This window comes from Phymastichus coffea, unplaced genomic scaffold, assembly GCF_024137745.1.
Source record: "Phymastichus coffea isolate CEN01 unplaced genomic scaffold, Cenicafe_Pcof_1.1 PCOF00011, whole genome shotgun sequence".
NCBI classification, from domain to species: Eukaryota; Metazoa; Arthropoda; class Insecta; order Hymenoptera; family Eulophidae; genus Phymastichus; species Phymastichus coffea.
In genome coordinates, this window is record NW_026706822.1 from 120,807 (window position 1) to 409,164 (window position 288,358).

General features: G+C 38.7%; 1 protein-coding gene across 1 annotated transcript; it reads left to right on the top strand.

The window, feature by feature from the left end:
• The first annotated feature begins 64,547 nt into the window (after positions 1-64,547).
• On the top strand, positions 64,548-65,270 carry LOC131672208 (uncharacterized). The gene has a single exon (XM_058949279.1). It carries the CDS (start codon positions 64,548-64,550, stop codon positions 65,268-65,270), a length of 723 nt encoding a protein of 240 aa, XP_058805262.1.
• The last annotated feature ends 223,088 nt before the right edge of the window (positions 65,271-288,358 follow it).

Below are 288,358 nucleotides of genomic sequence, written 5' to 3' on the forward strand. Positions count from 1 at the left end.
ACGATCAGCAGGCCCTTGAGTGTTCAGAGGGCCAAGCTGTAATGGATTGGGCTGAACATATGTAGAAGCTTTCTAATTTATGGGAGCGGGCCAACTCCAAGTCAAAGGAGCAAGTGACGCGTCAGGCGGGTTATTACGACCGGAAGAGACGGCAACGCGAGTTTAAGGTCAGAGATTGGGTATGGAAGAGAAACAGGATACTTTCCTCGGCTATCCAAGGCATATCAGCTAAATTGGCGCCGAAATATGCCGGACCATATGTGATTGAGGAGATATGTGGTTCCAACACATACAGACTGGGTAATGAGTTAGAGATCCTGCCCGAGCTCTTCCATGCCAAAGACCTTAAACCGTACTATGGTCCGGGCGAAGAAAAGGGCGAAGAAGTAACCAAAGCGAACCTCGCGAGCCACCTGAAGAAGGACCGGGGGATTTGAGCAATACTGCGAGAACATGCGAACATCCGGACGGGGATTTATTGAACGAGAGGATCGAAATAGCAGCCCCCCCATGGCCGTAATTAACAATCCCACCAAGGCGTCGGATTTACCGATATCCACACCAATCAAGCGAGGTCGAGGTCGATCTTGGAAGGACCCAGAAACGGTCACCGGTCAGACATAAGGCGACAGCTCTCCCATGCAGAATCCTAGAGGGAGAGGTAGACCTCGAAAGATCGTGCTCGTCGTAGAATGGACGATTGGGCCGATTATCTCTAATAAGCGACGAGAAGAGAACGGTAACCGACGAGGACCAGGGCGTTCATGCAAGGATAAGCGAGAGAACTAGTAATCCGGTGGGATGAGGCGTATAGTAGGTTTTTCTTCGCGCAGGGAGTTTTATCCAATCTTTTTCTTTTGGATATTACAGATGGACCGGAAAATCGTCAGAACAGATCTTCGAGGTGATCACCCAGATGCTTTTGGATCTGCAGCTGAACCCTGACGCAACGAAGCTGATTGAAGATCTGCGTAGCTTCGCCAGGGTCTAGTTGGAGGGGGCCACTCGAGGCACCCAAGGAATCGGAAGCGAACGTTTTCCGGGACGCATCGTGGGTCGCTCCGAAGAAGGCTTCCAGGGACGCTTCGACTCAGACAGAGGACCAGGATAATGTCGAGCGTATCAAGTCCACCGTGGACCAGAGCTGCAGACCCTCAAGTCCGGCGTACGCCAGACGTCGGACTGTGCGAGCCAGTGCCCAGGATCCAGGGAAACCTGTGGGGCATTGCACTGGGTCTGAAACCACTCTCGTATCCCGGAGCAGCCAACTCTCCTCCTCGACTTCAGATACGTACGTCTGGGGATCAACGAGGTGGAAAGTGCCTGGCGATTCGCAGCAGATCTCCAGTCTCAGGTGCAGGAGTACCTGAGACGCTTCATGAACCGCAAGAGCGCTGAAGAACTGCTTGGGGAGTGGACAGAGGTGGTTCAACGCCAGAGGGCCTACGGAGAGGCCCTGATGCGCGTGGAACAGGGACACGAGTTTCCCGCAGCGCTCCTAGCGTTGACTCAGGAGAAGAGAGCTTTGGGAGTATGTCGTGGATTGTAAAATGGTAATCATCCAGGAACATAGAAGTGAAAGAGAGAAGTAGGGAATCAGAAAAAATCAGTAATAAAACGAATGAAGAAAGAGGGAAACGGTTAGTCTATAGAAAACAACATATCAAGCAATTGATATAATTCAGTGAAAAATGTACGCTCAGTGTGTTTATATCAAACTGATAAATGAAAGAGGATTTTGCCACGGTTTTCTCTTAAACGAAGAAAGTGTTGTGCAACGAGACCCTCTAGGACAGTTTGAAACTAGTGAAAACTACTGCTGGACACCCGAACCATTCCATATTTATCGCTGGGAAGCTTGCCACTGGCTGAACAAAACAGCAAGTGAATACGGATATAAAGTGCGGTCTGCAGCCAACTAACACGTATGAATTAATCGGGGAAATACTATACAATCATTCATCGGAATTTCAAGAACTATACAAAAAAAATGTAATAAAGATGGGATACTCACTGCTAGGTCCAGTAACACCAGGACTCACAATGGCACAACAACAAGCCACAGGCAGACATTTTACATTAAGAAACAATAATGAGATGTTTCGATATCCTGAATACTCCACGATACTAAAAGATAATTTATACAGGAGCCAAAATTTGCTTCATTCTCCGTCTCAAACAGTCAGTACTGATATCTTTGTTCGGCATCTGTTTAAGATCGATTATAGTAGTCTTAATACAGATAACCGACTCACCTTTGAATATTGTGTAGTGTGTCAAGTACCGTTATTAGCAGTACGTAATTGTCATTATTGCACGGCGTTGCACTTAAGTAAACAGTATACGGGCGTGTTGGTGCAAATTTTAGAGTGTCCCTTTGGGGAACATCGCAAGACATTAGAAAATGACGACGAAAAGTGCCGGTCCCACCAAGGAGGTAGTGAATTAATATAGGCGTGGAGTAGGAAAATAGACGAGTAATATTCGGAGAACAGTAGTTATTGGCTAAATCTGTAGTGTGTAATGGAGAATTAGCGGACGTTCCCGTCTGGGCTGCTCGCGGCCGTCCTCACAAATTATTTATTTGGAATTGGGGAATCAAAAGACGTTTCCACGACTGAATAACGCGTCGAGCATAAACACGTTAAACGCACAGATTCGAAGTCGGAATGATGAGTGATACAGCGGTGAATAAACACAACAGCGGATTAACACACTACTCTTTTAATCGGCAACAATAGGCTACAACACGGCTACACAATGAGTGGCACAATAGCAAACGCGAACGCGAAGGTGAAACGGTAGCTGGTCAGTCTGCCGATTCCCTTGTTAAAACTAAATGTGCTACCAGTTATAAGCTGGCGCCCAAACATGCAAGAGAGAGAGAAACAAGAGAAAAACACAGCACCGACCACGACCTTCAGCCTCTCTGACGGCTAGAGCGCTCTGCACTGTGACGTCACTGGTGGGCTCCTCGCTGACCGTCTCTCTGGTGTTTGTTGTCGTAGCTGTTTGTCTTCTTTCTCGTCCTCTCGCTCACTTCACAATACTGCTGCCTCAATCCGTTGTTTCGCTCGATGATTGCTGTTGTCTTTGCCTTCGTTGCCTCTCCGTTGCTCGGTACTGCAGCACATCAAAACTGTTCGCGCGCGCACCTGCGCACCTCGCCGGTTACCCACACGCACCGATGTCAGGTACTCTTCGAGACACAGCTGGGCACGACCCAACCTCACGCTCTAATACTCTTCCGCGCACCGGGCGTGTCTCCGAAAACGAGCAAACGTCGACGAGGTCGCGGGGCCAACTTCGGAAAACCGTGACCTTCGGTTTGATCAGCGCGCGCGACTTCCTCTGCCCAAAGCCTAGCAGAGACTCTCGAATTTTCATGATGACCGAGATTCGAGCGCTCTCTCTCTCTCTCTTTCTTTCTCTCCTTTCTTCTGCGCCATCTCCATCGCTTCAGTCGTCAGCTCAGTCCGTGTTCAGCACCTCGTAAATAAAAACCAAGCATGAGTGTGTGTACCACATACACACACTCTTAGCTTGGCGCGGCGCATGGACATTTGCGATAGCCAAACGGACGAAATCGGCCTAGCCGAGATTCTCCGTTACAAGTGAATAAAAGTTTTTTTTGGTAATGAATAAATAAATTATTATTAGAGTGGATTTTTATTAAATACTGCAATTTCCCGGTAAGGCTCCTCCAAAAACAGTTGACAAACAATACGCTAAACTCAACACCTGGTGCTCGAATAGCTTAAGTAGTATCTAGCAGTAGGAAAGGAGTAAAATTAGAATTTTATCGCTAGATTAGTGATTAAACTCCCGGTATGAAGGGTAAGGCAGAATAAAAGGTACTTAGTTGTCAGTGAGACATTATCGTGTCAACTAGTCTCTTGTCAGTGGCTCTACAAGTTATAGTGCAACATGTTCGCGAGTAAATTGTTAGAAAAGTTGGAGTCTGCCTTTGGAGAAGGTCATGGATTTGTCATGGCCAAAGAACGGATTCTAAGTGATCCATTGAATCTATTTAGTAACAGCCCGGAACCCTACGACAATGTGAACCTACCGGAAATGTATCGACGTGGAATCGTCATGTGGTTGAATAGTGAAGCAGTAAAGATGGGGCGACCATCCAGAGCAGGTAACCCAACTAATCAAGCCCAAGTCCTAGGTCAGATATGCTACGAAAATTGCGAGGACTATAGAAAGGCATCGGAGACTTGCGCTTGTATGATGGGATACGACCTACTCTTACCGTTAGTACCTGGAACAGATGTAATTAACGAACAATTGCAGGTTATCAAGAAAAGATGGAAATTAAGATATGAAAACGATCAACAATAGTATGTAGAATATATTTCTCGACCACTTGAAGGATGTAGTAGAACGGAGATGCAAATATGGATAGATTATTTTGTAGCATATTTCCATGGAGAACGAATCGAACGAGAAAGGACATATGCAGAATTCGTCCATCTGCCTTATGGAGGTAGGGATTTTGCAGATTTATTTACCTACGATAACTGTGTACAATGCTCTCGACCTTTACCTGTGTAACGTTTCTGTAAACTATGTATTTTGAAATACTTAAGTCATGGACCGAAGGATATTTTTCTCATCTGTTGGGGCTGCTGGTCAACTGCTTATTAGTATGCACTTCAATCTGGAGAAAAGTGCCGTATGTGTAAACGCGGTAACATAGGAGAAGAGATTTTTTTGCGAAGACTAAACGCAGTGTGGAGAGGTAGTTTTTGCCTTTCCAAAATTAGAGACTTTATGTTAAGTAATGCTTCGAAGTGTTTCTCGTTTACATATATATATATATATATATATGTAAACGAGAAACACTTCGAAGTATATATGTGTGTCGAAATATATATATATGTATGTATGTGTGTATAAATTTATATAAATTTATATATACTAATATTGATTTTCAGCTAAAATTAATAGGGCGCGATCCTTAATCACCTAATTTTCCTATTATAACTGTAACGGCGGTTAGAAATATATTTCGAGATTTCTAACTATTATTTACTTTATACTTTTTTGTATACTAGGTGTACCTATTTCTCTTTCTCACGGAAATCGAAGGCTGCATATGGCTAGAAAGAAATGTACACTTGTGACTGTTTCGTTAAATCTGGCAGTTTTTAAATAAGTACGACCTTTTAACCTATATATAGAGTGGTTTTACAACTGTATCTCTTAAGATCGCTAGCCTTCACCCGCTTATTAAATACGAACAGCATGTTGCTCTCGAAAAAGTAATAAAATGAGGACCATATGATGCACGTGCATCCTGTTTTGTTACGTTATTTTTTATTTTAATTGACTTTTTCTATTTTCTATAATTCGCTTTATACGAGTAGATGCTCGTTGTTTTATTGGTCACTCGAAAATTTGTGGAAATTTATTATCTTAAGTAGTTCTCGAGTAATTGGCAAAAAACTGTTTCATCGCTTCAAAACGAATATCAGAATATCAGTTTCTTTTTTATTGCTAGAATAATTTTTTTATGTATTTAAGATTTTTTTCATTCTCAATATTTTCAGGAATTAGTGATAATAAGTTCAGACTTCTTTTTTTATCCAATTAAACCTGTTATATTAATTAATCAAGTTTACGGATAAATAATAAATTTATTAATAATTCATTTAACGTAAAAGCTTTAGCTATTTTTTCTGCGTGTTTCTTGATAAGTGTAATATTTTTATTCAGATTATTCCATCAAGATTAAGTGAATTTAATTTTTTGTTACCAAATAAGATCTAGAACAAAACTGTTACGTTCATGGTGATTTATTTTAATTTTTACCTAATTTTTAATAATTTTTAGAAATTAATTAGTGTTAAAAAGTAAATAAAACTTATTTTTATAAGAAATGAATGTAACTTTAAGTTTTCGTTCATTAATTTAGTTTATCATTAATTTAGTTTATTATTAATTATTGAATATTTATGTATAAGTAAACTTTGGTTGTACACACACATAGTTTAAATAAATAAAACACAAATGAGATCAAAATTGTACATAGACTATTATCTCTGGAGAGATGACCCAAACCTTCGAAACTTGATACAACCAAATTTTTACGATTTTTTTCTACATTTACCAGTTTTAACTGTTTCAAAATTAATTGCAGAGTACAGTATCAAAAATTGACTATCATTTTTCTAACGCTGAAAAAACCACCTATAAAGCCCAGCTTCTAGTTACACTTATTTCGATATCAATGACTAAGGAAATAAAAAAAATAAGGGGTCATTTATTGAAATGTTTGGAGACGTGTTCTGATGGTGACTTTATTTACCCAACAAAACTAAGTTACTCTAATTGTAGTTAAGAAAAACTTTTGGAGTTGATCTCAAGACGCGCGAGCATGTCGGCCATTCTTCTGAGAGAGAGCATCGATAAAGCAGCGAGGCAGCTCCGTGGCGTGAGTACCTACTTCCGTCGGTGCTGCCGCGGAGCGGAGCCAGACTGCGACGATTCTGTCTCCACAGGTACTCCCTCCTTAGAGACCTTCATATCTGACGAAGAGAACGACACCCCTTTTTGGAGAATCATTGGCACTGCCTTGGATGGAAGAGGAGTGTGTGGCTTGGATAAAGCTGAAGGTAACTGGTTCTGGCTCTGTTGCGGTGTGGTTGGTGTTGGAGCTTGCGGTGCAAGCGGCTCCTACGATGATAATATGGCTGGCGATGGCGCGACTAGAACTGGCTGCGTGAGTGGGCTGCTGTCAGCCTGAAAATCCAGTGCTATAGATGGTGAAGTATCAGCATGAGGAGGGTGGAACTCCTTGGTTTCTTCGTCACGGTACGCCGGCTTGAGGGTGTCTTTGGAAATTGTTTTCTCCTTGCCATTGATCCTTATGACGAAAACCTTGTTGTTTACTCGGCGGCAAACCTCGTGTGGTCCCGAGTTCGGTGGCTGCAAGGGCTTGCGCACAGAGTCCAGTTTCATGTAAACGTACGAGCACGTTTCAAGTTTCTTGAACTCAAACGCCAGGTTTCGAGTGAGCTGAGGCAGGAACAGGTCGGATGGATTGCATGAGGCTGGGGAGCTGCTTCGCGAACGTTGGCTGGTCCGCTGGAGCGCTGTTGGTTACAAAGAACTCCCCTGGCAGGCGAAGAGTTGTGCCGTAGAGCATCTTTGCTGGCGATGCCTCGAGGTCCTCTTTGTAGCACGCACGCAGACCAAGGAGCACGATAGGCATGCGTAGCGGCCACGGTGTCTCACCACCGCACATGAGCGCAGCCTTGATAGTGCGCTGACTGTGCTCTACTATGCCGTTGGATTGCGGGTGATAAGGAGTGGTGTGCACATGGCGTGCTCAAGCGAGGCGGGCCTGGGAGTCAAAAAGCGCTGACTCAAGTGGGTGCCTTGATCCGAGGTGATGGAGATTGGGCAGTCGTAGTGAGAGATTCAGTGCTGGACCAGAGCGTTAGCTACAATCTCTGCGGTGGCGTCTGCCAGAGGAATCGCGACGGGCCACCTGATGAATCTGTCGATGATTGTGAGGGCGTATCGCAGACCCTGTACCTGCGGCAAGGTGACGAGGTCCAGGTGATTGTGCTGGAAACGGTTTTCCCGAACACTGAACGCCTGGAGCGCTGCATGGTTGTATCGGCTGACTTTTGCCTTTTGACAGCGGTCGCAGGCACGAGCCCAGTTGTATCCGTCCTTCCTGATGTGAGACCAGGTGAACTTCGCCGCTACAGCGCGTGCCGTCGTGCGCAGGCTGGGATGCGCTGGACTGTGGAGCACGTTGAAGGCCAAGCAGCGGAGGGATACTGGCAGGTACGGTTTGACCACGTTGTTCTTGATACAGCAAGTCAGCTTAGCACCGTCGATGTCCAGTATTTGCAGATCCATTGCACCGTTACTGAGAAGATAAGTGAGCTCGTCATCCTTCTGCTGCGCGGTCCCGATGTGGTGAGTGAGAAGGCCAGAAGGCATACCAATGGTACACGCGCGAGAGAGAGTGTCAGTCACCACGTTGTCTACGCCGCTGATGTGTTTGACGTGGAGTTGAACTGCAGGATGTAGTCCAGGTGTCTGCGCTGACGAGGAGAAACCTTGCTGGATGGCCGGCGACAAGCGTGTATCAGCAACTTGTGGTCCGTCCTAATTGTGAATTCCCGATCCTCCGGGAAACGCTCGAAGTGCTTTGTGCCTTCGTAAGCTTCCGTACGCTTCCTGTCGTAGGTGCTGTAGTTCTTCTGTGTCGGCGTCAGTTTTTTTGAGGAAAAACCTACTGGGTGTAACTCGCCATTTATAAGCTATTCCAAGGATACTACTACCGCTTCGTCCGAGGCGTCGGACGTGAGGATCAGCTGAGCGTCTGGGGCGAGGAACGAGCTGTTGGTTACCTTTCGGAGCGTCAGCTTGCAGTCATTAAAAGCTTTGTCCTGTGCGGCGATTCAGACTCTGAGCTTGGCCTTTTTGCGCTTGGGCGCACCTTGCAGAAGGTTATCGAGCGGCACCTGTAACCGCGTTACGCCTGAGATGCAGTGTTAATGTACCGAAGAAATTGCGAAGCTCCTGGTACGTGGTAAGCGTGGGAATGCGGTCAACTGCTTCGACTTTTAGCGGGGGCGGCTTGATACCGTGCTGGCTCACCAGAAATCCGAGGAAAGTGACCTCGAGCAGTGCGATCCGAAAGTTGATGCGTAGGCCTGCTGAGTGAAGTATCTGGAACAGCTGTCGCAGGTGATTCAGATGTTCCTCGTAGTTCTTCAACGCAATGATTATGTCATCGATGTACCACCGGCAGAAAGGGAGGTGCCTGAGCAAGTTGTGCAAGAAGCGCTGGAACGTCTGGCTGGCGCTGCGTAGGCCGAGTGGCAGGACGAGGAAGTCGAATAGGCCGAGCGGCGTCATGACAGCCGTCTTGCAGACGTCCTTTTCAGCCATTGGGATCTGATAAAAGGCCTTTTTTAAATCGACCACTCAGAATACGACGACTGCGTGGCAGTCATATAGCAGGTGCTCTTCAACGGGCAACGGGTAGTGATCCGGCTCTGTTATGGCGTTGAGGCCGCTGTAGTCTCCTGTGACACGGAAAATGCCGCTGTCGTCCTACCGTCTAAAAAAGAAATTCCCGCGATAGTGGTAACGCACACCGCGGTCATTATCCGAACGGATAGACTAAAAAGTGCGCTTAGGATTAATACTACTTTAGGTCGTACTTGAGAATTATGTTGCGTCAACTGACGTAACATAAGGTTTGAGCTAGCTGTTGACAGTAAATTTGTCCATTTTTTACCAAATACTTTTACCAGTATCTAAAAAATAATAATAAAAAGAGTAATATAGCTATGTATGTTCTAGATCACTGTGACTCAAAGCGTATGTACTAGTCGCAGGTCTGGGCTCAGTATGCTAATATAAGCAAGCGGACGAGTAGGGGCGTTTGGGCATCAATTTCTTCCCCGCCCTCTTTTTGATGAGTGGTTCTAGTCGATTTCCGTGAAAAGCGAGAGACTGCGAGTACAGTCGTTCAACTACATCCTTCCTGAAATTTTCCCTGCTCGCAAGCTTCTTCACCCAACCACCTACTAATTAGTGTTAGTAATGCAGTTCAAATTAATTGATTATTTATTAGTAGAATTAATCAATAGACATGATTAACTTGATTATTATAATTATTTTTTCAATTATACATTAAGTAAAGAACATTTTGCCTGTAGTCTTTATTCTCAGCACTAGAGATAGCTATTTCAAAGTATTAAGTTGATTTTTTATAATCACACATCCAAGCATCATAATCCACAACGTCTATACCTTCAGGTTCAAATTGCTTTTGTCTTTCTTTAATACCAGTAATGAATATTTTTACATATTCAATAGCACATGCAAAGCTTGCTCGATTCTTGTAGTGATATATACAAGGTGTTTCTAGCAATAGAGGTAATTCTTCCAATGGAGGACATTTCATATCATTTTCAAGATCCAAATTTTTCTATAATTATGAAAAATTATTAAATATATTTCATTCAATCATTATAATATAGCTTAAGTGCCTTATACGAACTTTGAAAGAAGCATTTTTTGTAGCTATTGTTTTTCTCCAATCCTTTTACGTATATATTTTACATATGTTAAATTTTTATATGGTATAATACCAGCACTCCATAATATTCCATGATGATATTTTTCTGAGACATCTATTCACGCGTTTATGTAAATAAGAAAGTCTCGTTCAGCGATACGGTGGTTTAAAGAAAAATACATTTGATAAAGAATTTTTGTACATCGCTCTATAAGCGAGCTCTTTACATACAAAATAGTTATTACGAGGGGAGGTCAATAAGTCTATACAAAAAGTTTTGCGTATGTAATTTTTTTTTATTTTTCAACTTAATCTCCTTGAAGGTCGATACATTTTATTAAACGGCCTTCCAGATTTTTAAGCCATCAGAAAAATATGATTTCTGAAAACCCTCAAAATAATTCAAAATAACTCAAACTGATAGGCATTTGTTTCGGCGATGACTTCTTCATTCGACGTGAATCGTTGTCCGGCGAGCCATTTTTTGAAGTTAGAAAATAAGAAAAAGTCATTGGAAGCCAAATCAAGCGAATATGGTGGATGGTCAATTAATTCGAACTTTAAATCGTTAATTTTTGCCATCAAAACTGCACACGTGTGAATTCGAGCATTGTCTTGAAGAAAGAGGCATTTTTTTTTTGTTCAAGTGAGGACGTTTTTCTATGATTTTTTCTTTCAGCTAACCTAGTAATGACGCACAATATTGTCCAGTGATCATCTAGCCCTTTTCCAAGTAGTCGATGTAGATGATTCCATACGCATCCCAGAAAACCGTGGCCATAATCTTGCCAGCTGACTTTACTGTCTTTTCCTTCTTTGGGGCTGGTTCTCCTGCGGTAATCCATTGTTTGGACTGTTCTTTGGTTCCAGAAGTGTAGTAGTGTACCCATGTTCCGTCTACAGTTATGAGTCGACGCAAAAAGTCTTCCGCATTATGACGTATGGGTGCCGAAAGATACTCAGAGGTGACCACGCGGGTTCGTTTGTTTTCAACAGTGAGCAAACGCGGTACCCATCTTGCTCAAATTTTTTTCATCCCCAATTTTTCATGCAAAATTGAAATGATTGTACCCTTTGATACCCCTGTGGCCTCAACTAATTCTCGCAATTTTAATCTTCTATCACTTAACACCATATCGTGGATTTTGTTGACCACTTCGGGCGTACTCACTTCTACTTGGCGTTCTGAACGGGGTTTATCTTTGGTTGTTGTACAGCCGCGTTTAAATTCATTTACTCAGTTATAAACAGTCTTAAACACAGGGGCAGACTTGCCATGAACGACGTTCAACTCAAATGTGATTTCTTTTGGTGTAAGGCCTTTTAAACCAAAATGTTTTATCACCGCTCAAAACTCTGTTTTTTCCATTTTTCAAATAAACCAATAACTTTTTGTTCAACCAACGCTCACAAAAAAAAACGACTTAATGAATCGAGCTGAAACTTTGTACGATAATATTTTCTTGCAAAATTTTTTCAGATGAAATAAAGTTTATGAAATTCCGTTTAAAATCTAAAACAAACGTATACAGTATCCGTCACTAAGGGCTGCAACCCCTTCATTCGAGAGAGAACAGAGTATTGATTTGTTACTCTGATCCCGTAGCACCCCGAACCCAATTTCCTTAAACCTAGACCTAGTTACCCTGCTACGCTATAACCCGTAACTCCTACACCCCAATTTCATCAACCCTCGAGCTGGTTACCCTGCCACGCTATAACCCCGAACTCCTACACCCTAATTTCATCAACCCTCGAGCTGTTTACCCTGGCACGCTGTATCCCCAAGCTCTTAACCCCAATTTCCTTAACCCTCGAGCTGGTTACCCTGCCATGCTCTAACGCCGAACTCCTACACCCGAATTTCATCAATCCTCGAGCTGGTTACCCTGCCACGCTCTAACCCCGAACTCCTACACCCGAATTTCATCAACCCTTGAGCTGGTTACCCTGGCACGCTGTATCCCCAAACTCTTAACCCCAATTTCCTTAACCCTCGACCTGGTTATCGAACCACGCTCTAACCCCGAACTCCTACACCCCAATTTCATCAATCCTCGAGCTGGTTACCCTGCCATTTCCAATTTTCTAGTCCGAAACCCGGTTCTCTTTTATTCATAATCCCAATTTCGACATATTTGTAATATCTCTGAAGAAAAGGATATAGGCGAAATAATTGTAAAAGATAACGTTAAATTTATTTTATTTTTATGTTATATTTACGTTATATTAATTCCTCATTTCATCTGATATTGAGATTACATTTTTTGAATATAAAAAGGAGATCCGCGCTCATTATCACTGAACATATTGCGAACAATAATGATACTCTATAAGTAAATGCTGTAGACATAATAGTTTCTTGTACCATGCACATATTATAATTGCTATTTTCTCACAAATCTCGCAGATAGGCTGTTCTGAAATTTCGATGCAATATTCAACAGGATTGTCGAACGAATCAGGTTTTTTATCCAAGTACCCACTTTTGTACCAAGCATATTTAAATACGCTTTTGAATCTAGGTGAAGATAATTGATTATGTGTGATAGACTGTAATTTTATAATATTATTCCTCTCATGTAAACTGATGTCTGATCCGAATAAAATAATGGCATCAGATACTTATATACAAAGTTTTTCCAAAATCGAAAACCGAATACATGCAGTGGTTGAATGTTGCCTGTCGTACCCTTAGGAATTGTCATCAATCGAAAATTTGTATCTGCTGGTATCACTTCTCTTACAGTTCGTTCACACTGTCCACTCCATGAGTCTAGTAATAAAACTGCTGTTTTCCCACAGTTAGGAAAAAATACATGTTACAACCATGTTTGAAGTAATTCACTCGACAGCTTTCCTGATGCACTTGCTCGCAAAAATATATTAGGTGCATTGAATATTTTTTTTGAAACAATGGGTCCAAACTCTCCGTTTGTTTCTTTTAATACCATAAAAAGGGGTGATAGCAATGTACCTTCTACAGATATTGTCGGTTGAATCGTATAACTATACGTAGTCGATGATACTGATTGTACTGCTGATTCGACTGTCTTCTTACCTTTTTCGCTCAATGTTCTGTCAGTAAGCATTTCTAAATTGAATCCACTTTGATCGGAATTATATATGTTACTTGCACTATTGGTTGATAATTCTGTTTTTATGAGGTTGATAAAATTTTGACAATCTAACTTTAATCTAGCCTCATTTGCAACAGATACTTTAGTCACATATTTAGTTATTTTACGCGACACAATTTTATGCTTTTTTTAAATAGTAATATCCAATTGGGTGAAGCTTTAAACCAAGACATATCTAACTCATACTTTTTTTGTAAACCCATCTTTTAAGATCTAAATCATGCACTGTTAACTTCCAATCTAAAGCATCTTTGAGTTGTTGTAAAGTATATTCTGAAACTTTAAACAGATTCTCTCTTTTGGTCCCGCCTGTCGAAATTTGCTGTTTCCCTGTTCTCAACTAACGTTCTGACGAAATTTGTTTATATTTACACTGGACAGAACTTAAAGACAGTTTCTTTTTCTTACCACTTTCCCAGTATTCAACAGCTTTTTTTTATATCCATCGTCGAGTACCGTATTTGTTACCGTACAAGTAGGTACCTCGGCATAGTCTACACCATGTATTTTTTCAAATTGATCGTTAATTACTTCTGGATTAATATCAAAATCATCATCCAGGAAACATAAGTTCTCACTTGTCTCACATTCAATACCTGAATTCGTTTCAATGTTTTTTCTCAATAAATCTTCAACATAATCGTGTAGCTGCTTCTCTGCATCGTTTAATATAGGTATGCTTTCTACAACCGCACTTATGTGGATTGTTTTCAGTAATTTTTGAATGACGTTGTGAATTTCAATTTCCATTCTAACACAATTTTGATATTCAAGAACGTAGATGTAAAGCAAAGTTCTATTACTAATTTACTGAAGTATGCTGATCGAATACACTTATATATACTGTAAGTGAACAAAATATGTTTTGAAGTTGGCACCACACAAACCTATATCAAATCAAGGTGCCCGAGGTTCCTTCACTGTTAGATCTTGGCTTATCACATACGTCAACGATTGCGATTTCTATCAAGGAAAAAAACAGTTGTAGTTCCAATCTTGCTATTTGAACCACATGAACCGCATTCGTTGATTATGGTTTCTATTAATGAAAAAAACAGTTGTAGTTCCAATCTTGCTATTTGAACCACATGAACCGCATTCGTTGATTGTGTTTTCTATCAAGGAAAAAAACAGTTGTAGTTCCAATCTTGCTATTTGGACAAATTCTGTACAAAGTTTATGGAAATATCAAAAATAGCTATTAGGGGCTACCAAGCGTAAAAAGGAGCCATTTTCGCAAGTATAAATTCGCTCGTCACTGTGGCAAGAGGACTCACAGTCCTGCCTTATTTAGCAGTGCAAGCACTGTTTGGAAAAAAAATTGAGGTACTTCCTGAGATCTAATTGCATTATTCAGTGGTTAGCCCTGCTATTTTCTTTCCTATATGACAGTCTAACAGCTCAATTCATAAGACTTTCTCTCTTATGAGAAAAAAGCAGTCTTAGATTATCACCTCTCCTAACAAAGTTAATACGGTCTAGAGATTGGACTAACATTAGTTGCATTTGAAACGGCCCGTCGAAGTAGGGAACTACGTGGAACTATGTTCGCTATTCGATGATCGAAACAATAGCAATTTCAAAGTACGTTTACGTGTCAACGTTTTGATCTATATATATCTTAGAGTCCGAACTTTATATATATATATATATATATATATATATATATATACGAGGTGTGATCAAAAAGTAAGGTGAATTTTGAAATTTAGCGGGCTACGTCCGTTCGATCTTCGACTTTTTTATTTGGTTATGTCGGTACACTCGTCTAGAACATACGTTCCAAATTTCAGCTTTGTAGTATGTTTGGTTTGTTTGTGAGAGGCATCAAGGTTAGAAGTGTTTTGCGTGCTCCACGATTTGCTGCTGTCTAAAAACATGGATCAAAGAGTTTGCATTAAATTTTGTGTGAAAAATGGAATCAAATGTTCCAAAACACTTGAAATGCTGAAAGTGGCATACGGTGAGTCTACTTTAAGCCAAAAAAAAATTTACAAGTGGTATAAACTCTTCCAAGAAGGCCGAGAAGAGACACCGACGATGAACCTCGTTCTGGACGCTCCAGCACATCAACAACTGATGAGAATGTTGAAGAAGTGGAGAAAATAGTGTTGGGAAATCGTCGAATTACCATTAGAGAAATTGCTGATGATATTGGCATCTCATTTGGTTCGTGCCAATCAATTTTCACGAGTGTTTTAGACATGAGACGTGTGTCAGCGAAGTTTGTTCCGAAATTGCTCAATTTCGACCAAAAGAAACGTCGCATGAGCATCGCCCAAGAGCTACTGAATGACGTCAACGATGATCCAGATTTACTCAACAGGGTTATAACAGGTGTCGAAACATGGGTATACGGTTATGACGTCGAGACTAAGACTCAATCGTCCCAGTGGAGGCATTCTGGATCACCAAGACCAAAAAAAGCACGCCAAGTTCGATCAAATGTAAAGGTTTTGCTTACAGTTTTCTTTGACTACAGGGGTGTGGTGCATCATGAGTTCTTGCCACATGGTAGAACAGTAAATAAGGAATATTACCTGCAAGTTATGCGCAATTTGCGCGAAGCAATCCGCCAGAAACGTCCGAATTTGTGGAAAAATAAAAATTGGCTTTTGCACCATGATAACGCCCCTGCTCACACATCGTTGCTTGTGCGCGAATTTTTGGCTAAAACCAACACAGTAACGATGCCACAGGCACCGTATTCCCCAGATCTGGCCCCCTGTGACTTCTTCTTGTTCCCAAAACTGAAGAGGCTCATGAAAGGACGGCGTTTTGCCACGATTGAGGAGATAAAGACGGCATCGAAGGATGAACTAAACAAGATCACAAAAAATGATTTTTTGAAATGCTTTGAGGATTGGAAAAAGCGTTGGCACAAGTGCATTATATCCGAGGGGGATTACTTTGAAGGAGATAAAATAAAAATTGATGAAAGATAAATATTTTTTGAGAAAAATAAAAATTCACCTTCCTTTTTGATCATACCTCGTATATATACAGGGTGTCAATTAAGTCCCGGGACGCCTGAATATTTTCTGAAGTACTTCAGTTCTGAAAAATGTCAAGGTCATTCCTTTAGTAACTTTCAACGCGGAATCCGATGGTGACCTTGGATTTGACCTTAAGATTGACCTTCAAGGTTATTTCAAGGTCAACTTTGTTTTTTTAAATGGGAACCCCTATTTTTACAACGGCAATCGAAAGAGCGGAAAATTTTACGTCCAAAACGGTATTTTAAAATTTTTTTTCATGGCCTTGAGAAGGTCGATTTAAGGTCAAATGCTTGAAAAACTGCCTAAAAGCGTTTTTTTAATTTTTAAGATATCGAAAAATGACCTCTACAAAATTTGTTCAGAACAGAGTGGGCCCCCCAATGCACCAAAAACCTTTGACCTTTAACCTCATTTTGAAGGTCATTTCAAGGTCGAAGTGTTTTTTGTAATGGAAACCCCTCTTTTTGACCCCGGATACGCACATAGCGCGAAATCCGACGTTTGGATAAGGTATTGTGTTGAGTTTCGCGCTATGTGCGAATCCGGGGTCAAAAAGAGGGGTTTCCATTACAAAAAACACTTCGACCTTGAAATAACCTTCAAAATGAGGTTAAAGGTCAAAGGTTTTTGGTGCATTGGGTGGCCCGCTCTGTTCTGAACAAATTTTGTAGAGGTCATTTTTCGATATCTTAAAAATTAAAAAAACGCTTTTAGGCAGTTTTTCAAACATTTGACCTTAAATCGACCTTCTCAAGACCATGAAAAAAAATTTAAAAATACCGTTTTGGACGTAAAATTTCCCGCTCTTTCCGAATCCGGGGTCAAAAATGGGGGTTCCTATTTGAAAAAACAAAGTTGACCTTGAAATAACCTTGAAGGTCAATCTCAAGGTCAAATCCAAGGTCACCGTCGGATTCCGCGTTGAAAGTTACTAAAGGAATGACCTTAACCTTTTTCAGAACTGAAGTACTTCAGAAAATATTCAGGCGTCCCGGGACTTAATTGACACCCTGTATATATATATACATATATATTGTGATGGTAAACGTCGTATTAGCGCTAACAGTCCAACCATGCGGCTGCCGGCGAGGGCAGCACCTGCTAGTTGGGGCGAAATGAATAGAGGAATTCGGCAGAAGACGTAACGGAACGCGCGCGTACGAAAATGAACCAGTCGAGGATTAGAATCCGATCGCAGAGCCAGATAGCGAAAATACCTTTGACGTTTTCCGGAGTTTTCCCGAGTGCAGAGACGATAAGAGAGAAGCTGTGCGATAGCCTGACGGAGTGGAGTCCGTGCAAGTGTGCGTGAGCGGAGAGTTTCGCCATCGAGGGCGAAACCGTAAGCGAGAGACAATATCGCCGGCAAATAAACATTACCGAAAGACATAGCGTGTGCTGTACGAGCTTTCTTCATCTTACTTGTTACCCGTGCGAGAATTAATAAGGTAAGCTGGCCAGCTTAATTTCGCGATCGCGATAGAATTGTCTATAACTAATCTCTCGTACTCGACAAAAAGCGTGCATATAATAACTCTACGAACTATAAGCGGCGAGCGATCCGACACTGCATGTTGTCGTGCGCGCGGCATGTAAACATAAACACGCGGGCCGAATGAAGTGTAATATTAAGAGGCAATAAAAGTTCTCGCTTGTCATACTAACGATATCTCCGACGTATTTATTTCGCATTAGTAGATAGTTAGTTGACTGACACCCGTTCCCTCCTACTCTCCGGTTTTCGTGTTTGAACGTGTAGGTAATCACGCGCGCCCTTCTATACTATCGCGTGCTTAAATTAAATAAATGTTATTAACCCCGTTACACGGCGCCCAACGTAAAAGAACCTAAGGCGTTTATGATTGTTCAAAACGCCGGTTCTAAACATTGACATTGCGCTCAGTTCAACCAGCGACTTAGGTGGCAATCAAAGTGTTGTTGAACGCACTTTGTATCAAAAGCCACATAGTAAACATAGCCTCTCTGTTAGTTAGCTTACGAAGGCCCGCCGCGACGATAAATTGTAAACAGTCGCTGTAAGCGCGTGCGAGTGTGACCAAACGACTCTTAACCAAATGTAAACACCAATAAGGTTGAACGTTGCCGCTAATAAATATTGTACACGTTGGCTCGGGGAAAACTAACACCGGCAACATTCAAACAAAAGAAATTCAAATCGATAATTTCATTTGATATCGTATTGCCTTAACGTAAATGTAATTTTTAAATATTGTTAGCTGCGGTTATTGGCGATTACGCACACAGACGCTCGTTATAATATTTTAGATACTAACCAACATAGCCGCGCTAACAAACAGTTAGTGAGCCTGATAGGCAGGATCATTATATTGCGCAATAGCGAGCAAAGAGCCTTTCGGTAAATACAATAGTGAATACCGTTGGTTGAGCCTATCGTCGGCTAATAAAGCCCAAATTTTCACTTGCTTACCGAATTTAATATAGCCCTCGCACTTGCATCACGTGTGAAACAAGCGTGTAAATTTTCGTTAAAATTAGCCGCAACACAACTAACAGACGACAATGGACCGCACTCAAACAGAGGTAGAAGACTGGGTGTTGACGCTCCAAGACGAGGAAATTAACGAGTACCTCGAACACCTGGAGCTCAAAACAAGCGGGAATAAGCTCTCGAGAGCTGGACGACTGCAAAACTGGTTGTTAGGCGACTACTCTGTGGCGGATTTCGCAGAAGTCGACAACCAGCACAGCAATCCGGCAAGAAGGGCAGCCCTACGCTCGGAGCTAATAGTATCCTTATGAGCGGAACATACAGCATCTGAGCAAGAAGGAGAACACCCGCTAGCCCAGCTAATGCAGAGTGTGGAAGTAATATCGCGAATTCAAGAAACAGCGATAAACATCACAAACGTACTGGACGAGAGCACGAGCAGTAATAAGTATATTACGATAACGGCTAATGATGGTAGCCAATTCCAACTCCCGCCGGCATTCGCTGTGATGATTCAAGATATCATTTTCCGGTCCAGAGAGAATAAGAAGAAACTCGAGCTGCTAGACTCATTAAGAGTGAAGGTGTCGAGTCTAATGAAAGTATTAGACCAAATATACAACAACTGCAGTAATGTGAAAAGCCAACTGGACGACCTATCTGCCAGAATGAGCGCATTGGAAAATGCCGAAAACAGAAACGTACAGCAAGACAATGCTAATAACTTCAGCGAAATGCGACACCAAGAGAACACGCGTAGGAGAGTAGCATTCCAGGCTACCTTCACCTACCATTACGACACCAGGTTACCTCAAAGTACTCTAGCTGGACCCGGATAGAGGCCCACGGGGGCCACCGGCAGGACCCTCGCCGGACGCTCCCTTTCGGAGAGGGTGGACAATCAACTCAGTGGATTTAATGCTGAAGTAAATAACCACCCACCGAGCACGTGGTCATCTCAGCCGACAACAAACTCTTGGTCGAGTACAAGGGATGTTAGTCGCATTGTCCGAAGATGGAAACTTAAGTTTTCAGGAGAGGGCAATGCGAGTATTGACACCTTCCTGTCTAGGCTGGACAACTTGAGGAATGGCGCAGGACTCACAGAAGACGAGATGCTCCTAACCGTATCAGAGCTACTCGTCGGTCCCGCCCTCACCTGGTACGAGGCGATGAAGGAGGAATGGCTCTCCTGCGCTGAGTTCGAGATGGATGTAAGAGAGTGGTTTGGGACCAGCGTGCAGCAGCAACAGCGTCTAATGAGGGAGATTCAGAGCCGATATCAGGGCCCCGACGAACCAGTGAATGTTTACATCGCTAACATGATGGGCCTGATGAAGAGGCAAAACCCCCAGATGACGACTGATTGTCAATTGGACCTGCTGCACGCCAACCTTCTCCCGGACATTCAAGGTCAAGTGCGGAGGTCCGAAGTGAACTATATACGGACTCTAAACGCGCTGGCCACGGCGGCCGAGAACAGCTTACACCAGCGAAGGGTAGAACGGGTGGTACCAGACCCTCAGTCAACTCTGTACCCAGAGTTAGCGTACCACCCTCGCACTGATGGAAGCAAGGGTCGTAAGGGCAAGGTGGCAGCGATGTCCAGTGATAAACCGGAGGTCAGCGACAGGTTGGACCGTATGGAGAAAGTGCTCGAGAAGGTGACGCACCAGGTCGTCTACACGCCGACGCCCTCGGGGGCGACACCTAGTCCGAGCCTAGAGGCAGTTGATGGCGAGAAGAAGGCTCCACCCACCGATATACTCAGCCAAGTGCTACTATCTCTCAAGGAGATATCAGAAGGGATGAAGAATAACTTCGCTGGGAAAAACCCGACCTGAGAGGACCGAACTAAGAAGCTGGAAGCTCCTCGCAGACGAGAGAGAGATTTCTCTAAACCACTTAGATGCATCGACTGTGGATTACTGGGGTACAGCAGGAAGTACTGTCCCCAATGCAATAAGGGAAACGAGGAAAGGAGTGGTTAGGTCGGGCTGACCCCACTCCTTCATCCCCTAAACCAAACCCCGTTGACAAGATCTCGCGGCCTTCGCCAACACAGTCCGCACCGATAGTAGCGAGCGTGTTGAGCGACGAGAGCGAGAACTCCCCTGGTGACGCCAATGACGAACGTGGCGGTAGAGTGAACGCGGACAGAGAGGGTATCGATGTTAGTAAAGCCCAAGACTCTGGACCGGCCGTGGTGGTGACAAATGGATCGCACACGCCCTCGGGGGCGCGGGTAACGGCAGATAAACCGTCGAAGGTTAACCCCATGAAAACTCCGATCGTCCGAACCAAGGTGGTTCGAGCGAAAAGTGACGTCACTCTACCACGCGAAAGCACAGTGGCTAGCGCTATGGTCTGCAAAGTGCAGGGCTGTGGAACCGCCGAATCTGTTTCGCAATATTCATCGGAACAGGAAACGTAACAGTAGGTGGCTACCGGTAAAAATAAGAGACTTCCAGATACGTACTCTCTATGATCCGGGAGCTTCCACCACAGCGATGGATAGTAATGCTCTGCAGATAGCGTCTGTGCTAGGCGTCAGGTTAGATACCACCCACGCGGGTAGGGCGGGACTACCCGATGGTCGTAAGTTGACGATCGTTGACCATGCCAGGTTGCCGTTTACCGTAGGGGAGATGACAATGCCGACGAGGGTAGCTATCCTCCCAACCCTCGTCGAGGAATGTATCCTGGAAGTGAATTTTATCAGGTTGTTTAGAGCGGTACTTGACCTCGACGATAATACGTTGCTGTTCAAGGAATCACAAGCCAAGATGAAGCTTGAGGTAGCTAGCTTAGAGGCTGGTCCGAGATTAGCTACGATCGGACTAGCCGAGGTGACAGCCTCTCAACAGGCGATATTGCAGGGGACCATCAGCGAGGCCTTATCGCAGGCTTGGGATGCGCGGCAGGCACTGAACACGAGATTCGGATCGGTGATACGAAACCAATCAAATAGCGCTACTATCCGGTATCATACAAGGTCGAGCAAGAAATGCATAGACTGGTAAGGGAGATGTTAGACCAAGGGGTAATCGAGGCAGCGGTCAGTGGCTGATCGAGCCCCGTAGTTATGATACGCAAGAAGGTTGGCTCGTATTGTTTCTGTATAGACTTCAGGAAGGTCAACAAGGTCACCGAGCCAAATGCGTATCCCCTACCGTTTATGCAAGATATATTGAGGCGCTTACGAAACGCACGCTATATCTCCACGCTCGATCTCAGTAGCGTGTATCACCAAATACCACTCAAGACCGAATCTCGACCTATCACTGCCTTTACCGTGCCCGGAATGGGACATTTCCAGTTCGTGCGCATGCCATTCGGTCTCTTGTACGCCGGCGCCACCTTCCAGCGGTTGATAGATAGCGTGATCGGACCCGAGCTTGGCGATTTCGCCTTCGCCTATTTGGACGATATCATCGTAGTATCGTCCAAATTTGAAGATAACCTACAACATCTTAAAACCGTGTTGGATAGGTTGTGTAAAGCTGGCCTCTCGATTAATCGAGAGAAGAGCGTCTTCTGCAAACCTGAGGCCAAATACCTGGGCTTGTTGATTAACCGCGAGGGTATCAGGCCCGACCCTGAAAAGGTACCGCCGGAAGACCGAAAGACGGTCCTGTTCGAGAGCCACGACCTTAAGACTGCGGGACATTTAGGACGCGAGAAGACCTTCGCTCGCGTCGCCCAGTCCTACTATTGGCCAGGGATGTATGCGGACGTCAAGGGTTACGTCCAAAAGTGTCAGGTTTGTCAGCAGTGTAAGGTGAGAGAGAGAGAGAAAAAGAGAATTCAAACATTCCCTCTACGAGAGAATATATGTTCTCAAGTCACGCTGAGCCAGAGAGCGAGAGAGAGAGAGAGCACGTGTTTATTACCGCAGCGCATCCCCAAGCTAGAACTAATGACAGCATGCGCTCTCCTCCTCCTCCACGCACTATGGTCCCAAGCCATGTTGAGCCAGAGCGATAGAGAGAGAGAGAGAGAGCACGCAGACCCCTCCACCGCACGCTAGGGTCCTATGCCAAATGTGTGTAGCTAATATATACAATAAGTATTCTCTAAAGTACATGTGGCATTGGCTCCAGTGGTAGAGCGCTAGTCTGTCAACCCAGGGGACGCCGGTTCAATTCTCTGATCTATCTCTTCATTTTTTTCAATTATTACTTTCTATTCATTTTCAATGTAGCAATAAAATTATTAATAATACTCATAACTATTTTAAATATATTTAAATAAATGAGACAGAAAACACTAGAGTCTCTAGGGTCTAGGGGCCCTAGGAACCTTCCTTCATAGAAAAATATAAAACCCTTCCTCAAAAAGTATAAATAATTATTAACATTAATAATAATTAACATAAAAGGGTTAGGCCAGGGGACCAAAGAGTTAGAGATCTCCCGCACGGTGGCGTAAAACATACATTGCTATACTACTTTTTGGCATTTATAGATTTATTAGTTTTTTTAGTTCATTATTTTATTAAGTATTCATTATTTTATTATTTTCATTATTTTATTAAGTATTCATTATTTTATTATTTTCATTATTTTATTAAGTATATATAGTTCATTACATAGTTTTTTAAAAGTGGTTATTGCTTTTATGTAGCTTTCTTTCATACTGATTATTCGTCTGTGTTTCAATATTTGTTGACTTCTCTTTCTAGTTATTTGATTTGAATATATGAAATTTTCAAATAGTAAAATTTTCATAGTAATTTATTTCATTTCATAGTAAAATATTAAAGATTCTGATGTTAAGATTTATGATATGCAGAGCATAATTCTCTTTAATAAATATATTTTTATAAACCAATTTGCAGAATCTATCTTGCAGTTTTTGTAGACCGATTGTAGCGCTAGGCTAAACACCACCCCAGACTATAGATTCAACAGAATACTATACTATCCGAATTCTGTTAATACAGTCTTAAAAGACTCGGAATGAACTTCGATTTTCGAACACGCGAATTGAACCAACAGCAAGCAAACCTTGCGTCAACCGCTACTAACAGGCAGGATGAGATTGCCCGGCCTCCAACGTGAGGCTCGCATCGTTCTCTCTCTCCCTACTTCCTCTCTCAGCTCTCGCCGTGTGTCTGTCAGTCCATTACGAATCCAACTATTTATATTGATGAGATGTCATGTTTTCTTGGGAAAGTTTGCTTCAATTGGGCTATCTAAATTCAAGATTGCCCTATTTTGCTTTCTGACGAATCCTGTAATATAAAACATACGCGCGCTAAATGGAGTAAGGTTAGTTTGTTTTTATTCGACAATTGATGCCTTCTTTTCTTTTGTTTTGAGCGTCACTGAGGATATTTCTAACTATGCCGTCATTAATCGGCTTGAGTTTGCATTGACTATTACTCTCTCTGTTGTGCGGTTGGATTTATGCTTCTTGTACATACGCACGTCAGTCTGATCGTACATTTACGTTTTCCGGTAAAATAAGACCTCATGGATTATCACTCCTGCAGTATTTAGCAACTCCAAACTTATTCTCTGAGTTACGTACAGTACAGGCCATAAATTTTCGATGATTTTATGGAAAAAAAACATTCGTTAAACTAGAATATTTTTTTTCGAATTTATTAGTCGTAAAATAGAAAAAAGAAAAGCAAATTCATGTAGCGGAAAATTACTAACTTTCTCTCGGTCGTGAACATTTTTAGTCATTTGTTCTATTTTTTATACCACTTTAAAAAGTCTCAATTTCTTAAAGTTTTTTTAATTCCTTCAATCACTTGTATTTTTCAAAATATTAGTGATAAATTCAAAATTCTTATATAGATCGAGTGATCTTGAATAAACCTAAAAGATATTACTCATAACCTTTTTCGCTATGATGCTCTTTTAAAAAGTTACAAATGATTGAATATCACCACTAACGAAAAGTGAAATGTAGACTCATCCATTAAATGCACATTCTCTCACTTGAATAAATCCGCTGGAACTGTAGAAATCGGAAAAAATAGTTATAATAAAAGTTGTGGGATTTAGAGGGAAGTGTCATATGGTGACCTTGACAATTTTCAAGGTCATATAAAAATCAACTTTTTTTTTAAAGAAACACTTAATTGTGATTATGGAAATGAAAAATACAGCAAATTTTATCTTTAAAATAATTCTACTAGTTAGGGATCCCAAGGTAATTTGTAGGTCGAAAAGTGAGTTTAAATAGATCTATCTTCATTAGACCCAAAATCGGAAAAAAATGGTCAGTACGATATTTATTGGGTTACGACAACAACAAAAAGAACAACAACATGAAACATAACAGTAACTATAGAATTTGAAAAAGCATTTTCGAAACAATATTTTCAGAAATAGAGAAAAAAAGGTTTGACATTCGTTTAATTTAAAAAAAAAATTTTGTTCTTCAGCGTAATACCATATTTTCATGTAATATTCGACTCTGAATTCTTTTCCCGCCTCAAAAATAAAACTATAACACAGAAGTTGAGCAAGTTATAGATAAAAAATGGAAATTTTTTTTGGAAACCTTTTTGTTTGAGATACCTTGTTGGAACCGACATATTAAATTTTTAAAAAGGCCATATTTCAAAAGAAACTAAAGGAAAAAAAGAAAAAAACATGTATTATACAGGGTGATTCAGAAGGATTATAGTTCCTGAAAATGGGCTGTAGAACAAAATTTTCTGAATCGATTGCCGTTTTCAAAAAATTTTTATCATCAATACTTTTCGAGAAAATTAATTTCAAAAATTAATAATTTCGACCAATCAGAGTGCCGTTTCGGTCGACGACCAAATATCTCCTCTTTTGCTGTTTTCCCCTCCACTTGGCCGTAGCAACCGAAGCGGTGATTGAGACGACGCGGTAACTAATATTGCAAAATATCATTGACTGCTTAACAACGCATCGAAGAAAGAACCGCCCTGTAAAGACGCCATTTTCTTAGAATAAACCGTCTAACAATGTCTTATAATTTATTTTTTTTATAACTTTATAATAAATATATAAATTTAAAGTAATTTTTCTAATCAATAGAAAAGTGACTCTTTTAGTTATTTTTAGAAATACAAATTATGAGCATTTAAGTAAAAATTTAATACTAAGACTTTTTATTGAGTGAGATTAATTGTTTCTCGCTCACCATTCAGTATTACTGACGGTGACATTACTATTCGTAAAACTTTTGCAGCCACTTTTGTCGACACTCGGAAAAGCCTCTCACGTTAGCTACATAACAGTGGAAATACGCACGGACAAGCGTACGAAAGTACACGACTTCGATGTCGATCTTGGCAACATTTTGCCACTTTTATTCAAATGAAACCTTTTTCATTCGAAAGGTCATGATAAGATGTGTCCACCAATCTTTTTCCGACGCTCGGAAAAGCCTTCGACATTAGCTACAGAGGAGAGGGTGAATGGCGCGCGGACAAGCGTACGAAAGAACGCGACTTTGATGTCGATTTAGGCAATGTTTTGCCATTTCTATCGGAATGAAACTTTTCATTCGAAAGATCATTAAATTGAAAATTTATGCTATATAGCGTTAAATATACTATGCTATTTAATTTAATCATATTGAAAAATATCATATTGAAGTATATTCAATCATATTGAAAAATTATTTTTTCTTTTGTTGTTGGGAATATTCGAACAAATCGATGTCTTAGTAACTGTTAAATGTTTATAACCGAATTGCTGATAGCGAAGTGGTAAGTTGGCAATTGTATTTTCTTTGGCTATGGCGGAAAATAAGTATATTTTGGTTCTGTGGAAAGGTGACCCGAAAGAGTATAGTGTTGTGCAAAGCAAAAACGTGAGACAAAATAGGAATAGAATCGAAGTAAAATTTGGGAAGAAATGGTTTGAAGCGGAAATAATAGAAAGTAGTAGTGAGTAATTAAAGTTATTATTTTATTACATAAAATTATGCTGAAACTGGAGCTTTATGCTTTTTGTAGCGCAGTATGTACAAGTTACTTCGTTTAATATGGTATCTTCTGCATCGTATAAAAAATAACAATTATATTATTATTTGGTGACATTATTCGTATAAAAATATTCACTCTGCCCTACGAACTAGCAGATGACCCGACAATTGCTTCGCTGTCGCGATTCACCCGAGAATACCGAATCGCAGCCCGCTCTAATGTACCGATGCGACGGCTGTCCCGAGGAAAGCCTGTGACGAAAACGTCAAATACTGCGCGTGGCCGCAAGAACTGCACACCATGTCGCAATAATGGCGCGATCCGGCGACTGCTAGTGTTCGCGCGCGAGCGAGAGAGAGAGAGAGAGAGAGCGAAGGGGCTCACCGTAGTTGAGGCTGTTAATACTATTGTTGCTAAGCTGTTGCTGAGTTTTTGTTGCTTAGCTGCGGCACTCAGGTCTAGTTGCCCTCTCAGATGTATCGACCACGATACTTCGTCGTCGTCGTACACAAATCTTGTGTTGTTCGCTTGTTGCTGCGGGATGCGTATGCTTGCCACTACCGCCGGATGGAGAAGAACATCTCCGCTCGTGGCGCGGACACACGTAAAGTCGCTCTCAACGCGCGGACCCCGCTGTGTGCGCGTGCACCACACATGCTTTTCTCTTTTTCTTTCACGTCTTGGCTTTGCCCTCCTCGTCGCCGTTGTCGTTGCCGTTGGTCCATCGCATCTCCAAAATGAAAACACAACGCATCAGCAAGAATTCTCCTTGCTCATGATCTTGTGGCGACGGACAGGCACGGTGGAGCGAGAAACTGGGCAAGCTCGTGAGCGAGCATTCCCCGTTACATACTTTATAACTTAGATGTATATGAGATCAAACTCGATCAGCGCTTTGATGATTTTACGTCTTTGCAATCTGTAAATTTTACTTGCTATTAGACTCGATTATTACAAAGCAAGTCGACGCCAGAGAGTGCGCGGTGACGGGATTTAAAGTCAATTATAAAAGATAATCAGCGAGCACTTTTCTTTTCCAACTTGAATTTTATTTCGGCAAACAAAACATTTCGTTTCTCGTTTTCATTAAAATCGCGTGACAATTATATTAATCTTGGAGTCGAGTCTTTATCATCATATTCGGATTTCCGTGGTGCATTAATTCGCAAACATTGCTAATTTACAGATATTATTAAAACCCCGTATCGGAAAGGCGATTTGATGCTTACATGGCATGGAGATTTGGAGTCCTCTGTTACCTAAGTTAATCGGGTTCGCTGCGTTTCTGGCGATGATGCGATGTTTTAGATGTTGATAAGGGAAACGGTCTTCGTCCGATGTACGTCTTTTGACATAGCTTGCCAATAGTAATACAGTTTCAGGTAGCATGTTATTTTATAAATACCGGGGTGTTCTAGTTGCAAGTGCCTTATCTCTATTAAATCTTTTTCTAATTCGTTTGGGACTATTATGCGCCAACATTTATTTTTATTCTCTTTTATAAGTGGTTTGACATTGTACTCGTTGTATAACTGCAAACAGTTATTTCCATTTTCGTTACTTTCTATTATCTCTAGAATCTTTTGACGGGTAACATCATTTTTTTGCATTTTGCCGATGATTTTTATGATTAGTTTGCTGTAATTATGTAGCGATGAAATAACGATTGTTTCCTTGGTGTGTTCATGTAATGTAATTTTACGTCGGGGTTTCTACTAAAAAAATCAATTATTGTGTTGTCCTTTCCCCGGGAATGTACAATTGTGTATGTAAATTGTTGAAGGCAAAGCGACTACCTGATCAAACGAGAATTGTGAAAAATCGTAGAATTCAAAAATTCCAATGATTTGTGATCGGTCACGATTTCAAAGTTCTGTCCGATCAGATACATACTAAATTTTGATATACTGTAAATGATTGCTAAAAGCTCCAGCTTTGTGGTCGTACACCTTGTTTTTGTATCTGTCAAACATCTGCTCGCGAGGGAAACTATGCATCTATCCCCGTTTTCGTCAATCTGAAAAAAGACTTCCAACTACACATTCGGCATAACATGACTCAAACAAACGGCGTTATAAAGTTTTGCTTGAAAACGTCAAATGCGTTGGTATGCTCCTTTGTACAAAACCAGCCATTATCATCCTTCAATAGATCACGAAAAGGGGTAATAAAGTCGTTATATCTTATCGCAAAACATCTGTAGTAGTTGCATACGCCAAAAATATGTTGCAGCCGTTGTTTGTTTCTTGAAATTAAAAAATTTACTATTACCTGAATATGATCCGGGTTAGCTTTGATCCCGTGAAATCATAAAACGAAACTGAGAAAAAGGATTTTGCTTGATAAGAATTGACATTTTTTTAAATTAATAGTAAATCCGCTTACCATCAGTTTCGAGAAAATCATTGCAGGACTAATATTTGATGGTTGAAAGTTTGCGTTCTGATCGCACAGTCATCAACGTATGTGGCTGATACTTTGTAAATATTGATATCCTTGGGGCTAATAATGTCTTTCTGGTCTTTATTAACATAACTCTATAATTCCGGATGTATTTCAAAGATATCGATTATTTTTACTTCTTTAAGTAGCGCCAAGGAAGAAGCGCGAAAACAAGCGCTGCCAGCAGTACTAATTCCAAAAAGGACGCGAATCAATTAGTACATTCTACCTTTGAAAACGAACGCTGTAAGGGGACGTGATTGTTCGTCAAGCAGAATTTGCCTATAGCCCATTGTCATATCTACCTTCAAGAAAAATTTACATCTATAAAAAAATTGCATTTTGTCATCTACGATAGGTTGGGCCTCATGATCAGCTTCTAAGTATTTGTTCAGATTTCAAGTGTCAAGACGGATTCGCACTGTGTCATCGTCCTTGCGAACGATTCGGAGCGGATTGCAGTACGGACTTACTGCTGGTTCGATAATTTTAGCTTCCATCATTTTGTTTAGGCACGCCTCGACTTTGTCATAGACGACGAGCATACAACACAGGATACTTTTGCTTTAATGTAGGATTTTGATTTTTTTATCTCAGTTTGTGTGTAATTATTTACGCATCCAGGTTTGTCGGAAAACAGATACTCAAACTGTCTTAACATAGTGAAAAAAATCTGTTTTTGTCTTTCGTCAATATTTGAAAAATTTTTCGTAACTGAATCAAGTTGTTTAGAAAGGCTGGTTCGCTCTTCACTTTTCCGCGTGCATGCATTTATTCCAACTTTCTTTGTATTCATTATCCTGTCTATTCCATTTATATATTCATCAAGTTCAATTGCTTTATTTCCTTGGATAATTCACCATTATGCTCTTCATTATTTATATCATTTAGTTGCAAAGTTTCATCCTTTTCACTTCTTTCTTTTTCTGATATTTTTTCATTTTCGATGATTTCTCTATCGCAAATAATTTTGTATATGAGTGTTTTATCTTTTTCCTTTATTATGCATAGTCTCTCTGACACGCCCGGTTCAAACAAAGTCGACGAATTTGGTAATGTTTTATTTTTTATGTGTATTGACATATGCCAGCAATTTATGAGCAAGCCTATCGACGTGTGAATATTATTTCCTAATATGATTTAACTTGTTAAGAATACAACAACCAAAAAGATAAATTCATAAATGGATGAATTGGATTTTCAGTTGTGTTTGCTTTTTTATTGTAGTTTATTTCTTTCCTAAAGCCACTGAAACTTGTATGCCTGTTACTGGAAGCTCTAAACGTTTTCTTATTTTACTAATTTTCTTATAAAATTCTTCAAAAATAACGCTGATTTGATTCCCCGTATAGATAAGCGACCATACCGATATTTCATTTACTTTGTACAATAAGTGCGGTGAAGGTAGTATTGTTTTTTTCGGCGTTCCATCAAAGGGGTCCTTATTGTTCATTCCCATATGTATTTCGGAAACAACATCATTGTGAAATTGACGCGCTGACGGACCGCACCTAAACGCGCGTATTTTGCGTTTAAATTATTTTGTTGTGTTTGGACATTACTGGCTGTGTGATGATTTGTATTGTTATGTATTGGAGGCGGAAAACGAGTGCTGGGTATTAGTGAAGATAATGGCTGTGCGTTAATTGAACTGCTGGATCTTGCTAGCTTGTGTATGTTTGAGTCGGATAGTTATGGCTTAGGGGGATCTGATTAAAAACATTTTCATTCGACAAATTTCGATGATAAAAGTTTCGATTGTATGAACCACGTGGCCTACCACGTGTCCAAAGTCTGTTATAATTTTGTCTACCTCTATAATTTGAATTATAATGCTTCTTTAATGATAAACTGGCTAATTTGAATATTTTCTTGCTTATTATATCCACGTCTATCTTGCCCGAATTCATAGTTTCTTATTCTTTCTGTAAACAAATTGTCTAAATTTATCATTGACTTTATTAGATCTTTTGAATTATTGCAGTCGATAAGGACTAAACTTCTTCTGACTAATATAGGGAGTTGCCTGATTATAGTTATATTCTTTTCTTATAACGTCCATACTGGCCTTAGGAAATTAGCTTGTTTCAATTGTCTATAGTAAAATGTTTGTAAATGTGTATCCTCTCTACTATTAAATCTTCTGCTCGACAATTAATTTTTAAAATCGATTTGAATGTTTGTATTATCAAATTCGTCGTAAAAGCTATTTGAAAAATGTTCGTATGAGTTGAAGAGAAAATATAAATCGTACCAACGTTTATCCTTCCCGTGCAAAGCAATGGTGAAATGATAGAAAACGCTGTAAAGTGACTTTCCCCGTTACAAAATGAATATTATTTCTTCTAATAACTGAACGTGCTAGTTCGGGGGCGGAGTAATTATTTTTATGTATTAATGGCGCCGAAAAAAATGCAGTTGTTATTTCGAAAGTACCACTTCAGTACATTAATATTTTTTGATTAAATAAATGTTAACATTATATTTTTTACATAGATAATAAGAAATATCTGGAGAGTCTCGAGGTATTTACAGATGGGACTACATAATCCAGTTACCAAGGTTCGTAAACATGTAGTTAAATTTATATAATTAAATAATTCGATTTTTGGTGTAAAGTAGGAAAAAGAAAAGGAAAGAAAGAAGAGATAAACAAGAAGAGCGAAGGAGAAGAACTGGAAGAAGAGATGAAAGTAGAAGTAGACGGAGAAGGAATCGAAGAACAAAGAGAAGACATGGAAGGAGGAGAAAGCCAAGGAAATGGAGGGGAAGAAGGAGTAATGGGAGATAAAATAGAGAAAGGAGAATCTATGGAAAAAAGAAAAAAGGGAAAAGACGAGGAAGAAGATAGTGAAGAAAAAAGAGAAGGAAGGGTAGGAATGAAAGGGAAAAAAGGAGGCAAAAATAGAAATGAAAACGTGAAAGAAAGAAAGAATATGAAAGGATCAGAATATTATGATGAAAATGGAGGTTTGAATCGCATTTTGAGATGAGAGTTTGCGAGTTGCGAACCAAAGGCTGGCAACGTATGTATGAATATACATATACGCATACACTAAAACAAAGACTTAAGCACATACGCATACACTTAAACAAAAACTCACCCAATCATAAACGATTATAGTCCTATTACACTGAAAATTACTATATTTCTATTACTATATTCAGATACGATTAACGCAAAGCCTAGAAATTTACGTTTCGAAGGTGGAAATTGAAGAAATTAAGGCAAAGTTTATAAAAAATAGCCACCGTATGGTCAGCAAACTAATGATATCCTTGATAAAACGAGAATATTTGATCAAGATGACGCCAACTGGCAAAGGAGATAGTGAACCAATCCCAACGTCGATATTCAAAGGAGTTCTTGGTAAGCACTCATACCACTTATCATAATTTATTGTATTAAATTAAATGAAATCCGAAATGAAATTTGAAAATGTTATATTCTTTTAGAGTTTGTAAATGGCGTAGTCGAAGAGGACCAGAATATTTCAAGAAAGAGATACAGGATCCTGCTCACTAAATTTTGCAATAACTTGCGATATCGTTAGAATTGTAACGGGGGCAGCGCCTTATTCGGCACTGACGTCACTAATTTATTAAGGGGAGAGTAAGAGAGGCACTTTCGCTCTTTAACAATGGGGACCTATCCTTTAACAATCGGGGAACGAGAGGATAGGTCGAACGAATAAATAATTTTCTTTACTTGGAACATACAACTTAAATCTATTCAGACAAACAAATACAAAATCAGTTACAATAACGTTTACATCACGCGCACATATACAGAACAACTTAAACTAACGCGGGAGGACGAATGGCCCGGCGACTAAATCGCCTTGGCCATTTACCTCCTTACAAAGGAAAGAATACGTTGAAACATCTCTACCGCATTACGATGAGCGTAGCCGGCAAGTGATCGCCTGGCTACCTATCGTTCCTACGCGGCCGCGCATCACCATGAGAGAGAGAAATACCGGGAGAGAGAGATAACCTGACCTTTGTCCTTGGCGATGAGCCGGCAACGGGGAGTTGACCTGGCCGCTGGCTGGACGTCTTCCTCGGCGTAGCCCGTGGTGAACCCACTGGAAGTCATGCAGTGCATGGCGGCGAGGGCGACACTGAATGCCCTGCTGCAGGTGTTGCCTCCACACGTTGCCTCGGCTCGCCCTGGTCTAGTCACTGCTGCACGTGTGTTTCCTCTTCTCTCATCGCGCTGCTACTTCCAACTTCTCTCCTCAACTTTCTTCCGGGAACTGCCTCACGCGACTTGACGCATGGTCAGCATTCGCGCTCTCGCCCCGGGCTCTCCCACCAAGCCTACTCATTAGGCGGCGTGCGACAAAAGCGCTAATTGGTCGCGCGTCACACGCCGGCCTAAACCTACATAGTGCGTGCATAGACCCGCACTCTAGCATGCTCGCTAACTTTCTCTCTCTCTCTCTCTCTCTCTCGCTCTGTCTCTCTCTACCTCATAGTCGCTGCGCTCTTGCTTCTTCGGGCGCTCTCAATCTTGCTCGGCAATCTTCGGCGGCTGGAAAAACATAAAGGCCAGTGGTTAGGCGCAATAAATATATGCGCCGAACGCTGACCACGTCGCCATGCCGAGTGATAAGAGGGAGAGAGAGAAGAAGGGCAGACGAGGAGCAAGCGTACTGCTTGCTCTCGTCACAGAATTAAAAAGATGTAAAAATTAAATTAGTAAATTTATGTTCCTGTTTTATTATAAGAAAAACTCTACAGCGTTTGGATAATTTATTAATGCTGTAATTAATCCTAGTAATATTTTCAAAACAGTCACCAACAAAATCAACCGAAAAGTTCTCAATAAAGTCCGCGGAAAACTCCTCAAAAAAATTCTCTAAAAAGTCCTCGAATTAGTCCTCAAATAAATCTTGAAATAAGTCCTCAAAAAAGTCCACAATAAAGTCGTCAATAAAATCGTAAATAAAGCCCTCAAAAAATACTCAAAAAAGTCCTCAAATTAGTCCTCGAAAAAGTCCTCAAATTAGTCCTCGAAAAAGTCTTCAATATAGTCCTCAAAAAAGTCGTCAGAAAAGTCTTCAAAAAAGTCCTCCAAAAAGTCCTCAAATTAGTCCTCGAAAAAGTCCTCAAATTAGTCCTCAAATAAATCTTGAAATAAGTCCTCAAAAAAGTCCACAATAAAGTCGTCAATAAAATCGTAAATAAAGCCCTCAAAAAATACTCAAAAAAGTCCTCAAATTAGTCCTCAAAAAAGTCCTTAAAAAAGTCTTCAAAAAAGTCCTCCAAAAAGGCCTCGAAAAAGTCCTCAAAAAAGTCCTCGAAAAAGTCCTCAAATTAGTCCTCGAAAAAGTCCTCAATATAGTCCTCAAAAAAGTCCTCAAAAAAGTCGTCAGAAAAGGCCTCGAAAAAGTCCTCAGAAAAGTCCTCAAAAAAGTCCTCGAAAAAGTCCTCGAAAAAGTCCTCAAATTAGTCCTCAAAAAAGTCCTCAGAAAAGTCCACAAAAAAGTCACTATACTAACCAAACAGTAAAATATTATTCTTTCAAGCATGATGTAAATCTTAGATCGCTTAATTGAAAATTGTTCAGCTTTTATAACATCATTGATATAATGGTCGTTTAATTAATGACTGTTTAACAAACTATAATCGGTTGGAGTTTTAAGAACATTTTTGAGTCAATCTCTTTATTCGTTCGGTGGAAATATAAATTAATATAAAAAAAAGGGTATGGTCGTCCAGCAATTGTCGCGCAGATAAACGTTTGGAGGGAAATTCGGCACTATAACCCTGGCATCTCTAATTGATCCTACGAACAGGCCCAATGCTGGAGAAAATTCTCTGATCCTTCTTCAGGAAGGAGGAAGCAGTCAGTAGTTCTCGAGAACTCGATCCTTGCACCTCGCATCTCTCTCTCTCTCTCTCTCTCTCTCTCTCTCTCTCTCTCGGCACCTCGTTGCACTCTCTTTCAGTTACCTAGTTGCTCCTAGCTGAGGATATGCGTGTTATCCTCTGAGGCGTCTCCGACCCTGGGCAGCTCAAACAGTAGCAACTCGGCCCTACTCTTAGGGATAGTATAGTGCGGGCCGTGCCCGTGACCAAGACGTTGGCACTGTGCTACTCTAGGAGACGACCTTCCTTCTCGTACAAGGTGCAATTAGCGTCGTGTGGTAAGCGAGTAGTTTTATCTTGAATGGCCATTCACAGGCAAAGCGAGCCTACCGAAATCTATTAATTAAATATAAGTAGTATAACTCTTTGTACATTTGTCGATTGTATTTGCTCATATTTAAATGGCTTTTCCCTACTTATGACTGGGTTTTTTATGCAGGATAAATACGAGCCTAATTATACTTGATAAAAATATAATAAAATTAAATCCATATCCTTTATTTATTCAATATTCACGCACTATATCCGTATTAATTTTCAAAGAACTTGATATACATGAGACTTATAAATTCTTTCTTATAGGTGATTCGAATTTCTGTGTTGATTATATTTAACTTGGAATTTCTACTAAAGAATTGTTCAATTTGTTCAGTAATAATTGTTTTTATTTACACTACGCTTATCGCGAACAAAGCTCGAAAAACAAAATATATACAATTGCTTGAGTATGCTGATCTGAAATAATACGACACGTTTATAATCTCAAATTTGTTATTATATTACTTTGAAAATTATAATAACTAACTTAGAGACAGTTTTCAAATTGTCGTCCTCCGTTTTCAATGCAGCACTGCAGCCGGCGTACAAAATTTCGTCTAACTGCAGCTAACATTTCAGGCGTTACCCTTTCAAACGCCATTGTTATTTTGTTTTCCAGATCTTCTAAATTTTCTATCTCTGTTCCGTATATACAATCTTTAAAATAACCCCATAAAAAAAATCAAGTGGGTTTAAATTCGGTGATCGTGGAGGCCAATGGATTTCTCCACCTTGGCCAATCCATCTGTCCGGAAATATATGGTTCAGCAGATTAATCACTCCAGCAGCTCGATGAGCGGGAGCTCCATCATGCTGATACCATATGTTTTGCCGATCTTCATTAGGTAAATGACGCAACAATCTCGGAAGCTGATTTTGCAGGAAGTCTATGTAATTATCAGCGCCCAAATATTTGGGCATTTGTACTGGACCAATCTGAATGTGAATATAATAAAAAAATTGTATTTTCAATATACTTGAGATACATAGACTGATTTAAAAAAAATTGAATATACACTGCCGGCCAAAAGTTTGGAAACAGTGTTGAAAAAATATGTATTCATGAATTAATTAGGAAATTTATTGATTCACTTGTTTGAAACATAGTATAACAACAAAAAATGTATATTTTACAACAAGAAAAAATATATCTAGACAACAAGAAAAAGTGTATCTAGACATAAAAAGAAAAATACAAAAGTCTATAAAGAAAAGGTATTAATATATCAGATTTTTTTTTCATCAAAAAATCCACCCTTGCTTTTGATGACTGCTCTCACCAACCGTGGCATTCTTTCGATAAGTTTGTCCAAAGTTTCCTGTTCCAGAGAAGCCCACGCCTCTCTTAGCTTCTCCCATAAGTCTCCAGCGGATGTTGGACAACATGTTCTTATTTTTCGATCGAGATCTTCCCACAGAAGTTCGATCGGGTTGAGGTCTGGCGATTGCGGCGGCCATGTCATATTTTCCAAGACACCATCAGCTTTTTTTTGCTCTAAATAACTGCGGCAGAGGATCGACGTATGTTTTGGGTCGTTGTCTTGCTGGAAGACAAAACCACGGCCGGGTCCTCTTAATCCAGAGGGAATCGCATGACGAACGAGAATATTTTTATATTGCTCTTTTCTCATTATTCCATCAATTTTCACTAAATCTCCGGTTCCATGGCCAGAAAAACATCCCCACACCATCACTGAGCCACCTCCATGCTTCACAGTAGGCACTATACACTGAGGTGTCATTTTTTCGGACGCACTTCTTCTCACATAAATTCTACGTCGAGAGCCAAATATTTCATACTTGGATTCGTCACTCCAGAGCACATTTTTCCATTGATCCATCGTCCAGTTTCGATGCCTTTTAGCCCATTGTAGTCTTTTCTTTTTATTCTCTTTACGTAGTAATGGTTTTTTCACTGCAACACATCCTTTGAGTCCGGCAGCGTTTAATCTTCTTTTTACAGTTGTTAGTGAAACCGGTTTTTCACGACTTCTGTTGATGTCTGCGCATATTTCGGGAGCTGTTAACCGTCTATTCCGTTTACTGGTAACCACTATATGCTTACCTTCGCGAGAAGTAGTTACTTTTGGACGTCCGGTTCGAGGACGATCGTGATGATTACCCGTGTCTTCAAATCTTTTGATCGTTGAATGCACACCTTTCAATGAAATTTTCAATTTTTTGGCAATTTCACGATATGAGATACCTTCATTATGTAATGCCAATACAGCTCCCCTTTTTTCAAGTGGAATTTCTTTACGTTTTCCCATGACTGAGCCGTATAATATAAATATGTAAGCCAAAACTTTTACAAATTCCTAAATAAAAAAAAATATTCGAGACAACTTAAAGACGCTTACAGTTTTGACTCAAATGAGGGAAATCAAATACAAGACTTATAAAAAAACAATACTGACAAACCAAAGTAATATGGATAAAAGTTTAAAGCCAAAAAAGGAAACAAAAGTAGAACATCACAATAAATTTCTCATCGATAATAAACTCTCATATCGTCAATATTATGAAAACAAACGGACTGGCAAAAATTCTAAGTTCATACTACTTTTATCTAAAACCTTAACCCTCAAGTTACCTGGAAAGGCTTGATTCTGTGTCATTATGAGCAAAAAATACTTTTTTCGAGGCAAAACTCCTGGAAAAATACATATTTCGAAATCCGAACGAAGTGTTTCCAAACTTTTGGCCGGCAGTGTACATCAAACGTAATAAGATTTAAGTTTAATTATTATTATTCGTTATTGTATTTATTTATCAGGCTGATTTACAAGTGCTACACAAAAGCCCAGTAAACACTCCAACAATAATAACACAAATAAACTTGAACATATCATGCAGCAGCTGATGCAAAGAATGAAAACTATGCTCAATTCCTTAACCGTATTAGTAAACAAACTATCAAAATGAGTAGTTTAAAACTCGATATCTGTAACGCAAGTGGTCTAATGCAAAGGTACTTGGAATTAAAATCGTTCTTAAACTATGAAAATATAAACATCATGTTGATATCAGAAACACACTTTACAAGCAAGAACTATCTCAGTATACCAAACTACACCTTATATAAAACGAATCATCCACTCAATAAGAATCAAAACAAAAATAATCCACTATGTTCATACACACACCAGCGAAATTTACTTTCAAGCAATCAATGTAATAATCGAGGATAAACAAAGTACTATACGAAATATTACAATTAAACAAATACATTCCAACATCCACTGGAGAACCAACATATTAGCCAACGGACATGTTCAGGAAACCAGAATTGATTGACTTCGCAATAGTTGAAGGTATGAATAAAACACATATGTAAGCTTCCTCATGCATTGACATTACATTAGATCATTCACCGATAATAGTCACTCTAAACTCTACTGTACACAAAACTGTAAACAACCTCACAATAACAGACTGGAAAAAATATACAAGCTTCCTAGAGGAACGTATAAATGTAATGTACCTTTCAAATCAACTACTGTCATAGAAAACAGTATACAAACATTAAACTCACTCCTAACTGTAGCTATTAACCAATGCTCCACTACTGTAATAAAGACAGAATATCAACAAATCATCTTTATAGTAGTAGTAGAACAAAAAATCAAAGAAAAACGACTACTGAAAAAAAGGTATTAGATTACAAGATTGAGCCAAGATAAAACGAATCTAGAATAGAGCAGTTAAAGAACTGAAGAAAGTATTGTTCGTACAGAAAAATGCAGAAATACAGAAGAAGCACTTTGTCCAATCGAAGCAACGGATTACTCACTATGAAAAGCGACAAAAAGATTAAATAGACCAACCTCATTTCGTCCACCCATACGTAAAAACTATGGAAAATGGGCCAGATCGGACGAGGAAAAAATGGCAACTTTTGCAAATCATCTAAGCGAAGTGTTCAAGCCACATCAGCATATAATAACTGAACAAGAAAAAGAAATCTTACTAGAAGATCATAATGCACAGGATAACACTCCATCGAAACTAGTTAAACTAAAGGAAGTACTCAAAATCATTAATAACATAAATAATAAAAAAGCCCTCGGTTATGATATCGTTACAGGAAAAATGATTAAAAAGCTTCCCACGATAGCAATTCGATATATAACAATAATATTTAATGCATGCTTCCGTCATTGCTATTTACCTTCTCAATGGAAAGTAGCAGAGATTATCTTAATACCTAGACCTGGTAAAGAAAATGAACTTGTGACCTCATACAGATCAATTAGTCTACTGCCTGTACTCTGAAAAGTCTATGAAAAAAACATACCAGCAAGAATAAATCAAATCGTAATAGATAGAAAACTTATCCCGGACCACCAATTCGGATTCAGAAGTCATCATTCCACGATCGAACAAGTGAAAAGAATAATATCAACAGCAAGGAAATCCATAGAAAACAAACTGTACTATACAGGCATACTATATATCTCAACATAGGGGGATTTTTTCCCAAATGTTACAGAGATTTACTACAATCTTACCTGCAAGACAGAAAATTTCAGGTAAAAATCAATAAAAAAGTATCAACATGGCAAATAATAAAAGCAGGTGTACAACAGGGCAGTGTTTTAGGATCAACGCTATACCTGCTATACACATCGGACCCATCGGACCTACCAAAGTCTCCAAATATTCTGACAGTAACATATGCAGACGATACAGCAATATTAAGAACACATCAAGAAACAGCAATAGCATGGGAAACACTATAAAATTACGTTAATAACTATCTCCAAAACTGGCTAAATGCGTGGAGAATAATAGTAAACGAGAGTAAATCAATTCACACCACATTTACTGTCCGTAAAAATACATGTCCACATATTTCGTTGAATGACAAATACATACGCAGAATGACCATGTCAAATCCTTAGGTATATATCTGGATAGAAGGTTGACATGGAAAGAATATATATTCACAAAGAGGAAACAACTAGGATTGAAATGGAGGAAAATGTACTAGCTTATTGAGGAAAAATCGGAGCTAATAATTGAAAATAAACTTCTGCTATATAAAGCAGTATTCAAGTCAGTCTGGACCTACGCCATTCAATTATGGGGAGCCGCTTCAAACTCGAACATTAAAATCCTAGAAAGATTCCAATCAAAAGTCCTACACAGCATAACACACGCTCCGTGGTTCGTTCCAAACGAAATTATTCCAAATGATTTACAGATCGCAACAGAGAAAGAAGAAATTCAAACTTTATTCGCAAAATACTACACAAAACTAGGAAACCATTCAAACAAACGTATTAGCAAACTTCTTTCGGAATCGATTACCAATACAGGACTTAAGAAACGTAAAATAAAGCAGACACAATATAACTCAAGATAAAAAGCAGTACCTTCGCATTACAAGATCAAGATAGAATACTTAGTGGAGTACTCTGCAGATAACATGTAAAATTGTCTATATCGTAAAATAATTTACTGATTGTCCTTTTTATTTAAGGTTGACAGATTGTAAATAAATTTTGTAAATAAATAAAAAATATATATTTTTGTATAGAAATATATTTGTATGTACTTACAACTTCATTTTTCACAATTCCACACCAATAATTTAAGGAAAATCGATTCTGGTGTCTATTTACAATAGCTAATATTGAATTTTCTACAGCATAATAATGATTATTATGCATGTTGAACGTTCCGTCTCTCCCAAACGTCGATTCATCGGTAAATAAAATATTTTCTAAAAAATGTTCATCGTTTTCGATTCTACGTAATAACCTTTGGCAAAATTCAACCCGCACATGTAATCCGCACAGGTAATCTGCTTCGTTCAGTTGTTAAACTTTGCGAAAGTGATACGCATGGAGGAAGTTGTCCTTAATGATCCGTTGTACCTAAGTCAAAAATATAGAATAGTGATTAGATATAAATTATCGAATGTAAATTAGATTAATCTAACGACAAATAAAACATGTTTTGTAGATTTACATTTACTGCTATTACTAATGTATTACAAATGAAACCATTTAACGATGATGCTGTAGATGTAATACACAAAGGCTCTACACAATAAAATTATTTGAGCAGCCGGCCACTTTCTCTTAATTGTTTTATTTCTAAGTTTCTCGTTGGACATTGGAAAAACTACTAAACAGAATAGCCAAAGAAAACTATCTTTTGAAAATATTGGGACAAAACAAAATAAAAATGCCACCAACAGCATCTGAAAAATATCTACCAATAATAAATGGATTAAAAGAAAAAAAAACATAACAGCGTAAAGAATAGAAAGGATTTTAAGTGATATTGAGAAGTCTATGCATCCGTCAGTCATCATTGACGATTTGAAATCTGCCATACGGAACGTAGATATAAAGTCTTAAGCATTCGGAATATTCGGCATCGCATAACAACCATACCACTACCATTATTCACTGAGTAAATTGAAGATGAATACGTTTTCTCCCACACCTCTCTGGTTAATGTCAGAGGCTTTTCCGAGCATCGGCAAAAGTTTCACGAATACTTTATGTCCGAATGAAGAAGGTGCCATTCCAATAAAAGTGTCACACCTTTGCCAAAAACGCTATCGAATTCGCGTAATTTCGTATTCTCGGCTGCGCGCTTTCCCTTCTATGTTGCAAGGGACAGAGGTTTTTCCGAACGTTGGCAAAAGTTTTGCAGCCTCTTACGACTATGATCTTTGGAACGAAAAAGATTTCGTTGCAACAAAAGTGGCAAAACATTGCCAAAAATGCTATCGCAGTCGTGTACTCGTGTAATCGTCATAGAGCGAACTAGACTCTTAGGGTTAGTTATTTCAGGGCTGTTATTAAGGGTTATTATTGATTAATATGTAGTTTTATATCACTACTAAGGTCATACGAGTCGACTAAAATAGTTAAAAATTAATTTAAAAATAATGTTTTACGTGCAAATTAATGTTACGAACTTCACATTCATAATTTGTTCTGGACGTTCCAAATATCGAGCAAGGGATTATGCAGATGAGAAAGAGTTTTTGAGTTGTACACGTGGTGTGCAGGACGGACCTTTGAAAATGAAAGCGTAGCACATTGGGAAATAGGGAAATTAACGCGCCCGAGCGGGTTAGGCACACGTGTAAGGGTTGTGTTCACTTTCGTTTGTTTTTTTTTTAAAGAGAAAGTATAAGGATTGTATTAGCTATCACCTGTTTTTTTTTAAAGAGAAAGCGCAAGGGTTGTGTTCGTTGTCGCCTGTTTCCTCAAAAGAGAAATTGCTTTAAAGCCACCGAAGAACAATTTAGGAAATTAATAACACTTGTAAAAAACGTCGAGGAAGGCATTAAAAATCAAAGAATGGACGAAATGGGTCGCGTGAGATGAGACATGAACGTTCACGAGAAGTGTGAATCATAGTCACCGCACACACTGCTCGACTTCGAACCTTCGGCCGAAATCCGAAGACGCGCCATAAAAAATTAACTGCTGCTCTCGAGTCTGGATATTCTCACGCGGCCCGACAAGTAGGAAAATGAATCCACGACTGAGTAATTGATAAGTTACTTTAATTATGATAGTTAGTTTAGCTTGCGGTTAGAGGATAAGTCTGTAACGAACTCAGGATCGAGCGGCTTACGACAATTTCTTGTAATCGTTTGCTTGATAGGAATGGACGTACGAGTGCGATCGTCGATGTTGAGTGTGAAAGGACAAACGAGAACGAATGTCGCAAGGATGTACATCAGGGCGGCTTGTTGCGAACCTGCGATCGAGCCAGCGGTACTGTTCTCGAAGCTCAAACTCGACCCATGGACGTGCACGAGCGCGGGATGCATTACGTGTCCGTGAAGCCAGAATTTTCAGATTCGCGGATCTTGCTCCCCGAAGGCTGCAGACCCCATTTAGAGTTTTACTCTTGGTTGTGTGGGTTACTTCATCTTACTTGATGAATTTTACGGATAGGGCAATGTTGAGATTGCTCCTAGGACCGGCAGGCTGGCGGGTGAGAGCGAGCGAGAGAGTCGGAGGGCGAGAGAGCGGGAACGCGATAAGCGTGGCAGAGTGCCAAAGCGCGCCTGCAAGGCCCAAAAGTAAATATGTGCACGCGGCGGGGCAGCGTTGACGGCGAGGCTGGCGAGAAAATTCGGCAACATGCGACGTGAAACTGAGATGCGAGTAACTTTACGTCCAGATTCTAACGAGGCGAGTTGTGCCTCTCTTTGGACTCGTGCGCGTTAACTCGATCCTAGTCGAGATCTTTAATTTGTAAAATAGCGGCTTTTTCCTCACACAGTGAGGTTTTTTACGCCGACTATTTAGTTCTAATTTAATTGTAAATTAGTTTATTAAAAAAAAAAAGAAATATTAAACTCAGTGTACTCCTTTATTCAATCTCTCCCGCACAATTGCTCACCCCTAACAAATTGGTGTCCCGGGTGAGGAACATCGTTTAAATTGTGCGAAGTCGAGAATGCTGCTATAGTGGTTTGTTGTGCGGTTTCTGGTGTTCGTGAAGTTCATCTGTGTCTCTACGATGGTGATAAGAAAACGACGCGTGCCGGCCAACAAGCAGGGGCCACCTGCGAAGCAAGTCCAGCGAAAGGTTGTCGCAGTTATGCCAGCAGCTGCACCTGCAACTCCTGTAGCAGCTCCGCCAAGGGAAGTCACCCGCACGAGGTCAGGATCCGGTGGTGCGCAAAGGGCACCAAGGCCCACCCGCCGTCAACGGAAGTGAACAACCGAGCCACCTGTAGTGTCACCGACAGAATCGACTCCATCTGATGAACGGCAACGACCGCAGCTGAGTCCTTCGCTCGAGCCGGAGGTCAACGTCACTAGTACAGCGTCTTCAACAGCAGCATCAACGAGTTACGTGGTCATGAGCGAGGCGAATCGTTAACTTCACGATCAAGGTAGCGCAAGCGTTAGCGATTTTCAAGGCGTAAATTTACTCGAAAGAGCGGTATCATTGTTATCCTGTAGTTTAATCAGTACAGCCAATGTAATCCGCGAGAGCGCAGCAAATAATGTTCTGGCGAGCGATCAATTAGATTATGACAGTCGATTACCGGAGTTTTCCGGAAAGCCTCTGCAATGCATTCATTTTCATAGGATGTACGCCGAGTCCATGAGTCATTTTAGCGATCGTCGTAACATCGGGCGCTTAGAAAGAGCGTTGAAAGGACGAGCCTACGACCTCGTGAAGACACTTTTGGCAACAACCGAGGATCCGGAAGATGTCATAACCGAGTTAGAAAAACACTTCGGGAATAGGTTTATGATAGCTCAGGATTTCGTTCGTGACCTGTATGCGCTGCCGTGTCTGAAATCTGGCAAAGGCAAATGATAAAAATAAAGGCAGCGAATGATAAAGAAAAAAAGTTTTATTCCGATAGAAATGGCAAAAAATTTCCAAAATCGACATCGAAGTCGCGTACTTTCGTACGCTTGTCCGCGCGTATTTCCCCTCTCCTCTGTAGCTAATGTGAGAGGCTTTTCCGAGTGTCGGCAAAAGTTTCACGGATAGTAATGTCACCGTCAGTAATACCGAATGGTGAGCGAGATACAATTAATCTCACTCAATAAGCAATAATTAAAAATAAAAAGTCTCAGTATTAAATTTTTACTTAAATGCTCTTTATTTGTATTTCTAGTAATAACTAAAAGAATTACTTTTGATTTGATTAGAAAAATTACTGTAAATTTATGATTGTTATAAAGTTATTAACAAAAATAAATTATAAAACTTTCCCTCTCTCCTCTCTGGTTAATGTCATAGGCTTTTCCGAGCGCCGGCAAAATTTTACAGCCTCTCTCCTCTATGATCATTCGAATAACAATAAATAATTCGAATAATAATAATTCGAATAATAATAAAATAGATTTCATTCGAATAACAGTGGCAAAACATTGCCGAAAACGCCATCGAAGGTGGATACTCACGAGGACGCGGCTGCGCGGCTTTCTTCCTCTCCTCTCCGGTTAATGTCAGAGGCTTTTCCGAGCGCTAGGAAAATTTTACAGCCTCTCTCCTCTATGATCCTTCGAATGAAATAGATTTCATTCGAATAAAAGTGGCAAAACATTGCCAAAAACGCGATTGAAGGTGGATACTCACGAGTGTGCGGCCGCACGGCTTTCTCCCTCTCTTCTCCGGTTAATGTCAGAGTCTTTTCCGAACGTCAGAAAAAGATTCGTGAACACATCTTATCATGACCTTTTGAATGAAAAAGGTTTCATTCGAATTAAAGTGGCAAAATATTGCCAAGATCGACATCGAAGTCGCGTACTTTCGTACGCTTAATACGTAAAATTATTATAAAATTACGTAAAATTACTTTAAATGTATATGTTTGTTATAAAGTTATAAAAAAAATAAATTATAAGACATTATTAGACCGTTTATTCTAAGAAAATGACGTCTTTACAAGGCGGTTCTTTCTTCGATCCGCTGCTCAGCAACCAATGATATTTTGCTATGTTAGTTACCGCGTCGTCTCAATCACCGCTTCGGTTGCTACGGCTAAGTGGAGGGGAAAACAGCAAAAGAGGAGAAATTTGGTAGTCGACCGAAACGGCGCTCTGATTGGTCGAAATTATTAATTTTTGAAATTAATTTTCTCGGAAAGTATTGATGATAAAAATTTTTTGAAAACGGCAATCGATTCAGAAAATTTTCAGGAACTATAATCCTTTTGAATCACCCTGTATATATATTAACGAGAGTCGCTCGTTAGTGTCCTCCGCCTCGGTCGCGAGTATGGGTCTCAGTAGCCTACACTGCTTTACCGTACGAGACTACGCGCTATGCGCGCATCCGCGAAGAAGAGAGTTAGAATGCGTGAGCAGGCGAAAACCGGCATTCTAGTCGTTTTTTCTTTTCCGACGAACAGCTGGAGATGCACGAACAATGACGAGTGCAACGAACGTAAAGGACCAATAGCGGAAATATAGAGGCAAACTCCTGACTATTCAGTATCGTTGGCCTCTTTGCGAGTGGACCACTCACCCTTGGGGCGCCGTCCCAACATACCGACGATCGCCGTAGCTTTCGGCAGTTTTGGCCTAGCAAGTAAGTCAAGTGGATTATTCCGTGATGCCGAAGTAGCGGAACTACGCGATCGCGTTCTGTTTATTGTGATATCGTTCCGTGTAACCGTTTTAGCTGTGCGTCCATCTATGCCAACGATTTCCTCTCTCTCTCTCTCTCTCTCTCTCTCTCTCCTTCTTTCTTTCTACGACGTTAAATAAATGCGTGGTTCCCGGCTAAGGTATATAGACTAGCTTGATATAGACTAGCTTGTAGAAAATGAAGTGCTGAAGAAGTCGTTTAATAAAACCTCGTACGTTGCAATTAAGAATCCGCTTGATTTTTCCATTCCGCACTCCACGTCCGTCGGTGATACGAGTTTCGAACCTGATTCCCCTTCGGACGCGCATTGCACGATTTGCGCACGATTTTTTAGATCGGCCACTTTGCTGCGAGGACAAATCTGCACATGCGCGCAGACACATTTTTGGGCTGCACAGGAGCAACTACGTTAAGTCAGGGATATAGGAATCAATGACGAAGGTGATAGGCGAATGATAGTTTTATTCGCTGTAATAGAAAACACACACACACACACACATATATATACATAATTGAAAAAAAAATGGTCATAGAAACCTTCCGCCCTTACAACGTTCCTGTGACGATAAATTTGCAACGAAGCAACGAATTCGGAATCGTCGACAAACGTTCCTGCAACAGCTTAATATCCGCTCAGGTTGTACAAGGTTGGTTGTATGAACGTATTTTCCGTGGGGCAGAAGATCGTCGTGGCAAACAAAGTTTGATACGTGTTTGCAACTTCGATGAAATGTTGAGGTGTGGTTGTTTAAATTATGGTATCATATCAGGAACGCTGTTAAAACTATTCGCAAAAAAAATTTTACCCGCTACGTACTGAAATGTTTCTACTATGAAGCGAAACATTTGGAAACGAATGAATCGCTAGCGCATTGCTTAGACGTTGCATATACCAATACAAAAAAATTAAAAAATAAATCAACTATTTATAGAAATAAGTCAATATAATGATTGGAATATGATATTTTTGTATAGACAATATTGATTGTTGGAATTCTTCAAATACGGTAAGTACAATTTTATGTTAATGCTTTTTATTTCTTATTTTTAGCCTTCAATCACGCACGGTATCGTTTTACCTGCACATTTTTGCCATCGTGATTGCTCAACAATTTGTTCACTAAGGTTTTTTTATTCATGCAGCTATATTTAAATACTAATTTATAAACGCGTGAAAACTAGTCAATTTTTTTGAGAAATCGCTAACAAATCATGTAGTTCCATGTTAAAAAAACCCTCTATCATATATCAATGTGGTAATCGTTTTATGTTTGAAGATAAATTGCCATATAAATGCTGACCCTCTCTCTCTCTCTCGCTAGACATATATACATAGATAGATAAATATTATATAATCAAGTGATTACTTTGCGAGGGTAATAAATAATAATGTTGCACTTACAAGGAAGGTACACCAAGTATAAGTAACCGATTTGGATGAAACTTTGATATGTGGTAAAGGACTGAAAAATAGTCCACAAGTATTTTTTTTAAGTGCTAATACGCGGATTAAAGGAGTGAAAACTGCCCCTAAAGTTCACCCCCGAAAACCGTTTTTTTGAGATATCTCTTCTTCTAAATAAGATATTCTCTTGGAACCAACTGGATATTTATTGTTACTCAATTACAAAGTCACGTAGCGTACCAAAGCTCCAGAGGGTTCAACACTTACTTTTTATAAGGGTGGAAGTGATTTTTTTTCTACATTTTTGTCTACCAAAATTATGAATTTAATTCAATCCTCTTCTAACTTTTTTTATTTAGAAGGACATTAAGAATCAAAGTTGACGTGTTTCCTATTTTTTTCTAATTTAAGATTAAACTACTCTTAAATTAATTTTTTTATTTTCATTGAAACTAAGCGCTTTGAGTTAACTGTCTAAATGAAATTCATGTGACTAACAATAAATCTGTTCAATATACTATGCACAACTAACAAAAAGCCAGAAGTATTTGTTCGTGAGGCGAAGAAACCATTTAAGGGGTGGAAACTACTCATCACATTCACCCTCAAGAACCATTCTTTCAGTATATCTCCTTTTCTATAAAACATTTTTTCTTGAAACCAACTAAAAATTATTTGTTACCATGTCATAATGTTATCAGTTATATCACGGATCCAGGGGGTTGCATCTCTTATTTTTCACAAGGGTGAAAGTATTTTTTTTTAATTTTATTCTTGCAAACTAAATGAAACTTCTTTTATTCGGAAGGACATTGAAAAGTACAGGTAATGTATTTCGAATTTTCTTTTTAAATTATATGTTAGAGGGTAAAGAGTTAAATATTTAATTGAACATTTATTTATTATCCGTCCTCTCCAGTTGAATATTCATTTCTATTACAATAAATAGCTACGATAAGTAAGTAGAATTAAATTTTAATAACACACTAGCTGATATTCCATATTACTTCTTATCGTTAGGAAACTTATTTATCAACATTATTAATTTTTTTAAATAAAAAGAATTCTTTCAAAATACATTCAGAATATCGATATAAATTTATGGATTATAATTAGAACAATAATGATATTCTTCAAAAAAATCCTTGAAACATAAAGATTTCTAACACCAACCACAACGAATAATAGCCACGTTTTTACAACCGTCTATTTCACAATGCGTTCCACATGAATCTTCGAAAGTGAAATCTACGGGATTTTCAAATGCCTCTGGTTTATCTACAAGATACCTACTTTTATAACACGCATACCTGAATAGATTCTTATAACGTGTGGATGAAAACTGGTTATAAACTAGTGACTGTAATTTGATAATGTTATTTCGTTTGTGCAACTCTAAATCATCATCTATATACATAATACTAGATGAAAATTGCTTGACAAAATTTTTCCAAACACGGAGCCCAAAACCATCTAATGGCTGAATATTTCCAGTGGTTCCTGTAGGTATTCGTTTCAGATGGACCGTTTTATCACGTGGCGTGGCATGATGTAGAGCCTTTGGACAGTGTCCGCTCCACGAATCAAGTAATAGAATTGTTATAGATTCAACATTTGGAATATATATTTCCCTTAACCATATTTTGAAGAGATCTGTCCTTTTTGAATTGCTATATATGGCTCACTTTGGCTCTTGCAATCGTCTGTCGGAAATTCAGGATGAACAGGAAGTGTATGTAGATCAATATCCTCGACAATAATAGTATTAAGTTCCTTAAATTCTTCTTGGAAATCTTAAGTAGTTTCTACAATAGAATTGATGTTATTACTTGATTCCATCAATCTAATAATATTGACTGAAAAAGATCTTTAATTTCCACTTACTTAATATTGTAATTACTTTCTTCAATAGGTAGTTGTTGAAAATAAGCGAGTAGCATATTTATCACGTTTAGAAGATTTATTTTCATTTTGAATGCTAAAATAAACATGAAATGCTGTTAAAAATAATTATAAATACAAGAAAAATCTTCAACTTATCTTATGTAGGCTCATAATTAGTCGATGAAGAATATTATATTTAAGCATATCCTCCATAAAGAATTTAACTAGAAAATAACTTGAAAAGACAATACCAAAAATAAACTTACATTATATATAAATTAAGAAAAAGAAATTATTCACAAAGAGAGAAAAACAAAAATTTTTTGAGAAAAAGATTGTTGAAAATCAAAGATGAATACGAAAGTTATTTCCAATAAGAACATGTAGAATGCCTGATTCACTTCATTTATTTTTACACATATTCCAATTAAAAATCCATATGTAGCATTCTCGCATCAATATAATATTTTTCACATGGCTAAAATATATGACCTAAAACTTACATGGGTTACTACTCTTGAAATTTTTTTGAGACTTGAAATAATATAAATATGTATATATTTTTTTCGAACGTTTCGCAATTATTTCTTTCGAAGAATAGTACCGACTCACAACAAAACATTCGATTGACTGACACCGAATAAAAATATATGCGTTAAGCACATGATGATGAAACCTGCTCATTTTTAGCAGATAAACAAGTTAAAAATATTCCAGTTACTCAAACCAGAAAACTCGTTTCTTTCGAATATGAAATTTATGTTAATATTAATATTAACTGGACTTTTTTGCGCCTGTAATTGCTCGACCGCTTCTTTTTTATTTATATAAATATTTATATAAACAGATTTTTTTTAATTTATATACAAAATGCTAACAATTTTCTTGTATTCGTGGTAGTTGCATAACTTGGACCTGTAAATCGCTATCGTCGTAAAATCTAACTGTATTATAATTTCCGCGATTATTACTTATTCTGGAGTTTTATTAAAAGTAATTGATTTTGCTAAAAATCAAATTTTCCGGAAAAGTCAACAAGTAGAGCATTTTTTTACCGTTAGCCTAATTAAGATCATCGTCACAACGAAGAATAGCAGCTATATTTAAGCTTTGATTTTTTTATAATCTCTCATTACAAGTCCGTCAAGTCTACCGTCTGGTTGAGCACGGCCGACAAGGACGATGACAAAAAATTGACTCGAAAGCTCGCCGTAGAGGTAATAATCGAATAAAAGTGCATGGTGCATCGGTATTTGATATGCATCAATATCGTATATATAATTTCAAAACTGCATGCTTAACCAGAGGAAAAATTTCGTTGTACATCCGCGGTAAACAATAGTTAATAAATTGAATTTCTTAAATCTTTTACAGTTAAAGAATATAAAAATACTTGAGAATTGCAGCCACATTCGTGGCTATATATAATTTGGAAACGAGATGAATAATAAATAAAAAAATATAAAAAAAAATAAAAAATAAATAAATAAATCATAAATATTAAATGATCCATAAAAATCATTAAATAAATAAATAAATAAATATTAAATTATTAAATAAAATAAATAAATAAAATATAAATAATCATATTAATAAATATAAAATAAATAAATAAATAAATAAATAAATAAATAAATAAATAAATCATAAATAAAATAAATGAAATATTAAATATCATTCATATTAACATTACTACGGAGGAGTAAAGTATACGTAAGAAATCGAACGACATTAATTTTTGTGCGTTTTTATCAAATGTATCTGCAATTTATTTCGATACCATCTTGGGATCTTCACCGTACAGTAATTCAAACACGGCTAAAAGCGAGTGTTACAAAATGTTGTCATCTTTTTCAAAGTTTGGCCTTTTGCGAAAAATATGAATATTTCATTAAATACTCTTTCAATTTTCAAACTCATAATAGTAATAATATCTTCATTACTGTAAACTTTATAAAATATAAAATTATAGAATTTATAAAATAAAATTATGAAATAATAAAAAAAAGATGTTTTTGAAATTTGAATTCAAGATGACAATCCGTTTGTAAATATTGTAATTATTTTGTAAAAAAATAGTTATGATAAAGCGTTAATCAAGTCACAACGACGATAAAAAATGATTCGAAATGATCTTTAAATCATTTGATGATATTATTTTTAGGGCTATATACATAAGAGGATATTTCATAGTTTTACTGATAAAAGCTGAACTTGTCGACAGTCTTGTTCAAAATACTTTAGAAAATGGGTTGAGAGCATATTGAATATTGCACTCGCCTAAAATTTCAAAGTGACTGATTTTAATGGCCACTATTCTGAGCATGTTGTACTTGCCATTCAACATAGTATGCATTGAAGCAACGGCAATCGAGTCACTTGTATTTTTAGAAGGTCCACGTTATATATTTCAGATTATGATGCAGTGGTTTTAGGCATAACAAATATTTTCTTACTCGATGTATATTCACACAAGTTTTTTTAATTAATGATAACATTGAGCTTTCTCAATCCGCGAGAAATAATATTTCTCGATTTATATACATCTATCTTTACAAAGACTTGTTGATTATGACCAATGAAAAGTGAATGAGTGGCTGCTGTGTAGATCTTACGATTCTCTGTCTCAATAATTGACTCGGCAAGTGTATCGAAAATTTTTATGTCTATATTTTATAAATATATATTTATTTACCGTTGATACTCTTCACTTGGAGTGCCACATCAAAATTGAAATCCATCTGACCCCTGACGGTTAAAAGCACTCCTTGTAGCCGTTCCGATTGAAGAATGTCCATGGTAAAACATCATCTTGAGAGAATGTACTCATCATAGACAAGCATCCAGTTATATGTGTTAGAAAAGATCCTGCTTTATGTTTTTCGGCAATATACAAAAGAAGTAAACTTAATTAGTTAATTTCTTCGAGGTCCGTACAGTAGTAATATTGATTAAAGTCAACCGGTTGACCACTATCTCGGCTATCTTGGATGACATAATATTGGTGCTGCTTCAATCATAAGTTCGACTTCTAGAAATGTCATAAGGATGTGATCATTCGGAATAAGCTCGCTACGCTACTTATCCGTGTGGCCATTATCTTAAAAACTACTGTGACTGTCGTAATCACCATCGGTTTCATTCACTTCGTAATTGATACTTATCAGGAACGGCTGTTGATGGAACACAAAGCAGATGGATGCGACGATATGGCGGTATATTAAAAAAGATTTTTTTAGAGAAAGAATCAGTTATTTTGTCCATTGTACAAGTACAAATTAAAAGGGAACTGATAAGGAAAACTTTGGATAGATCGGGGATTTATGCAATAGCAGACCATAACCGAGAGTGTTAGATTCAGCGGCAGAGCGTCGACACGAAACCGCAACTGCACGATACCAAGGTTTAGAAACAGATAACTTCCAAAGTAGCAAGTCGATGTTAAATCTGTAGTAGATAACTTCATAAAGATGCTTCGAGAGAATCTGCAAAATGACGCAAGGCATGCTTCAACTGTACCCTTGCGTTTCGAATGGTCTTTTCAACGAACTCTACCATCTCCTACCTGTTATTGGAGATGACCAGTTCCTCCATGTCAACAAGTAAAACGTTAGCACCAGTGTAATTCGGTATGAACGAAACACCTTTTGGAGCCAAAGTATCTGATCATAGTATTGGCCGACTGTGACTGAGGTGGTGATATCTTTGACTTTTCAGTGTACTTCGGATGTGGCGTATCCGATTTGTGGATGACGCGCTTCGAGAGGAATGGCGACGATTGTAGTCTGAATGGCTATTCAAATGAGAGCTCTTCATGGGTAATGGCAGCGATGGCCGCAGTAGCTATCGGTGTTTCCAGCTCGAGCTTGCCTTCATTGTTGTATTTAATAGGTTCCTGGTCAAATCGCCAAGGATAAATTGTGAGAATAATCTGTAACCAATTGAAATCCTCAGCGCTATCCTCATCTGTACTTGATTTTACGATTTCCAAGACCATGTCAGAGTCAGGTTCAGTGTAATTCCAACGTAAGCAGACGTGTTTACGAGTGCTCGCGAGTAAGTTTGTCAACTTGTAAGAAAATCGCCCTCTTTATTACTTGATTTTAAGCCAGCAAATAGTGAATGTTTATACCAACCAACGAATAGTCAGCTAATTAATAATTGCGTTCACGTGTGCTTTTATCAGAAAAACCCTCGTAACGCATAATGTCTTCTCATTTCTCTTAATTAACTCAAAACCAACGTAAAGACACCTACTTTTAGATCGTTCAAAGTCTTCAATTTCCGACGCGCGAACAAACTCAGTTTGAAACTCAGTAGAAGGGTAAACCATTTAAGACTACACAGTAGCTATCGGCAAGTTGATTTATTTAATGAACATCAGATTCGTCTCACGCATATCGCACGATAGAGCATGCTTGTATTTAAGCAGCAAGAAACTCGTCGACAAACTCACAGATAAACCAACGAAAGCGATGCGAACAGCTATGTCCGTCGAGACTAAACAAGGGATGTCATGCGAGAGAGATCAGCCTCCGTGCGCCTTGGATTGAACTCTGCGTTTTATTATTTTTATGGGTTCCGCCTCGGTGAAGTGAGCCGGCACGGACTTCCACGGATCAACTAATCGCTTTAGTTGGGGTAGGACGATATCAATAATTTGACGAGAAAAGTTGTAATAGACAATCACTTTATTTACGCCACATATAAATGATACTGAAAATTAAATACAATCACGCTTGGGCGAGCGCGCTCGCTCAGGCTGTACCGTTACAATTTTGCTGGAACACGCGAGCGAATTCACTCTGCGTCCACGTTAATTTATTCGCAATAATGTGAACGAGCGAGAGCTGGCGCGAGAGAGAAAAAAAATATCAAAACTCATAAGAGCGACCCACCAAGCGCTGCGGATCCATCAGTGGAGAGGCGACGTCGGCGGCAGTGAAGTCCCGCTGGCAACGTCATCTGTACGACGATCGGTGTTAGCACGGGGCTGGCCGCACTACGGCCCGTCTTCCTTGAACGCGGAATGGCTATGTCCGCTGTAGGTTTCGTTCAGAGCTGTGAGTTCCAGACACTGGTGTTGTGGACTTGAGTAATTGCCTCATGGAGTCGCTTATTCCGTACAAATTCCTAATGAGGCGGCCGTTGTTGCCTCCAGCTCATACCTCACTAATAGATGGCCTTTTTTTCACTCGGCTCACACCTAACTACTCTGTCTTTTCTCCGCATATTTTCTTGTCGCCACGCGCCGCTCTTCTCCCACTCTTTCGTCCCACATTCTTCTCGCTATTACTCTCTCTTTCTCTCGCTCTTCTCGCTCTCGCCAATGGCGCCACTTCGCCGGCCGCAACGCTCCCCTCTTCTGGCCCTGCAACAACACGGGCATGTACCATTTGTCAACGGACATACTCTGCGTTCTCGCGAGGAGAGTGCCACGTACAGAGCCAGTGAACACGCTGTAGCCCTGTCACAAGATATACTTATTTTCTAAGGTATCCAATTCTAATATAATTTTATCGTTAATAACAGCAGTATTTTCATCAAGTTTACGCTCTTCAGATTTCACAATTCTTTCAACGCGCGATTCATCATGAATATCTATAATGCACTCGTGTCAATGTTTTTTCCAATCCTTGAAGCACTTAAAAAAATAATTTTTTGTGATCTTGTTCAGCTCCTCCTTCGATGCCATCTTTATCTCCTCAATCGTGGTATGGCGTCATTCTTTCATGGGCCGCTTCAGTTTTGGGAATAGGAAAAAGTCACAGGGGGCCAGGTCTGGGGAATACGGTGACTGCGGTACCATTACTGTGTTGTTTTTGGCCAAATATTCGCGCACAAGCAACGATGTGTGAGCAGGGGCGTTATCATGATGCAAAAGCCAGTTTTTGTTCTTCCACAAATCCGGACGTTTCTGGTGGATCGCATCGCGCAAATTGCACAAAACTTGTAGGTAATATTCCTTATTGATCGTACTACCCTGTGGCAAGAACTTATGATACACCACGATAATCAAAGAAAACTATTGATTTTATCAATGTTTTCGCCATCATATGCCACGGTCTACATTTGGATTGCGTCTGCGCACTTTATTTTGTTTTTCACACAAAATTTGATACGGATACTTTGATCCATTTTTTAGAATAGAGAAAAATCGAAGACGAGCCGAAACACATCCAAGCTAAACAGCTGTCAAAAATTAACTAAACATTCAAAATGACCGACCTTGTCAGCATAAGTAAGGCACATGAGTACGAACATAATACTACAAAATAATCAAAAATCAAATTTATGTAGCCGGCGGAAATTCAAAATTCACGATACTTTTTGAACAGACCTCGTACTGACTATGCTTTAATGGGTACACCACCATCTACTTCCTTGTTATAAAGCTTATATTCATACATTCATCTGAAAAAATTAATTAATAATATTTTTTTATTATTTTATTTAATAAAAATAAGACGCTTGCGTGCAAAACTATTTGTATGGTTTAAAGCAAATCGACTAAAAGATTGTAGAGTACTGTTGTTTTGAAACCATTGATGAATTTATAGTAGTATATAATTCATTGCAATCCAGCTAAGCATTTCACGGGGCATGATATGTCCTTGTCAAAAAATTAAGAATTATGTACTGACGGAAAAGCGAAAAATGTCTCTCGCTTAAATAAAAGCATGCAAGTAATGTAATAACTATAATAATAATGATAATAATAAAATAACTTAATTAAAACTGTATACCTGGTCTTTATGCTTATTCTCTTTCTCTCTCGCGCGCTTACTGTCGATTTAAATTAAGAGCTGAAAAAAAACGCGAGATTCTCGCACGTTTGATAGTATCTTTCTTTCTTTCCTTTTTTGTTTTTTCAAACGCTGACAAGGATGTTTCAAAAGAAAAAAATGTAGTCACGCGTGCGTGTGTAAAAATATAAGTTTTTTAAACCTCCTCTAATATACGACTCGTGTGATTTTCTGGTCGTAAATCGCGTTGACTAGTCGTCGTCCTGTCCCAGCCACAAATACGAAAACTGGTATATGAGATGTACTACTGACATAACGAATGCCCCAATTTTATCTCACGTAGCTCTCGTATGACGAATGAACGGATGCTTACGCGGTATTGTGCGTGCGTCTGTATATACATTTCTTCGAAAGTGCTTTTAATGCCATTATTAATAGCTTGATATTTGGTGTAAGATTTCACCCTGCCATTGAATGAATTCACGTGCACGTGCAGAACAAGCCGCATACAGTGAAAGAATATAATTTTATCTTTAGTACGTTTTTACGAGGATAGTTCAATATGTCCGGACTTTTTGAACGACTCTCATATATAGTATATTGCACAAAACCAATATCGAAGCATAAATAGTATAAACAGTGCATCTATATAATGATGCATTTGGTATGGTCTGATTTAGACTCTATTGTGTGTCGTAAAGTTTTGTACGGTTCTTAAACATTGATATTGCACTATCATGACAAATCTATTGAAATTGTATAAAATTCGTATAGCTTTCAGAAAAAAAGCAGCAATACGTGTAGCAATAATGGTATACTAGTCGCGGAGTGGATTTATAAAACCGGCATAAAGTTAATGCATGTTTTTGTTTGCTTTCACCACGTCACTCGTACGAATTTTTACCGAGATGTATATTGTTGCCGTAGAAAAAATCCAATCTCATTATCCATCCTTACCAAAAAAAAACGTAGTAAATAAATACCTGAGATCGTCTACCGGCACGCTGCAAGTGAAAGTCTCCTCGTCGTTACGTCCAAAATCATGAAAACGTAACGCTTTGCAGTTTGGCTTTTCGTAGCTAGATGCGAAAAAAATGACGCTCGTTTGGCGCATTTTACGACATATTTATAAAAGAATTTATTAGTGCAAGCGCTGAATCAATTAGTTTTATAAAATTTATCTATTTCTTTGCTTTCGGTTTTTAGTCTTATCGCAAATAGTGCTTATTCGTTGGCCGAACTTATTAGATGAGCATTAATTTTATTATTTATTATAATTTTTTTATTTTTTATATTTTTTATATATTTTATTGATTTATATTTTTTTGATAAACCAAATATTATTTTTTCTTTTATCTTTGTAGCGAAAACTTCAGTTATCATATCGCACACTTATGTGATGTTCGTATCACTTATAAATAATAATAATTCGTACTCTCGTATCTAGCTAATGAGTAAGAATTTGTTTCTAATAATTTTACTCTACTTGTCAATAAAATAAATAGATAAATCAAATGTACAGTGCCGCTCACGCACTTTTACCCCCCCACGGGCAAAATCAGTCTAACTTCAAAGTTTTATATCTCTGGTAGAAATTAACGTACAGAGACGCGCGTGGGTGCGTTTGAAAGGTCTTTCGGAGAGCTTTCAAATGATATGACTCACGGTTGCCATCGATTGTTTTTTTAAATTTTGCAACAATTATGCAAAATTGAAAATTCTGAAATTTTTTTATTATGTTTGACAATTAGCCAATTTTGGAAAAAAAATCGTACGAAAATTTGAAGTACACCATTTTTTAGCTATTATCAAGCCCTATCTGAATCACTCATCAATCAACTATCACTTCGTCAAATATGACGCGCGCAAGGGCATTTTTTCCTGGAAGTGACAGTTTTTTTCAACATTTTTTATCTCCGTCAAATTGTAACAATCGAAAAAAATTTATAGGAGAAAAAATGTTTGTTTTTTCACGTAGAATACTGCAATAATTTTTTTTTTGGTTTTTCGAAAAATTTTTTTTTTCGGTTTAAATTATTTTTGAAGGTCGAAAAAAAAAAGATTTTTTTTTTTGATGTAATTTACGATACTTGTTATGTAGTATTATTGAATGGGTGGAAAAAAATTTTTTTTTGTGGTTTCTCATCTTTTTAGCGTACCGACTGTGAGAAAAGAAAATTGAAAAAAACCGAAAAAAAAATTATTGCAGTATTCTACGTGAAAAAACAAACATTTTTTCTCCTATAAAATTTTTTTCGATTGTTACAATTTGACGGAGATAAAAAATGTTGAAAAAAACTGTCACTTCCAGGAAAAAATGCCCGTGCGCGCGTCATATTTGACGAAAATAAATTTTTGATGAGTGATTCAGATAGGGCTTGTAACAGGCTGCCGCTCAGTCGATAATCCCTTGAAAGTGCCTTTATTACGACTAGACGAAGCCTTGTTATCTCTGTGCTCAAAGCACAGTAACCTACCTTGCCTCGGAGTGCGCCTGCGCAGAGTCTCCTTACTATTCCGAGTTGGGTTCCCCCAACTCACCGCTTGGCGGCGCTGTCGCCCCTTGCTAGTAGCGCTCGTGCGGCCGCCGCTGGAACCTAAGTTGTCGATTCGCGTCTATCGGTATTCGCATGATTCGTGCTACGCAACCGGCGAATTCGAATCCACTTTAAATAAACACTGACGCGACCTCCGGACAAAGGAAAGACTAAATAACGACTACTCGATTCGAAAGTAACGATTAATATGCACTTTATTCATGCAACTTATTTACACGAGGGTTTGGCCGAGAGAATTACGCGCGCTCGCGTGAATGACAAGACACGCTGAAAATGAGAGAGAGAGAAAACCACGGATGCCGCGAACTAACCGCTCGCGCGCAACAAACAAATTCTTCGCGCTCGCTGCGCGGGATCGCACGCAAATTATAACAAAAGGGGGAAAGGTGCACCTACCGCAAGAACGATGAGGATACGGTGGCCAACCGTATCCGACTAGCAAATCGTTAAAACGCCGCTTCGCTGCTTGCCGCACCACCGAAATTACTGCCGTTGTTGTTGTTGCTGCTGCGGTTGCTCCTGTTGCTGCTATAGCTGCTACTGCTGTTGCTGCTGTTGCTGCTGTTGCTGCTACTGCTGCTATTGCTGCTACTGCTGCTATTGCTGCTGTTGCTGCTATTGGCACACCACCAAATACAAAACTCGGCTCGGGAACAGGTTAGCGCGACGCACTGACTGAGTGACACAGTCATACTGCCGGTCGGAGTCTCCCCTCCCGGTCATTGCCCCTACGCGCTCTCTCTCTCTCTCGCGAACCGAACGCGGCTCCTCTCGTTTAGCCGCTCGTTAACCTCGCGCGAGTCTAACGATTTTCGGTAATCGTTGCAGGCTTGGTAATAGCTAATAAATGGTGTACTTCAAATTTTCGTACGATTTTTTTTCCAAAATTGGCTAATTGTCAAAAATAATAAAAAAATTTCAGAATTTTCAATTTTGCATAATTGTTGCAAAATTTAAAAAAACAATCGATGGCAACCGTGAGTCATATCATTTGAAAGCTCTCCGAAAGACCTTTCAAACGCACCCACGCGCGTCTCTGTACGTTAATTTCTACCAGAGATATAAAACTTTGAAGTTAGACTGATTTTGCCCGTGGGGGGGTAAAAGTGCGTGAGCGGCACTGTACTCTTATAATAATAAATAAATGAAATATATAAATAAATAAGTACAATGTTTCAGGGAAAGTCAGACGATGCCCTAGTTTCTTATGGTGCGAATTGTCCCACAAGCAGAACTAAAGTCTTTCTTGGATAGGATTTAATTCAGCCCAAGTTTCTTATAGCGCGAGATGTTCTATAATTCGAGCTTGAATTATAAGGAAGGAACAGTCTTGCTCAGTTAATCACAATGAGAGAAAGAACTTAGGTATTAGCCAAGTTTATTCAGACTCATGCGCTCACCTTGCAAGGCTAGAAGTGAATCCTAGCCTGTGCAAAGGTGGGCGTATTTATACACAGATTTTCTCGCTTATTTTTGCAGGAGAGATATCATCGAAAATTCGAGAGACATTCGCGAATTTTGAGAAATGAGTTTTCTTAATTTACAAGTAAATAACCATTAATAGTAGGCTTTTAACACATGTAAACTTTACAGAATTTGTTATTTGTTGATTTTATGCAATGTACAATTATCGCAAATAGTGTCGTCAAAAGTTATTAACTAATAAAGTTAATTAACGTGATATTACAATATTTACAATAGAAAATTATTAAATTTTTATATAACTTTATAGTTGCTTAATTTCGGAAGTATTTTCTAAAAAGAAATATTTAAATTAGTTAATAACATTTGAATTATAACCAATTTTCATATTTGTAACGGTTTTTTCTAATCTTATAACGCAATTATTAGATTAATTATCTAAGATTCCTAAATCATAAAGTTATCATTATTAAGTATAAAATTAATGCTTTCGTTTTATATACAGCTTATTGTTTAAATAAATTGATAATTGTTTATTTATTAAGAACAGTTATTATTCAGCTGTTATTAATGAAACCAATTCTTACTCATGTTCTATACTTATTCACTTTGCATATGGATTATTTACATTTTTCTAATAATTCATATTTTTAGCGTAATAAATAAATTAACTTTGCGTATTGATATTCATTATTATTCAATAGTTAAATACAATTTAGTAGATAAGCAATGTATGTTCTAGGACGCAAAGGAGCCGCCCGATGAAGGTGTGAAGGTAGTGACACCTTTTAATTTATGGTCAGACCCCATGGTGAGCGTCTAAAAGGCATTTGATGTACCTTTGACACCTTCCTCGTGCCAGTGGGCCCCATGCTGAGTGTTAAAGGGCATTTGATGTTCGTTTGAACCTCGCGCGCGCTGCCAATGTATAAGGGATATGTGTATGTTCTGGGACACAAAGAGGCCGCCCGATGAAGGTGTCGCGATAGTGACACCTTTTAATCGCGATAAGGTGAGACCCCATGCTGAGTGTTGCATTTGATGTTCGTTCGACACCTCCCGCGTGCCAGTGGGCCCCATCGAGGGGGCCAGTGCCCCCCCCTCTCGCTCTCCTTCGATAGTAGGGCGCTTCACCCACCCACCCACCCACAGAGGTTGTTAAGGTAGGATGCTGTAGAAGTCGGTAGGGTGTTTGGTAAACTATATGCTTATGCTGGCTGAGTACGGACCCTCGGAGAGGGGGTAGCGTCTCTAGCTTGCTAGGCGCGTACGCCGTATAGTGCGGATGCTGTTTTCACTCTCTCTCTCTCTCTCTCTCTCTCTCTCTCTCTCTCTATCCCTCTCTCTCGCTCTCCTTCGATAGTAGGGCGCTATGGGGCCCCTTCGACAGAGTGAGACCCCATGCTGAGTGTCTAAAAGGCATTTGATGTACCTTTGACACCTCCCGCTGAGTACCTAAAAGGTATTCGATGTAGCTTATGCATTGAAGATGCGCCGCCAATGCATAAGGTATATGCGTATGTCTTGAGAGAGAAGCCAGTGGGCCCTTCGACAGTGCCCCCCCCCCCCATTCACCCACTCTCCCACCCACCTACAGAGGTTGTTAAGGTAGGTTGCTGTAGAAGTCGTTGCTAAGAGTCTAAGGCATAACCGATGTTCCTTTTTAAATGAAGATGCGTTCTAGCAGCGTGCACTATCCTTTTTCAGGGCCACATATATAATTTAGGAAACTTTCGACCACCCACACCAGCTTGCACTTTCCCTAATAACGCTTTACCTCATACTGAGGGTTAAAACGCATTCGATGTTCCTTTTTCAATGAAGATGCGTTCGAAAGTATGTACGCAGCAGGTGATTGGAGATAGAGTAATCTTAATGACGAATTGTCTGTTAGTCATTTTATTGCTTTTTTTTGCGTTAGAGATAAGGTTTTTGAGTTAGCCTTGTTTAGTTGCGTTAACATCCTCCAACATGCTGAGCGTCTAAAGCGAAATCAATGTTCTTCTTCCATTAAAGATTTTTATCAATTTGACTAGAGTTTCTTTTGGAGAGTAGGAATCATCCTGATTTTTTCGAAAATCTTTTCCGGAGTCAATCGTTCGGTAGTGCTCAAGAAGTATACATCGACGAAGCATTTAATATTTTTAGTAACTATTCTTTGCTTTTTATAAAAAAATTAAAATGGATAGTGTACAAATAATAAGTACAATAAATGCCATGATTATTTTCATGGTTAATGTAAGTATTTTATCTATATATTCTATTAATTATTTAAGATAGTTTTTATAATAAATTTTTTTATTTTTTCAGACTCCTCCGATCCTGCTAGCTAGATTACCAACTAGCATATTTTATTGTTTAATTATTGCGATTTTAAAAGTGGTAAGTATTTTTTATATAATATCAAATATATTTATTTTTAATCTTTTTATTTTTTCTTTTCAGCTAAATATAATCGTAACGGAGCCGTCGCATAGGCGACATATTCAACATATATTAGAAGTAGTTATAAAGGTATGTATATAAATAATTATATTTAAATAATTATTTTTAAATAAGTATATATATATTGTTTTCTTAGTTACAGAGCGATGTTGAGAGAAAAGAAAGGGCTGCGGCCGAAAGAGCTGTGTGTTTTCTTAAATTCAAATTATTTCCTTCTGAACCTTCTTATAATTTTCAATACAATTTAAATTCAACACATTTACTTTTCCTTTTCTTTTTTTTTTTTAAATAAAATGCCCAAATGAGTAAAAAAATTATCCCAACTAGCAGAGTAATTTCAAACGACTCGAAGCTTACGCGATCTCAAACGCGTAGCAATCCCCAATTGAAAAGCCTCCTACTTAAAGAGTTAGAAAAAAGCGCATTCAAAAGAAGCAGCAAGATACAATACTCACCTACAAAAGAAGCCAAGAAAACACAAGCAGAAATTACAAGAACCGAAGATTCACCAGCAACTCAAACAGAAGAACGAGATTCAATAGTACAAGAAAACAACTCTTCAACAGTAAATACCACAATAGACCCCGATAAAAATCAACGATACTCAGACTTTGGAGGAATTTACAACGAACAAAGCCTGATCGTAGGAACTTCAAAAGATACATTTTTAAATCTCGAACTACAAAATCAAGAAGAAGAAAAAACACTTGCCGAAGAAGATAAACAAGAACTCACAATTCCGAAAAATTTTGAAAATAATTTACAGAAGGAAAACTCACGGAAAAGTGATTTTCTAGCAGTAGTAAACATAGACACACTCATCGAAGACCCGTCTACCACAAAGCAAGAAACAAAAATCATTAGAGAAAATCCTACGCCATCAATTAACAAAATGCCTACAAATATGGATAACCAGGAAAAACCAATGAAATTACAATTGAAAGATGTAGCAGCCTTTGTCGCGGAGTTCGATGGCAAAAACATACCACCTATGGAATACATCTCCATGTTAAAGGAAGTAAAAGATATTATAGACGACATTGATGAGAGAAACCTTACAAAATTATTAAAAATAAAAATTAAAGGTGAAGTAAAAGAGGCAATAAGAGGAAGTAAAGTGAAAAATATAACAGACCTAATCAATGCAATCAGAACCCTATACCCCATCAACGAAGACATACACGCACTATATGCAAAAGTTCGTCAGATATCACAAGAGGAAGACGAATCAGTTGTACACTATACTAACAAAATACGACAACTAGTATTAAGAATAAAGGAACTAAATAAATTCGAAGCTACATTAGACAAAGAAGCAGCTAAAAGCTATAGGAAAGGACTAAAAGCAGAAATCAGATACGAAATAGGCCCAGGAGCTACAGTACAAGAAATGCCGACAAGGGCAATAGACATTGAAAGCGATATAGAAAAAAGGAAATACAAAACAAAACCAAGTAGAAATTATACATATTCAAACGATAAAGAAGAGTTTCAAGAAGCAAAAATCCTCACATGTCAAATATGCAGAGAATATTCACATGAAGCTCTATTTTGTCGCACAGCAGCCTGCGTACTATATACTGTAAAGGAACAGACCATTTCTCGAATAACTGCAGGAAAGTGCCAAAGAAAATTAATTTAATATGCAAATTCTGTAGCCAACCGAGTCATTCAATAAGTGCTTGTCGCTTAAACAAAAGACAAAATATCCACTGCCAATATTGCCAAGAAATGGGACATGAAGTAGATCAATGCCCATCAGCGACTACGAAGCATGCTGGAAATGCAACGAAACAGGACACAACCCAATAAATTGTAAGAATGACCAAATTTCAAAACAAAACAAATGCGAAAATTGTGACAAGATTGGACATACAATGCAGCAGTGCCCGGAAGTAATATGCAGAAAGTGCAATAATATGGGCCACCTCGTAAAAGATTGTAAAGCAGGAGAAATAAAAAAGTCTCTATACAAAACATGTGCTATCTGTGAAGAAGTAGGCCACGAACAAGACACCTGCGACCAAGTAAAAATCATGTTCATAGAATTCAAAGCTAAACAGAAATTTAAGTGCCAGTATTGCGAAGACACAGGCCACACAGCTAAGTATTGCCCACTTCTAAAAACGCAACCGCAGCAAGTTCAACAAACTCAACAACTGTCATATAACTCAAATCATAATGGATTCCAAAGGAAAGGCTGGGCCTACTGCAAAAGTCCAGGACATAATATAAACGACTGTATAAAACTAAGCGCATTAATGAACAACACACCAACAAATCAACAAAAGATATGCGAATTCTGCAAGAAACACGGCCACGTAATCGATGAATGCAGCATAATCTTGTCACGACAAAAACAAGCCGGCGAATTCTGCGGAAAATGTAAAATAGCCGGTCACGCAACACAGAATTGCTTCAGAAATAAAGGAAGAGCGGGAAACTTCGAGGCCCTTTCTGGAGGGAACGCCTAGAAAGGGAACACAATGAAAAAGCGCTTCCACAACAAAAAGATACAAAAATACAAGTCAAAAACACAGCCAACATAGAAGCAAAAACATACGTATTGAAAATGGAAAATTTACTGCAATATATTGAAGTCGATGATCCATATTCAAACAAAAAACTGAAATTGTTGCTCGATAGCGGAGCTCAACTAAACATCATACAAAATAATAGTATTTCAAAACGAGACATAAATAGCAATGAACGGATACTGATCTCCGGAATAACCGACAAGTCTATCAAAACCCCTGGATCTACAAAGATACCAATACAAAATACATACTTTGATTTCCATGTAGCCCCGGACACTTTCTCTATCCCATACGATGGAATTCTAGGAATAAACATTTTCTTAGACTACAAGATGAGACTAGACGAAGGATACCTAGAAATCAATGGAGAAAAAATACTCGTAAAATCTACAAAAGATAAACATACAACTCCCACAATTACTACACTACAAGAAAAATCGATTGTTATCTCAAATCAAGAAGCCAACATTACAGAAGAAATTAGAGGAAAATACAACATTACATCAAAAAATGAGGACATATCATTATATCAAGATGTAGAAAAAGTATTAACGACAGTAAACGAAATAAACACGCAATAAAAAGAAAAAGCAAAGCAAGCACAAGAGAAATGCGACGAACAAACGTATCAAGCAAATTTAGCAATATTCATGGAAAATATAAACGAAGCTATCGAAAATAAAAAAAGAGCAAACAGAAGAAGAATATATCATGGACAATTATGATACTTTTTGTTTGACATTAGAACAAAAAATAAAAATAGAGGACAATACAAAACAAAATATACAAATACAAGAAGCAGAATTATCAGGTAACGAAACTATAGATACACAAAAAGAAATACAAAGGGAAATCATACAAGAAAAAGCTCCGGAAACTCAAGACACGAAAGAAAGACGAAACCGACTGATCGAGACAGTAAAGCTAGACCACTTAACCCACAAAAAAAAACAAGCGATAGAGAACTTGATTATATCATTCGAAGACATATGCTGGCTAGAAGGAGACGATCTCGGCATGTGCAATATCGAAGAACACGAGATCAACTTAACAGACGAAAAACCAGTATATATCAAACAATTTCCTTTGCCCTACACACTGAAACGAGTGGCATTGGACGAAACAAAAAAACTAATCGCAAACAAATTAGTTAGACCTTCAACAAGTGTATTTAATGCACCAGTATGGGTCGTTCCAAAAAAAGGACTCACTAAAGAGGGGAAAAAAATGGAGATTAGTCATAGATTACAAAAAATTAAACGCTAAAACAATACCAGACCCTTACCTGATACCTAACATATTGGAAATCTTTGATTGTATATGAAAAAACAAATTTTTTACAACTATCGACATGGTTTCTGGATTCCATCAAATAAAAATGAAAGAATCAGACATTCACAAAACCGCCTTCAGCATGCCTTCAGCATAAGACGCTTCGAATTCAAAGTGCTACCTTTTGGATTAATCAACTCGCCAAGAATTTTCCAAAGAGCACTAACAACAGCACTCGGAGATTTAAGAGAAAAAGACTTCTGCTATGTATACATCGATGACGTAATCATTGTAGCAAATACAGTAGAAAAACACAACGCAAGATTCAAGCTCATAGCACAAAAGCTAAGGGAAGCAGGACTCGAATTAGAAACCAGCAAATGTAAATCTTTTCAAAAAGAAGTAGAATTTCTAGGATATATCATAAGCGAAGAAGGCGTAAAAACTGATCCAAAGAAAATCGAAGCAATACAGAAATTCCCTATCCCTAAAACAGTTAAAAATATTAGTGAATTCTTGGGACTTACTAGCTATTACAGACGCTTTATAGACAAGTTATTATTAGCACTCTCCATTTTGTTCAGCAAAAAATTCTTTAATTCAATTTTAGAGCCAACCCGTTGTAAAAAAATATTAATCAAACAATCATCTCAGGTGGTTACACACGTGTGTTTCGTTGGTAAATATCCAACCTCATCAGATCTTTATTAAAAAACAAAAAGAGAATAGTTACAGATATAAACACAAACAAATACTGATCTTACATTTATTTATAATATTTTTAAAAAAATTTGTTTTGATGTATAATGATGCTTAATGTACCGGTTTTCTTGGCATAGTAGAGGGGATACATTTGATTGTGTGTCTACCTGTGATTTGTTTTGGTATAAAAAGTTAGCAGACACTGTTTGATTTGCATTATTTCATAGTCGTTGTCTGATTTGAATTTTGAGTATTTGAACGAATGTTAAGTTATAAGATGAGTTTAACAATGTATTTTTGACTGTATTGTGATATTTGATTTGATTGTGACTTGCGAATTGAGGTAAATGTTTTGTTAGCGTGATTTTTATTTGTTTGTGTTTATATCTGTAACTATTCTCTTTTTGTTTTTTAATAAAGATCTGATGAGGTTGGATATTTACCAACGAAACACACGTGTGTAACCACCTGAGATGATTGTTTGATTAATATTTATTTACAACGGGTTGGCTCTAAAATTGGATTAAAGAATTTTTTGCTTTATAGATAACTTTTCAGATATAGCCAAACCATTAATAAAGCTATTACAAAAAGACATAGAATTTGTCTGGAATACAGAGAGACACAAATCATTCGAAAACTTAATGAAAGCTCTATACTCTGCACCAATACTGCAATATCCAGACATGACAAATCCCTTCATAATAACAACAGACGCATCAAATTTCGCATTAGGGTGCGTACTCTTACAAGGCAAAATAGGCGAGGACAAACCAATTGCATTTGCATCAAGAGTACTAAAACCAGCAGAAAAAAAGTACCACACATACGAACGCGAAGCATTAGGAATTGTATTCGCTGTGAAAACATTCAGAAACTACATATATGGAAATAAATTCACAATAGTAAGTGACCACAAACCCCTACTATCTCTCAAATCTGCCGACAATAGCTCCAGAGTACAAAAATGGAGACTCAACCTACTGGATTACGACTATGATACTATCTACAAACCCGGGAAGATAAATACAAAGGCAGACGCACTATCAAGAAACCCTGTAGAAAATACCATGGTAACAGTCGTAACCAGAGCGCAAAAAGCTAAAGAAACAGGAAAAATACAAACAACAGACATACAAAATAACAATACAAAAATAAAAAGAACAATTAAGAAGAAAAGAAAACAAAAAACAAGCCCAAAGGATAAGAAAACAGAAGAAAACATCCAAGATTACCCACCAGAAATCACGACAAGCAAAGCAGATCTAGGAAAACAGAAACACGTAGTCTTCACAAAAAAATCCATAGAGTCACGGAATGAAAACGTTGCAATATTTGTAAACCAATCACGACAAATATTAGACAAAAAAATGGAACAATTTATAAAGTCAAAGAAAATCAATATCAATAAAGACCTCCGCACAAATGAAATCGAAATTATAAAAATAAATTCAAGAAAATTATTTATTCTATGCATAGACTCAGGCCAATCAGCAATAACAATAAAACAAATTATCACTCACATCCTAGGAACCCTGAAAGAAATTATGGCACAACAAAAAGAAAATACATTCAGCATTTCAAAAGACCTACAGATAAACAATATTCATTGGCAAGAAATAGAAGAAATAATCACAAAAACCTTTCAGAACTCAGGTATTAACATAGTTATTTGCTTAAACTATATCGAATATATCGAAATCAAAGACCGAGATAGAATATTCAATCTGAACCACTCATCCGCCTTAGGAGGACACTCAGGAGTAAATAGAACATTAAATCGCATCAAACACAAGTATTATTGGGAAAATTTAAAAACAGACATAGAACAAAGAATAAAAAATTGCGAAGACTGCCAGAGAAATAAATTAAAAAGAGTAAAGACAAGACAACCAATAATTATAACGGAAACACCGTTTAAAACTTTCGACAAAATTGCTATGGATATAGTAGGTCCACTAAATATTACCAAAAATCAAAATAAATACATCCTTTCCATTCAAGATTTATTATCAAAATTTCTAATAGTGATACCTCTACCCGATCAAACTGCCGAATCAATCGCAGACGCGTTCATAAAAAAATTTATATGCGTTTTCAGTTCACCAAAAATCGTGCTCACAGATAGAGGGGCAAACTTTACAAGCAAACTCTTGAAATGCATAGCGCGCAGATTTAAATTCACGAAAATAGAAACAACAGCCTTTTCGCCACAATCAAACGGTTCATTAGAAAGAGCCCATCACCCATTGTGCGAATATTTAAAAAATTTTTCAACCAAAAAAATTGAATGGGACGAATTACTAGAACTAGCACAATTCCATTATAACACAAGCGTACACAGCGCCCACAGATTCACACCACATGAACTAGTTTTCGCTTATCCACCACGATTACCTTCAAGCGAAGCTTTAAAAGCTTCAGAACAATTACCCACTTTCAATAATTACCTGTCACATTTAATCACAAATATGAATAATATTGCAAATTTTGCAAGAGAAAACCTAATAACTACTAAAGAAAGATCAAAAAAGTATTATGTTCGCTTCATAAACCCAACAGATTTCAAAATTGGAGACCAAGTCTGGCTCATAAAAGAACCTAAACCAGGCAAACTCGAAAAGAACCAAAACCTGGGACCATTTGAAATCTTAAAGGTTACAGACAAAAATAATGTCATCATAAATAAAGGTGGAAAAGCAAATACAGTCCATGCAAATAAATTAATTATGCATAAAAAGAAAATCTAACAATAATTTATGTTTTAGGACCATTCCAAAATGTATCAACAATTCTTAATACTAATTACAATTATCAAAACAACATCAGCCATCATCGGATACGACTGCGGGACAACAACGCCAAACATCACGACGTACTCCTTAGTAGACACGGGAGAATGCGACTTTCACAACATTCCTGTAAATAAATCGAATGTATATATAGAATTAATACAAACCGCGGAATTCCGCGAAATTTCCGTATTACAATGTAAAATAGAAATACATAGAACTGTCTCCACATGCGGAATATTCGGGCACTTAATACCCACACCAACTGGAGAACAGGAATACATTTACGAAATAAGTCATGAACAATGTAAATTTACCCATGAAACGGGAACTTTCGTATATGACAATATTCATAAAATTGTTGATCTAAAAATAAACGCAACCACTTCAAAAAGTATCGATTTCGCGGGTAGCGCAGAAGGAAACTCCTGCTACGGAGTAGCCTACGCTGATAGCTTCGGATCATGGAATAAGGTATTTGTTCATGGCTTTATCAAAATAACACTAATACAAAGTAGAGCTAAAGTAAACCTAGATAACGATAAATTAAGACTAAACACAGGGACCGTATGCAAGTTCTCTGACAAAACATGTATAGACATGAAAGCGGGCTATACCTTCTGGGATATTTTACCAGGAGGAGAATGCTTCAAAAACGAATTCGATGTGCTATTTAAAGGCATGGCAACGAAATATTCTAGCGATTAATAATAATAATAATAATAATAATAATAATATTAATAATAATCACGAAATAATTTACGCATTAAATTCTAGCGAAATAACATTTGCTCTAAGCGCCAGAAACAAAATACAACGCTGCAACAGAGAACTTGTAAGAACGGAACACCCGAAACTATTTATTGTAGAAAAAGACAATTATATAAACGCATATCAGCTAGGCACAAGAAGCAACGTAAACCTAGACCTATTTACATACGTCAATTCAAAATTCGTATACGTTGAAAAACATTTAAGGAGTCAATTGAACAAATTACATTTGAATCTAATAACAGAAAGATGCGAAGTTGAAAGAAAGGTAATACAAAATGCCCTATCCATTGCCACCCTCTCCTCCGACGAATTTGCATACGACATCATGAAAAAACCGGGATACATCGCAAGAGTTGCAGGAGAAGTAGTACACTTAATAAAATGTGTACCAAAAACAGTAAAAATAGTCAAATTAGAAGAATGTTACAACGAACTCCCAGTAACTTCGGAAAACGAAACATGGTTCCTGACACCAAAAACACACATCCTCAAAAAGAAAGGGGAACAGATAAACTGCAACGCACTCGTCCCAACGTACTACAAGCTCGAAGAAGAATGGGTCAGACTCACACTCAAACCTCAACCATGCGCAGCACCAAACACACTGAGACCTAACACAAAAATAGGATGGAACTTCAAATCAATAAATTCATTAGCAACAAGTGGAGTATATTCCCAAGATGAACTAGACGAACTACAACAACAAATAATGTTCCCTATGAAGAGAACATCAATACTCAACTACATAGCAAGAGAGATAGCGGGAGACGTGACAATAAGCGGAAGCATCATCTCAGAAAATGCTATAAAAAACATCGCAGTCAGCACTGATGATTATTATTATTTATCTTCAGTTATGATTATGATATTGATCTTAATAAACACAATAAAATTAATAATAAATACAATAATTAGAGGATATACATTACACACAATCTACGGCTGGTCGCTCCACCTACTCGGAGCCACCTTCAGCTCTATTACACACCACCTCATCAAACTTGAGAAACCAAGCAAAGACAGAACAGACAACGACAAAGGAAAACACATGGAACTGCAAGAAATCAAGATTATCCCTAAAATACCTATCTCGACACCTAGACGCACAACACCACCTCCTCTACCAAACAGACCACCTTTTACCCTCAATAATCAAACCACTCTTTCAACTAAAAATAAACATTTGTTTTCACTAGAGTTAAACTAATACAAACATGACACTCCTCAAATGTAGCCTAATTTTAAGCGGGTAGGGAAGCGAAATATTCGCTATAGGCCCAAGACAAAAAAAAAAATCTATCCTACGATAGTTCCTCGTTCCAGGCTTCGGCGCAACGGGCATAGGCAGGCTCTCCCCCCTGGCACGCTTGACAGCACGAGTATACTTCCAGTCTTCAAACTAAAGGAAAGAAAAACCAAAATTATATATACATTAAAGACACCTACATACAGCATTTACATACACATATACTCGTACATGCCGTAGATAAGCAAAATACTTACGCAAACCATCGAACAACGTCTTCTCGGGAAACCGTACATGCTAAATTCTATATTCTCGTCACAAGCGCAGAGAACACTTTGTAAACTATCGAAGCGACGCAGCCTTTATATATCAAATAATTTACACCTTGCAGAAAAATGATCCTACCGACGCAAGCAAATTCCAAAACTTCCGAAACTCGGAAATGCACTTAATAAAATAATCTTTTCCACCGAAAACCAACCATTGCAATCAATACATATTAATTGCAATATCTTATGCCCCGAGGTGTTGCGTCGCAAGACGTATCTTTATTCATTTACACTCTCCAAAAAGTGCAACTCCGAATTTCGTAAAATCAAAACTATGTACACGTTCACCGGAAAACTATACGGCAGCAAAACGCAAAGACCATACTCAGCATTACACAACGAACATTGAACTCGAAAGGAAAATTACCCAACTACACAGAAACATCAGCGATTAATTAAGCACAAATTCATGTATATAAGACGAACCACCCGTAAAGAGTTGGGCAGTCATTATTGTTACTCCGTACACGTCAGTTCGACAATTGACGAATAAACTTTACGTATCGACGCTACAGTCGCGTGCAAGCCTGTTCGACAATTCGGCTAACCATTCAATTACTACTTGTCAAACTATATTATTTAATCCTAATACTATAAATACGCGATCCATTAAAAGTGAGAACGTGCAACTTCATTATTCAACCTATCCAAATACCGAGATCTACAATACCGAAAGTACTCCAGAGGCAGTAAGTACACCAAAATAATAAACCACATTCATTTCTATCCATATATCGTATATTACTCATTACCTGTGAGCCCTAACCAGCCACTAGTATTATATTGGTACGTTTCGCACATTCGCTATTCGTAGTCTATGCACGAGACGTAAGAGCACCATCGAGATGTCCCATGAGTAGCATCGAAAATGCCCTTCCACCGGCAGTCATCGCTACCAGCAGTAGCAGCAGCAGAGAGCAGCAGCAGCAGCAGCAGCATGATTTTACCTACCATGAGCACACAGAAAGTGGTACCTAAGGTAAAATGTATTAAAATAATCCAGGACCCTAGTGTATTTTCTTGTTTTAACAGGAAACCTACACGACCTACCAAACCATGTAGTAGGAAAAATAATTAAAAAATTAAAAAATTTTTGTAATTTAATTAAATTTAATGTAATTCAATGAAATTAAATAAATTGATTTAAATTTAAAAAAAATATCTCTCTCTCTCTCTCTCTCTCCCTTCCTCTCTCACTCTCCTTCAACAGTAAACATGCTGACTAGATGCATGTCCTAGGAGAGAGGGTAGCATCTCTAGCTGCTTGCTAGCAGCGTACACCGAATAGCCCTTGGAGAGGGGGTAGCGTCTCTAGCTGCTTGCAAGGAGCGTGCGCCGTATAGCCCTTGAAGAGGGGGATAGCGTCTCTAGCTTGCTAGACGCATACGCTGTATAGTGTGGATGCTGCTCTCTCTCTCTCTCTCTCTCTCTCTCTCTCTCTCTTTCGCTCTCCTTTAATAGTAGGGCATGTGGGCCCTTGCAGAGAGGGTAGCATATAGCTTGGTAAGCTATATGCTGCTCTCTCTCTCTCTCTCTTTCTCTAAGCGAGCGCTATAGTATTTTCATTAGATTTCGGGAACCTTTCAACCTCACAGTTGATTTTATTCGAATATTAATTAATAAAACTTATAGAATTTTCGTTTAATTATTAATTTATTGTTCATTCAACTATACATTGAATATAATACAGTCTGTCTATAATCTTTATTTTCAGTAGTTGACATCGCTATATTGAAATATTGAGTTGAATTTTTAAATGTAATATTGTCAACTTCATCAATACCTTCCATTTCAGATTGCTTCAGTCTAGCTTTTATCCATGAAAACAATCTTTGTGCATTTGTTACGGCACATACAAAGTTAGCTGGTTTATTATAATGATATGTACATATTGTTTCTAATAGGTAAGATAATGCGCTCATTGGTGAACATCTCATCTCGCTTTCAAGTTCTAAAATTTTTCTAAAAAAGGAAAAAAATTTTTAATTAATAATGATTTTAATTTGTAAAAAAAAAACTAAAAAAATAAAAATACTTACTTTTCAGATAAAATTTTTTGTAACCATTGTTTCTTTTTTAATCCTTTTACATAAATATTTCTAGAATTATTTAAATGATTGTTTAGTACACGTGCTAAATTTTTAAATGGAATAAGACCGGATCTCCATAATAAACCATGATAACACGTTTCTAAGAAATGATTCACTTTTCAATACTTGAAAGGAAGTTGAAACCAATGATACGGTGGTTCGAAGAAAAACACAGTTGGAACAGTATCTACATCTAATGGTAGATATGCGAGTTCTTTATAAACAAAAGTCTCGTTTAAACTTTGAAAGCCTTGAAAATCTATTACGAAATCCATTTGAAAAGATGCTGAAGTTAATGTGAACTCTACTAGTTCCTAAAACCGTTAGGAGAGTAAAGGCACGTGTTTGTTCTATATGAAGCCTATACCTCACTATTCGAAAGTAGAGGGCGCCATAGTCACCATACCTCACCAATCGCAAGTATAGGGTGTCATAGTCACTATATAGTATGGTTATAGGTAGTTTTTATTAAATTCCAACAATATATATAATTTCTTTTCTTTTTTATTGAAAATCATTGTATACATTGATTACATAATGTCTTGTTAATTTCAAACTAATTTTTTAACATCACCACTAATCGGGTTATATTGTACAATACGATCGTGTAATATTAAGCAGTAGGCTGCAGTATCTTCAGGAAAATCAGTCCGAGTTTCAAATTCTAGGCGAACATCGACTGGCGCGCTTTTTAATGTTTCATTTTGTTTGGAGCAGTCTATAACTATTAGCGGCACTTTATTAATGAAATCTTTTTTATTGAGTAATGGCTCGTTTTCTTTACCATAATAAGCGTTTTGAAAATTAGTATACATATCGTAGAGAACAGCATACTGATTTTGATTGATATTCAAATTGAGACTTCCATACGGATCGCATTGTGAATTGAGGAATAGCTTCACATTACTAATATTACAATGATCAAAATTACTAGAATTAACACTCGCCGAACTTTTACGTTTAGTTTAAAAAGCTAAAATAACAAAGCGAGGCTTTTCCAATTGATTGGAAGTCTTAACAATCCAAACATGCTACAAATGTACGTGGTAATTTTGGATACTCATACATTTCCGAAGTACGATAACTCATTCTAATTGCACGATCTCGTCCGATCTAATTGAGTAATTTGATTTTTTCTTTGTCGGCAACCATCACATATGGCACCAACCATTCAATCTTAGTTAAAGTAATTTTTGTTTTTTCTGAAGCAGCAGGATTCCCTATTGGAGCACACAAAATAGCATTCAAATCATCTCTTGATCTTGTGAGAATAAGTTCATGCTTGACATTGACTACAATGTTCCGATAATCTTCAGCAAAGCCCATCAACATACTAAGAGGTATAGTAACATCAAAAAAACCTAGAGCATTACATATTAAAACTTCATTGTTATCACCATTCCAACCGGAATTTCCAGCGATAGAGCTCTGACATGGATTGAGTGAAAGCCAATTTTTCATGAGAGTTGTTAAGCCTACATTTTTCACTTTATCAATTTCAATAGCATTTATTTCATATCGTATTTCCTCGAACAAATGACAGAGGGCGTTGTTGACTAATAAAGTGTTCTCCACTGGCATAGTACCGTCCGGCTTGGTTAACCTACCACAAATATGAATCATGCTGCGCGATGGAAGCAGAGATAAATCTTGATGTTGAATTGCTATATGAATTTTATCGCTATTATTGAAATATGATAATGAATAAGGCTGATGCGCATGAACTTCATAATGAGCTATAGACTCATCGAAAGCGACAGCTGAATGAATGTCTAGAATTCCTTCCATATTGTTTTTGTTGTTTTATACAACACACTAATATGCACAATATTTTCTTCCACGATTTTCGACGACTTCTAGTCTCAAGCTTTTCAGGAATTGAATGTTCTGAGGTGTGAGCGGTCTGATAGCTCGCTGTTGACTGGTTGCTGTTCGACATTTTTGTCTTTTAATATAGCTTCGGCCGCTCTTTATATTGTAAATGATACCCATTACTAAGATATGATCTTTATATGTACTCGCACTGTGATGACTTCTCCTCGAAAGTTAACTAGGTTTCCGTCTTAATCAACTATAAGAATATGAAAATGATCAATGCTCCTCACAGTGACTGGAAGGTAAATGACGTGAGAGGGAACTTCCATAATCTTATATCCAGGTGGGACTGCAGGGAAAAATTCATGTATAGTATGTACTTTGCGATCGTTTATGTAAGAGCCTGTAGTAATATTACACTCTACACGTAAAGCGTTGACTTTGAGAATAGTGACGGGTAAGTCAGAACTATGTGTTTTGTTTTCAACGAGCGTGCGTTTAGTGAAGCCTAAAATTGATCCAATAGAATCTTCTGGTTCAAAATGTATTTTTTGACTGCACTGAATGACACTACATAAAGTATTATTATTTGGTTTTAGGCTAAACGATATATCTTTAGGTGCTAATTCGTCTATGAGAAAGCTTTCAATATCTTCTATTTCGTAGCTACCAGTCGGTAAAGTGATAGCTTCTTGACCTTCAATGTAAAATTTATTACAACCAACGTCAATGTTTGGTATTGAATTAAATGTCAATAGCTCAACTAGACCAAGAACGTATTTTTTGTTTGCTATCAATTCGATCGGTGGAAAATAATATGATTCGAGTACGGATGATGTTCCCGAGAGACTCAATGTTAGTGTATTCTCCATGACAGATTCATATCAAATAACAGTCACTTGTCGAACGAGTATTTTTTATACTAGCTGTCTTTTCTATAGTTTGTTTAAAAGAAATTTGAGACAAAGATGGCCGCAATTATATGTATTAAAATCTTGATATCTCATATAATTATACATGATTCTATTAACTTTGAGATAAAGCAATAGATCTATAGGTGGCTGTAGATTACCAAAACTATCAAAATACATAACCTCATCGCCTTTCTTTTTATATGCTAGCCAATGAGTACCTAGCCCCCGTTTATTATCCAAATTTACAATAGCTGTCTCTTGATATCGAGGTCCATCGGTCGGTAGAGCATCACGCATAATAACACCTCGAAAATTTGCAATTTATAGTATTTTAGCATATTTTCTTATATCATGATCTGTCAGTGCTCGATTAGGTAAAGTTATTTCGAGCTTTTTTTTTAAACCTTTTCCACTTGAATATGGTTTCAGATAAAGACCATAACCTTTACGATGTGGTTTCAAATAAAGTCCTTTACCAATAGCAATAGCTTCCATAGTTTTATTGTGTCTATGAGCTTCTTTCAATTAATTTTTTGAGCGGCCTTAGCACTGTTAACGGCTTTTGCTATTGAAGGAGCTCCTCCAGCTAAAGCTCCAGTGGCGCAGAAAGCGGCAAATAATGGAATTAAAAAAGGAAGAGCTCCACCCACTTTACTAGGAATTGGTAGAATACGAGGAATATTTAGTTTTCTTCTTCCTCCAGCCTTCTTCACAGCTTCTTTAGCGCCTTTTATAGCCGAACGAATGACAAAAAGTGATTTATTACTAGGTACAACACTTCTCGAGGCAGCGTTAATATTTTTTTTCAATGCAATTGATAGATTTTTACTTTTTACATGTGTCTTTCGTCGCTGTCGTTGTTGTTGGCGATTTTTTAATCTCTTACCTCGTTTCTTTCCTCGTTTTAAAATTTTAACACCCATACCAAGTTTACTTTTAACTTTCATTATGTTGGCTACAGCAAACGCAGCAACTTTCTCACCAAAACTACTATCTTTTGCTTGCACTTTATCCCAGGCTTGTTTAGCTAGAATTTTGTCGGCTTCGTTTCTCGCCTCAATGTTCTCTCGATTTTGAGAATAAGCAATATCGTGATCTTTACAAGCAGCGTCTAGCGGATTTTTTCCAGGATCACCACGAGCAAGTTGTTTTTTCAATTTAGTTCCCGGTCCGCAACACTGATAACCAGGCAAATGAGCTTCGAATGGTATGTTATTAATGATCTTATTCACTAAGCCAGCACCACCAGTCTTTTTTTTGTAACAAATGATCATACCTCATCAGAAGACAAAGTCTTAATGAAACTAAAAAATATATAAACAGTCCTTTTATAGTTAGTAGTCTCATTCGTCGTTCGATCGGTGTTTAGAAAACAATATGGACTTCAAAGAACAACCACTTAAGTTGCAATTCATAAATTTTGATAATGTGGTTGAGACGGAAAAACGAGAAAAAAGACATGGTGAACTACTGCCTGACAGTATACGAGCAGTTTTCTGTGGGAAAACTAACTGTTTGCTAACACTAATCACACATCCTAATGGACTTGGATTTGAAAACATTTATGTTTATTCAAAGTCCCTCAATCAACCAAAGTATAAGTTTTTAAAAGATTCATTGGAACCGATTGATGGTATACAGTATTATGCATTCAGCGAACATGAGGCAGTTGTTTCACCGGATATAGCTAATCCAAATTCCATCATGATATTTGACGATATAGCCACTGATAAGCAGGACAACGTGAGAGTATTCTTCTGTATGGGAAGACATAAAAAAGTAGATAGTTTCTATCTCTGTCAATCATACGCTCGCATACCAAAGCATCTCATTCGAGATAATGTGAATTTACTAGTTTTGTTTCGACAAGATGACGTGAATATTAAACATATTTACAACGATCATGTTAACTCAGATATGACTTTTGAGAAGTTTAAAGCAATTTGTTCAAAATGTTGGAGAGACGATAATCATGGATTTATAGTTATTGATAGAGATAGACCAATCAATCATGGTCGGTATAAAAAAGGATTCGATTTTTTTGCTATAAATATAGCGGAGTGAACGAATGAAGATTATTTAATTTTAGAAATTGCAAGTGTCAACATGGCTAATTTTGAAAAAGAAAAGAAGATGCTCGAGCAATTATCTGAGGCACGTGATACCATCAGACGTAAGTATCAACTAATAAAACGTGACAAAGCTGATTTAGAAAATACATTGAATGAAACTTTTAAACCTATGGTTGATCCATTTGTGATGTTCGTATCACTTATAAATAAAATAATTCGAACTCTCGTAATCTATCTAATGAGTAAGAATTTGTTTCCAATGATTTTACTCTAATTGTCAAGAAAATAGATAAGTGAATCAAATATAATAAATAAGTAAATCAAATATACATAAGTAAGTGCAATATATCGAGGAAAGTCAGACAATGCCCTAGTTTCTTATGGTGCGAATTGTCCCATAAGCAGAGCTAAAGTCTTTCTTTGATAGGATATACTTCGGCCCAAGTTTCTTTTAGCGCGAGATGTTCTATAAGTCGAGCTCAAATTATAAGGAAAGGATAGTCTTGCTTAGTTAATCACAATGAGAGAAAGAACTTATGTATTAATCCAAGTTTATTCAGACTCATGCGCTCACCTTGCAAGGCTAGAAGTGAATGCTAGCCTGTGCAAAGGTGGGCCTATTTATACACAGATTTTCCCGCTTATTTTTGCAGGAGAGATTTCATCGAAAATTCGAGAGACATTCGCGAATTTTGAGAAATGATTTTTCTTAAATTACAAGTAAATAACAATTAATATTAAGTTTTTAACACATGTAAACTTTACAGAATTTGTTATTTGTTGATTTTATACAATATACAATTATCGCCAATAGTGTCGTCAAAAGTTATTAACTAATAAAGTTAATTAACGTGATATTACATTATTTACAATAGAAAATTATTAAAATTTCATATAACTTTATAGTGGATTAATTTTGGAAGTATTTTCCAAAATTAATTATTTAAATTAATTAATAACATTTGAATTATGACTAATTTTTCATATTTGTAACGGTTTTTTCTAATCTTAAAATGCAATTATTAGATTAATTATCCAAAATTTCTAAGTCATAAAGTTATCATTATCAAGTATTAACTTAATATTTTCGTTTTATATATAGCTTATTGTTTAAATAAATTATTAATTGTTTATTTATTAATAACAGTTATTATTCAGCTGTTATTAATGAAACCAATTCTTACTCATGTTCTATGCTTATTAATTTTGCATATAAATTATTTATATTTTTCTAATATTTCATATGTTAATAAATAAATCAACTTTGCATATTGATATTCATTATTAATTTATAATTGAATGAGATATTCTGAATCTACATGTTAAAATCTATATAATCGATACTTTGTTATATTAAAATTATCTATAATTAACATATTTTTCTTAATATCATGAATCATTATATCTATGTCTATTATTTTGTGACGTCACGCTGTTTATTTTGATTCGACTCTTATTTGTATACAGTCGCGTAAACAGTGAGGTAGCGCCGCTTAATGTATTGTTTTGACTAAACAGATAAATACGTTAGACTAGTTGCAGTCATTTAATAAATAGCTCATATATAGGACCGTTACACATTGAAGAAACTTCTGGAGGTAGCTATTGATAAAACTAACGATAATGCTGAACAGGAAACGAATAAGGAGAAGAAAATTACGTTCGATAAAGTTTTCAAGTCAAAAACAACAGCTGACACTCCCTATAAATCTCGATATTTCAATAGTACTGTTAATGACTTAAATTCAACATTACATCCGCTTGATTCTACATTTGAATCCGCTATGTCTATTGCTGATGCTAGTGATGATGGTGATGAAAATGAATTTAGTAAGACTAGTGAATCAACACTTGATAGAACTGCAATAAATTTAGACAATGTTAGTTCAAATGTAACTACAAAACAACAAAAACAGCTATTGGATGACTCGATTGTAGGAAACTATATTCAACTATTGCATGAACCGCAACAGAAAAGTAATTTAGACAAGACATTTGGCGTTCGCTTGCATGAAAATACATATGTCATAGGCAATTCTCCAATTTCTTTCCAAAACGATAATGTGACTGTGAATGATAAAGCATTCAGCAAGACGCCTGGATTAATGGAACTTCTCTTTTGTAAAGAACCTAATTCTAAATTAATCAGTTCATCAGATATTGAAAATTATATAAAAATTCTTGAAATCACTAACGCTCGTCGTAAGAGATATGAAACAAATGGAGAATATCGCAATAAGCGTGTAAATAAATTCAAAAAGTATATTGGTCCAAATTTATCTTTAAGTGATAGTACTAAGAAGCGAAAATTGACTATTGATGGAAGAGGTCTTTTTCCTAACTATAAAATAGCAAGAAAAGGAACATTATTTGATTATGTAGGAGGTGTGTTCAAAAAGTAAGGTGACTTTGTATTTTTAAGAATAAATATTTATTTATTTATCAATATTTATGTTGTCCCCTTCAAAGTAATCCCCCTCAGATACAATACACTTATGCCAACGGTTTTTCCAATCTTCAAAGCACTTCTCAAAAGCACTTTTCGGTATAGCCTTGAGCTCTTCCAGAGATGCATTCTTTATCTCTTCAATCGTTGCAAATCTCCGTCTTTTCATAAGTCTCTTTAGTTTTGGGAACAAGAAAGTCACATGGGGCCAAATTCGGTGAATATGGTGGCTGAGGCATGATTGTGGTGTTGTTTTTAGCCAAAAAATCTCTCACAAGCAAAGATGAGTGAGCAGGGGCATTATCGTGATGCAAAAGCCATGAATTGTTTTTCCACAATTCTGGGCGTTTTCTTCGTATTGCTTCTCGCAATCGGCGCATAACTTCAAGATAATACTGTTTATTGACTGTACGTCCATATGGTAAGAACTTCTGATGCACAACGCCATGGTAATCGAAGACAACAGTGAACAAAACTTTGACATTTGATCGAACTTGGCGTGCTTTTTTCGGTCTTGGCTCATCTGGGCTCTTCCATTGGGACGATTGGACTTTGTTTTCGATATCATAACCATATACCCATGATTCATCACCAGATATGACCCTTTTGAGTAAATCTGGATTGTAATTGACGTCATTCAACAGTTCTTGAGCGATGCTCATGCGACGGTTTTTTTGGTCAAAATTTAGCAATTTCGGAAGAAACTTCGCTAACATACGTCTCATGCCCAAAACGTTAGAAAAAATTTCATGGCACAAGCCAAGCGATATACCAACATCCTCAGCAACTTCTCTGATAGTGATTCGACGATTTTCCAGAACAATTTTCTTCACTGCTTGAACGTTTTCATCAGTTGTTGACGTGCTTGGGCGTCCAAAGCGAGGCTCGTCATTGGCATCTTCCCGGCCATCTTGGAAGAGTTTGTACCACTTGTAAACATTTTTTTTACTCAGAACAGTTTCACCGTATGCCACCGTCAACATTTCAAGTGTTTCGGAGCACTTTATTTTAATTTTTACACAAAATTTGATGCAAATCCTTTGATCCATGATTTTCGATAGCAAGAAATCGCCGAGCACGCAAAACACTTATAACCTTTACGCCTCTCACAACCAAACAAAAAATGCTATACACTTGAAACTTGGTACAGATGTTCGGGAAGAGTATACCAACATAACAAAACAAAATATCGATAATTGAAAGTACGTTGCCCGTGAAATTTGAAAAGTCACCTTACTTTTTGAACACACCTCGTATATTGGGATGATCCAAACGAGCTCGTTGATCGATTGAGATTGCTTATAGCCGAACAAACCGCTGGTAATCCTAATCATATTAATGAAATTCATTCAATCATTGAAGAATTACGCGAAACTGGCTATATATATCAAGAGAATCCTAAATATTCCTCAGTAATAAAATGAGTGTTGATGTGTTTGGACGTATATTGAAAAAAAAGGAGGGTAATCAAGGTCCTCCTGGTATAGGGTATAATATCACTAAAGACGGACAATACGACGCGAATGACAAAAGAATTTGTTATATAGCCGATCCTCAGGAGAGTAACGATGCTGTAAACTTACGAACGTTGCAAAAAACTATTGAAGCTAACGTCGCTACGCTTACGACTACAATAAATAATCTGCAAAAAACTAGTGAAGCTAACGTCGATACGCATACGACTGCAATAAATAATCTTAAAAAATCTTTAAATATAATAAGAATACAATTACGATCGTGTGGAAAAGCGATTCAATATTTACAAATAAATAATGATAATAATAAGGAGAAAGAAATAAGGATTACGCCGTCTGACTTTTCATTCAATTATAACAAATAGATTGAAAAAATGAAACGTCAAAGAGTGGTGGATGAGTTACACAAACCAACACGTCGAAACTTTCCTCGTCGAAAAGTCGATATATGTGGAATAAATGAGACGTGGCAAGCTGATCTTGTTGAGATGCAAAGCTATTCTAGAGAGAATAAAGGTTTTCGCTATCTATTAACTATTATAGATACCTTCTCTAAATATGCTTGGGGAGTTCCAGTAAAACAGAAAACTGCTACAGAAGTCACTAACGCAATGGAGTCTGTATTAAAAAAGGGGCGCATTCCTAAAAATCTCCAAGTGGATAAAGGCAAAGAGTTCTACAATACAAATTTTCAAAGTTTAATGAAAAAATATAAAATAAACCTTTATTCTACTTATAGCAATCTTAAAGCATCAATTTGTGAACGTTTCAATCGAACACTAAAAAATATTATGTGGAAAAAATTCAGTTTAATAGGAAATTATAAGTGGATTGACTTTCTCCCCAGTTTAATAGAATCTTATAATAATCAAAAACATCGTACAATAAATATGAAGCCTAAAGGCGTGACTAAAGAAAATGAAATGCAGGTCTTGACACGATTCGCTTACGATCATCGTCTTTTCAAAAAACCGAAATTCCAGGTAGGAGATAAAGTGCGAGTAAGCAAGTCTAAACACGTTTTTGAAAAAGGATATACGCCTAATTGGTCTACAGAAATTTTTACTATTCATCGTATTTCGAGAACTAAACCTGTAACATATCACCTACTAGATTATCAAGAAAATCCCATTGTTGGAGGTTTTTATGAGCAAGAACTACAGAAAGCTATAATTATGTATATATATGTATGTTATTATATATATGTATGTATCCTGATATTTATCTTGTAGAAAAAATTCTCAGAAGACGGGGTAATGAAGTCTATGTAAAATGGCTTGGCTTTGATAATACTCACAATTCTTGGATAAATAAGGAGACTATACAACAATGAATTACAAATATAAATTTATATGTATCTAGCTTGTATTTAAATAAATAATTGTTTTCATTTATAAATATTACATTATTTTTTTTATTTTAAGGATAAGAGCTTCAACCTTCGCTCTTACCTGTGAGGTACTTCCATTTTTTTTATATTCGACACTAGTGAGTCCATTAAAACAAGTCGAAACCTGCTTTAATAGAAACACTAATGACTCATTTACCTCTCCAGAAAATAAATTTATATAATACAATCTTTATTGAGATCTAATAAGATATACAAATACATCTACTTAATATTAAATTGAAATCGATCACATCCATAATATTGAATAAATAATGCATATTTTTGTACTCTATCAGAAAGATAAATAAAAAGATCCAAATGATGAATTATCGCTCTTGACATTCGGTCCGATAGAACAATTTCGAACTCACAATCAAGTTCAAGAATAATTCAAGATTTATCTTGTCTCATGAATGTTATTAGATAATTCTGATCTTTGTAATAGCGTCGGCGTGCAATGCCGATATATTCACTACTATTACCAATTATTTATAAAGGGGGAAGGCAAGGGAGGCGGTGTATCGCTCCAAGCAAAGCAGGAAGGAGAACAGCGGGCAAATGATTTTTCACACACAACTCGTTGACAAACCGTTTATTACAACGCACTACCTAGAGTGCCGGCGAAAGTACAAACACTTATTAACAATAACGCGCAAACTTAATCTAAACGAGATGACCGGCACGTTAGCGCCATGTCACCTTGTTAACCGGCTCAAACAATTTATACTTAAATTACACACTGCCGAAAACTACGCCGGCTCGGAAAAGCCTGGCGTAGCAACGCGAACCGTGAGAATCGACGAGGAAAGGAAGAGATATAAAGAGAGAGAGGAATCGGTGACCTGACCAAATTCTGGTGGACGTCGCTGTTGCTGGCAGCCTTGAAGGTGTCCCACCGGCGGCTAGGCTGGAAAACTCCTGACTGCTGCGTCGCTGGCAGAGGAAGTCCCGTCCGGCCAACCTGCTGAGGAATGCTGACTTCTTCCCGAAAAAAAGGGAACTTTATTCAATTCAGCAATACGTCTTTAGAAACGTTCGTGATCTCGTGCTATTTGCTCCCAAATATCTTTAGTAGGTAAACTAGAGGGGCATCAACTCAGAGGGGTACTAGCTCACTGAGTTGAAGCGTGTGAGTTGAGGTGTGTGCATATTCACCTCACCCCCCCCCTCCCGATCGGCCCGTGCACTGTCGATTCACCCCCCCCCCCTCCTACTGAGTTATACCGATGCGTTCTACGCACTCCCCCCTCCCCTACTGAGTTGATCTGATGTGGCGTATACCGGTGCGTTCTACGCACTCCCCCCTCCCCTACTGAGTTGATCTGATGTGGCGTATACCGGTGCGTTCTACGCACTCCCCCTCCCCTACTGAGTTGATCTGATGTGGCTTGATCTGATGTGGCGTGCGTTCTCTGCATTTCCCCCTCTCCCACTGATTTGATTCCTATGCACTACGCGCGTGTTCTGTGTTACGCGTTTTGATTGTTTTATTGTGTGTGTGTGTGTGTGTGTGTGTGTGTGCGCGCGTGTGCGCGCGTGTGTTAAAAATTTTTAGATTTATCTGAAAAAAAACGGACGGATCGGGGGATCGAACGCGCGTCCTCCGGATCCGCAGGCCGATGCTCTACCGCTAGAGCTACAGCCACTGTTACCACGGGCAATACCGTATTGTGTATACTGGCTACACACGCGATTGATATGTGGGGGGCGGCGGCGCCGGCGGCTGCTGCTGCTGCTGCTGGGGAGGGCCCAAGCGCTAATACATACAAATGATAATAAATTTTAATAAATATTTATTATAATTGGTATATAACGAATAATAATTTTTTATGTTCGATGTGTGCGCGCGGGCGCGCGTGTGTGCGTGCATGCGTGTCTCATCTACCGAAGATGGTTTAATAGAAAAAAACGTGCAAGTACCTGCTTACTTTCTTTTATTTGTAGACTTCGTGGTTGTAAGCTACTATAAATAGCACAGTGTAAGAATTATCGAATCTTTCATCAACCAGCATTCCAATAAAATGGATCGCTACTCTAAAGTAAAGTACTCTCGTCTTCCACAGGAAGACCCGGACGAAAAGAAGAACAAAGAATCATCGACATGGAAACAAAGTATTTCCAAATTTTCGAGCAATACTAAAAATTTTCCTGGACAAAAAGGCTATCAGCAGTTCAATAACGAAAAGAAGAAATAATCATATTTATACATGTCATCATTGTACACCACCTCAACTAATAAATAAACATTTTTTTGTCTAAATTCTATGTTGTATAAATTTTTTTTTGTTGATAAAAAAATACAAAATTTATTATAAAAAAGATGAACTGCTGCTGCTGCTGCTGCTGCTGTCATCGTCAGAGTCAGCGAAGAATTTCGCTTTTTTTTTTTTGTTGGATGGTTTAATAAAAAATAAAAGAATATTTTTTTATATCAATTGAAACAAAATTTTTTTATTGATAAAAAATATATCTTATTCTACATGTTCTTAAAAAAAATACATATTATTCTACAAAGTATTTACTTAAAAACAAAATCACTATAGAAATCCTTCAACGACTTCATCGCTCTCTTCCCAATCCATACAACAGCCATCAATATAAAACTTTTTCATTATTTTAACGTTTTGATGTGCACATGTCGTTACGTATTTGCCGTTATGATTAGGGCACACGGTAACTGATTTTAATTTTTCGAAAGGCGAATAGCCCCAATCATTCAAATCGAAAACTTTGAGGCCATATCGTTCTAACCACTCTTTTTTCAAATCTCCAGAAACGAAAATTTTTGTGGCATCTTTGAGTGTATCCGTGATGATGAATTTATGCTCTTCGTATTTATAATCGCCAGAGTTCCATGTTAATCCATGATAGTAGAGTTCTAACCAGAGATTTTCTCGCTTATATTTCTCCGTTAGCCTTCGCCATGGAAAGGGAGGTTTGAACAAGCGTACGAGCGGTTCTTCGTTGTAGTTTAGTGGGAGTATCGCTAACTCTTTCACGGCATAAGTTTTGCCAGGCATCATGAAGCCTTGCATATCCACTACGTACTCCATTGCGATAGAAAGCTACTACTGAGCTGCTTAAGGAAAGAGTCAATTCTTTAATACCCCCCCCCCCCTCCTAAATAAGTTTCTTCACATCTCCATTTATCGGATTATACTGAACGATGCGATCGTGTAGAATAAGACAATACGCTGTAGTTCCTTCGGGAATATTTTCTCTGGTTTCGAACTCCAAGCGCACATCTACTGGAGCAGTCTTTAATGATTCGTTTTGTTTCGAACAGTCAATCACTACGAGTGGCATGTAATTTTTATATTCGAGTTTTTTGAGCATCGGTTCGGCATCCTTACCGTAGTATACGTTTTGAAAATTGGCATACATATCGTACAACATTGCGTACTGGTTCTTACTGAAATCAATGTTGAGATTACCGTATGGATAGCACTGAGAGTTGAGGTACAGTTTTACATTTCTGATGTTACAATGATCAAATATACTAGCGTTAGAGTTTGGTTCATTTTTTCGATTGATTTGGAAGGCTAAGATGACGTAGCGTGGTTTCTCCAACTGATTTGTCGTTTTAACTGTCCAGACGTGATTTGTGTTTGCAGGCAGCGCTGGATATTCGTACAGTTCCCAACTACGAAAACTCATTGAAATACTTCGTTCGCTTTTTAGAAAGTCGAGTAGACGTATTTTCTTTGCATTCGATGCAGTCACATAGGGCATAAGCCATTCGAGACGTGTTACATTAATCTTGAATTCTTCGTAAGCTTCAACGTTGGCCACGGTCTTCTTCGTTTGATAAACTGCATTTAAATCAGTACTCGATCTTACGAGAATTAATTCATGTTTCATATTCACTAGCACTTTGCGATAGTCCTCAGCGAATCCAAGTATGAAGCTCAGAGGAATCAAAATGTCAAAGTCGCCATTCGCATTAGTTATTTTACGGTCCTCTTGTTCTAAGGTATTTATCCATCCGGCATTTTCCGCAATCAAGGTTTGACTTGGAGTGAGAGATAACCAGTTCTTCATAACGGTTGTGAGACCAACGTTCTTACATTTATCTATTTCTATAGCATTCAGCTCATACCTAATTTCTTCAAACATGTGACAAATGGCATTATTAACAAAATCAGTATTCGTTAACAAAGTGTTATTGTTGCTGCGTAATCGTCCACAAATGTGTAACGAGCTGCGAGATGGTAAAAGGCACAAGTCTTGATGTTGAATTGATATACGAATCTCGTCACTATTTTTGAACGATGAATTGGTGTAAGGTTGATGAGCGTGGATCTCGTAATGAGCCAAAGATTCATCGAAGACGACAGGTGACTGTATTTCGAGAATGTTCTCCATTGTTTCGTTGGAGAACAATCTGGAGTTCGTCGTGTTGACGTTTTCAATTTCAGTCGACGACTGATGATGGGTTTGCATTTTTCAATGCTTATATAGTCCCTACCACTCTTTGAATCGTAAACAATTCCCATTATACGCTTTTGAGGTGTAATCTGATGGTTATGACTTCACCGCGAAAATTAATTAAATTTCCGTCTTGATCGACGATGCGTAATTGTAAATAATCTATAGACTTTTTCGTAACTGGAAGATAAATCACGCGAGAGGGAATTTCAATAATTTTATATCCAGGCGGTACTGCTGGAAAAAATTCGTGAATATCGTGAACGGTGTTTCCGTTCAAGTAAGCTCCAGCGGTTATATTACACTCGACTCTCACAGCGTTCACTCTGAGAATACTGACGGGAAGATCAGAGTTGTGAGAAACGTTTGCCTCTAATGTACGTTGTGAAAAACCCAACAATCGTCCGATAGAATTCTGCGGACGAAAATCGATAGGTTCGGAACACTTGATTGTACAATGTAAGGTGTTGTTGTTTGGTTTCAAACTAAATATTATATTATTATTATTATCAGTACGGAGAGGCTGCACAGCTTTGCGAAGAAATTTATCAATGTCGTCGATCTCGTAGGTCCCGACAGGTATGTCGATAATTTGATTTGCGACGTAAAATTTATTATTATGTACGTCGATATTAGGTATCGAGTTGAACGTTAGAAACTCGACTAAGCCCAACTTGTAATGTTTATGCTGTGATAGTTCGATTGGTGGGAAATAGTGCGCTTCCAACAGTGAAGAATTACCCGAGAGTGTCAGAGTTAACGAATCCTCCATGACTGTGTGAACATGACTACCGATATTTTCACGTTGCCTTTACTTTTATACCCTCGCACAAAAACTGTAAGCAAAGATGACCGCATACGTGAGAATTGAAATCTTGATATCTTTTCGTATTATATTTGATCTCAATATCGCCAAGATACATCATTAAATCAATAGGTGGTCTAAGATCTCCAAAGCTATCGAAATATGTGACGTTTTTTCCGATTTTGCGATAAGCCACCCAGTGCGTTCCTGCTCCTTCGACGCCGTCAAGATTGACTATAGCTGATTCGTGATAATATGGTCCAGAACTCGGTAAGTCATTTCTCATGAAGACTCCGCGAAAATTTGGTATACTCAAAACTTTTGCATACTTCATCAAGTCGGCATTTGTGAGGGCTCTATCTGGTAAATTTATTTCGAACTTTTTTTTTTTTTCAAACCTGATCCCAGATAAGGTTTGAGATAAAGTCCATACCCTTTTTTATAAGGTTTGAGATACAGACCTTTTCCCAGAGTAATGGTCTCCATCGTTTTGTTGTGTCTCTTGTTCTCTTCCAATTGCTGTTTTGCAGACTTTGCATCGTTCACGGCTTTTGCGATTCCCGCGGCGCCACCAGCTAGAGCGCCAGTTGCACTCAAGCCTGCAAAAAGTGGTATGAGGAAGGGCAAAGCTCCACCCATCTTAGTTGATATTGGCAGAATTCGTGGAACATTGATGTTTGCTTTTCCACCAGCTTTTTTAACGGTTGTACGAGCTTTTTTCAAAGCAGAACCGATGACTTTGCGCGCACATTTACCCTTGGACCATTTGAATGTGGCCGCTTTGATCACGCTTTTCAAATTAACTAACTTTTTCGTTTTCTTGCGTCCTTTCGTCTTGGTTTTCTTTCTTCTCTTCGCGAGACCCATACCAAACTTTGATTTTAATTTCATGGCGTTAGATATAGCGTAAGCAGCTGCTTTCTCATCAAAACTAGAATCCTTAGCGAAGACTCTTTTGATCGCTTTTTCAGCTAAAATTTTGTCTGCGATATTTCTAGCCTGGATATTTTCTCGATTTTTCGAGTACGCTATATCGTGTTGCTTGCAAGCTGCGTCGAGAGGATTGATTCCTGGATCGCCGCGAGCTAAACGTGTCTGTAACTTAGTTCCTGGTCCGCAATATTGATAGCCTGGAATATGGAGTTCAAACGGAAGTTTATTAATGATATTATTGACGAATCCTCGTCCTTTCTTTGCTCTTTGACGTTTGCATATGATCATCCCTCGACCAAGTCCAACACACGACTAACGTTTTAAACTATAAAAACAGGTATATATATAGCCATGTGGTCAGTTATCGTTCGAACTCTGTCTCGTGAGTATGAATTTCAAGAAACAAACTGTGAAACTTCCCGTAGAAAATTTTGACGTTATCGTGCGGGAGGATAAGCAACCAAAGCGTCATGGAGATTTACTGCCGAATAGCATCAGAGCTATTTTTTGTGGTCCGTCCAACTGTGGCAAGACCAACAGTCTTTTGGCGCTTATCACTCACCCCAATGGCGTTAGATTCGAAAATGTTTACGTGTACTCGAAATCGCTCGATCAGCCAAAGTATAAATTATTGGAAGAGATGTTAAAGCCGATAGACGGAGTGAAGTATTTTCCGTTCAAGGAGCACGAATCCGTGATCGATCCCGAGCATGCATTGCCTAATTCAATTATGATATTCGACGACATCGCCTGTGAGAAACAGGACAATGTACGCGCTTTCTTTTGTATGGGCAGACATAGGAGCGTCGACTGTTTCTATCTCTCGCAAACGTACGCGCGTATTCCTAAGCATCTCGTGAGAGATAACGTCAATTTATTAGCAATTTTTCGACAAGACGAAGCAAATATGAAACATATATACGACGATCATGTGAATTCAGATATGACGTACAATCAATTTAAAGAACTTTGTGCAAAATGCTGGTTGGATGATAAATATGGGTTTTTAGTGATCGACAAAGACAGTACTATAAATTGTGGAAGATATCGAAAGGGCTTTGATTGTTTTGTTATAAATATATCACGATAGTAATGCGGTACACAGTCTCTCGATGATCGTCGAAGCGTTAACATGGCTGATCATCAAAGGGAAAAACATGTGCTTTCTCAACTCGTAAAAGCGCAAGACGCGATAAGACGAAAATATAGTTTATTGAAGCATAACCGAGAGTATACCGACGAAGTCTTGAATAAGACATTCAAACCAATAGTCGATCCTCTTAAAGTCATAATAAGTGAGAAGGAACAAAAAAAAAATCTTCCCCCCGAAACTCCCGTTACAGTTATTAAAAAGCCGAAATTTCTAAACAAAAAAAAATTAAAATACGAAATCAATTCGGCTGATAATGTCGACAAGTACGAAACCGCTCAGTCTAGTGGCGGAGATAGCGATGCTACTGTCACGCACAATACTACACAATTTTATAACAGTTTATCCGACGAACCGAGCGAGGATGAGCATTTAGCTGGCGACAAGTACACGAATGCATTGGATAAAAGTGATTCGAATTTTGTGGACTTGATTTATGGAGTACGTAAAGAACGAAATGGATCATACACGCTTGGTAAATCTACGGTGATTTTTGACAAAGATAACGTAGACGTCGATGATTTCAAGTATCCAAAAACACAGGGTTTGATGGAGTTACTGGTTGCAAAGCAACCTGATCAAAGTTTAATCACTTCCAATGATCTCAAGAGCTACAAAGAAATCTTGGAGATATCTAATATTCATAGGAAGAAAAATAATCCAAACGAGGCTATACGAGCGCACAATAGTAATAAATTCAATAACATAATTGGTCCGTTATTTGGTTTGACTAAAAAAAATACAAAAGGAGGCGAGGGGCTGCTACAGACGACTGATACGTCTTTGCCTACCTACAAGATTGCTCGAAACAATACTTCTATGGATTACATATACTGGGATGATCCGAATGAGCTCGTTGATCGTCTTCGATTGTTATTGGCTGAGCAATCAGCTGGTAACAATAATCACATCAACGAAATTCATTCGATAATCGAAGAATTACGCGAGGGTGGATATATATATACTAAGAGCACACCTATCGTTCGAGCATTATCAAAATGAACGTCGACGTATTCGGACGTAAATATAAAGAGCAAGGAGTTCACGGTCTTCGCGGTCCGCCCGGTATTGGGTTCAAGCTCACGAGCGAGTACCATTACGATCTAGAGAATAAAAGATTGGAAAATCTTGCTCCTCCGCGGAAGGCTAAAGATGCTATAAATTGGGAAACTGCGGAAAACATTGTTCAGATGGCAATCAAATCTACGAGAGACGTGATCGCACGATTAAGGAGTGATCTTGAGGATTTGGATGCAATTATCAAAGAGGAATTACCACGAATAAAGTCAAGTGTTGAAAATTTAGAAAACAGTCGATTAGATGGAAGCGGTGGTGGAGGAGTTGCACAAACCAACGAGACGTAATTATCCAAGACGAAAGTACGACGTTCGAGGTATCGATGAGACGTGGCAAGCCGATCTCGTCGATATGCAGGCCTATTCTAGACAAAATCGCGGCTATAATTGGCTTCTCACGATAATTGATAATTTTTCCAAGCACGCGTGGACTGTGCCAGTGAAAAGGAAAACCGGTCGCGAAGTGACAGCGGCCATGAAATCTATTTTAGCGAAAGGTAGACGGCCAAAGAATCTTCATACGGATAGAGGCAAGGAATTCTACAATACAGATTTTCAAGCTCTCGTGAAAAAATATAATATCAATCTGTATTCTACCAATAGTTCGCTCAAAGCTTCGATATGCGAACGATTTAATCGCACGTTGAAGAACGCTATGTGGAAAAAGTTTAGTCTCCGTGGGAACTACAAATGGTTCGACGTACTACCGGAGCTCACAGCTGCTTACAACAATCGCAAACACAAAACTATTGGTATAAAACCTATCCAAGTTACAGCGGCGAATCAAGCTCAAGTATTAAAAAAATTTATACAATACGTGGGAAGAAGAAAGCCAAAGTTCAAAGTTGGCGACAAAGTCAGAGTGAGCAAAGCGAAGCAAGTATTTGAAAAGGGATATACACCAAATTGGTCAACGGAAATATTTACAATTGTGCGCGTGGCACCAACAAATCCAACTACTTATCATTTGAAAGATTATCAAAATAAGCCTATCCTAGGTGGCTTCTACGAACAGGAACTTCAGAAAACCAAATATCCCGACATCTATCTAGTGGAAAAGGTTATTAAGAGGCGTGGTAATCGAGTTTTCGTAAAGTGGTTAGGATTTGATGATTCGCACAATAGTTGGATAAATAGAACCGTATTGTAGAGAAAAAAAGAAAAACTATGTAGATTGAAGAATTAATAAATAAACACACACACACACACATATTTTGATTTGAAAAAAAATATAAAGGAAGTTTATTCTCTTCTTTTTTTTCTTGTTATGCGTACATTGATATACATATATTTATGCAGTTGTAAATTCTATACAACCATTACCCTTATGGCTGAGAAATAATTTAAGTTTATTAGCGTAATCCGACATATCGTTGTACAGCTTTTCATTCACGATCAGCGCACTCGATACCTTGTTTGGTAGAAACAGCTGAAACTCCTCGTTCACTTCGGCTACGATTTTTGCACCGTATCGTGTTTCAACTTGTTTGAGTCTGGTGATCATATACTTGGATTCTGTGTCCAATTCACGAATCTTCATAGTGGGTTTGAATTGATTACAAGCTAAATTATTCAGCTGCGCGAGATCCATCTGTAGAAAAAAACAATGATATTTAAACTCAGTCGACTTGAAACAAAACACACACACACACACACACACACACACACACACACACACACACACACACACACACAAAATCACAATTACCTCGTGTAATTTTTTTATTTTTTTCTAATTTTATCGACGAACCGAGCTTCCAGTAACTTTCTTTTTCTCGGTGCAAGTTGACTAAGAATGAAATTCGAAGACTGCTGCTCGCTACTCGTCGTCGTCGTCAACGTTGCTGGTAACTTTGTCTCGATGAGAATGAGCTGCGAAGCCTCGGGCGTCGATTGATATAACCCGTCCCCCACTCCGCTCTTTTTCGGCGACGGCGGCTCGACAGCGGCGGCGGCGGCGGCTGGCGGCTCGACGGCGGCGGTCGGCGGCTCGACGGCGGCGGTCGGCGGCTCGACGGCGTCGGTCGGCGGCTCGACGGCGTCGGCCGGCGGCTCGACGGCGTCGGCCGGCGGCTCGATGGCGGCGGTGGCGGCTCGACGGCGGCAGTCGGCGGCTCGACGGCGTCGGTCGGCGGCAGCAGCGACCGTTGGCTCGACTGCGATCAATCCCAACGCCTCTATCCGCCCCTCCCTCTCCACCAACGGAATGCCGTAATGGCCCCAAGGAAGCGTATCGGTGGTTCCGGGCAGCAAGAAGCGTTTATCGTCGTGCGCGCTGAGCGCGATCTTTGTTTGTCTCTCGCTGTACAATTGATGATGATGCGATCTGATGAACTTTTGCTGTCGGCTCATAATCACATTTTCTCGGAGACATTTGACGTAGTCGGCGAACGTAATCGTGGTATTCAGCACCGAATTCTTGATCCCCTTTGCCTTCTTTATCGCATCTCTATTCCGAACTCTCACGCTGTACATTTTGCTTCTGAGTCCCACGAACTCGAGCATGAGCATTCCGGCGTTCTCGTCCTTCATCTTGCCGACCACCTTCTTATTGGCTCTGGGAATCGCGAAGCGATTCGGCTCTGGAAAATCCGACGTATCGAATTCGTGAATATCACGACGCATGACCTCGTACATGTCTACATTGGTGATCTCGTACACGAGACTGTCCGTGTCGGTGTACAGAAGCTTGCAACGCTCCTCGCCAATGGCGGCACCGAGCATGTAGTCGTAGTGGAATCGATACACGAGCGTCTTGGACAAGTCGAGAACAGCGAGACCTATGTAAATGGGTTTTCTCACGGTGATTTCCGTACGCAACAGTTGAATCGCCACCAGTTCGTCGTCGAAAATGTCGCTACTGTGGAAATTTGGTCGAGCTATCAGAGCCTCGGCACCGTATCGCCCCTCCCACTTGTTCACCAACTTCACGTCGATGTGTTTCTTCTCGTTTTCCATGGTCTTGCCGTACACCGCATTGTTGAACAGTTTGTACAGCATTTTTTCGAATTCGTTTGCCGCTCGCTTACGCAACTCGCTATTCAAATCGATGTACGTCTTGAGCCATGGGCTCTGCTTAAACTTTAAAACCCGATGTATCTTCGCGAGGTGCAAGCCATGCCCTATTGCTTGTTTCAGAGCTCTGTAGTGGATTACGTAACGCTCCTTATCATGGAGAGTCGTCATGAGCTTTTTCTGCTTGGATCCCGGAGCGGCTTTGTGCTCCGGACAAAATGGCATATCTCTGTGCGCATCGTGAATTTCTTCTGGATACTCCAAATCCACCTCGAGTATGTAACCGAAGGCTGAGTCATCGGGAATATCGAAGGAAAAGTTGGCGGTGGCGTCAATGTCGCACCATTCGAAATCACCGAGTGGAAGTGGCTCGGTCATACTCCAACCGTAAAGGTTATTGACGTCAAAATACATCAAATATTTGTCATCTTTCTGTGGATCGTAGTTGTCGTCGTCGTCGTCGTCGTCATCGTCGTCCATGTATGGATTGTTCGCGGCAGCGTACCTATTACAACACTGGCTAACTCCACCGCGAATGCCGCGCTCGACAAACATGAGCATGTCGATATCCGTCAAGAGCTCCAACCTTACACCCGTATACTTCAACATGGCGTCCCAACTCAGTCCGGGCGTCGTATAGTAGTGGGCCGGATCCAAACGATACGCCGTTCGACACTTGGCTCTGAAATTTTCAAAAACTTCGGCCAACAAGAGAACGTCCGTCTTGAGATACAAATCCGAATAGTTGCCGAGATCGGCGATGTCGAACGTTCTCCAAACGTTCTCCGCGTGACTGTACTCTTCGTCGCTGATATCCGAATCGTACAGACTGCTGTAAAAATCTTGCTTTTGTGGAAGCGTCGTCGTCTCCTCGAGTTTTGTAAACGACGACACATAGTCATACGGAAATACACCTTTTCTCTTGAGTAGGGCAATCTGCGGCAGTGTGTATCCGTCATCATGCTGAAAATGTCGCTCTAGAATATCGTGTTTTTCCAAGTACGACGATAGTTTGTCGAGCGAGGACGCCATAAATCGAAACGAATCGACGAAACGCAGCTTTATATCGGTACCTTCCACGTACTTCGTAAAAGATATGTATTTTTCCTTGGTTTGAGGAATGAGGCTCACTCGACCGGGAAATTCGTTCGCGATTTCCCGGATAAATAGATGCGCATCGTATCCGCTGAGATTGTGAAAAAAAACGGGTATAGTTCGCGATTCTTGATAAGCAATGTTACACGTGCTGTGAGCAGCTCCACGATACTTTCCCGTAAAGTGACAATGATCGCGAACTTTTCTGTCTTTTTTTTTTTTTTCATTCTCGACAAAAGGCCTATTACATATATGACATAGCGTAGCACGAAGAAAGCTAAGTGCCTCTTGAAACGTTAAATTTTCCATAGGCTGCGGGCTTCTGTACAACTCTTGCAGATACTTGGCCAAATCGTGAAGATTGCGAACGAACCACTTGGCCGGACCAACGTCATCGACGGTTTTCTGTCTGTAGCTTCGATAACGCGAAAGAGAGTCATCGTAGCTACACTTGACGAAAAAGCCAACGCTGTACGGTTTGTGACGTTGATAGATCCGCTCGTCGTTGGACACCGCTTCCAAGAGACTCTCAAAATCGGCGTACACGACGAACGGTACCGCGCACTCATTTTTAAAGTTTTCAAATTGTAAATATTTATCCTTGACACTGGGAAGCACAATTTTACACATATTCACATTTTTACAGTCGATCTCGTGCGTTTTCAATCTCTCTTCAGTTAGAAAATAGTGCAAGCAACGATCGCATATGTACGACTTACATTTGCGAAATGACAACTGTCGATACATCAATCGAGATAAGTCTTTTATCCAAACGTAGTGCACTTTGTATGGTATACCGGGACGTTCCATTTGCTGCTGCTGCTGCTGCTGCTTTTCGTTTACATCGATATAATAATTTTTCACTAGAAGAAGATTCACATGCCTGTCTTTTTTCTCATCGGTCAAATGTTGCGGCAACACATCGTAGGATCCATTATTCAAATTTAAAAAGTACACGTTCACTGAAACGTTGTTTTGCTTTTCAAATTTCACGATTTCTTTCGGGTGTACCGGAAATGATAGATTTTTGAAATTATATTTATCTTGATGTGCAGTATAGGCAGTGACACGGCATGCATTCCTTGCGACTGGATGTAACGCCGAAAGGATGGCCCATTTGAAGCATTCGTTATCGTTGTTCCGCACGTTCACACAGGCTTTCTTATTTTTAACAGGCTTGGGCAATTCAACGTAAGAACCAACTCTCATAGGATTGTACTTGCTGATATTTACGGTTAAGTTTAATATAACGCGAAGAGACCAGCCTGAGTCTTGCTCTTGAAATTCTTCCGTGCTCTTACTAATTGGTTGTAAAACGTTTTCGACGAACCACTCGTCTATGTCTGTGGTTAGGTATATCGGCGCCATCTTCGTATTGAAATGCTTCACATCGAGCTTTTCATCGCAATTATTCTTTTCGACTGCATACTCGGCATCCAGTACGGCATTAACTTTTAAAGAACTATGTTTCTCCAAGGTCTCCTTAATTTGAGCATGGAATAATGGTTTGGCATGCCTCAAAAACGCATTCAAATCCAGATGTTTCAGATTGGTTATCACACCAGTCTTTATTCTGCCTTTGAACACACTATTGATGTCGTTCCAGTGAACTGTTGAGTCTTGAGCTGGATTAACAACAGCCGGTGTAGTGGTAGTAGTAGAAGTAGTAGTAGTAGTAGTAGTAGTAGTAGTAGTAGTAGTAGTAGTAGTAGTAGTAGTAGTAGTACTAGCCGGTTCGAGACCTTCACCAACTACATCTAAAATAACGAGAGGTTCGTATATGGATTGTTCGCTATGTTTGCTCACCACAGGTTCGGCAATCGATGAGGTGGCAATGGGGGGCTGTGCCAACAGCCTACTCTTGTATTCGTTTAGCAGATGTAAAACGCTTCTAATCATACACATAGCTGCCTGCAGCTTCTGTTTGCCAGACACGATCAAGCTAGGCGAACGAGAAAGCTCATCGGCTTTGCGCAAAGCCAATGAACCCAGTGTCAACCATCTTTCGATGTCTTCGACACTAGCATCACCTGCATTCGCCAGACGATGTGCGCGCAAGAGCAACAAAGCTGTGTTCTTGAAATACTCAGCCATGATGCTAGTTACTCAACTGAGCAGATTTGACAAATCCATCGCGTTATATTCATTACTCGTCAATGCTGATTGGTTGGAAAAAGTATAGAGGGGGGTGAACGATTGTGATTGATCGAAAAATTATAGTGGGGCATCAACAAGTGCAAGCTCAGTATAAAAAGACATTCATTCGTCTGTATTGACGCAGTCGTCGACGTCGATTCCTCAGTTACTACGATGGATTTTGTTGTAGACGTACAGGGCTTCAAAACTAGCTTAAACGAATTCGTATTCAAGGAGATTGCTGTTTGTCCTCTGGAAGAAGATCCAACTCCATCGGTGCTTCTGTTTAAACCACCTTACCCATGGGAGTGGTTATTAAAGAAAAATCAGTGTGAAAACCGGTGGTTAGCGAGAAATTTTCATGGTATTCCGTGGGAATCTGGCGATTTACCGTACGACGATCTTGGAAAAATAATCAAAAAAACACTTTTTGGAGCAACTATTTTTGTCAAAGGTCTTGAAAAAACAAAATGGCTGAGAAATTTGTTGACCAATGCACAGTAAGTGTCTTTTCGTCGCGTATCATCTTAAAGAGAAAAAAAATGATATCTAATGATTTTTTTTACAGGACGACTGTGGTTAACGTTGAAGATTTGGGTTGTCCATCACTCAAGAATATTTCAAACGATAGCATTTCCGTATGCAGTAACCACAACGCGTATCTATCAAATCCACCGTGTGCCTTTAAAAACGCGCTGGCTATCAGTAGATGGATGCTCGCTCGCAAAAGTCGTGATATGTAATTTGATTTTTTTATATTTAAGTTTGAAAAATAAATTTTAAAAATTAACGTATCGATCAATCCTTGTTTTTACTCACTTATAATATATAAATTTTAGAAACAAAAAAATATAACATTAAAATACAAAAAAAATATTAGATTAAAAGAGAAAAAAAAGTACACAAACATTTTTTAAAAATAATAGGAACTTTATTAAAACCAAACAAGAACAAATTTACGCAAAATAAGCACGAACGCGTTTGCTAATAGTTTGACGACATATTGGACAATCGTCAATTCTTGATGCACATTCCATGCATACAGTGATATGTCCACAAGGTAAAAAAAGTACAGCGATCCTAGCATCCAAACATATCTTACATCTGGTAATTTCAAGTTGACGCAAAATATTGCCTATATCTCGCTGAGACTTTTCAACCCTTTCGCGAATTTTATTCATTTTTTCATTTTGTTTATCGATACTCTTCTTATAACCGCGTACAAATTCTTCGCAAACAGATACCATACCAACAGTTGCATTTGCTATGGTTTTCGAAGCACATTTCTCCGTCAAATGTAAATCGGAAAAAAGCTTTGTAACAAGACTCTCAATCGATAACGATAACGCAGGCTCGTCTGTACTCGAAGGTAGGCTAGTTGTTGCGCACGCTGTTGCTGCCCGATACTCGAGCTTATACGGTCCACAAACATCTTTACTTTTTCTTCGAGGAGGAGGTACCGGTACGGGGCTCAATCCGATCGGCACATTGCCACAACTTCTGTTACGAATGAAAAGGCAGCCGCCATCCCAGCGCTTATGTTCCGTCATAGGGTCGTCACCTTCTTCCCAACGACAGATTTCCATACCACATTCAAAACAGCGTACTTGATCGATCTGCCCCGTATAATAAAAGCCGGCCGCAGCAAGATCTGCTGGTCGTACGTGTGCGCATGTCCATTGAGACGTGAAGCTATCCAGCCTCGCTTGCTCAAATCTGCACAAATAAAAAAATTTTAAAAAAATATATAAAGTGTGTTCTATAAACAATAAAACAAATAATTACCTATAGTCAATCTTGTTGGAGCTCATTGTAGAATGTTCGTATAACCTTTCTTCTTTCACACTTTACACTAGTTTACTCTGGATGCGAATGCAACTGCTGATGAGATGCAGCTCATTTTTATAACGAACGATTGAGATTTCCCCTTCCATCCTCCATTAAAAAATTCCATACATGCCATACGTGCCATACATTCCATTCATTCCATACATGCCATACATTGCATAAAAAAATTCATTTAATTTTTATGAGTTATACATACACGTGCGCACGCGTATGCGTATGTAAAGCATACAACTTGTGGGGAATTGACTCAACGGCCTATGCGAGTGACGTCATTTAAAACTGTCGCATATACGCACTGATTTTTAATAACGATATTTTAATTATTTTTAATTGAGAAGAAATTACCTATCCTTTCTGTTGAATTTAATTGTTGACAATTTACATATAAATAATTAATTGTCTACATCTAATACGCTATAAGAAAAAATTAGTAACATTATTTATCGAATTTTTTCTCGTAATAATCTTTCGGTAATATTAAAACTGTCGCATATACGCACTGATTTTTAGAGACATTTTTTTTTGTTGTTGTTATTTTTAATAACGATATTTTAATTATTTTTAATTATTTATCGAATTTTTTTTCTCGTAATAATCTTTCGGTAATAGATATACAGGAGAATCGAACCTAGCCTCCTTTGCATCTATACGACAGTGCTCTACCGTCTGAGTTATTGTCGCTCTTTCTAAAAATAGTGCATACTAACTGTATATTATTTTATGATTTAGGAAAAAAAATTATCGTTTTTTTTAGTATTATTTTGTACACTGAATTAAACGAACTATTTTTATTGTGTATATTTTTTAACTAATTAAAAAAATACTTACCTTATACTTACCTGCTCGTTTCGCTGAAAATTGGGGGGGGGGGGGGTAAGAATAAAGAAAAACACAAGGTTGAATTTATTCGTAATTTCAAATTGTTATTGTTTTAGTACTTACCTTTGCGGCTACGATATATTTGCACATACGTTTGAATAGCACTTAAAAGTGCTGATTTTAAAAAAAAATTATATAAGTTTTTTTTATTAAACAAATAGTTAGTCTATGTTATATTTAACCATACGTTTGAATAGCACTGAAAAGTGCTGATTTATAAAAAAAATAATATAAATTTTTTTTTATTGAAAATTTAGCACTGATATATTTGCACATACGTTTGAATAGCACTTAAAAGTGCTGATTTATAGAAAAATAATATAAATTTTTTTTATTGAAAATTTAGCACTGCAAAAAAAGTGGCCCAGAAAAGGGAAAAAATACTTACCTTATACTTACCTGCTTGTTTCGCTGAAAATGGGAGGGGTGGGGGTAAGAATAAAGAAAAACACAAGGTTGAATTTATTCGTAATTTCAAATTGTTATTGTTTTAGTACTTACCTTTGCGGCTACGATATATTTGCACATACGTTTGAATAGCACTTAAAAGTGCTGATTTTTTAAAAAAATTATATAAGTTTTTTTATTAAACAAATAGTTAGTCTATGTTATATTTAACCATACGTTTGAATAGCACTGAAAAGTGCTGCTTTATAAAAAAATAATATAAATTTTTTTATTGAAAATTTAGCACTGAAAAGTGCTGTTTTAAATTGATCATGATATCGATTAACTGTCGGGATTGTACAGCTTCGTCAACTTGAAAAAAAAAAAAAAAAAAAGTGGCCCAGAAAAGGGCCGATCGTTCGTTCGCTGCAACTTGTCACTGCCAACGGCTTGCCACCACCTACTCTTCGTCCGTTGCGTGAGAAATAAAGAGCGTACGCGCTATCGCGATCCTATATTAATACACATTGGCGTCTCTTCTCCGCACTAATCACATTTTCATTAGCTACTCCCACCACTAATTATGATTGTCTTATGCGTGCGACAAAATCAGTGCTGTCGCGTATCTCGCATCCCTACTCCCAAATCTTCGACCAATGACCGAAACGCGGCTAGTGTTTCAAAAGATGAATAAAAATTCGAACGCCTTGCAACGATACGTCATTGTGATTTTTTTGTCGTGGAGTTGTGAAGTGTTTAGTAAAATGAGTGAAGAACGGGTGGAAAATTTGTTTTCCTTGGACGATGCGTCGTGGCAAGACGCACTTAATGAAGCGATCGAGGCGTTGGGCGAGGACATCGATCTTTCCGAAGATGAAGTCTTCGGATTGATCGGTTTACCGGTGCAAGAAGCAGCGGTGGACGAAGTCGTCGTCGAGCAGCCGCGAACACCTTCGCCGAGGAGGAGGAACGACGACGACGACATCCACGAAGCGGCAACCATTCGGATGCCGCTGACACCTCCACCTTCAATATTGTAAGTACATTTTTTTCATTCTCTTTTACCCTCTCTCTCTCATTCTGTTTTTTTATAATTAATACCATTATACTAATAAAATGTTATTAGTTATACATAAATTTTTTAAAAATAATAAGAGCATATATGTTCTTAAATTAAAAAAAGAGGTTCTGTTCTTTTTTATACATAAATTTTTAAAAAATAATAAGAGCATATATGTTCTTAAATTAAAAAAAGAGGTTCTGTTCTTTTTTTTTCTGTATACTAATAACACAATTATATATCTAATAATATTGTATTAATAAATTGATAAAATTTTATATAGATAATTTATCAATTTATTAATGTAAAAGTATTATTCGTTATATAATATGTATGTACGTGTGTATATGAGAGAGAGTATATACTCCAATTTTAAATTTAACATTCTTTTCTCTCGCGTACTTAAAATTTCTTATTTTGCGATGTCCGGTTTTCGTCGTCGTAGTCGCGTTATCGGCATAATATAAATATAAGTGTTTCCGATTACAGCACGCATCGGACAGCGCCACTCCAATTACCGCCACCGTCTCCATGCTCCCGATCATCTTCAACGGTGAATGTGTAAGTTGAATATTTATTATACAGATAGATATATGAAACGATTTTTTTTCAAAATAAAGAATCTTTTTTTTTTTTTTTTTTTGCAGGTCTGATGACGACGACGACGACGTGGAGATGGTCTGCGAGGTGATTGTCTCGCGTCGACCACCACCACCACCACCATCACGACGCGTGACATGCGTCGACCTGGTGACGCCTCGAGGAGCACCCGTGATGATGATCGACATCACAACGCCACAACAGCCGCTCTTGGTGAACTTAGTTTCACCACCAGCGATACAAGAGACGTCCTGCCGCCAACGAGAACAGGTATGATTCTTTTTTTCTCTTTTCTTTTTTTTTTAATCGGCAGTAGTATGTTCTAAGTTTTTTTTCATTTTTTTGTTGCAGGTCGGCGATCACAACAACACCATGCCAGTATGCGGGGGCTGGGAGTGCGCACACTGCGTCGCTGGTCGCTGCAGTCGGCAGCCGCAGTGGGTGGAATCACCACCGCAGCGCGGCAGCAGGCGGCACGTCGATCGGAACGGGCCGGTCAGACAGGTGGTGCGAAGATTATTCGCATCACGGTCGAGCAGTCCCGAAGATTCCCCCGCTGTGCGCCAGCCTTCTCGGTCGCCGTCGCCAGCTCCGTTGAGTAGGCAGCTTTCTAGATCGCCCGCGGAATTATCCACAACGGCGCTCATGCAGAGTCTCCGCATCGCGGGGAAAAAGCGCCTGCGCGTCACGGACGAAACCGTCGACGGCGCCCCGCGGTACAAAATAGCAAAATTTTTCACCGCTGACGACGACGACGCCGACGACGGCGACGACGACGACGACGACGACGCCGACGACGACGACGACGACGACGACGACGACGACGACGACGACGACGACGACGACGACGACGACGCCGACGACGACGACGCCGATGATAATGATGATGGCGAAAACTAGGCGTTAGTTTTTTATACATTTTTGTACATTTTTTTGTATTTTTTTGTACATTTTTTGTATTTTTTGTAGATTTTTTATATTTTGTTATATAATAAATAATTATTAATAACAATGTCTTTTCTTATAAATAATTATTAATAATATATATATATAATAAATATCTATTTATAACATTTATTAAAATTTATTGTATTAGCGCTTGGGCCCTCCCCAGCAGCAGCAGCAGCAGCCGCCGGCGCCGCCGCCCCCCACATATCAATCGCGTGTGTAGCCAGTATACACAATACGGTATTGCCCGTGGTAACAATGGCTGTAGCTCTAGCGGTAGAGCATCGGCCTGCGGATCCGGAGGACGCGCGTTCGATCCCCCGATCCGTCCGTTTTTTTTCAGATAAATCTAAAAATTTTTAACACACGCGCGCACACGCGCGCACACACACACACACACACACACACACACAATAAAACAATCAAAACGCGTAACACAGAACACGCGCGTAGTGCATAGGAATCAAATCAGTGGGAGAGGGGGAAATGCAGAGAACGCACGCCACATCAGATCAAGCCACATCAGATCAACTCAGTAGGGGAGGGGGAGTGCGTAGAACGCACCGGTATACGCCACATCAGATCAACTCAGTAGGGGAGGGGGGAGTGCGTAGAACGCACCGGTATACGCCACATCAGATCAACTCAGTAGGGGAGGGGGGAGTGCGTAGAACGCATCGGTATAACTCAGTAGGAGGGGGGGGGGGTGAATCGACAGTGCACGGGCCGATCGGGAGGGGGGGGGGGTGAGGTGAATATGCACACACCTCAACTCACACGCTTCAACTCAGTGAGCTAGTACCCCTCTGAGTTGATGCCCCTCTAGTTTACCTACTATCTTTTCTACAGTCTTTTTCTTCGTATGAAAGATGATGTATTTTAACATTCTTCGCAAACCATACATGCTTAGAAGAGGAGTGAGATCTCCTGTTGTCTCTTATACCTGGCATGGCTAAGCTTCTACTACTACTTCTTCTTCTTACCAATGCTTCGAACAGAATGGTATTCCTATTAACATCTTATCGATATTTTAGAATTTAACCCCACTACTTCGCTTTTCGAGCCGCCGAAACCCCCCCCCCCCCCCCACCCTCTCTTTCTTATTTGTTGTTAGGAAATGGTGAGAGCCCCAACCATCGCTCTCACCTGTGAGGTGCCTCCACTACTAACATTGCTTATGAGACCTTTACACTAAGTCGAAACTCGGCAGAAAGAACGCTTAAGTAATTACTTCAACCTCTCCAAAAAAAAAAAAAAAAAGGATTTAAAGGAATAATTAAATTAGGATTAAAGAGATAATTAAAATTTTAAATATAAATTTATTTACTATTTATACATTTACATATTATGCTAGATTAATTTTTAAATTCAAAATTCGAGCCTTCTCGATGGTAAATAAACAACTTCTTTTTCTCCATAGTCTCGAATAATTTCTTCAACATATCTTCATCTTTTTGTAACGGTAAGCTTACTCGCTTACGTAGAAAAATTTCGAATTCGTCGTCTACTGTTATAACAACACTAAATCCATAACGAGTATTAAGCCATCTTAATTTCGTTGTCATGTTGGTGCAGTTATTTTCTAATTGTGCCATCGTTTTTCTTGGTAAGAATGCCGATTTGGCTATTTTATTAATTGATGAAAAGTCCATTCTACAATAAAAAAAATCAATCAGTAATTAATACTACTAGGATATATAGTTAGAGAGCTACTAGTATACAAGAAACTTACTTTTAAGAGAAAATCTAGAAGTCTAATAGGAGAACTAGGAAGAAAGACTACTGCTGTTGCTTCAACCTACTGCTGAATAACTGCGACGGACTGAGGTGTGTTCTCCGTTTTGTACCATGCGTCCCCTCTCTGAGAACTCGAGCCGCCGTAATTTCCCTCTCTTTTCGCCTTATCCCCACTTGAGTAATTTCTCATATGTTTCCATTGCTCATACTCCTCAGACTTCAGTCACCATGTTTGGCGTTGTCCCCCACTCTACCGTTGTCCCCACTCTCTCACTATTCTATCCTTAGTCTTTTCCTAACTAAGCCTTCTTCCTCCCCACTATTACTACTCTGTTCTGAGCGACTTCTGTCGGAGGTTGGAAGAAGCTTACAACTTTCTTGAGGATTTTCTTCCATACTACTCTGTTCTAAGCGACTTCTGTCGGAGGTTGGAGGAAGCTTACAACTTTCTTGAGGATTTTCTTCCATTTCTATGATATTTCTTTTCCTGCGTTGTACCGCACTCTCGATTTTAAGCTTTGACGTTTCAATAGTTTTGTAATAACCCCATGGAAGTGTATTAGGATTTTTATCGAATATACATCGTTTATCATCATATGGACTTAGTGCTACTTTCTGCACTCTTTCTGTTCTTACTTGGTGCAATACACTTCGTATATTGCATTGCTCACGCCTAATAATTTCTAAATCCAATAAATAGTTTCGAAAATCTTCATGATCTATTGTTTTTATGACAGTATGTGTTTTTACGCCTTTTGCTTTCTTTATTGCTTTATGGTTTTCTATTAGTATACTATACATTTTACTTCGAAGTTGAATGAATTCTCTCATAATATTACCATTGCATTCACCTTTCATAAAACCGAGATTTTTTTTATAAACTAACGGCATATTAAATTGATTATTTTCTAAGTAATTTGATGTATCAAATTTATTGATATCTTCTTTCATTATTTCATATATATCAACATCTTGAAATTCATATACGAGGCTATCTGTATCGGTATAAAGTAATTTTGCTTTATGAGGTAGTCTTTCTTTTATGTAGCAATAGTGGAAGTCATATACTAATGTTTTTGAGAGATTTAGCACACAAAGTCCAATATATATTGGTTTTTTAATACTAATAGACGTCCATGATAACTGTATTGCTACTAAATTTTCATCAAAGATTGAACTACTATGAAAGTTGGGTTGTGCGATCAGTGCTTCTGCTCCATATCTACCACTCCATGCACTAATTAATTTAACGTCTTTTCGTTTCCTTTCATCCTCGATAGTCTTTCCGTATACTACATTAATCATGAGTTTATAGAATAACTTTTCAAATTCATTTTTAGCTTGTTTTCTTTTTTCTGTATTCAAATCTACATAAGTTTTAAGCCACGGCTTTTGATTAAACTGAAGTGCTCTGTGTATTTGTTTTATTTTGAGTCCGTATTTAATAGCCTGCTTTAGCGCTCTATAATGAATGACATACCGTTCTTTATTATACAGTGTTGTTAAAAGTTTTTTTTGTCTTGATCCAGGTGGTGTGTTGTGTTCAGGACAAAGTGGAAGGTCCTTATGTTCGTCGTGTAGTTCTTTTGGATACTCTAGATCAACTTCTAAAATATATCTAACCTCATTATTATCTGAAACATTGAAAAAATGAGGCTCATCGATGTTAGAGACTCACTTAAAATTTTTATATGGTAATGATTGCGTCATCGCCCATCCATATAAATTGTTAACGTCAAAGTACATCAAAGTCTTGCTAGGTTCTTTTTCATTATATTCTGAGCCCATATATCGATTATTAGCTTATGAGTATCTATTACAGCATTGACTAATACCTCCTCGAATGCCTTTTTGTATGAATAAAACCATGTCTACATCGGTTAAAAGTTCTAGCTCAATTTTTGTACACTTTAACATAGCATCCCATGTTAATCCAGGAGTAGTATAATAGTGTGCTGGGTCGAGTTGATACGCGTCCATACAAGTTTTACGAAAATTTTCAAAAATATAGGCCAAGAGTAATACGTCAGTTTTTAAATATAAATCAGAATACTGTCGTAAATCAATGATGTCAAATGCATTCCACACTTTTTGAGCATGCTCATAGTCAGCTTCAGAGATGTTGCTATCTATCAATTAACTATGAAAATCTTCGATTGGTGGTAATTGAGTCTGTTTTAATCTTTCAAAACTGTTAACATACTCATATGGAAAAACGCATTTTCTCTTCAATAATTCTATTTATGTTTTTGTATATTTATCTATCTTGAATTCATGCTCTACGATATTTAGTTTGGTTAAGTATGAAGACAATTTTTCGAGAGATGATGGCATAAAACGAAACGAATCAATAAATCGAAAATTTATAGTACTACCGTCCACGTGTTTTGTGAAAGCTATATTTCTTTCCTTGTTTTCAGCTAAAACAGTCACATTTCCCTCAAAATTAGAGCTAGTAGCTATTTCTTTTATTATTAAATGAGAATCATATCCAGTAAGGTTATGGAAGACAACTGGTATAAAATAAGGATTCTTATAATTTAAATTATAGGATGCGTGAGCAGCACCTCTAAATAGCCCCTCAAATGACAATGATCTCTAACTTTTGTTTCATCACAATAAAAATATTTTCTAGAACTATGACACACTTTGCTCATCTTGAAATCCATTTGATTACGCCATGAAAGGTTCATTTCTATTGCATTGTTATATATCTGATCCATTTCATCTAATAAAATCTGAAATTGTTTGATAATCCATTGTGCAGGTGATTGTTCTTCATTCTGTTTTTTTCTATACATCTTAAAGACTGATTTGGAATCATCATAACTACATTTTATATAAAGTTCCACACTAAAGGCTTCATGATCTTGGAAAGATCGTCCATTATTTACTGGTTTCAATTAGCACTCTAAATCAGCATAGATAAAAAACGGAACCATTTCTTTTCGATCATAATGATTAAATTTCAGAAGAGGAAAATTAGGTAGATTAAAATAGTGGAGACAGCGTTCACATAGATAAATTTGTGCAGTATATTTCGTTACTTGACTTTTGACAAGAGCAGATAAGTTTTTAATCCATAGATAGTGGAATTTTAATTTGAAATTATCATTGTTATTTGATCTATTAGATTTTTCTGTTTCATTCTCATCAATATAATCGCTTTGTAGCAACAAAAGATTTACATGCTTATCTTGATTTAAAGTTGATATATAATATGGTGAGACTTCGAATTTAAAACCGTATTTTTTTAGTATGTATAGATTTATTGAAATACTATTTTATTTTTCAAATTTAGGAATATTTTTTACCTCAACAGGAAAGTTTATATCATCGAATTTCAATTCATTCGCAAAGGGCATATAATTTTGAACTCTTTCGCTATGAAATCTAGCTGGATGAAGACAGGCAAGCACAGCCCATTTAAAACATTCTTTATCTGTATTTTGAACGTTGATAATTGCTTTTTTATCTGCTATTTGTTTTGGTAGTTGAATATATGAGCCAGGATTGAAAGGATTAAATTTATTTATATTAACAGTAATACCGATGATAGTTTTTAATGTCTAACCGGAATCTTTTTCTTGAAATTCTTCTAAATTTTTAAGTATAACATCTTCAATATTTTCTGTAAACCATAAATTAAGATCTGTCGTTCTATAAATAGAAACATTTTCGGTGTTGAAATACTTTACTTGAATGTCCTCTACATTATCTTTTATTACGGTAAATTGAGCTGACATTTCTATATTTATTTTTAAAGCATTATGAATTCAAAGATATTTTGGTATTTGTAGTTGTAATAATTTATTTGCTGCTTTTAAGAATGACTTTATATCTCTATGTTCTTGATTGGCTATGAATGCAGTAATGATACGTTTTTCAAATGCTGAATTTATTTCACACCAAATAACTCCGTCCCCTTCAATTTGGTTTGGAATGACTTGTAATGAATTAACATTTCCTCCGACTTTTATGGAATTATATAAATTAATTTCGATTGAATTCAAATGCGTAGCGCATGTTTGACATCTCTGTCGTATTGCTCTACTTAAGTTAGGCCGTAACATATATTCTTCAAGAGAATGCAAAGCTGTAATTATTATATTTTTCCATCTAATAAAATCATCCTTATTAGTGTCTGAGTTGAAATAGGCTTTCCATAAATCGCGTACTGTATTTTCAAAATAAGAAATAGAAGCCATTGTAATGAAAATGCACGTAGGATAACTAGTAATACTACTACTACTACTAGTACTACTACTACTACTACTACTACTACTACTACTGCTTGTCACTGCTAAGAAAGCTAGTGAAGCGGGCTGTCTCGAAAGACTGCGCTCTTTTCCAATCGAACACGGCTTTTAAGCACTATGGTGGCGCTGAAAGCAGCGGTTTCGGCGCTGTAGGTTGAAGAAAGGAGTAGTCAGACGAAAGGTAGGAGGTGGGTGGGTGGGTGGTGGCTACGTCTAGCAAGCTAGAGACGCTACCCCCTCTCCGAGGGCCCATACTCAGCTAGCATAAGCGCCCTACTATCGAAGGAGAGCGAGAGAGAGGGATAGAGAGAGAGAGAGAGAGAGAGAGAGAGGGGGAGAGAACAGCATCCACACTATACGGCGTACGCGCCTAGTAAACTAGAGACGCTACCCTCTCTCCGAGGGTCCACACTCATCCAGCATAAGCGCCCTACTATCGAAGGAGAGCGAGAGAGAGGGATAGAGAGAGAGAGAGAGAGAGAGAGAGAGAGAACAGCATCCGCACTATACGGTGTACGCGCCTAGTAAACTAGAGACGCTACCCTCTCTCCGAGGGTCCACACTCATCCAGCATAAACGTCCTACTATCGAAGGAGAGCGAGAGGGAGGGATAGAGAGAGAGAGAGAGAGAGTGAAAACAGCATCCGCACTATACGGCGTACGCGCCTAGCAAGCTAGAGACGCTACCCCCTCTCCGAGGGTCCACACTCAGCGAGCATAAGCATATAGTTCATCAAACACCCTACCGACTTCTACAGCATCCTACCTTAACAACCTCTGTGGGTGGGTGGGTGGGGGGGGAGGTCACTGTCGAAGGGGCCCACTGGCACGCGGGAGGTGTCGGACGAACATCAAATGCAACACTCAGCATGGGGTCTCACCTTATCACGATTAAAAGGTGTCACTATCGCGACACCTTCATCGGGCGGCCTCTTTGTGTCCCAGAACATACACATATCCCTTATACATTGGCGGCGCGCGCGAGGTGTCAAACCAACATCAAATGCCCTTTAACACTCAGCATGGGGCACAGTGGCACGCGGAAGGTATCAAAGGTACATCAAATGCCTTTTAGACACTCACCATGGGGTCTGACCATAAATTAAAAGGTGTCACTACCTTCACACCTTCATCGGACGGCTCCTTTGTGTCCCAGAACATACACGTATCCTTATACATTGGCGGCATCCTTTGTCGGCTCCTTTATGTCCCAGAACATACATTGCTTATCTACTACTCAATTTGTGTTATTATATTCTGAATCTACGTACTAAAATCTATATAACAAATGCTTTGTTATATGAAAATTATCTCTAATTAACATATTTTTCTTAATCACAAAAATCATTATATCTATATCTATTACTTTGTGACGGCACGCTATTTATTTTGATTCGACTCTTATATGAATACAATCAAGTAAACAGTAAGGTAGCGCCACTTAATGTATTAATTTGAATAAACAGATAGATGCGTTGGACTGGTTGTGGTAATTCAGTGATCTAATAAATAGCTCATAAATAGGACCGTTACACTTAATATCATCTGTGTCAAACGAATTTTCACAAAACAAACAAAGTCTGGCTTAGAATGACTCCATGGTACAATAAGAGAAAAAGACAAAAGCAATTGAAAGATCAGATTGAGAGTTGCCCGCTCTCATTCTGTCTCTCTCTCACTGTTTCTCTCTCTGTCTGTCTCTCTGTCTGTCTGTCTGTCTATCTCTCTCTCTCTCTCTCTCTCTCTCTCTTTCTCACTGTTTCTCTCTCTTTCTGTCTCTTTGTCTGTCTGTCTGTCTATCTCTCTCAGCGTAATAGGTAGCAAGGTACACGAGGTCGTAGGACGCACGGACGCACAAGTACACGCTCTCTCTCTCTCTCTGGGCGATCGCTAACTCTGGCTCTCATGCTTGGGCAATAAATCGCAATTTTTATTGCCTTTTTCGAGCCACAGTTGCGATTAAACACCTGCTACACAACATAACCTCCAATCTACGCCTCACTCAACAGCACAATCAACGCCACACACGTAAACGCAAACAACGCTTTACACCTACGCTTACAATGTTTGTCGCTGCATCTTCTACATGCCTTGACATCGAGCCTCCTCAACCTTAACCTGGTCAATGCCGCATCCCCTGGTGTTTTCATCTTGGTCTCGTACTGCTGAAAATTGACTTTTGTTTGCGGTTGTACGTGTTATTGCGGTTTTTGCTGTATCTATTGCCAGTGTGTGCATGTACTAACTTCTAAGTATTTAGCGAGAGAGTTTTCATATTCAATTTTTCTGCAGTGCATGTCAATGGTCTGCAATTAATTAGTGTAATTGGAATTTGCATTTTTCAAGGGCATTTCTTTTCAGTTCCATCATTGTATACCTCTCAGTAGCCCTGTTTTATCGACTGATGGCATTTTAGTTACCTGCGTTACCGACTGTCTAATTGCGCAACTCATCAGTTCTCTCTGTCGCCACTGACCGCGTTGTCTTATTACTGGCGCGCATTTCAAACTGCTTATTACGAAAATCTGCGTATCTCTAATTTTTATCGACGCCTTTAATGGTTACATTATGCGCATTCTGTAACTCATCTATAAATCGTAAGACTGACCGCTCAGTTCAGTGCACTGTTTGTTTTGAATTGTTCCACTCGCATTGTGTTAGCCCAGTTGCGTCGCCGGGCGCTATTATCTGTAGCGGTTGTCGCCCTGCGTCTAACATTATTCCTAGGAATACCCTATCACGTTCTCCGTCTTTTGCTACAACTTGTTCGCCACCCGCTACATCTAACGCGACCTCCGTTACTCCTGTTGCGTATTTCGCATCAAAAAAACGCACGGCAACATCTCCTCAATCTCCACTATTTCGCAACGTGAAGCAACTCTGCTCTACTCAGCCATCACCGCTTGTTACCCCTGTAAACATGGCGGACTCATCTGCTCCTCCACCGTGGTTCGTCAGCTTTCGTCAGGAATTTCTCGCTGATATGAGAGACCGAAAAGCAAATGAGAAATTCCAAAATGAATTCATGTCTTCGATCCACCATACTGTCTCTCAAAATGCCACTGACAACCAACGTCGAGACATGTTCTCATCGCTTGCCGACGAATGTGAAATTCTTGTTTTTGGCCTTCCATTAACGTTCACAGGCACACACTACCAAGCTGCCAAAGCCCTCTTATCGTTCCTTGGCTTTGGTGAAGGCTGTGACTGCCCTTCCATCTACGCCTGTCGGGAGTGGATTTCGGCCACTCGCCAAGACACTCAAACTCAATTGCCTCCTCGCAACTCGGCAACCATCGCCACCCACTCCTCAGCACCTCAAATTAACAATGCAAATCGGACAAACACTTCCGCATTTGTATTTCAACTTGGCAGCCCACTGCTGCGAGACAAAGTGGTCAAGTCTTCTTCAAAGTTGAAAGACAAGACCTCTCTGGATGTCTTTGGTTGCGGTGGCAGATCGCCAGTTTACATCCGTCCGCTCTGGCCCAAGCCTGTATTTGATCTATTCTCGTTAGCCCTCTCTTTTAGCAACAGGCATAACCTTGGTCGCCCAGTAGTCCTGAATCTTCGCGTATGCATGCAGAAGAATCATCGTGCTACGCCCATCCCAATCTTGTCTTCTGATGATTTTCCACGATTCCTCCCATCTCGTACCTCAAACTCTGGAGAAAATCGTACTTCTTCTGCTGCTCCACTTCAACATCAACCTGAAGCCTCCCTGGCTAACCCACTACAACAGACCAGTGATGAACCATCTGATACAATGTCTTCATGACAGTTTGATCTCAAACCGGCTGCACGCGTACAACATCACCTTTCCATCGGTCACATTAACATTAATCGTTTAGACTCATTCACTCATTTTTCCCTACTACAAGCCAAATGTTCCTCCACGTACTTCGACATCATTGCGATAACCGAAACCTCTTTACAACCTGATTTCCCCGATACTCATCTAGCCATCGAGGGTTTCAAATTTTTCCGCCTCGATCGTGTCGGCAAAAAAGGAGGCGGGGTTGCGATATATATGCGAACTCATTTCAGCGTCAATATTCTAGTCACTTCGGACCCACACTATGATAACACTCCTGAATTTATCCTCTGTGAAATAAAGTATGCCAATTATAAACTGCTATTTGCCGTCCTTTACCGTCCTCCCCATGCTCACGCTCCTTTTCACTTTTTCAATTGTTTATCTGCCTATCTTCCTCACTTCAAAAACGTTTTAATCACTGGCGACTTTAATGCGGACTTATCATCTTCCTCCCTTTCTGATGCTTGTACACTCCGCACTCTGATTGTAAACAGCGGACTAAGTGTAGTCTCTCTTGAACCTACTCACCATATCATTGGCAAGTCTCCTCCCTCCCACACCACGCTTGATCTTTTTATTACCAACGACATAAGCAAGGTTGTATAGTTCTCACAATCGCATGCGCCCTTTATCGCGGGCCATGACTTCATTGAGTTACACCTTGCTTACGCTCGTACTGAACACTTCAAGAAAACCATTTGCACACGACAACTTTCCTCCATAAATACTGAAATTCTGTTAGGTACCGTGCATGAGAGTTTCAACTCCCTACCTATACTCTCTACCAACGCCAGTCCTTCCCTATCGCTATCTTTAGACTATGTTGACAATCTTCAACGCTTGATTGCGAAGAACATCTCCTCGTCCTTTGACCTTGTTTCTCCTATTCGCACTATTGCTTTATCATCCAAGCTAAAGCCATGGGTCTCCCCCCAAATCCGCTCCCTCATGCGTAAACGTGACTGCGCATATACCATCGCAAAATCCACGCAACATCCCACTGATGTTCGTATTTATAAATCGCTTCGCTCGAAAGTCTCTAACGACTTATCTGCAGCAAAAAACTCTTTTATAAAATCGAGAATTGATTCTGCTGCTGACTGTAAATCTAAGTGGCGTGAAATAAATGCCCTTGGAGTCAGCAAACCCTCCCATCCCTCTCCTCTTCTTTTTTTCGATGCCGATGCCCTTAATCGGCATTATGCGTCCGTTGCCAACAAACTCCCGCCTATCACCCTGGATGAGTTTCAAGCCATCCTATCTGAACCCCCTCCTCATACTTTCAACCTTCCCATGTTTTCTCTGTGCACCTTCTCCGTCAACGAAGTTGAGAATGCGCTCATTAATAGCATGTCTCCTGGCCAAGGACTGGATGGTATCTCGTCCAAAATGCTTAAACTTGTTGCACCTGTAATTGCTCCGTATGTTGCTTCACTTTTCAACAAGTCCATGACTTCTGGTTCTTTTCCCTCCGATTGGAAACGCACCCTCATCTGTCCCCTCTCAAAGGTATGCAACCCCCTATCTCCCTCTGATACTCGTCCGATCGCCAAAATTTGTGAATTGTGCAAGACATTTGAACGTCTTATACATGCACAACTCTCTCACCACCTTGAATCCCATAATATTTTGTCCCCTCGTCAATCTGGTTTTCGTCGTGGTCATAGCACCGAAACTGCTCTCCTTACAGTTGTTGACGATATTCGTCACGCCATTGACAAGCGCAAACTAACCATTATGGTTATGTTTGACTATTCCAAAGCGTTTGATTCCATATCACATACCATTTTGATCAGGAAGCTGCGCTCCATAACGGTCAGTGACGCCACACTCAAGTGGTTTTTCAGCTATCTCGCTGATAGACTTCAGGCTGTAGTGGATGCTGGCGGAAAAGTTTCGGAGTGGCTGCGCACTGCTACTAGTGTGCCGCAAGGCAGCGTCCTAGGTCCCCTTCTTTTCGCTATTTTCATTAACGACCTCCCCCGTGTCCTCCGTTATGCAAATTATATGTTGTATGCGGATGATCTTCAAATTTACGTGCACTGTGACTACAACAATCTTGCCGAAGGGATTGCCCAAGCTCAGTACGATGCGGATGAGGTTATCCAATGGGCTCTCTTAAACGGCCTATCCATTAATCCCTCTAAAACTCAAGTCATCATCTTTGGCAGTGAACTCTATATCTCGCGCATCGACTTCAATAATCTCTCACGTATCTCCGTACTTGGTACCTCCATTCCCTACTCCAGGACTATCAAAAATCTTGGTGTCACGTTAGCCAGTACCCTCGACTGGAAGTTCCATGCCGCAACCACCGTTCGCAGAGTCTACTCTTCCCTTCACTCACTCAAGCACTACAAACGCTCTTTGCATCAGCCCCTCCGTAAACAACTTGTCGAGTCCCTTGTTTTTCCCCACTTCGAGTATTGTTTAACTCTCCTGCTGGACCTTGATAAAACTCGGATCTCTGAACTCCAAATCGCCCAAAACGCCTGTACCCGTTTCGTAGTCGGTCATATCCCTTTTATTCCGACAAACAGTATATTCTCTCATGTTACCTACCACAGGCTCCAACTAAAATAGCTTTCATTAGCAAACAAGCGACTTCTTGCTCTTGGCACTCTTGCGTATAAAGCTCTTTCCCATAAAACTCCTTCTCAGCTCCTGAATCATTTCTCAGACCCAATTTGTGTCACGTTCTCAAATAGGTCAAAACGGAACCCTCCTTCCTGTCTTAACTATGGTGCTCCCCGCACCCAGGCTTGGAATAACTCTTTTACCATCAGTGCCTCTCGCTTACTAAATCGTCTCAGTGTAACAGATTTTTCTCCCGATCGCCTAACTGAATTTAAAAATTGGTTTCGCTCACTTTTGTTCACGCTCGAAATCACTGCTTGGAGTACTCTTGCTCGTTTCGAAAATTTTGTTCCACTTGAAGCCCTCTACCACCTTCCTGCTCCCATACTACCTTTTCACGCCTCGTAATTTACTACCTCCAATCTCTACCTGGAAGTTCGTGGTCGCTATCTAGATATCTACTTGCTTCATCCCTCCCAACTCCCAGCAGTCATACTCGCAAGGCTATAATCCTTATGTGTTGTCTGTTTCATGAGGTGTTGTCATACTGTTGATCCATGACCATTGTTCGATTATTTTTCACAGGCCTTTTCGAATTACGACAGTACTCGGCTTATAATACGCTATGTTTTATTATCATCACTGTTATTATTTTTCGCCCTACTATATATTTTATTAGTTTTAAGTTACGTTTATTCTTTATTTGATCTCGTAAATTGTTAAGTTCAATTTCTCGCTGTTATTACTACTTAAACCTATAAGGGATATCTTGTTCCCGTATACCTGCATATCGCCTACATACGGTTAATGGTTGCATGTTAAATTGTTTGCAACCCTTGATAAACTTTTGTATTTTTTCTTTGTAGCCAGACGGGGTACTACCCCAAGGCAAATAAATGAACTCACTCACTCACTCTCTCTCTCTCTCTCTCACTGTTTCTCTCTCTTTCTGTCTGTCTGTCTGTCTGTCTGTCTGTCTCTCTCTCTCTCTCTCTCTGTATGTCTTTCTCTGACTCTGTATTTGTTTCTTCCTCTCTCGGTAATACCTTTTGCTCAAGATCGATGGTCAGGAGAACATTGACGCCAGGAATAAAAAAAAAGTTAACCACAATCACAAGTGCGGATCAAGAAAAAATATAAATGAAAATAAACTGAAGAAAAATGAAGCACACAAATATTAGAAATGGATGTGGAATAGATTATTGGAAACATCGGAAAAGTTTCTATTTTACTCGATAGCTTTCTTTCTTTTCTCAAGTTTTGTAGTTATACGATTATTGTATAAAATTTTGCACAGCGCGAGAGTAATATACATATGGAGGAAAGCTAATTTCATTTCTACACGCGGAGGAAACAAATCGCGCGATAACAGCAGTAGATAGCATGTATTCCAATATGTACGAATTCGAAATTCTTTGTTTCCCGTGAGTGCGCGCAAGAGAAAACCTAATTTTTAAAGCAAAAGTATAATTATAAATTTTTTCATCCATATAGACCAAGATAGAGAGAGAGAGAGAGAGAGAGGGAGAAAGAGAGAATATAAGTTTTCTCATACCCCTCTACTTTCGTTCATCTTTGTAAAAACCAGCGTTATATCCATCGATGCGCTTCATCTCCGTAAAGACCATCGTTATATCCTTAGATGCGCTTCATCGTCGTAAAAACCAGCGTTATATCCATCGGTACACTTCATCGTCGTAAAAGCCAGCGTTATATCCATCCATGCGCTTCTTCTCCGTAAAAACCTTCCTTGTATTCTCTGGTGTGCTTCATCGTCGTAAAAAGCATGGTTATATCCATCGGTGCGTTCATCTTTGTAAAAACCTGCGTTATATCCATCGATGCGCTTCATCTCCGTAAAGACCATCGTTATATCCTTAGGTGCGCTTCAAACTTTGTGAGGCTTGTTCCCAATATGTTGATGCGCTTCATCTCCGTAAAAACCTTCCTTATATTCTCTGGTGTGCTTGATAGACGTAAAGACCATCGTTATATCAATCAGTGCGTATAATCGTCGTAAAAACCATCGTTATATCCATTAGTGCGTATAATCGTCGTAAAAACCTGCGTTATATCCATCGGTACACTTCATCGTCGTAAAAGCCAGCGTTATATCCATCCATGCGCTTCTTCTCCGTAAAAACCTTCCTTATATTCTCTGGTGTGCTTCATCGTCGTAAAAAGCATGGTTATATCCATCGGTGCGTTCATCTTTGTAAAAACCTGCGTTATATCCATCGATGCGCTTCATCTCCGTAAAGACCATCGTTATATCCATCGGTACACTTCATCTCCGTAAAGACCATCGTTATATCCTTAGATGCGCTTCAAACTTCGTGAGGCTTGTTCCCAATATGTTGATGCGCTTCATCTCCGTAAAAACCTTCCTTATATTCTCTGGTGTGCTTCATAGACGTAAAGACCATCGTTATATCAATCAGTGCGTATAATCGTCGTAAAAACCATCGTTATATCCTTAGATGCGCTTCATCGTCGTAAAAACCAGCGTTATATCCATCGGTACACTTCATCGTCGTAAAAGCCAGCGTTATATCCATCCATGCGCTTCTTCTCCGTAAAAACCTTCCTTGTATTCTCTGGTGTGCTTCATCGTCGTAAAAAGCATGGTTATATCCATCGGTGCGTTCATCTTTGTAAAAACCTGCGTTATATCCATCGATGCGCTTCATCTCCGTAAAGACCATCGTTATATTCATCGGTACACTTCATCTCCGTAAAGACAATCGTTATATCCTTAGATGCGCTTCAAACTTCGTGAGGCTTGTTCCCAATATGTTGATGCGCTTCATCTCCGTAAAAACCTTCCTTATATTCTCTGGTGTGCTTCATAGACGTAAAGACCATCGTTATATCAATCAGTGCGTATAATCGTCGTAAAAACCATCGTTATATCCATTAGTGCGTATCATCGTCGTAAAAACCTGCGTTATATCCCTCGGTACACTTCATCGTCGTAAAAGCCAGCGTTATATCCATCGATGCGCTTCTTCTCCGTAAAAACCTTCCTTATATTCTCTGGTGCGCTTCATCTCCGTAAAAACCTTCCTTATATTCTCTGGTACATATCACCGTCATAAAAACCATAGTTATATCCATCGGTGCGTTCATCTTTGTAAAAACCTGCGTTATATCCATCGATGCGCTTCATCTCCGTAAAGACCATCGTTATATCCTTAGATGCGCTTCATCGTTGTAAAAACCAGCGTTATATCCTTAGATGCCCTTCAAACTTCGTGAGGCTTGTTCCCATTATGTTGATGCGCTTCATCTCCGTAAAAACCTTCCTTATATTCTCTGGTGTGCTTCACCGTCGTAAAAACCATCGTTATATCATTCAGTGCGTATAATCGTCTTAAAAACCATCGTTATATCCATCGATGCGCTTTATCTCCATAAAAACCTTCCTTATATTCTCTGGTGCATATCACCGTCATAAAAACCATAGTAATATCCATCGGTGCGTTCATCTTTGTAAAAACCTGCGTTATATCCATCGATGCGCTTCATCTCCGTAAAGAACATCGTTATATCCTTAGATGCGCTTCAAACTTCGTGAGGCTTGTTCCCAATATGTTGATGCGCTTCATCTCCGTAAAAACCTTCCTTATATTCTCTGGTGTGCTTCATAGACGTAAAGACCATCGTTATATCAATCAGTGCGTATAATCGTCGTAAAAACCATCGTTATATCCATTAGTGCGTATCATCGTCGTAAAAACCTGCGTTATATCCATCGGTACACTTCATCGTCGTAAAAGCCAGCGTTATATCCATCGATGCGCTTCTTCTCCGTAAAAACCTTTCTTATATTCTCTGGTACGATTCACCTCCGTAAAAACCTTCCTTATATTCTCTTGTGCATATCACCGTCATAAAAACCATAGTTATATCCATCGGTGCGTTCATCTTTGTAAAAACCTGCGTTATATCCATCGATGCGCTTCATCTCCGTAAAGAACATCGTTATATCCTTAGATGCGCTTCATCGTTGTAAAAACCAGCGTTATATCCTTAGATGCCCTTCAAACTTCGTGAGGTTTGTCCTCATTATTTTGATGCTCTTCATATCTCCGTAAAAACCATCCTTATATTCTCTGGTGCGCTTCATAGACGTAAAGACCATCGTTATATCAATCAGTGCGTATAATAGTCGTAAAAACCATCGTTATATCCATTAGTGCGTATCATCGTCGTAAAAACCAGCGTTATATATCGGTACACTTTATCGTCGTAAAAGCCAGCGTTATATCCATCCATGCGCTTCTTCTCCGTAAAAACCTTCCTTATATTCTCTGGTGTGCTTCATCGTCGTAAAAAGCATGGTTATATCCATCGGTGCGTTCATCTTTGTAAAAACCTGCGTTATATCCATCGATGCGCTTCATCTCCGTAAAGACCATCGTTATATCCATCGATGCGCTTCATCTCCGTAAAGACCATCGTTATATCCTTAGATGCGCTTCAAACTTTGTCAGGCTTGTTCCCAATATGTTGATGCGCTTCATCTCCGTAAAAACCTTCCTTATATTCTCTGGTGTGCTTCATAGACGTAAAGACCATCGTTATATCAATCAGTGCGTATAATCGTCGTAAAAACCATCGTTATATCCATTAGTGCGTATCATCGTCGTAAAAACCTGCGTTATATCCATCGGTACACTTCATCGTCGTAAAAGCCAGCGTTATATCCATCGATGCGCTTCTTCTCCGTAAAAACCTTCCTTATATTCTCTGGTGCGCTTCATCTCCGTAAAAACCTTCCTTATATTCTCTGGTACATATCACCGTCATAAAAACCATAGTTATATCCATCGGTGCGTTCATCTTTGTAAAAACCTGCGTTATATCCATCGATGCGCTTCATCTCCGTAAAGACCATCGTTATATCCTTAGATGCGCTTCATCGTTGTAAAAACCAGCGTTATATCCTTAGATGCCCTTCAAACTTCGTGAGGCTTGTTCCCATTATGTTGATGCGCTTCATCTCCGTAAAAACCTTCCTTATATTCTCTGGTGTGCTTCACCGTCGTAAAAACCATCGTTATATCATTCAGTGCGTATAATCGTCTTAAAAACCATCGTTATATCCATCGATGCGCTTTATCTCCATAAAAACCTTCCTTATATTCTCTGGTGCATATCACCGTCATAAAAACCATAGTAATATCCATCGGTGCGTTCATCTTTGTAAAAACCTGCGTTATATCCATCGATGCGCTTCATCTCCGTAAAGAACATCGTTATATCCTTAGATGCGCTTCAAACTTTGTGAGGCTTGTTGCCAATATGTTGATGCGCTTCATCTCCGTAAAAACCTTCCTTATATTCTCTGGTGTGCTTGATAGACGTAAAGACCATCGTTATATCAATCAGTGCGTATAATCGTCGTAAAAACCATCGTTATATCCATTAGTGCGTATCATCGTCGTAAAAACCTGCGTTATATCCATCGGTACACTTCATCGTCGTAAAAGCCAGCGTTATATCCATCCGTGCGCTTCTTCTCCGTAAAAACCTTCCTTATATTCTCTGGTGTGCTTCATCGTCGTAAAAAGCATGGTTATATCCATCGGTGCGTTCATCTTTGTAAAAACCTGCGTTATATCCATCGATGCGCTTCATCTCCGTAAAGACCATCGTTATATCCATCGGTACACTTCATCTCCGTAAAGACCATCGTTATATCCTTAGATGCGCTTCAAACTTCGTGAGGCTTGTTCCCAATATGTTGATGCGCTTCATCTCCGTAAAAACCTTCCTTATATTCTCTGGTGTGCTTCATAGACGTAAAGACCATCGTTATATCAATCAGTGCGTATAATCGTCGTAAAAACCATCGTTATATCCATTAGTGCGTATCATCGTCGTAAAAACCTGCGTTATATCCATCGGTACACTTCATCGTCGTAAAAGCCAGCGTTATATCCATCGATGCGCTTCTTCTCCGTAAAAACCTTTCTTATATTCTCTGGTACGATTCACCTCCGTAAAAACCTTCCTTATATTCTCTTGTGCATATCACCGTCATAAAAACCATAGTTATATCCATCGGTGCGTTCATCTTTGTAAAAACCTGCGTTATATCCATCGATGCGCTTCATCTCCGTAAAGAACATCGTTATATCCTTAGATGCGCTTCATCGTTGTAAAAACCAGCGTTATATCCTTAGATGCCCTTCAAACTTCGTGAGGTTTGTCCTCATTATTTTGATGCTCTTCATATCTCCGTAAAAACCATCCTTATATTCTCTGGTGCGCTTCATAGACGTAAAGACCATCGTTATATCAATCAGTGCGTATAATAGTCGTAAAAACCATCGTTATATCCATTAGTGCGTATCATCGTCGTAAAAACCAGCGTTATATATCGGTACACTTTATCGTCGTAAAAGCCAGCGTTATATCCATCCATGCGCTTCTTCTCCGTAAAAACCTTCCTTATATTCTCTGGTGTGCTTCATCGTCGTAAAAAGCATGGTTATATCCATCGGTGCGTTCATCTTTGTAAAAACCTGCGTTATATCCATCGATGCGCTTCATCTCCGTAAAGACCATCGTTATATCCATCGATGCGCTTCATCTCCGTAAAGACCATCGTTATATCCTTAGATGCGCTTCAAACTTTGTCAGGCTTGTTCCCAATATGTTGATGCGCTTCATCTCCGTAAAAACCTTCCTTATATTCTCTGGTGTGCTTCATAGACGTAAAGACCATCGTTATATCAATCAGTGCGTATAATCGTCGTAAAAACCATCGTTATATCCATTAGTGCGTATCATCGTCGTAAAAACCTGCGTTATATCCATCGGTACACTTCATCGTCGTAAAAGCCAGCGTTATATCCATCGATGCGCTTCTTCTCCGTAAAAACCTTCCTTATATTCTCTGGTGCGCTTCATCTCCGTAAAAACCTTCCTTATATTCTCTGGTATATATCACCGTCATAAAAACCATAGTTATATCCATCGGTGCGTTCATCTTTGTAAAAACCTGCGTTATATCCATCGATGCGCTTCATCTCCGTAAAGACCATCGTTATATCCTTAGATGCGCTTCATCGTTGTAAAAACCAGCGTTATATCCTTAGATGCCCTTCAAACTTCGTGAGGCTTGTTCCCATTATGTTGATGCGCTTCATCTCCGCAAAAACCTTCCTTATATTCTCTGGTGTGCTTCACCGTCGTAAAAACCATCGTTATATCATTCAGTGCGTATAATCGTCGTAAAAACCATCGTTATATCCATCGATGCGCTTTATCTCCATAAAAAACTTCCTTATATTCTCTGGTGCATATCACCGTCATAAAAACCATAGTAATATCCATCGGTGCGTTCATCTTTGTAAAAACCTGCGTTATATCCATCGATGCGCTTCATCTCCGTAAAGACCATCGTTATATCCTTAGATGCGCTGCAAACTTTGTGAGGCTTGTTGCCAATATGTTGATGCGCTTCATCTCCGTAAAAACCTTCCTTATATTCTCTGGTGTGCTTGATAGACGTAAAGACCATCGTTATATCAATCAGTGCGTATAATCGTCGTAAAAACCATCGTTATATCCATTAGTGCGTATCATCGTCGTAAAAACCTGCGTTATATCCATCGGTACACTTCATCGTCGTAAAAGCCAGCGTTATATCCATCCGTGCGCTTCTTCTCCGTAAAAACCTTCCTTATATTCTCTGGTGTGCTTCATCGTCGTAAAAAGCATGGTTGTATCCATCGCTGCGTTCATCTTTGTAAAAACCTGCGTTATATCCATCGATGCGCCTCATCTCCGTAAAGACCATCGTTATATCCATCGGTACACTTCATCTCCGTAAAGACCATCGTTATATCCTTAGATGCGCTTCAAACTTCGTGAGGCTTGTTCCCAATATGTTGATGCGCTTCATCTCCGTAAAAACCTTCCTTATATTCTCTGGTGTGCTTCATAGACGTAAAGACCATCGTTATATCAATCAGTGCGTATAATCGTCGTAAAAACCATCGTTATATCCATTAGTGCGTATCATCGTCGTAAAAACCTGCGTTATATCCATCGGTACACTTCATCGTCGTAAACGCCAGCGTTATATCCATCGATGCGCTTCTTCTCCGTAAAAACCTTTCTTATATTCTCTGGTGCGATTCACCTCCGTAAAAACCTTCCTTATATTCTCTTGTGCATATCACCGTCATAAAAACCATAGTTATATCCATCGGTGCGTTCATCTTTGTAAAAACCTGCGTTATATCCATCGATGCGCTTCATCTCCGTAAAGAACATCGTTATATCCTTAGATGCGCTTCATCGTTGTAAAAACCAGCGTTATATCCTTAGATGCCCTTCAAACTTCGTGAGGTTTGTCCTCATTATTTTGATGCTCTTCATATCTCCGTAAAAACCATCCTTATATTCTCTGGTGCGCTTCATAGACGTAAAGACCATCGTTATATCAATCAGTGCGTATAATAGTCGTAAAAACCATCGTTATATCCATTAGTGCGTATCATCGTCGTAAAAACCAGCGTTATATATCGGTACACTTTATCGTCGTAAAAGCCAGCGTTATATCCATCCATGCGCTTCTTCTCCGTAAAAACCTTCCTTATATTCTCTAGTGTGCTTCATCGTCGTAAAAAGCATGGTTATATCCATCGGTGCGTTCATCTTTGTAAAAACCTGCGTTATATCCATCGATGCGCTTCATCTCCGTAAAGACCATCGTTATATCCATCGATGCGCTTCATCTCCGTAAAGACCATCGTTATATCCTTAGATGCGCTTCAAACTTTGTGAGGCTTGTTCCCAATATGTTGATGCGCTTCATCTCCGTAAAAACCTTCCTTATATTCTCTGGTGTGCTTCATAGACGTAAAAACCATCGTTATATCAATCAGTGCGTATCATCGTCGTAAAAACCTGCGTTATATCCATCGGTACACTTCATCGTCGTAAAAGCCAGCGTTATATCCATCGATGCGCTTCTTCTCCGTAAAAACCTTCCTTATATTCTCTGGTGCATATCACCGTCATAAAAACCATAGTAATATCCATCGGTGCGTTCATCTTTGTAAAAACCTGCGTTATATCCATCGATGCGCTTCATCTCCGTAAAGAACATCGTTATATCCTTAGATGCGCTTCAAACTTTGTGAGGCTTGTTGCCAATATGTTGATGCGCTTCATCTCCGTAAAAACCTTCCTTATATTCTCTGGTGTGCTTGATAGACGTAAAGACCATCGTTATATCAATCAGTGCGTATAATCGTCGTAAAAACCATCGTTATATCCATTAGTGCGTATCATCGTCGTAAAAACCTGCGTTATATCCATCGGTACACTTCATCGTCGTAAAAGCCAGCGTTATATCCATCCGTGCGCTTCTTCTCCGTAAAAACCTTCCTTATATTCTCTGGTGTGCTTCATCGTCGTAAAAAGCATGGTTATATCCATCGGTGCGTTCATCTTTGTAAAAACCTGCGTTATATCCATCGATGCGCTTCATCTCCGTAAAGACCATCGTTATATCCATCGGTACACTTCATCTCCGTAAAGACCATCGTTATATCCTTAGATGCGCTTCAAACTTCGTGAGGCTTGTTCCCAATATGTTGATGCGCTTCATCTCCGTAAAAACCTTCCTTATATTCTCTGGTGTGCTTCATAGACGTAAAGACCATCGTTATATCAATCAGTGCGTATAATCGTCGTAAAAACCATCGTTATATCCATTAGTGCGTATCATCGTCGTAAAAACCTGCGTTATATCCATCGGTACACTTCATCGTCGTAAAAGCCAGCGTTATATCCATCGATGCGCTTCTTCTCCGTAAAAACCTTTCTTATATTCTCTGGTACGATTCACCTCCGTAAAAACCTTCCTTATATTCTCTTGTGCATATCACCGTCATAAAAACCATAGTTATATCCATCGGTGCGTTCATCTTTGTAAAAACCTGCGTTATATCCATCGATGCGCTTCATCTCCGTAAAGAACATCGTTATATCCTTAGATGCGCTTCATCGTTGTAAAAACCAGCGTTATATCCTTAGATGCCCTTCAAACTTCGTGAGGTTTGTCCTCATTATTTTGATGCTCTTCATATCTCCGTAAAAACCATCCTTATATTCTCTGGTGCGCTTCATAGACGTAAAGACCATCGTTATATCAATCAGTGCGTATAATAGTCGTAAAAACCATCGTTATATCCATTAGTGCGTATCATCGTCGTAAAAACCAGCGTTATATATCGGTACACTTTATCGTCGTAAAAGCCAGCGTTATATCCATCCATGCGCTTCTTCTCCGTAAAAACCTTCCTTATATTCTCTGGTGTGCTTCATCGTCGTAAAAAGCATGGTTATATCCATCGGTGCGTTCATCTTTGTAAAAACCTGCGTTATATCCATCGATGCGCTTCATCTCCGTAAAGACCATCGTTATATCCATCGATGCGCTTCATCTCCGTAAAGACCATCGTTATATCCTTAGATGCGCTTCAAACTTTGTCAGGCTTGTTCCCAATATGTTGATGCGCTTCATCTCCGTAAAAACCTTCCTTATATTCTCTGGTGTGCTTCATAGACGTAAAGACCATCGTTATATCAATCAGTGCGTATAATCGTCGTAAAAACCATCGTTATATCCATTAGTGCGTATCATCGTCGTAAAAACCTGCGTTATATCCATCGGTACACTTCATCGTCGTAAAAGCCAGCGTTATATCCATCGATGCGCTTCTTCTCCGTAAAAACCTTCCTTATATTCTCTGGTGCGCTTCATCTCCGTAAAAACCTTCCTTATATTCTCTGGTATATATCACCGTCATAAAAACCATAGTTATATCCATCGGTGCGTTCATCTTTGTAAAAACCTGCGTTATATCCATCGATGCGCTTCATCTCCGTAAAGACCATCGTTATATCCTTAGATGCGCTTCATCGTTGTAAAAACCAGCGTTATATCCTTAGATGCCCTTCAAACTTCGTGAGGCTTGTTCCCATTATGTTGATGCGCTTCATCTCCGCAAAAACCTTCCTTATATTCTCTGGTGTGCTTCACCGTCGTAAAAACCATCGTTATATCATTCAGTGCGTATAATCGTCGTAAAAACCATCGTTATATCCATCGATGCGCTTTATCTCCATAAAAAACTTCCTTATATTCTCTGGTGCATATCACCGTCATAAAAACCATAGTAATATCCATCGGTGCGTTCATCTTTGTAAAAACCTGCGTTATATCCATCGATGCGCTTCATCTCCGTAAAGACCATCGTTATATCCTTAGATGCGCTGCAAACTTTGTGAGGCTTGTTGCCAATATGTTGATGCGCTTCATCTCCGTAAAAACCTTCCTTATATTCTCTGGTGTGCTTGATAGACGTAAAGACCATCGTTATATCAATCAGTGCGTATAATCGTCGTAAAAACCATCGTTATATCCATTAGTGCGTATCATCGTCGTAAAAACCTGCGTTATATCCATCGGTACACTTCATCGTCGTAAAAGCCAGCGTTATATCCATCCGTGCGCTTCTTCTCCGTAAAAACCTTCCTTATATTCTCTGGTGTGCTTCATCGTCGTAAAAAGCATGGTTGTATCCATCGCTGCGTTCATCTTTGTAAAAACCTGCGTTATATCCATCGATGCGCCTCATCTCCGTAAAGACCATCGTTATATCCATCGGTACACTTCATCTCCGTAAAGACCATCGTTATATCCTTAGATGCGCTTCAAACTTCGTGAGGCTTGTTCCCAATATGTTGATGCGCTTCATCTCCGTAAAAACCTTCCTTATATTCTCTGGTGTGCTTCATAGACGTAAAGACCATCGTTATATCAATCAGTGCGTATAATCGTCGTAAAAACCATCGTTATATCCATTAGTGCGTATCATCGTCGTAAAAACCTGCGTTATATCCATCGGTACACTTCATCGTCGTAAACGCCAGCGTTATATCCATCGATGCGCTTCTTCTCCGTAAAAACCTTTCTTATATTCTCTGGTGCGATTCACCTCCGTAAAAACCTTCCTTATATTCTCTTGTGCATATCACCGTCATAAAAACCATAGTTATATCCATCGGTGCGTTCATCTTTGTAAAAACCTGCGTTATATCCATCGATGCGCTTCATCTCCGTAAAGAACATCGTTATATCCTTAGATGCGCTTCATCGTTGTAAAAACCAGCGTTATATCCTTAGATGCCCTTCAAACTTCGTGAGGTTTGTCCTCATTATTTTGATGCTCTTCATATCTCCGTAAAAACCATCCTTATATTCTCTGGTGCGCTTCATAGACGTAAAGACCATCGTTATATCAATCAGTGCGTATAATAGTCGTAAAAACCATCGTTATATCCATTAGTGCGTATCATCGTCGTAAAAACCAGCGTTATATATCGGTACACTTTATCGTCGTAAAAGCCAGCGTTATATCCATCCATGCGCTTCTTCTCCGTAAAAACCTTCCTTATATTCTCTAGTGTGCTTCATCGTCGTAAAAAGCATGGTTATATCCATCGGTGCGTTCATCTTTGTAAAAACCTGCGTTATATCCATCGATGCGCTTCATCTCCGTAAAGACCATCGTTATATCCATCGATGCGCTTCATCTCCGTAAAGACCATCGTTATATCCTTAGATGCGCTTCAAACTTTGTGAGGCTTGTTCCCAATATGTTGATGCGCTTCATCTCCGTAAAAACCTTCCTTATATTCTCTGGTGTGCTTCATAGACGTAAAAACCATCGTTATATCAATCAGTGCGTATCATCGTCGTAAAAACCTGCGTTATATCCATCGGTACACTTCATCGTCGTAAAAGCCAGCGTTATATCCATCGATGCGCTTCTTCTCCGTAAAAACCTTCCTTATATTCTCTTGTGCATATCACCGTCATAAAAACCATAGTTATATCCATCGGTGCGTTCATCTTTGTAAAAACCTGCGTTATATCCATCGATGCGCTTCATCTCCGTAAAGACCATCGTTATATCCTTAGATGCGCTTCATCGTTGTAAAAACCAGCGTTATATCCTTAGATGCCCTTCAAACTTCGTGAGGTTTGTCCTCATTATTTTGATGCTCTTCATATCTTCGTAAAAACCATCCTTATATTCTCTGGTGCGCTTCATCGTCGTAAAAAGCATGGTTATATCCATCGGTGCGTTCATCTTTGTAAAAACCTGCGTTATATCAATCGATCCGCTTCATCTCCGTAAAGACCATCGTTATATCCTTAGATGCGCTTCATCGTCGTAAAAATCAGCGTTATATCCTTAGATGCGCTTCGACCTTCGTGAGGCTTGTTCCCATTATGTTGATGCGCTTCATCTCCGTAAAAACCTTCCTTATATTCTCTGGTGTGCTTCACCGTCGTAAAAACCATCGTTATATCATTCAGTGCGTATAATCGTCGTAAAAACCATCGTTATATCCATCGGTACACTTCATCGTCGTAAAAGCCAGTGTTATATCCATCGATGCGCTTCATCTCCGTAAAAACCAGCGTTATATCCTTAGATGCGCTTGAAACTTCGTGAGGCTTGTTCCCATTATGTTGATGCGCTTCATCTCCGTAAAAACTTTCCTTATATTCTCTGTTGTGCTTCACCGTCGTAAAAACCATCGTTATATCATTCAGTGCGTATAATCGTCGTAAAAATCATCGTTATATCCATTAGTGCGTATCATCGTCGTAAAAACCTGCGTTATATCCATCGGTACACTTCATCGTCGTAAAAGCCAGTGTTATATCCATCGATGCGCTTCATCTCCGTAAAAACCAGCGTTATATCCTTAGATGCGCTTGAAACTTCGTGAGGCTTGTTCCCATTATGTTGATGCGCTTCATCTCCGTAAAAACTTTCCTTATATTCTCTGTTGTGCTTCACCGTCGTAAAAACCATCGTTATATCCATCGATGCGCCTTATCTCCATAAAAACCTTCCTTATATTCTCTAGTGCATATCACCGTCATAAAAACCATAGTTATATCCATCGGTGCGTTCATCTTTGTAAAAACCTGCGTTATATCCATCGATGCGCTTCATCTCCGTAAAGACCATCGCTATATCCTTAGATGCGCTTGAAACTTCGTGAGGCTTGTTCCCATTATGTTGACGCGCTTCATCTCCGTAAAAACCTTCCTTATATTCTCTGGTGTGCTTCACCGTCGTAAAAACCATCGTTATATCATTCAGTGCGTATAATCGTCGTAAAAACCATCGTTATATCCATCGATGCGCTTTATCTCCATAAAAACCTTCCTTATATTCTCTGGTGTGCTTCATCGTCGTAAAAAGCATGGTTATATCCATCAGTACGTTCATCTTTGTAAAAACCTGCGTTATATCCATCGATGCGCTTCATCTCCGTAAAGACCATCGTTATATCCATCGGTACACTTCATTTCCGTAAAGATCATCGTTATATACTTAGATGCACTTCAAACTTCGTGAGGCTTGTTCCCAATATGTTGATGCGCTTCATCTCCGTAAAAACCTTCCTTATATTCTCTGGTGTGCTTCATAGACGTAAAGACCATCGTTATATCAATCAGTGCGTATAATCGTCGTAAAAATCATCGTTATATCCATTAGTGCGTATCATCGTCGTAAAAACCTGCGTTATATCCATCGGTACACTTCATCGTCGTAAAAGCCAGCGTTATATCCATCGATGCGCTTCTTCTCCGTAAAAACGTTCCTTATATTCTCTGGTGTGCTTCTACGTCGTAAAAAGCATGGTTATATCCATCGGTGCGTTCATCTTTCTAAAAACCTGCGTTATATCCATCGATGCGCTTCATCTCCGTAAAGACCATCGTTATATCCATCGGTACACTTCATCGTCGTAAAAGCCAGCGTTATATCCATCGATGCGCTTCTTCTCCGTAAAAACCTTCCTTATGTTCTATGGTGCGCTTCATCTCCGTAAAAACCTTCCTTATATTCTCTGGTGCATGTCACCGTCATAAAAACCATAGTTATATCCATCGGTGCGTTCATCTTTGTAAAAACCTGCGTTATATCCATCGATGCGCTTCATCTCCGTAAAAACCTTCCTTATATACTCTGGTGCGCTTCATCGTCCTAAAAACCATCGTTATATCCATCGGTACACTTCATCGTCGTAAAAGCCAGCGTTATATCCATCGATGCGCTTCATCTCCATAAAAACCTTCCTTATATTCTCTGGTGCATATCACCGTCATAAAAACCATAGTTATATCCATCGGTGCGTTCATCTTTGTAAAAACCTGCGTTATATCCATCGATGCGCTTCATCTCCGTAAAGACCATCGCTATATCCTTAGATGCGCTTGAAACTTCGTGAGGCTTGTTCCCATTATGTTGACGCGCTTCATCTCCGTAAAAACCTTCCTTATATTCTCTGGTGTGCTTCACCGTCGTAAAAACCATCGTTATATCATTCAGTGCGTATAATCGTCGTAAAAACCATCGTTATATCCATCGATGCGCTTTATCTCCATAAAAACCTTCCTTATATTCTCTGGTGTGCTTCATCGTCGTAAAAAGCATGGTTATATCCATCAGTACGTTCATCTTTGTAAAAACCTGCGTTATATCCATCGATGCGCTTCATCTCCGTAAAGACCATCGTTATATCCATCGGTACACTTCATTTCCGTAAAGATCATCGTTATATACTTAGATGCACTTCAAACTTCGTGAGGCTTGTTCCCAATATGTTGATGCGCTTCATCTCCGTAAAAACCTTCCTTATATTCTCTGGTGTGCTTCATAGACGTAAAGACCATCGTTATATCAATCAGTGCGTATAATCGTCGTAAAAATCATCGTTATATCCATTAGTGCGTATCATCGTCGTAAAAACCTGCGTTATATCCATCGGTACACTTCATCGTCGTAAAAGCCAGCGTTATATCCATCCGTGCGCTTCTTCTCCGTAAAAACCTTCCTTATATTCTCTGGTGTGCTTCATCGTCGTAAAAAGCATGGTTATATCCATCGGTGCGTTCATCTTTGTAAAAACCTGCGTTATATCCATCGATGCGCTTCATCTCCGTAAAGACCATCGTTATATCCATCGGTACACTTCATCTCCGTAAAGACCATCGTTATATCCTTAGATGCGCTTCAAACTTCGTGAGGCTTGTTCCCAATATGTTGATGCGCTTCATCTCCGTAAAAACCTTCCTTATATTCTCTGGTGTGCTTCATAGACGTAAAGACCATCGTTATATCAATCAGTGCGTATAATCGTCGTAAAAACCATCGTTATATCCATTAGTGCGTATCATCGTCGTAAAAACCTGCGTTATATCCATCGGTACACTTCATCGTCGTAAAAGCCAGCGTTATATCCATCGATGCGCTTCTTCTCCGTAAAAACCTTTCTTATATTCTCTGGTACGATTCACCTCCGTAAAAACCTTCCTTATATTCTCTTGTGCATATCACCGTCATAAAAACCATAGTTATATCCATCGGTGCGTTCATCTTTGTAAAAACCTGCGTTATATCCATCGATGCGCTTCATCTCCGTAAAGAACATCGTTATATCCTTAGATGCGCTTCATCGTTGTAAAAACCAGCGTTATATCCTTAGATGCCCTTCAAACTTCGTGAGGTTTGTCCTCATTATTTTGATGCTCTTCATATCTCCGTAAAAACCATCCTTATATTCTCTGGTGCGCTTCATAGACGTAAAGACCATCGTTATATCAATCAGTGCGTATAATAGTCGTAAAAACCATCGTTATATCCATTAGTGCGTATCATCGTCGTAAAAACCAGCGTTATATATCGGTACACTTTATCGTCGTAAAAGCCAGCGTTATATCCATCCATGCGCTTCTTCTCCGTAAAAACCTTCCTTATATTCTCTGGTGTGCTTCATCGTCGTAAAAAGCATGGTTATATCCATCGGTGCGTTCATCTTTGTAAAAACCTGCGTTATATCCATCGATGCGCTTCATCTCCGTAAAGACCATCGTTATATCCATCGATGCGCTTCATCTCCGTAAAGACCATCGTTATATCCTTAGATGCGCTTCAAACTTTGTCAGGCTTGTTCCCAATATGTTGATGCGCTTCATCTCCGTAAAAACCTTCCTTATATTCTCTGGTGTGCTTCATAGACGTAAAGACCATCGTTATATCAATCAGTGCGTATAATCGTCGTAAAAACCATCGTTATATCCATTAGTGCGTATCATCGTCGTAAAAACCTGCGTTATATCCATCGGTACACTTCATCGTCGTAAAAGCCAGCGTTATATCCATCGATGCGCTTCTTCTCCGTAAAAACCTTCCTTATATTCTCTGGTGCGCTTCATCTCCGTAAAAACCTTCCTTATATTCTCTGGTATATATCACCGTCATAAAAACCATAGTTATATCCATCGGTGCGTTCATCTTTGTAAAAACCTGCGTTATATCCATCGATGCGCTTCATCTCCGTAAAGACCATCGTTATATCCTTAGATGCGCTTCATCGTTGTAAAAACCAGCGTTATATCCTTAGATGCCCTTCAAACTTCGTGAGGCTTGTTCCCATTATGTTGATGCGCTTCATCTCCGCAAAAACCTTCCTTATATTCTCTGGTGTGCTTCACCGTCGTAAAAACCATCGTTATATCATTCAGTGCGTATAATCGTCGTAAAAACCATCGTTATATCCATCGATGCGCTTTATCTCCATAAAAAACTTCCTTATATTCTCTGGTGCATATCACCGTCATAAAAACCATAGTAATATCCATCGGTGCGTTCATCTTTGTAAAAACCTGCGTTATATCCATCGATGCGCTTCATCTCCGTAAAGACCATCGTTATATCCTTAGATGCGCTGCAAACTTTGTGAGGCTTGTTGCCAATATGTTGATGCGCTTCATCTCCGTAAAAACCTTCCTTATATTCTCTGGTGTGCTTGATAGACGTAAAGACCATCGTTATATCAATCAGTGCGTATAATCGTCGTAAAAACCATCGTTATATCCATTAGTGCGTATCATCGTCGTAAAAACCTGCGTTATATCCATCGGTACACTTCATCGTCGTAAAAGCCAGCGTTATATCCATCCGTGCGCTTCTTCTCCGTAAAAACCTTCCTTATATTCTCTGGTGTGCTTCATCGTCGTAAAAAGCATGGTTGTATCCATCGCTGCGTTCATCTTTGTAAAAACCTGCGTTATATCCATCGATGCGCCTCATCTCCGTAAAGACCATCGTTATATCCATCGGTACACTTCATCTCCGTAAAGACCATCGTTATATCCTTAGATGCGCTTCAAACTTCGTGAGGCTTGTTCCCAATATGTTGATGCGCTTCATCTCCGTAAAAACCTTCCTTATATTCTCTGGTGTGCTTCATAGACGTAAAGACCATCGTTATATCAATCAGTGCGTATAATCGTCGTAAAAACCATCGTTATATCCATTAGTGCGTATCATCGTCGTAAAAACCTGCGTTATATCCATCGGTACACTTCATCGTCGTAAACGCCAGCGTTATATCCATCGATGCGCTTCTTCTCCGTAAAAACCTTTCTTATATTCTCTGGTGCGATTCACCTCCGTAAAAACCTTCCTTATATTCTCTTGTGCATATCACCGTCATAAAAACCATAGTTATATCCATCGGTGCGTTCATCTTTGTAAAAACCTGCGTTATATCCATCGATGCGCTTCATCTCCGTAAAGAACATCGTTATATCCTTAGATGCGCTTCATCGTTGTAAAAACCAGCGTTATATCCTTAGATGCCCTTCAAACTTCGTGAGGTTTGTCCTCATTATTTTGATGCTCTTCATATCTCCGTAAAAACCATCCTTATATTCTCTGGTGCGCTTCATAGACGTAAAGACCATCGTTATATCAATCAGTGCGTATAATAGTCGTAAAAACCATCGTTATATCCATTAGTGCGTATCATCGTCGTAAAAACCAGCGTTATATATCGGTACACTTTATCGTCGTAAAAGCCAGCGTTATATCCATCCATGCGCTTCTTCTCCGTAAAAACCTTCCTTATATTCTCTAGTGTGCTTCATCGTCGTAAAAAGCATGGTTATATCCATCGGTGCGTTCATCTTTGTAAAAACCTGCGTTATATCCATCGATGCGCTTCATCTCCGTAAAGACCATCGTTATATCCATCGATGCGCTTCATCTCCGTAAAGACCATCGTTATATCCTTAGATGCGCTTCAAACTTTGTGAGGCTTGTTCCCAATATGTTGATGCGCTTCATCTCCGTAAAAACCTTCCTTATATTCTCTGGTGTGCTTCATAGACGTAAAAACCATCGTTATATCAATCAGTGCGTATCATCGTCGTAAAAACCTGCGTTATATCCATCGGTACACTTCATCGTCGTAAAAGCCAGCGTTATATCCATCGATGCGCTTCTTCTCCGTAAAAACCTTCCTTATATTCTCTGGTGCATATCACCGTCATAAAAACCATAGTAATATCCATCGGTGCGTTCATCTTTGTAAAAACCTGCGTTATATCCATCGATGCGCTTCATCTCCGTAAAGAACATCGTTATATCCTTAGATGCGCTTCAAACTTTGTGAGGCTTGTTGCCAATATGTTGATGCGCTTCATCTCCGTAAAAACCTTCCTTATATTCTCTGGTGTGCTTGATAGACGTAAAGACCATCGTTATATCAATCAGTGCGTATAATCGTCGTAAAAACCATCGTTATATCCATTAGTGCGTATCATCGTCGTAAAAACCTGCGTTATATCCATCGGTACACTTCATCGTCGTAAAAGCCAGCGTTATATCCATCCGTGCGCTTCTTCTCCGTAAAAACCTTCCTTATATTCTCTGGTGTGCTTCATCGTCGTAAAAAGCATGGTTATATCCATCGGTGCGTTCATCTTTGTAAAAACCTGCGTTATATCCATCGATGCGCTTCATCTCCGTAAAGACCATCGTTATATCCATCGGTACACTTCATCTCCGTAAAGACCATCGTTATATCCTTAGATGCGCTTCAAACTTCGTGAGGCTTGTTCCCAATATGTTGATGCGCTTCATCTCCGTAAAAACCTTCCTTATATTCTCTGGTGTGCTTCATAGACGTAAAGACCATCGTTATATCAATCAGTGCGTATAATCGTCGTAAAAACCATCGTTATATCCATTAGTGCGTATCATCGTCGTAAAAACCTGCGTTATATCCATCGGTACACTTCATCGTCGTAAAAGCCAGCGTTATATCCATCGATGCGCTTCTTCTCCGTAAAAACCTTTCTTATATTCTCTGGTACGATTCACCTCCGTAAAAACCTTCCTTATATTCTCTTGTGCATATCACCGTCATAAAAACCATAGTTATATCCATCGGTGCGTTCATCTTTGTAAAAACCTGCGTTATATCCATCGATGCGCTTCATCTCCGTAAAGAACATCGTTATATCCTTAGATGCGCTTCATCGTTGTAAAAACCAGCGTTATATCCTTAGATGCCCTTCAAACTTCGTGAGGTTTGTCCTCATTATTTTGATGCTCTTCATATCTCCGTAAAAACCATCCTTATATTCTCTGGTGCGCTTCATAGACGTAAAGACCATCGTTATATCAATCAGTGCGTATAATAGTCGTAAAAACCATCGTTATATCCATTAGTGCGTATCATCGTCGTAAAAACCAGCGTTATATATCGGTACACTTTATCGTCGTAAAAGCCAGCGTTATATCCATCCATGCGCTTCTTCTCCGTAAAAACCTTCCTTATATTCTCTGGTGTGCTTCATCGTCGTAAAAAGCATGGTTATATCCATCGGTGCGTTCATCTTTGTAAAAACCTGCGTTATATCCATCGATGCGCTTCATCTCCGTAAAGACCATCGTTATATCCATCGATGCGCTTCATCTCCGTAAAGACCATCGTTATATCCTTAGATGCGCTTCAAACTTTGTCAGGCTTGTTCCCAATATGTTGATGCGCTTCATCTCCGTAAAAACCTTCCTTATATTCTCTGGTGTGCTTCATAGACGTAAAGACCATCGTTATATCAATCAGTGCGTATAATCGTCGTAAAAACCATCGTTATATCCATTAGTGCGTATCATCGTCGTAAAAACCTGCGTTATATCCATCGGTACACTTCATCGTCGTAAAAGCCAGCGTTATATCCATCGATGCGCTTCTTCTCCGTAAAAACCTTCCTTATATTCTCTGGTGCGCTTCATCTCCGTAAAAACCTTCCTTATATTCTCTGGTATATATCACCGTCATAAAAACCATAGTTATATCCATCGGTGCGTTCATCTTTGTAAAAACCTGCGTTATATCCATCGATGCGCTTCATCTCCGTAAAGACCATCGTTATATCCTTAGATGCGCTTCATCGTTGTAAAAACCAGCGTTATATCCTTAGATGCCCTTCAAACTTCGTGAGGCTTGTTCCCATTATGTTGATGCGCTTCATCTCCGCAAAAACCTTCCTTATATTCTCTGGTGTGCTTCACCGTCGTAAAAACCATCGTTATATCATTCAGTGCGTATAATCGTCGTAAAAACCATCGTTATATCCATCGATGCGCTTTATCTCCATAAAAAACTTCCTTATATTCTCTGGTGCATATCACCGTCATAAAAACCATAGTAATATCCATCGGTGCGTTCATCTTTGTAAAAACCTGCGTTATATCCATCGATGCGCTTCATCTCCGTAAAGACCATCGTTATATCCTTAGATGCGCTGCAAACTTTGTGAGGCTTGTTGCCAATATGTTGATGCGCTTCATCTCCGTAAAAACCTTCCTTATATTCTCTGGTGTGCTTGATAGACGTAAAGACCATCGTTATATCAATCAGTGCGTATAATCGTCGTAAAAACCATCGTTATATCCATTAGTGCGTATCATCGTCGTAAAAACCTGCGTTATATCCATCGGTACACTTCATCGTCGTAAAAGCCAGCGTTATATCCATCCGTGCGCTTCTTCTCCGTAAAAACCTTCCTTATATTCTCTGGTGTGCTTCATCGTCGTAAAAAGCATGGTTGTATCCATCGCTGCGTTCATCTTTGTAAAAACCTGCGTTATATCCATCGATGCGCCTCATCTCCGTAAAGACCATCGTTATATCCATCGGTACACTTCATCTCCGTAAAGACCATCGTTATATCCTTAGATGCGCTTCAAACTTCGTGAGGCTTGTTCCCAATATGTTGATGCGCTTCATCTCCGTAAAAACCTTCCTTATATTCTCTGGTGTGCTTCATAGACGTAAAGACCATCGTTATATCAATCAGTGCGTATAATCGTCGTAAAAACCATCGTTATATCCATTAGTGCGTATCATCGTCGTAAAAACCTGCGTTATATCCATCGGTACACTTCATCGTCGTAAACGCCAGCGTTATATCCATCGATGCGCTTCTTCTCCGTAAAAACCTTTCTTATATTCTCTGGTGCGATTCACCTCCGTAAAAACCTTCCTTATATTCTCTTGTGCATATCACCGTCATAAAAACCATAGTTATATCCATCGGTGCGTTCATCTTTGTAAAAACCTGCGTTATATCCATCGATGCGCTTCATCTCCGTAAAGAACATCGTTATATCCTTAGATGCGCTTCATCGTTGTAAAAACCAGCGTTATATCCTTAGATGCCCTTCAAACTTCGTGAGGTTTGTCCTCATTATTTTGATGCTCTTCATATCTCCGTAAAAACCATCCTTATATTCTCTGGTGCGCTTCATAGACGTAAAGACCATCGTTATATCAATCAGTGCGTATAATAGTCGTAAAAACCATCGTTATATCCATTAGTGCGTATCATCGTCGTAAAAACCAGCGTTATATATCGGTACACTTTATCGTCGTAAAAGCCAGCGTTATATCCATCCATGCGCTTCTTCTCCGTAAAAACCTTCCTTATATTCTCTAGTGTGCTTCATCGTCGTAAAAAGCATGGTTATATCCATCGGTGCGTTCATCTTTGTAAAAACCTGCGTTATATCCATCGATGCGCTTCATCTCCGTAAAGACCATCGTTATATCCATCGATGCGCTTCATCTCCGTAAAGACCATCGTTATATCCTTAGATGCGCTTCAAACTTTGTGAGGCTTGTTCCCAATATGTTGATGCGCTTCATCTCCGTAAAAACCTTCCTTATATTCTCTGGTGTGCTTCATAGACGTAAAAACCATCGTTATATCAATCAGTGCGTATCATCGTCGTAAAAACCTGCGTTATATCCATCGGTACACTTCATCGTCGTAAAAGCCAGCGTTATATCCATCGATGCGCTTCTTCTCCGTAAAAACCTTCCTTATATTCTCTTGTGCATATCACCGTCATAAAAACCATAGTTATATCCATCGGTGCGTTCATCTTTGTAAAAACCTGCGTTATATCCATCGATGCGCTTCATCTCCGTAAAGACCATCGTTATATCCTTAGATGCGCTTCATCGTTGTAAAAACCAGCGTTATATCCTTAGATGCCCTTCAAACTTCGTGAGGTTTGTCCTCATTATTTTGATGCTCTTCATATCTTCGTAAAAACCATCCTTATATTCTCTGGTGCGCTTCATCGTCGTAAAAAGCATGGTTATATCCATCGGTGCGTTCATCTTTGTAAAAACCTGCGTTATATCAATCGATCCGCTTCATCTCCGTAAAGACCATCGTTATATCCTTAGATGCGCTTCATCGTCGTAAAAATCAGCGTTATATCCTTAGATGCGCTTCGACCTTCGTGAGGCTTGTTCCCATTATGTTGATGCGCTTCATCTCCGTAAAAACCTTCCTTATATTCTCTGGTGTGCTTCACCGTCGTAAAAACCATCGTTATATCATTCAGTGCGTATAATCGTCGTAAAAACCATCGTTATATCCATCGGTACACTTCATCGTCGTAAAAGCCAGTGTTATATCCATCGATGCGCTTCATCTCCGTAAAAACCAGCGTTATATCCTTAGATGCGCTTGAAACTTCGTGAGGCTTGTTCCCATTATGTTGATGCGCTTCATCTCCGTAAAAACTTTCCTTATATTCTCTGTTGTGCTTCACCGTCGTAAAAACCATCGTTATATCATTCAGTGCGTATAATCGTCGTAAAAATCATCGTTATATCCATTAGTGCGTATCATCGTCGTAAAAACCTGCGTTATATCCATCGGTACACTTCATCGTCGTAAAAGCCAGTGTTATATCCATCGATGCGCTTCATCTCCGTAAAAACCAGCGTTATATCCTTAGATGCGCTTGAAACTTCGTGAGGCTTGTTCCCATTATGTTGATGCGCTTCATCTCCGTAAAAACTTTCCTTATATTCTCTGTTGTGCTTCACCGTCGTAAAAACCATCGTTATATCCATCGATGCGCCTTATCTCCATAAAAACCTTCCTTATATTCTCTAGTGCATATCACCGTCATAAAAACCATAGTTATATCCATCGGTGCGTTCATCTTTGTAAAAACCTGCGTTATATCCATCGATGCGCTTCATCTCCGTAAAGACCATCGCTATATCCTTAGATGCGCTTGAAACTTCGTGAGGCTTGTTCCCATTATGTTGACGCGCTTCATCTCCGTAAAAACCTTCCTTATATTCTCTGGTGTGCTTCACCGTCGTAAAAACCATCGTTATATCATTCAGTGCGTATAATCGTCGTAAAAACCATCGTTATATCCATCGATGCGCTTTATCTCCATAAAAACCTTCCTTATATTCTCTGGTGTGCTTCATCGTCGTAAAAAGCATGGTTATATCCATCAGTACGTTCATCTTTGTAAAAACCTGCGTTATATCCATCGATGCGCTTCATCTCCGTAAAGACCATCGTTATATCCATCGGTACACTTCATTTCCGTAAAGATCATCGTTATATACTTAGATGCACTTCAAACTTCGTGAGGCTTGTTCCCAATATGTTGATGCGCTTCATCTCCGTAAAAACCTTCCTTATATTCTCTGGTGTGCTTCATAGACGTAAAGACCATCGTTATATCAATCAGTGCGTATAATCGTCGTAAAAATCATCGTTATATCCATTAGTGCGTATCATCGTCGTAAAAACCTGCGTTATATCCATCGGTACACTTCATCGTCGTAAAAGCCAGCGTTATATCCATCGATGCGCTTCTTCTCCGTAAAAACGTTCCTTATATTCTCTGGTGTGCTTCTACGTCGTAAAAAGCATGGTTATATCCATCGGTGCGTTCATCTTTCTAAAAACCTGCGTTATATCCATCGATGCGCTTCATCTCCGTAAAGACCATCGTTATATCCATCGGTACACTTCATCGTCGTAAAAGCCAGCGTTATATCCATCGATGCGCTTCTTCTCCGTAAAAACCTTCCTTATGTTCTATGGTGCGCTTCATCTCCGTAAAAACCTTCCTTATATTCTCTGGTGCATGTCACCGTCATAAAAACCATAGTTATATCCATCGGTGCGTTCATCTTTGTAAAAACCTGCGTTATATCCATCGATGCGCTTCATCTCCGTAAAAACCTTCCTTATATACTCTGGTGCGCTTCATCGTCCTAAAAACCATCGTTATATCCATCGGTACACTTCATCGTCGTAAAAGCCAGCGTTATATCCATCGATGCGCTTCATCTCCATAAAAACCTTCCTTATATTCTCTGGTGCATATCACCGTCATAAAAACCATAGTTATATCCATCGGTGCGTTCATCTTTGTAAAAACCTGCGTTATATCCATCGATGCGCTTCATCTCCGTAAAGACCATCGCTATATCCTTAGATGCGCTTGAAACTTCGTGAGGCTTGTTCCCATTATGTTGACGCGCTTCATCTCCGTAAAAACCTTCCTTATATTCTCTGGTGTGCTTCACCGTCGTAAAAACCATCGTTATATCATTCAGTGCGTATAATCGTCGTAAAAACCATCGTTATATCCATCGATGCGCTTTATCTCCATAAAAACCTTCCTTATATTCTCTGGTGTGCTTCATCGTCGTAAAAAGCATGGTTATATCCATCAGTACGTTCATCTTTGTAAAAACCTGCGTTATATCCATCGATGCGCTTCATCTCCGTAAAGACCATCGTTATATCCATCGGTACACTTCATTTCCGTAAAGATCATCGTTATATACTTAGATGCACTTCAAACTTCGTGAGGCTTGTTCCCAATATGTTGATGCGCTTCATCTCCGTAAAAACCTTCCTTATATTCTCTGGTGTGCTTCATAGACGTAAAGACCATCGTTATATCAATCAGTGCGTATAATCGTCGTAAAAATCATCGTTATATCCATTAGTGCGTATCATCGTCGTAAAAACCTGCGTTATATCCATCGGTACACTTCATCGTCGTAAAAGCCAGCGTTATATCCATCGATGCGCTTCTTCTCCGTAAAAACGTTCCTTATATTCTCTGGTGTGCTTCTACGTCGTAAAAAGCATGGTTATATCCATCGGTGCGTTCATCTTTCTAAAAACCTGCGTTATATCCATCGATGCGCTTCATCTCCGTAAAGACCATCGTTATATCCATCGGTACACTTCATCGTCGTAAAAGCCAGCGTTATATCCATCGATGCGCTTCTTCTCCGTAAAAACCTTCCTTATGTTCTATGGTGCGCTTCATCTCCGTAAAAACCTTCCTTATATTCTCTGGTGCATGTCACCGTCATAAAAACCATAGTTATATCCATCGGTGCGTTCATCTTTGTAAAAACCTGCGTTATATCCATCGATGCGCTTCATCTCCGTAAAAACCTTCCTTATATACTCTGGTGCGCTTCATCGTCCTAAAAACCATCGTTATATCCATCGGTACACTTCATCGTCGTAAAAGCCAGCGTTATATCCATCGATGCGCTTCATCTCCGTAAAAACCTTCCTTATATTCTCTGGTGCATATCACTGTCATAAAAACCATAGTTATATCCATCGGTGCGTTCATCTTTGTAAAAACCAGCGTTATATCCATCGATGCGCTTCATCTCCGTAAAGACCATCGTTATATCCTTAGATGCGCTTAATCGTCGTAAAAACCAGCGTTATATCCTTAGATGCGCTTCAAACTTCGTGAGGCTTGTTCCCATTATGTTGACGCGCTTCATCTCCGTAAAAACCTTCCTTATATTCTCTGGTGTGCTTCACCGTCGTAAAAACCATCGTTATATCATTCAGTGCGTATAATCGTCGTAAAAACAATCGTTATATCCATCGATGCGCTTTATCTCCATAAAAACCTTCCTTATATTCTCTGGTTCATATCACCGTCATAAAAACCATAGTTATATCCATCGGTGCGTTCATCTTTGTAAAAACCTGCATTATATCCATCGATGCGCTTCATCTCCGTAAAGACCATCGTTATATCCTTAGATGCGCTTCATCGTCGTAAAAACCAGCGTTATATCCTTAGATGCGCTTCAAACTTCGTGAGGCTTGTTCCCATTATGTTGACGCGCTTCATCTCCGTAAAAACCTTCCTTATATTCTCTGGTGTGCTTCACCGTCGTAAAAACCATCGTTATATCATTCAGTGCGTATAATCGTCGTAAAAACAATCGTTATATCCATCGATGCGCTTTATCTCCATAAAAACCTTCCTTATATTCTCTGGTTCATATCACCGTCATAAAAACCATAGTTATATCCATCGGTGCGTTCATCTTTGTAAAAACCTGCGTTATATCCATCGATGCGCTTCATCTCCGTAAAGACCATCGTTATATCCTTAGATGCGCTTCAAACTTTCTGAGGCTTGTTCCCAATATGTTGATGCTCTTCATCTCCGTAAAAACCTTCCTTATATTCTCTGGTGTGCTTCATAGACGTAAAGACCATCGTTATATCAATCAGTGCGTATAATCGTCGTAAAAACCATCGTTAAATCCATTAGTGCGTATCATCGTCGTATAAACCTGCGTTATATCCATCGGTACACTTCATCGTCGTAAAAGCCAGCGTTATATCCATCGATGCGCTTCTTCTCCGAAAAAACCTTCCTTATATTCTCTGGTGTGCTTCATCGTCGTAAAAAGCATGGTTATATCCATCGGTGCGTTCATCTTTGTAAAAACCTGCGTTATATCCATCGATGCGCTTCATCTCCGTAAAGACCATCGTTATATCCTTAGATGCGCTTCAAACTTTGTGAGGTTTGTTCCCAATATGTTGATGCGCTTCATCTCCGTTAAAACCTTCCTTATATTCTCTGGTGTGCTTCATAGACGTAAAGACCATCGTTATATCAATCAGTGCGTATAATAGTCGTAAAAACCATCGTTATATCCATTAGTGCGTATCATCGTCGGAAAAGCCAGCGTTATATCCATCGGTACACTTCATCGTAGTAAAAGCCAGCGTTATATCCATCGATGCGCTTCATCTCCGTAAAAACCTTCCTTATATTCTCTGGTGTGCTTCATAGACGTAAAGACCATCGTTATATCAATCAGTGCGTATAATCGTCGTAAAAACCATCGTTATATCCATTAGTGCTTATCATCGTCGTAAAAACCTGCGTTATATCCATCGGTACACTTCATCGTCGTAAAAGCCAGCGTTATATCCATCGATGCGCTTCATCTCCGTAAAAACCTTCCTTATATTCTCTGGTGCATATCACCGTCATAAAAACCATAGTTATATCCATCGGTGCGTTCATCTTTGTAAAAACCAGGTTTATATCCAGATGCGCTTCAAACTTCGTGAGGCTTGTTCCCATTATGTTGATGCTCTTCATATCTCCGTAAAAACCTTCCTTATATTCTCTGGTGCGCTTCATCTTCGTAAAACCAACTATATCCTTATATATTCCTTATATTCTCTGGTGCGCTTCATCTCCGTAAAAACCTTCCTTATATTCTCTGGTGCGCTTCTTCGTCGTAAAAACCTTCCTTATATTCTCTGGTGCGCTTCATCTTCGTAAAACCAGCTATAATCCTTAGATGAGTTTAAAACTTCGTGCAGCTTATCTTCATAACTTCGGTGCGCTTCATCTCCGTAAAGACTATCGTTATATGCATCGGTGCGTATAATCGTCGTAAAAATCATCGTTATATCCATCGGTGCACTTCATCGTCGTAAACCCAACGTTATATCCATCGGTGCGTTCATCTTTGTCAAAACCTGCGTTATATCCTTAGATGCGCTTCAAACTTCGTGAGGTTTGTTCCCGTTATTTTGATGCGCTTCATCTCCGTAAAAACCTTCCTTATATTCTCTGGTGTGCTTCATCGTTATATCAATCAGTGCGTATCATCGTCGAAAAAACCTGCGTTATATCCAACGCATCGATGCGCTTCATCTCCGTAAAGACCATCGTTATTATCCGTAAAAACCATCCTTATATTCTAAGGTTCTTATCAACTCCGAACAATATCCCAAATAATTGAAAATCCATTTTTTTTCGCGTGTGAATAAATTTTCTTGTTCGACTATTGTTGTTAAGATTATATAAACATTAATATAAGTTTCTGTAATTTTTTTTTCTGTGTGTGAGTGTTTGTACGTGCAGGTATATATACTCGTGTAACGCGGCAAAACGGTATTTATTTAATGAAAATACCACTCTCTCACGTGGAAAACTATATGAATCAAATTGCTTTCCAAAAAGATTGGTTTTTATATCATAAGCTAAACTGAGTTAAAATATAATGTTATAGGAAATATATATTTTGCCATCTAACGATTAAGCTTAGCAAACATTATTTCCCTCCGAACATGTCCCAAAGTTTAATCGATTTAAGATGACTGACTCCTGTGTTTGCGCAGTAGAGAAACAAGTTCATATTCAAAAATTGTATGTAGATATTCCTCATCTTTTGCGACTGTATACTGCAATATTTATTCATATAATAATCCAGATTTATATATATTTATTGTATTGTAAAAGTTGTAAAAATTATAATCACATTATTGTTCAATAAATATAACCTACAGTATAATTAGACACTTATCACAGAAAATTGTATTTATAATTATAATTTCATGAAAGTATCGATGTATTTACAAAAATTGAAATTAACAGACAATTACCGTACTGCTTAAGCTATTCCATAGGTTTCAAAAAAAAAAGATCCAACATTATCACAATGACTATGAGATCATCGATAAAAAAAGCTAATCAAGAGAAGGAAAATGCAGGCAGTGGTGAAACACTAAAGAAGAAGACAACAATAATCTCCAATAAAACTGATAGATTATCATCACGGTTATTTTTGAAAAGGAAATGTCCAATGTTGAGTAACATAGAAATGGAACATATGAGTGTGAAAGACTTGCTCTACGTCACCGTATGTAAAATCTTATTATGAATTTGTATTTCGTATAAATGTACCACTGTACACTTTATATTATTTTATCTATAATTTTTACTTTTTCTTAGTATTATAGGTTAAAATGATGAAATCGTGATAAATAACAATAAGATATGGGTTAAAAAGACATCTGCAAATGCAGTCAGACCATCAATACCACCTACCAACAATCTTTTCGAACAGCGTTGCCGGGATATATTTCCAATTGAGTCTTTTGAAGTTATTCGAAATCGAAACCCAGTTGAAAGCCGAAGCCACAGAAGATCATCAAAACTGTTTGGGTGACAACAGCTTGACAGCAAAAGTAATAAGAAATTGATTTAATTTTCAATAGTGCAGTAACATTGATGAAACGTAATAAGTTTTCGTAATATGTTATACGTTAATTTTTTCAAAAATCAAGGACGCAAAAATGAAAACAGTGGCTTAGCAAATATTCTCAGAGATTCGATATTAAATGAAACGTAATCCAAATTAAATATACACGACCAAAGGATCAATAGGATAGCTGCATAATGAGATAAGAAAAGTAAGATATTTCATGAAAATTATGTTTAAGCAAGCGTAATATATAGGATGTTACTCTATTATCATGATTTCTTTAAATTCCAGAGATTATAGTTAATCGTTTTCACGACATTAATAATAATTATGATCAGAAGAAAACAAATAGATCGAACATAATGGCTGAAAAGAGCTCCGAAACGGTTGTTGAAAGAAAGTGCCATAAAAAGAAAATAATTAAGATATATGTTAGATTTACCGTATATTAGTTATGTACATCATGAATATATTTTCATTTTACAAAAAGAAAGGAGAATTAGCTAAGTAAGAGGCAGCAGATAAAAGATGTCGAAGAAAAAAGTCGACTAACACTATTAGAAGTCCTGCCTGTGATTCACGTCTTAAGATTTTGATAAACAGCTGATCGTTCAAAGACAATTCAAATTTCAAATTAGTTTTTGATTAGTAATTAATCGTGTTTTCTCATTGCTGTGACTTGATGAGTACTGTATAAAATATTTGTAATAAAATTGTCATCCTGAACTCCAATTTCGAAAACATAATTCTTTTTCTACTATTTTAAAAAGTGTATGGTAATGAAGCAATTATTACTGTTATGTGCTCGAAAATTGAAAGAGTATATTATGGTAATGTCGTATTTTTCGTAAAAAAGTTTTCTCAATCAATTAGTGTTTTCAAACAATTTTTATCTCCAATAGTAACGAAGATAATAAATTTTAAAAATTAATTACTTCGATCAATCAGAGATATTCTCCAACAGATAGCGATGCTGTACTCTCAATCGCTGCTCTTCCTTCCACTCGGCCACACCAATGAAAGCAGCTTACGCTCGAAACGATCGCGGCAGTGATACGATGCAGCCAAAAAAAATTGTCCCACGATTTGTCCCGAGTTATAAAAATGGATACAGATTATTAAAAATTGAAACATATACTCGTAAATAATACCAAGCTCAATGATTTGCTTGATATCGTGCCATAATTATTGAATGCATACTTATTGAATTTATGTCAACCATGTATATATAAAACAAATTAGCATCCGTGCCATTATAAAATAGGTTTCACTACTTTCGAAAGTTTAGAAATAATTTACGAGTAGGTAAACCAGAAGGGCCTCAACTCAGAGGAGTATCAGCTCACTGAGTTGAAGTGTGTGAGTTGAGGTGTGTGCATGTTCAACTCACACTGCCACTCCGCCCCCCCTTGCTGATCGGCCCGTGCGTTATCGACTCACCTCCACCCTCCCCTACTGAGTTTATCTGATGTGGCGTACGTTCTCCCCCCTCCCCCTGCTACGCTGTGGTGTGCGTGCGTTCTACGCACTCCCCCCTCTCCTATACTGTGCTGATGTGCTCTGACGCGCGTTCTCTGCACTTCCCCCTCTCCCAGCTTACTGATTTGATTCCTGTGCACTGTGTGCTGATGTGTTCTGACGCAACGTGCGTTCTCTGCACTTCCCACTCCCTCCTTCTCCTTCTCTCTCCTCGTGATCTGATGTATTTTCGATGCGCGCGCGTTCTGTGTTACGCGTTCTGATTTTTTATTGTGTGTGTGCGTGTGTGTGTGTGCGCGTGTGTGCGCGTGCGTGTTAAATTTTGAGATTTATCGGAAAAAAGCGGACGGATCGGGTAATGGAACGCGCGTCCTCCGGATCCGCAGGCCGATGCTCTACCGCTAGAGCTACAGCCACTGTTACTACGGACAATATCGTATTGTTTATACTAGCTACACGATTGATATGTAGAGGGAGGGCGGCGGCGGCGGCGACGCCAGCGGCTGCTGCCGGGGCGGGCCCAAGCGCTAATACATACGAATGATAATAAATTTTAATAAATATACTAATTATAATAAATATTATACATAAATATTTATTATAATTGGTATATAACGAGTAATAATTTTTTTGATGTTCAATGTGCGAGCGCGTGTGTGTGTGTGCGTGCATGCGTGTCTCATCTACCGAAGATGGTTTAATAGCAAAAACGTGCAAGTACCTGCTTATTTTCTTTTATTTGTAGACTTCGTGGTTGTAAGCTACTATAAATAGCATAGTGTAAGAATTATTGAATCATTCATCAACCAGCATTCCAATAAAATGGATCGCTACTCTAAAGTAAAGTACTCTCGTCTTCCAGAGGAAGACCCGAACGAAAAGAAGAACAAAGAATCATCGACATGGAAACAAAGTATTTCCAAATTTTCGAGCAATACTAAAAATTTTCCTGAACAAAAAGCCTATCAGCAGTTCAATAACGAAAAGAAGAAATAATAATAATATGTATACATGTCATCATTGTACAACACCTCAACTAATAAATAAACATTTTTTTCATCTAAATTCTATGTTGTATAAATTTTTTTGTTGATAAAAAAAATACAAAATTTATTATAAAAAGATGAACTGCTGCTGCTGCTGCTGCTTCTGCTGCTGCGCTACTGTCATAGTCAGAGTCAGCGAAGAATTTCGCTTTTTTTTGGATGGTTTAATAAAAAAATATTTTTTTTGTATCAATTGAAACAAAAATTTTTTATTGATAAAAGATATATCTTATTCTACATGTTCTTAAAAAATACATTTTATTCTACAAAGTATTTATTAAAAAAAACAAAATCACTATAGAAATATTTCAACGACTTCATCGCTCTCTTCCCAATCCATACAACAACCATCGATATATAACTTTTTCATTAATTTAACGTTTTGATGTGCACATGTCGTCACATATTTGCCGTTATGATTAGGCCACACGGTTTAATTTTTCGAAAGGCGAAAAGCCTCAATCATTCAAATCGAAAACTTTGAGGCCATATCGTTCTAACCAATCTTTTTTCAAATCTCCGGAAACACAAATTTTTGTGGCATCTCTGAGTGTATCTGTGATGATGAATTTATGCTCTTCATATTTATAATCGCCAGAGTTCCATGTTAATCCATGATAGTTGAGTTCTAACTAGAGATTTTCTCGCTTATATTTCTCCGTTAGTCTTCGCCATGGAAAGGGAGGTTTGAACAAGCGTACGGGCGGTTCTTCGTTTTAGTTAAATGGAAGTATCGCTAACTCTTTCACAGCATAAGTTTTGCCAGCCATCATGAAGCCTTGCATATCCACTACGTACTCCATTGCGATAGAAAGCTACTACTGAGCTGCTTAAGGAAAGAGTCAATTCTTTAATACCCTTCCCCCTCTCCTAAATAAATTTCTTCACATCTCCATTTATCGGATTATACTGAACGATGCGATCGTGTAGAATAAGACAATACGCTGTAGTTCCTTCGGGAATATTTTCTCTGGTTTCGAACTCCAAGCGCACATCTACTGGAGCAGTCTTTAATGATTCGTTTTGTTTCGAACAGTCAATCACTACGAGTGGCATGTCATTTTTATATTCGAGTTTTTTGAACATCGGTTCGGCATCCATACCGTAGTATACGTTTTGAAAATTGGCATACATATCGCACAACATTGCGTACTGGTTTTTACTGAAATCAATGTTGAGATTACCGTATGGATAGCTCTGAGAGTTGAAGTACAGTTTTACATTTCTGATATTACAATGATCAAATATACTAGCGTTAGAGTTTGGTTCATTTTTTCGATTGGTTTGGAAGGCTAAGATGACGTAGCGTGGTTTCTCCAACTGATTTGTCGTTTTAACTGTCTAGAGGTGATTTGTGTTTGCAGGCAGCGCTGGATATTCGTACAGTTCCCAACTACGAAAACTCATTAAAATACTTCGTTCGCTTTTTAGAAAGTCGAGGAGACGTATTTTCTTTGCATTCGATGCAGTCACCTAGGGCATAAGCCATTCGAGACGTGTTACATTCATCTTGAATTCTTCGTAAGCTTGAACGAAAGCCACGGTCTTCTTTGTTTGATAAACTGCATTTAAATCAGTACTCGATCTTACGAGAATTAATTCATGTTTCATATTCACTAGCACTTTGCGATAGTCCTCAGCGAATCCAAGTATGAAGCTCAGAGGAATCAAAATGTTAAAGTCGCCATTCGCATTAGTTATTTTACGGTCCTCTTGTTCTAAGGTATTTATCCATCCGGCATTTTCGGCAATCAAGGTTTGACTTGGAGTGAGAGATAACTAGTTCTTCATAACGGTTGTGAGACCAACGTTCTTACATTTATTTATTTCTATAGCATTCAGCTCATACCTAATTTCATCAAACATGTGACAAATGGCATTATTAACAAAATCAGTATTCGTTAACAAAGTGTTATTGTTGCTGCGTAATCGTCCACAAACGTGTAACTAGCTGCGAGATGGTAAAAGGCATAAGTCTTGATGTTGAATTGATATACGAATCTCGTCACTACTTTTGAACGATGAATTGGTGTAAGGTTGATGAGCGTGGATCTCGTAATGAGCCAAAGATTAATCGAAGACGACAGGTGACTGTATTTCTAGAATGTTCTCCATTGTTTCGTTAAAAGCAGCAAAAAAAAAAATTAGGCAATTTATTTTCCACCTGGAACTACTCTTAACCCAAGACTTTTTAGGAACTTTATGCTTTGACGTGTTTAAGCTTTCGCTTTCCGACGACGATTGATGACTGGAGTTCGTCGTGTTGACGTTTTCAATTTCAGTCGACGACTGATGATGGGTTTGCATTTTTCTATGCTTATATAGCCCCTACCACTCATTGAATCGTAAACAATTCCCATTATACGCTTTTGAGGTGTAATCTGATGGTTATGACTTCACCGCGAAAATTAATTAAATTTCCGTCTTGATCGACGATGCGTAATTGTAAATAATCTATATACTTTTTCGTAACTGGAAGATATATCACGTGAGAGGGAATTTCAATAATTTTATATCCAGGCGGTACTGCTGGAAAAAATTCGTAAATATCGTGAACAGTGTTTCCGTTCAAGTAAGCTCCAGCGGTTATATTACACTCGACTCTCACAGTATTCACTCTGAGAATACTGACGGGTAGATCAGAGTTGTGAGAAAGGTTTGCCTCTAATGTACGTTGTGAAAAAAATTGTTATGTACGTGAATATTAGGTATCGAGTTGATCAAGTATTAAAAAAATTTATACAATACGTTGAAGAAGAGAAAGAAGAAAGCCAAAGTTGAAAGTTAGCGACAAAGTCAGAGTGAGCAAAGTGAAGCAAATATTTGAAAAGTGATATACACCAAATTGATCAACGGAAATATTTACAATTGTGCGCGTGGCACCAACAAATCCAACTACTTATCATTCGAAGATTATCAAAATAAGCCTATCCCAGGTGGATTCTATGAACAGGAGCTTCAGAAAACCAAATATAACCGACATCTATCTAGTGGAAAAGGTTATTAAGAGGCGTGGTAATCAAGTTTTCGTAAAGTGGTTAGGATTTGATGATTCGCACAATAGTTGGATAAATAGAACCGAATTGTAGAGAGAAAAAAAAGAAAACTATGTAGATTGAAGAATGAATAAATAAACACACACACACACACATATTTTGATTTGAAAAAATATAAAGAAAGTTTATTTTCTTCTTTTTTTGATATGCGTATATTGATATACCTGTCCAAGTCACGAATCTTCATAGTGGGTTTGAATTGATTACAAGCTAAATTATTCAGCTGCGCGAGATCTATCTGTAGAAAAAAACAATAATATTTAAACTCAGTTTACTTGAAACAAAATACACACACACACAAAAATCACAATTACCTCGAGTAATTTTTTTTTAATCACGGAAATTTTGTTTTTTTCTAATTTTATCGACAAACCGAGCTTCCAGTAACTTTCTTTTCCTTGGAGCAAGTTGACTTAAAATGAAATTAGAAGACTGCTGCTGTTGTTGCTGCTGCTCACTACTCGTCGTCGTCTACGTTGCTGGTAACTTTGTCTTGATGAGAATGAGCTGCGAAGCCACGGGTGCCGATTGATATAACACGTCCCCCACTCCGCTCTTTTTCGGCGACGGCGGCTCGATAGCGACGGCGGCGGCGGCGGCAGCAGCAGCGACCGTTGGCTCTATCCGCCCCTCCCTTTCCACCAATGGAATGCCGTAATGGACCCAAGGAAGCGTATCGGTGGTTCCGGGCAGCAAGAAGCGTTTGTCGTCGTGCGCGCTGGGCGCGATCTTTGTTTGTCTCTCGCTGTACAACTGATGATGACGCGATCTGATGGACTTTTGCTGTCGGCTCAAAATCATATTTTCTCGGAGACATTTGACGTAGTCCGCGAACGTAATCGTGGTATTCAGCACCGAATACTTGATCCCCTTTGCCTTCTTCTTTATTGCATCTCTATTCTGAAATCTCATGCTGTACATTTTGCTTCTGAGTCCCACGAACTCGAACATGAGCATTCCGGCGTTCTCGTCCTTCATCTTGCCGATCACCCTCTTATTGGCTCTGGGAATCGCGAAGCGATTCGGCTCTGGAAAATCCGACGTATCGAATTCGTGAATATCACGACGCATGAGCTCGTACATGTCTACATTGGTGACTTCGTACACGAGACTGTCCGTGTCACTGTACAGAAGCTTGTAACGCTCCTCGCCAACGGTGGCACCGCGAATGTAGTCGTAGTGGAATCGATAGACGAGCGTCTTGGACAAGTCGAGAACAGCGAGACATATGTAAATGGGTTTTCTCACGGTGATATCCGTACGCAACAGTTGAATCGCCACAAGTTCGTCGTCGAAAATGTCGCTACTGTGGAAATTTGGTCGAGCTATCAGAGCTTCGGCACTGTATCACCCCTCCGACTTGTTCACCAACTTCACGTAGATGCGTTTCTTCTCGTTTTCCATTGTCTTGCCGTACACCGCATTGTTGAACAGTTTGTACAGCATTTTTTCGAATTCGTTTGCCGCTCGCTTACGCAACTCGCTATTCAAATCGATGTCCGTCTTGAGCCATGGGCTCTGCTTAAACTTTAAAATCCGATGTATCTTCGCGAGGTGCAAGCCATGCCCTATTGCTTGTTTCAGAGCTCTGTAGTGGATTACGTAACGCTCCTTATTATCGAGAGTCGTCATGAGCTTTTTCTGTTTGGATTCCGGAGTGGCTTTGTGCTCCGGACAAAATGGCTATCTCTGTGCGCATCGTGAATTTCTTCTGGATACTCCAAATCCACTTCGAGTATGTAACCGAAGACTAAGTCATCGGGAATATCGAAGGAAAAGTTGGCGGTGGCGGGGGCGTCAATGTCGTACCATTCGAAATCACCGAGTGGAAGTGGATCGGTCATACTCCAGCCGTAAAGGTTATTGACGTCAAAATACATCAAATATTTGTCATCTTTCTGTGGATCGTAGTTGTCGTCGTCGTCATCGTCGTCGTCGTGGCCCATGTATGGATTGTTCTCGGCAGCGTACTTGTTGCAAAACTGGCTAACTCCACCGCGAATGCCGCGCTCGACAAACATGAGCATGTCAATATCCGTCAAGAGCTCCAACCTTACACCCGAATACTTCAACATGGCGCCCCAACTCAATCCGGGTGTCGTATAGTAGTGGGCAGGATCCAAACGATACGCCGTTCGACACTTGGCTCTGAAATTTTCAAAAACTTCGGTCAACAAGAGAACGTCCGTCTTGAGATACAAATCCGAATAGTTGCCGAGATCGGCGATGTCGAACGTTCTCCAAACGTTCTCCGCGTGACTGTACTCCTCGTCTCTGATATCCGAATCGTACAGAATGCTGTAAAAATCTTGCTTTCGTGGAAGCGTCGTCGTCTCCTCGAGTTTTGTAAACGACGACACATAGTCATACGGAAATACACCTTTTCTCTTGAGTAGGGCAATCTGCGGCAGTGTGTGACCGTCATCTTGCAGAAAATGTCGCTCTAGAATATCGTGTTTTTCCAAGTACGACGATAGTTTGTCGAGCGAAGACGCCTTAAATCGAAACGAATCGACGAAACGCAGCATTATATCGGTACCTTCCACGTACTTCGTAAAAGATATGTATTTTTCCTTGGTTTGACGAATGAGGCTCACTCAACCGGGAAATTCGTTGGCGATTTTCCGGATAAATAGATGCGAATCGTATCCGCTGAGATTGTGAAAAAAACGGGTATAGTTTGCGATTCTTGATAAGCAATGTTGCACGCGCTGTGAGCAGATCCACGATACTTTCCCGTCAAGTGACAATGATCGCGAACTTTTCTGTCTTTTTTTTTCTCGACAAAAGACCTATTACATATATGACATAGTGTAGTACGAAGAAAGCTAAATGCCTCTTGGAACGTTAAATTTTCCATAGGCTGCGGGCTTCTGTACAACTCGTGCAGATACTTGGCCAAATCGTGAAGATTGCGCACGAACCACTTGGCCGGACCAACGTCATCGATGGTTTTCTGTCTGTAGCTTCGATAACGCGAAATAGAGTCATCGTAGCTACACTTGACGAAAAAGCCAACGCTGTACGGTTTATGACATTGATAGATCCGCTCGTCGTTGGACACCGCTTCCAAGAGACTCTCAAAATCGGCGTACACGACGAACAGTACCGCGCACTCATTTTTAAAGTTTCCAAATTGTAAATATTTATCCTTGACACTGGGAAGCACAATTTTACACATATTCACATTTTTACAGTCGATCTCGTGCGTTTTCAATCTCTCTTCAGTTAGAAAATGGTGCAAGCAACGAGCGCAGATGAACGACTTACATTTGCGAAATGACAACCGTCGATACATCAATCGAGATAAGTCTTTTATCCAAACGTAGTGCACTTTGTATGGTATACCGGGACGTTCCAATTGCTGCTGCTGCTGTTGCTGCTCGTCGTTCACATCGATATAATAATTTTCCACTAGAAGAAGATTCACGTGCCTGTCTTTTTTCTCATCGGTCAAATGTTGCGGCAACACATCGTAGGACCCATTATATATTCAAATTTAAAAAGTACACGTTCACTGAAACGTTGTTTTGCTTTTCAAATTTTACGACTTCTTTCGGGTGTACCGGAAATGATAGATCTTTGAAATTATATTTATCTTGATGAGCAGTATAGGCAGTGACACGGTATGCATTCCTTGCGACTGGATGTAACGCCGAAAGGATGGCCCATTTGAAGCATTCGTTGTCGTTGTTCCGCACGTTTACACAGTCTCTCTTTCTTTTAATAGGCTTGGGCAATTCAACGTAAGAACTAGCTCTCATAGGATTGTACTTGCTGATATTTACGGTTAAATTTAATATAACGCGAAGAGACCAGCCCGAGTCATGCTCTTGAAATTCTTCCGTGCTCTTACTGATTGGTTGTAAAACGTTTTCAACGAACCACTTGTCTATGTCTGTGGTTAGGTATATCGGCGCCATCTTCTTATTGAAATGCTTCACATCGAGCTTTTCATCGCAATTATTCTTTTCGACTGCATACTCGGTATTCAGTACGGCATTCACTTTTAAAGAACTATGTTTCTTCAAGGTCTCCTTAATTTGAGCTTGGAATAATGGTTTGGCATGCCTCAAAAACGCATTCAAATCCAGATGTTTCAGATTGGTTATCACACCAGTCTTTATTCTGCCTTTGAACGCACTATTGATGTCGTTCCAGCGAACTGTTGAGTCTTGAGCAGGATTGACAATAGCCGGTGTAGTGGTGTAGTGGTAGTAGCAGTGGTAGTAGTAGTAGTAGTAGTAATAGTAGTAGTAGTAGTAGTAGTAGTAATAGTAGTAGTAGTAGTAATAGTAGTAGTAGTAGTAGTAGTAGTAGTAGTAGTAGTAGTAGTAGTAGTAGTAGTAGTAGTAGTAGTAGTCGTAGTACTAGTAGTAGTACTAGCCGGTTCGAGATCTTTACCAACTACATCCAAAATAACGAGAGGTTCGTATATGGATTGTTCGCTATGCTTGCTCACCACAGGTTCAGTAATCGATGAGATGGTAATGGGGAGCTGTACCAACAGCCTACTCTTGTATTCGTTTAGCAGATGTAAAACGTTTCTAATCATACACATAGCTTCCTGCAGCTTCTGTCTGCCAGACACGATCAAGCTAGGCGAACGAGAAAGCTCATCGGCTTTGCGCAAAGCTAATGAACCCAGTGTCAACCATCTTTCGATGTCTTCGACACTAGCATAACCTGCATTCGCCAGACCATGTGCGCGCAAGAGCAACAAAGCTGTGTTCTTGAAATACTCAGCCATGATCCTAGTTACTCAACTAAGCAGATTTGACAAATCCATCGCGTTATATTCACTACTCGTCAATGCTAATTGGTTGGAAAAAGTATGGAAGGGGTGAACGATTGTGATTGATCGAAAAATTATAGTGGGGCATCAACAAGTGCAAGCTCAGTATAAAAAGACATTCATTCGTCTGTATTGACACAGTCGTCGATATCGATTCCTCAGTTACTACGATGGATTTTGTTGTAGACGTAGGGCTTCAAAACTACCTTAAACGAATTCGTATCCAAGGAGATTGCTGTTTGTCCTCTGGAAGAAGATCCAACTCCATCGGTGCTTCTGTTTAAACCACCTTATCCATGGGAGTGGTTATTAAAGAAAAATCAATGTGAAAACCGGTGGTAAGCGAGAAATTTTCATGGTATTCCGTGGGAATCTGGCGATTTACCGTACGACGATCTTGGAAAAATAATGAAAAAAACACTTTTTGAAGCAACTATTTTTGTCAAAGGTCTTGAAAAAACAAAATGGCTGAGAAATTTGTTGATCAATGCACAGTAAGTGTCTTTTCGTCGCGTATCATCTTAAAGAGAAAAAATGATATCTAATGATTTTTTTTTTACAGAACGACTGTGGTTAACGTTGAAGATTTGGGTTGTCCATCACTCAAGAATCTTGCAAACGATAGCATTTCCGTATGCAATAACCACAACGCGTATCTATCAAATCCACCGTGTCCCTTTAAAAACGCACTGGCTAACAGTAGATGTATGCTCGCTCGCAAAAGTCGTGATATGTAATTTGATTTTTTATATCTAAGTTTGAAAATACATTTAAAAAATTAACGTATCGATCAATCCTTGTTTTTTTACTTACTTATAATATATAAATTTCAGAAATGTGTATTATTATATATATAAGAAACAAAAAAAATTTAACATTAAAATACAAAAAAATATCAGATTAAAAGAGAAAAAAAGTACACAAACATTTTTTTAAAATAATAGGAACTTTATTAAACCAAACAAGAACAAATTTATGCAAAATAAGTATGAACGCGTTTGGTAATAGTTTGACGACATATTGGACAATCGTCAATTCTTGATGCACATTCCATGCATCGTAAATTGATAAAATTTTATATAAATAAATTATTAATTTATTAATGTAAAAGTATTTTTCTTTATATAATATGAATATACGTGTGTATATGAGAGAGAGTATATACTCCAATTTCAAATTTCATGTCCCTTTCTCTCACGTAGTTAAAATTTCTTGTTTTGTTTTGGATCGCATTCTTTTTTTACGATGTCTGGTTTTCGTCGTCGTAGTCACCATCGGCATAGTACACTGTTACTCGCACAGTTTTATTATACAGGGAATTTCAGTACAAATACATGTGTTTCCTATTACAGCAGACATCGGTCACCGCTTGAATTACTGCCACCGTCTCCATGCTCACGATTGTCTCCAACGGTGAATGTGTACGTTGAATATTGTTATATATATAGATAGATATATGAATTGATTTTTTTCAAATAAAGAATCTTTTTTTATCAGGTCTGATGACGATGACGACGACGACGTGGAGATGGTCTGTTAGGTAATTGTCTCGCGTCGACCACCACCACCATCACGACACGTGACACACATCGACCTGGTGACGCCTCGAGCAGCACCCGTGAAAGACATCACAACGCCACAACAGCCGCTCTTAGTGAACTTAGTTTCACCAGAGATACAAGAGACGCCCTGCCGCCGACAAGAACAGGTATGATTTTTTTTTTCTCTTTCTTTTTTTTCTAATCGGCGGTAGTATGTTCTATGTTTTTTTTTTCATTTTTTGTTGCAGGTTGACGATCACGACGACGATAATAATAACAACAACAACAACAACAACAACAACAGCAACAACAACAACAACACCATGCCAGTATGCGAGGGCTGGGAGTGCGTACACTGCGCCACTGGTCGCTTCAGTCGGCAGCCGCAGTGGGTGGAATCACTACCGCAGCGCAGCAGCAGGCGGCACATCAATCGGAATGGGCCAGTCTGACACGTGGTGCGCAGATTATTTACATCGAAGTCGTGCAGTCCTGAAAGTTCCCCCGCTGTGCGCCAGCCTTCTCGATCGCTGTTGCCAGCTCCCTTGAGTAGGCCCGCGGAATCACCCACAACGGCGCTCATGCAGAATGTCCACATCAGGGGGAAAAAAAAGTGCCTGTGCGTCATGGACGAAACAGTCGACGGCGCCCCGCGCTATAAAGTTGCCAAATTTTTCCCCGCTGATCACGATGACGACGACGACGATGACAACAACGACGACGACGCCGTCGACGATGATGATGACGATGATGATGACGATGATGATGACGATGATAATCACATTGATGATGATGGCGATAATGATGATGACGATAACAAAGCGTCAGTTTTTTATAAATTTTTGTTCATTTTTTATATTCTTTTTGTATTTTCTTGTACATTTTTTATATTTTGTTATATTTTTTATATAATAAATAATTATTAATAATAATATGTCTTTTTTTATTTCAGCGATCAGACACACACACACACATACGCGCGCGCACATTGAACATCAAAAAAATTATTATTCGTTATATATCAATTATAATAAATATTTATGTATAATATTTATTATAATTAGTATATTTATTAAAATTTATTATCATTTGTATGTATTAGCGCTTGGGCCCTCCCCAGCAACAGCCGCCGCCCCCCCCCCACATATCAATCGTGTAGCTAGTATACACAATACGATATTGTCCGTAGTAACAGTGGCTGTAGCTCTAGCGGTAGAGCATCGGCCTGCGGACCCGGAGGAGGCGCGTTTGATCCCCCGATCCGTCCGTTTTTTTCCGATAAATCTAAAAATTTAACACACACGCGCACACACACATACACACACACAATAAAAAATCAAAACGCGTAACACAGAACGCACGTTGCGTCAGAACACATCAGCACACAGTGCATAGGAATTAAATCAGTAGGCTGGGAGAAGGGTTAGTGCAGAGAACGCGCGTCAGAGCACATCAGCATAGTATAGGAGAGGGGAGAGTGCGTAGAACGCACGCATAGCACAGAAGAGCAAGGGGAGGGGGAAGAACGCACGCCACATCAGATCAACTCAGTAGCGGAGGGGGAGTGCGTAGAACGCACTGGTTTAACTCAGTAGGAGGAGGGGGGAGGTGAGACGATAACGCACAGGCCGATCAGTAAGGGGGGGGGCAGTACTGAGTTGAATATGCACACACCTCAAATCACACGCTTCAACTCAGTGAGCTGATACCCCTCTGAGTTGAGGCCCCTCTGGTTTACCTACTTTCATGAAAAAACTAAAGCTTAATTAAGATTGTTACAAGGTCAACAGCGATTATCGCTGGTCCTGTGTGCGGCACTCTCCTCGCAGGGACCAAGCGTGGTTGTGGCAACATGGCGTTCACGCTTGGTTTGTTGCAGGGCTTGGAAGATCTGAGCGCGACTGGACGAAGGGGCTCGAGATGAGGGCGAAAGCAAGAAGAGCAGAGAGAGAGAGAGAAGAAGAGCAGCTAATTAGCGGAGAGAGGGAGTGAATCGGCAGATTCATAAGCGAGAGAATTCGCGGGAATCAAGAGAGAAAGTCAGAGGAAGAGCCGAGAGAGAACCAGAGAAAAAGACAGCTAAACTCAGCAAGAGAGTTAGACAGAAGAGAAAGGTAGAGAAAGGTAGACAGGAGACAGAAGGTAGAGAAAGACCGAGGAGTTTTTGAATATTTAAGCCGTCGAGAATACCCTTTGGAGGGGCTGTGCTCTGAAGTACCAGGCCATAAGCTCGGTACATAGCCATCACTGTCGAGGCAAAGACCGCCAGGAAGTCCTGACATGGCACCCCTCTGTACCATCATCGAGGCTGGATAGCGGCGCAGGTGTTTTCATCCCTCGAGTGCTTCTGCTAGTTGGGCTGCGTTTCCGTCGCCTCCGGACTGTCATTTGCGAGCGGAGTGCGACGGAACCTGGTGGGTGGCTATCTAGATTATCCAATTTCCTTTCTTTCTATGCGCCAGCTCTCTCTCGGGATCTCGTGGCAGTGATCGTGTCCTTTTCCTTCGAGGACACTGAGCAAATTTGCTTGTGTTCTCTTCGCCGAATTTGCGCTCGATTGTCGCATTTTTACGAGTGAACGAATACGCTCACTCTTTGTAACTCTAGTTTTAATTCCGATTTTGTTTATTTGTTAATCGCATGTTGGTGTGTGAGCGAGTCCGCTTACATACCATATACGTATTTATTTAATTTGTAATTCTGTGACACTGATGATTAAAATCTAACGCGTTTTGGGGAATGGTAATTCCCACGAGCCATGCAAGTTTGCAACTTTCCAGGTAGTAAAGCTTTTGCGAAGCTCAAGGTCGTTTTAGGACTAACTTTCGAAGAGGAATTCGATGGTGACCTTGGATTTGACGTTCAACCTCAATGTCAAGGTCATTTGGAGGTCAACTTTTTTTTTAAATTGAAACCCCTATTTTCGACACTGCTAATCGAAAGATCGGAAAATTTTACGTCCAAACATGCACTCAGGTCATGAGTGAGGTATGACCTTGAGCTTAACCTCAAGGTCATTTAGCCTCATCAAGGTATGGGTCGATGCCACGCTCTACCACTCAGGCTTGGGTTTTTGCGACGAAGCTCAAGGTCGTTCTAGGACTAACTTTCGACGAGGAATTCGATGGTGACCTTGGATTTGACCTTCAACCTCAATGTCAAGGTCATTCGGAGGTCAACTTTTTTTTTAAATGGAAACCCCTACTTTTGACACCAATTTTATTATTACATTTAGCGTCACCCAGGAACAATGGCGTGGACGTAATAATATCTGTTCCCTTTGGAGTGCTTGTTTTACGAAAGTTCTAAGTTGTTAAATATTCAAATTATTTACCGTATAATTCCCGTTCTCACTAACATAAATTCTATTATCTTAAACTTTAAAATAATATTTAAAATAATAACGCTTAAATTAATGTATGATGTGTTTTAATTGCCTGACCTCAATTTTTCAGCTATTCGTGGTAAGTTTGAGTTTGTGGGAGTTAGTGTCGGCTTCTGTAACCGAAATAGGCTCCAAATTCGCAGGTCATAGCTGTGGCGCACCGTAGCTAACGAGTTTTCCCCTTGCAATATACATAGTGAAATAACTAATAATTAGCAATGATTCAAAAGAGATTTGATAAGTGTAGCATAGTAACATCTAATAAGGTAACTGTTTACGTAACAGTTTACTTCGTAAAATTTTGTATAGTGGAAATTAAATAATATTGATACATAAAATATTTGTTTGGAAATAATATTGACACATAAAATTTTGGAGATATAATTTATTTTAAGATAAGCTATAGTTATTATTAATAACAATAACAAGAGGTAATTGGTAACAAAAATAGGTATCGTTATTAACTCGTTATCTTAGTATTATATTATATATAAGGTCATTGCAAAAATTAATCACTTTTTTTTTGTGCTTTAATTTGTCCTAAAAATATTATAAATATATCTTTCGAGCTTTGAGGCTATGGTTTTTTTTTATGTATTTAGAATCCAGTTAATTTATTATTGTCTGTAAACGGTGGGAGCCTAATTATTAAAATTTTTTCTAAATCAATAAGGAGAGATACTTTTCTTCGTTTTTTATATTTACAGTTATTATGACAACTTTCTTAAAGTTCGCGTCACACATTAATACTTTCATCAATAATTTGCTGCAACGTATATACTCCATTTATTTCTGTATTTAAGTATAAATTAAAAATACAATTACATATTGTAATTGGATTAGATTTGATATCATAACCCGGGCGTCTTATTCCAATTGTATGTTCATGTTCAGTAAATTTGCCTATTATTCCAAATTTCATACTTATATCTGACAAATAATCTGCAGCATCTTTTTGAATTACGAATGATTACTTAATAATATTAAGAAAATTTGAAAACCCAACTGAGTCAATCGAAGACTTGGCAATATATTGTTAAATATTTGTAAAAGTATATCTCGATTCTTGCAATCCTTTCTAATCAATTGGCAATCAAATAGACTGTATATACGATGATTTTGCATACAAGATAAGTAATTTTTATCAGGTAATAGATGGATGAATGAACTCAACGGACATTATAAAATATTATTTGCATTAACAGCTTGAATCGGCAATGTATGACGTGATATAGCCAGACGTTTTAAATATTAAAATCTGGACGATAGTGTTTTCTTAATCTATTTTATTCTTTTTTTATAGCTGACTAATCATCTTTAATACTAGAAGGATCAAATTTAATTAAATTTAAACCTTCTAATTTAGTAATTCTAGATAAAGTTACGTAAGTTTAATCACAACTAAAAATGCTGTGTTCAGCTTCTACGACGGCATTTTTTAAACTTAAACCTTGACTTTGATGAATAGTGATAGCATAACTGAGACAAATTGGAAATTGTTGTCTTATAATGAATACTTAATCTAATATTTGGAATCGGGATTCCAATTGTTTGATAGAGTATCTTGATTTGATTGATGTCTAATAGTAACGCTATCTATACCTGTTTTTCCTTTGCTCACTGCAATAACTGTCGCTATAATTCCATTAACTAATGGATACATCGATATTTTTTTGTATCATAATCTTGCAACCTATTTTGATTGTGATTACTTGAGAAATTCCATAAGCGTTGTCATCATCAAGTGAAGAAAATAGTGTTGGGAAATCGTCGAATTACCATTAAAGAAATTGCTGATGATATTGGCATCTCATTTGGTTGGTGCCAATCAATTTTGACGAGTGTTTTAGACATGAGACGTGGGTCTGCGAAGTTTGTTCCGAAATTGCTCAATTTCGACCAAAAGAAACGTCGCATGAGCATCGCCCAAGAGCTACTGAATGACGCCAACGATGATCCAGATTTACTCAACAGGTGACGAAACATGGGTATACGGTTATGACGTCGAGACTAAGACTCAATCGTCCCAGTGGAGGCATTCTGGATCACCAAGACCAAAAGAAGCACGCCAAGTTCGATCAAATGTAAAGGTTTTGCTTACAGTTTTCTTTGACTGCAGGGGCGTGGTGCATGATGAGTTCTTGCCACAGGGTAGAACAATAAATAAGGAATATTACCTGCAAGTTATGCGCAATTTGCGCGAAGCAATCCGCCAGAAACGTCCGAATTTGTGGAAAAATAAAAATTGGCTTTTGCACCATGATAACGCCCCTGCTCACACATCGTTGCTTGTGCGCGAATTTTTGGCTAAAACCAACACAGGCACCGTATTCCCCAGATCTGGCCCCCTGTGACTTCTTCTTGTTCCCAAAATTGAAGAGGCCCATGAAAGGACGGCGTTTTGCCACGATTGAGGAGATAACGACGGCATCGAAGGATGAACTAAACAAGATCACAAAAAATGATTTTTTGAAATGTTTTGAGGATTGGAAAAAGCGTTGGCACAAGTGCATTATATCCGAGGAGGATTACTTTGAAGGAGATAAAATAGAAATTGATGAATAAATAAATATTTTTTGTGAAAAATAAAAATTCACCTTACTTTTTGATCACACATCGTATTCGTACAATTCATGAAGAGAAATTGAAGGAGTATGGCTGGGAAAAGAAATCTTTCTCGCCGGTAAAGTTTCTATATTCGAATTAACTAAATAATCCAATTTTCAGTTTTCTAAAATTTCTGAGTAAACGTTATCAGTTTTCTGTTTCATATGTATAGTCAATTTCTCATATTCCAACAAGGTTGATAAATGGAATGACAACATACCTTTAATATATTTATCAATTTATGATATTTTCAATGAAAAAAAAGCAAATTCTTCTCGCTCAGATGGTAGTTGAAGTTAATTGTCAAATATTACAATATGTATTTTAATAAACCATGAGTCTTTTTTGTCTGATGTACAAAAAACTCTGACACACGTAAATACATAAAGGTTGCATTTGATATCATAGAAATTTCATCAATGATAATGAAATCAACATCCTTTAAACTTTGACGTATTCTTTTATAACCCAATTAACGCATTATCGGATAAAGGCTTATATTTTGCCATGCATACTTGCTCTAGAGTTAACTGTGGATATACATAATCTGTGGACTGTCAGTCCCTGAATATTAAATGCTGCAATACAAGCTGAAGCTACAACAACGGTATTTTCCTTTCTCTTTAGTTTGTTCCAATAATATCAAGTTTTCAATCAGGTAACTTTTATCAGTACCTCCAAATCCGCTAACAAATAGTCTTATTACTTTATTGTCATCTACATTATAGATGTAATTGTATTAAATATTCTCAATGATCAACATTTAAATTTTTGATAAATTGATCCATATCAATTTTTTTTTTCGGAAACCTTTTCAATCAAATCTTGAACAGCTTTTATAACTTTTACTGCAACAAAAGGATCAGCATTTTCGAGATTTTCTGATTTTTGGATCAAGATCTTTGTATTACTTGCAACTTATCATGATATTTAAGTACGGTAGATAAATCATTTTTTATTTTGATAAAACCATTTTGATATGTTTTTTGGTTTTCCTTAAGTTTCTTAGTATTTCTTCAAGGTTTAAATAATATCAGTATAGAAAAATAATAAGTGTCAGATTGTTTTAGAGGATTGTACTTCATATGAAGATCTAAATGTGCTTGTTTTCTTTTTCTGCAATATATTATGCGGTGCATTATAAGACGTTGTCTGCATGTGTTGCATTACTTGCAACATCACAGGGGAACCAACCTCGTCCCGTGCCGCCCCGTAACCAGCCGAATAAAATTATTCTACTCGCGCCGTAAAATAAACCCTACTATATTTTAAAATTCGCCCACCCATTCCCAGAAAAAGATGCAATAAGACAAACTATGCAATCTGACGGATGAGCGAAAAATAGAGCGCACTACGAGAAAAATAGAGCGCGTGCACTCACTCACTTTCAACCACGTGTTGCCGGCTGGAGGAAAATACACTGGAAACCTGACTAAAAAATGTAACAAAAATGCATGTAAGTGAAACCCGCGGATACGTCACACTTCCGGGCACTAGCACAGACACTCTAGAGATGCTGGCACACCTATGTCGAACAGAAAATCGTCGATGAAGCGGCAGCTGGCAATCAGCTGTGTCAGGCTGCTGCGCACTATCGGCAACATCCTGAGCGCTACACACACTGACACTGCGGCCGATCACTGTTAACACCCGGAAACACACGCACACAACACCTGGAGTATCACAACCTAAGGGGAACGCTCCAGGAGGCGCTTCGGAAACCGGCAACAGAGCACGAGGTTCACGCGGGAGTGAAGGTGGCCATCTTGAAGAGCGGTACAGACTAAATGAGAGCGAGCGAGACAGACTGGACGAGAGCAAGCGAGACAAACTAAACATTAGTGAGCGAGACAGACTCAACAAGAGCGAGCGAGACATACTAAGCGAGAGTGAGCGAGACAGATCATATGAAGCCAGCGAACTAAAATAAGTATTATATAGATTCAAATGTAAATGCGATGATGATGGCGCTACGAAAATAAGACCGACTTACAATTATATTATTACTACAAATAATTTAGCGATACGATTTATATATATAACATATTGAAATATAAAATTAAAAATACTTGTATGCGGCCGCTAAAATCCCTTAAGTGTATTAATAAGTGACAAACAATCTGACAAATTAAATTGATAATTGATTAATAAAATTTGAACCTCTGATGAAACTCGCCGGTGACGTCATGACCAAGAAGCGAATTAGAATAAAATTTGATTTCCGTCCGCAACGAAAAATAAATAGGAGTTAGGGTAGATCCTTCTCATCAATCAATGCTGGCCGATTTAGTGGGATGGGGAGGGTGAAAGAAGATAAATAGCGATGAAAGTAGGAGATAAAATAAGGGCGCTGTACCTTTCTAATTTACATATTGACCAATAATGAAATATTTGGAGGGCACTACCAATATCCGAATCATCATATCGACCAATAATAGTATTTCTTTTCGGAAAAAGAAGAGAAAAGATGATTTTTCACTGCGAAAAGCCGTTTCTCGTCCATTTTATCGCTGATCTCCAAGTTAGAAGGGAGCAAGTGTGCCAGTTTTCGCTACCGTAATTTCGTTCGTCGAATCTTCAGTGGAAATCTGTAAGTAGGCAAAGTGACACTTACTAAAATTAATTGTGAAGTGCGGGGCGTGAGTTTCCTTGGGCGAATAATACCGTTGCGACGCGTGGATCCGTCGACGCTTGAAATTTGGTGCTTCGGTTAAGTCGCGCTGACCATTCGCCATTTCTTCGAATTTGATGTGAGTGTTGGGATCAAACGAAAAGGATTTTAGTGCTCCGACCGAGGTGCGCTGACCATTCGCCAATTTATTTGAATTATCGTGAGTGCTAGGAGTAAAACTAACAGGATTTAGATAGTGAAATAGGAAATCATGGTTTCGAATTCAGGGATCGAAGGTATAAACCGTCGCATATTCAATCCGCCGAGATGTGTAGATCCATACTACCGCTCATTGAGTCGTATCGAGTTGCGCTGACCATCCGCTATTTAGAGCGTCATTGTATGTATATTTTGGAAGAAATGAAAATTAAGAGCGATAAATTTTCTTAACTTTACGTCTCGTTACACTCTCTTCCCTGCATGCTGATATTATTTTTAGCCACGGACGGTTAATAACGGGAAGTCCTTGTTCGCCATTTTCGGCCTGATACTAAGGAAATCGCGGGTCAACGTATACCTGCCCACTCTGTGCGGTCACATTGTAGGCGAACAGAGATACGCCGCGATATACTGGCCCTACCCCCCCGACGATCGCCCTAATTAGGTACGACGGTCTGGTGCCCTTATAATTAATCGGGGAAAAAGGGCCAACCAGCTGTTGTGGCGGAAGCACTTCGACTGTGCGGCTGAGACCCCCGGAATTCCTCGTCACAGTATTACGTAGTGATACTAAGAGTTCATCTGAATAAGTTAGATTCTGATATTTCAATTTAGTGAATATTCTTACTCTTTCCTCTGATAATTGAAAAGATCCAACTTGATTATGAATTTCTGAGTTATTTTACCGTCAAATCAAATAAATTAGTAATTTGAAAAGAATTTGAATAAACTGTTATTTTTTGTACATCTTCATCATACAATCTTTATTTAACTAAATGTTCTCAACAGCAACGATTACCTTTGAGAATATATATCTTTTTTTATTAAAGGCTTGTATGAGTGCACTCTCAGGTAAAACTTTTGATTCACTTAGTCTTTCACCACATATACAACAATAACCGTGAGAAACAATAGTTCTCTGGATTAGAAATTTAACTAATTCTTTTGGAGTCTCATCTGTACGAATAGGAAATTTAGGATCGTACACTGGAGTGTGATTACCTGTTGATTGTGATGTTGTCGGTATAGATGTGGAACTTTCGATATTGATAGCTGTTTCGTTGGTTGTGGCTTGCTTTTCAGTTTCAACTTTTATTTCATGATGTTTTTTGTAGATCAAATTCATACATGAAATGAAAATAGAATTATTCACATTGATTTGAACTTTTAAAATATCCGAATAATTATCAACATATTTTTCTGATCTAACAACTCTTAATTCTAACTTTTTTTAATTTTTTGAATCTTTTGTTACATTTTAGACAGCATTTATTTGCATTACTTTCTATTTTATTCTGAAAAACAAAAATTATTTTTATAATATCAGTAGAAATTTAAATAGTTACACGTTTATCATATACTTTTTAATTTTAGTTACAAATTCATACTAAAAGTTAAAATAATTATCACTCATAAAATTTAATTTGAATCTTTGAAAAAATTTGCAAATTCACAGTATATTATAATATTAATATTTTATTTTATTCAAGGAATTGAACTATTTTAACTTTAACTTTAAAAAAGCTATTTCTGATAACTGTCTATAAGTATATAGGGCAGTTATGAGAATCCGATGACGTTACAAAAAATTTCATTTTCACGAAATCGTATCACATCTATATCGTTTATACAGCTATAACCGAGATGCTATGGGAATGCCGGCTGTGAAACTTGATCATAGTTATATAAACAATATATATACGATAGAACTTCATGAAAATAAAATTTTTTGTAGCGTCATCGGATTCTCATCACTGATGTGGAGACAGGACAGTCGCGACCGAGCGACGCACCGGCAGAAATAACAGCTAACGCCGCGAATCCGCCCTTGAGAGGAATATGAAGAGAGGACTACCAAGGCTCTTGCGTGTATCAATTTGGCTTGTCTTTCTTTATCGACAATCTCGGCTGTACAGTTAGTTAGCGTAATAAATATTTAATAGATTTTATAGCGCTTAGTGTCTACCACATTATTTCTCCCGAACACGACCCTAAAAATATAAATGTATTTAAGCAAATTATTTACGGTGTTCCATCATTTAATACTTAAAGTGTGAATACAAAAAATAAAATAAGCTAATTATTGTGATTAATTATTATACATCATTTAATAAAATAATTAAATACTATAATTATATCAATGTTTGTATTTTGTTTATATTTGAAATAATTAGATCTCAATTCAAGCAATTCAAAAATGCTATTATATTTAAAATTCAGACAGAAATTTGAAAAATAATTAAAATTAATATGAAATAATAAAAATTAAAAAAAAATAATAACAGTTTATAAAACATTTAGATTTTAGACTTATAGTAAAAAATAGTTATTCCTTTTTTTAAATTTTTTATGTTGGATGAACGTTAGCTTTATGATAAAAACGTAAAAAAAGTTTTTATTACTTTTTTTCAAGAATCTTAGATACAACATTTTTCAAGTACTGAAAGACTAATGCAAAAAAATAAAAAATAATAATTGATAAGGGGATTTATAAGTTAAGGAAAAGTTATTTTTTATTATTTTCTTTAACGAACAATGATTAAAAATTAAGTATTTTAATTTTCGTTATAATTAACATCAAAGTAATTACATACTTTATTTTTCCTATCTTAACATTAATTATTTAAAAATTATTCTAACAAAAATTATACTTTATCGATATTTTACCTTTTTTTATTCATGAAAAGCGTTTAACATTTATAACGGGGTTTTCACCCATCTTGGCTGTCCCCGTTGATATAAAAGTGGGTTTTCCGAGGGAATGAACACGTTCTCACCTAAAATTGCCGGAAATCAAATTTGATGTGCAGATTCCGCTGATGTCTTGCCAAACCCGATCCGGTAGCGCAGTATGCCGCTTATAAGGCCGATCTGCCTAAGGGCCCGCGGAGGCGACGTGAATACAGGCTTCTTGTGAGATGCGAATTTATCCGAACGCGAACACGCATTAACTTAAATTATTGAGGAAATGGATAGAGAGTCAGGCTTCAAGGAACGAACAGAGATATATGAACAAAGCGTGTAATAAAAAGATAGTCAAAGATAATACACAAGGTAGAAATGCGCAGTACGTAAGAGAGAGCAAAAACGTAGTCAGGGAGAGAGTTAAAATCGAGCGGCACTTACTCGTTTTTAGACACGCTCGAGTCCAGGAAGCTACCTAAAGCCAGGATGGCCCAGTAATGCGATCTTCGCAGGGGTCGGCTATCAAACAATGAGGGCAGGCGGCAACGATGTCAGCTCGCACGCATACTCACAAAGTCTTCTTAGTTGTTTAGACCACCGACACTGCCAGTCTTTTATTGTGGGATAGTCCAGTCGCTCACCCACACACCGGGATAATCTGCTATATATTCAATCCACAGAAAATACAGTACGGGAATACCGCCAAAACTCTCTGGAGTTCGAGTCAACGCGCCCGTGCCGTTCGAAGCGTAGCCTCTTTTCTTTCTGCCTCTAATCACCGCTCGCAGTACACCTCTCGCGCCCCCTCTCGACTCTTACCTCTCTCTCTCCCGTTCCTATGTCGCATCTCTCTCTCTCTCTCTCTCTCTTACCGTATTCCCCTTGCGTTTTCGCTGCTGCTAAACAAAGGGCAAATACAAAATAGATATTACAAATAAATAAATATATATATATATTTTAAACACAAAGGTACTTGAGAGAGAGAGAGAATATAACGAGGAATTTTTCACTCGTTATACATTAAGAATATTTTTCTTATTCTTAAATAAACTTTACTTATATTGTAGATAAGAATAAATTAGTTGCAAACACTTATTTAAATAATATAATTAAAATGAACAAAAAAATATAACTGTTTCTTCGTTCAATATTTTTTAAAATAACTAAACATTCTTTTGTAGTTAAATAAAAGCAACTACAAGCTTCAATAGCAGATATTTAAAATATGCAGTTAAGTCGCCCGCTAAGAGTGCGGGAACATATAGATATAATTGCATGAAAATAACCGTGCTTTTTCAAAAAAAATCATTGAAATGGATCTCTCTCAGAATTCTGAAACGTTAACGAATAAAAATTTAAAATAGCATCATAATTTGTTTGAATGCTTGAATACAAACTAGAGTGCAAAATACATCAAGAGAATGGAATAGTAAATTATTCGAAATTTTGACTAATTCTTTGTATTGTATGGAAACCAAAATGTGGACATAATTACACATTCAATATAATAAAAGTATATTATTATAAATAACATCTATAGATATTTTACAAATAAAATATCTATAGATGTTCATAATTTATCGTTATTAATAATCATTAATAATTACTAATTTCTATTTATTAGTCGCAGAATTATTAACAATGAACTAGAAAATACTTTTAATATTAAAAACGATAATATACAAATTAATGAAAAATTCAACTAAATATTATGTTACATGTATTTTACATATATAATTATTACATAATATTAGTAGGTAAGCAAGAGAGGCCTTAGCTCAGGGGGGTATCAGCACACTGAACTGATTCCCTGAGCTGATGCCCGTGCATCTTCAGCTCAGCAGTGTCAACTTATCTCCCCTCCTTTTACGGGCTTTGGCACTATCGACTCACCTCCCACCCTTTCCAACTCAACGCTTAGTAGGGAGATTGCAGACATCAGACGCGAATGTCACCGGCGACGTAGACAGGCACAAAGACAAAGAAACAAACATGACGAAGAAGCCCCAGAGGCATACAAACTTGCCAGAAAAAGGCTGAGACAAGCTATAACGGACAGCAAACGACAATTCTGGGCACGACTGACAGACGAGGTGGACTCGGACCCGTGGGAGATAGGTTACAAAATTGTGACCCGGAAACTAAGCGTCCGAGCTCTACCGGAGACAAATGACGCTAGGACAATGGAAAAGAATGTTGAGGATCTTTTTCCAATGCATCCTGACAGAATCGATGACACGAACACGGACGAAGAAATAGAATGTCCTTACTTCACAAGGGAAGAACTCATACGAGCGACAACCTTGCTGAAGATGAACAAGGCTCCTGGACCAGACGGTATACCGGGTGAACTGCTACGGTATGTAGCGACTCGACGGTCCGACATACTCTTGCAGTTGTACAATGGGTACCTGACAGCGGGTGTTTTCAGTAAACTCTGGAAGAACGAGAGGATGGTACTCATTGGCAAAGGCAAGGGAGACCCCCATAAGCCGAATTCGTATAGGCCCTTAAGCCTCCTCAACACGACTGGCAAATTATACGAACTGCTACTGAGACAAAGGCTTAACGCGGCGGTGCAAGCCGCTGGCGACATATCTGACCGACAATACGGCTTCCGGAAAGGACGCTCAACGATAGGAGCAATCACAGACGTAAGACAGGTAGTTGACAGAATCAACGAGATTTGCTACGGAGCTATTTTGCTATATTTACTTATAACGCTCCTAGTAACATTAAACGTAAAGAACACCTTTAACTCTGCTAGGTGGGTGGATATTCTGAGAGCACTAGACGGCTTTTAGATACCCGTCTACCTTCTAAGGGTTTTGAAGGATTACTTAAAGGACCGAAGACTGACGAATGAAACGACGGAAGGACGGAAGTACCGGAAAATTACAGCGGGGGTGGCACAAGGATCCATATTGGGTCCCCACCTCTGGAACGTACTGTACGATGGACTAATAAAGCTCGACATGCCCCCCGGACACGCGTCTGGTCGCCTACGCTGACGACATAGCAGTCATAATAACAGCCCGCGACACACATCTGGCTCAGCTCAAGCTGAGCCAGGTGATGAGGCGTTTGGATGGGTGGATGACGGATCACGGACTGAGCCTCGCTCTTTTTAAGACAGGCTTACTGATACTGATGAGACAGAGAATAGACACGATAATACCGATGACCATAGGTAAGGAACGACTGGAGACCAAAAGTGAGGTAAAGTACCTGGGGGTGACTAGATACGAAACTGAACTTTTGGCCCCACATACGAGACGCGATCGCCAGAGCCAGCGAAAGGACTAAGGCCTTGAATAGGCTGATGGCAAACACGAAAGGACCGAGACCGAGTATACGAAGACTGTTGATGAGCGTAACCCACTCCATCATGCTTTACGGAGCAGAGGTATGGGCCAACTCATTACCGGTGAGGAGATGCGCAGAGACTATGACGAGCGTACAAAGAACGGGAGGGCTAAGAATCGCGTTCGCGTATCGAACAGTCTCGGAAAACGCGATATTCGCGATCGTGGGCGTTATCCCGATCGACCTCTTGGCAGGCGAGAGGAAACGTATTTACGACCGAAGTGTGACCGTAGAGAGGACCGACGCTGCAACAGAGGAACGAACGAAAATGACAGAACAATGGCAGACAAGATAGATGACAGACGTTCAAGGACGATGGACCCACAGACTGATACCAGACGTTAGTCCGTGGAAAGAGAGAAAACACGGGGAGGTGGATTTCTATCTCACCCAGTTTCTGATCGGATACGGATACTTCCGAAAGTACCTGCACAGAATGGGCAAGGTAACTTCTCCAGACTGTGTGTACTGTAGGGGATCATGGGACGACGCGGAGCACACGTTTTTCGTGTGCGACCGTTGGGCCGAGCAAACATTGAGACTGGAGACAGAATTAGGGCCGATTACGCCAGAAAACGTGACGAACGTATTGTTGACAACAGCTGACGCACGGCGTAAAATTGCGCTGTACGTTTCGAATGTGTTAGGAAACAAAAAGACGGATGGATACTTGGAAAATTGAATGAATGAGAACATTTCGGAGCCTACTCGGGAATGAATGAGTATTAATGAGATGAATGTGTGCTTGGACACGCAATGACAGCCGCCCAGTCTGAAGTAATGTGATAAACCGGGCTGGTTGCGGTGGGAACAAGGAGAGATATGTTTGGTGGGTATTGGTGGCCTAAGCTACTGAGTCCCACACTTGGCGGGCTTCCGTCAATTGTCCGTAAATGGATTCAGACTCTCCTCAAAAAAAAAAAAAATTAGAAAATTCAACTAAATATTATTTTACATGTATTTTACATATATAATTATTACATAATATTAGCAGGTAAACAAGAGAGGCCTTAGATCAGGGGGATATCAGCACACTGAGCTGATTCTCTGAGCTGGTGCCCGTGCATCTTTAGCTCAGCACTGTCAACTCATCTCCCCTCCTTTTACGGGCTTCGGCACTATCGACTCACCTCCCTCCCTTTTCAACTCTCTACTAAGCTGATGCCAGTATGTTCTATGTTCCACACTTTCGGTTCATTGTGCATCCCTCCCCTATTGAGCTGATGTGCTCTCTGAGCCGATGCCCGTGTGTTCGCATGCTTTTCGTTCATCCTGTGTGTGTGTGTGTGTGTATGTATGTGTTAAATTTTTTTAGACATATAAGATAATTTTTATATTCGAGTTTTTTGAGCATTGGTTCGGCATCTATATCGTAGTATACATTTTGAAAATTGGCAAACATATCGTACAACATTGCGTACTGGTTTTTACTGAAATCAATGTTGAGATTACCGTATGGATAGCTCTGAGAGTTGAGGTACAGTTTTAGATTTCTGATATTACAATGATCAAATATACTAGCGTTAGAGTTTGGTTCATTTTTTCGATTGGTTTGGAAGGCTAAGATGACGTAGTTTGGTTTCTCCAACTGATTTGTCGTTTTAACTATCCAGACATGATTTTTCATTGCAGGCAGCACTGGATAATCGTACAGTTTTCCACTACGAAAACTCATTGAAATACTTTGTTCGCTTTTTAGAAAGTCGAGTAAAAGTATTTTCTTTGCATTCGATGCAGTCACATAGAGCATAAGCCATTTGATACGTGATATATCAATCTTGAATTCTTCATAAGCTTCAACGTCGTTGACGGTCTTCTTCGTTTGATAAACTGTGTTTACATCGGTACTCGATCTTATGAAAATTAATCCATGTTTCATATTCACTAGCACTTTGCGATAGTCTTCAGCAAATCCAACTATGAAGCTCAGAAGAAGAAAAAATCAAAGTCGCCAACATTAATAATAATATAATAATAATAACATTCAATAGTATTTCTAGCAGAAGAGAATTTAGTTGGTTAGAAAAAAAATTGATGGGGAATCAACAAGTGCAAGCCCAGCATAAAAAGGCATTCAATCGACTATATTAATGCAGCCGTCGATTCCTCAGTTATTCCGATGGATTTTTTCGTAGACGTACAGGGCTTCAAAACTTCCTTGAACGAATTCGTATTCAAGGAGATTGCTGTTTGTCCTCTGGAAGAAGATTCAACTCCATCGGTGCTTCTGTTTAAGCCACCTTACCCATGGGGGTGGTTATAAAAGAAAAAAAAGTACACAAATGTTTTTTAAAAATAATAGGTACTTTATTAAAAAAAAAAAACAAATTTACGCAAAATGAGCATAAATACGCTTGGGAATACTTTGATGACATATCGGACAATCATGAATTCTTGATGCACATTCCATACATATAGCAATATGTCTACAAGATAAAAAGAATACAGCAATCCTAGCATCCAAGGATATCTTGCACCTAGTAATTTCAAGTTGACAAAATATTTACTATATCTCGCTGCGAATGTTCACCTCTTTCACTAATTTTATTCATTTTTTTATTCTGTTTGTCAATACTCTTCTTATGATCGCGTAAATGTTCTTCATAAACAGATACCATCCTGATGGCTGCATTCGATTCGCTTTCTGATGCATATTACTTCGTCAAATGTAAGTCAGAAAAAAGTTTTGTAATAAGACTTTTCATCGATGATAACTGATGATGACTCGTCTGTACATGTATGCGGGTTAGCAATAGGTATGCTAGCCGTTGCGCGCGCTAGCTCTTCCCACGTTGTTGCTGTCCGATACTCAAGCTTATATCGTCCACAATCATCTCTACTTCTTCGAGGACGTACTGGTATGGGGCTCGATCTGATCGGCACGTTGCCGCAACTTCTGTTGCGAATGAAAAGGCAGCGGCCGGCCCAGTGCTGATGGTCCATCATAGGGTTGTTACCTTCTTCCCAATTCAAAACAGTGCACTTGATCGATCTGGCCGCAGCAAAATCTGCTGGTTGTACGTGTGCGCATGTCCATCCAGCCTCACTTGCTCAAATCTGTATAAATAATAATATTGAAAAATATATATAGTATGTTCAATCAATAATAAAACAAATAATCACCTATAGTCAATCTTGTTGCAGATTATTGTACAATGCTGGTATCGCCTTTTGTCTTTCACACTTTACACTAGTTCACGGTTAGATCCTTTAAAATAAATCTCAATTTTACGCGAACACCTAAAAGAATTTTTTGTTATGAGTTTTAGTGTTGTAAAATAACGAGAGGCACCGATGGAAGGACTTCACCGTGATCGCCGTACTCGTAGATGGTTGTGAGCACTTCACCGACACGTCACCCACTTTCAAATGAAAGGAGAGAGAGAGAGACAAACTGACCTGAAGAAGGCTGCTGGCTGAACTGATGTTGCGAGGGATGGCAGATGGACGGCAGGGTGGTCTGAAGTCTTCGTGCTCTGGATGACAATCTGTCTTCGCCACTCAATATCCAGCGTCATTTCTGTTTCTGGATCTGGATGCACTACAACGGGTGATTCTGGAGATTCATCGCTCTCTATTCTAGCGCATGCTCGCGGCCGTCACTGTCGATACTCTCTGATCGAATGCCGAACTCGAACTCTAACTCTTTCCCCGTCATGCGGATACCGAGTCAAGCAACGCCGGCAGCTTTGCTCTCGCGAGCGGATCGCCGCAGGTCACTCGTGCTCGTTCCCTCATCTTACATAATGTATCTTCTCCTCTCTCTTCTCGCCTCTGTCGCTCTCGCTCCCAATTAGCTCCCATTAACGATGCCAGCCAAATGTATTGATCATAAAATAAAGTGTTGCGAGCATCGGTAATGGTTCTTGGTTTCTGTCATGTTCGCCATGGCCACAGTGAAGAAGCGAGTCGCGGGAAAGAAAGCGAGCTATACAGGGCTGGCCATCCTGGCCAGGGTCCCGTCTCGAAAGACCAAAGTCTTTTCAAAACGCTTTTCTACAACTACAAGAAAAAGTTTTTCTACAATTAACTTTCGGGAAAGATAACACAGGGCAACAAAATTTGACAAAAGTTCAGAACCAGAGACCAGACATAATATATTCGAAGGATTTTGATGCGCTGAATCTAAATCCGAGCTCAGAATTGCGCTAATACGTCAGAATTTTGAGATATCCTAACCAAAAAGTGCGAAAATCAAGTTTTTTTTGGCTATATACGGTACCTTATAACATTGCGAATAATTTTTTCGTGCAAAATTGACAACGGCATCTAAAAAGCAATTCTTATCCTACAAAAACACGAACAATCTTTAGTTTATGTCTTCTTTTATCGTCAATTGAAATGTACTACTTCTATTGGTATCAATTGGTCTATACGGCAACGCAATGAATTTCGACTATTATAACTCAAATCCCTGATCTTGGAGGATTGTAACCTGCGGGGCAATAAACCTTGCCCACGTAACCCTAAATCCCTTAACCCCCGAGCCCTGTGACCTTCGATGCAATAATCCCCGTCCCCTTAACCCCAAATATTTTAACCCAAGAAGGTTATATATAACAAGCGCGGCAATAAAACCTGCCAACTTAACCCCGAATTTCTTCACCTCGGAATCCTGTAAACTGTGATACAATAGCCCTAGATTCCTTGTGGCGCAAATTACTGAGATTTGCGTAACGGCATCGAGGGTTCAGGGCTACAGGGTTAACGGATTTAAGGTTAAGGGGCAGTTAAAGGTTAAGGGGTCGGGGGTTTTTGGGTTAACGGATTTAGGGTTATGGCCACGCAGATTATAGCCTTCTAGAATATCTCGGAATACTGACGTGCTGGCGCAATTCTAAGCTGGGATTTGGATTTAGCGCATCGAAATTCTTCGGGTGCGTTATGTATAGTTTTTGGATCTGAAGTTTGTCGGTCTTTGACAGACAGACAAATATTAGAATTAAAAATTTAAATAATTTGTTTAAATAAATTTAAATGTACAAATCTGACATCAAACTCGTGATTAGTAACCCCCAAAACCATGGAAATGTGGTGCAGCTTGCAAAAATATTCTATTATACAGGAATTTGTTTAAAAAAATTTTTTAAATAAAATACATTTTGCAAATCTGATATCAGATTCAAAACCAGCGACCTCAAAATTCAGCAAAAGTATGTACAACTTGCAAAAACATTGAGTCTTGCAACATTTGTTTAAATAAAATGTTTAAATAAATCTAAATTCACAAATCTGACATCAAACTCGTAATAAGTGACCCCTAAAGCCATGGAAATGAGGTGCAACTTGCAAAAATATTCAATAGTGCAAAAATTTGTTTAAACAAATTGCTTGAATAAAATTAGTTTTGAAAATCTGATATCCGATACGATCAGCGGAATCAAAAACCGTGAAATCTTTCATTCATTTTTGAAATTCTGTAGATAGATGATGTAGAATATAACATAACTTGAAATATATGATTGTATGCTGAAGCTGAGATAGGTTAAAGCTGAGATAACTGATTTTGTGACATGCTAATCCTTCCGCGTTAGAGATCACGTTTGAGTGGCGGGCTAACGGTTGAATTTCCTGTAAATGCTATTATCTTATTTTCTTCTACTTTATTTATTATAAGAATATTTATCATAAGAACATTTTTTATCCTCTTTGTTATTTATAATAAGAAAAATGAGTTCCAGAAGCCCTTGTGCAAGAAAAATTGATACATTTTGTTATGTTTGTGGGAAGTTTGAAACAACTTCTTATCGACGATCGATTAATGATTCAATCAAAACTCTATATATGAAATGTTACAAGGTTCCGATCGACAATTTAGATAAGACATGGGTACCATCTTCAATTTGTAATTCTTGCAGGCTTGCTATGTTGAAGTGGGATGATAATAGCAGCAATATGACTGTTATTGAACCGACCATCTGGCGTGAGCCCAAGGACCATGAAACTGATTGTTACTTCTGCTTATGTAATACAACGGGTTTCAATAAACAAAATTCAAATAAAATCATCTACCCTGCGGTAGCGAGTGTAACACCAGCCAAAGTAGGAAAAGTAAGTAAACCCGGAAAAAAAGTTGGTTCGTCAAAAGTTGAACCGATGGATATTGATACAACTGAAGATGTCTTTTTTTGACCAAAGTTCGTTAGATGACTTTATACGAGACCTCAATCTTCCAAAGGATAAAGCTGAACTCTGTGCTTCAAGACTCCAAGAAAGGAAGCTATTATTACCTCGAACAAAAGTGTTAATTTACAGAAACCGAGAAGAGGCGTTTATAAAGTACTTTACAATGGAGGATGTGATGGTGTACTGTAATAACATCGAAGAATTGGTTAACTTGTATATCCAAGATTTGTACAAGCCAGAAAACTGGCGACTCTTCATTGATTCTTCCATACAAAGTCTCAAAGCTGTGTTACTACACAACGGAAATAAGTATGCGGTACTTCCTGTAGGTCACTCAACTGCACTAAAAGAATCATACAAAAATTTTTAGGCAATAATCGAGACCCGCAGTTTGAAACTATTGTGTCCAACATGTTACAGAATTTCCGAAAAATGGGTTGTCTAATGAGCCTTAAAATACACTTCCTTCATTCTCATTTGGACTATTTCCCAGAAAATCTTGGAGCATATAGTGAGGAGATGGGTGAACGATTTCACCAAGACTTTAAACAAAAGGAACAACACTACCCAGGAAGGTGGGACGAAAAAATGATGGCCGACTACTGCTGGTCATTGAATAGGGATGATAATAACCCTACTAGTCACAAACGTAAATCTCTTCATTTGAATTTGGCGATCATTTGAAATGAAGCGCCAACGTTTTCACAAGAAGAAAGCATAACATTACAGAATTGGCGGTTATAGGTTTAAGAATATACATTCTAAAGATTGTCACCTCTCTAACTACATTGGAGCTTAGGTTGAAATGCTATGGATTACAGTCTACTTAAATTAATTTGTCCTATGCTTGACCCTCACTGTTTACTGCATTTAGTTTAATATCGCAGATCATAGCGAACATAAGTTCACCTGTAGTGGTCTAGAGCTCGAAGGTTACTGCGCATATAGGTTATACTGTCGTGGATTCTAGTTTGCAAGTTATATCGTACTCAATATACCTGTTGCGGATTATAGCGCGCTTAAATTAACCTGTAGCAGGTTATAGCGAATTCAGGTTAACTTGCCGTGATTTTGAGCTTGCAGGTTATATCGCACTGGAGTCAACCAGCCGCGTATTATAACGCACCTAGCTTAACCTCTCGCGGGTCATAGAGCGCTTAGGTTAACTTGTCGTGGTTTTAAGCTGAGTGTAGGTTATAGCGCACTTAGGCAATCCTGCCATGGTTTTGAGCTTGCAGGTTATAGCACACTTAAGTTAATCTGTCGCTGGTTCTAGAGTTATACGATTTTCAGTGCATTTAGGTCATAACCATCTACCTTAGCCTGCCCTAAATTTATAGCTGCCATTTTAGAGTGCATCTAATAAATTCAGCTAGATTCGCCGTAAATTAGTACAATGGTAGACCTTTATATGCCAGTGTAAGTTTTTCCTACTACTGAAGATTGCAAAAAAAATCAAGATTTTTCATACTCCAGTATAAATCAATTGATGAATGGCACATTTCAATTGACGGTATCTCTGCTGGAAAAATCGGTAATGCACTTTGTCGGCCAAGAGTTGCACTTTCAGATGCCGTTGTCAGTTTTGCATGAAAAAATTTATTCACTTGTTATACGGTACCGCATATAGCCAAAAAAACGTGATTTCCGCACTTTTAGGTTAGGATATCTCAAAATCCTGATGTGCTGGCGCAATTCTGAGCTTGTATTTGGATTCAACACACCAAAATCCTTCGGGTATACTATGTCTGGTCACTCGTTCTGTAGTGTCGCAGTATAAACAAATTCATAGGTGTTAAATTTCAAACGATGATATCTCCATTACCAAAAGACATAAAATCAAAAATTGGTAGTGCATTTTGTAGACCAAGAGTTGCTCTTTCAGATGCCGGTGTCAGTTTTGCATGAAAAAATTTATTCACAATGTTATAAGGTACCGAATATAGTCAAAAAACGTGATTTTCGCACATTTAGGTTAAGATATCTCAAAATCCTGACGTGCTGGCGCAATTTTGAGCTCGGATTTGGATTCAGCACACCAAAATCCTTTGGGTGTACTATGTCTGGTCACTCGTGAAACCTTGTTGGCCTGTGTAATCCTTCTGAATCATCCTGTATATCACCTATATAATTCTTTATATTACAATAATGGATCTTGGTTATACGATAAATTGAATATTCTCTGTAAACAAAGAAGCGATAATTATAGTTTATGATTTTCCCTTTTCCACTTATTTAAAATAATTTCTAATCATTACTGTGCTTATGTGCTATATATATATAATATATATTACGCGTGTGTGTGTGTTTGAGTATGGAGACACTATTGAGATATTCACAAGCACCTACGAGGTGTGTTCAAAAAGTAACGAGAATTTTTAAATTTCGCGGGTTTGGAGAGTCCGCTTGTATAAAATTTTTTTTTATTATGTTGGTACACATGCCCCTGAAGTACGATAAAATTTTCAGCAATATTCATTGCTTACTTTTTAAGTGGCAGCCGCTAACGTTAGACGTATTTTTCGAGCTCGGCGATTTTCGTTTGTGAAAAAAAATGGATCAAAGAATTTGTATTAAATTATGCGTAAAAATGAAATAAAGTGTAGTAAAGTTTGTCAAATGTTAACAAAGGCATATAGTGAGTCTGCTATGAGTAAAGCAAGGATTTATGAGTGGTATAAGCGTTTCCAAGATGGCCACGAAAACGTTGAAGATGACGAACGACCCGGACGCCCAAGCACATCAACAACCGATGAAAACGTGAAAAAAGTGAAAGAAATGGTTATGAACGATCGCCGAATCACAATCAGAGAAGTCGCTGATGATGTTGGCATATCAGTTGGCTCATGCCATCAAATTTTTTCGAATGTTTTGGGTATGAAACGTGTGGCAGCAAAATTTGTTCCAAAATTGTTGAATTTCGAACAAAAACAGCGGCGAATGGAAGTTGCTCAGGAGTCGCTAAATGAAGTCAATAACGATGCAGAACTACTAAAACGTGTTATAACAGGTGACGAAACATGGGTTTACGGATATGATGTCGAAACTAAGGCTCAATCGTCCCAGTGGAGGCATTCTGGATCGCCAAGACCGAAAAAGGTTCGACAAGTACGGTCGAATGTGAAGGTTATGCTCACTGTGTTCTTCGATTTTAATGGCATAGTGCATTATGAATTCTTGCCACAAGGTCAAACAATCAATAAGCAGTACTACCTACAAGTTCAACGTCGTTTGCATGAAGCAATCCGAAAACAACGCCCGGATTTGTGGCAAAACAATTCATGGCTTTTGCACCACGATAATGCGCCTGCTCACACTTCATTGCTTGTTCGTGAATTTTTGGCCAAAAACGAAACTGTAACGATGCCTCAGCCTCCATATTCGCCAGATATGGCTCCATGTGACTTTTTTCTATTTCCAAAAATAAAGAGAACATTAAAAGGCCGTCGTTTTACAAGCATAGATGACATTAAAAGCGAATCGCTGAAAGAGCTAAAAGCTATTACAAAGATCGAGTTTCAAAAGTGTTTCGAGGATTGGAAAAAGCGTTGGCATAAGTGTATTGTATGCGAAGGGGACTACTTTGAAGGCGACAACATTAATGTAGATGAATAAATAAATAGTTTTTTCATAAAACGAAAATTCTCGTTATTTTTTGAACACACCTCGTATACTTAGAAGATCTCTAAGTTTGTAGATGATACAATCATTTTCTGTTCAATCAAGGAGTTGTTTAATAAGGAAAAATTTACCATTATAACAATATTTTAAAACTTTGTAAAGTACAATTTTGTATTTTTTTCAGGTTAAGGATATACATCTTCATCCAGATCCTTTCTCATCTCAAAACGGATTGCTGACGCCTGCATTGAAAATAAAACGACAGCAATTGAAAGCATATTTTAAACCACAGTTAGAAGATCTATACCAACATTTAACTTGATAAAATGAAATCAATTTTTGTTTTAACTAATTGTTTTGTATGCATGAATTAAAATATAATTATTTCATCTAATTTATCACTGTAGCTATCTTGCGAATTTAAGAGAAAAACATTATTTCAAAAACTGAGTTTAGTCTGAACACATGAAGGGTAAACTTAGGTAACGTAATGTGAGCAAGCATGTAAATATGTAACCGCGATAAGAAAAACAAGAGTAAAAGCGAGAAAAAGATATATTAAGTTATTCAGCAATTGTCGAACACATTTAATCTAAACAGAAGAGAGAGACACACGAGTTGCGACTAACCAAAAAGAGTACAGCCCACGTGCTCTGCAAGCAAGCATGAATGTACCCTTGAAATTTCTTGATGATTATGTTACGTCTCAAGACGTATCTTTACTCATTTACATTCTTTCAAAGTGCAATCCCGAATTTCGTAAAATCAAAACTATATACACGTCCACCAGAAAACGATACAGGAGCAAAACACAAAGACCATACTCAGCATTACACAACACACAATGAACTCAAAAAGAAAATTACTCAACTACACAAGAAACATCAGCGATTTATTAAGCACAAATTTATGTATATAAGACGAACCACCCGAAAGGTGAGCAGAAATTATCTTTACTCCGTACACACCGGTCCGACAATTGGTGATCATTTTTCTTAATAAACTCGCGACTGTTACAAGTAATATCGTGCAAGTATTATTCAAACCTATCCTATTCAATTCAACAAGCAGTTAGAGCCTGCTACATTTATTCAATTCAACAAGCAGTTAGAGCCTGCTACATTTATTCAATTCAACAAGCAGTTAGAGCCTGCTACATTTATTCAATTCAACAAGCAGTTAGAGCCTGCTACATTTATTCAATTCAACAAGCAGTTAGAGCCTGCTACATTTATTCAATTCAACAAACAGTTAGAGCCTGCTACATTTTATCGACAATTAAAGGTAGTACAATCATCAGACATACATTTCCACATATATTTATAAGTAAAACATATCCGACCACTAGTCAACATATTGGAACGTCTCATTCATTAGCTATTCGTAGTTGATGCACGAGACGTAACAATTGGTTCCGGTACGAAAAATACATTCGATTGAGATAAAGAAAATTATTTTTATACATATTAAAACTTATTAATGAATTAACGCATCAAACGGAAAAAAGAGAGTTCGAAAACCGCGGATATACGAGTAGGTGTTGTATTACAGAAGTAAACAGCACACGTCACTTTCTTTTATAGTGACTGAATTTCAAAAATTGCAATCTTGCAAAATTATGAAACTAAGACAACAGCAGAAATAAGTGACCGAGAGATAATTTTCAGCCAGTAGGTCAAATACCATATGTAGATAGAATTTCCTTTTTTTCTTTTCTTTTTCCCCTTTTATTTTTGCCATCTCAATAAGCAATTGTGTTTCCATATACTTCTACCATAATTTTTTTTGCTAACAATAATTTTTCTTATTTTATATATTTTCCCTGCTTCACTCTATTTTGATTTTGTCGAATTACCTTTGTTTATTCCGTTTATTACGAAAGTGCGATAAATGAGCAAGAAGTCCAATACAACGAAGGACACATCCTCCATAATTAGGAAACTTACGCGATCACAAATCGACAAGAATCCAAAATTAGAAGACCTTTTAGAAAAAGGACTGGATGAGATAGCTTTCAAAAAGAGTAACAAGCTACAAAGATCGCCGATTAAGACCAAGACTCAAGAAGAAATCGTAAGAAAAGGAAAAAACACAGGAGCAATAAAGAAAATCATACCAACAGTTGACCAATTAGTTGATTTAACAGAAAAACAAACAAATAAAACCGACTGCACTGATTCAGACAAATATTCACTATTAGACCAGACGTTTGACACATTTGACTCAGAAAAACACGATAGATATTCAGACATTGGAGGATTTTTAGGTGAACAAAGCCTAATATTAGGGACACCAAAAGATGTATTATTTAGCATAAACACAAACGAAGAATCTGTCTACACAAAATACGCATTACCAAAAAACTCTGACGAACCTATTAACAAACAACAGAACATCGAAGATTCAAAAAAAGACATTAGAAAAATAAACAAAACACAATACGTAAACGAAAAGGAGAGTGAAAGAAACACTCAGCAAATTCAAAGACAAATTCAAGAAAACCAACGTATCACAAGTCCAGCAACAAACCCAATAAACATGGCAAATTCACACCCAATCAAATTATCACTCAAAGAATTGGTAAATTATGTTCCGGACTTCGATGGCAAAAATATGCCACCCGCAAAGTACATCAGAAGACTACGACGAGTAAAAAATTTAGTAGATGACCAAGATGAATATAATGTAGTAGAATTATTGAAAGTGAGAATGAAGGGAGAGGCAGAAGAAGCTTTAGGAAACAGCTGTGTAGAAACAATAGACGAATTAATTACAGCAATACGAAGTCTGTACCCAATTCAAGAAGACATACACGAACTGCGTGCTAGGATACGCAAAATAACACAAGGAACTACAGAATCACTTATCCAATACACAAATAGATTATGTCAATTGGTATTAGAAATAAAAGTAATATATAGAATACAAGAAACAAATGAAATAGCCAGGAAGAATTTCTACGAAGAATTAGATGCGGACGCAGCAAAATGTTTTAAAAAAGGAATGCGAACGGAAATAAAATACGAACTGGGCAATGAGACAACATTACAAGAAATGTCCAAAAAAGCTATAGAAATTGAAAATGACATAAATATTAGAAAAACAACAGATAGTATAACAATTAATAACACATATGCAGAATACAATGATTATTATAGACCTGAATTACCAAAAAAAATCATGATATGTCAAATTTGCCATGACCCTCAACACGAAGCACTATTTTGCCATTCTGCAGCATGCGTCTATTGTAAAGGATCAGATCACTTTTCTAATAATTGTAAAAATTCAGTAGACAAAATCAATTTGATATGCAAATACTGCAGCCAAAAAGGACACTCAATAAGCGCTTGCCCACTAAATAAACGAAGAAATATCCATTGCCAATACTGTCAAGAATTAGGACATGAGGTAGGTCAATGCCCCTACATTGCTGACTACATAAAATGCTGGAAATGTGGAGAAACAGGACATGAAGCCATTAAGTGTAAAAATAAGATCACACAAAAGGTAAACAAATGCGATATTTGTGACGAAGGAAGTCATTCAACGCAAGAATGCCCTGAGGTCTTTTGTAAAAAATGCAATAAAAAAGGTCACCCTATCAAATTTTGCACAACAGGTAAAAATAGATCACCTTATAGAATATGCACCCTATGCGAAGAACAGGGACACGAAGAACAAGATTGTGAAGAAGCACGAATATATTTCACAGAACAAAGAAATAAATCAAGTTACAAATGCCAATTATGTGATCAATTAGGTCACACAGCAAAATTCTGCAGAAAAATCGCGAATACACAACAATCTGCAAACCCTCAGCAAAATCAGCAAAACTATAACACTTACAATAGAAACCACAACAACGGATATAGAAGCAATTTTAACAATGATCAAAGGAAAAAATTCTGCGCTTATTGCAAAAATATAGGTCACACAGCAAGTGAATGTAGGAAACTACAAGCACTAAAAAATTATCCACCTCAAAATATTTCAATCACATGCGAAGGTTGCAACGAAACTGGACATAACATAGATAACTGTGAAAAAATTAAAAGATTACAAGAAGAAAGAATATTTTGCAGAATCTGTAAAGGTGTCGGTCATACAACAGAACAATGTCGCAAACATGGGACAAACTCGGAAAACTCTGGAGATCCTTTGGGAAGGAACGCCTAAAGAAAGAGCAGACAAAAACGTTCCACGACAAAACACTCACTCTCCCAACACAAACAAAACATCACATAGATACATACAGCAAATTCAAAGAAAATATAAAGGAAATAGAGAGTACCATGCTACAGACAGATATAGCTAAAAATAGTACTGATATTAACCAACAAATTACAAATGATTATACCAAAATATACATTATCAAATTAAAAAACCTGCTCAAGTACATAGAAATAGTCGAACCAAATTCGAATAATAAACTGCAACTACTAGTAGACAGTGGAGCACAACTAAATATTATCAAAAATAGTAGCATTCCACAAAAGCAGTTAAATAGAAATGAACAAATATCTATATCAGGAATCACAGAAGACGCAATAAGAACAATAGGTTCAACACAAATGTATATTGCAGATGAACCATTTGATTTCCATGTAGCACCAGATAACTTCTCTATTCCTTACGATGGAATAATAGGAATAAATGCCTTATTCAAACACAAATTAAGATTAGACAGAGGATACTTGGAAATAAATAATCAAAAAGTGCCATTAAAAGAAATCACTAGCAGAAATCAAACAAACACATTTACAATACAAACCTCAAAAGAAATTAATGAACATCATGACACATGGAAACCCATAGCATTTGATGAAAGACACATAGTAAACAAAAATGATATTGAAACAAATACGATTACACACAGCAAAGAAGTATCAATACATAAAGATGTAATTCAAATCTTAAATATAATAAGCGACATACAAGAAGAAACGAAAAATAGTACGAATGATCAAATATATGGGAATCCAGAAACAAAAATATCTCAACCTAACTATAACTCAAGCTTGACACAATTTATTGGAAACATTAATAAAGCCCTGGAAGACGAATCTAATGAAACCAAGGAGCACTATACTATTAACGATTATTCAAACTTTTGCGACACATTGAGAGATAACGTTGCAGGAGAGATCGACAGAAAATATGACAAAATGACGAACCTTCACATTATAAATGATATAGAAAATAACTTCAAAAATATCAATGAAAAATTCACTAATTTAAAATCGACAAATATATTTACAACAACGCACAACGAAATTACACAAAAAGAGACACAAGAACACGAAATAACAATACGACGAAAGCAACTGATAGATACAATAAATTTAGAACACCTGACTCAACGGAAAAAAGAAAACATAAAAAATTTAATACTGTCATTTGAAGACATATGCTGGTTAGAAGGAGATAAACTTGGCCAATGCAACATAGAAGAACACGAAATCAATTTAACTGATGATAAACCAGTATATGTTAAACAATTTCCTCTGCCATATACACTCAAGCAAATCGCATGTGATGAGACAAGAAAGCTAATTACAAATAACTTAATTAGACCCTCAACAAGTGCATATAACGCGCCAGTATGGATTGTGCCAAAAAAGGGATTAACAAAAGACGGAAAGAAAAAATGGAGAATGGTGATAGATTATCGAAAATTGAATGCAAAAACTATTCCAGATCCATATCTTATACCCAATATATTGGAAATTTTCGACTGCATAGGAAAAAACAAAGTTTTTACCACCATCGTTATGGTTTCCGCATTTCATCAACTAAAAATGAAAGAGTCAGATATACATAAAACGGCATTTAGTATCCCTGGCATGGGACGTTTTGAATTCAAAGTATTACCTTTCGGACTAATAAACTCACCTAGAGTCTTCCAAAGAGCACTAACAAAAATACTCGGAGACCTATTGGAAAAAGGGTTCTGCTACTTGTACATCGATGATATAATTATCGTTGCAAATACAGTTGAAGAACATAATGAAAGATTCAAATTCATAGCAGAAAAATTAAGAATAGCAGGATTAAAAATTGAAACGAGTAAATGCAAATTTTTCCAAAAGGAAGTAGAATTCTTAGGCCACATTATAAGTGAAGAAGCTATCAAAACAGACCCAAAGAAAATAGAAGCAATAAAGAAATTTCCTATCCCGAAAACTATCAAAAATATCAGAGAATTTTTAGGCCTAACAAGCTATTATAGACGCTTTATTGAACACTTTTCACAAATAGCAAAACCTATCATAGATTTACTACAAAAAGATCAACCATTTATTTGGACTGAAGAAAGACAAGAAGCTTTTGAAAAATTAAAAAACGCCCTATGCACAACTCCAGTTCTTCAATACCCAGATATGGAAAAACCATTCATCATTACAACAGACGCTTCAAACTACGCGCTGGGTTGTGTACTCTCTCAAGGAGAGATCGGTGACGACAAACCAATAGCATTCGCATCAAGAATCTTAAAATCAGCAGAGAAAAAATACCATACATTCGAAAAAGAAGCACTTGGCATAGTATTCGCAATAAAAACATTTAAGAATTACATATATGGAAACAAATTTACCGTCGTTAGTGATCACAAACCATTGTTATCCTTTAAATCAGCAGACAACAATTCAAGAGTACAAAAATGGAGACTAAAACTGGCAGATTATGATTATGACATTATCTACAAACCTGGCAAAATAAATACAAATGCCGATGCACTCTCACGAAATCCGATAGAAAATATAAAAATAAACGCAGTTACCAGAGCACAAAAAGCAAAACAAGAATCAAAAGAAATAGTAACAAATGAACAAGAAAAACAAGAGGAACAAATCAAAATAATAAGAAAACAAGACAAAGAAAAAAGAAATAGAAATAAAAATATTACGCAAACACAAGTACATATGGAAAATGACGAAAATACAACACAGAAACAACATAACATAAGATTTACGAAAAAACCCATCGAATCAAGAAAAGACAACATTATACATTTTATCGATTACAAACATCAATCATTAGATAACACAACAGAAAGTCTAATGAAAATCAAACATATACAAGCAGACAAAAATCTACAGCCCCAAGAAATTGAAATAATACAGTCAAGAACAAAAAACATCTTCATAGCCTGTCTTGACACAAGACAGTCCGCTATAAGGATAAAGGAAAATCTCAAAAGCCTCTTCAAATTATTAAGAACATTAATAATTCGCAAGAGAATAAAAACATTCAGCATCTCAAAAGACCTAATATTAAAAAACATACACTGGATCGAAATAGAAAACATTCTAGCAACAACATTCAAAAATTCTAAAACTAAAATTATCATTTGCCTAAATTATATCGACTACGTAAAACTCACAGACCGAGACAATATATTCGACCAATATCACTCAAGCGCACTAGGAGGACATTCGGGAATCAACAGAACATGGAACAGAATAAAGAACAAATACTATTGGGAAAATTTGAAAACTGATATAGAGAACCGTATTAAAAATTGTGAAATTTGTCAAAGAAACAAACTAAAAAGAATAAAAATTAGACAACCAATGATAATAACGGATACTCCCATGAAAACATTCGACAAAATCGCAATGGACATAGTAGGACCTCTAAACGTTACTAATAATCAGAACAAATACATTCTTTCTATACAAGACCTCCTCTCAAAATTCATAATAGTTGTTCCACTCAGTGATCAAATGGCAGAAACAATTGCAGATGCCCTAATTAAAAAATTTATATGTATTTTCAGTTCACCAAAAGTAGTCCTCACCGACAGAGGAGCAAACTTTACAAGTAAAATTTTAAAAGCCATTGCTCGTAGATTTAAATTTGTAAAAATAGAAACCACCGCATTTTCACCACAATCAAACGGCTCCCTAGAAAGAGCACATCACCCCCTTTGTGAATATTTAAAAAATTTTTCTAGTAAAAAAATTGAATGGGACAATTTATTAGAATTAGCCCAATTTCATTACAATACAAGCGTTCACAGCACACATAGATTTACTCCGCATGAACTGGTCTTCGCTTATCCACCACGGTTACCATCTAGTGAACCGTTAAAAACTTCAGAACAATTGCCAACATTTAATAATTATCTATCCACACTTATACAAAACATGCAGGATATTGCATGCTTAGCGCGGGAAAACCTCATAATAGCAAAAGAAAAATCAAAAAAATATTATGATCGCCACATAAACCCTTGCAATTTCAAAATAGGAGATCAAGTGTGGCTCATTAAAGAACCTAAACCAGGAAAATTAGAAAAGAATCAAAACCTGGGTCCTTTTGAAATATTAAACATCACGGACAAATATAATGTAACAATAAATAAGGGTGGAAAACCGAATACAGTTCATGCAAATAAATTAATATTACACAAAAGTATATAAAATGATAAACCTTTCTCTGTTTTGGGCCAAACAAATCATGTATTCAAAAATAACGTTATTCATTACATTTTTTCAAATTACTTATGCATACATTGGATATCACTGCGGCACCACAAACACAAACATCACAACATTCTCTCTACTGGACGCTGACGAATGCGACTTTAAAACCGAAACCATAAACTCAACAATAGCAAATATAGAACTTATCCAAGCAGCCGAATTTAGAAATATTCCAGTACATCAATGCAAAATTGAAATCCATCGGACAGTATACCAATGCGGACTATTCGGACGCCTCGAACCTGAACAAAACGGAGAACAGGAATACTTGTATGAATTGAGCCATGAACAATGCCAAACTATCCACGAAACGAGAATTTTTAAGTATGACAATTTTCATACGATTGCTGATTGAAAAATTAACGCCACAACAACCAAAGGCATAGACTTCGCTGGCGATGCAGGAAGCTGCAGCGGCGTAGCCTACGCAGACAGGTTCGGATCATGGAGTAAGGTACTTGTTCAAGGCACAATTAAAATCACATTAATACAAGCCTATGCGAAAATTTGTCTGAGTAATGATAAATTACATTTAAGCTCAGGAGCGATATGTAAATTTTCAGACACAACTTGCGTAGACTCTGACGGGGGTTATACATTTTGGGACATTTTACCTCAGGAAGAATGTTTTACTAACACTTACGATATTTTATGTAAAGGTCCAGTAACAAAATACTTTAACACACACAATGACGACATAATATACATGGTAAATACTAGCGACACGACCTTTGCTTTAACAGCCAAAGATAAAATATTGAAATGCTACAGAGAGTTCATAAGAACAGAACACCCGAAACTCTTTATCGCGGAAGAAAACAATAACTTCAACAAATACAAATTCAATAAAGACACTGTTACTAGCAAAAACAAGGTCAACATAGATTTATTCACATACGTAAATTCTAAATTTGTATATGTCGAAAAGCATTTGGGCAGACAACTGAACGATCTTTACAGAAAAATCATTACAGATAGGTGTGAAGTAGAGAGGAAAACAATACAAAACTCCCTATCTCTTGCAACTCTCTCCCCTGACGAATTCGCATACAACATCATGAAGAAACCTGGATACATTGCCAGGATCGCAGGAGAAGCAGTTCATGTCATAAAATGCACCCCTACTGTAGTGAAGGCACAGCACCTTAACGAATGCTACAATGAATTACCAGTAATTTCAGGCAATGAAACCTGGTTTCTTACTCCAAAAACTCATACCCTCAAAAGAAGAGGTACTCCAATGAACTGCAACTCCATAATGCCTACATACTACAAAGTAAACAGCAAATGGATAAAACTAACACCCAAACCAATGGAAACAATACCACTACAAGCACTCAAACCTAACACAAACATAAAATGGAAATTTGAATCCATAGATTCATTAGCAACTAGCGGCATATACTCACAACAAGAATTAGACCAATTAAAACAACAAATAATGTTCCCCATAGAAAAAGTATCTCTGTTAAATATTATAGCTAAAGAAATATCAGGAGAAGGAACAACAAAGGACATCTTTACAGAAAATACACTTACAAAATTGGCTGAAAGCACGTGGAATCACATATTCAACAAACTAATCACGTGCGGATCAATCTCATCAGTAATCATAATGATATTAATATTACTGCAAATAATAAAACTGACGATTGACACCATCATCAGAGGATATACGCTGCACATGGTTTATGGCTGGTCTATGAACCTACTATGGGCCTTCTTCAGCTCAATAACCCACCTGCTAATGATACTAGGACGACAAAACCACAACAGTATGACAAAAATTAATAAACAAAATGCAGAAATTGAACTAGACACAATACACACAAACCTGAACGACACAGACGTCAAGATACAAATCTACCCTGATACCAACTGTCCTATTCCTCAACAAAACTTACCTCTCGAATCAACAATAATCAAATACAAACATGACCTATTTTCAACAAAAATCTAATTGTCATGTCGTTTAGTACCCCAAATGCTTTACGTCATGGCCACATTTTAAGCGGGGAGGGAAGCGAGATATTCGCTTTAGGAATCTAAATTAAAAACAAATTCCTTATCTAAAAAACAAAAGAAAAATATATTTTTACAAAATTACAATTATGTTTACATTTACACTTATATACAATTACAATTGTATCGATGATCTACACTAGGACCTATGATTACATTATAAAACTCACTAAACACCTCCACGCATACTCGACGAAAACCATTGCAATACACTAATAAATCATAAAAAATAATTCGCGCAGATTCCAAGTGTCCTCGTCTGGACCATACTCTCCCAAGAAGAAGGCCGTCTGCGTCACTCGATCGCAATGCCTCAGAGTACGCACCAACTGCCATCTTTGAAACTAACAAATAGGAAACAAATTAATCAGACATATCAATATACCAATATACAAACATACATTATAAAACACTTACATCTATTCTCACATATTTTCGGGTCCCAGGCTTAGGTGCGACCGGTAAAGGCAAGCCCTCCCGTCTGGCCTTCTTTACTGCACGAGAATGCTGCCAATCCGCAAACTAGAACAAAGAAATATAATGATAATAATAAAAATGAATAAGAAATCAAATTGTAAAATACTTACGCAAACCATCGAACGGCGTTTTCTCGAGAAACCATACATGTTGAATTCTGGTCACAAGCGCAGAGAACACTTTGTAAACTATCAAAGCGACGCAGCCTTTATATACCAAATAATTTGTACACCTTGCAGAAAAATGATTCCACCGACGCAATCAAATTCCAACACTTCCGAAACTCGGAAATGCACATAACGAAATAATCTTTTCACCGAAAACCAACCATTGCAATCAATACATATTAATTGCAATATCTTATGCCCCGAGGTGTTACGTCTCAAGACGTATCTTTACTCATTTACATTCTTTAAAAGTGCAATCCCGAATTTCGTAAAATCAAAACTATATACACGTCCACCAGAAAACGATACAGCAGCAAAACACAAAGACCATAGTCAGCATTACACAACACACAATGAACTCAAAAAGAAAATTACTCAACTACACAAGAAACATCAGCGATTTATTAAGCAAAAATTTATGTATATAAGACGAACCACCCGAAAGGTGAGCAGAAATTATCTTTACTCCGGTCCGACAATTGGTGATCATTTTTCTTAATAAACTCGCGACTGTTACAAGTAATATCGTGCAAGTATTATTCAAACCTATCCTATTCAATTCAACAAGCAGTTAGAGCCTGCTACATTTATTCAATTCAACAAACAGTTAGAGCCTGCTACATTTTATCGACAATTAAAGGTAGTACAATCAACAGACATACATTTCCACATATATTTATAAGTAAAACATATCCGACCACTAGTCAACATATTGGAACGTCTCATTCATTAGCTATTCGTAGTTGATGCACGAGACGTAACAATTATTTATAAACATTTTTTGAATATATTCATGTATTTTTTAAAATTAGTTTACATTGCCTTTTCTGAAAAAAGGAGGTTAGTAAAATACACAACTATTTAAAAGATATTGATATTTATTAATGATTTAATATGGTAGAAAACGAAAAATTAACGGTTATTCAATAAGTGATAACTGAAATTATACAGACTGAGCTATTTTAATTGACCTAGTAGATATTCTCTCAAACTATGGGGGTTAGCGAAAAATGCTTCAGACAAAAGTTGTTGAATTCTGAGGAGGACACACGATGATGACCTTGACTTCGACCTTGGAGGTATATCTCAAGGTCATTTGAAGGTCAACTTTGTTTTTTTAAACGGAACCCTCTATTTTTGACTCTAGATTCGGAAAGAGCGGAAAATTCTACCGTCTAATGAGGTAATATGTATGAGATCCGATTAATCCCCCAAGGTCAGCAGAGATCAGTACTTTTTTTTATCTAAATGTTCGGACCACCGCTCCTGAAATTCGAACGGGTCATATCTCGAAGATCTCCCGTCTTTTCTCGGAGGTTCCCGATATGGAAATCTTTATTTTTGTTCTGAAATCCGGATTAAATTTTTTGCAAAGGTATGGATTGTAATCAAGATCAATCATACCCCTTAACCGACAGTTTATTCGATAGGGATAAGTTGTATTGGTAAGCGCCTTCGATAACGGTTATTCGACTCTGATCATTTTGGCTTTGATAAGTTGATACAGGTGTATATGTGATTCTGACATTTTTAAAATCATATCATTCCCTACTACACCTTAGTTTTTTTGTTTAGTTCGCTATTCCTACACCGAATGATTAGTGATGTGAATGATTCAATGATGTAAATGATTTTCTTTCAAAGTTCATCAAATAAAAGACAAGCTTCTCGTTGTGGTCGTGTTGGATAACTCTGCAAAAGAACGCGTTGACATCATTATGACTCTTGGTCTAACCGATGGCTAAGCCATGCGATGTTATCGTGAACGTTTCCCTAATCGAAGACATCCCGACCATAAAACTTTTTGTCACATTCATTTAAAGGCTCAACAAGGACATCTAGGTCATACGCTACGACGTCATACTTATGAGCAGAATGATCTCCACGTGATAGAGATACTGGCAATTATACACATGGATCCTCATACTAGTAGCATAAAAGTTCAACGAGAAACTGGAATAACAAAGCAAACTGTACTCAGAATATTGTTTTTTGGGTGTGGAAGATATCAGGGCGCGGCGGCGCGTGGCCTGGAAAAAAGGTGCGAAGAAAGAGCAGTGAGGCGCAAGCGAGAGAACAATAAGGCCGATCTCGAAAGAGTTAACAGGATGCGATTGTAAAGCTCGTGAGAGTTAACAATTTCCTGTCGGGTGAAATATCGACCACCGTTGATGCAAGAATCGCATCATCGGCGCGGACCGGATCGCTGCTGGAAATTTTCGAGGCAGGAGTAAGCGCAGCGGTAAGTGCTCGATGAGAGCTAAGCGACGGTACGCGACGCGCATATGCGCCGCCACCTGAGACGTGAGTTCGCGTCACAGATGGTGCAGTTATATATGAGGAGGTGCGTGGAAAGGATTGGAGAGCGGGATTGCATCTTTCGGTACCGGCGGACTTCGCGCCAGCATTGGGTGTTGTAAGTACGCAAATAGAAATTGTGCGAACGCGCGCGGAGCTGTAACTGGAAAGTTTTCTCGTAAAGGAACTATCGGAATTGTAGCATGCAGTAAGAGCGTTATGGCCAACATGGTTGGTCCCGGCAGCGTCTGTAGCGAATAACATGGAGAGTCAGGGCGAACGTGAGGGCGTGTTGCGGACAGCGACAACGCGCGGCCCCAGAAACACTAGCACGCCGGTGCGAGATGGGGCGCAGCCTGGTATGAAATGTCGACCTTTTGAGACGGATCGTTGGGATCACGATCGGAAGCGCGTAGACGCTGCCGCGAGTACGCGGATAAACAAACGAGAAGCCAGTGAAGAGCGGGGAGAAACGGAAGCTGAGACACGGATTATGACTCGGCACTCGATGACGACGCAACGTGGCAGGAAAAGCGTCAGACGAAGAGCGCGCTAATAAACCGAAAGGCCGATTTATTAACAGGCGACAGGCGGATGCGGTTACGACATTAAAAAGCTGATCGGTAACATTCACAAAGAAGGGTGGACTGACAGCGGAGCAGTTTTTAAAACGAGGGAGTGAGGTGCAATCATTTAAGAAATTCGACGACACGGAGATATTGTCAGCGTTAATGTTGTCATTCACTAGTACGAAAATGGCTTGATGGTGGGAAACTAACCGCCCGATCTGGGGCAAACTGCAGGATTTAAAGATGAATTCTGGCGACAGTTTTGTCTGTGGCGATCGCGCGAGAATGTTTACGACGCGTTGCGCCGCCGAACTCAAGGCGAAGAAGAGCCATTGAGTGAATATCTCACGGCTTTCTTGGATATCACGAGCAGATTAGAACCGAAGCTTTCGGAACGCAGGCAGCTCGAGCTGATTAACAATAAATTGTACCTGAAACTGGGCAAATATATCAGGTCAAAAAAGTTTCAAACGCTGAAAGATCTTGCGCGAATTTTGCGGTAGGCGAACGGGTCTTTTCGGTCGAGAATGAGAATAAAAAAGACCATCACAAACAGAAAGGTAAATCGGCAACGAAATTCGTAGACGGGAGGCTGCGGACTTGTTAAAAGAATTGCCGAGGGACGTGGCGGCCGTGTTATCACAGTTAGCCCGAACGCAGAAGGGCGCGCCCAGGGGAAGCGCAAGTCCTGCGGCGAGTAACACGGTAGGTCGCATAACCTTTCAGGGCATATGCCACAAATGCGGGGGGCTGGGGCATCGAAAGGCCGAGTGCCTAAGCCCAGAGAACTTGCAATCGGCGCGAGCAGGTGCGAAGCCATCGGGAGTTATGGGCGCGAGGGGTAGTGGAACTCCTAATTAAACTATGAGTCGCAATCGAGGGAAGAATCCAGTGCGCTTCTACAAATGCCCACAATTGGGCCATTTCGCGAATAGATGTACCCAGGGAAATAGAACAGGGTTAACGTGTCAAGGCTGCAGCAAAGAAAATAAAATGTTGGAAATTTGTCCACAATGCCAGGTGTGGCTTAAAGCTCTAAAAAACTTAAAAGCGAAATCTAGTTGCCCGACGGATTCCGCGTAGCTGCGCGTAATAGGGTGTCCAACGAAGGGAACGTCGCATTCATGAGGTTATTTTATAGCAAGTTTGCAGAATTTTAACAACTGGTTGAGAGGGGCGAATCTAACAAATGCGCGAATAACGCGAAAACGGAGGACCCGATGCAACGCAAATGCGCGAATAACGCGAAAACGGAGGCCTCGATACAACGTGAATGTTCGAATAATAGAACCAAGAAAAGTTTGAAGAAAAAGTTCGACTGGATCGAATTCAACGAAACAATGATTGAAATTGCGCAAAGCAGATCCTGAGGGCGAGCGTTCGAGTCAGGGGAGATACTGGATGTACGCGGAACGGGCCAAGACTGAGGAAATGTCCAAAGTGATCCGACGTTCGGGCGTGAATTGATAGGTGAATCGACGAGAACCCGTGGGGTGGACAGACCGGACAGAAACTCGAAGAAGACTACAGAAACCGCACGGTCTTTAAGTGGTTCAGAGAAAAATACGGCGCGTGCGCGGCTGGTTCCGGAACAGACTCGGACTGTGAAGTCGCTACAGCATACCGTAAGATCAGGAACCAATGACTTTGGTGGTGTAGACGAGACGTTGTCGCGATCCTTCACCTTATTCAGGGAATTTATGGTGCTGAGCAGTGAGGTAGCAGTTAAGGCGACACCGATAGGGTCGGTATTGAGAGCGTCGGGTGGTTCAGGGTGCGAGCCGACGTGCAAAGATTCGGCGGATAGCCCAATGAGCGAGAAATGAGATGAGTCATCGGAGACCGGTGGGAGTTTCTTGCGTCGCTGTGCACGTATATGCTTAGGCGAACCAAAGGTGGGCGCGGTGGCAAATCGCGAGTTGTTGGTAGTTCATATTGCGGGGAAACCATATAGTGCGCTTTACGATTCAGTAGCCATGGTGACTATCGTGGGCCCGCGTGTGCGCTGTGATTTCGCGTATCAGATTGAGCCGTGTCATGTTGTGGTGTTCGGGTTTTCAGGCGTGAAGACCGGGATCGTGGAAAAACTTCAACTTAGAGTTGAGATCGATGGAGTATCATGATTAATCGTAGCGCGAGTTGTAGATGTGCCGTTGCAATACCATATGATAATTGGAATGGATTTCATCGAGAAGTTCGGTATTGGCACGAATCACGCGGAGGGGTGTTAGCACATAAAGAATGGCCCGTGGCATTGGTTCGCGGAGTTAAAACGCGAAAAGGTAGAGTTTCCGAATTACCTGGACTCGCGCGCGCTTACGTTAGAGCTGAAGTCGCTGGTCTCTCTGAGCTGCGACCATCACGGTACCCGAGAAGTCGCCTGCGCGTACACATTCAATTAAATATGAGATTGATGTGCAGGGCGCGCGTCCAGTAAAAACTCCCTTAAGGCGATATTCGCCACGGGTGATGGAATTTATGTGAAGCAAAACAAGGAAATGGCTAGAATCGGGATTAATTCAGAAATTGACAAGCGATTGGAGTAGTGGGCCGGTAATAGTTAAGAAACAGGACCGCACGAATCGAATGTGCATAGATTTGAGGTCGGTAAACAGGGCGACGAAAACAAATGCATATCCGATGCCGAGTATCGACTCGATCCTAGATCGACTGCGTGGGGCGCTTTATATTTCTAACATCGACCTAAAGAACGCATACTTGCTAGTACCGTTAAAAGAAGAGAGCAAGAAATATACGACATTCGCAGTCCCGGGTTTGGGGTTATTTGAGTTAAATTTTATGATCTTTGGATTAGTAAATGCACCGGCGACGTTCATGCGTTTGATGGATGCGCTCTTTGGTTCGGAATTCGAGCCGTATGTTTTCAAATATCTAGATGATGTGATAGTGGTGACAGAAACCTTCGATGAGCACTTGTTATGGGTTGAGCGGGCGCTACAGAGGTTGGTGGACGCGGGGCTCAAGATTAATGTGAAGAAGTGTGAATTCGGTTGTTCCGAGGTGACGTTTCTGGGATACCGACTAGATACCCAAGGGCTGCCACCTGATACAGATCGGATCCAGCCGGTGACTGAGTTTCCTCAACCCAGAAAGGTCAAACACTTGCGACGCTTTCTCGGTATGTGCCGGTGGTATGCGCGATTTATTGAGCACGAGAGCGAGATGAATGTACCACTCATGAAGCTTACACGCTGGCATTGGGGACAGGAGCATCCCGAAGTTTTCGAGAAGCTCAAGAAAACGCTGACGGAGGCACCGGTTTTGGCGAGACCCGATTTTGCGAGAACGTTCTTTATTCACTGCAATGCGTCGTCATACGCGTTAGGTGCGTGTTTAATCCAGAAGGACGCGGATGGTTTTGAGTATCCGATATGCTACGCGAGCAGGATGTTGAACGTATATGAGCGTAATTACACGGTGTCGGAGTTGAAATGCGCGGCCGTAATAATAGGAATTAAAAAGTTTCACCCATATATTGAGGGGGTGCACTTCGTGATAGTCACGGTTCACACGGCACTTACTTGGCTACGCAATAAAAAGGAGCCTACAGGTCGATTGGCACGATGGATTCCAGAACTTCAACAGTACGATTTCGAGATCATGTACAGAAAGCGTCGCCTACATCATACGCCGGACGCGTTATCGCGCGCGTGGGAAGACGGCGAGGAAATGGCAGCATTTGCGACTATTAAGAATCCTGAATACTTGCAGCGCATAAAGGACGTAATCGCGAGATCGGAAAAATTTAGAAACTGGAGGGTAGAAGATGGTATGATCTATCGTTTTACGACGGATAGATTGTTCGATCCGGTAACAAATCGCGAAACACGAGGAAAGGTAACAGCCGAGAGTGATTTGTTTGTTGTATGGGGTGATTGAGTGAGTGTGGAATTTGTATTGTATATTTTATTTGTTTTGTTTTTACGGATGAGACGAAAGCAAAGTAATCTGGTTGGCGGACCGGATGTTGGCTGAGGTAGTGATGCTAATACTTGCATGGTTTATTGCAGACGGGGTAGTTATATGGGAAGGAATCCCGGGTATCTCCGGCGAGCACGTTGGTTACCGGTAGCGGTAAGCAGGTCAGCAGGGAGGAACGGAATAGGAGCTGTTTGCCATGGTAGAGACGAGTGACCTCGTCGACGTGAGCGCAACCGTGGGGCAGAAACAAGGCGAGAACGCCGGTTCTTTTCCCGATGGAGCGCCGATGTCGAGGAAGTCCGGGGTGGTAGTATCGGGGCCATTGGAGGAGTGCACGGAGCGTGGCACGCTGCATGTTGCTACTTCTCCACATGGTCGAAGCGCTTCTGTGCCGCTGCTGCTGCGGCTGCCGAGGCAAGGGTGAAAGCCGCCGAGTCGTCACATGATCTGCCGGTAGGCGCGGTAAAACCGTCACCGAGGCGCGGATTCGATAATCAAATGGAAATGTTTGAGTCGTTGGGAAGTTGGCTGCCGGTGGATGTACGGCCACCCAATTCAGAGGCGAATACGTCGAGTGAGTGGAACAACAGCAGGGTCGCCTCACCGTTGTTAACAGCCGAACTCCGGCGGGGTGTGTGGACTTTCGAGCGGTGACAGGAGCTGCTCCGGAGATTTGGCCCGATTGTTGACGAGTTGATTAGGCCAGAGGACTTGCTGCAGCAACGCCCATTGTGTTTTAGCGCACCGGATACCTAGTCCACATCGGAGCGTCCGTTGCCTTTAAGGTTGCTACCAGTGATCACGACGTGGCGTCCGAGAACGGACGAAGTTTCACCGAAGTACTTGCGGAAACTTCGGCAGGCGGTAGACGCGACAAGGTACAGAACATCAAGAAGGCACCGCCGAACTTCAACGACTACGAGCCGGCGTTCGTGTGTACTGCCGCGGTATCTCAAAATAACCTTATAGTTTAGGAAGAATCCGAGGAGGTGCGGGTGGAACAGCAGCTAGAAGCGCAGCTTACACTTCCTGCCGCAGGATTGTAGCACAGCGAGTATACTGTACTCGGCACTTGTGACATGGGAAGCATCGGCGGTAGTGGACGTTGAAGAGGAGGGCGAGGCGATACAGACAGTCAGTTCAGTCGGGGTCGAAGAGTTGCAGCCAAAGCTGCAGCAGCTAGTTGAAGACGGGATTAGTGCGTCGGCACCACCACAAGCTTCAGAGCAGCCGGCCAAACCGTATAATGTGTGTCGAGGAAAAGATAGGTATCGATCAGGGAACACGCATACTGGCATCAAGAGCGGGTGCGAGAATGTGTCGCCGTCGGGAAAAGCAGCAGACGAGAATAGCGGGGCCTAAGATAGCGAGATCGTAGCTACAACCTCAAAACGCTGATCGACAACGGCTGAGGCCGACGCACCCGCAACGACAGATCGCGACGGAAGAACGTATTGGTCGTGATTCGATAGCAGTATTTTTGGCGGAATTGGTGCGCTTGACTCCAGAGCAGCGCGAAGAGGTTACAAGAGTCCAACGCCAGGCGTGCGAGCTCGTTGCCAGGGCGATCGGCAAGGACGCAGCTCCAGATAAAGAAGGCTGACGGACCGAATTTGTTCATTTTAAAGAGGTTTCATTTTATTGTTTTGGGTGTTTGTTTATTTATTTTTGTTTTTTATAATATTGGCAATGCTGGCGAGCTGAATTATTGATGTTGTATTCTATTACCTTGATTTTGTTGATATAGTGTTAAGTTGTTTTCCTCTTGGTCCTGTGTTCGAGCGAGGAGAGTTGTGATGGGTAACCCACAGGTGCGTGGAACATACACATGCGGCTTCCGTGGCTTAGCGGCGGACTGTGACAAGGCTACAGCGAATACGCTGGCCTTATGCACGGCACTTTCCTCGCATGAACGCAGCGGCAGAGCGTATGCTATACAACGGTTAGATGTTTGTGTCGTTGCAGGGCGGGAGAGAGTAGCGCTATGGTCGGTGAGGTGTCGCCGTGAGCGCAAGCGAGAGCGAGAAGAGCGAGAGAGAGAGAGCGATATCGGTTGATTTTTGGCTGTGGAAGAGGTGGGGGGGGAGGGCACGGCGGCGTGTGATCTGGAAAAAAGGTCTGAATAAAGGGCAGTGAGGCGCGAGCCAAATAACAATAAGGTCGTTTCGAAAGAGCTGTCAGGGTGCGATTGGAAAGATTTGAAATCAATGCAATAACACCACTCGTACGCATAAGACGCTATCGGGACCAACGAAGAGAGATCGTCAGAAGCTGAACTCAACACAGAGATCATTCCGTGTCCCAGAAGTACTGGCCGAGCTGCGGCCATTCCTGTAGCAGCGCTCATCATCACCAGGACGCCACTTCCAACAGGGCTACGCTTTCGCCGCCATCGTCTCTCTGCCCACGGACCGTCGGTGTCTGGTGGGTCGAACCCTAGTTTGTCTCTCTCGCGTCAGCTCTCGCTCGACTACGGGTATATACCGAGATACACCGCCAATGTCATTTTCACATATCCGTTGAAATTTGTCAATATTATTCAGCAAAGCTTTACATGGGTTTCCTTCAAATGAAGAACAGCCATTATTACTATAACTCTCTTCATTATGATATTGTTGAGCTCATTTTCTCGTGATGTCAGGATACGATATTTGCATATTACTATAAAATGTATTTACAATCTCTAGCGTCAGCTGTATTTCCGAGCAAGAATAGTCAAATGTAATCATGCTTTACCTATTGAATAAAACAAAAGTGAATGTATTTAATTCAAAAAATTTTTCATTTTTGATAGTTATGTTATTCTTAGCACTTTCCATTTTGTTCAGCAAAAAATTCTTTAATCCAATTTTAGAGCCAACCCGTTGTAAAAAAATAATCAAACAATCATCTCAGGTGGTTACACACGTGTGTTTCACACGTAGTTTAAGAAAATTTAATATTCATTATATACCATTAATTAATCATAAGCTGGACAATATAATAAAACTGGGTAAAGATGTTACAGATAAGTGGAATGAGACAAATATAGTATACAAATTTTGTTGTGATAGTTGCCCGTCTGTATATGAGGGGATGCACGGTAAAACGGTATAAGTCGACTTATACCGTTTTTCATATTATTGCATAATATTAATCTGACAAATTCTTGTCATATTATTACGTCAACAGCATTACGTAAAAGTGATTTTAACCACTTTAAATAACGATTGTTCTTATGAAAACGGTATAAGTCGAGTTATACCGTTTTAAAAAATATTTTTCAAAACGGTATAAGTCGACTTATACCGTTCTGAAAATCATTTTGTTCTATTGGAATTTGAAGAATGTCAAGCTAGCTGATAGAATCACAACATTGTCAGATATCTATAGGTGTATCTAACTATACCTTTACGAAGGTGCGCATACTTGTACAGTCGGATTTGAGACCTTTTAGAAATTTCGCACTTATAATGTGTCAGTCGAGATTTAGCTTTCGATCATTAAACTTGTCAATTACAAAGTGTCCAAGCGTAGCAGTAAATATGGAAAATAACGATTCAAGTAGTTGTAGTAGTGAAAATGAATGTGATGAATCAAGTAATTATGATGATAAAACTGATTCTGAAACAGAATCGTCTGAACTTTCACTGACAGACGATGAAAAAGTTGTTAAAAATAAAGGAAAGAAAAGGAAATTGAATAAAAGTTCTCAGAAAGGACCGAAACAAAAAAGAAGAAAAAATTCAGGGAAATCATACCTCACACGTAAAGGCAAAAAAGTAAATATTATTCTGCAAAAATTTTTGTTTATATTATCACTATTTTTGAGTTAGTGTTATTAACTTCAGCCTTCATTTTTTTAGATACCCGCAAAAATTTTTGATACTGTAAAAAAATGTTGCAAGAAAAGTTGCTGTGATAAAGTTAACGTCAACACTCAACAAATATTGTTTAAATCTTTTTGGGAACTTGGAGATAAAGAGAAACAAGATCTATTTTTGAGTAAGTTTATTCAAAAAGAACCACTAAAAACACAAAAAGCAGTTGTTTTACGTAAAAATCGACAATGTTCTTGGATTTATTCTGTTAATTATCGTGACGAAAATATACAAGTATGCAAAACTTTTATCATGCGTCTATTTTAAGTTTCTAATAGACGATTAACTTTCATACAATTGAGATTAAACCAACCAGTAATAGATATGACAGACAAAAGAGGAAAACATGGAAATGCTAAAAGAATTCCTAGCTACGCATTTGATCTAGCACTAACGCATCTAAGTTTAATACCTTACAGTAAATCACATTATACAGATTCTGATCGTTTATATTTCGAAGATTCAACGTTAACAGTAAAAGAGATTTATGAACTTTTCAGAGAGTATTTTTTTATTGAAACAAATACTCGTCTTACAATGCAGTATAATACATACAACCAATGGTTCAGAGAGAATAGTGTTTATTCGTTACAATAACCTCGAAGTGATGTGTGTGATTTTTGCACGGAATGTAAAAATAAATTGAAACTAAATCCAAATGATGAGTGCAAAGAACAGCTTGATAAACATGAAAGACTCAGTGACGAGTACAAGAAGAAAAAAAAAAAAATTTTGAAAAAGTGTAAAAAAGATAACACAACATTGGTTTTTGAGTTTGATTATGGTCAGAATTTATTAGTTCCAAAGTTGAGTGTGAATTCACATTATTATAAACAAAAACTGTCGATGTATATATTTAATATTCATTGCCACAATGATAAAAATAGTGTATTTTACTGGTTTTTAGAACATACTTCAGGAAAAACATCAGATACAGTGGCATCATTCGTTAATGATTTTTTAAAGCAATACTTGCCATGTACAACAGTAAAAAAAATAATTTTCTTTTCGGATTCTTGTGGTGGTCAAAACAAAAATCAATTAATAGTTAAGTTTTTGTCATGGCTGAGTAAGCTATACAATGTATCTATTGAGCATATTTTTCCGGTTCGAGGCCATTCTTACAATCAGTGTGATAGAAATTTCGGACTTCATGGTGTAGTAAAGAAAAAACGTGAAAACATTGAAACAGCTTTAGATTATGTAAAAATCATGGAACGTTGCAGAAAAAATCCACAATCGTTTCTCGTTACTGAAGGTACACGTATAATTAAAGATTGGAACTCTGCTCTCAACATATATTCATACAAAAAACCGTACAAATTTAAAATAGAATTCAAAATACAGTCATATGATAGATTTGAGTATGATACGAATGGAAATGTGAAGGTCACGTACATTAACGATCACACAAATCAAGAAACATCTGGGTGTGGAAGGAAAATTTTAATTACGAAAGGATTATGAAAGAAATCAGAAACGTTCCAAGCGTAGGTTTAGTACCGGCAAAAGTTAAAGATTTAAAAAGCTTTTTAAACTCCCTCAGTGTTGAAGCTCGAGCATGGTACGAAAGCATATTTTCAAGCGTATCTTCCAGAACAAAAGAAAAAAAGAAAAAAGACACTTAAACTTCAAAACCCGCAAAAAAAAATTAATTTTTGTTAAAAAAAATGCAATAAATTTAAAAAATGTTATTTCAAATAGGTGGCATCATACAATTTTTCATTATTAATCTTGTACAAGTAATTTTTTTTTCAATAAAGTAGCAAAAAGTATAAAAAAAGCGTTTAATAATTTTCAAAACGGTATAAGTCTGAAATTGGTTTTTCAAATTTTTTAAATGTTTTTCAATATTAAATAAATTTTATTGATTCTAATCGAGTATATTAATATATTGCCTAGTAGGGAATCATTATACCAAGTATTTTAAACCGTGCGGACGTTTCTAAATATGTTTGCCACGTTTTTCTCATTTTTCTCAAAATGACATGTTTCGACTTATACCGTTTTACCGCGCATCCCCTCATATATTGGTCAAACTAAGAGAAGTTTAAAAAAACGCATAGATGAGCATAGTAAGACACCTTTAGATAAATCTCTTCCTGTTCCTATGCATTTGAAAAATTATCCTACACATTCGTTTGACTGGGACAACACAATAATTTTAGATAGAGAGTCTAATTATTGTAAGAGATTAATTTTGGAAATGATATATATTAATTTGTCTTATAACACTATAAATAGACAAGAGGACACTGGTTTATTGAGTAAACAATATAAAGGTTTATTTGATGTTTTAGCTGACTGGTCTCACATTTATTTATAATAATTTTTAAAAATTTTGTTTTGATGTATAATGATGCTTAATGCACCGGTTTTCTTGGCATAGGAGAGGGGATAAATTTGATTGTGTGTCTACCTGTGATTTGTTTTGGTATAAAAGGTAACAGACACTGTTTGATTTGCATTATTTCATAGTCGTTGTTTGATTTGAATTTTGAGTATTTGAACGAATGTTAAGTTATATGATGAGTTTAACAATGTATTTTTGACTTTATTATGATATTTGATTTGATTGTGACTTGCGAATTGAGGTAAATGTTTTGTTAGCGTGATTTTTATTTGTTTTGGTTTATATCTGTAACTATTTTCTCGTTTTGTTTTTTAATAAAGATCTGATGAGGTTGGATATTTACCAACGAAACACACGTGTGTAACCACCTGAGATGATTGTTTAATTATTTTTTTACAACGGGTTGGCTCTAAAATTGGATTAAAGAATTTTTTTCATTTTTGACTTAACGTTACACTTTCACACCAAGTGTTGTAATTAGAAAGACAGCTTGATGTAGTTCTTGAAGTTCCAGATTTGATTAGATTGTCTTTCGTAACGTTGCACCGTTCTTAATTTTTCCCACAAAATCTTCATATTTGTAACTGCAGACTATTTTTTTCTTAAATTTTAATTTTAATTTAATTTTACAAAAGTGACTTAAATAAGAACTTTCGTTTTCCGTTAAGAGCAATCCGTTCAATGTCTTTTGTTTCAACTTAGTTTAGTAGAGTTTTCGAGGGCCAGAGCCAAAAATAGAACAAAATATGAACTCTATATAAAAAAAAATCCCATAAGAAAAGCATAGAGACGTGCCAAAATGCGCTCCCCCTAGCTTACGCCCTGAGTGACCACGCGTCTTGGAAGTCGAAAAACGCAATCTGCATCTTCTTTTAATATTGTCCCCTACGTACACTTTTTCCACGAATAATACTTTAATAATAATTTTACATTTGTACCGTTAAAATAATACAAAATTATAAATAATGGAAAGATTAAACGTGGAAATATTAAATATGCATTTTTCGCTCCCATGCAGATTACCGTTATAAATCGACAAGACATACTTCTGAAAAAATCGAAACATAAAATAAAATAAATAAATTTTGTTTAAAATTCTCGACCGAAAATTCTTGAAAATAATAAAGAAATAAAAGAAGCGCATGGTTATTTTTAATTTATTAGTTAAATAAAAGTTAGTGTAATGAAATAAAATAAATGAAAATTGCCGAGAGTCTTGGACGCATGCTGAATATACAAAATAAATCTAAAGGGGAGAGAGAGAATTAAATTCGCGGACGTCACGAACTAATCGCACGCACCACGATATCTACAAAATTCACCGCGCACGCTGCGCGGGATCGCACGCAAAACAAACTCGAAAGTGCAGTGCACTTACCGCAAAGACCCTTAGGATACGGTGGCCAACCGTATCCGCTTACACGAGCAACGAGCTGCCTCTGCAACCGGCTTTTGTTGCTGTTGTTGAGCTGCGCCGTGGATGCTGCTGAGGTTGTGGTTGCAGCTGCTGATGCTACACACGTTGTACAGTGCGCGCACTCGTCTCACTACACTCGGCGCAGATTATCTATCTATCGATTTTATAAGTCACTTGACACGGCTGTGCAACGATGTAACTTGGTAAAGAAAACAATGATGTCGCCAGACTGATGAACACTGTCATACTGACTCGCTAGCTCTTCCCTCTCGATCGTTGCCCCTAACGCGCCCTCTCTCTCTCTCTCTAACCTAAGCCGATCACGGCTATTACGCTTAGCCACGCTTGACGGTCCGCGCGAGTCATAACGATTTTCGGCAATCGTTGCAGTACACAAGTAAAAAGAGTATAATCATACTCGAGAAGACATCTCTGGAGAGGAAGATACAAGTAAAAAGGTCCACGCCTCTAGCGTTCCCAGAAAATTCACGCTCTTCGACCAATTAAGCCCCGAAAATCAAAGAGAACCAATATCGAAATAAAGGCCGAATTAGAGTTTCTACCTATCAGAGACTTAGGAAGGGAAATTTTGTCTCTCTATTTGGAAGGAATAAAAGGGTCTGCTCGCCGCTTGCAAGCACGTTCGCTCCTCAGCACCACGCTGAGTACGGAGTCAGCTAACTGATTCACCCGGCAGCCAGAAAAAACTTAGAAAATAAGAGTGCAAGGTTTATCACGTGAGTGTATTTGTAAAAAAGTAAACTTTGTCAGAAAAAAAATCTAAGTAAAAACACTACTCTTTCCACTTTTTTCTTTGAATTTTGAAATTTTCGCAACGCAAAAATATTTTTAAATAACGTCCTCGCGACTTAAGGTTTGGATTGGTATTACGGTTCGCCTACGTCTGAGCCAAAGATCTCGGAGGAAGTCGAACAAGAGAAAATCTTTTGCCGTAAAGACTTTAAAGATAGAAATATCCTAGTGAGTTTTTGGACGGTTTTATCCCACTCTAACTTCCAAAAGAACCCTGAGATTACAACCTAGCCAGTGGTTCTGAAGAAAGTCAAAGTCAAGTGTAGAATTTTCAGAGCCAAAGGTCTGGGGATAACAATCCTCTACGACGTGACATATTATTGTAATTTTCTTGTGTATCTGGTGCAAGAGCACTAATAAATATTTTCTTCACCCCACTTCACTTTACAAAATTTTTTAATTTTTTCATCGAAACTATTTTCTTTCTGATTGCAATTATAAAATAAATTTTAAGGAAACGCTATTAACATCAATATCAATATTTAAATGAAAATCAAAGATGTTGCGATTTTTCATTATTTTTTTCACACATTGCATTTAGATGTTGCAGACAACAGTATAGCTTAGCTCTTTTTTTACTACATTGTTTTGTACAATTCCAATAAAAATCAAATGAACATTATTCAAAAAATGTATCGAATTCGTGAGATTTTTAATTGATTAATTTACGAGCATGCGGTTCTATTATATTTCGAGAGCATGTTTTCTGATGTACGAATGATGAAAACTTATGGAGCTGCCGATCTGATAAATTCGCATCAATTTTCAAATCAACTAATCATTGTATGATATTTGATGAACTTCTTTTCGTTCTAAATTAACAATAATATTTAGCAGCGTACCATGCTGTTGCGATAAGGACTTCATAGAATAAGTACTTCAATATTTAAATTTCTATGTTGATTGTAATTTAGTTGAATTGTACTTATGTGTAACACTATTAGCTATTATACTAAAACCCTTTGAATAATTTTTTTTGTTCTTTAACAGTTTTGAAGATGTATGTATGTACAGTACAGATCATGACGCCGAGCGAAACGGAGCCACCCGAGGCTCACTCCTTAAGCACTACAAGTATCATTCTCATATAAAAGTAGATGCGGTAGTTTGCATAGTTTATGGAAAATTCTTTTACACATCAGAAATATTGACAACAATACATGCTGGCAACTTAATTAAAATAATAAATAACTCTTTTGTGATATATCAAGATCATACAGACCTGGTACTAACATTCCAGCTATCATATGGCACACTAACAGAAGAAGTAGCGAAATTTATACATTCAGACAAGAAATACTAAACGAAATAGAAAATACTCAATTAAGGACATGAAAAACACAATATAGATGGTCAAATAATGGTAACAACTACATTCGAAAATCATGATGAATTACATGCATTAAAACTTGAAAATAACTTATTAAAAGAACTTTACAAAGAATACAAAGCATATCTGAATGAATTAAATATTTTAGAGTTGCGAGGTATTACACATAACAGTGTAGTAACATTAAGAAAAATAAATTTTAGAATAGAAGATTTAGAATTCGAATTTCATATGGTACCCGATGATTTACCTATTGAAGAAGACGGACTAATCGGTAGTAAATGTTTGCGTAAGTTCAACGCTAGAATAGATTATAAAAACAATATTCTGAAAATTGCTGATAGAGTTTTTTCTTTATCCACAAACAATACAACTGCCAATAATCAAATTATGACATCGCAAGATGGTAATAGTCGTTTAAAATCAATAACAAACTGCAAAACTTACGCTAGAGTAGTCAAAAATCAAGTAAGGATTTGTAATAATTTTGATACATTTGCGAGAAGAGCTATCAATAATAAAGAAAGCAATGAAGAGTCAAAGACAGATTTTGAGGCGGATTAACTCTATGTTAATAGAGTTAGAGGGAGTGGTTACGAAGAAAATCGTTTAAATAAAATTGGAGTAAAACTGCGAAAATTCGAAACTTGTAAATTGCGACATAAAAAATCTGAAATTTGTAATTTCAAAATTGGACTAGAAAAGAATAGCGAAGTTAAAATTTGTGAGCCTAAAATCTGTACATCTAAAATTAGTAATTCGAATGTTAAAAATTGTGAGAAAAAATTAGAAATTAGAAAAAACCAAAGTTCATACGCAGTTTGTAATTTGGCATTAGCAAACAAAGAATACGGGAGTGCAAGTCCAAGTTCCGCGAAAGCTAATTCATTACTTACTCAGAACAATAAAATAAGTAGGGCTGAGCAAAGCCATAAAGAAAGCACCCTCGATAAAAATTTTGCGGATGATAAAATTCACCCCACGAAATTGTCAATGACAGAAAGTAATTTGGGTATACAGTCATACTATAAGTCGAAAATTAGAGAAATTAGTAGCAAGAATCGCAAGAGTGTAGATTGTTACGATAATACTGACGAGACTACCCTATTGGAACAAGTTAATAAAGGTATCACGATATTAAAAAATACGAATTTGTACAAAAGTGATAAGCCATATTCCGTGAACAACCTTTTATTAGTAATTAATTCTGCAATCACTCTACTCGAAAAATTGGACGAAATCAGAGATAAAGAATACATTAAAGAATACATTAAAGAATTATTAGAGGGAGTGGCACAAATAACCAGAAAATATAAAACTATTAGTCATCTTCAAAGGTCTAATGAGCAACGAGCAGTTTTACAACTTCTCGTCGCCGTAAAGTTTTTATTGAAGGGAAAGGCACGAATACCTCCTAGTATCAACAAGTGCGTACGGAATAGCCAAAATAAGTATAAATTAGCATATGAAAGCTAGGGTATCAAGAATAATTAGCATGTCGCAATTAGATCAATTGAATTTAAATGAAAAGTAACGTATAGTAGAAGATACAATTAATAAATTCAACGACAGATACCATTTACCTGGAGATAAATTAGGATATACTAATCTACTCAAACATGAAATTCCATTAACATCGAAAGTACCAATTCCTATAAGACCTTCCACGCAGCCCCCAGAGTTGAGAAAGAAAATTGATACTCAAGTTTTACATATGCATTTTCAGTTTAAAAGATCGCCTTTTGGATGGAAAACAAGCGCGCCGGTTTTCTATTATTAATCCACCTTTTAACGACAAGTATGAAAGGAGTAGTAATCTTCTTCGATGATATTTGTGTACATAGTAAGACTATTGGGGAACATTGTGAGAGTATCACTGAATTAATAGAACGTCTAAGAAAAGCGAATTTAGTATTAAACCCGGAAAAATGCAAGTATTTTCAATCGAAAGTAATATACCTGAAAGTATATATTTGAGTGGTTTTTTTAGTTTTGGAAACAGCCAAACGTCACAAGGGGCTATGTTGGGACTGTATGGAGGTTGTCGAAGCAATGCGATATTGTGTTTGCTCAAAAACTGCTGCACAAGATTGGATGAATACGCTGGCGCATTATGGTGATGGAGACGCCAGTCCCAAAAGTGCGACCATTTTCTTCTTACTGCATCACGCAAACCTTTTAAAATTTGAACGTAGTATTCTTTATTGATTGTCTGACCTGTTAGTGCATATTCGTCATGTATAACACCTTCACAATCGAAAAAAACAATCAACATTGACTTCACATTGCTCCGACTTTGACGTGCTTGTTTTGGTCTTGGCGATTCAAAATGCTTCCACTGTGAAGATTGTTGTTTTGTTTCAAGATCATAACCATAAACCCACGATTTATCACCTGTAATAACTTTTCTAAGCAAATTATCATTATTATTGACCATTTCCAGATTATCCAGAGCGATTTCTAGGCGAATGTTCTTCTGCTCTGCTGTGAGTAATTTTTGGGATGAATTTCGCACACACGCGTTTCATTACTAAATTTTCGGTTAAAATTTCTGAAATGATAGTTTTTGGTATTCCAAGGTCTTCTTCTAGATCTCGCACAGTCATACGATGATCTTGTTCGATTGCAACTCACACCCGCTCAATATTATCTGCGGTTTTTGTCGTCGAAGGTCGGCCGGAACGAGAATCACTATCGACAGAAGTGCGACCATCCTTGAACCGTTTATACCACTTTTTTATTCGTGTTTTGCTCATACATTCGCTTCCGAAGGCCTTTTGCATCATTTCAATAGTTCCGAGTTGAAAGCAAAATTTAATGCAAATTCGTTGATCTTGTTTTTCAGTCATTTTTGACAATATCTAAATCCGACGAACGCGAAAAAGGCACTGTAAACAAAGACACGTTGCGCATGAACTATACCTTCGGCAGATGTCAGTAAGTAACAATAGATTCGTGAGGCTTCACCGTTGACGTTTCTGTCCGGTAGAGGTCGCTCGAACACTATGGCGCGAAGATATAAACGTCAAAATATTACTATGATAAAAAAATCAATCCGAAAGAAATCAAGGTAAACGATTATGTTTGGCTTTTAACAGGCCCCGAACCAAAAAAATTCGGCAATCAATACTCAGGTCCGTATCTGGTATTAGACGTAAAGCCGAACGGGAATGTACGAATTCAGATCGGCAAAAACTGCAGCATAATTGTACATACCAACCGCTTACGTATATCACACATTGTTCGCGCTGTTTGCGCTTCAAGGATAAGAGAGAGTGTGTGCATGTGTAAAACGATGCTTCGAGGGCAGAAAATATAAAACAACCAACGATGGTCCGTAAATCATTACGAATGCCGCGCCGGCCTGCATGACGTTTGTTAGGAATGAGTGCGAAGAGGGTTTCGAGCACTTTGTCCGTTCGCCTTAACAACCTGCGTTGCATATGTCTTTCGTCTGTTAAACAGCTCGAATTGCTGTTTGCTATTTATGATGTTTTCCAAAAATATAAGAGCGAAACACATGTACGTAATCCGAGCAATTTTCGGTCTCGGCACGCCTGGGGAAATCCAAATTGCTTGATGACCGACGCGCGCCATAAAATCGCTGGCTTCTGATTCTCCCACAGGGAATGGGCCCAGAGAGTAGGGAGGAGTTTTCCGTGCTTCCCTCGGTTCCCTCGATGCCAAATCGAGTATTGTTAGTGAGTTCAGTTTGAACATTCAACAGCTAAGCACGGCTAACTCTGCTTATCCTTGTTGGTTCGTATCTCGCTAAGTTCCGCGCCGCGCCTGCATCAATTAAAGGTGTCTTCTGTGTGTTCTGAGAGTGATCGAGCGTGGTTTTGTCATCAAAGGTGTTGAGTGTGTGATCATCATCCATAGTAAGGGCCAATTGCGTTGGCTGGTGACGTCCGAGCGTCCCTGAGGTGTTGCCCGGGATTCAACTCTGCCCATCAGTTCGGCAACTTAGGTGTTACCGCAGTACGTGTGTGTGCCCGAGACGTCGAGGCTGCGGTGCGCCCGTATGTGTGTGGGGCAACACCTTCTTTCCAAATCACCTACGAGGATGAGTAAGTGTGAAATTTACCTGAATGGCCATTCAAGCGTGAGAAGCGTCATAGGCTCTGCGAGCCTCAATTGACCACTGATATATATATGTACATATAGTTATTTTATGACTCTCTCTACCTGCATTTACTGTGCCAATGTTTCTTATGCCGGCTAAATATAACGCATTCTCATTCATTTTTTAGTTTTCTTGAATAAATTACAATCACTAGTTATATTAAATCTCAGCGTATCTATTATAAATTGCACACGCCTTCCCATCCTAATCTTAAACTTCCTTTTGTTTGTTATTTTATGAGACTTTTAATTATCATCTTAATTATTAGCATTGAAACTAAACACACATAAGGTAATAGGAATAATCGTTTTACAAAATTTAATAGACAGTTGCGCCAATTGTATGTTCTGACTAAGATCTATTAAGGAATAACTTAAATTTGCTGTTCACAGATGACGAGTCTTCTAATTTGCCTACTGATCTTGGGAGTTGTTACCAAGGCAACGGCCTACATTGCTTATGATTGCGCATAGAAGTTCGCAAATATTACAACTTTCTCTTTTGTAGATATGAAAAATCGTGAAATTTTGGAAAATTTACGAAAAATCGTGTAACGGTCTTATCTATGAGCTATTTTCTTATTTCACTGAATCACTGGAACCGGCTAAACTCATTCATCTGTTTACATCAATTAGCATATTAAACGGCGCTTCTTCATATATTATATAATTGTCTTAGTACTAGAGTCAAATTTCATCACCATATAAGGAGCGTGACTTCATCTACTTATAGATATAGATATAATAGTTTTTGTTGTTTAATTAAAATACGTTAATTAAAAGTAATTTCAATGTAACAAAGCATTTTTTATACAATATATATTTTAGGGCATAGATTTAGATTATAATAATTTAAGTTGCGTTTAATAACTAAATTATATTGAATTTTAATATGCAAAGTTAATTTGTTGATTACATTGTAAATATTAATTATCAGAATAATGCGGATACTCTAAATTCGTGATGAATATCATAGAAACATGAGTAAGAATTGGTTTCATTGATAACAGATTAATTATTACTGTTATCAATAAATAAACAATTAATAATTTATTTAAATATATAATTGTATATAGATCGAAAGCGATAATTTTGTATATAATAATGACAAATTTATAATTTATTAATCTTAATTAACTAATCTAGTATTTGCATTATAAGATTTTACAAAAAACCGTTACAAATACGAAAATTTATTATAATTTAAATGTTATTAACTAATTTAAGTATTTCTTTTTAGAAATTACTTCTACTAATGATAAACTATTAATCTGTGTAAAATTTTTTTATTGTTTTATTGTAAATATTGTGCTATCACATTAATTAACTTTATTAGTTAATAACTTTTGACGATACTTTTTGCGATAATTGTAAATTATACTAATATGATCAATATCTACTTTTGTAAAGTTTACATGATATAAAATTTCAACTGTTTATTTTCTTGTAAATTTGGAAAACTGATTTCTCACAACTGCGTAAATAACTCGAAGAGAGCTATCCTGTGAAAATAGGCGGGAAAGTTTGTGTATAAATACGCTGATTTTTGCATGGGCTAGCATTCACTCCTAGCCTTACAAAGTAAGAGCATGAGATTGAATAAACTTGGCTATTACCTAAGTTCTTTCTCTCATGTGATTATCAGAGCAAATTCTCTCTTTTCCTATTGTAATTTGTGCTTTTTATAAAAAAGACATAAGCTCTGCTTATGGGATACTTCGCACCATAAGAAACTAGGGTAAAGTCTATCTTTCCTTGAAATCTTACTCATATAATCATATACGAGGTGTGTTCAAAAAGTAACGAGAATTTTTAAATTTCGCGGGTTTGGAGAGTCCGCTTGTATAAAATTTTTTTTTATTATGTTGGTACATATGCCCCTGAAGTACGATAAAATTTTCAGCAATATTCATTGCTTACTTTTTAAGTGGCAGCCGCTAACGTTAGACGTGTTTTTCGAGCTCGGCGATTTTCGTTTGTGAAAAAAAATGGATCAAAGAATTTGTATTAAATTTTGCGTAAAAAATGAAATAAAGTGTAGTAAAGTTTGTCAAATGTTAACAAAGGCATATAGTGAGTCTGCTATGAGTAAAGCAAGGATTTATGAGTTGTATAAGCGTTTCCAAGATGGCCACGAAAACGTTGAAGATGACGAACGACCCGGACGCCCAAGCACATCAACAACCGATGAAAACGTGAAAAAAGTGAAAGAAATGGTTATGAACGATCGCCGAATCACAATCAGAGAAGTCGCTGATGATGTTGGCATATCAGTTGGCTCATGCCATCAAATTTTTTCGAATGTTTTGGGTATGAAACGTGTGGCAGCAAAATTCGTTCTAAAATTGTTGAATTTCGAACAAAAACAGCGGCGAATGGAAGTTGCTCAAGAGTCGCTAAATGAAGTCAATAACGATGCAGAACTACTAAAACGTGTTATAACAGGTGACGAAACATGGGTTTACGGATATGATGTCGAAACTAAGGCTCAATCGTCCCAGTGGAGGCATTCTGGATCGCGAAGACCGAAAAAGGCTCGACAAGTGCGGTCGAATGTGAAGGTTATGCTCACTGTGTTCTTCGATTTTAATGGCATAGTGCATTATGAATTCTTGCCACAAGGTCAAACAATCAATAAGCAGTACTACCTACAAGTTCAACGTCGTTTGCGTAAAGCAATCCGAAAAAAACGCCCGGATTTGTGGCAAAACAATTCATGGCTTTTGCACCACGATAATGCGCCTGCTCACACTTCATTGCTTGTTCGTGAATTTTTAGCCAAAAACAAAACTGTAACGATGCCTCAGCCTCCATATTCGCCAGATATGGCTCCATGTGACTTTTTTCTATTTCCAAAAATAAAGAGAACATTAAAAGGCCGTCGTCTTTTTTACAAGCATAGATGACATTAAAAGCGAATCGCTGAAAGAGCTAAAAGCTATTACAAAGATCGAGTTTCAAAAGTGTTTCGAGGATTGGAAAAAGCGTTGGCATAAGTGTATTGTATCCGAAGGGGACTACTTTGAAGGCGACAACATTAATGTAGATGAATAAATAAATATTTTTTTCATAAAACGAAAATTCTCGTTATTTTTTGAACACACCTCGTACATGGTGTCCCATTTTAACTTACGTACCAAGATAACCGAAAAATTCTGAGAGCTAGCGTAAAATGTTTCGAATAAAAGTTACTCGTCTCCGAGAGTACATATTACGGTGACCTTGACTTTGACCTGAGAGTCATTTTCAAGCTCATTTGAAGGTCAACTTTGTTTTTTTAAATAGGAACACCTATTTTCGACCCCGGATTCGGAAAGAGTGGAAAATTCTACGTCTAGATGACCTGTCATGTGTGGGGTCCGGGAGACCTGCCAAGGTCATTTTATGGTCAACTTTGTTTTTTCCTGGAGTACTCTACTTTTTTATCACGGATTCGGCAACAACAACAAATTCTACATTCAGGTAAGGTGTAACTTGTGGTTGATCACTCAAGAACTGTGAAGGTCAACTTTTTTTCATAGGAATTGCTATCTTCGACCCCGGATTCGGGAAGTATACGAGTAGAAGGTTCTCCGTTCTGTCAACGTCGAGGTGTAATGTGTATTCAATTTTTTATGCTCATTTAGAGGTAAAAGTAAGTTTTTGAATAAAAACGTCGATTTTTATTTAAACGGAGTGACGAATTTAGTGTTGAGATGAGTGATTATTAATAAGCATTTTTTTAACAACTGTTGAAAAAGTCGTTGAGTGCTTTCCATGTAAGTATAAAGTATTAACAAAATATTATCACTCTTATGGTTAGTGCTATCTTTTAAATATGCATTACGTCTTTGATATTTTTTCATAGAATGGCCAATTATTCAGGATATGAAGTCGTTGATGTATTATTAGATTTTGGTGAATGTCACCGGAACTACCGAGCTGTTGCTCGGCTCTATGCTGAACGTCTTCCTAACCAGCACCATCCTAATGACAGATAAATCAGAAATATCGAAAGACGCTGCGGTATGAATAATCTTCATTGATAGAGAGGTAGAAACAGAAATGTGAACAACAATGATCCAAGACTTCTTGCTGTGTTGGCAATAGTTCATGTGAATCCTCACATCAGTACAAGAGAAATTGAACATCGATTGGGCGTACCTCGTACTACTGCTTATCGGATATTCAGATCCGCGGGTTATCATCCATACCACATCATCCTGCACCAAGAACTCAATGAAAATGATTATTTACTCAGAATGAATTACTGTAGGTGGGCTCTTAATCGACTGGATGAGGATCCGAATTTCTTTTGGAATGATTGTTTTAGCGATGAAGCTACCTTCAAAAGTGACGGTAAACTCAATAGACATAATTGTCATTATTGGTCATCTGTCAATCCTCATTGGCATCGTTAAGTGATAAATCAACACCGTTGGAGTCTTAATGTTTGGGTGGGAACATTCAACGGGAATATCATTGGTGCCTATTTTTTTTATGGCAATGTCAACGGCCAAATGTATCTTGATTTTCTGGAGAATCATTTACCTGAATACTTGGAGGACATCTCACTGAATGTTCGGCAGTTCATCTGGCTACAACAAGATGGTGCAATGTCAATTCCTTGATTATTGGATAAGTCGTTGTGGTCCAGTTCCCTGGCCACCTAGGTCTTCTGATCTGAATCCACTAGACAGCTATTTCTAGGGATATAGCAAGGACGCTGTTTACAAGGATGCACCTACCACTAGATTACGAGGGTGGTCCGATAAGTACTTAGCCTACAAAAGAAAAACGAAAATTTTGGAAAAGTGGCATTTTATTTTTCAACATAGTCTACATTTGGCCCAGCGATGCTCCAACTTCTTTAACCCGTCTGAAAAATACGTTTCCTCGAGGTCTGAAAAGTAGGCTTCCGTGGCAGCGATTACGTCCTCATTCGACTCAAATTTCTGCCCGGCAAGTGACTTTTTAACGTATGGAAACAAAAAGAAGTCGCACGGGGCTAAATCTGGAGAATACGGTGGATGGGGCAGCAGTTCGTAGCCTAATTCGACCAATTTGCCCATGGCGACGGCGAAGGTATGAGCCGGTGCGTTGTTATGGTGGAAGAGCACTTTTTTCTTCGCCAAACGGGGCCGTTTTTTCTGCAATTCGACGTCGAATCGGCCCAATAATTCGGCATAGTACAGCGCTGTGACCGTTTTGCCCCTCTCCAGGTAGTCGATGTAGATCACACCTTGTGAATCCCAGAAAACGGTGGCCATCACCTTTCCGGTCAATGGGGCAGTCTTCGCCTTCTTCGGAGCACTTTCGCCGGGTAAAGTCCACTGTTTCGACTGTTCCTTAGTCTCTGGTATATACCAGTGGATCCATGTTTCGTCGACTGTCATGAAACGACGCAGAAACTCCTTCGGATTGCGCTTAAACAGCGTCAGACGTTGCTCTGAAGTTGTCTCACGGTTGCACTTGTTATCCGGAGTGAGCAAACGCGGCACCCATCGCGCCGACAGCTTTCTTATGCCCAAAATTTTATGCAGGACATGATCTACGCGGTCTTTTGAGATGCCTACGATCTTAGCTATCTCGCGCACCTTCAATCGTCGATCTGCCAATACGAGATCCTGAATTTTTGTCACGTTATCCTCCGTGGTAGCCGTTTTCGGAGCACCTGGACGTGGCTCTTCAAAAATCGACGTGCGACCACGTTGAAACTCGTTAAACCAATTTTTGACGGTCGCCATCGAAGGAGAAGAGTCACCGTACACAGCATCCAAGCGCTTTTTGATTTCGCTGCGCGATTTCCCTTCCAAAAACAAAAATCGAATCACCGACCCATACTGCTCTTTTTCTATTTTTCAAAAATCAACGGACACACTTGCTTTCACACGCTCTCAAAAATAAACTACAACTCCGATCACGCTGAAATCTTGACAGTAACCATCGAGAAGGTTGTACTACGTGATAGAATATTTCTTTTGCGAGAGTGGCGCCATCGGGCGGTGAGGCTAAATACTTATTGGACCACCCTCGTAAAATAGTTCGCTTAATTCAATATACAAAATAATACTAAAAATGATAATTTTTTCCTAAATCACAAAGTAATATACAGTTAGTACGCACTTTCTTTAGAAAGAGCGACACTGGCTCAGACGGTAGAGCACTGTAATATAGATGCAAAGGAGGCTAGGTTCGATTCTCCTGTATGTCTATTGATTTTTACAATTTTTTTTCTTGTTCTTAAATGAATTTTGACGATAAGCCACATTTTTCTTACTGAAAGATTATTACGATAAAAAAAAAAACGATAAATAATGTTACTAATGTTTTTCTTATAGAGTATTAGATGTAGACAACTAAATTATTTATATGTACATTGTCAACAATTAAATTTAACAAAAAGGACAGGTCATTTCTTCTTAATTAAAATAGTTAAAATATCGTTATTAAAAAACAACAATAAAAAGATGTCTCTAAAATCATTGCGTATATGCGACAGTTTTAAATGACGTCACTTTAAGACCGCTGAGTCAATTCTCCACGAGTTGTATGCTTTACATACGCGCGCGCACGTGTATGTAGAACTCATAACAAATTAAATGAATTTTTTATGGAATGTATGGCATGTATGGAATTTTTTTTAATGGAGGATGGTGTAACGGTCTTAGCTATGAGCTAGTTTATTATTTCAATGAATCACTGCAACCCGTTAAACTTATCTATCTGTTTACATCAATTAGCATATTAAACGGCGCCACCTCACCTATTATTTGATTGCCTTAATACAAGAGTCTAATTTTATGACAATATAAGGAGTGTGACGTCACAGACTGATAGATATAGATATTATAGTTGTTCTTATTTGAATAAACTTATAATAATACGAATTGCGTTTGATTATTAAATAATAATGAATTTTAATATACAAAGTTAATTTGCTTATCACACTATAAATATTAATTATTAGAAAAATGTGAATACTCCATATTTAAAATGAATATCTGAAAAAACATAAGTAAGAATTGGTTTCCTTAATAACAATTTAATAATAACTGTTATTAATAAATAAATAATTAATAATTTATTTAAACATTAAGTTGTATATAGAACGAAAGCGTTAATTTTATACATAATAATGATAGCTTTATAATTTATAAATCATAAATAATTAATTTAGTAATTGCATTATAAGACTATAGAAAAAACTGTTACAAATATAAAAATTTGTTATAATTCAAATGTTATTTACTAATTTGAATATTTCTTTTTAGAAATTACTTCTGAAATTAATATACGATAAAGTTAAGTAAAAATTTAATATTGTTCTATTGTAAATATTGTAATATTGCATTAATTAACATTATTAGTTAATAACTTTTGACGATACTATTTGTGAATTACACAAAATCGACCAATAACTAATTTTGTAAAGTTTACATATTTAAAAACTTTAGTATTAATGTTTATTTATTTGTAAATTTAGAAAATTCATTTCTCAAAACTTGCGAATATTTCTCAAAGATTCGAAAATTTCTCGAAGAGAACTCTCCTGCTAAAATAGGCAGGAAAATCTGTGTATAAATACGCCCATTATTCCACAGGCTGGCATTCACTCCTAGCCTTGCAAAGTCAGCGCGTGAGATTGAATAAACTTGGCTAATACCTAAGTTCTTTCTCTCATTGTGATTAACTGAGCAAAACCTTCCTATTCCTATAATTCATGCTCAACTTATAGAACATTTCGCGCTATAAGAAACTTGGGCTGAATTATATCCTTTATAAGAAAGACTGTAGCTCTGCTTATGGGATAATTTGCACGATAAGAAACTAGGGCAGAGTCTGACTTTCCTTGAAACTTTACTTATATTTGTATACTCGTATACTTGATTTATCGATTTATTTCATATTGATAATTAGAGGAAATTTGAAAAGAAACGAATTCTTACTCATTAACGCGACAAGACCACGAGAGTACGAACTATTAATTATATTATAAGTGATACGAACATCACAATGGAGAAGGAAATCTCGTTACATACGCGCCCGCGCGCGCACGTGTATGTCTAGCTTATAACAAATTAAATGAATTTTTTATGGAAGTACGGCATGTATGGAATGAATGAAATGTATGGCATGTATGGAATTTTTTTAATGGAGGATGGAGGGGGAAATCTCAATCGTCCGCTATAAAAAATGAACTGCATCTCATCAGCAGTCGCATTCGCATCGAGCATGAACTAGTGTAAAGTGCGAAAGAAAAGAAAAGGTGATACCAGCATTCTACAATGAGCTCCAACAAGATAGACTATAGGTAATTATTTGTTCTATCGTTTATAGAACATACTTTATATTTTTACGATGGACATGCGTAGACGTACAACCAGCAGACCTTGCTGCGGCCGGCTTTTATTATATGGGGCAGATCGATCGAGTGCGCTGTTTTGAATGTGGTCTGGAAGTCTGCCGTTGCGAAGAAGGTGACTACCCTGTGACGGAACATCAGAGCTGGGATGGCCACTGCTTTTTCATTCACAACAGAAGTTGTCCGGCAATTTGCCGATTGGATCGAGCCCCGTACCAGTACGTCCTCGAAGAAGTAGAGATGATTGTGGACGGTATAACCTCGAGTATCGGACAGCAACAACGTGGGAAGAGTGAGTGTATGCAACAACTAGCCCACGTACTGTCAACCCACCTTCGAGTACAGACGAGCCTGCATAATCGTCGATAGAGAGACTTGTTACAAAGCTTTTTTCCGATTTACGTTTAACGGAGAAATGTGCTTCAAAAACCATATCAAATGCAACTGTTGGTATGGTATCTGTTTGCGAAGAATTTGTACGCGGTTATAAGAAAAGTATTGAGAAACAGAATGAAAAAATGAATAAAATTAGCGAAAGGGTTGAACAGTCTCAGCGAGATATAGTCAATATTTTGGATCAACTTCAAATTACTAGATGGAAGATATGTTTGGGCGCTAGTATGCTGTACTTTTTTTACCTTGTGGACATATCGCTTTATGCATGGAATGTGCATCAAGAATTCACGATTGAGCAATATGTCGTCAAACTATTACCAAGCGTGTTCATGCTTATTTTGCGTATATTTGTTCTTTCTTTTTTAATAAAATGCCTATTATTTAAAAAAAATGTTTGTGTAGTTTTTCTCTCTTTCAATCTACTATTTTGTATTTTAATGTTAAATTTTATTTTGATAAAAAAAAATCTGTTTAAGTTAATTGAAAATTTTAGAAATATGATTTTTTTTGTTTCGAAATAAGTAGGAATAAACAATTAAACTAAAATTAAAAATCAAAAATCAAAATCAAAAATCAAATAAACTGAAATCAATGAATATAAATCAACTAGCAATAAGTTAGTAAAAGCTAGGAAAATAGCTAGCTAACCATGGAGAAACACGAAAAGGTAACTAAGCTCGTAAGTAAACTCACACAAACTCACTCACTCACTGTTCACACGCTCGCATGCTACTCGCTTATTTTGAACGCATACGTTAACACGCTAAAACTAATAGTCGAACGCCCCACTCCAGAAACGCTACAAGCGATTCTAAGGAGATCAAATATAACTAGACATTGCGTTGTATCTTGAAAGCGAAATGGTCAACCATTCTAGGTATAGAAAGGCGAGGAAACGTAAGCAGGAGGTAACCGGTCTCAACTCAGTTTCCTTCGCAACTAACCAATTTAGACGAAATCAAAGACGATTGCCCACAAGTTAAGAGGTTTAATTCGAACGCACAACAAAACACCGAACTAGGCCAGAAACTGAGGATCATACAATTGAACCTCAACAAAAGGCAAGTAGCCTACGATGACCTTGATGGAATCCTGCCTTGCGAAGTAAGAAGCGAGTGATACGAAGATAACGCAAAATCGTCGCTCTAAAGGACAAAGAAGGATCTAATAGAAAGCAAAGGAAAGCCCTCCAGAGATCACTTGAAAAATTGAGTCAAATGAATTCTGAATATGCAACGGCTACTAAAACAGCCAAAAGCAAAAGCTGGCGAGATTTATATGCACTATGAAAGCAAAAAGAATGCTTGGGCGTATCCGTACAAACGAGCATCTAATAAAGTTAAAATCTCAAAAGCAATGTGCACGGTTAACTATAATGGTTCACTAACAAAAGATTGGAAAGAAACAAGCATGGCTCTACTAGAAGGACTAATGCCTGATGACGACCCAAACTGCGAAAATGAAGCACATGCGAAGATTCTCAGAGATATACGGGAGGTTCCAGTAACCGGCGACGCAACGCCTTTCCTAACAAGGGAAGTGGAAATGGCCCTTAAAGCGAAAAAGGCAGGGAAATTACCAGGCAAAGATAGAATAGAGTCAGAAATGCTTGTTAATGCAAAATCATTGCACCAGGAACTGACTCAACTTTTCAACGCCTGCTTAAAATGCGGAGTGTTCCCCAAAAGATGGAAAAGTGGAATGCTAACCACGTTGCTCAAAGGGGTTGAGAAACCTGAGAACGAGATTAAATCATATAGACCCGTATGTCTACTTCCCATAGCTGGAAGAACACTCGAGAGGCTTATGATTCAAAGAATGTCCAACATTCTAAATAGCTCAGACTGGTCTTCGGAGGATCAATTTGGCTTTGAAGCAAATAAATCCATAGAGGATGCCATTAGAAGACTATACGAAATAGTAGAAGAGGCAGAATCTGATCCATTGATCAAGTACGTAGCCGCTATTCCGCTAGACGTCTCAGGAGCATTCGATACCTTATGGTGGCCAAACCTGCTCTCCTAATTGAAAGAAAGAAATTGCCCGAAGAACATCTACCAGCTCCTCCAGAGTTACTTTAGTGACCGAGAGGTAGGCATATATGCTCACTTCGAAGAAACACTAAAAACAGTAACGAAGGGGTGCCCTTAGGGATCAGTCTTTGGACCGGTCGGTTGGAATATCATCTTTGACAAACCACTTCAGGCAATCAGGGATGCAGAATATGAAGTACTAGCCTATGCAGACGATGTGCTTCTCATCATTAAGGCGACGACACACATTGATTTTGAAAGACAAGCCCAAGAAGTCATTGATATAATGACGAATTGGTGCAAGTTCGACAAAATGAATTGGCAGTGCAAAAGTCAAAACTAATATGATTAAAAGGCCAAGTAAGCGAGAATAGGAGTTATACAGTTAAAATTGGGAAAGACAACATTAGAACGTACAAGACAGTCAAGTACCTAGGAATCACGATTTCAAAGGGCTTCCGATTGGAAGAACACATTCGAAAGGTGGTTCAAGACTGCAGCAAAACCTACTTTGAGCTAAGTAAAATAGCTAAAGCGAAGTGGGGCTTAAAATGCAATTCAATGAAAATGATATACAACGGATTACATACGCCGTTATGGGCTGGTGGCAAAGAATAAACATCAAACAAAAATCTACCTTAGAAAGATTACAGCGATTAGTTCTTTGCAAAACACTAAAAGCCTACAAATCGATCTCTTACGAAGCGGCGCACGTGCTTGCAGCTACCCGACCAATAGCTCTTGAGCTCGACGGAAGAGTTGCGAAGTACTGCGCAGAGAAGGGGAAGGATGATAGTGCACGGCATCCGAATAGACTCGGAAGAATTTTGATCCGGCAGACTCAAAATCTCGAAAGCCACGCAACTCGTCAACGATGAAATCGAAAGAGAGATGGCAGTCAGCCACAAATAGCAGGAGAACGTACTGCTATTTCTCAGTAATTAAAGACAGATTAAAGAAGAGATGGCTAAATCCCAATCACTATACAGTACAGTTTATGACTTGACACGATGCTTTTAAGTCATACCTCCATAAAAGAGGATTATACGAAGACCAACTGTGTAGTTGTGGAGAAATAGAAAGCGAAAGCCATATTCTCTTTGACTGCGAAGAATTAAGGGAATTAAGAAAGCCATTAATAGAGGCTGTTAAACAGGAAGGCCACACATGGCCTTGCCCTGACACGGCCCTAGTATCTAGAAGGAAAATCTACAAAGTTTTTCAAGACTTTGCCAGAAAAGTCATAAAGCCCAGGTAAGGAGCACCTATAAAGAAAAGACAGTGCAGAAAAGTAGTTACCAACTACAATAGAAAGACGCCGCCTCTTACAAGGTCTCTAACCAGAGGACAAAACTCGCACAATGACTAAACTAATTTTTGAATTTCGAATAGCTAAATAAAGCTTGAATTTTTGAACGATAATTTTTGTACATTGAACTTTAGAATTCAATTCTGAAGTTCAATAATTCGAACGCTGTTAGAACACCCGATTTAGCTTAATTTCGGAACTTGATTCGAATGAATGGCATGACTGGCACGAATACTGAAAACTGCCTGAAGAGTCGACTTGTCGGCTAGGCGAGACCCCGACCCTGACCCAAAGTCAAGAAATATTGAACGAAAGAGCAGAGATCAGTATCAGCAAGTCATAAAAGCCTTTCCATAGAAAGCAAAATCCGAAATTGGGGTGAAAATCGGAAAACAACTTTTCGAATGAAGGATACCCACCAGCGTGAGCGGGGATGGCCAAAACACAATGGAAAGACGTGCACTGGTACGTCGAAGCGAGGGACCTATGAGTCGTGGGAGCAATCCCTTAATACAGGTACGCAGAGTGGAATGTTTTTTCAATGAGCCCAGGAGGGGAGGTTTAGCTGGTTGATCGCCTTAGAAATTGCCTTTGACTGTCCTAGCTGGGTCTTTCGTCTGACATCCCAATTTGGGTTGGCATTTGCGGGGTAGTGGAACCTGGTCAAGCAAATCTCGTAAAATTTGTATGCCGCGCGTTTCCGACGCGGTAGACATCGGGACAACTAGAGTCCCGTCGCGCCCAAACCGAGGGTCAAGCCTTTAGTTCCGCTCTCCTGGAGCGTCGAACCTTGAAAATATCGGTACTCCTTTCGAGGAGGTCGCCGTCTTAGATTAACAAGGCTCCGACTCCCTGTGAGCGTCAGGGATGTCGTAGCAAACTTGACTTCCGGATCTCCAAAGTATCTTCGAAAACGAAGGAGTGAAAGACAGTGAGCTATGCCAACCTCCGGCGCTCAGGAAGAGAGGTGGTAATGTTTGATTACGCTGTGCCTCCCCCAAAACGGAAAAGTATGAAAGCGCATACACTAACTGTCGACGTTATCAGTAGAATAATTGATTTTGTATATTGATTTTTTAGTTTAGAAATTTCGGCTTTTTAACTGTAATAAAAGCTTCGGGAAAATTTTCCTTCTCACTTATTAAATTTTTGATTGAATCCACTTCGCTTATTATGGATTTAAGAGGATCGACTATTGGTTTGAATGTGTTATTCAAGACTTCGTCGGTATACTCTCGGTTATGCTTCAATAAACTATATTTTCGTCTTATCGCGTCTTGCGCTTTTACGAGTTGAGAAAGCACATGTTTTTCCCTTTGATGATCAGCCATGTTGACGCTTCGACGATCATCGAGGGACTGTATACCGCATTACTATCCTGATATATTTATAACAAAATAATCAAAGCCCTTTCGATATCTTCCACAGTTTATAGCTCTGTCTTTGTCCATCATTAAAAACCCATATTTATCATCCAACCAGCATTTTGCACAAAGTTTTTTAAATTGATTGTAAGTCATATCTGAATTCACATGATCGTCGTATATATGTTTCATATATGCTTCGTCTTGTCGAAAAATTGTCAATAAATTGACGTTATCTCTCACAAGATGCTTAGAAATACGCGCGTACGTTTGCGAGACATAGAAACAGTCGACGCTCCTATGTCTGCCCATACAAAAGAAAACGCGTACATTGTCCTATTTCTCACAGACGATGTCATGGAATATCATAATTGAATTAGGCAATGCATACTCGGGATCGATCACGGATTCGTGCTCCTTGAACGGAAAATACTTCACTCTGTCTATCGGTTTTAACATCTTTCCAATAATTTATACTTTAGCTGTTCGAGAGATTTCGAGAACACGTAAGTTTTTTGAATCGTACGCCATTGGGGTGAGTGATAAGCGCCAAAAGACTGTTAGTCTTACCACAGTTGGACGAACCACAACAAATACCTCCGATGCTATTCGGCAGTAAATCTCCGTGACGCTTTGGTTGCTTATCCTCTCGCACGATGACGTTAAAATTTTCTACGGGAAATTTCACAGTTTGTTCTTCGAAATTCATACTCACGAGAGAGAGTTCTAACGATAATTGGCAATATGGCTATATATATACCTGTTTTTATAGTTTCAAACGTTATTCGGGTGTTGGACTTGATCGAGGACTTGAGTGATTGCAAAGAAAGGAGGAGAATTGGTCAATAATATCATCAATAAACTTCCATTTGAACTACATATTTCAGGCTATCAATATTGCGGACCAAGAACTAAGTTACATACACGTTTAGCTGGCGGCGATCCAGATCCCAATCCTCTCGACGCAGCTTGCAAGCAACACGATAAAGCGTACTTGAAAAATCGAGAAAACATCCAGGCTAGATATATCGCAGACAACATTTTAGCTGAAAAAACGTTCCATAGAGTTCTCGCTAAGGATTCTAGTTTTGGTGAGAGCAGCTTAAAAGCTTTTTGTTAAAGTAGCTACTTACGCTATATCTAACGCCATGAAATTAAAATCAAAGTTTCGTATGGGTCTTGCGAAGAGAAGAAAGAAAACCAAGCCGAAAGGACGCAAGAAAATTAAAAAGTTAGTTAATTCGAAAAGCGTGATCAAAGCGGCCACATTCAAATGGTCCAAGGGTAAATGTTCCCGCAAAGTCATCGGTTCTGTTCTGAAAAAAGCTTGTACAATTGTTAAAATAGCTGGTGGAAAAGCAAACATCAACGTTCTACGAATTCTGCCAATATCAACTAAGATAGGTGGAGCTTTGCCCTTCCTCATACCACTTTTTGCAGGCTTAAGTGAAACTGGCACTCTAGTTGGTAGCGCCGCGAGAATCGCAAAAGCCGTGAACAATGCAATGTTTGCAAAACAGCAATTGGAAGGGAACAAGAGACATAACAAAACGATGAATGCCATTACTCTGGAAAAAGGTTTGTATCTCAAACCTTATAAAAAAGGCTATGGAATTTATCTCAAACCTTATTTAGAATCAGGTTTAAAAAAAACTTTGAAATAAATCGACCAGCTAGAGCCCTTACAAAAACTGACTTGACGAAGGATCTTAGACCGCCTATTGATTTAATAATGTATCTTGGTGATATAGAGATCAACTATAATACGAAAACATATCAAGATTTCAATTCTCACGTATGCGGTCATCTTTGCTTACAGTTTTTGTGCGAGGGTATAAAAGTAAAGGCAACGTGGAAATATCGGTAGTCATGTTGACACAGTCATAGAGGATTCGTTAACTCTGACGCTCCCGTGTAATTCTTCACTGTTGGAAGCACACTACTTCCCACCAATAGAACTATCACAGCATAAACATTACAAGTTGGGCTTAGTCGAGTTCCTAACGTTCAACTCAATACCTAATATCGACGTACATAATAATAAATTTTACGTTGTAAATCAAATTATCGACATACCTGTCGGGACCTACAATATCGATGACATTGATAAATTTCTTCGCAAAGCTGTGCAGCCTCTCCGTACTGATAATAATAATAATATAATATTAAGTTTGAAACCAAACAACAACACCTTGCATTGTATAATCAAGTGTTCCGAACCTATCGATTTTCGTCCGCAGAATTCTATCGGACGATTGTTGGAATTTTCACAACGTACATTAGAGGCAAACGTTTCTCACGACTCTGATCTGCCCGTCAGTATTCTCAGAGTGATCGCTGTGAGAGTCGAATGTAATATAACCGCTGGAGCTTACTTGAACGGAAACAGCGTTCACGATTTTCACGAATTTTTTCCAGCAGTACCGCCTGGATATAAAATTATTGAAATTCCCTTTCACGTGATATATCTTCCAGTTACGAAAAAGTATATAGATTATTTACAATTACGCATCGTCGATCAAGACGGAAATTTAATTAATTTTCGTGGTGAAGTCATAACCATCAGATTACACGTCAAAAGCGTATTATGGGAATTGTTTACGATTCAAAGCGTGGTAGGGGCTACATAAACATTGAAAAATGCAAACCCATCATCAGTCGTCGACTGAAATTGAAAACGTCAACACGACGAACTCCAGTCATCAATCGTCATCGGAAAGTGAAAGCTTTAACACGTCAAAGCATAAAGTTCCTAAAAAGTCTTGGGTTAAGAGTAGTTCCAGGTGGAAAATAAATTGCCTAATTTTTTTTTATGCTGCTTTCAACGAAACAATGGAGAACATTTTAGAAATACAGTCACCTGTCGTATTCGATGAATCTTTGGCTCATTACGAGATCTACGCTCATCAACCCTACACCAATTCATCATTCAAAAACATTGACGAGATTCGTAAATCAATTCAACCTCAAGACTTGTGCCTTTTACCATCTCCCAGCTCGTTACACATTTGTGGACGATTATGTAACAACAATAACACTTTGTTAACGAATACTAATTTTGTTAATAATGCCATTTGTCACATGTTTGAAGAAATTAGGTATGAGCTAAACCCTATAGAAATATATAAACGTAAGAACATTGGTCTCATAACGGTTATGAAGAACTGGTTATCTCTTACTCCAAGTCAAACCGTGATTGCCGAAAATGCCGGATGGATAATGATAGAAAAAGAGAATCGTAAATAACTAATGCGAATGGCAACATTGATATTTTCATTCTTCTGAACTTCATACTTGGATTCACTGAGGACTATCGCAAAGTGCTAGTGAATATGAAACATGAATTAATTCTCGTAAGATCGAGACCGATGTAAATGCAGTTTATCATACGAAGAAGATCGTCAACGACGTTGACGCTTACGAAGAATTCTAGATTGATGTAACACGTCTCGAATGGCTTATGCTCTATGTAACTGCATCGAATGCAAAGAAATACGTCTACTCGACTTTCTAAAAAGCGAACGAAGTATTTCAATGAGTTTTGGTAGTTGAGAACTGTACGAATATCCAGCGCTACCTGCAAACAATAATCACGTCTGGTTAGTTAAAACGATAAATCTGTTAAAGAAACCACGTCACGTTATCTTAACCCTCCAAACCAATTTAAAAAATGAAACAAACTCTAACGCTAGTATATTTGATCATTGTAACATCAGAAATGTAAAACTGTACCTCAACTCTCAGTCCTATTTATACAGTAATCTCAACATTGATTTCAGTAAAAACCAGTACGCAATGTTGTACGATATGTATGCCAATTTTCAAAACGTATACTACGATAAGGATGCCGAACCAATGCTCAAAAAACTCGAATATAAAAATTAAATGCCACTTGTAGTGATTGAGTGTTCGAAACAAAACGAATCATTAAAGACTGCTAATGTAGATGTGCGCTTGGAGTTCGAAAACAGAGAAAATAGTCCCGAAGGAACTACAGCGTATTGTCTTATTCTACACGATCGCATCATTCAGTATAATCCGATAAATGGAGATGTGAAGAAACTTATTTAGGTGAGAGGGGAAAGGTATTAAAGAATTGTCTCTTTCCTTAACCGCTTAGTGGTAGCTTTCTATCACAATGAAGTACGTGGTGGATATGCAAAGCTTCATGATGCCTGGCAAAACTTATGCTATGAAAGAGTTAGCGATACTTCCACTTAACTACAACGAAGAACCACTCGTACGCTTATTCAAACCTCCCTTTCTATGGCGAAGACTAACGGAGAAATATAAGCAGCAAAATTTTTGGTTAGAACTCTACTATCATGGAATAACATGAAACTCTGGCGTTTTTAAATACGAAAAGCATAACTCCATCATCACAGATACACTCACAAAAATTTTCGTTTCCGAAGATCTGAAAAAAGAGTGGTTTAAACGATATGGCCACAAAGTTTTCGATTCTAATGATTGAAATCATATGATTGATTATACAATTGATTCACTTTTCGAAAAATTAAAATCAGTTACCGTATGCCCTAATCATAACGGCAAATACGTAACGACATGTGCACATCAAAACGTTAAATTAATGAAAAAGTTTTACATTGATGGTTGTTGCTTAGATTGGAACGAGAGCGATGAAGTCGTTGAAAGATATATAGTGATTTTATTTTTTAAGTAAATAATTTGTAGAATAACATGTAGAATAACATGTATTTTTTATAAAAAAAATATGTTTTTTTCAATTGATACAAAAAATGTTCTTTTATTTTTTATCAAACCATCCAAGAAAAAAGTGAAATTTTTCGCTGTCTCTGACGATGACAGCAGCACAGCAGCATCAGTTCATCTTTTTATAATAAATTTTGTATTTTTTATTAACAAAAAAAAATTTATACAACATAGAATTTAAATGAAAAAAAATGTTTATTTATTGTAGTTGAGGTGGTGTACAATGATGACATGTGTACATTCGAGGGAGGGTCAATAAGTCTTTACAAAAAGAAGGAAAAAAAAGTTTTGCGTATGTAATTTTTCAACATAATCTCCTTGAAAGTCGATTCATTTTATTAAACAGCCTTGCAGTTTTTTGAGCCATCAGGAAAATATGATTTCTGAAAGTTCAATCGCGATGTCGCCGTCAAGCGCTGCGGAAGTGCAACCGCCTGACGCATCATCGCTACATAAGCATTTCAAGTGTCATCCAAATACAAAAGTAGGAGCAGTTGTGTGTTTGGTATGTGGAAATTTATATCATACGAGTGAAATAGTAGCAAAAATCAATGCAGGAAATGCAATCAAACTAATAAACAGCTCATTCATAGTATGCCAGGAGCATCCAAATTTTGCACTAACATCAAACTTGCCATATGGGGACTTAAGTGAACAAGCTAGTGCTTTTATAACACAATTCAAACTTGTAAGCAGAGAGGAAATAAAACAAGAAATACTAAATGAGCTCGTGCATGAGAAACAAATAATGAATGAAAACGATGAACATATGGATTTAACACAAGTAAGTGAATTAGATGAAATACAACAACTAAAAGCTGAAAATAACTTATTGAAAGAACTCTACAAAGAAACAAAGGAAAAAAATAAATTACTAAATGAATTACTCATCAAAGAAAAGCAAAATAGGAATAAGTTATTAGCAAAAGAAAAGAAAAATAAACCAAATAACATATTTAAAAATTCATATGCAGAAACATTGAGTTTACCAAAGCCTAAGCCAAAAAAGGTACCAAGACTTATTATCAAACGAACTAATAAAAATGATACCACTAATTTAGAAAATACCGTAGCTCATTATCTTATCAAAGATAAAACAATACAAACAAAAAAAATTAAAACAGTAAATAACGATACTGTCATAATTAACTGCATGAATGAAGAGAGTATTAACACTATAGAAAAAACATTACACAAAAAAATACACACGTTTGCTAAAATTGAAAAAGAGCAAATTAGGAAACCAACAGTTAAAGTTACTGGCATCAGCAAATCTTTCACTCAAAATATGCGAGACATTGAGTCAGATATAAACCAAAGAAATTTCCACAATTATGATGACAAAGGTAAAGTAATACACACATACACAAATGAGAAATTGCAAACTATGACAGTTATAATGGAGGTATCAGCTAATTTGTACAAACACATTAGAGATAATAAAAGCAGACTTTTTGTTGGTTGCCAAAACTGCAAAGTCTATGACATTATAAATACAAGCCCTTGTTATAACTGTGCTAGGTTTGGACATAGTGGGAGCAGATGTAAAAATGAAGCCACGTGTTACAAATGCGGCGGTAATCACACTGGTAGTCAATGCAACAATAAAACACAAACATGTCCTAATTGCACATACCACAATACTAAATACAAAACTAAATTTGATACTAAACACAGTGCAATTGATAGCCAATCTTGTGAAATTTTAAAAGCAAAAATAAACAAATACATTGAAATGACAGACTACCCGATAATGCCAACGCACCAACGCTACTTCGGAAAAATAGAACACCCAGCTGCAGAAAAACCAACAATTAACGCGCGTCCTGCTCTATCAAGCGGCGCATCATTAGCGTCATTAGCCTCCATATCCTCGCTCAACTTACATGGTAACAATAATACGAAATACAAATAAAAATGCATCCCATCGATGAAAATATTAGCAACGAAATTATTATTGATAACACTGATGAATTAAATGAGCACATAATAACAGAAAAGGAAATTATTATCTGTGTTAATATCAGAAGTTTGAATGCCAATTACACCAAACTTCTAACATTTATAAACAACCTACAAAAAAAACCAAGTGTTATAATATGTACTGAAACATGGAATTTACAACATTTCCTAGTCTTCAATATTGAAGGATACAGTATGTACTATAACAACAGTAGTATTAATAAGGCTGATGGCGTGGTGACCTATTTCAGAGACGACATAATTGAATCAACAGAAATAATTCAAATACAAAATTTAAAAATTTTACAAACTACAATACAGTTAGAAAATGAAAAAACTATACTGTTAGCAGCTATATACAGATCACATGACCTACACAAACCACAATTCATACAATCGATCAAAACATACATAACTCAAAACATAAAGAAAAAAAATTCAATACTAATAGGCGATTTCAACTGCGACATTTTAAGCCAAGAACCTTGGGATCAAGAATTCTTGCAAATGTTAATGGAAAAAGGACACTATCCAGGATTTAATACCATTACCAGACCTTCGCTGGACAACAACAACAGTGGAACATGCATAGATAATTTTTTTATAAAAATGGAAAATAACGCATACAAAACTTTCAACGTCAACACCCCGTTCAATGACCATGGTCCACTAATAATGGCGTTGCAGAACCAAACAAAAAGCATAAATCACTCACATAATAAAAAACAAATTAATTACCGAAAACTTCAACATATAGCTCAAACTATAAACTGGAATGAAAATAGTGAAACTAATGATACAAATCAATCTATCAATAACTTAATCATGAAAATACAATATTGCCTTAAACAGGCAGAAAAGAAAAATGTCACAAACAAAACTATTAATAGCTTGAAGCCAAGAAAAAAATGGATCACCAAAGGCATAATAAACTCATGTAAAACTAAAAGAAACCTATATATTGAATGGAAATATAATCCTCACGATACAACAAAAAAAAATAACTATAAAAATTTTATCAAAATTTTAGATAAGATAATTACAATAGCAAAAGAAAATTACGATAAAAAAATCATAGAAATGGTGCAACATGATCCTAAGAAATTATGGTCAGTTGTCAACAACAAACTAGGGAGAAATACTCAGAATAACAAAACTATTGATTACATCACGGACAAAAATAATAAAATCACCAATCCAGAAGAAATTGCAAACAAAATGAACACATTTTTTTGTGAAATCAGAACGGAACTTAGCAATAATATAATACAACCGCAAAATGCAACGCTCAACCTCCCAAAAATAAACCCGAAAACAATATTTTTAAATTTTACAAATGAACAAGAAGTAAAGAAAATAATTGGCAGACTAAAAAACAAAAAAGGAGGAATTGATGGAATTAATTCTTTATTATTAAAATCATTAATCCACTACGTATCTGAACCACTTGCACTTGCTATAAATAAGTGCATTATTAATGAAACTTGGCCTGATGCTTTAAAAGAAGCGGATATTATACCAATCCACAAATCAAAAGAAAAACATTTAGCAAATAACTACAGACCTATTTCTCTAATCTCCAACATAGCTAAAATCTTTGAAAAAATAATACATAGAAGAATTCAATCTTTCATTGACAACTGTAATTTGCTTTCCACAAATCAATTTGGCTTTCGAAAAAACAGAAGCACAAAACATGCACTAAATTATATTTCAAACAACATTTATGAACAATTAGATGTAAGTAAACCTATAGCAATAACTTTTCTGGATCTTGCCAAAGCCTTCGACACAGTTGACCACAAGATACTGTTACAAAAATTATACAACTATGGTATTAGGGGTAGTGCCTATAACCTTATCAAAAGCTATCTAACAAATAGAAAACAATGTGTGAAGGTAAATAATGCAAGTAGCGATAAACAAATAGTAAAAATGGGTGTTCCACAAGGAACTATACTGGGTCCGCTACTTTTCCTACTATACATAAATGATCTACTAACGATACTACCAGAAAAATCCATACTATCTTTTGCAGACGATACAGCAATCATAGCAAAAGGTAAGAATTGGAAAGAAGCTGAAACTAATATGAACAGTTATCTAAAAATAGTGGGAATTTGGCTTGCTCTTAATAAACTATCTTTGAATATAGACAAAACAACGTACATGGAATTTGGAAATTATCATGACAGTACGCCAAAAAACCTGAAAATTGAAATCTTAGGACATCCAATACACCGAGTTGAAAACACAAAATATCTTGGAGTTACTTTTGACAGTAATATGAAATGGGATTTACATCTACAAATCCTATACCAAAAAACAAAATATCTAACATTTGTCCTATATAAGCTATCAAAAATAATGAATACTAGTACATTAAAAATGATGATACTACGCACTCTTTCACAGCATAATGACCTATGGAATTATAGCTTGGGGAGGAGCGTACACAGGTCGAATTAAAGTAATACAAAACTTGCAAAACAGACTACTAAAAATAATCTATAAAAACCAATTTGTGACACATGAATACCCACATAACTTAGATCAATGTTTTTCATTGGAATCTCTATTATTCCACTATGATACTTTTAAGGACAAATATATTGGAAAAGAAAGAAAAACAAGATTCGCCTCAATCCAACACCCAAAAAGAACACTAACTATCAGCATAAAAAACAGTTATGTAAGAGCAATTATGTTATACAATAAACTACCAAATGACTTGAAAACAATTAGCAACACGACAACTAGGAGAAACAAACTTAAAAAATGGATCAAAGGAAACCCAATATGGCAAATAGATTAAACTGCAAAAATATAAAACAATTAATTGATCTCTATGGTACTCTGTATCCGACATCGGAAGTCCATGAGGATGCAGTAGACCACAACAAATTAATACTAGATATTAGAACATTTATTTGTGCAAATAACAATTGCAATTTATCTCATAAAAGATCACACAAAAGAATCACTCAGTATAACTATGAAAAAATGCTGAAAGGATCAACACAAGAAATCAACAGAATCGCAAAGCTAGCTAACAGCCTCTTGAATAATATGAAAACAACGACAGCTACACAAATTAACAGAATAAAATTCACTAAGTCCACACTCGAAGAACATAACATAAACAGTAATAACAAAATGTCCATAGAAACAGTTTTCGATGCCATTGATGAGATGGCAAATGAAAATAACTATAGAGCACTGTCAAGAAAACCGATGCCAGCCCCTGGAAAACTGATAGAACAATCAAATTGTATCAGAATGACCTATGGAGACATAAACTATCTAGGCAACAATAAAGCCTTGTTAAATTTTGACAGGGGTATTCAAGGAGCACAAAGTTTAAAGAACTCAGCATCACCTCTAGAATATCAACCACAACACCTAGACATTGTAGTTGTCGATAATATAGTGTTCACCTCAACTTGCAAATGTGTCTCGAACAGACAACACAAAGAAATTTTTCCACACTATAGAGAAACTTGCGCAATAGGACTAACATGTCCAGCAAGATTAACAAGCTTAGAACGTTTCATCTACAGAAGAACCATGAATGGAACAACAGGATATTTCACTACAGCCAGACAGATGCTAAATAGAACATGGGATTAGAACAACAAATCACGAATATCTTTATACAAATTACTAATTAGTTTTAAGTATTAGTATTAGACCAGCGTACAGGAAGAAATTCCTCTGCTGGATTACATGTAATGTAATGTAATTGTATATTATTAATTATTATTAATGCATATTTACTCCGGACTTAAATAAATAAATAAATAAATAAATAAATAAATAAAACCTTCGAAATAGGCATGTTTTTCGGCGATGACTTTTTCGTACGTGAATCGTTGTTCGGCAAGCCATTTTTTGAGGTTAGGAAATAAGAAAGAGTCACTGGGAGCCAAATCAGGCGAATATGGTGGATGGTCAATTAATTCGAACTTTAAATCGTTAATTTTTGCCACCGAAACTGCACACGTGTGAACTTGAGCATTGTCTTGAAAAAGAGGCATTTTTTTGTTCAAGTGAGGACGTTTATCTCTCATTTTTTCTTTCAGCTAACCTAATAATGACGCATAATATTGTTCAGTGATCGTCTGGCCCTTTTCCGACTAGTCGATGTAGATGATTCCATACGCATCCCAGAAAACCGTGGCCATAATCTTGCCAGCTGACCTTACTGTCTTTGCCTTCTTTTGGGACTGGTTCTCCTGTGGTAATCCATTGTTTGGACTGTTCTTTGGTTTCAGGAGTGTAGTGATGTACCGATGTTTGGTTTACAGTTACGAGTCGATGCCAAAAGTCTTCTGGATTAGGACGTATGCGTGCCAAAAGAGCCTCAGAGGTGACCACGCGGGTTCGTTTGTTTTCAACAGTGAGCAAACGCGGCACCTATCATGCTGATATTTATTTCATCCCCAATTTTTCATGCAAAATTGAAATGATTATACCCTTTAATACCCCTATGGCCTCAACTAATTCTCGCAATTTTAATCTTCTATCAGTCAACATCATATCGTGGATTTTGTTGATCATTTCGGGCGTACTCACTTCTACGGGGCGTTTTGAACGAGGTTCATCTTTTGTTGTTGTACGGCCGCGTTTAAATTCATTTACCCAGTTATAAACAGTCTGAAACAAAGGGGAAGACTTGCCATAAACGGCGCTAAACTCAACTGTGATTTCTTTTCGTGGAAGGCCTTTCAAATGAAAATGTTTTATCACCGCTCAAAACTCTGTTTTTTTCATTTTTGAAATAAACGAATAACTTTTTGTTTAACCAACGCTCACAAAAAAACGACTTAATGAATCGAGCTGAAGCTTTGTACGATGTCTAGTTAGTAGTATTGCTTGCCAAAAACATCATAATTTAAGCGTGATGAGCGCTATCTCGTGGATTTTGTAAAGACTTATTAACCTTCCCTCGTATGATTATTAGTCCTTCTTTTCATCATTGAACTGTTGATAACCTTTATGCCCAGGAAAATTATTAGTATTGATCGAAAATTTGGAATTACTTTGTTTCCATGTCAATGATTCTTTCTTCTTCTTTTCGTTCGAAGACGAGAGTACTGTACTTTAGAGTAGCGATCCATTTTATTGGAATACTGGTTGATGAATGATTCGATAATCCTTACACCATGCTATTTATAATAGCTTACAACCATACGAGCGACTAATACAATTAGATTAGTCGCTACGATTAGATTAGTAGATACGACTAATACGAGCCGATTCATGAAGTGTAAACGTCTAAAGTATATGTGCGAGAGAGAGACGGAATGCGAGGGACAAAGAATACATAATAAACCGGTGAAAATAACGGGAGCGGGATTAGTCAGTCGGGACTGAGCGCCAGAGCAACTAGGCCGCATTATAGAGTTTATCTCGCCGACTAAAAGATAAACTGAGTTTGATTTGTCCGTGTTATTCGTCATCATTATTTTAGTTAACTGAAAGTTTAATTGAAAGCTTCGGTTCAGATCACGTCAGCAGAGTTCTAGAGTTAATAAAAAACCCTAGGAAACACAATCGTTATACAGGAAATTTGCTCACGCTATTAGGACCGAAGAAAATATCTTAATCCACTGGACACATAATTATAATACACATACATATAGAGGATCATACGATCCGCTTGAAAACAGAAAGGAGAGAGGACTAATAAATAGGAAATAATATTAATATATAAAGGACCAATTGTCAGTAACACTATTTAAAAAAATAAGTGAGTACCATATTGTTTATAAATTATAGACAACGCGAGGCGAAGGACACGCGCCTATATTTATTTATATCTTTTTCTATTCTCGCTCTATCATTTATTCATGTACTCGAGCTTTAAACAATAATCTTTATACGTATTATTAAACGCACTCGAGTGTATCTATATGCTTCCCCCTTGTTTATTCTATATATAACTGATTACGAATAAATATACGTATATTTCCGGTCGAATATCCCATTGACGCCCGAACGGGACGGGGTGCCCGAGAGCCTGATTGCCGCCCGAGTCAAAGGCCGCTCGGCTATTGAAAGGCCTTCGCACGGGAGAAACTCGCCTCGCGCGAGTAGTCACCCATCACAGACACTATGGAAGAAAGAGAATAATTAGCAACATGTGTTTTGTAGAATACCTAAACAAAGACATAAAAAGATATATGTCAATACAAATTTTATAGTTTATTACAGCAGGCAGTTCCGTACGCTGAACAAATAAGCAAAAATTTTAATGAATTAGAAAGCCTGGCAAAACCAACAGAACTAACAATTAATCAATTAAGATAAAATTTTAATCCCTGTTTCTTTTTCTCACAAAAAATTAAAAAAAATATACTACAGCAGCGAAATGTATCTAAGTAAATCCAACGATATTATATTCACAAGAAAAAAGGCTATAAATATGTAATGTCTACGTCGTGTTATATCAAAACATTCATCGATCCTTTAAATCGTTACATAATGAAAGAAAATTTACATATGATTAATTATAAACAGGATGTATTAGATTCATTATGTAAAATTTGTCAAAGGATATTATTTAAGAAAATTGTAATAACAGTGATACACGATCTAAATCAAGCATGGATTAACAATAGCGTAATTGATATTAATGGTCCTATAGTCTTGTATTGGTAGTATAACTTATTGAATAATAATTATAATCTATATCGTATTACAGTTTTCAGAACAAACAAAAAAAAACCGCTCAAGATGAAAAAAGCAACAATTTGCCTGTGTTTTCTTACCGGATTTACGGCAGTCAGCGGACCAGAAGAAAACCCCGTTGTACATTTGATCGAAGAAAATACAGGTATTGCGTTCCATACAATTGAGCGTATAGCTTTTATACGCGAAAATTGGAGTTTGCTAATAACCATTGACCTGCAGCACATATTTACTTGGAACGAAGTACTTATAAATCAAACAACTAGTCTAAACAGCATTATTGTACAAGATAATATTTTCTATACAGAAGCAAGTTTGATAATACAGCATGTTAAAGAACAAATGAAAGTTATTAAACGCGTGGACGATTCCCTAAATCGTCTTGTCAACACGTTGCATGTTGATAAAATTAGGGAGGGGGGGAGGAAAAGCTTTATCTTTTTAAAACAGTTACGCATTGGGTAACAGTAAAAAAGTTATAGAAAGAGTAATTAACATGCGTATAATCGATCTATCTCATGTTATAGGCGAAGAACCAAACACTTATTTCTTTGACAATGGCCTAAAATAACAAATTAAATCAGTAAATTTGAAACAGAACTCAAACATAACAGACAAAAATTATGCTGCTAATTTCCACAAAGCAATTTTACTTATCAAAGAAATAGAGCACGAAGGCAAAGAAATTATGTTATTAATAGTTGAAATGTTTAAATATAATAAATATTTAATAGCTATGTACACGTTGTATGCAGTAGTATATGAAACTGAAAAGACATCATTTTTAAAATCCATTGTTAAACCAAATAGTATTAATACAGCAAATATTGCCGACATAGCACAACTACATTTTATGATGTATGAAAAAGTGTTAATAGTCGAAATAGTGCTACCTTTCATAGATGCGGAACAATCCGTTGTTGTTGTTGAGAGAGATACACTAGATCGCGTGTTAATCCGAGACAAATAAGTCAATCGTCGTATATATTAAATCACAGAACGATTACTGTTACGGATCGAAAAAAGTAGACGTCCACAGCTGTTGAACGTCTGCTCGGAAGACACCAGCAATCTTTCTATCTCGGTTACGCGTTGAACAACGTGCGATAAACCGTGATTCATGACGCGGCGCGCCGGAGAAAACCCGAATTTTCCTCTTCGGTAAGAGGCCGTAGACAGTAAAGTATATGCGAAGCGCTAGCGACTCGATACGTCAAAACATGTACATCGCGCGTTGCGACAAACAAAAAAAATCAAGTCTTTGCGCGCGATGGTGGGAAAGTGTGTCGTCGCGACCATCCGCCTCCGCCGTAAATACATGTCGGAAATTGATTGAAACGGCCACCCTCCATGGCTTCGTTCGTTTGACGAGCATGGCTGCTATTGGTCAGATCCAGGGCCGTACGCTACAACTCGGGAAGGAGATACGGGCCGTGCCACTTCCCGAGGCTGCCATGACCTGCTGCAGATGATTTTTTTTTGGTCTTACGGCCCGGCAATAACATAAGGGTTATTCCCGGGGCCGCCCGGCGAACCACGAGCGAAGCGGAGGGAAGTGCGACACTGGCCTCCTTCAGGCCTCATTTATCTACGCCTATGCAAAAAATGACAAGGAGAGGGAAAGCCGAGTGAATGAAGCGGGAAATGGAAAAAAAGCGACGACACTCTATCCTGACCTCTCGAGCAGTGCAGTCTTGTTCACGCGTGCGATTAATTCAAAAACCTTGTAGCTGACTTTGTGAAATAAAATTAACAAAAAACAATAAGGTAGTTGCTTATTCTTGCTCTCCTGTCCCCAACAATTACATTGTAGTATCAGAAACTAACAGCTCACATTTCTTTATGAGTGAAATGGCCTTTCAATTATGTAATATGGTAAAATATTATAGAATATGCAGTTTCGAACTAATAGAATATACTAAAGCATCTTGTGAGTTCAACATGCTAATAAGCCAAAAATCAAAAGTTTATATGAATATAACGTTAAATTAAGTCAAGATGAAGATTATTTTCTAATCAAAACTGCTAACAGACATCTCTGGTTATTTTCCACGCAAGAATACGATTCATTAAAAATTAAATGCACAAACAAATTAGTATCTATTCCAAAGCTTTCTTCAAGCATAGTTGAATTCCCAAGGTCATGCAATATATGGGCCGACAGAAAAATTTATAGAGGCGCGGCCGGTAATAAAGTAATAAAAAATCTAATTGTTCCGCCGATTCGACTAACTCTTTTAAAAGTAGACCCGTTGTTAACGAGTACAGCTAAGATTGAAATAAAACCAATGAGTACCTTAGCAACAAAGGTAGAAATAAAAATAGTGGACTTATCACCTTGGAACTTTATATGTGTCGGCATTGCAACTTTATGTTTAATTACAAACTCTCTGATTGTATTTATTGTATACCGATATTTCAACAAAAAACAACAACCAATATTGAGATTAGATACCGGATTTAGATATGATTTTACAGGGCCACCTTTTTACGAGATATCTCGAATGCCTCCTAAGAAGGTTCATGTTTACGAAAATATGTTACTAACTCTATCGGAAACAACCAAGGATGTAGACCTGGCTGAAGATTCGTCGTAACATTTATGTGTTGAAAGCTCCGAATCGATAAATACCTAAGATTAAATACTAACCTTAAACGAAACCTTAAATATTAACCTTAAACGAATGTATGTCTGTTGTCAAAAGAGTTAGCTGGCTAGTTGCAGTTTTTGTTTTCATAAAAAAAATTAACAATTATTATAAGTTTAATAACGCGATGAAATGTTTAATTCTGCGGGGAACGTCGCCTCTAGTACTAGGCCAGGTGTGGGTAATAAAGTTTTTCTAGAGTGATTAGAGTAGGTCGCCGATTGTAAAATTGTAATCATCCAGGAATATAAAAGCAGAAAAAGAGGAGTAGGGAAATAGAAAAGATAAGTCTTAAAACGAACGGAGAAAAGGAAATTTGTTAGTCTATAGAAAACAGCCGAGCAAGAATTGAAAGAGTTCAGTTAGAAAAATGTACGCTAACAAGGAAGGTACACCGAGTGTAAGTTACCGATTTCGATAAAACTTTCATATATTGTAGAGGACCGAGAAATAGTCGACACGTATTTTTTTATGTGCTAATACGTGGTTTGAAGGGGTGAAAATTGCCCCTAAAATTCACCCCCGAAAACCGTTTTTTTTATATATCTCTTCTTCTAAATGAGATATTCTCTGGGAATCACCTGGATTCCCACTTACTTTTTATAAGGATGGAAGTGATTTTTTTGTACATTTTTGTCTTCCAAAATTGTGAATTTAATTTAATCTTCTTCTAACTTTTTTATTTAGAAGGGTTTTAAGAATTAAAGTTGATGTGTTTTTATTTTTTTCTAATTTGAGGTTAATCTACCCTTAAATTAATTTTTTTATTTTCTATTAAGCTAAGCGCTTTGAGTTAACTGTATAAATAAAATTAATGTAACTAACATTGCATCTGTTCAATATACTATGCACGACTAACAAAAAGTCAGAAGTATTCATTCGTGAGGCGAAGAATCCATTTAAGGGGTGGAAACTACTCATGACGTTCATGCCCAAGAACCGTTCTTTCAGTATATCTCCTTTTCTATAAAACAATTTTTCTTGAAACCAATTGAAAATTATTTTATTCTTGCAAACTAAATGAAACTTCTTTTATTCGGAAGGATATTGAAACTACAGGTAATATTTCGAATTTTCTTTTTTAATTATATATAAGAGGGTAAGCCCTTTTTCCGTTAAATATACAGTTTCCTTTCAACAAATAGCTATGATAACCACTTTGAATGAAATTTCAATCTAAAGAAGGCCTACAATAATGAAAAATTTAAGTAGGTAAACCAGAGGGGCCTCAACTCAGAGGGGTATCAGCTCACTGAGTTGAAGCGTGTGAGTTGAGGTGTGTGCATGTTCACCTCCCCCCCCTTACTGATCGGTCCGTGCGTTGTTGACTCACCTCCCCCCTCCTCCTACTGAGTTATACCGGTGCGTTCTACGCACTCCTCCTCCCCTACTGAGTTGATCTAATGTGGCGTGCGTTCTCCCCCCTGCTCTGCTGTGCTGTGCGTGCGTTCTAGGCACTCCCCCCCCCCCTCTCCTATACTATGCTGATGTGCTCTGGCGCGCGTTCTCTGCACTTCCCCCTCTCCCAGCTTACTGATTTGATTCCTATGCACTGTGTGCTGATGTGTTCTGACGCAGTGTGCGTTCCCTGCACTTCCCCCTCCCTCCTCCACCTTCTCTCTCTCCTCGTGATCTAATGTATGCACGCGCGCGTTCTGTATTACGCGTTTTGATTTTTTATTGTGTGTGTATGTGTGTGTGTGTGCTCGCGCGCGTGTGTGTTAAATTTTTAGATTTATCGGAAAAAAACGGCCGCATCGGGGGATCGAACGCGTGTCCTCCAGATCCGCAGGCCGATGCTCTACCGCTAGAGCTACAGCCACTGTTACTACGGGCAATACCGTATTGTGTATACTAGCTACACGATTGTTATGTGGGGGGCGGCGGCGTCGCCGCCGGCTGCTGCTGCTGGAGAGGGCCCAAGCGCTAATACATAGAAATGATAATAAATTTTAATAAACATACTAATTATAATAAATATTATACATAAATATTTATTATAATTGGTATATAACGAATAATAATAATTTTTTTTGATGTTCAATGTGCGCGCGCGTGTGTGTGCGTGCATGCGTGTCTCATCTACCGAAGATGGTTTAATAGAAAAAACGTGCAAGTACCTGCTTATTTTCTTTTATTTGTCGACTTCGTGGTTGTAAGCTACTATAAATAGCATAGTGTAAGAATTATCGAATCATTCATCAACCAGCATTCCAATAAAATAGATCGCTACTCTAAAGTAAAGTACTCTCGTCTTCCACAGGAAGACCCGGACGAAAAGAAGAACAAAGAATCATCGACATGGAAACAAAATATTTCTAAATTTTCGAGCAATACTAAAAATTTTCCTGAACAAAAAGGCTATCAGCAGATTAATAACGAAAAGAAAAAATAATAATCATATGTATACATGTCATCATTGTACACCACCTCAACTAATAAATAAACATTTTTTTCATCTAAATTCTATGTTGTATAAATTTTTTTGTAGATAAAAAAATACAAAATTTATTATAAAAAAGATTAACTGCTGCTGCTGCTGCTGTCATCGTCACAATCAGCGAAGAATTTCGCTTTTTTTGGATGGTTTAATAAAAAAATAAAAGAATATTTTTTTGTATCAATTGAAACAAAAATTTTTTATTGATAAAAAATATATCTTATTCTACATGTTTAAGAAAAATACATATTATTCTACAAAGTATTTACTTAAAAACAAAATCACTATAGAAATCCTTCAACGACTTCATCGCTCTCTTCCCAATCCATACAACAGCCATCGATATAAAACTTTTTCATTAATTTTACGTTTTGATGTGCACATGTCGTTACGTATTTGCCGTTATGATTAGGGCACACGGTAACTGATTTTAATTTTTCCGAAAGGCGAATAGCCCCAATCATTCAAATCGAAAACTTTGAGGCCATATCGTTCTAACCACTCTCTTTTCAAATCTCCGGAAACGAAAATTTTTGTGACATCTTTGAGTGTATCTGTGATGATGAATTTATGCTCTTCGTATTTATAATCACCAGAGTTCCATGTTAATCTATAATAGTAGAGTTTTAACCAGAGATTTTCTCGCTTATACTCGTATATCTCCGTTAGTCTTCACCATGGAAAGGGAGGTTTCAACAAGCGTACGAGCGTTTCTTCGTTGTATTTAAGTGCAAGTATCGCTAACTCTTTCACAGCATAAGTTTGGCCAGGTATCATGAAGCCTTGCATATCCAATATGTACTCCATTGCTATAGAAAGCTACTACTGAGCTGCTTAAGGAAAGAGTCAATTCTTTAATACCCTTCCCCCTCCCTCTCATAAATAAGTTTCTTCACATCTCCATTTATCGAATTATACTAAACGATACGATCGTGTAGAATAAGACAATACGCTGTAGTTCCTTCGGGAATATTTTCTCTGGTTTCGAACTCCAAGAGCACATCTACTGGCGTAGTCTTTAATGATTCGTTTTGTTTCGAACAGTGAATCACTACGAGTGGCATGTAATTTTTATATTCGAGGTTTTTGAGCATCGGTACGCCATCCTTACCGTAGTATACGTTTTGAAAATTGGCATACATATCGTACAACATTGCGTACTGATTTTTACTGAAATCAATGTTCAGATTACCGTATGGATAGCACTGAGAGTTGGGGTACAGTCTTACATTTCTGATGTTACAATGATCAAATATACTAGCGTTAGAGTTTGGTTCATTTTTTCAATTGGTTTGGAGGGTTAAGATAACGTGACGTGGTTTCTTTAACAGATTTGTCGTTTTAACTAACCAGACGTGATTATTGTTTGCAGGTAGCGCTGGATATTCGTACAGTTCTCAACTACCAAAACTCATTGAACTACTTCGTTCGCTTTTTAGAAAGTCGAGTAGACGTATTTCTTTGCATTCGATGCAGTTACATAGAGCATAAGCCATTCGAGACGTGTTACATCAATCTAGAATTCTTCGTAAGCGTCAACGTCGTTGACGATCTTCTTCGTATGATAAACTGCATTTACATCGGTACTCGATCTTACGAGAATTAATTCATGTTTCATATTCACTAGCACTTTGCGATAGTCGTCAGTGAATCCAAGTATGAAGTTCAGAGGAATGAAAATATCAATGTTGCCATTCGCATTAGTTATTTTACGATTCTCTTTTTCTATCATTATCCATCCGGCAGTTTCGGCAATCACGGTTTGACTTGGAGTAAGAGATAACCAGTTCTACATAACCGTTATGAGACCAACGTTCTTACGTTGATATATTTCTATAGGGTTCAGCTCATACCTAATTTCTTCAAACATGTGACAAATGGCATTATTAACAAAATTAGTATTCGTTAACAAAGTGTTATTGTTGTTACATAATCGTCCACAAATGTGTAACGAGCTGGGAGATGGTAAAAGGCACAAGTCTTGAGGTTGAATTGATATACGAATCTCGTCACTGTTTTTGAATGATGAATTGGTGTAGGGTTGATGAGCGTAGATCTCGTAATGAGCCAAAGATTCATCGAATACGACAGGTGACTGTATTTCTAAAATGTTCTCCATTGTTTCGTTGAAAGCAGCATAAAAAAAAATTAGGCAATTTATTTTCCACCTGGAACTACTCTTAACCCAAGACTTTTTAGGAACTTTATGCTTTGACGTGTTAAAGCTTTCACTTTCCGATGACGATTGATGACTGGAGTTCGTCGTGTTGACGTTTTCAATTTCAGTCGACGACTGATGGTGGGTTTGCATTTTTCAATGCTTATGTAGCCCCTACCACGCTTTGAATCGTAAACAATTCCCATAATACGCTTTTGACGTGTAATCTGATGGTTATGACTTCACCGCGAAAATTAATTAAATTTCCATCTTGATCGACGATGCGTAATTGTAAATAATCTATATACTTTTTCGTAACTGGAAGATATATCACGTGAAAGGGAATTTCAATAATTTTATATCCAGGCGGTACTGCTGGAAAAAATTCGTGAATATTGTGAACGCTGTTTCCGTTCAAGTAAGCTCCAGCGGTTATATTACATTCGACTCTCACAGCGATCACTCTGAGAATACTGACGGGCAGATCAGAGTCGTGAGAAACGTTTGCCTCTAATGTACGTTGTGAAAAATCCAACAATCGTCCGATAGAATTCTACGGACGAAAATCGATAGGTTCGGAACACTTGATTATACAATGCAAGGTGTTGTTGTTTGGTTTCAAACTTAATATTATATTATTATTATTATCAGTACGGAGAGGCTGCACAGCTTTGCGAAGAAATTTATCAATGTCGTCGATATTGTAGGTCCCGACAGGTATGTCGATAATTTGATTTACAACGTAAAATTTATTATTATGTACGTCGATATTAGGTATTGAGTTGAACGTTAGGAACTCGAATAAGCCCAACTTGTAATGTTTATGCTGTGATAGTTCTATTGGTGGGAAGTAGTGTGCTTCCAACAGTGAAGAATTACACGAGAGCGTCAGAGTTAACGAATCCTCTATGACTGTGTCAACATGACTACCGATATTTCCACGTTGCCTTTACTTTTATACCCTCGCACAAAAACTGTAAGCAAAGATGCCCGCATACGTGAGAATTGAAATCTTGATATGTTTTCGTATTATAGTTGATCTCTATATCACCAAGATACATTATTAAATCAATAGGCGGTCTAAGATCCTTCGTCAAGTCAGTTTTTGTAAGGGCTCTAGCTGGTCGATTTATTTCAAAGTTTTTTTTAAACCTGATTCTAAATAAGGTTTGAGATAAATTCCATAGCCTTTTTTATAAGGTTTGAGATACAAACCTTTTTCCAGAGTAATGGCATTCATCGTTTTGTTATGTCTCTTGTTCCCTTCCAATTGCTGTTTTGCAAACATTGCATTGTTCACGGCTTTTGCGATTCTCGCGGCGCTACCAACTAGAGTGCCAGTTTCACTTAAGCCTGCAAAAAGTGGTATGAGGAAGGGCAAAGCTCCACCTATCTTAGTTGATATTGGCAGAATTCGTAGAACGTTGATGTTTGCTTTTCCACCAGCTATTTTAACAATTGTACAAGCTTTTTTCAGAACAGAACCGATGACTTTGCGGGAACATTTACCCTTGGACCATTTGAATGTGGCCGCTTTGATCACGCTTTTCGAATTAACTAACTTTTTAATTTTCTTGCGTCCTTTCGGCTTGGTTTTCTTTCTTCTCTTCGCGAGACCCATACGAAACTTTGATTTTAATTTCATGGCGTTAGATATAGCGTAAGTAGCTACTTTAACAAAAATCTTTTAAGCTGCTCTCACCAAAACTAGAATCCTTAGCGAGAACTCTATTGAACGTTTTTTCAGCTAAAATGTTGTCTGCGATATTTCTAGCCTGGATGTTTTCTCGATTTTTCAAGTACGCTTTATCGTGTTGCTTGCAAGCTGCGTCGAGAGGATTGGGATCTGGATCGCCGCCAGCTAAACGTGTCTGTAACTTAGTTCTTGGTCCGCAATATTGATAGCCTGAAATATGTAGTTCAAATGGAAGTTTATTGATGATATTATTGACCAATTCTCCTCCTTTCTTTGCTCTTTGACGTTTGCATATGATCATCACTCGATCAAGTTCAACACACGATTAACGTTTGGAACTATAAAAACAGGTATATATATAGCCATGAGGTCAGTTATCGTTCGAACTCTGTCTCTTAAGCATAAATTTCAAGAAACAAACTGTGAAACTTACCGTAGAAAATTTTGACGTCATCGCGAGGGAGGATAAGGAACCAAAGCGTCACGGAGATTTACTGCCGAATAGCATCAGAGCTATTTTTTGTGGTCCGTCTATCTGTGGTAAAACCAACAGTGGCTCTTATCACTCACCCCAATGGCGTTAGATTCGAAAATGTTTACGTGTACTCGAAATCGCTTGATCAGCTAAAGTATAAATTATTGGAAGAGATGTTAAAGCCGATAGACAGAGTGAAGTATTTTTCGTTCAAGGAGCACGAATCCGTGATCGATCCCGAGCATGCATTGCCTAATTCAATTATGATATTCGACGACATCGTCTGTGAGAAATAGGACAATGTACGCGTTTTCTTTTGTATGGGCAGACATAGGAGCGTCGACTGTTTCTATCTCTCGCAAACGTACGCGCGTATTCCTAAGCATCTCGTAAGAGATAACGTCAATTTATTGGCAATTTTTCGACAAGACGAAGCAAATATGAAACATATATACGACGATCATGTGAATTCAGATATGACTTACAATCAATTTAAAGAACTATGTGCAAAATGCTGGTTGGATGATAAATATGGGTTTTTAGTGATCGACAAAGACAGAGCTATAAACTGTGGAAGATATCGAAAGGACTTTGATTGTTTTGTTATAAATATATCAGGATAGTAATGCGGTATACAGTCCCTCGATGATCGTCGAAGCGTTAACATGGCTGATCATCAAAGGAAAAACATGTGCTTTTTCAACTCGTAAAAGCGCAAGACGCGATAAGACAAAAATATAGTTTATTGAAGCATAACCGAATGCATTGGATAAAAGTAATTCGAATTTTGTGGACTTGATTTATGGAGTACGTAAAGAACGAAGCGGATCATACATGCTTGGTAAATCTACGGTGATTTTTGACAAAGATAACGTAGACGTCTATGGTTTCAAGTATCCAAAAACACAGGGTTTAATGGAGTTACTGATTGCAAAGCAACCTGATCAAAGTTTAATCACTTCCAATGATCTCAAGAGCTACAAAGAAATCTTTGATATTTCTAATATTCATAGGAAGAAAAATAATCCAAACGAGGCTATACAAGCGCACAATAGTAATAAATTCAATAACATAATTGGTACGTTATTTGGTTTGACTAAAAAAAAAAATACAAAAGGAGGAGACGGGCTGCTACAGAGGACTGGTCTTTGCCTATCTACAAGATTGCGCCAAACAATACTTCTACGGATTACGTATACTAGGATGATCCGAATGAGCTCGTTGATCGTCTTCGATTGTTAGTGGCTGAGCAATCAGCTGGTAACAATAATCACATCAACAATAATCATTCGATAATCGAAGAATTACGCGAGGGTGGATACATATATACATATATATACTAAGAGCATACCTATCGTTCGAGCATTATCAAAATGAACGTCGACATATTCGGACGTAAATATAAAGAGCAAGGAGTCTACGGTCTTTGTCGTCCGTCCGGTATTGGGTTCAAGCTCACGAGCGAGTACCATTACGATCTAGAGAATAATAGATTGGAAAATCTTGCTCCTCCGCGGCAGGCTAAAGATGCTATAAATTGAGAAACTGCAGAAAACATCGTTCAGATGGCAATCAAATCTACGAGAGACGTGATCGCACGATTAAGGAGTGATCTTGAGGATTGAAAAGGAAAACCGGTCGCGATGTGACAGCGGCCATGAAATCTATTTTAGCGTAAGGTAGACGGCCAAAGAATCTTCATAGGAATAGAGGCAAGGAATTCTACAATGTAGATTTTCAAGCTCTCGTGAAAAAATATAATATCAATCTGTATTCTATCAATAGTTTGCTTAAAGCTTCGATATGTGAACGATTTAATCGCACGTTGAAGAACGCTATGTGGAAAAAGTTTAGTCTCCGTGGGAACTACAAATGGTTCGACGTACTACCGGAGCTCAGAGCTGCTTACAATAATCGCAAACACAAAACTATTGGTATAAAACCTATCCAAGTTACAGCGGCGAATCAAGCTCAAGTTTTAAAAAAATTTATACAATACGTGGGAAGAAGAAAAGAAAGAAGAAAGCCAAAGTTCAAAGTTGGCGACAAAGTCAAAGTGAGCAAAGCGAAGCAAATATTTGAAAAGGGATATACACCAAATTGGTCAACGGAAATATTTACAATTGTGCGCGTGGCACCAACAAATCCAACTACTTATCATTTGAAAGATTATCAAAATAAGTCTATCCTAGGTGGCTTCTATGAACAGGAACTTCAGAAAACCAAATATCCCGACATCTGCGAACGATTTAATCGCACGTTGAAGAACGCTATGTGGAAAAGGTTTAGTCTCTGTGGGAACTACAAATGGTTGTAGTTTTCACAGAGTTTCGACATTGTACTTGCGAATATTTACAGTTAAGTTTAATATAACAGGAAGATTTACCCGAGTCTTGCTCTTGCAATTTTTCCGTGCTCTTACGGATTGGTTCAAAAACGTTTTCAGTGTACCACTCGTCTATGTTTGTAGTTAGGTATATCAGTGCCATCTTGTTATTAAAATGCTTCACATCGAGCGTTTCATCATAATAATTCTTTTCGACTGCGTACTCGGCATCTAATACAGTATTCACTTTTAGAGAACTATGTTTCTTCAAGGTTTCCTTTATTTTAGCATGGAATAATGATTTAGCATGCCTAAAAAACGTATTCAAATCGAGATTTTTCAAATTGGTTATTACAACCAATCTTTATTCTGCCTTTGAACGCGCTATTGATGTCGTTCCGGCGAATTGTTGAGTTTTGATTTGGATCGACAACAATAGTAGTAGTAGTAGTAGTAGTAGTAGTAGTAGTAGTAGTAGTAGTAGTAGCCGGTTCAAGACCTTCACCAACTACGTCATATAACTACCAAATAACGAAAGGTTCGTATATCTATTGTTCGCTATGCTTGCTCACCACAGGTTCGGCAATCGATGAGGTGGCAATGGGGGGCTGTGCCAACAGTCTGCTCTTGTTTTTGTTTAGCAGATGTAAAACGCTTCTAATCATGCACATAGCTGCCTGCAGCTTCTGTCTGCCAGACACTTTTAAAAAATTAACGTATCGATCAATCCTTGTTTTTTTACTCACTTATAATATATAAATTTTAGAAATATATATTATTATATATATATAATAAACAAAAAAAAATTTAACATTAAAATACAAAAAAATATTATATCAAAAGAAAAAAAAAGTACACAAACATTTTTTTTAAATAATGGGAAATTTATTAAACCTAACAAGAACAAATTTACGCAAAATAAGCATGAACGCGTTTGGTAATAGTTTGATGACAATCATATTGGACAATCGTCAATTCTTGATGCACATTCCATGCTTACATTAATATATCCACAAGGTAAAAAAATACAGCGACCCTAGCATCCAAACATATCTTACATCAGGTAATTTCAAGTTAACGCAGAATATTGCCTATATCTCGCTGCGACTTTTCAACCCTTTCGCGAATTTTATTCATTTTTTCATTTTGTTTATCGATACTCTTCTTATAACCGCGTACAAATTCTTCGCAAACAGATACCATACCAACAGTTGCACTTGCTATGGTTTTCGAACCACATTTCTCCATCAAATGTAAATCGGAAAAAAGCTTTGTAACAAGGCTCTCTATCGATAACGATAACGCAGGTTCGTCTGTACTCGAAGGTGGGCTAGTTGTTACGCACGCTGTTGCTGCCCGATACTCGAGCTTATACGGTCCACAGACATCTTTACTTTTTCTTCAAGGAGGTACCGGTACTGGGCTTGATCCGGTCGGCACATTGCCGCAACTTCTTTTACGAATGAAAAGGCAGCCGCCATTCCAGCGCTTATGTTCCGTCATAGGGTCATCACCTTCTTCCCAACGACAGACTTCCATACCACATTCAAAACAGTGCACTTGATCGATCTGCCCCGTATAATAAAGGCCGGCCGCAGCAAGATCTGCTGGTCGTACTTGTGCGCATGTCTATTGAGACGTGAAGCTATCCAGCCTCGCTTGCTCAAATCTGCACAAATAAAAAAAATATTGAAAAAAAAATATATAAAGTATGTTCTATAAACAATAAAACAAATAATTACCTATAGTCAATCTTGTTGGAGCTCATTGTAGAATGTTCGTATAACCGTTTTTCATTCACTTTTTTACACTAGTTCGTAACAGTGCAATTCATATTTGCCGCCATTGATAGATTGCGCTCAGTGCGTATGGTTTGATATCACTCGGCCGGCCCATTGTCAAGGTAGAGACGGCGCCACATGATTTGAGGAGACACTTTCTCGATGGCTCTCTCGCCTGGGGACCTCCGAACAGACTACAGCTCCCGGCTCGTGCTATTATTTTCCAACGTCTACCTTCGCTACACGTGCCATCTGATAACCTGCCTCAAGAAAAGTCTCACTAGCATCGTCTCTCATATCTTCCAACCTGCATTGATCGAGTGCTTGCCATCAATAATCCCAAGAAATCCTACTATAAGGATAGGCTCTTTCTAAGGGACTTAGAACAACGACAAGGGGAGGAGGAGAGGACTATTACCCTAGGAGAGCAGCCAACAATTATCTACGTATAGAATCATAAGATGAGTAGCCACTGCGTAGGCCACGGCTTTGTCGCTTATTCAAAATTAATAACCGTTAGATCAATCGTTACTATGTGCTCATCGTTCAATTATAAGCGAGTATGTCCGTGCGAGAAATTAGATAAAGATTGTATTAATTAGTACATAAAATATTGACATGAGTCATTTATACTGTAATTAACATTTGATTTTCTCTTTTATGTACCAAGTAAGAATAAATGTTAAAAGTTCATTCTGGATGCGAATGCGACTGCTGATGAGATGCAGCTCATTTTTATAACGGACAATTGAGATTTCCCCCCTCAATTCTCCATTAAAAAAAATTCCATGCATGCCATACGTGCCATACATTCCATTCATTCCATACATGCCGTACATTCCATAAAAAAAAAATTCATTTAATTTTTATGAGTTATATATAACACATGGATCAATAAGTCCCGAGACTAACCCAGAGATGGCGCTCGTAGTAAACCAGTAACCACGACTTTCTAGAGTACTAACCTTTACTTGAAACGTGTCAAAATTTTAAGCCGATCGGACCAGAAACAGCCGAGTTATCGAGGTTGGAGTAAAGTCGTTTTGTAGTTTGTTTAAAAATGGAAAAAACCGAGTTTCGTGTTCTGATAAAACATTGTTTTTTAATGGGTAAAAACACCGTGCAAGCGAAACAATAGATTGAAAAATGTTACCCGGATTCTTGTCCATCAAAAGCAATGATTTGTCGGTGGTTTGCCGAGTTTAAACGTGGTCGTACCGACACAAATGACGCGGAACGCTCGGGTAGACCTGTGGAAGCCGTTACACCGGAAAATGTGAGTGAAGTGACAAAAATTATAATGAAAGATCGTAAAGTGAAGCTCCGTGAGATTGCTGAGATGACACAGATATCATATGGAAGTGTATTTACTATCCTTCATGAAAAATTGAGCATGAAAAAAATTTTTTCCAAGTGGGTGCCGCGATTGCTTTCGATGGAACAAAAACAGCAACGAGTCGATGATTCAGAAAGCTGTTTATCGCTATTTACTAGCAACAAAAAAGATTTCTTGCGTCGTTACGTGACCATGGACGAAACATGGATACATCACTACACTCCAGAGTCGAAGCGGCAGTCATCTGAGTGGCGCACAGCTGGCGAAAGCCGTGCGAAACGTCCGAAAACGCAGCAGTCAGCTGGCAAAGTCATGGCGTCAGTTTTTTGGGATATGCATGGCGTGATTTTCATTGACTACCTCGAAAAAGGTAAATCGATCAACAGTGATTATTATATTGACTTACTGGTACGTTTGAAGGAGGAAATCGCAAAAAAAACGACCGCACATGCAGAGAAAAAAAATCCTTTTTCACCAAGACAATGCACCCTGCCACAAATCGATGAAAACAATGGCAAAATTGAACGAATTGGGCTTTGATCTGCTTCCCCACCCCCCATACTCGCCAGATTTAGCCCCCAGTGACTACTGGCTCTTTGCTAATCTTAAAAAAATGCTGCAGGGAAAAAGATTTGGCTCAAATGAGGAGGTTATCGCTGAAACTGAAGCTTATTTTGAAGCGAAAGACAAATTTTTTTATAAACATGGTATTGAAAAATTGGAAAAGCGTTGGAACCATTGTATCACCCTAAAAGGTGATTATGTTGATGAATAAAAAAAAATTTTGCAAAAAAAATGTTGTTTTCATTGTTAGTCTCGGGACTTATTGATCCATGTGTTATATATGTGCGCGTACGCGTATGCGTATGTAAAGCATACAACTTGTGGGGAATTGACTCAACGGTCTATGCGAGTGACGTCATTTAAAACTGTCGCATATACGCACTGATTTTTAGAGACATTTTTTGTTGTTGTTGTTTTTTAATAATGATATTTCAATTATTTTAATTAAGAAGAAATTACCTGTCCATTCTGTTGAATTTAATTGTTGACAATTTACATATAAATAATTAATTGTCTACATCGATAAGAATATAATACTCTATAAGAAAAAATTAGTAACATTATTTATCGAAGTTTTTTTCATTTTTTGTTGCAGGTCGACGATCACGACGACGACGACGACGACGACAACAACAACAACAACACCATGCCAGTATGCGAGGGCTGGGAATGCGTACACTGCGCCGCTGGTCGCTGCAGTTGGCAGCCGCAGTTGATGGAATCACTACCGCAGCGCGGCAGCAAGCGGCACGTCGATCGGAATGGGCCAGTCAGACACGTGGTGCGCAGATTATTTACATCGAGGTCGTGCAGTCCCGAAAGTTACCCCGCTATGCACCAGACTTCTCGATCGGTGTCGCCAGCTCCCTTGAGTAGGCCCGCCGAATCACCCACAGCGGCGCTCATGCAGAATCTCCACATCACGGGGAAAAAAAGCGCCTGTGCGTCATGGACGAAACGGTCGACGGCGCCCCGCGCTATAAAGTTGCCAAATTTTTCCCCGCTGATCACGATGACGACGACAACGACAACGACGACGACAACGACGACGAAGACGACGACGACGACGCCGACGTCGACGATGATGACGATGATGATGTTGATGACGATGATGATGATGATGGCGATGATGATGACGATAACTAAGCGTCAGTTTTTTATAAATTTTTGTACATTTTTTGTATTTTTTTGTACATTTTTTATATTTTGTTGTATTATTTATATAATAAATAATTATTAATAGTAATATGTCTTCTTTTTATTTCAGTGATCAGACACAGACACACATACGCACGCACGCGCGCACATTGAACATAAAAAAATTATTATTATTCGTTATATACCAATTATAATAAATATTTATGTATAATATTTATTATAATTAGTATATTTATTAAAATTTATTATTATTTGTATGTATTAGCGCTTGGGCCCTCCCCAGCAGCAGCCGCCGGCGCCGCCGCCGCCCCCACATATCAATCGTGTAGCTAGTATATAGAATACGGTATTTCCCGTAGTAACAGTGGCTGTAGCTCTAGCGGTAAAGCATCGGCCTGCGGATCCGGAGGACACGCGTTCGATCCCCCGATGCGTCCGTTTTTTTCCGATAAATCTAAAAATCTAACATACACGCGCGCGCACACAAGAAAAAATCAAAACGCATAACACATAACGCGCGCGCGCATACATCAGATCACGAGGAAAGAGAGAAGGAGGAGGAGGGAGGGGGAAGTGCAGAGAACGCATGTTGCGTCAGAACACATCAGCACACAGTGCATAGGAATTAAATCAATAGGCTGGGAAAGAGGGAAGTGCAGAGAACGCGCGTCAGAGCACATCAGCATAGTATAGGAGTGGGGGAGAGTGCCTAGAACGCACGTACAGCACAGCAGAGCAGGGGGGAGAACGCACGCCACATCAGATCAACTCAGTAGGGGAGGGGAGAGTGCGTAGAACGTACCGGTATAACTCAGTAGGAGGAGGGAGGAGGTGAGTCGATAACACACGGGCCGATCAGTAAGGGGGGGGGGGAGGTGAACATGCCCACACCTCAACTCACACGCTTCAACTCAGTGTGCTGATACCCCTCTGAGTTGAGGCCCCTCAGGTTTACCTACTAATGTATATCATTATATGTCAATAGCACATTTAAAGCGGTGAAAACTACCATCAAATTTCACTTCTAAAATCAGATTTTCATAAGATTACTCCATTTCTATAGAATATTTTATAAACCTTTAAATACACAATACTTTTATGATGATGTTTTTCTAAAAAATTTCTTCCATTGAAAGGAAGCTTTCTCGAATTGAAACAATACATAAAAATTAGTTTTTCGTATCATTAATTATATTCGAAGATAATAAAAATATGTTTTTGATCGCTTAAATAGTTATTAACTTCTTTAAATTAAATATTAAAAAAGAAAGGTTTCATTTTGTAGCCAACAATATTCTACTTTCTTTCAATATTGTAATTGTAAAATGCCGTAAAGTTAATAATAATTACGTTTACAATTATTTACGCGAACAATTAATTACTCCAACATTATTATGACCATAAGTTGCATTACATGAATATTATTATTAACATAAGTTACATATTCGGAAGAAACGAGTTTCCTGGTTGAGTCATTGGAATGTTTTCAACTTGTTTATCTGCTGAAAATGAGCAGGTTTCATCATCATGTGCTTACCATGTATATTTTTATTCGGTGCTAGTCAATCGAATGTTTTGTTGTGAGTCAGTGCTATTCTGCGAACGAAATTCTTGCCAAACATTCGAAATATGTATTATATACATATTTATATTATTTCAAGTCTCAAAGAATTTCAAGAGTAGTAACGGACGTAAGTTTTAGATCATACGAGTATATTTCAGCCATGTGAAAAATATTATATTGATGCGAGAATGCTGTATGGATTCCGAATTGGAATATGTGTAGTAATAAATGAAGTGAATCAGACATTCTACATGTTCGTATTGGAAATAACTTTCGTATTCATCTTTGATTTTCAACAATCTTTTTCTCAAAAAATTTTTGTTTTTCTCTGTTTGTGTGAATAATTCCTTTTTCTTAATTTATATATAATGTAAGTTTATTTTTGGTATTCTCTTTTCAAGTTATTTTTTAGTTAAATTCTTTATGGAGGACATGCTTAAATATAATATTCTTCATCGACTAATTATGAGCCTAGATAAGATAAGTTGAAGATTTTTCCTGTATTTATAATTATTTTTAACAGCATTTCATGTTTATCTTAGCATTCATTTTCATTTGAATCATGAGATATCATTATTGTTATTGAACAACAGTGTTCTTATAAGGAACAAAAATGGAAATAACAAGTTTTTGAAATCTACAATTTTTATTTTACAAGAAGACAATTTCACGTTGCAGATGAATATTTTACTTTTTTTTTTTGAACGACCATAGAAAGATGGATAAAAAAAATATTTTTTTTTTAATGTGAAAAAATTTTACAGTATTCTACTTGAAAAAAAAAACATTTTCTTTCATGTACACTTTATTCTAGGATTTCTATTTACAAAGTTATAAAAAGTTGAAAAAACGTGTCAATTTTCAAAAGAATTTCTCATACAAGGGTCATATTTGATTTGGATAAGGTTTGGAAAAAGGAAGAAAATGCCGTGCTCAAAATTTTCGTGGGATTTTTTCCCTAGAATTGGCAAGTTATCAAATATAGACTCAAAATTTCGGAATTTTCATTCATGGATATTCGATTGAAAAAATTAGAAACCTGATTTCATAAATTTTGAGATGCATACTATTCGAAAGTTCTTGAAAAGAGCTTCAAAATGCGCTCCCGCTCGTCTCTGTACGTTGATTCTGACCAAAAATATGAAACTTCCAAGTTCAAACAATTTTGCTCGAGGGGGGGTAAAAGTGACTGACCGGCATGTATACCTCGTATGTATATAGATCATGATTTAGAGTTACACAAACGTAATAACATTATCAAATTACAGTCACTAGTTCATAACCAGCTTTCATCCCCATTTTATAAGAATCTATTCAGGTATACGTAGTAGAAAAGTAGGTATCTTGTAGATAAGCCAGAGGTATTTGAAAACCCCGTATATTTCAATTTCGAAGATTTATGTGGAATGCATTGTGAAATAAACGGTTGTAAAAACGTGGCTATTATTCGTTGCTGTTAGTGTAAAAAATCTTTATATTTCAAGCATTTTTTTGAAGAATATCATTATTGTTCTGCTTATAATCCATAAATTTATATCGATATTCTCAATGCATTTTGAAAGAATTTTTTTTGTTTAAAAAATTTAATAATGTTGATAGATAAGTTTCCCAACAATAAGAAGTAATATGGAATATCATCTAGTGTATTATTAAAATTTAATTCTGCTTGCTTATCGTAGATATCTATTGTAATGTAAATGAATATTCAATTGGAGAGGATGGATAATAAATAAATGTTCAAATAAATATTTATCTCTTTACCCTCTAATATATAATTTAAAAAGAAAATTCGAAATACATTACCTGTAGTTTTCAATGTCCTTCCGACTAAAAAAAGTTTCATTTAGTTTGCAAGAATAAAATTAAAAAAAAATACTTTCACCCTTGTGAAAAATAAGAGATGCAACCCCCTGGATCAGTGATATAACTTACGAGTATAATATTGTGACATGGTAACAAATAATTTTCAGTTGGTTTCAAGAAAAAATGTTTTATAGAAAAGGAGAAATACTGAAAGAACGGTTCTTGGACGTGAACGTAATGAGTAGTTTCCACCCCTTAAATGGTTTCTTCGCCTCACGAATGAATACTTCTGGCTTTTTGTTAGTCATGCATAGTATGAGTATGTTGAACAGATGCAATATTAGTTACATCAATTTTATTTATACAGTTAACTCAAAGCGCTTAGTTTCAATGAAAATAAATAAATTAATTTAAGGGCAGATTAACCTTAAATTAGAAAAAAATAAAAACACATCAACTTTAATTCTTAAAACCCTTCTAAATAAAAAAGTTAGAAGAAGATTAAATTAAATTCACAATTTTGGCAGACAAAAATGTACAAAAAAATCACTTCCATCCTTATAAAAAGTAAGTGGGAATCCAGGTGATTCCCAGAGAATATCTCATTTAGAAGAAGAGATATATAAAAAAAACGGTTTTCGGGGGTGAACTTTAGGGGCAATTTTCACCCCTTCAAACCACGTATTAGCACATAAAAAAATATGTGTCAACTATTTTTCAGCCCTCTACCACATATCAAAGTTTCATCGAAATCGCTTACTTACACTTGGTATACCTTCCTTGTAAGTATGTGAGCATCAAGTTAATAAGTGAAAGAGGATATTGCCACGGTTTTCTCTTTAACGAAGAAGGCGTTGTGCAACGAGACCCTCTAAGATTGTTTGAGACTGTGACGGTGTAGGCCCGTCATGGCCTGCACCGTGCGCTTATCTCCCTCTCCTTCCTGGGCAAAGGCGCACGGCCGGCATCAAGCGCACGTTTTTACCACGTGCCTGATGCCTGCCCTTTATTTTTCAGCTACGCACGAGAGTGGAAGGAGAAGCCGTGGACGCGACTACGCGCTCGAGTATTGAGAGTGCGAGAGAGAGCGAGAGAGAGAGAGAAGCAATAGTTTGAGTATTGGGCTTGGCGCGCGGCACTTGTCGCGACGGGCAGTGCCGCGTGCCGCCGATTAGGCAAGTGGTGGGAGAAGGCGTGAGAAGCCGACTCGCACGCACTCGTCACTAGATTGCCAGAGAAGGAGGAGATCGGCCGCACTGGAAGGACGACCATTGTTTCCCTGCCTCAGACCAGAGAGGAAGTGCGAGAGCCGTGACGAAAAAGAAGACTGGGCCACGTTTTGCGCTAGTCGCCTCACCTACAGCCCACCTGCCAAGCAGCAAACAGAATTTGGTCAGGTTTAGTTTTCCTCTCCTCTCGTTTCTCTCTCTAATTTTCCTCGGCGATTCTCACGGTTCGCGTTGCTACGCCAGGCTTTTCCGAGCCGGCGTAGTTTTCGGCAGTGCGCAATTTAAGTGATTGTTTGAGCCGGTTAACGAGGTGACATGGCGCTAACGTGCCGGTCATCTCGTTTAGGCTAAGTTTCGCGTGTTATTAGTAATAAGTGATTTGTGTTCTCGTCGGCACTCGTGGTAGTGCGTTTATAATAAACGTGTGTTAACGAATTGTGTGTGAAGTCATTTTGCCCGCTGTTCTCCTTCCTGCTCTGCTTGGAGCGATACACCGCCTCCCTTGCCTTCCCCCTTTCAAATAATTGGTAATAGTAGTGAAGATATCGGCATTGCAGGCCGACGCTATTACATGGCATCCCTTGTGGGGATGGGCAAAGCAGAATTGAGAACAATGCTTGTATGTGTGTGCGCGAATAGTTAGTAAGTAGCATTAGTAATTACATTTTCTTTTTTTTACGGTTAATTCGAGTGTGGTTTGTGAAAGTGATTTTGTCGCGTTTTGTTAGCAAGGGCAAAGCGTGTTAAAAACAACGCGCCTTTGTTTGAGAGAAAACGTGGAAATTTGAAGCGTCAGTATCAGGTCGCGACGCGCAAAGGTCGCTCGCGCCAGCACGTGTTCGCTTCTAAGAATTTGAGCGTCCGAGTGTGTTTACGTTCGAACGCTGCATTCCTTTCTCGTTCTAGGCAAGGCGATAACTTGCCGGCCTAGCACACTGAAGGAACATAGTTTTTTGTATTATTTTATTCGTTTATTATTTATTTCGTTCTTTTTGGCTGGTTACATGTAGTGCAATCTTTCCGTTTATATTTTTCTTTAATGTGTTAGCTGTCTGTTGGCAACTCGCGCGCGTCGTTGGATTTGAAAATAGTTTTTTTTCTGTATTTATTTCATTTGAATTTTATTTATTTATTTTTTTTTTTTTTAGTTAACGATTCGATCGCACTATGCCGCTTGCATGTAAGGATCGCGTAACCTTGCGTAGAATTCTCCGCGATGCCCGCGTCAAGGAAGTCAAGCGCCGTATTGACTCAACGGAGCCGGTCGCATTGTTACAGTTAATGCGACATAGGAGACTTTCTTTACACGGCGAGATCGAGGAGTTGAGGGAACGCTACTTGCGCTTTACGCTTGCGATAGAAAGGCCAGAGTTAGGAGCGCCGCTTCAACCGAGCGATTTTAAAGAAGGTCGCGTGCCTGATCTTTCGCACCGCGAACCCGCACACGCGGTGGTTAGCAGCGACGAAAGCCAGGCTGGTCCGGTCGAATACGTTAGGGTTGCGTCACCTAGGGCAGCAGAGCCAGGCTTGCCAGGGCAGGCGACTTTGACACCACAAAGTGTTGCCGCTCTGCATCGGCCAGCTCAGCTACAGGGCGCTAGGCTTACGACTCCTGAACGCGGGGAGGTAATTTTGCCAGCAACTGGCGCTGTCAGTACGGCTCAGCTTCAGAGTGCTAGAGCGATGACGCCCATTCGCGAGGAGGTTATCTCGCCGGAAGCCAGTCCGGTAAGAACTACCCCCCAGAGCGAGGCGCGCGCGCGACGAATGCGCCCGAGTCAGAGAGACGTAGTGCCGGCACCATGAGCCAGGTGTGGAATGCGATAACAGCTGTTCCGCGATGGATATACCGGCGGGAAGTGCAACAAGGCATCACTGACGGCACAAACACCGTGTATAGGGTAGAGAGAGAGGCAATGCAGGGTGGTGCGGATCAGGCTGCGCAACAGGCTCGAGAGCCGTTGCAAGCCGATCCGACGACCGGCCGCGCGGCGCTCAACGTGCCAGCGGCCGCCAGCCCTGTTTACCAGGTTCACTCAAGCGCCCAGCCAGTGAGTCAGGTCCTCTTTCCTGAGTGCCCACCATCGGACAGAGAGTCATGGATCTCTGAATGGGAAAGAGCTGTGCGAGCGCCCGTTAGCGTAGGCGCGCGAGTGTTTAGGCGAGAAAAAGGAGACTCGGACTCGGAGTCCAGAGCTTCAACGAGAGCGTCGGAGTGCAAGCCGGTCAAGGCGAAAATTTTGCCGGACCATGGCAGCACAGTAGACCTCTCGAGCTCCTCCGAGTCAGAGATCGGAGAGCAAAGGAAAAGCGCGTCGCGTAGAAGCGACAAGACGACGAAAGCTGAAAGGAAAAAGAAAAGTCCAAAGCACGTCACATATATCAATGGCGTGCCAGCCGATGGTGTTAGTGCGCTAAATGCATGGTCGCTTCGTTTTTCGGACGACCGTAATACGAGCGCGATTAGCTACTTATCAGGACTAGAGGACTGTCAGCGCTTTTATAGAATTCCGGATAAAGAGTTGCTAAACGCAGTAGGCACTAGTTTGCGTGGTAAGGCGCGTACTTGGTACGAGCTTAATCGAAAGCAATGGGCGACTTTATCGGAATTCAGGAAGAGCTTTTCAGCTAATTTTTGTCGTCGGCTTAGTAGACAGCAGTTGTATAGGGAATTGATGCAGAGGTCGCAAGGAGAACGCGAACGCATCTCCGAATATGTAGCGGCCTTCCAGTCGATCTTGAGACGTTTTGATCCGCCGGTTTCCGACAAAAAGCAAGTAGCTATCATTGTGGAAGGGTTACATCCGCAGTATAGGCGGTATCTTGAGACGAAAACGTTTAAAGATCTAAGTCAATTCAAGGAAGCCGGCCTAGCGTTAGAAGATCGTATGATAGGTTGGAGAAGGTGGCAACGTCCACCAAGCGCGGACGTTACGCTCGTACCAGAGTCTGCTTACACCGAGCCTAAGAAGTTGGCCGGAAAGAAAGCAGTCGTCGCGGTAGAGCAGGTCGCGAGCGAATTAGATGAGGTTTTAACAGTAGAACCGGCTAAAGAAACGCGCGCTAGCAGAAAGAAGACAAAGGCCAAGGGCAAAGGGCCGAAGAGCGAAGTCGCCGCGGCTAATGCCCAAGGTGCGAAGCCGCAGGCGACGAACCGCTCTTCGCAGCAGGCTGCGCAACCGAACGTTGCAGCGCAACCGAATGTTGCAGCTCAGCAGAACGTTGCGGCGCAGCCGCCGGCCGCCCAGGTGCCGATGTTCTCCGCGCCGAGTTTGATTCCACAACAGCGTGGACAAGCTAATGGCGCTCAAACAGGTGCCGCGAGAGGACCACGTCCTTTTGCAGGCGTATGTTTCGCGTGTGGTCTGGCCGGCCATCAGAGGTCTCAGTGTCCGGCCGCGCAAAATGCGCAGCCGATTGTCTGCTACAAGTGCAGACAACCAGGGCATTATGCAAATAATTGCCCACTGAGACCGACGGAGGCCAAGCCAGAGTGTCAGGTTTGCGGGACCGTTGGATTTGTCTTCCGAAATTGTCCGACTTGTAGTCAAGTAAGACAGGGAAACTCGGGTGCAGGAGCCGCCGACCGCTCAGCGACTCCTGCTTAAAGCAAATCGAACGGGCGGTTTGGATAGACGAGCTGCTAAAAAGGAAGAGCAACTCGGTTGTTGCGTCGGAAATAAGGAATTCCGATCGCATCATTAATGTAAGGTTAGAAATAGAATCGGATACAGGCGAAAGAAAGCAAGTCGTCTGTAGGCCGGGTAGTGAGGTCGTTTACGATGTAGCTGATGAGAAGCTGGAGAAACCAGATCTCGTAGTTAATGGAGAGTCTATTTCCTCGGCGTTGGACGGGCCCCTAAAGCCAGAAAACCAAAAATCGAGCATTTCGCGCGGCGGAAAAGCCTCGATTCAACGCGTTAGTGCTAGGGCCGGTCATGAACAACGGGACGAGGCGACAAGCGGGACTTTGTTTAAGTACGATGCGTGGGATGCGGTCGGAAAGAACAAAACTCAGCTGAACGTGGACTCTTCCACATCTGACGACACGGCCGGTTCAACAAATTCGCGCATAGATAATGCGCACATATTTGACGAACCCGCCAACTCCGTGGTTTTGGGCAAGCGTCCGGTTGTCTGTACAGACGCACCGTCCGTTTCGGTGAGGGGGGAGACTGAGGATAGCTCAGTACCTTTACTAAGAACGGAAGAGTCGGATCAAGCGTTAGTAGCCGTGACAGAAAATAGGTTTTTCTTGAAGGTGAAGATAGGCAATGAAGTCTATAACGCGCTGCTGGACTCAGGTGCTCAGGTGTCAGTTGTAGGACCGAGACTTGCACAAAGATACGAGGAACGTTTAAGGCCGCCAACTATATTCGTGCAAGGTATTTCAGGTGAAAAAGCGCGAACATTAGGCGATCTTAGACTGTGTGTTGAGATAGGTGGTAGAATCGCCTGGCTGACCGTGACGGCCGTGTCAACTTTAAAACACGACTTGATATTAGGCGCGGATTTCTGTAAGAACTGGCAAATTAACATTGATTTCGGGAATCGTGCTTGGCGGTCAGGTGATCAGAGTGATTGGTGTCAATTTGCTGACGAAGGTAGTGAAGCAGTTGACGTGTTTGTGGAATGCGCAGGTTTGAATCGGTACGAAGAGACTCAGCGCGAGACGATCATGGCGCTCGTTCGCCGGATCGTCCCCGAGTCTGGCGATTCACCGGCAGTCACCAACGTTATCGAACATATTATCGATGTCGGTGACGCGCGCCCGATTAAAACGCCAATGCGTCGAATGTCGCCGAAAATCTTGGCCTTCCTGCAGGAAGAAACGATGCGCCTGTGGAAGGCAAAGATAATCAGGCCGTCGAACAGTCAGTGGTGTAGCGCGCCGGTAGTCGTACGTAAGCAAGATGGCGGTTATAGATTTTGTCTAGATTTTAGGCCGGTTAATAAAGTGACAAAGATTGACGTGTATCCAATGCCAAGCATGGACTCAATCTTAGACAGGTTGCGCGGCGCGGTCCATCTTTCGAAAATCGACTTAAAGTCAGCATTCTGGCAGATTCCGCTCTCGGAACCAAGCAAGCAGTATACAGCTTTTGCAGTTCCGGGGTTAGGTCTCTGGGAGTTTGAAAGGATGCCGTTCGGTTTGGTAAACGCGCCGGCAACGTTCATGAGAGTCATGGACGCACTTTTCGGGCCTGAATACGAACCGCACGTTTTCTGGTACCTTGATGATTTACTAGTGGTTAGCGCGGACTTTGAAAGTCATGTGTTTTGGTTAGAAAAGGTGTTAAAAAGATTAGTAAGCGTAGGTTTGGAAGTTAATCTCGAGAAATCGGATTTCTTCTGCACAGAAGTGACGTATTTGGGCTATCGCTTGGACAGCGAGGGTTTGCGTCCGGATGACAATAAGGTGCAACCGATCGTAGACTATCCGGCTCCGAGCAATGTAGCTCAGTTGCGTCGCTTTCTCGGGATGGTAGGCTGGTACGCTAGGTTTATTGAACATGAAAGTGATATTAAAGTTCCTCTAACAAAATTGATTCGTAAGGATCAACCGTGAGATTGGGGTGAAGCTCAGCAAGCTGCATTTGAAAGGTTGAAGCGCGCGTTGACTGAGGCGCCTGTCCTTGCGCGCCCGGACTTCGCGCGCCCTTTCTACTTGCACTGCGACGGTTCATCTTTTGCGGTAGGCGCGTGTCTAGTTCAAATATTCGACGATGGCGAGCATCCGATATGCTATGCCAGCCGAATGCTTAACACACATGAGCGTAACTACACGGTTAGTGAGATAGAGTTTTTAGCCGTTCTATTCGCGGTAAAGAAATTTAGACCGTACATAGAGGGGTCACACTTTATAGTAGTTACTGATCATAGCGCGCTTACGAAAATTTTGAATAAGAGAGAACTTACAGGTCGGTTAGAGAGGTGGGTACTCGAGTTTCAGCAGCATGATTGCGAGATAGTACATAGGAAAGGGGCATTACACCACGTGCCAGACGCGCTATCTAGGGAATTCGAAGATGAGTATGAGGTATGCGCGTTTGAGGACACGAGCGATAAGTGGTATTTGCAACGAATACAGGACGTGTTATCTAGGCCGAAAAAGTATAGAACTTGGAGGGTGGAGGGTAGCACGCTCTATAAATTCATGCAGAATCACCTGCTCGATCCGATCACTAACAGAGAAGAGTGTTGGCGCATGGTGGTGCCGGTCGAGCATAGAGAACGCGTGTTGCGCGATGCTCATTGTGAGCCCTCCTCTGGACATTTAGGCCGGGAAAAGACTTACGATAGGTTAGCACGTGAGTACTACTGGCCGGGCGTTTGGTACGACGTTAGTACCTTTATTGCCGAATGTAAAAAGTGCCAGGAGTACAAAACAGTACAACAGGCGCCGCTCGGCTTAATGGGAAAGCGTGCAGTTGAACGCCCCTGGGCCGTAGTAGCCACGGACGTAGTCGAGCTACCGCGTAGCAAAAACAGGTTTCGGTACATGGTCGTGTTTCAAGATCTGTTCACCAAGTGGATAGAACTGAAACCGCTTAGGTCGGCAGACGGGCCTGCCCTCGCCGCTGCCTTGGAGGAATTAATTCTATTTAGATGGGAAACGCCAGAGTATTTGATAAGCGATAATGCGAAAGCATACAAGAGCGTGATCTTCCAAGGTATGTTGCGAGAGCATGGCATCGAGCATGTTTTGTGCCCTGCCTATCATCAGCAGAGCGATCCGGTTGAACGCGTCAATAAGACGCTGAAAACCATGATTGCTATGTTCGTTGATAAAGACCACAGAAGCTGGGACCGTTATTTGCACGAGTTTAGACACGCTTTAAATACCGCGACGCAGTCGTCAACTAAGGTATCGCCGGCGTTCTTAAACTTTGGTAGAGATCCTCGGCCGGTTAAAAGTCTTAGGAGAGAGTTAGAAAAGAAGTTGCCTATCACGAAAATTGATACGCAAGCGTGGACGGATCGGTTAACGCGATTGAATGCGCTTCGAGACCTAGTGGCGAAACATATTGAAGAAGCTCAAGAAAGGCAGAAGCGTCAATATGATAAAGGCAGAAAGCAAGTACTTTTCCAAGTAGGCGATCTAGTCTGGCGAAAAGTCCATACGCTTTCTAACGCTGCCGCGGGTAAGAACGCGAAATTAGATCCGAAGTATGACGGTCCGTTTAAAATTATTAGCGTAGTCTCACCCGAAATTTATGAGTTGCAAACAGATAGCAAACACCGTAGCACGAGAGTACATGTGTCGGAACTGAAGCGATACATACCACCTCGTAGCGTTAAAGATTGTGAGTAGACTGTATATCTGTTTATTTTAATTATTTAACATTTGTGCTGTTTTATTTTGTTTGTAGGTTTTATATTATTAGTACTATGGAAGGTACGCCGATGGAGTCAGGGGCAGCCGCACCCGTCGAGCCTGATCGCTCTGCGCAATCCGTTGCCGCGATCGAGTTAAGCGCCGCGCTTCGCGCCGAACAGTCGATGGCGCTGGAGCAGGTGGATTCGTGCCAGGTTGAGAAACCTGCCGCTCTTCTTTCCCAGGAAGAGCAGGCGGCCTCTCAAGCCGAGGCTCAACCACTGCCTCCAAGTGCCTCGACTGTCCAGCTTGGCAGTGCCGGTTCGGGCCGCGACGTGCCGATTCCTCCCCCATTGCCGGCGGGACCGGTCCCGGCCGAAGTGGGCCGCCAGGTGCGCGTTGCTAGGAGAGGCAAGGCTCCGCAAACGGTGCTCCGTTTGGCTAAGCCGGTGCAGACCTGGTCGGAGGCAGTGAGGAAGTGCGCTTCCTTCCGACTCACAACTCTCGCGATACGCGAAGCCGCGGAGAAATCTCGCGTGATGTCCGCTTCGGCAGGTTTATTCCAGTCACCGGCTGGAGAGGACTCCCGGAGTGATTCGTCGCCGGACCGACTCCCCGCGGCCAGTTGCACCGTTAGACCAGTACTAGGGAGAGCCGCGAAGACGCGCGCGAACTCGCGAAGACGAGTTGGCCGTACGCCGTTGCCATCTCCGTCGGCACGTTCCACGGGCACGAACGGGGTACTCGAGCTGCTCGACGACGACGGTACTTCGACTGAGAAGAGTGCGCGGGCCGCTGATGTGCCTAAGGTGGCGCCTCAGAGGCACGTGCACGAACCTCTGCCGTGGAAGCCTCTCGAGCTTCAGAGGCTCGACCCGGCCTACCAGTTCGTGAGAACTGGTGGCCCGGGTGGCTTCGCACCGGCGGGTTATTCGGCCGACGAGAGAAGGCGCGAACACGAGGAGCGCGTGAACGCGGGACGGAGGCGAAATCGAGGTCGGCTCAACCTATCCTCGTGCAACATAGAGTCGCCGCTGCACTTGCGGGACCCAATGCCGCCGTCTTCGGCTCGCCTGGTCGCGGACGTTGCGTCAATTGACTCCGACCAACGTACCGGGGCTTCGGCGAGTCGAGCGGCGAGTCGCATTGTGACCCGAAGGCTTGGGCCCTGCGGGAGTGGTGTCGGCGCTATGGAGGTGGATGGGCCGTCGGTGCCCTCGCCGTCTCCTCTGTCACCGCTGCCGATCCTCCCCGTGCCGACTGTTGAGCGCGCCTCGACATTATCAGAGGCGTGCCCACCAGTAAGGCGCGAGGGTGTACGCGCGGAAAGGTCGTTGCCGATGAATACGCCGGCTAGAGTAGGCGCCTCGAACCCTGAGGTCAGGCTTGCGAGGGGAGTCTTCCTCTGCGGGTTGACTTCGGTGCCGTGGGATGATCAACTAGATCTCCCACCGTACCGGTGTTTCAACTGCCGGACGGGCTCCCACCGCAGGACTGACTGCACGAGGCCGCCACTCAGACGCGACTTTTGTCGGAATTGTGGCCGTTTGGACACAATTGTCGACAACTGTCCGCGTTGTAGCCAGGCGTATTCACGGGAGCAAGCCCAGTTGCGAGCGATTCGGGACGCCCCGGCCTCGGTCTCGAGTGAGCCGCTGGCGAGTGTGGTGTCTGTTCCACCAGACAGGCCCACGCCACAGCAGGCTCCTCGAGAACCGCAGCCCCAGGTTTCGGTTCCATCAACAGTCGCGACGGCCACCACGGGAGTGGTTAGGAAGAAACGCCATCGTTCGGGAAAGGCGTACCGCGAAAGGTTGGCCCGAAAAAGCGCTCGGCAGCAGACGAGCGACGTTGAGTCTCGGTCTCCCAACGGGTCGAGCTCGCTCCCGGCGGAAGTTGCCCCGATGGAAACATCGGAGGCGAGCCCGCCGGTAGCAGCTGTCGCGAGCGGTCAACGGCTCAATGGTGCTGGCTCCCTTACCCCAGTGGCGGAGGAATTAAGAGCCCTCCGTCTTAAGTATTTGGAGAGGAGAGATTAGTTTCCGAAAGAAAGGTATGGTATTCTTTATGAGGCCGATACGTGCGGGTGGTGTCCTAGTGCGCCGTTGATTCGATCGGGATGTGTGTTAATTAAAAGTTCTTTTTTTTTGGATTGGATTCATTTTCTTTTGGAATAATCGTTTTGCTCTTGTGTTTGATGTTGTAAGACTTAGCGCGTATAGATCGGTCATTAATTCGAATCTTCGTTTAAATAATGAAACTTAGATTAAGCTAGTTTAAGTGTTATAAGTTTAGGTGTAAGCTATTTTTAGTTTGTAGCGTTTGACCGAGCCGTGAGCCATTTGCCGGAAAGAGAGAGAGAGTTTAAAGAGAGCTTGAAGAGAGGTAAGGCCTTGTCTCCAAGGGAGAGCTTCGGCCTTCGGAGGGGCTGTGACGGTGTAGGCCCGTCATGGCCTGCACCGTGCGCTTATCTCCCTCTCCTTCCTGGGCAAAGGCGCACGGCCGGCATCAAGCGCACGTTTTTACCACGTGCCTGATGCCTGCCCTTTATTTTTCAGCTACGCACGAGAGTGGAAGGAGAAGCCGTGGACGCGACTACGCGCTCGAATATTGAGAGTGCGAGAGAGAGAGAGAGAGAGAGAGAGAAGCAATAGTTTGAGTATTGGGCTTGGCGCGCGGCACTTGTCGCGACGGGCAGTGCCGCGTGCCGCCGATTAGGCAAGTGGTGGGAGAAGGCGTGAGAAGCCGACTCGCACGCACTCGTCACTAGATTGCCAGAGAAGGAGGAGATCGGCCGCACTGGAAGGACGACCATTGTTTCCCTGCCTCAGACCAGAGAGGAAGTGCGAGAGCCGTGACGAAAAAGAAGACTGGGCCACGTTTTGCGCTAGTCGCCTCACCTACAGCCCACCTGCCAAGCAGCAAACAGAATTTGGTCAGGTTTAGTTTTCCTCTCCTCTCGTTTCTCTCTCTAATTTTCCTCGGCGATTCTAACGGTTCGCGTTGCTACGCCAGGCTTTTCCGAGCCGGCGTAGTTTTCGGCAGTGCGCAATTTAAGTGATTGTTTGAGCCGGTTAACGAGGTGACATGGCGCTAACGTGCCGGTCATCTCGTTTAGGCTAAGTTTCGCGTGTTATTAGTAATAAGTGATTTGTGTTCTCGTCGGCACTCGTGGTAGTGCGTTTATAATAAACGTGTGTTAACGAATTGTGTGTGAAGTCATTTTGCCCGCTGTTCTCCTTCCTGCTCTGCTTGGAGCGATACACCGCCTCCCTTGCCTTCCCCCTTTCAAATAATTGGTAATAGTAGTGAAGATATCGGCATTGCAGGCCGACGCTATTACAAGACTAGTGAAAACTACTGCAGGACACCCGAACCCTTCCATATCTATCAATGGGGAGTTCACCGCTGGCTGAACGAAACCATGAGTGAATATGGATGTAAAGTACAATCCTTCCAGCCAACCAATACTTATTAAGTGATTGAGGAAATGCTGTACAACAATTCACTGAAGTTTCAAGAACTGTGCAAAAAGAGTGCAACGAAGATAGGGTACCATTTGCTAGGTCCAGTAGTACTCGGACTCACAGTAGCGCAACAACAAGCCAGAGGGAGACCCTTCGAATTAAGAAGAAATAACGAGCTTTTTCAACATCTAGAGTACTCCACAGTACCGAAAAGTAATACATACTGGAGCCAAAATTCGCTTCGCTGCCCGTCTCAAACAGTCAGTCAATGTACGGACACATTCATTCTGCATCTACTCGTATTTAAGATCGACTATGGTAGTTTTAACACAGATGATTGAATCACCTTTGGATATTGCAAAAGCAAAGTAAAGGCAAAGGTGAAAAGGCAATAGAAAGTAACATACGTACACATATACACAAAACACACACACACATACCCATACACACACAAAACACATACATTACACAGTCCTACAAGATTTTGCAAAAGCAAACCATATATGGTTTCCTCAAGAATTTTTGGCTCTGAAACCGAATCCGGCCTCAGAATTGCTCCAGCACGTCAGAATTATGAGATATCCTAACCTAAAAGTGCAAAAATAAGCATTTTTGGACGTTTTTGAGGTTATGTAGCACTACGACATTCTCTATACACAAAAAACTACATACAACATCTTAAAGTAGCAGCTTACCCCATTGAAATGCCGTTGAGTTTACTAGAATAGCTTAATTTTTCTTTGAGATATTGCATTTTAAAGTTTTTCAATTTCGTGACTATTGTACCTTTCAGAACATACGACAATGAACGTATCGACGAGGAATTTTTTATCAAGCGACTTCAATCAATTACTGTCCTTTAAGAAAACTAAGGTGCACACTATAGATAAGCTAACCGACTTTAATCCTAATAAACATCATTACTCCAAACCCTTACAAACCATCCCTACTAACCCTAAAGCAGGCTAAACCGCCTAACCCTAGGTAGAACGAGTTTAATCAAATGTTTTCTATTAGACAATGAGGTTTACAAGCACAGGTTGGCTAACATATCTCAACTTTGATATATCTTGTTTACATAAACCCTTTCAACCCTTATAAACTAACCCTACCAACCCCCAAGAAGGCTAACTCACCTGACCCTGGGTAGAGTGAGTTTAATCAAATGTTTTTCTGTAAGATAATGAGATTTGCAAGCACAGGTTGGCTAACACATCTTAATTTCAATATACCTAGTTTGGATAAACCCTTACAATCCTTATAAACCACCCATGCCTTTCCCCAAGCAATCTAACCCACCTAACCCTGGGTAGAGCGAGTTTAATCAAATTTTGTTCTATAAGCCAGTAATGTTTCCAAACATAAATATCTCAAATTTGATTACGGGACTTTTTACAAACCCTTCCGACCCTACAAACCACCTCTACCTATCCGCAAGCAAGCTTACCCGTTTAACCCTGGGTAGAGCGAATTCAGTTAACTGTTTTTCTATGACCAATCTCAACCTTGATATACCTAGTTCACAAAAACTCTTAAAACTCTTATGAACCACCCTTACCAACCTCAAAGTAGGCTAACCCACCTATCCCGGGGTAGTGCAAGTGAAATCGATGAATCGCATTTGAGTAGAGTGAATATGGGATTTTAAACGCTTCGACATTGAATTTTGATACTTGTGTTGCCATTATAGTTTTATTACTATTCGTAATGTTACTCTGTTTTCGATCGCTGCTATCAAAATATACTGTTTTTGTTAATTTTGTTACCCGAAGCCATCATCCCTTGTGTACCATGTAAGAGGTAAAAAAGTGTGAAAAACATTTAAGAAACAAAGTTTTTTAAAAGTGTTCTGTCTCTTGTTTATTTCATAAAAAATACATACCTTATATACCTAAACCCGGTAAATCATCAATTTTTCAAATGTTAATATCTACAAGTCACATTGAAACCTCATTTATTTATAAATATATTTTTCAATATCAATTAACTCTTTTATTTTTGTAAGATATGGACTTAATTCATTACGCTGTAACATCTTAGCTTTAAGCTGAATACAGCTTTTGATTTGATCAGGAATTGTGTTATATTAAACTGTATATGTTCATGCAATCACCCTAGTAGATTTAATTGACATTTATTTATTTTTAAAATGTATTAAGTATTACTGTTTAATAAACAAACGAATGATGCCAAAAAGTTAAACTACATTTTAAAATAATTTCAGTAAATTCTACACGATTTATTAGATTTCTTTTATATTTTTTAATATTTAAATATGTCTCGTCTTTGTCGGACTCTTCCTGAGCATTTCTGCTACATTTGTGGTGAGTACATGATCAGTGGTGAAAAATATAGCATGACTGAAAAAATTCAGGAAGCCTATCTACTTTACTTTAAGTGAAGCTCAAATATCGGAAAGCGCTCATTTATACCAAATTTTTGCTGTACTAAATGTAAATCATCACTCTTAGCCTGGATGAGAGATTCCATTAAGATTATGGGGTTTGCAGTACCAATGATTTGGAGAGAACCAACAAATCACGTTTCGGACCGTTACTTTTGTGTTACTGAAACATTTGGTTACAACAAACAAAATAAATCTCAAATAAAATATCCTGCAGTAAAGTCTGTGTCAAAACCAGTTCCTCATGACGATGATCATCCTATTCTCATTTCTCCAAATAAAAGTAATGAATCATCTTCAATCTATAATGCAGATACAGTTGAGAATATGGAAAAAGATGATAGCGATGATAAATTAGAAATTTTAGAAGAAGGTCAACCTATTTTGGTAAATCAAGAACGATTAAACGAACTAGTAGCTACTTTAGAACTTTCAAACCAAAAGTCTGAACTTTTAGCATTACGACTTTGAGTGGAACTTGTTAGAACAAGAGACAAAAATCACTGTATATCGTAACCGACATAAAGATTTCGTATCTTTGACGCATCGGCAGAATTATACTTTTGTTCTGACATTGATGGACTTATGGGAAAAATAAAAATTAAACACATCCCAAATGAATGGAGACTCTTTATTGACAGTGGTAAATCACCAAAAGCAGTTTTGTTACATATAGGAAATAAATATCCCTCTATTCCAATAGGATATTCAAAAGTTCACAAAGAATCATATGATAGTATTAAATTTCTATTCGAAAAAATACAATATTCAAAATATAAATGGTTAATATGTGCTGATTTAAAAGTAGTAGCATTAATAACAGGTTTACAATTGGGTTATACAAAATTTATGTTTTTTGTGTGAGTGGGATAGCCGTGATAAAACATCCCATTTCAAGAAAAAGGTTTGGAAAGCACGTAAAACTGATAAAGTGGGTGAACTAAATGTACAAAACACTCCATTAGTCAAAAAAGAAAAAGTTATTTTACCGCCATTGTATATAAAGCTGGGGATTATGAAAGCTGTTGTTAAAGGTATGGATCAAAATGGTGAAGGTTTCATGTAGTTAAAGGAAAAATTTTCTGGTCTTAGCAACGAAAAGATCAAAGAAGGAGTATTCGTTGGTCCTGATATAAGAAAACTGATAAAGAATGACCAATTTGAAAAAAAGTTGAATGATAAAGAGTTAAAAGCTTGGAAAGCATTCAAGAGTGTGATTTCTAACTTTTTAGGTAACCACAAAAGTAGTAATCACAAAAACCTTGTTGAAGATTTACTCAAATCTTTGAATCAACTTGGATGTAATATGTCTCTTAAAATACACTTTTTACATTCCCATTGAGATTTTTTCCCAGGTAATTTAGGTGATCATAGCGACGAACATGGTGAAAAGTTTTATCAAACCGTATCCGTTATGGAAAAACGTTACAACGGTAAATCTATAATAAACATGCTTGCAGATTATATTTGGTGGATAGTAAATATTAATGACAATGAACATCATAAGAGAAAGTTACCAGGTAGTGCTATAAAGAGAAAAAAGTAAAACTTAAAAGATGAAAATTGCACTGCAGCCTAAAACTCAATACAAACAATGCTTAAAAAAATATAAAAATATAAAAAATACAAAAAAATTATAAAAAAATTAAAAAGCAAAAAAAAGAAGGGATTTTAAATCCTACTGACAACCTCTACGTGGTACATCCTGGGAATTAATTTTATCGTTTATGTCATGATTAAGCTAATGTCAGAGGTATTCAAATTTTTAACCACACTACCAAAGTGCCAATGACTGATTTCACCCAGGGATAGTTTGCACAGAGGTTCATGAAATAATAAGGGAAGTACATAACAGTTAGGCTGACTGTAATTGACATTTTAGTTTCCTCAGAGAAAAGGAGTTAGTTAAACTCACTCTACCTAAAGCGAGGGCAAGTGAGTTTGCTTAGGGGTGGTAGAGGTGGTTTATGAAGGTTTGCGTAGACTACGTTTATCTAGGTTAAGATGTGTTAACCAATCTCTGCTTGTAAACCTCATTTTTTTATAGAAAAACATTTGACTAAACTCGTTCTACCCAGGGTTAGGCGGATTAACCTGCTTTGGGGTTGGTAGGGGTGGTTTGTAAGGGTTGTAAGGGTTTGGAGTAATAATGTTTGTTAGGATTAAGGTCGGTTATCTTATCTATGGTGTGTACCTTAGTTTTCTTGAAGGACAGTAGTTGATTGAAGTCGCTTGATAAAAAATTCCTCGTCGATACGTTCATTGTTGTATGTTATGAGAATAGTCACGAAATTGAAAAATTTTCTTTCGTAAAACCGAACACTCAATAACTAGTAAACGAAAGGTCAGCGCGAATACTAAGTCGCAACTTTCTTTCGTAAACCGAATATTTAATAAAAGTTGACGAAAGGTCAGCGCGAATACTAAATCGCAATTTTCTTTCGTAAAGCGAACTTAATAAAAGTTGACGAAAGGTCAGCGCGAATACTAAGTCGCAATTTTCTTTCGTAAACCGAACACTCAATTTATATTCACGGAATGGCGGACAGGTCAACACGATCCGATAGGCACCGGCGTCGACGGATCCACGCGTCGCGACGACCTACGGCACTGAACGATTTATTCCCGCACTCCGCGATTAAATAAAATGAGTGGCACTTTGCCTACTTACGATCTTTTCCTTGCGGTTTAGCAACAAAATTGGCAAAAGAAAATTGGAAGGCGTCTAGCGCAAATCGTCCTGCGATATATTAGCTAAAGGAGGCTCCGTCCAACTAGAGATCCAGTGGCAAAATGGACGAGAATCGGCTTCTCGCGGTCAAAGATCGCTTTTCTTCTCCTCTTTCCGAGAATAAATGTTATTATTGGTCGGATGCTAATTCGGATATCGGTAGCGCCCTCCGAATATTTTATTATTGGTCCGTATGTAAATTAGAAGGATACAGCGCCCTCCTTAACTCTCCTACTTTCGTCATTATTTACCCTCTCTCACCCCCCCCCCACTAAGGTAGCTATCGTTAGTTATTGGAAAAGATCTACCCCTACTCTTATCTATCCGGACGGAAATCAAATTTTATTCTAATTTGCTCATTGGTCGTGACGTCACTAGCGAATTTTGTCAGAAGTTCGAATTTGGTCAGTTAAATTATTATTTAAATCTAAAGGGGGTAGTTGTCGCTCGCTATCATAATAGGGGTGTCGGTCGCGTGCGAATTTTACAATTTGATATTTGTTCCATGCTCATTATTTTCTAATTTATAATTTTAATTTTATTATCAGAGATACGTATATAATATACGCCGTTTCATTCGTAGCGCCCTCATCTTCGCATTTGCATATTATTCTATCTATTATTTTATATCCTCTGTCTCGCTCGCTCTTGTTTCGTCTATTTCGCTCGCTCTGTCTCGCTCGCTCTGTCTCAGTCTGTCTCGCTCGCTCTTGTTTAGTCTGCTTCGCTCGCTCTGTCTCGCTCGCTCTGTCTCAGTCTGTCTCGCTCGCTCGCTCTCAGTCTATATCGGCGCTTCAAGATGGCCACTCAGTTCCTAGCGCGTACGTCTCGTGTTCTTGTGCCGGTTGTTGGAGCGCCTCCTGGGGCGTTCCCGTGTCGGTTCTGTGATGTTCCCCCGGGTGTTTGTGTGTGTGGTTGCTGATATTTGTGTGTGTGGCGCTCAGGATGTCGCCGATGGTGTTCGGCAGCCCGACACAGCTGATTGCCGGCTGCCACTTCATCGACGATTTTCTGCTCGCCCCAGGAGTGTCAGTGCCTCGGGAGTGTTAGTGTTGGTGTCTGGGAGTGTAACGGATCTGCATGTGTCATCAACATGCATTTCCGTTGCATTTCCCAGTCAAGTTTTGCATTTTTCTTTTGCCGGTCGGCAACACGTGGTCGGGAGTGTATGTGAGTGAGTGTGTGCGTGCGCTCTCTTTTTCTGTGGTGCGCTCCTTTTTTTTCTGTCTGCTCTTTGAGCGTCCGTCGGATCGCATTAGACAGTTTGTTTCATCCATATCTCCGGCGTGGTCGTTCGGACATAAAAAAGAGTAATTGTTCGGTATAGGGCGCGTTTAACTTTATTTTATACAACCGGTTACGGGGCGGCAAGGGACGGGGATGGCCTTTCCGAGGTGTTGCAAATAATGCAGCACTCAGGAAAGGCCTTGTAATGTACCACATTACAACCGTAATTACACCGCAGGGTAGGTGAACCTCCCTATTGTTGCGTGACAAAATACTTTCGAAAGTATTTTGTCAATCGCGAGCGTTATTTTTTTGTATTTGCGCCGAACGTTAGTTTCGCGGCAAAAGTTCAAATTTTCTCTCTCTCTTTCATCGAATTCTTATCGATAATTGTAAATCCTACTTTGCATGCGTTAGTCTTTCGGCCCATAAAAGACTGTAGTTTTTTATTAATTAATCTTTATTAATTTTATTCGCCGATTACTTGATTTCGTTTTCTAATAGTTAATAGATCTATAAAGGCTTAAGTTTTAATCCGATTTAGTCTAGGGGATTAGGCGGATTAAGCATTAGGTCACTCACACCTAAGATAGATCGAGTGTCACAAGTCAAGTAACTTAAGGTGAGTTCAACTCGGTTGGAAAGAAGACACTAAAAAGAAAGGGCGAATACACGTATAACTATACATGTTTAACGGAGCGGCGGTCAGCTCTCCATCGTGGGAGTTTGTGCGTTAATAATTTCCCCATATTGTTAGTTAACCACCTCGTTACAAAAATTATAAATAATAATCGATGATCTCCGTGAAATCAGCAGTTACAGCTTGCCACTGTCAACGGCTCGTCCGTTGGCATTTACCAATTTAAATGCCTTGCATGTTGAGTGAAAAAAAGCGCAAGTACGATCACGATCGTACATTCATACTCTTTCGCGTCTCTGCTCCGCACTAATCGCTATTATTTCAGTTACTCCCATCACTATGTTTGAAATACTCCCATCGCTGATTTTGATCATCTTATGCGCGTGAAAAAACCAGAGAAGTTGCGTATTCTTCCACCTCCAATTTTTATTCCAATCGCCGATGCCCGGTCAGTGTTTGAGGAAGGAATAAAAAGTGAATTGATTCATGACGTTACGTCAGTGAATATTTCGTTAGCAGTAAGATTTCAGTTATAGGGTTGTGAAAAAAAAAAAAAAAAGAAATGAAGAGGGACAAGAGTAAATTTCTTCGAGATTTGAAGGAGCTTCTCTCGACGGATGCCGAGCCGTGGCAAGATGCACTTTGTATAGCCGTAGCAGTCTTTAACGATGAGTTTTCCCGTGAGGAGTTGAATCAACTCATGGACGAGATGTTGGTATTTTCATCGTCTAATGCTACACCAAAATTTTTAGTAAGGGCAGACCCGGAGTGGCCGTAAACATCACCTCCGCATATTGATATTTCGGAGACGAGAACTATCACAATGCCACTGATACCTCCATCGTCAATAGTAGATATTTATTTTCATTCTCTTTTATTTTCTCTTACTCTCTCTCTCTCTCTCTCTCTCTCTCTCTCTCTCTCTCTCTCTCTCTCTCTCTCTCTCTCTCTCTCTCTTCTAATGCATAATTTTTATTATATATTAAAAAAGATGTTTTGTTTTTTTGTTTTTTTCTTAATTTTCTTTGTTTTTTTTAATTTTTTTTCTTAATTTTCTTTAAGTGTTTAGTAGTTTTAAAATACCAGACCAGCGAACAGGTTTATCCTCTGCCGGGTTACAAATTTGTAATTGTAAAATTGTATAATTATTACTACTTGTTGTAATATTTTGTACTATACTCTGGTTAATAATAATAATAATAATAATAATAATGATTCTGTTCTCTATATTAAAAAAGAATAAAAATGCATGAAGAAGTAACCATGCAGGCGTGTGTTTGTGTGAGTGCCTATATGAGAGAGAGTATATTTTCTCTAATTCAAATTTAATTTCTATCTCTCGTGTACAATTCTTATTTTGTTCTTTGTTCTCTCTCTCATTCTTTTCACTCTACTTAACACCTCGGTTTCGTCGTTATTAGCATAGCAAACGGTTACTTCGTGCACTCTCATTCTTTTTAATATAGAGAATTTAATTTACTTATTTATTTATTTATTAATACTATTACAGGAGGCGTCGGTCGCCACTCCGACCATTACCGGCCGACGGTGCATGTATAAGTTATATACAGGGTGTCCTATTTTAAATTGAATTGAAATCGAAAAAAAGCATATTTGGAACAGTATCTACATCTTATGGTAAATATGCGAGTTCTTTACAAATAAGAGACTCGTTGAAACTTTAAAAGCCTTGAAAATCTAATACGAAATCCACTAGAAAAGATGCAGAAATTAATGTGAACTCTACGAGATCCTAAAACCGTTATAAGAATAGAGTCACGTGTTTGTTCTACATAAAGCCTATACTTCACCATTCGAAAGTAGAGGGCATCATAGTCACCATATTTTACCATTCGTAAGCAAAGGGCGTCATAGTCACTATATAGTATGATTATAGGTAGTTTGTATTAAATTTCAACAATATATATATATTTTATTTTCTTTTTTATTGCAAAGCATTGTATACATTGATTAGATAATGTCTTGTTAATCTCAAACTAATTTTTTAACATCACCACTAATTGGATTATATTGTACAATACGATCATGTAATATTAAGCAGTAGGCTGTAGTATCTTCAGGAAAATCGGTCCAAGTTTCAAATTCTAGGCGAACATCGACTGGTGCGTTTTTTAATGTTTCATTTTGTTTGGAGCAGTCTATAACTATTAGTGCCACTTTATTAATGAAATCTTTTTTATTGAATAACGGCTCGTTTTCTTTACCATAGTGTTACGTCTCGTGCATCAACTACGAATAGCTAATGAATGAGACGTTCCAATATGTTGACTAGTGGTTAGATATGTCTCACTTATAATAAATGTATGTGGAAATGTATGTCTGATAATTGTACTACCTTGATAATCGTAGCTTTTAATTGTTGATAAAATGTAGCAGGCTCTAACTGCTTGTTGGATTGTATGAGTGTAGCAGGCTCTAACTGCTTGTTGAATTGAATAAATGTAGCAGGCTCTAACTGCTTGTTGAATTGAATAGGATATGTTGTTGAATAATACTTGAACGATATTACTTTGTAACAGTCGCGAGTTTATTAAGTAAAATGATCACCAATTGTCGGATAGGTGTGTACGGAGTTGAGTCTTACAGGTACTTATTGACTGACTGACGGACTACTGATCAACTGCCGAGAGTAATTTGTTCATTGCTTTTTATATCTTTTATAGCTCTTTTCAGGTCAGTATTGCGATATTGTGTGACATTTTGTTTTCGCTGATTATAAATTCTTGCGTTTTGGTGACTTAGTTTCGGAGTGTGTTTCGACAGCTTTTTGCTGTCGTGTGAATAGCTTAGCAGTTTTGAATGTGCATATGTTACAAAAAGGATGCGTCGTAAGGCTTAATTTCGGAGAGTCATTTACCTCGCGTTTAGTTAGCTTTTTGCTGACGTGCGAATAGTTTAGTAGCTTTGAATTTCGCGAATGTGCATTTTATAAAAAGGATGCATCGTAAGACGTAACAATAGTAAGCGTTTTGAAAATTAGTATACATATTGTAGAGAACAGCATACTGGTTTTGATTGATATTCAAATTGCGATTTCCATACAGATAGCATTGTGAATTGAGGAATAGCTTCACATTACTAATATTACAATGATCAAAATTATTAGAATTAACACTCGCTGAACTTTTACGTTTAGTGTGAAAAGCTAAAATAACAAAGCGAGGCTTTTCGAATTGATTGGAAGTCTTAACACTCCAAATATGCTTTGATGTATGTGGTAATTTTGGATACTCATACATTTCCCAAGTACGATAACTCATTGTAATTGCACGATCTCGTCCAATCTGATTGAGTAATTTGATTTTTTCTTTGTAACCATCACATATGGCATCAACCATTCAACCTTAGTTAAATTAATTTTTGCAGGAGCAGGATTCCCTATTGGAGTACTTGAAATAGCATTCAAATCATCTCTCAATCTTGTGAGAATAAGTTCATGCTTGACATTGACTACAATTTTCCGATAATCTCCAGCAAAGCCCATCAACATACTAAGAGGGATAGTCACATCAAAAAAACTTAGAACATTACATATGAAAACTTCATTGTTATCACCATTCCATCCAGCATTTTCAGCGATAGAGCTCTGACATGGATTGAGTGAAAGCCAATGTTTCATGAGGCTCGTTGAGCCTAAATTTTTCACTTTATCAATTTCAATAGCATTTATTTCATATCGTATTTCCTCAAACAAATGACAGAGGGCATTGTTAACTAATAAAGTGTTCTCCACTGGCTTGATCAGCTGACCACAAATATGAATCATACTGCGTGATGGAAGCAGAGATAAATCTTGATGTTCAATTGCTATATGGATTTCATCGCTATTATTGAAATATGACAATGAATAAGACTGATGAGCATGAACTTCATAATGAGCTATAGACTCATCGAAAGCGACAGCTGAGTGAATGTCTAGAATTCCCTCTATATTGTTTTTGTTTTATACAGCAAACTAATATGCACAATATTTTCTTCCACGATTTTCAACGACTTTTAGTCTGAAGCTTTTCAGGAATTGAATGTTCTGAGGTGTGAGCGGTCTGATAGCTCGCTGTTGATTGGTTGCTGATTAACATTTTTGTCATGTAATATAGCCGCGATCGGTCTTAATATTGTAAATGATACCCATTATTAAGATATGGTCTTTATATGTACTCGCACTGTGATGACTTCTCCTCGAAAGTTAACTAGTTTTCCGTCTTGATCAACTATATGAACTTGAAAATGATCAATGCTCCTCACAGGGACTGGAAGGTAAATGACGTGAGAGGGAACTTCTATAACACAGTCCTACAAAAATACCTTAATTTTTTGCACAAGCAAACCATAAATGTTTTCCCAAAGAATTTTTGGCGCTGAAACCAAATCCGGCCTCAGAATCGCTCAAGCACGTCAAGACTTTGAGATATCTTAATCTAAAAGTGTGAAAATAGCGATTTTTACCTATATTTGAGGTTATGTAGCACCACGACATTATCTACACGTAAACAACTACAAACGACATATTAAAGAAGCAGTCTAGTTCTTTTAAATGCTGTTGAGTTTGCTCAGTTTGCTTATTTTTTCTTTGAGATATGAAATTTCAAAGTTTTTCATTTCATGAATATTGTGCCTTTCAGAACATATAGCTTTGAACGTTTCGACGTCGAATTTTGTGTCAAGCGTCTTCAATCAATTACTGTTCTACAACAAAATTAAAATATATACCATGAACAGGCTGACCCAACTTCAACCTAAATTACGTCATCCTCACGAACCCTTACAGCCCTTATAAACTACCCCTACCTGAGGAGGGGTATATCAGAGACAATGTGAATGAGATATTCATTTTTTACAGAAAAGCATTTAATTAAACTCGCTCTACCAAGGGTTAGGTGGGTTAGTTTGCTTGGGGGTTGGTAGAGGGGGTTTCTGAGGATTGTAGGGTTTTCTGAGGATAGAGTACATCAAGGAGACAACAGGTGAGCGTATCTGGTTGAGATCTTACATTCCTCATAGAAAAGCAATTGATTAAACTCGCTCTACCCAGATTTATCGTAAGTAGGTTAGCCTGTTTGAGGGTTGGCAGGGGCGGTTTTTAAGGGTTGTAAGGATTTGTGGGAATGATATAATTTAGGTTAAAGGTAGGTTAGCCTGTCTATGGTATATATCTTAATTTTCTTGCAGAACAGTAGTTGATTGAAGTCGTTTGACATAAAATTCGACGTCGAAACTTTCAAAGCTGTACGAGTGTGTTCTGAGAGGTACAATATTTATGAAATCGAAAAACTTTAAAATACAATATCTCAAAGAAAAAATAAGCTATTTGAGCAAACTCAATGGCATTTGAAAGGACTAGGCTGCTACTTTAAGATGTTGTTTATAGTTTTTTGTGTATAGAGAATGTCGTAGTGCTACATAACCTCAAATATTTGCAAAAATCGCTATTTTCGCACTATTAGGTTAGGATATTTCAAAATCCTTACGTGTTGGAGAAATTCTGAGGCCGGATTCGGTTTCAGCGCCAAAAATTCTTCGGGGAATCATGTATGGTTTGCTTGTGCAAGAATCTTGTCGGACTGTGTAATCTTATATCCAGGTGGGACTGCTAGGAAAAATGCACATACTCGTATAGTATGTACTTTGCGATCGTTTATTTGTGAGCCTGTAGTAATATTACACTCTACACGTAAAGCGTTAAATTTGAGTATAGTGACGGGTAAGTTAGAACTATGTGTTTTATTTTCAATGAGCGTGCGTCTAGTGAAGCTTAAAATTGATCCAATAGAATCTTCTAGTTTAAAATGTATTTTTTGGATAGCGTTCCTATCTATTTCTATTTGCAATAGTGCACTCGCACCAACGAATATTCATTGAGTTGCAATAATGATACTTCGATCCGCGTAGAATTGACGATTGGTGGTGGCAATTCGCAGTCTGCAATATCTACCAAAGAAAAAGATGTAAAATTTGCGAACTTCTGCGTACAATCATAAGCAATGTAGACCGTCGTCTTGGTGACAAGTTCCAAGAGCAGTAGGCAAATTAGAAGACTCATCATCTGTAAACAATAAATTTAAGTTATTCCTTAATAGATCTTAATCAGAACATACAATCGGCGCGATTGTCTATTAAATTTTGTAAAAC

What these genes read in the sequence shown, in the direction of transcription:
- LOC131672208 (XM_058949279.1), top strand. Translation starts at nt 64,548, where the DNA reads ATGCCCATCAGCGACTACGAAGCATGCTGGAAATGCAACGAAACAGGA.